General features: G+C 44.4%; 1 protein-coding gene and 1 pseudogene across 3 annotated transcripts; one reads left to right on the forward strand and one right to left on the reverse strand.

Moving 5' to 3' along the window:
• Nucleotides 1-37,230: 37,230 nt before the first annotated feature.
• On the forward strand, nucleotides 37,231-235,372 carry LOC308437970 (uncharacterized protein). 2 transcript variants are annotated; one of them, XR_013975575.1, is made up of 6 exons: nucleotides 37,231-37,367; nucleotides 101,402-101,720; nucleotides 102,353-102,453; nucleotides 227,533-227,712; nucleotides 233,437-233,639; nucleotides 235,018-235,372. XR_013975575.1 is itself a non-coding variant. In XM_080939231.1 (4 exons), the coding sequence occupies exons 1-4, from the start codon at nucleotides 37,298-37,300 to the stop codon at nucleotides 227,544-227,546; spliced, it is 504 nt and encodes a 167-aa protein (XP_080795357.1). In that variant the 5' UTR covers nucleotides 37,231-37,297; the 3' UTR covers nucleotides 227,547-228,329. The 2 variants fall into 2 exon arrangements, 1 of the variants encoding a protein (XP_080795357.1); XM_080939231.1 differs by lacking the exons at nucleotides 233,437-233,639; nucleotides 235,018-235,372 and having other exon boundaries at nucleotides 227,533-228,329.
• Nucleotides 124,177-143,946, reverse strand: LOC308438094 (proteasome subunit beta type-3-like; annotated as a pseudogene). Its single transcript has 2 exons — nucleotides 143,761-143,946; nucleotides 124,177-124,785 (listed from the first exon to the last, which is right to left on the reverse strand). The product of its transcript is annotated as a proteasome subunit beta type-3-like (transcript).
• Nucleotides 235,373-288,358: the final 52,986 nt, after the last annotated feature.

Below are 288,358 nucleotides of genomic sequence, written 5' to 3' on the forward strand. Positions count from 1 at the left end.
CCCTCTGTGTGTGTGTGTGTGCCCTCGAGCATGGGTGCACATCCCACCAGCTGGGGGCTTTCTCTTTTTCAAGTTTCTCTGTACTTCCAGGGTCTCCCAAAAAGCTGAACAAAATCTGCAACCCTTAGTCAACTATTTAAACCATACATGCTTCGGATTGTGTTCTCCACAAACTTCCTCATCTCAACTCCCACTTGATCCTTCCTCTTTTTTTTTTTTTTTTTTTTTTTTTTTGGCTTTTGGCTTTTGGCTTTTGGCTTTTGGCTTTTGGCTTTTGGATGCCTGCTTACTTTTGATGAACAATTGGCTCTCACAGACAAGATTCTCCTATGTGCTAAGCATCTAGGTCCCATACCCTCCATGGCTTGTCAAAGGTTGTACAGCTAATTCAAGTGGAGTAAGACATCAAAGCTGGGACCACCCGATTCTAGCAGTCACTCCCTCCCTTCACGCTGGTACAGTGTTACAAAATGGAACCTCCAGACTTTTGCTGCTTCAACAGTCTTCCAGTCAGTCCTTCCCAAAACATATAAGACTATTGAGTGTGTTCTGTTATTTTGTTTTGAAAAACTCTTTTCCATCTTATTTTTTGACCAAATTTCACTGTAGACTACATGCTGGCTTTGGACTCAGGGTCATTCACCTGTCTCAGACTCCCAAATTCAGGAGTTACTAATTGGCTTGCTTTGGCATTTATTTGAAGAACCTTAGACTCTTCCCCTGAGTTTCCCCAGAAATTACTGGAGTGGACGTGGGTAGAAACTGCTGGTAAAGAGCAAAGTATTAGCGAACCACCAATCATTCAAAAAAATTACATTGGAATCCTTTCCGACCCTTATGGTAACTGCTTTGAGTTTCTAGCTGTGGTAATTTGTTTGAAAATGCAAACTATTCAAAATTGCAAAATGCTCTTTGTTGGCAGATTTCCATAAAGCTTGATTCAGCATGTTCTGTACACCGAGGACACACTGCAAAATATCCTCAGAGCAGAGCCACTAGACAGCTTCACGTACTGGACCCACTCATGGTGCATGTCCTGAACTTTCATGAGCAAACTTGTTCTTCTCTGCCTCTTTGAAGCTGCTGCTCCCTCTGCCAGACACCTCCTCTTAACCCCAACTCTCGGCCTATTAGCTCATTCTCCCAAATATCACTGCATTGAGGAAGCCACTACATCCATCTCTGTCCCACAGGAGCCCATCTGAACACTAATCCAGCCCTGGATGGCTTACATAAAAGCAGGGGAGGAGAAAATGTAAAACCTGGGCCTTGCCCCAAATCTACTAGGTCAGATTCTCTAGGGTGGAGCCTGGGAAAGACTCATCTTAACAAGTTCCCCAGGTGCTTGGGAAGATCCTGGGCTGAGCTTCCCAGAATTGAGTCATCGCTTCATCTTTACAACTTTTATCCTACACTCAAAGCCAAGTGAACAAACACTTCAGGCATCCGCACTCTCTTCTCGGCCCTGTGCACACTTCACACAGTCAGCTTCTGCAGTGGTCACTGTCACTTGGACAATGTGGCAACTCTCCCTATTACTATGCTGTTTAAGGAGAAACTGAGGCATGAAAAGACAAAGAAACTGGCACAATGTCACTCATCAATTATTATCAATATTTCTCTGCTTTGTGATGTTTGTGGGTTTTTCTTTAAGTTGCTTTGCTTTAGCATGTATATAAATTATTTGAATTTAATGCAAAATCTGAGAGCAGAGACTTTGGGCTATTTGTCCTGTGTTGGATAGCCTGGCGCTAAAACAATGTGAAGCTGGGTCACAGCCAATACATATCTGTGAAATGAATAAATGAACACATGAACATTCAACATAGATTTCGAATATTGGATCCATTTATTCCCTAATACTTCCTAAAATTACACTGACATTAATATTTAAGACTTATGTTCCACCTGGTACCTGTATATCCCAGTTATAAAAACCTCTGAGCTGGAATTGGCATCTCATTGTGCTGACCATGATTAATTGGAAATTTTCTAACAACCGTGTTAAGTTCTTGAGAACAGGGACTAGATGAATTTTTCTTGCTATTGGGTAAAAGCCAACTGAGTAGCATTCTTGCCTTTTGGCAGAGAGCAGGTTACAGGATTATTTCAAAGCAAGCTATAGATCGTTTTCTCAAGTGGCTTGAGATCTAAAAGGTGGTGGCTGGATTTAGTGGGTGGTAAAATATAATGAGGATGAGAGACCTGGATTAGAGCTAAAGGAGGAGTTCTTGGATTGGCCGTTAGATTGGGGACTGTCAGCTTTCTTCTGCCTTTTGCACCTGTCTCCTGCACACTGGTAGCCTTATTCAGCTGAAAGCTTCTTGCAGAGAAAGATTATGTTCTCACTGTTCATCATCTTTAGGATTTCCTTGGTACCCAGAAGAAAGAAGCTGTTCAATAAAAGCTGTAGGTTGCTGGAAATTGTACCACATGCTTTTTGTCCCAGCTACTTTGAAGACTGAGGCAGGAGAATGCTGGGAGTTCATGAGTGTGAGACTAGCTTGGGCGATATACCAAAATCACAGTTAGTGTGTGTGTGTGTGTGTGTGTGTGTGTGTGTGTGTGTGTGTGTGTGTGTGTGTAGAAAAAGAGGGGGTAGGGGGAGGAGGAGTAGAAGAAGAAGAATGTAGTAGACGTTTGTTAAGAACACTCCTGAGAATAGGAGTGGGCTAGAGAGCTGGGAAAGAGCAGGGCAGGGCATACATTCAAATCCCGAATGTTTTGGAGCTGTTGTTTTGTAGCCAAAGCTGACCTCAAGTCCATAATCCACTTTCCTTGCCCTCCAGAGTAGCTAGAATTATAGGCATGTGACACCATAACCTATTTCACACACACACACACACACACACACACACACACACACACACACACTCACATTAAAACAAACACAATCTCATAGTCTCATGTAAGTAGTACAGGTTATTCCTTCACTCACTATGCAGTTGTGGCTGGCCTTGAACTCCTGATCTTTCTACCTCCAACTCTTAAAATTTTAGATTGTAGGTATACACCACCATATTTAGCCCTCTACTAAAATTTTAAAGATATGTTCATCTATTCACTATTTGAATGGTTTTACTCACTCATGATGAGGAAGACAATTTATTAAATAGCAATAGACAATTAATGTACTCATCTAAACAATTTATTCTATAAAGGCTCTGTGCAATTGGACACACCTAGTTCCAGAGGTCTCTTGGGTTTGATTCTCCAGCACTGTGTTAGATCATAGATGGTAGACTAATAGATAGTTGTGTAGAAAATAGGTAGGTATGTAGATAAATGATAGATAGATAGATAGATAGATAGATAGATAGATAGATGTGTAGATAAAGTAGATAAATATCTCACTAAGTATAGTCTTGTGGTGTGTAATTCAAATATTTCTAGATCATCACACTCTTGGAAATATGGTACAGTTAACTTGCCTGTACTGCTTAGTTAGGTATGCCCTTTGACCTGCTTCGGTCAATAAAATGTGAATAGACCTTGGATTTAATGTTTGAGGGCAAATGTTTCAGCTCCAGTACATGTACCACTGGAAATCTCAGAGCAAAACAGATACTTTGTTAACCCTAGGAGAAACATGTTACAATGAAGAAATGGAACTTTCTTGTAAGTCATAGAGATTCCAGAGTTGTCTGTTACAGGGCATGGCTTCCCCTGCCTGGACTGCTACCAGCTACACTGTTTCCTTGACTGCTGTGATTGTTAGGTTTGTTCCTCTCACAGCTCAGGGCTTCAAATCTCTGGCCTTGTCCATTCGGGATGAGTGCTTCAGCACTGAGTTCCATCTCTAGCCCTAAGAATTGCAATTAAATTCAAATTGCAATTGATGAACTTTTGGGTAGCAACAGAACACATGATCATTTTGTATTCCTGCAACATGAGTAACTTTTACATGTAATCTAAAATATACCTTCAGTTGAATTTCGCTGCATACTAAGGCTTTCAGTAAAGGCTATTAGCTCATTAAAGTCACCTTTATGACAATTCATGAGAAAAACCTCCGTCTCAATGCCAAATAGTTCTGTCTTTGAGAATAGAGAATACATTATTGTATTATTCTTAATACATTGACTTTATTTTAAGCTCTGGAGACGTTAAGAACAAATCATTGAAAATAGTTTTCTCTTTCCCTGGCAGATAGAAAGCTCCTAGGCAAGTTTCATCTGCTATCTGCAGATCAGGATGTTCGCCTTTTCACTACTGCTCCAGTGCTTGCTCTCCAACACGGTGATCATGGGCTGACCCTCTAACACTGTATGCAAGCCTCCAATTAAATGCATTATTTGACTTATTTTAGTTATGGTGTCTCTTCGCAGCAATAGACCAGAAACTAAGACTCGTCTTCATTCTAAAATGTTTGTTTATAATATAAAAAAGAACCTCATAATCATTTTAATAAGAGAAGAGTAAGAAGGTTGAGATGGCTCTAGTATCAAAGTTCTTTCCAATATATTATGTTAAGGTCGGCAAAATGGGTCACAGGTAAGGGATAAGGGAACTTGCAGCTGAGCCTGAAGACCCGAGTCTCAGCCCCACCTCACTATAAATACACAATTTACATGAAATAAAAATGCCTGTTTATGCCGTGGGTAAGTGATGATCTCAGGCTAATCAGAGACACTTCTGTTTGCCATCAGTGATGATCAATGCAGAGACTCCTAACTGGTCCAAGCACTGTGAATAGTGACAGTTAAGCGTGTTAAATGGAACCCCTGTGTCACCCCTTCAAAGCCCAGAGTACATCTGAATGGGAGCAGGAAAAAAAAAGAGCCAGAGAAAGCAGGGAAGGGTGTCCTAAAATGCTGTCCTCTTCTGGATATGACATGGCCTTTGAGCTTATGAGCTCAAATGCACAGACAAGCCTATCAATGTCCTGTTATGGATCAGGGAGAAACTGAGGCCCTTTGCTTCCCTGAGACATTCAAGGATTGCAGGGGGGCAGGAGGAAGCAGTCATATTTCTTAGTAAATTGCCCTTTCTTAAATAAATCCCCCTCATATCCCTTCTTTAGAGAAGATGTAAACATAAAAAAACAGGAAGAAGGATTCAGGGAAGACAAAGTAATTAGGCCTTAAGCTCTCAGACAGGTATGGTGGGAGAGCGAGCTGTCTGGGAAAAGAAGTCTCTATGCAATGGGCAGAGGTCAAGATGACCAGATACATAATCTCTGGAGCCCAGTCCGAAATGGAAGCATCTGTCCCTTGTTCATATATTAATAATTTTCAGGTGGCAACCTCAGAGCATTAAACTATGTGGCAGGCTTTCTGAGTCGGGGTCCTGTGTGTGTACCTGCCCAAACTGTCCTTCTGGGGACAAGCACTGCGCTGCCATAGACCAAGGGAATAAAGTTGTCCTTCTCAGGCCACATGCTTGGTCATCACAGCTGGCAGGACTTAGATGGTGTTTCCTAGCAGCTGGAGTCAGTTTCCAGGAAGTAAAGAGGTCCATTCTGTGCCCTCTTTCAAGTCCTGTATTGATTACTAAGAAGCTATGCAAGCTGGTGTGGTTCAGCCTGCTTTCTCTGAAATGATGCTGAAAAATCTCCCTTCACCAAGCCCCCACAAAGCACAGCCTACCCTCTGAGGGCAGAGAGGCAACAGATCTTCTAATCAGCTTGTTCAGAGTCTGGTCAAGGCCAGCTCTTCTGTGTGTATGGGCAGTTTGTTACCATCCCATTAATGTTCCCTGGTCCCAGCTCTAGATAAAACTTACAATTTCCAGACTCTCTTAGGGAACAAGTTTAATAAGCTTTGTATCCTGCTGTTGTGATGCTCTGAGACATCAGTTCAACTAAGTTTAATTTTTTAAACATGTTTTTGTTTGTTTTTATGTTTAGTGTGTGTGAATGTGTGGGTGCATACGGACACGTGTAGAGTCAGAAGACAACTGAAGCCAGTTGGTTCTCTTCTTTACCTCATGGGTCTCTGGGATCAAACGTAGATCATCAGGTTGGCATCAGTACCTTCACCCACTGAGCCATCTCATGGACCCAGCTCAGTTACAGTTAAATGATATCTGTTCAATAATTGTTTACTGGGGAAAACTCCTGCTGTGTATAATTTTACCTGTAATAGGAGGGTGTGAGTATGTATGTGTATACCCATGTGCGCACATGTATGCTCATGTGCCAGTGTACACCTTTGTGTGCATTTGTGGGTGCATTTATAGTATGTATGTGTTTGTGAGTATGCATGTGCATGCGTGTAACATAACATGCTAGCACCTTTGTAAGAATTTCCCATGTAGAAGTGTGAAAAAGAAAATCATTTGTAAGCATGTTCATACCTTGGAATCTCAGACCCCTTGGAAATTACCTTCCACCTGGAAGCCAGCCTGTTTTATAGGATCTTCTTAGAAAGGAAAGAACATCTTTGCCTGGGCACTTCTGCATCATGTCAGGCTTTTTCCTGTCCCTGATTCTGTGAACTCCTTGTGAGGGGACAGGGACTGTAAGAGTGATTTGAGTCATCCTGCTGCCATCGCAAGCAGATGGAAAGCTGGGGATATAGTAGCTCCTGGGTATGCGAGGCTGCTTCTGGGGACCGGAGCCTTCATAGTGCCATCTCCTTCTATTAATTTCCAAATATCAGGAGAAACTGCCAGGCTCCTTTACTCCCAGCTTGTAGGGCAGTAGGGCAAGGGGTGGGGCTGGGGATGTCCTTGACCTTTGCCTCTACTTTTTGACATGCTGGAGCTGGTCGTGATGCTTAGTTCAATGACAGCTGTGTTGGAAGGTAGATTCTGCTCCGTACTATCTGTGTGGCCCTTTGCCTTCTGTGTGGCATCACTAAATCATCTCTGCCGAACTGTTTTTCTGTGGATATAACGACAATGATTATATTTGGTATCTCTTGAAAGTTTTAGCCGGGAGTATTGGCACATGCTTGTGATCCCAGCCCTTGGAGCCTGAGGCAGGAGGATCATGAATTTAAAGCCAGACTAATCCACCAATCTCAATACAAAAAGAAAAGAATAAAAGAAGAACAAAAGTGGCCTTTTTACCTTTTGCTTGGTCTGACTAAGAAATGCCCGATTCTTAATAATCACTATGATGACCAGTGTGGCAAGACATCTTAAAAGTACAATAGCGGCCATCATAGCTTCGTGCTAATCAACAGCTCTTTAATTGAACTGAAGGTCCACTAAACAAGAAGGAAATCATGCCTGGTACTGAAAGCCCAGCCAAGTACCCAAGTGTGTATCTTAGATGAGAACCTACTACTGTCTCTTAGTAAATCAGCCTAATTCCTAACTCCATTCCAAAATGTTTCCTAATATCCACTAATACACGTAGTTCACACACCTCAAAGAGGCTTCTCTCTGCAGCAGATGGAGACCACGACAGAAAACATCACCGCTGGTCAAAGTCAACTGATCACAGACTATACAACCTCACTGGACACATCTACATGGTAAGTCCTACACGTGCAGCTCAGGGAACCTTACAGAAGAGAGAACAAACAGATTCTAAGAGCCAGAAGCCCAGGAAATCTTGTAAGATTGGATCTCTTAAAAATTACAGGAAAACTACACCCTGCAAAATACACCAACAACCTGGCTGGGGGGGGGGTGGCAGGGGAGGGAGCTGACACCAATAGACGTGCTAATGTAAGAGGAGGAAATATCTTAGAACCCCACCCTACAGTTACCTTCAGGAAACTAAGGACTACTGAGAACCTGAGAAATGTCTTCCACAGAAATGAAGCTCTAATTGGTTTTCTACCACAAAGTGGTCAGTCCTGAAATCATACACACAAGCAACACTAAAGGAACTCAGCATGTTGTATTTATATTTTTAGGCCCTTTTAAACGAGGAAAATAGTTTGAATTTGAGAGGGAGTAAAGAGAGGAATGTGGGAGGAGTTACAGGAACAGGACATGGGAGGAGTTAGAGGGAAGAAAGTGAAGGAGGAAATGACACAAATTTATTTCAATTTTTTAAAAATAAGCATAAAAAAGAATTACTTGATTACTTAAAATACATAATTGTACATGAGGTACATTACTATAGGCTGAGACCATGGCACATGAACATCTTCCTAAAATGATACCTGATGTTTACCTCCACAAGAAATCCAGGAGACAGAGTGGCAGAAAACCACAATTCCTTCTCTGACTGTATTAGTCAGGGTTCTCTAGTCACAGAACTTATGGGGAGTCTCTACATAGTAAGGGAATATGTTGGTGATTTACAGTCTGTAGTCTAACTCCCCAACAATGGTCAGCAGCAGCTATGAATGGAAGTCCCAGGATCTAGCAGATGCTCAGTCCCACAAGGCAAGCAGGAGAAGGGAGAGAGCCTTCCTTCTTCCAAAGTCCTTCATTCCAATGTCCTGGGTCTCCAACTGAAAGTGTGTCCCAGATAAAAGGTTTGTACCACCATACCTGGATCTGGGACTTGCTTTGTCCCAGATGATCTTGAACTCAGAGATCTCCTTGCCTTAGTGTCCTGGGATTCATAGCCACTATGTCTCAAGAACTACATGCCAAGATCCAGGTCAGAAACTTGTTATCTCCCAGCCCCAAAATCAGGACCACGGGTGAGCCTTTCAATTCTGGATTGTGGTTCATGACAACCAGGAATAGCCACTACACTGACCAAATCCTAGAAGCAATACCATTTCTCCCATAGGTTGGTGCCTTTCTCATCTTGCATAGGAGCAAATGCAGAAATGAGAGGACACATGAAAGCAACCACTTCTGGACTGTTCTGGATGCCATAACTATACAGATTGAATATCTTTTGACAACCATCAAATGTTGTCCAGAGGAAAGAGAAGCTTAAATGTTGCCCTTCCGCTTGCTTCTTGAACTATTTGTCCAGCATGTGCTGTCAGAGCATCATGTACTGCGATGGTTAATGTCAGCTTGTCAGGATCTAGATCACCTAGGAGCTGGGCCTCAGGGCAGGCCTGTGAAGAATCATCTTGATTACATTAATAGAGGTGGGAAAACCCAACCACTATGGTGACATCATTTCCTGTCTGGTTCCTGGACTGTGTGAATGGAGAAGCAGAACCCAGCATCAGCAAGCATTGATTTTTCTCTGCTCCCTAAATGTGGATACAGTAACAGGCTGCTTCAAGTTCCCTGTTGTTGACATTCCTCCACCACAGACTTGAATTAAAACAAACACTTTCTCCTCTAAGTTGCTTCTGTCAGAGTACTTTATCACAGCAAAAGGAAATAAACTCAGACATTTAATGTTGCTGGTCTTCACCTGTTCTCAGAGAGTCACCAGGAGAAGGACAGAAGGCATACCAAACTCACCTTCCCAGGAAGTCCTTCAGGCTGGAACCACTTGTCTGCTTAGCAGTTGCTAGACACTTGCTTGCCAGTGTCACGGAGCACAGGGCAACCATGACATGGAATGAGATTTAAGGACCACTCCATGAGATGAAACCTGACCCTAAAGCTAAAGTGCCAAGAACCTGAGATTAGAAAAGTAATTGTCTGGCCAAGTGTGCTAGCTTAGGACTTTAAGCCCAGCATTTGGGAGGTAGAAGCAGGTGCTACTCTTCGAGTTCAGGGACAGCCTAGTGCACAAAATGAGCTCCAAAGTAGTCAAGGGTACACACCGAAAAAAAATGTTCTCTTGGGAAGTAGGGAGGTGGGGGCAGGGAATGGTCCTCGGGGGGAAAGTTACTACTATTATTCTGCTAAAGGAGCATGCAATAAAAGGACTCCAAATGACCTTTGTTACACCCTTCAGATGGGTGCTTTGTGCACTCATTGCCATAGGACAATCTCAGTGGATGGTAATTAGCACAGGGGCCCACACTGGACCACTCACTGAAAGTAAGGAATTTTAAACAATCACCTCTAAAATGTCTTCCTCACACCCGTCACTTCAAGGGTCAGGGATGCAGGCAGTGGAAAGAGGAAAAGAACCAGAAGTAGTGGATGGTCACCTTTCAGACACAATAGGACTGGTATACATATGAGCCCACAGAGACTGACAGCACACACAGGCCCTGACGCCCACTGAGAAAGGAAAGTAGTTTCTCCATTGTGTGGTACTGGGTCTATCAGACACACTCTAGGACAGGCCTCATGCCCAGGAGGTGTTGGTCAACACAAAATGAACTCCAAGGTTTTTTGTTGGCCTTTTATTCCACTTTATTTTATTGTGGAATTTAAGACAGGTTTTCTGTGTAGTGCTGGCTGCCTTAGAACTCAGATCTTCCTGCATCTGCTTGAGAATACTGGAATTAAAGTTGTGTCCCATCGCTCCATCACTGATTTCTGATAGGATTTTTAAGTTAAAGGGGGGGGGGTGCTTTTGCTTTGCGTGGAAGTGAGCGTGAGCAATGGACTCACCCAATACTGCCTCCAAGGAAGGCAGACAGGAGCACTGAGGGCTAAGGAGACAAAACCACAAGATTCTATCATCCCTGTTTTTGTTGTTGTTTTGTTTTGTTTTGCTTTTTTAAAGTGTCCTGAGCTGAGGGAACTTTCCATCTCAAGATTTCCTTTTCATTTATTTTGAAGATTTTTTTTTTACAAGTAGTTGCCTATTGAACTAGCTATATATTTAAATGCCAGCACAATCTTCTTTCAGTTGCCCCCATCTCAGATAAACACTTCAGATGGCCAAATGACTTTTTGGTGCTGTTGTTTGTTCGTTGATGGGACAGCACCAGAGACATCAGCGCCCAGCCCTGAATGACCAAGCGCCACAGCAGAGTCATCCAGAAGGAGCACAGTTCACACTGGATAGACCACACACACACACACACACACACACACACACACACAAGGTTGCCATGGCATTCAGCTCTGGGATGATTTGTAATGTAATACTAGGTAACAAATATTCATGTCAAGTATGTGTTTATATATTCACATTATAGTTCAGAATGTTAAATTTTAATGGCAAAACCATTTAAACTCTGCTTTTTCTGGTTCGAAAATGTGTGTCCTTAACATCCATACACCACTGCCTACTGAGGAAAGTGTGTGAGCCTGAATAATAAACAAAACAAAACTGGAGGTGGGGAGGGGGTGGGGTGGAGCATGCCTTTACCCCTGGAAATGTCTGGAGCGTGGTCTCAGGGGTTTGGAGCAATTGTCACTCTTACAGAAACCCTAGTTTAATTCTCAGCATACATATGATAGATCACAGCTATGTGTAGCTCCAATGTTAGGGGATGCAGTGTCTTCTAAGCTTTCTGCGTACTAGGCACACATATAGTACACATCCAAACATGCAGACAAAACACTCATAAACTCAAAATAGTAAAATAAATATTTAAAGATTTTTTAAAAAGTTAAAAATGATGACGGGAGAGGATGATGGTATTGTTGAATGTCACCAACATCCTGGAGCCTCAGGTGACTCCGAACCACATATGTCCATTTTCCAGTGTTTAACTTCAAACCCTGGATCACTTGACTATGTTCATTTAAATGGGATGGAGAAGGCACCATGGAAAAACCAGAATAAGATAGAGCTAGTGGTCTGATATGCTTTCCAAACTGCATTTATTGCTAAGAAGGTATGGATGGATGTACACACTACTACTACGTACGTGAGCTACAGGTCAGTGAAGGTAAAGAATATTATGAGAAAAGCCCATACAGACAGAACAATGTCTTCATGTTTTTCAATGTCTTCTGTGTTTTCATGAAAGAATACCCTTTTTTCTTTTCCTTCCTTCCTTTCTTTCTTTGTCTTTTTTAATGATAGGAAATAAGCCAGAATAAAGGCTAGCACTGGTAACCACAGCAGCTGGAGAACAGAGACAAGAAGACTGCTAAAAATGTGAAACCACCCTGTTCCACATAGTGGGTTCCAGGCCAGTCAAGACCATCAATACTATTCTGGACTTAAAAAAAAAATCCGAATGGATATTATATGGGTTGTCTGTCTTTGTGGAACCAGGGGTTTTAGTTGGTAACAAGATTCACTGATCCAATTAGTCTTTCTGACCACAGCATTCATTACCCTGGCTGCTAGAAGTGCTCACTGCCTCCACCTCTGAGCTCCTTCCTCCAGGTAACTGACCTCTTCCAGAGTAGCCCACATCTCAAGTGATCAGCCTCAGGCTGCCACCTCAGCTGATCTTCCTCTGAATGGCCACCTTACTTGCAGAGTCTCCTGTAACTGTTAGCTACCACCTGTCTTCCCTGATTCCAAAGGTTCTTCTGCCTAATAAACTTCCTACAGGGAAATCTGCATCAGACAGCTGTTTCCAAGGAACATGAAGGCAGCAAGAATACTCCCAGGGAAGATTGGTCACTCAATTCATAGCCTGAATTGCACAGGTACCTTTGCTGTTATGAGACAGGCTGGCCTTGAACTCAGGACCCTTCTGCTTTCACCTTCTGAGCACTGGGAGTACTGGGGTGTGCCAATTACCCTTCCTCTCCTTTGTTAACCAAAAGAATGCCTTTGTGAATAATTTGTGACAATTAGCCATTGATTTAAGAACCATCGGAATGGATGTGTATTTATAGATATATACTCTCCATTACATCATCAGTCCTCACTGCCTCCACCAGCATCCTCTGGACCATGCTAAAATGACTGTATCATTACCACAGTTCTTTACTTCTGGCATCCCTTTCATCCAGCAGCAGCAGAGTTATTTTTTTAGAAGGAACCATAGCTCAGCTTCTTTACAATTACTTAATGGCCTGCATCTGAAACAATATTTCCGACATCTTCCATCTCTGACCTTACTCTGGAAGGCTTAAACAATGTAAATTTGTGGTTACAGTTTTGACCCAGCCCCCTCTTTCTCAGTCCCTGGACTCCCATCCTTTTGTCTTAGCTCCTGATGTCTTTGTCTTGCCATGATTGACTGAGGTACCACCCTGGTCTCCACCTTTATGTTCAAACAGCATTCTTTAAAAACTATTTGAGCATTAATTATGTGTGTGGTTATGTTTGTATATGATGAGTGCAGTGTCCTGGGAAGCAGACGAGGGAGTTATAGTTGTGAGAGCCTCCTGACATGGATGCTGGGTGTCGAACCTGGGTCTTTACAAGAGCAATATGCTTGCTCTCACAACACCTGATCTTTCTGTCCAGCACAAGCATCCAGTGGCAGTCTTACTGTTTCTCACTGGCCTTCGCCTACCTATGCCAATTCTGTGAATGACCAGTTTCCCTCTTTTTATGAGGACACCAATCACATTGGAGTAGGGCCTACCTTATACCATATGAGCTCAGCTTAAATAACAATTCTTTCAGTGACTCTATTTCCAAATAAGGTCACATACTGAGGGTGAGGACATCAATATATGAATGGGGTGGGGTGGGCATGATTCAGCCCAGTAAATCTTCATCTGTGCTTCATTTTCTCCACAGCAGTCGCTACCTTCTAATATATGGAACATCTCTTTTGCTTATTAAAATATTTTCTTCTCCATAGAAGCTAAGCTTCCAAATGGCAGATGTTTTATCTGGTGATTTGTTTGTTTGTTTTATTGTGAGAGAATATTATGTAATCCAGGCTGGCCTCTAACTCATTGTGGAGCTCAAGAATGACCTTAAACTTCTCATTGGGAGACCTGTAACCTTCCAAATGCTGGATTGCAGCTTGTATAACACAATGCTGTGTGAAGCTGAGGACTGAACCCAGTACCTCACAGACAGCAGGAAAGTCCTCCAACATCGCCAGGTCTGGTTTTCTCTTTTGCTCATTCTCTGTACCTAAAGTTAACCAATAACAGCCTGGGGATACACATTGGCTGAACAAATACAAACAAAAGAAGAAACGTGCATTTCTTACCTCTTTCCTCAAAGCTCTGGCATACTGCAGAGGCTCATGGGTAAATACATCATGGACTCTGAGACTACTAAAACCTTGTAGACATCGAGGACAACCACAGACAGTTCTGTATCACTGATGGCAACTGAGAGCAGCAGGCCCGTGTTTAATCCATGTGCAAGGGAGGAGTAGCAATGAGTTCATTTTCCTGTCTACCTGTGCTACCCACAACTGCTGACGTTAGAATATGTAATTTACTCTGGGGCCAGAAAAGTCTGCAGTGACAATTTAGAAGCAATCAGGTTCCCTGTGTTTGACCAGTGACAGATGGGCACATGGCTGTTTGCTCTAGATAAACTGAGTTGATCAAGGCATCAAAGACTTCATACTTGACAGGCTAGTCCAACCAGCTTATGATATTCGGGGTGGATGGGCATGCCTTATAAAGGTAATGTAGCAACACCATCAATCTTCGCTATTTATAAGGAAATGATCCTGTTTGGGAGAACCTGTGCTTCTGGTTTGGAACCAAGAATTGCTTAATATAGACATTTCCATGGGGCAAGAACCCAGAAGGCCTTCCACCTGATTTGGATTACTGCCAAGGAAGGGAGAAATGATCCACTGCTTTTCAGTTCAGCTAGACATAGCATGGTGCCCATACCAACCAATCCCTAAAGATACCAGTTAAATACAAACAACAACAAACCTTCCTATCTTTTTTCTTTCTTTCTTTCTTTCTTTCTTTCTTTCTTTCTTTCTTTCTTTCTTTCTTTCTTTCTTTCTTTCTTATCTCAAGTTTATTTGTAAAAACAGCACAGGACACTGGTCATCTGCAGTAGTGAGTAGGTGTGTCACAGACGTCCATCTGTCTGCACATTGGCAGGAGCCTTTTCTACAGAGCCTTCACAGGGGCCTGGGCACCTTTGGGAGCCTGAGCTGGAGCTGTGGCCTCTGCCTTGGTTTTGGGTGGCAGAGGCCAAGACCCTTGGCCATGTAGCTTCGAATCTTCTTCCCAAGCTTGGGATAAGCAATGAAAGCCAGACAGCTGAGTTTGCGGCTGGGGCCCTTTGGCATCTTGATGGCCTCTGGTTTCACAAATGACCTCTGCGCGTGCACTCACTGCCTTTGCATTGTTGGCCTGCATCTTCTTCAGGCCTTTCTTGTGCTTCTTGGCAAAGTGCATGTTCCTCAGGAACTTGAGGTCAACCCCCTTAAGAGATTCATATCTTTGGGACCGGGGTTTCTTGATGCCATTTAAGAGACTGGTTGTGTGTGCTGTGCTTCTTGGACTTGGCCATGTCTGCACGGTAACTCTCAGCTCCTGCAGAGCCAGGGGCCGGAAGAGAAAGAGAGCTATCCTTTTCTTTCTATGTAGAGACTTTAATTATAGACTCTGCAGCTGACTGAGTGACCTTGAGGAAACCACTGAAGCTTTTGGTGTCTCACTCCCCCGTCTATAAAAGTGGTGTTAATAGTAGTGTTTACTTCATCATTTGTTGTGAGATTTCAATGTGGTTACATACAAAAAGCACTTAGAAACGTGTCCAGCCAGGAATAAGCTCTGTTCATGTCACTGTAGTGTCTGTCTTACCCCACCTGCTCGTTGACGCAGCCAACACATACTGAGTTGATATCTCAGCTCTCTGCTGTCTGTAGACGTTACAAAAATGCAAAAATGCAAAAAAAAAAAAAAAAAAAAAATCCTATATCCCTGCATGCAGGTAACAATCTCAAGCTGATATTGGCTATCAGGGACCTATACACCACTGAAATGACAGACATGGGCTAGTGTACGTATTGTCAACCTACACCAATAAGATGTAAAGGGCCCATGGTGATTATTATATCCTTAAGGGGATCTACTAATCAGGGTTCTCTAGTCACAGAACTTATGGGGAGTCTCTACATAGTAAGGGAATTTGTTGGTGATTTACAGTCTGTAGTCTAACTCCCCAACAATGGTCAGCAGCAGCTATGAATGGAAGTCCCAGGATCTAGCAGATGCTCAGTCCCACAAGGCAAGCAGGAGAAGGGAGAGAGCCTTCCTTCTTCCAAAGTCCTTCATTCCAATGTCCTGGGTCTCCAACTGAAAGTGTGTCCCATCTAAAAGGATCTGGGACTTGCTTTGTCCCAGATGACCTTGAACTCAGAGATCTCCTTGCCTTAGTGTCCTGGGGTTCAAAGCCACTGTGTCTTAAGAACTCCATGCCAAGATCCAGGTCACAAACTTGTATCTCCAAGCCTTGTAGTTCATTCCAGATATAGTCAAGTTGACAACCAGAAATAACCACTACATAGGATGAAAGAATAAACACCCTCTGTGTGTGTGTGTGTGTGTGTGTGTGTGTGTGTGTGTGTATGTGATATGACACATATGCACATGTGTAAGTGTCAGAGGAAAGCCTATAGTTGCCTATTCTCTCTTTCCACTGTGTGGAATTTAGGACCAAACTCAAGAACTGAACGTGACTAGGTTTCAGGTTTTGGCAGCAAGCCTCCTTACTTACTAAGCCATCTTACTGACTTTTTCTGGATATTTTTGGAAGACGGATAAATAGATTGACAGATCAATTGATTTGAATTTTGTGATTTTTTTATTAAGTCAGGAACCTACTGTAGGTTAAATGATTTTATGTTCTCTACTTATTAATTAATGTTGGAAATGACTATGATGAAAATTATTCCTTAACTGGCTAAAATCAGTCAAGAAACAAAACCAAAATAAGACAATAACGATGACAACAAACCAAAGAAACAACAACAACAATAAAAACTAGCTGCAAATCACCCTTGTTGCAATAGAAACAGAAGACTCAGTAGACACAGTGCAGTGCAGAGATTGCGGTACTGTCAGTCGACAATGCTCAAGGAGCTGTCAGATCTGCCCACAGGTATCTGCCTATAGTCTTTAACTCCTTAGCATACTGACATTTGCTTTTGTTTTGTTAGAGACAGGGAGGGTCTGACTATGTAGCACTGGCTAACCCGGAACTCACTCTGTCAAGCACCCTGGCCTAGAACTCACTCAGAGTGCTAGGATTAGAGGTGTGAGCCAATACACTCAACCTCCATCCTGAGTATTGATGTGTTCACCGAGGAGCTGGGAACTGCAGGTGCATGAGCCAAAGAAGAAGAAATAGCAAGGAGACATGAGCCCTAAACATGGCTGTGCTGATTTCTGGGGATGCAGAGATCACCTACAGAAGAATTAAATCTCCACTTTTGAGCAAACGTTCTTAAAATCTGACTTTTAAAGCAGAGGGGATGGGCTGGAGAGATGGTTCAGTGGTTAAGAGTACTGACTGCTCTTCCAGAGGTCCTGAGTTCAAATCCCAGCAACCACATGGTGGCTCACAACCATCTCTAATAAAATCTGATGCCCTCTTCTGGTGTGTCTGAAGACAGCTACAGTGTACTTAATATACAATAAATAAATAAGTCTTTAAAAAAAATACTAAAAAAGAAAAAAAAAAAGTTGCCTTGGTCATAGTGTCCCTTCACAGCAAATGAAAACATGAACTAAAACAAAACATCTACTTTTCCACTCATCTGTAAATTGTCCCCAAAATGGCATGTCCATCAAACCAGATCTGGCAATAAGAAGACACAAGCTGAACACAGCCGCAGCTAAAATGTACATCTGCAAGAAAGGAAATAAGCCAGCTGTGATGTCCTCCGATGTGTTTTTTTTTTCTGCAGCCAAAGCCAACTAATATATTTATTCATAACTCCTATTCAGGGACATAAAGTTCCTGTCACTTATCACACACAAAATGGAAAGGTTACAGTGAACTATCTCTTTGAAGACAAGAAGTTTCAGTGATAACATTTAAACTGTTAGAAAAGTCTTCAGATGTAAAGACAAAAGGGAAGAGATACAATGGAGGATACAATTAGGCGAAACTGCCAGCTGAACAACAGATTCATTGGTTTTTTTTTTGCACACAAGTCTCATCCAGGAATGTGGAGCAATGTGAAGGAATGAATGTGAATCTCTGAGATCTGCCCAGGAACCTTTACTCTGCAGCCTTGCTCAAACCTCTGTAAACTGATTAGATAACTTGGAGCCACATCCTGTAGATTGTCGCTCTCCTCAGCCTTCAGCTTGCCTGGATGGCTGTCTGTGGTGAAGGCTGGCCTGGAACATCTCATCTTCCTGCCTCCACCTTTCAAGTGCTAGGATCACAGATGTGTACCACCATGCCAGCCTTGTTGAAATTTTCAATTCTCAGATACAGTAATGAGTCCAATCCCAGCTTAGGCCACAAAAGACCCCTCTCAAGGAATAACAAAATAAAATTTTCCAAAAAGGGAGGGGGGTGGGTCAGAGACGAGTTGGCCCGCATAAATGAAACTGGGTCTTAGAGGCCTCGTGTTTAAGTGTTGACTAGAACAATAGTAATACTTTTAGAAGCCATCGATTTTCTTAGGGAGGCACTTAAGGAGGCTTAGGGTTATCCTGGGATTTTACTCTTGTGCTGTTGGACACAGTGTGTGTGTGTGTGTGTGTGTGTGTGTGTGTGTGTGTGTTCAACTCTTTATATGCTAAGGGTGAGGTCTAGGATAAGGACCAGAGAGGGCTGACTACAGTTGAAACAAGAAGAGGGCCTCTGCTATCTTCTCTGTAGGCTTTGTTCTTATTACCATCCTCTGTTGAGTCTACAAACAAAACCCAGGAAATACTATCACAGATGGACACAAGCCAAATGGTGAAGTACTGTCGGTACCTATAAAATGTTTACTATGTGATTACTGTGTACCAAACACCACACACATCTACTACAGTTCCAGTAACTCTAGAACCCTGGGAAACAAATGTCCTTGTTCCCATTTTTGAAGCACATAGTAGAAGCAAGCTGGAGATATGTGTGCTCAATAAGTTTTTATATAATTAGGTGTGGAGAGACACAGACACATATGGCAGCTAGGTGATTTTTGGCTCCAGATTTGGTGCTGTGGCCACACACATTGATTTTTTTATTTCTATGTCAACAAATCTTCAAAGACATGTACTGTGGTAGATAATCTGCTTAAACCTAAGATCCAGAAGGTAAAGGCATAGATTTTATCTCTTTATGGTTCCTAGAAACTATTGGGAATAGATATGGAGTGGTGTTCAATTTTTTTTAAAGTTTTATTTGTTCTTATGTATATGAGTACACTGTAGCTGTCTTCAGACACATCAGAAGAGGGCATCAGATCTCATTACAGATAGTTGTGCCATCATGTGGTTGCTGGGAATTGAACTCAGGACTTCTGGAAGAGCAGCTGGTGTTCCTAACGGTGAGACATGTCTCCAGCCCTGGAGTGGTGTTCTAACTGGACTTTTTTTGCTGTGATAAAACATGGAGCAAACCCAACTTGGACAAGGACAGGGTTTCTTTAACTTACATGGTCATGCCATATTTCATCGCTGAAGGGGTAAGGGCAGGATGGAAGGTCAGAATTGAATCAGAGGCAAATATTCTCTTTTTTGTTCACCTACCTTCCTTATAAACTTAGGACCATCTGCCAAGGGGCAGCACCACCCACAGTGGGTTAGGCTCTCCTGCATCAAATCTCGGTCAAGAAAATATCTCACAGTCTGACTTAATGGAGGCAGTTCTTCAACTGAGCCTCCCTCTTTCTGGGCATGTCACATTGACAATTAAGATTAGCCACCACAGATGGATAAAGTGTAGAGGAGCCAAGACAGACAGGAAGGTGACACTCCCAATGATCAGAGCTATACAACCAGCCAGGACAGTTTGTTGGGAAAGGGGAGTATGTGCCTAGAAGGACCTGGTTAATATTTAATCATAAATAAGTGACAAGATACATCAAGACCATTTATCCAACCATCTTTTACTGTGTCCAGTTGGAGGAGCACCCCTTCATTTTCCCAAAACACAGAAACAACGCAATGTATTCAAAAAGGTAGAAGTTTACCCATTGCATGGATAAAGAGCATGCATCCATTCAGAAAATGGAGGAATGCCCTTAAAGACATCCACCACTTTACAAAAAGACAGTGTGTGTAAGAAACCTAGTTCCAGTCCTGACTGAGCCTGTAATTATTTATGTGGTATTGGGCTGGACAGTTTTACTCCCAGAGACCATAGGCAAAGAGAGGCCTTGGCTGGGAAGTTTCCGAGGGCTTGTCTAGCTTGGCCAATCTGCTCATTGGTAATAGTTTATTTGTTCCAGCATAGGAGGTAGATGTAACAATTTGCTTCATTGTGGCTGTGACAAAAACACCAAAAACCAATGCATGGGGGAAAAGAATTTATTTGTCTTACATTCCACATCACAACTGAGGGCGGTTCAGACAGAAACATGGAAGCAAGACCGAAGCAGAGATTGTAAAAGAATGTTGCTTACTGGCTCGCTCCTTATTTCAGCTCAGCTAGCTTTCTTATACAACCCAAAGGTGGCACTGCCTTCCTCCATCAATTAGCAATTAAGAATATGTCCCCCATATATGCCAAAGTGCCAATCTGATGGAGGCAGTTCACCAACTGAGATTCCCTTTTCCTAGGTATGTGTACTTTTGTGTCAAGTTGCCAAAAACTATAACATGAATTTTTGTCTTAGGAATCCTTTCTCTTTTGACTGTATTGCAAATATGATGAATGGCCTTCTCTGTCAACTGTCTTCCTTACTTCCATCTGATCGTTCATGTGAGACAGGGTCTCATTTATATAGCACCAGGAAGCTGGGTGATGGTAGCTCTGATCCAAGCCCTTGCACAGGAGAGGCAGGCTCTTGAGTTGGAGGTCAGCCTGATCTACCAAGTGAGTTTAGACAGAAAAATGCTGTCTCGAAAAACCAAATTAATTAACTAATTAATATTTTTAAAGTGCATAACACTAGGAGAGCTTGGATAAAAACACTGCTGGTGGAGAGATGACTTAGTATGTAGCTTACTTCCCATCAGCCCAGTGTAAAACTGTCCAGGGAGAGAAGATAACACTGAAACTTTCCTGAGAGTCAGACCCTACCTTAGAGTTTGTTTTCAACTTATAAACACTTGCTAGTTTAACTGAAAACCTACCATACGCCAAACTCTGAAGAAGCTGAATGAACGACGGGACCCTCAGGTCTGTCAGAATAGAGTACCAAGTACAAGTCAGCAGTTAATTTTCTGAAGATGGAGGCGTCACCCTCCCGGAGTTTATCTTCTCTCGTGCTTTCAAAGCAGGTAGGAATGGCTAATGCTGCTTTCTCTACTCAGAGGGAGAAACTGAGAAGTCCATTTGTGAAAGGTCCTAGGTAAGTGGTTCTTAACCTCTAGGGGCAATCCCTTTGGGATCAAATGTCCCACTTACAGAGGGTGCATATTAGAGATCCTGCATATCACATATTTATATTGCGATTCATAGCAGTAGCAAAATTATAGTTATGAGTTAGCGAGGAGTTATGTTTGGGGGATCACAAGAAAAGTGAACTGTATTAACGAGTCACAGTATTAGGAAGGTTGAGTTCCACTGTCCTAGGCCATCCCAACTCAAAGCTTTCTGGCACCGTCCACACTGGCCTCATCTTATCCTGTACTGAAGTTTCTCTAAGTGAAAACTTCAATCTGTAGAGAACATGTCCATATAGCAGCTGACAGCTGATCTACAGTAGCTAACTCTTCCCTCACAGACAGCTCTGACTTTTGAAGTGTTCTGTATCTCAGTAGTCAGGTGGTCTTTGAAGTGCCTCCCTGGTGTGGGAGACACAACAGCCTTGGTGTAGGTAGAGACGACAGCAACAAGATAAAAGTCTTTCTGTAACTGAGGGCTTGAACCCTTGCTAAGCTCAGAGATGTAGGATTCAACTAAAAACTTGGGAGCACCACACCAAGAGCCAGGTGATAAACCATTTAGTCCTAGTGAAAGGCAGCCATGGCTCCTCCTAATTATTCCAGTGGGACCAGGGATGGGACATGGAGTTCAGCATTGGTGTCCCAACACCGGCAATCGGGCCACCTGCTTCATGGGGTTTCCTACACAACTGTAAGTTCCATGTTTATAGTGCTAGGGAGGAATGTACTCGCAGTCTCCCAGGAGACAATGGTCGCTCTCAGTGTCTTTGCTACAGTGAGTGGGAAATCGCAGCCTCCCTCGTAGCTAGCTAGCTTAGGGAAGTCTGATCTTGACACTGGGTATGCTCCAGGCTGGCTTGGAATCCCTAATCCACTTGCCTCTGTACCCCTAGTTGCTGCATCCTAAGTGTGTAACATCAGGCCAGGTGACTTTTGCCTTTCTGATCAAAACTGAGACCTGGCTGCAGTTTTTTTCTCTCACTTTAATTATGAGAATGATACCAATCACTGCATCAGAAAAGTTCTTACTGTAAGCATATGCTGCTTTAACTACACGGAGCCCCTGAACCCAGTAGCCTCCATACGGGACCAAGGAATGAGAGTTGCAATTCTAAACCATTGCAATTCTAAACCATTGCAATTCTAAACCATCGCAATTCTAAACCATCACAATTCTAAACCATTTCAAATTGTAAACCGTTATTTGCTTAAACCACTTCAAAAAGACTGCATGACACCTATACGCAGAAGCATTCCTAAGGGTAACCACTATCTCCAAGACAAAGCCATCGCTCTTTTACTTTAGACAGGGAGAAATGATCTTTTACTTTAGACAGGGAGAAATGATCCTTCTTTATTCAGGATCTTGTAACATTTTCTTAGAACAAGCCAATTGATTTCCTCCCATAGGTACTGGTCAGGATGAATCAATTTTTCTATTCCTCAACTGGTACCCAGCAAAGGAGGTGGAATTAGATCGTAGGCCAGTCTGATTTCTAGATAGAATGGATGCTGGGGCAATGATGTATTCACGTGATAAGTAACAACTTTGTGAATGCAAAAACAACAGGAAGAAATCTCTAATTTCTGTTAGAATTTCTCTAAGGGCTGTTAGAGGCAAGGGTACTAAAATTAATCATATTAAAAACCTCTCATCATAAGTACAGGGAATATTCAAATAAGACATGGGGGAATAACTTCATACCACACACAGCTTATATGGGCAAATGAAGTATCAATGTTTTATAAATCCCTTTTGAGAATTTACCCTAAGGATGTCACTGAGGACATATGCAAAGATTTAGTCTCAAAGATGTGTGTGACACCTCCGCATTCATGAGTTTCCAGCCATAGGGATTGCTGAAGCGAAATGTGTACCAACTTAAGGAGGAATGCTATAGGCTTGTTAAAGACCAGCGGTGAAACAATGAATCTGTTGTCATGGAAACATGATCACCATGTATTATTAAGTGACAAAGCAGAATATAAATAATGTATATGGCTTGCTTCCACTTTCCTGAAGGAAAAGCAGGTGTGTGCGTATATGTGTCTAGGAGAGTAAGCCAGACACCCCATAGTAAACAGAGTCTATTCCTAGCAGATGGTATATTTGTTTAATTTCCTTAAAATACTTTCTGTTTTGCTTTTGTAATGAAAATAATAAAGAAACTTTAATCTAGGAACAAATAACCAAAAGTCAAAGAAAACTTTAGATAAAAAATGGGGGGGGGGGCTGAGAAAAATATGTTCATTAAAAAGACCTAATCATCCAGAGGTTCTGGTCCAGACATGTCATTCTAGCATTTGGGAAGCTAAAGCAGGTAGAAGTTAAGGCCGGCCTAGGCTTTATATCTAGTCATAGGTCAACCTACATACGAAAACCTGGTAAACACCAAAAGTAAATAAATAGTGTAATGAATGAATGAAAACGCATGAACACTGCTTTTTGTTATAAACCAATATGCAAAGCCAGGTATGGTGGCATAGGTTTATGATCTTAGGATTGAGGAGGCAAAGGCAGGAACTTTACATGGATTTGAGGCCAGTCTGGCAAATTCTAGGTTGAGCTGGGTCTACTCCTGTGTGTGGTAGCCTGTCTCAAAAAAAAACAAAAAGGAAGAGAGAGAGAGAGAGAGAGAGAGAGAGAGAGAGAGAGAGAGAGAGAGAGGAAGAAGAAGAAAACAAAAGGAGGTATCCCCCTCACAGTGAAATGTCTCCAAGTTCATGAAAAGAGGATGCCATCATTGAGAGTCAAGGTAGTACCTTTATGAAGAACATGTTATCAATGGGCAGAAATTTTAAAATGATTATTTTCATTGGTCAAGGGAATGAATTATTAATATGCCTTCAAAATACAGGTAACAATAGAAGATTTAGACACATGGAATCAAGTCAAAGCTTTAGCAAAGTAGAAAATAGGTTCAAAAGAATGAGGAGAGACCCTACGAGTCATAACAAAATAATAAAACACATGTAAGCTATCCCTTCAGTAAGACCTAATTGTCTAAACCAGTGCTTCTCACCTTTCTTAATGCCATGACCCCTTTAATATAGTTCTCATGTTGTGGTGACTTCCAACAATAAAATTATTTTCATTCCTATTTCATAACTGCAATTTTATTTCTGTTATGAATCATAATGTAAATATTTTTGGAGCTAGAGGGTTGTCAAAGTGGTTGTGACTCACAGGTTGAGAAACACAGGAAAACATGTGAGAAATTCTACTTAGTAGCAAGAAGATAGTCTAATTCAAAATGGGCAAAGGACCTAAATACATTTTCCAAAAAAAGATTCTAACAAGTGTATGAAAAAGTACTCAGCATCACTACTCATGAAAGAAATACAAATTAAAATTATGATGTTTCCTTCATGTATGTTAAAATGACTACTCAAAAGATTAAAGATAGCAAGAATTAGACATAGTGGTACATGTTTGTAATCCCAGCCCTTGGAAGGTAGAGCAGGCAGATCTCTGTGAGTTTGAGGCCAGCCTTATCTACAAAGTGACTTCCAAGACAGTCAGGGCTCCACACAGAAAAACCCTGTCTCAAAAAATAAATTTAAAGAAAAAAAAGGAGAAGGAGGAGAAGAAAAGGAAGGAAGGAATGAAGGAGGGAATGGGGGAGGGAGGGAGGGAAGGAGGGAGGGAAGGAAGGAAGGAAGGAAGGAAGGGAAGGAAGGAAGGAAGGGAAGGAAGGATATTAAGAATGTTGAAAGAAGGGCCAGAGAGATGTCTCGGTGCTTAAGAGCACTGTCTGCTCTTCTAGAGGTCCTGAGTGCAATTCCCAGCAACCACATGTTGGTTGACAACCATCTATCATGGGCATCTGATGCTCTCTTCTGATCTGTCTGAAGACAGTGACAGTTTACTCACATACATGAAATAACTAAATAATTTTTTTTAAAAGAATGTTGAAAGAAACTTTCTCATGGTGCTGGAGATCTAAATTAGGATAGCTTTCATGGAAAATAACTTGGGAGGTCTCCACCCCAAACTAAAAATAGAAATTTCTTATGATTAAGGTAAGGACTATCTAAAGGTGTTGAACAGGCATTAGTATACCATGATCATGGGGGAATTTTTTTTCCCACAAGTTGGAGGCAGAAAATAAACTTAAGTGTCCTTTGAGAGGTACATGGATAAAGAAAATGCACCAAGTACTCAATGAAGTACCACTCAGCTTTACAAAGAAGGAAAGCACATAGTTTACAAGAACACAATGGAGCCGGACAGCATTATCCTGAATGAAGTAAGACATGCACAGCAAGGCAGGTGCTGGCTGAGCTTTTTAATACATGGCGTCTGGACTGAGTGAGCTTCTCAAATCAGCAGGAGAAATGGTGACCAGCAGTGGGGGTGAGGTCATGGAAATGGAAGAATGTTATCCTAAAACAAAGTTCAAACTCGGTGACCAATCCACCCTGTCCCAGATGTAGGATCCGAAGGAGAGAGGAGAGGTTTCTAGAAGTCATGTGTTCCCCAGGGTTTTCACTTTAGGCTTAAGCACAGTGAAGCATGATGGGTATCAGCCTGTATGGGATGGGAGGAGTTATCTACTGGTATGGCTGTGTGCACTGAAGTGAAAGAATTTCATTAAAGGTATTTACTATTATCCAGAAATGCTCAAGATATGAAGATGAGTCAAACAAAATCAGCCATAAAGACTGTTGTGTGAAGGCTAGAGAGCTGGGGATAAGTTAAGGCAGGTGCCGGACAGGAGCTTGATCTCTAAGGATGACAAGCTTATGTCAAGCTGACAAGCAAGTAACCAGCAGAATACCCAAAAGAAATGAAAGTAAGGTCTCAAAGAGACATCCATATATTCATGTTCATGGCAACCTTGTGCATAAGAGCCAAGAGGAGCAAGCAATTCCAGGCGGGATACATGGATGAACAAAAAGATAAAAACAGATTGTGGTTTATGCTTAAAACGGAATATTACCCGGCTTGAAGAAGAGGAGAATTTCTGGCACGTTCTATGGCACAGATGAATCACAGGCACATAATGGCAACCTATATAAGAAAACATCCAGTCATGAAAAATCAAGAAGTGTCCAGAAGAATCAAATTCAAAAGTAGAAGGGTAACTTCCAGGACCCTCTTCTTCCCAGTGTCTGTCTGGTGACTGGGTCCCTCATTTCACCCCATTGTCCTTCCTTATACTCACAGTGATGGCTTTGGAAAAGATTTGCCTCTCTTCTTTCTGGATTCTACAACAATCCTCCAAGTTTGATTCTCTTACCACTTGTGGCCTCTAAATAATTGATAGCTGTGGAGAAAGTGTTACAAGGAACACATGGTTTCTTGCCTAATAGAAATGTAGGTTTTCCTCTTCCCATCCTAAGTAGGATGAAGGGAAAAGAGGGCTATTGTGTGGTGAATACAGCTTTTTAAAAAGGTGTGTATGTGGTGTGTGTGTGTTTGTGTCTGTACGTATGTTGTATGTGTTTGTGTATGGGGTATGTGTATTGTATGTTGTATGTATCTGTTTTGTGTGTGTTGTATGTGTATGTATGTATGTACGTTTGTATGTACTATGTACGTATGTATGTATGTATGTATGTATGTATGTATGTATGTATGTTGTGTTTGTGTATTTGTGTGTACCTGAATGTGGAGGTCAGATGTTGAAATTAGGTATCTTTATCATTCTTCCCCATATTTTTAAGATAGAATTTTTCACCGAAGCTGGAGTTCATGAATTTGCCTAGATTGGTTGATTAGTGAGCTCCAGGGATCCTCTTGCCTGTGCCCGCTGCCCCACACTGGGGCTTACAGATATACTTTTTTTACACTTCTGGCTTTTATGTGGGTGCTAAGAATGAAACTCATATACTCAGACTTAAGCCACTGGTACTTTAATGGCTCAGTGCCCCAGTTTGGGTTTTATAAGATGAAAAGTTTTGGAAATTGATCATAATAATTTCATTACAATGTGAAAGAACTTAGTGATGCTGAATTCACATGACAGTTAAAATGCCCAAAATAACAAATTTTATGTCACATGTATTAAACTACAGCTAAATAAATAAATAGGAAAAACGTTAGACTTTGAAAAACTCATCCAAAGTCATATGGTAGCAACAGATTTTTTTTTTTTTTTTTTTTTTTTTTTTTTTGTGGGAGTAGAGACAGGATTTCCCTGTGTAACAGACCTACTGTCCTGGAACGCACTCTGTACATCAGGCTTGGCCTCAAACTCACTGAGATCCTCCTGCCTCTACCTCTGAAGTGCTAGGACTAAAGACATGTGCTTACTTACTGTGTTCAGCTCAGTAACAGGAATTAAAGAGTCTGTCTGACATTCACCTGCTTCTTTCTGGCACCCCAAATTGGAGATTAGAATGATAAGTGCTCTGCACTGACCCCCCTTCATGCAGGCAGCTGTGCTACAGAGCCCAAGGTCTGGTTAGCAAGTCACAATTCTGACAATTTCTTGGGGCTTCAAGCTGGCATATTTGATGTGAAAATTGAGAGGCTCAGCCTGAGGGCTCTTTAGGAACCAAAGAGGAAGTGGAGACTTAATCAGTAAAGAGGGAGTGGTTGCCAGGCAGCACTAGATCAAATGTGGTCATGGGTCATGCAAGGAGAAGATGTACTCTGAAGTCTTGTGCTTATGGAAGAGCAGACTGGGGAAAGAGCCACAGAAAAGAGTCTAGGTAAGCCCCTAAGTTGGGTATCTAGGTGAAAAGAAAAGGCAAATGAGAAGAAAGAGGTTTCACGAGGTTAGGGTGGTGAGGGAAAAACCTGTTTCTATTGGGCCAAGAACCACGTGTTCTGTGTAGACCACAGTGTTTGTAACGCCTTCTCCACAGCTACCAACTGTTTAAGAGTGTCAATGAGAAGAGAATTGAACTTGGAGAATTTTGTAGAATCCAGAAGAAAGAGAGGCAAGTCTTTTGCAGAGCCATGACTGTGAATATGAGGAAGGATAAGGGGTGAAATGAGGGACCCAGTCACCAGACAGACACTGGGAAGAAGGTTGTGTCATAACCCACATAAGGCCTCCTGTGGCCGTAGAGATCAAATAGAAAATAGGAAACTAAACCCCATAGTTTTCTTGAATATTTTCTACTTATTTATTTTGATTGTTTCGAGGTAAGATCTTAATATGTAGCTCTGAGTGTCCTGGAACTCACTACGTAGATCAGGCTGGCTTTAAATTCACAGAAACCTGCCTGCCTCTGTCTCCAAAGTGTTGGGCTGAAAGGTGTGTGTTGCAGTAAGTATTAAAAATAAAAAATTGGTTTATCTCTTTACCGGCCCTGAGGTTTCACTCCTCAGGCCTGGTTTTAGTTCAGACTGAGGGCACCTCTGTCACCCGGTCTGAGCCACCAAGACCCAACTTGGCCACGCAGCTCTCTTCCCTGGTGGTTTTCTACATCCCGTTCTTTGCCTCTGCCCCCCCCCCCGGGGGGAGAGGGGGGTTCTCTACCCTCAAATCCCACATAAATGCAACTCTACAGCCCTATAACTTTTCATTCAGGTTTATGTATTCAACTCTCAATCCACAAACCCTCTACACAAGATTACATCAAATAGACAAAAACACAAACTGCCCTTCTATATGAGATACTAGACCTATAAAGTCCTTAATTGTTCATAGCTATTTAATACCAATTAATATCACCTGGGTATAGCTGGTCCTTGAGAACTTCCATCTTGCCATGACCTTCACCCTCTATCCTCTCCCTGACCTCCCTGATCCTCCCTGCACCGCCCTCGCCCCGCCCAGTCACTGGCTTTCCTTTATTTTACTAATTAAAATGGGAAGGTTCAGAGGAAGTCACTTCTAAGAATAGTAACTAGGCCGCCCTTATAGGGGAAGTGGAATTAACATTAAAATACAAACAACTTCAGGACTATCTACAGGTGGGCACCACTACGTCAGGCTACTGTTTTCTGAATACAAGTAACCGGTGACTATTTTGGTTCACAAAATATTTAATTCTTAGAATTTGCTCATCTCATTTAAAACATTATCACCTGAGTGTGCTCACTACTACTCAACATGTTAACCATTACTGAATGAATCTTGCTCAAAATGGTGCAGCACAACTGTAGTCCCAGCATTCTGGAGGCTGAGACAGGAGCTTGAAGAGTTCAGTGCCAGCTGACCTTGTCTGATGCTGGAAGTTTAGCAGGATAGTGTCTCGTTTGTATTTGGATAAGGGAGTTCTAGGCTAGCCTGTGCTAGTAATGAGATTCTATCAATACCAGAAAGGTCCTATTTCCTACTGAGATACCTTCCATGCAGTAGGAACACCTAGGCTTGCAACCTGCGCATATGCTATTGACTATTAGCTCACAGTTAAAGGCTCCCACTGTCCCCTCAATAGCTTAAAGGCTTTCTTTTGTTTAGCATCCAAATGACCAGACCCACCAACCTCCACTTGCTGAGATGCAGAACCTGGCCACCACCCCTGCTCCTGTCTGCAATCCCTCATTCTTGTTTATTTGGTAGGTTTGTTCTCCTGAGCCATCTCCAGTTCTTCTCTGTATTCCCAAGGTGACCTTCCAATACAGCCATCTGCTGTAACTGATCTCTTAATTAACTCGTTGCTTCTGATCAGTCTGTGCTGAAATCTGTTCTTGGCATGACACAAGGGTGATAATCCTAGTGGACAGGATGCCTCAGGCCTCAGCAGTGCTTGCAGATCTTCAAGACAGAGGTGAGACTCAGCATGGAATATACAAGGCCTCTTGGAAACTAGCTTAACATTCCATAGTGACTCTGTACTGATTCTCTGCAGACTATTGTCTGTGCTCTAATGCCTGTCTGGCAAACTCGACTTCCTTTTCCAAGGCTCCTCCTTTCTTTTCAATGTCTGCCAAGCACAGGCCTCACTGAGTGCTTCCACATCTGGATCCAAGCCGTCTCTTCCTGCTCTCTCCCAGTAGCCATTCACCCCTTCATGGAGCCACCCGTGTTTATGGAGCTGGTGCTGGAGACAGGGTGGTCAACTCAAAACACATGCTTCATAGCCTAACAGAAAACTCTCTGCAAATATTGGCCAGTCTCACGATCTCAAAATCAATGGACCTTGACTGAACTGGCTGAGCACCTTGTTCTCATGCACCACCAGGCCTTTACACTGCTGTTTTTTCTCTCTTCCTTGAAGAATATCTTGCCTTTTGTCTGGCTTCTCATGAGTCAGATTAACAACAGTCAACTCCTCTGGCTCCATCCCACTCTTTCTCTTGAGCTAGATTTGCTGTCTCATAATATAGGAAAAGCCCAGTCTTGTCTGATGATGGAATGGATGTTTTAGATACAGAAGCAGATGTAGAGAAAGAAAGGACTGGTCCAGAGCATGGATATCTTTAGTTGTAGGTCCAATACTTAGGGTCATACAAGTTACAGTATGAGATTGTACTGGCTGATTTTATGTATCAACTTGGCACAAGCTGGAGTTATCACAGAGAAAGGAGCCTCAGTTGAGGAAATGCCTCCATGAGATTCAGCTGTAAGACATTTTCTCAGCTGGTGACCAAGGGGGAAGGGCCCAGCCCATTGTGGGTGGAGCCATCCCTGGCCCAGCCCATTGTGGGTGGTGCCATCCCTGGGCTGGTAGACCTGGGTTCTATTAGAAAGCAGGCTGAGCAAGCCAGGGGAAGCAAGCCAGTAAGCAACATTCCTCCATGGCCTCTGCATCAGCTCTTGCTTAAGTTCCAGTCCTGACTACCTTTGGTGATGAACAGCAACATGGAAGTGTAAGCTGAATAAACCCTTTCCTTCCCAGCCTGCCTCTTGGTCATGATGTTTTGTGCAGGAATAGAAACCCTGACTAAGACCGAGATGAAGGGTGGAAGCTTGAAAATAGCAGTGAATCCACAAGATTCAGCAGAGGAAGGAGGGGACCTGAGAGGATGCGCTGGGGAGGACTGCCTGCTCTCTGTGTCAAAGAGGATAACACACCACCAGAGCTTCAGTCTGCCTTTCTGCATCTTCACGTTTCTGAGCCCCTGGACAATTATCACGTCATAAAGCAATATTTAAAATATAGTCGTTGTTTTGTCTCCATGTTAGTCTATTTCTCTCATTAAAAAAATAAAATAAACAAGTGATAGAACCCTTAGGAAGTCTTGAGTTTAGACCCAGCAATCATGAGGAAGGAAGAAAATTAGTAAAGAAAATAGGAAGGAGGGAAGAAGAAAGGAAGGAAAAGGAAAGAAGGAAATCGGGAAGGAAGAAAGGGAGGAAGAATCTCGGAAGAGGCTCAGCAGGTTAAGGTGCTTGTCACCAAGTCTTATGATGGCGTTCAGCCTTAGAAACCCACAGACTAGGAGAGGTCCAACTCTAATCTCTTTTTCCTTCTTCTTCTCCTCCTCTCCTTCCCCCTCTCTTCTTCCCCTTCCTCTTCTTCATCCCTCCTCCCTCCTCCTTCTCTTCCCCTTCTTCTCTTCTTCCTGTTCTTCCTCCTGTTCTTTAGGCTTTCTCTGTATAGGCCAGGCTGGCTTTCAACTCAGAGATCCACCTGCCTCTGCTTCCCAAGTTCTGAGATCAAAGGCATGAAGCTTTAAAACCTCCATTTTGTAACATAAATAAATGTACTATTAGTGTTCTTTAAGAAAGAACAAACAAAGAAACAAAGCTGGTAAGATGGCTCAGAGTATAAAAAGTGCTAGTTACTAAGCCTGATTTTTTGAGTCAGACTCCATGGGTCCCAAATGGGGAGAAATGAGAGCAGCCCCTCCCTGTTCTCTGATCTCTATGCCAGCATACCTGTACACATACATGTACAAACAAAAAACTAAATTAATGTTTAAAATTAAAGAGAAATAAAGTAAAGACTGGATTTAAAAAGAGTTTGTCTTAGTTAGGGTTTTATTGCTGTGAACAGACACTATGACCAATGCAAGTTTTATAAAGGAAAGGACATTTAGTTGGGGCAGGCTTACAGGTTCAGTCCAGTTCAGAAGTTCAGTCCAGTATCATCAAGGCAGGAGCATGGCAGCATCCAGGCAGGCATGGTGCAGGAGGAGCTGAGAGTTCTACATCTTCATCCAAAAGAAGCCAGGAACAGACTAAGCATCCTCAGGCAGCTAGGAGCAGGTTCTCCAAGTCCACCCCCAGAGTAGCACACTTCTCCAGCAAGGCCACACCTTCTAATAGTGACACTCTCTGGGCCAAGCATATGGAAATCATCACAGAGTTCTAAGTATTGACATTCAATCTTTATCAGCTTCAGGCATGGATCAGTTCATATGTCTAAATCATCTGCCCGAACTAATTAATGGTCTTGACAGCTACCTCTAGCCAATAGTTTGCTTTTTCTGTACTTTTGTATAACATAAATATTATACATGTGTGTGTATAATCACTAGTGTAAGAAGAAAGTTTCTTTTAAATTAATTAACTAAACTACTTTTTAACTCTTGAGGCAAGATCTCAAGTATACAAGGCTTGCCTCTAATCCCTTGTTGTCAAGGACAGCCTTGAACTCCTAATTCTCCTGCTTCCATGGGGACTTCATGTATGTACTATACCACACCTGGGTTTATGTGGTGCTAAAGGTCAAACTCAGGACTTTATGCATGCTATGGCTCAATCTCTATCCGGAAAATGACTTTAAAATAAACCAAACCAAGATCAAAAATTCAGATGACAGCAGATGCTGGCGAGGATGTGGAGAAAGAGGAACACTTCTTTATTTATTTCTTTATTCCACTTCTGGGCATATGCCCTAGAGAAGGTCCAACATACAACAAAGACACATGCATCACAACGTTCATAGAAACCCTATTTATTTATTTATTTATTTATTTATTTATTTTAAAACAACTTTATTTTACAAAACAAAGATAAATGTACAGATTTTAAACATTTTTTGCTTAAAATTATACATTTTTGTCAGTATTTTTTTTCAGATTTTAACATAATTTTTACATAAAACTATATGAATATATTTTTTAGTCAGTACTTGATTTTTTTCAAGGTTTGATAGTATGCCTTGAAAACTTAATAGTTACAATGAGCATAAAGTACATGTAAAACAAAATGTAACATGGAAATAGTTAAAGTTTTCTTGTTTTGTAAATGTTTTTTTTTTGTTTTGTTTTGTTTTCTTTATTTCTTGGACTTCATACAGTCTGTGAGTTGTTTCTGGGGGAGTTCGAGCCTCTGGGGTTAGCATCCCACTATCAGTGACTGCATATTATGTCTGTTCTTTTGTGACTGGGTTATCTCACTCAGGATGATATTCTCTAGATGTAGCCATTTTCTTAAGAATTTGGTTAAGTCATTGTTTCTGGTGGCTGAGTAGTATTCCATTGTGTAAATGTACCACAATTTTTGTATCCATTCATCTTCTGAAGGACATCTGGGTTCTTTCCAACTTCTGGCTATTATGAATAGAGCTGCTATGAACATTGTGGTGCATGCATCTTTGTTATATGTTGGGCCTTCTCTGGGGTATATGCCCAGAAGTGGAATAGCTGGGTCTTCAGGTAGTACTATATCCAATTTTCTGAGGTATCGCCAGACTGATTTCCAGAGTGGTTGTATTAGCTTGCAACCCCACCAACAGTGGAGAAGTGTTCTTCTTTCTCCGCAGCCTCGCCAGCATCTGCTGTCATCTGAGTTTTGGATTTTGGCCAATCTGACTGGTGTAAGGTGGAATCTCAGGGTTGTTTTGATTTGCATTTCCCTGATGGCTAAGGATGTCGAGCACTTCCTCAGATGTTTCTCCGCCATTCCATGTTCCTCAACTGAAAACGTTTTGTTTAGCTCTGTACCCCATTTTTTAATAGGGTTATTTGATTCTCTGGTGTCTAGCTTTTTGAGTTCCTTGTACACCTTGGATATTAGGCCTCTATCTGATGTGGTGTTGGTAAAGATTTTTTCCCATTCTGTTGGTTGCCGTTTTGTTTTCTTGACTGTGTCCTTAGCCTTACAGAAACTTTGCAATCTCATTAAGTCCCATTTGTTAATCTTTGACCTTAGAGCTTGAGCCATTGGTGTTTTGTTCAGGAAATTTTCTCCTGTGCCTATGTGTTCTAAGGTTTTCCCTACTTTCTCATCTAATAGTTTCAGTGTATCTGGTTTAATGTGGAGATCTTTGATCCACTTACACTTGAGCTTTGTAGAAGGAGATAAGAAAGGGTCTATTTTCATTCTTTTGCATGCTGAGTGCCAGTTGGACCAGCACCATTTATTGAATAGGCTGTCCTTTTTCCATTGAATGTTACGGCTCCTTTGTCAAAAATCAGGTGACCATATACATGAGGGCTCATTTCTGGATCTTCTATTCTATTCCATTGATCCACATGCCTATTTCTGTACCAGTACTATGCAGTTTTCAGCACAATTGCCTTGTAATATAGCTTGAGGTCAGGGATAGTGATTCCCGAAGATGTTTTTTTGTTGTTGAGGATGGATTTCGCTATTCAGAAACCCTATTTATAATAGCCAGAAGCTGGAAAGAACCCAGATGTCCTTCAGTAGATGAATGGATACAAAAATTGTGGTCTATTTACACAATGTAGTACTACTTAGCTATCAGAAACAATGACCTTATGAAATTCTTAAGAAAATGGATGCATGTAGAGAATATCATCCTGAGTGAGATAACCCAGTCACAAAAGAAGAGACATAATATGCAGTCATTGACAATTGGATACTAACCCCAGAAAGCTCTGAACGCCCCAGAAACAACTCACAGACTGTGTAAAGTTCAAGAAAAAAAAAAAAAGAAAAAGAAAGAAAAAACCATTATGTTTACTCCTTATGAACCAAGAAAACTTTGACTAATTCCAGGTTACATCCTGTTTTACATGTACTTTATTCTCGTTGTAACTAGTAAGATCTTAATGCACACTATCAAACCTTAAAAAAAAAAAGCCAAGCAATGACAAAAATGTATTCGTATACTTTAGTGCAAAAATGCTTAAAATTTGTACATTTACCTTTGTTTTTCAAAAATAAAGTTCTTCAATAAAAAATAAACCAGAAAGAGAAAAAATAATAAATATATTATTTAAATTTATTTATATAAAATATATTTTATTTATTTATTATTTTATTTATTTACATAAAAAATAATAAATATATTTTTATAATAAATACAAAAATAAAATAAAACAGAGAGAGGAAGGAAGGAAAAAAAGATTGAAGGCAGTGGTAGCTCATGCCTTTAACCTCAGCTCTCTGAGGCTGAGGCAGGGGTATCTCTGTGAGTTTGAAGCCAGCCTGGTCTATAGAGAGAGTTTCAGGATGGCCAGAACCACTCACAGAAACCCTGTCTCAAAAACAATAAAACAAAACAAAACAAAACAAAAGGATAAAATTAGAAGCAGATATATTATGTGTGTTTTAGATAGTAATGCTATTAAATTTTTTTTTCTGTGAAATTTTACTGGAAAAAAATTTAAACATTCCATAAAAGAAAACCTCCACTCTCTAAACAGCTTGGACAGAAAGCCTTGAAAGAGAATGTTTTAAAAAATGTGGTAAAGATGCTGAAGTTTAACACTCAATAACTTATGGCAGGAGGGGTGGGGGTGGGGTGGGGAAGGAAGCAGTCTTTTTTAAAGGGGCAGACTGGTCCCTAGGAGTATGGCCATGCTCAAGTTGAGCAACACAAATGGATTTCGGGAGTACGAGGAGCTCACAGGGTGGGGAGAATGAACATGGGAAGATGGGGGAAATGGGGGTGATTGTAGTGCGTTATGCGAAATTCCCAAATAAAATTTTTATATGAGGTTGGGGCAAAAATAGTAGTCTAAAATTAGCTCCGTAGACGTCAGTCCCAGGAAAGAGAGTATTAGGTCAAGATGAAAGCTGAATGAGCCTGGTCGGAGGTCTTCAGTCGTTGGGGTCTAGTGTACTGGACTAACTAGAAGAAGCAGGTGGCATCTTAAGGGATCTGGTACTGAGGTTGGCTTTAAAACTGGACCTCTGAGAGCCCGTGGTTGCAGCTTCTCAAGGTCGCAGCAGGTGACTTGGGAAATGCCTGAAACAATAAAAGCTTTTACATCACCCTATGTAGATTCAGAACCATCTTCACTCTCTAGCACAAGAAGGAGATAATCTGAACCCAGATATCTGTCACTCACAAGGTAGAAACCAATGAAACAGCGCGGATATCCGGGCACATCGCGCTGGCACACATGACAACGATACATTTTCTTTTCAACAGAGAATTCTTCGTGTGGCTAAGAAGTAATAAGAGAAGAAATCGAAGGCAACACAGAGGGAGGGAGAAGACAGACTTTAAGAGATTGAAATAAAGTGAGGTATAGTGTGCTGAGAGAAGGGTGGGCCCGCGTTACCTTTCGTGATCTTGGTATCACCTAGTTACGCGTCCCGCTTTTCACTGGGTTTCTTCTGGGATCTGAGGCTACCTCATCTTTCCCTGTCTCGGTTGTAGCAGGTTGCTACGCTGGACTGAATGGAAGTGACGACTTGTACCTGTTCAGTGCAGGATTTAATATAGAGAAAAGAATATTGCAGTATATGCGTGCCTTTCACACCAGCCTTTCTTTGCAGAGGCTTTTGGACATCTGAGAGATTAATTTAATACTATGGACCAAGAGGGATGGATGCTGCAAAAACAGACGGTCCTCTCTCAGCTTGAGTTTGCTTAGTGCGTCTCCAGAACCGCAGATTATGGGTAGTACCCAGGAGTGCTCTTTGATTAGAGTCCTGAAATAGAATAGATTCGGGGTCTTCTCTGGAAACTACTAACCTAATTCTGGAACAGTTTGGTCCATTTAATTCTTTGGAGTCTCCTTTCTCTATCTGAAAAGTGGGAAGACTGCTAGTATTCAAGGTGAAGGGGGATGGGGCTGTCTGCCTTAGAAAGGAACGTTGGGAGGGAAGACTGCTGACCTAGCCCAAGGGTTTGTGGGATCATTGCGTGACTTATGTTTGAGTACGGCCGTGGGCTAAGAAAGTGTGCACTCTACTAGAGCCATCTGGGCACTAGGCAGCCTCAGTGGCAAGCCACCTCCACGCGGTTTTACTCTCAGGCTTGGTGCCCCTTCATTGCCTAAGACAGCAGGCAGAGGGGCGAGCTGGATCCCACAGGCCAGGGACCTCCAGACACCAGGAGCCCCAAGACACACGCGGCCCGCCCCGTGGCGCGCGCTTCTCCCCCTCCCCCGCGGCCGGGAGCGAGCCGCCGTGACGTCACGGGCCACCCGCCAGCCCCGCGCTCCACCAGGCAGAGCGCGTGCGGCCGCCGAGCACATGGACCCACTGGTCAAGCGGGCTCTGCAAGGCCAAGATGAGGAGAAGCTGCGATCCTGTATGGAACCCAGAGCTCCCCACGAATGGATATACGCGTGGAAGGGATGTTGGCAGCCCGGGTGACCTCGGAGTCACGGCTGGATCCACCCTCCCGTAAGTTCCAAGTTTATCCCCTGGAAACTCTGGAGCCCAGGGATGCACAGTCTGGATGAGGAAAGAGGCTTTTGCATTCCCCGGAGCGCATGTTAACCTTGCACTTTTCTTCATCACTAGACTCGAGATTGCCAGAGAGTTTGGGTGTGGGTGAGAAGTGTGGGTGCAAGGGAGATTTCACAGAATGGCCTTTACATAGAGGTAATTCTGGGTTTATGCACTTGATCCAAAGCCCGTTTCCTCATGTCTAAAAAAAAAAAAGACGCCCCCTGCAATCTGCACAGATTTGGGGCCGCTGATGTGGTTTGGAGGCCTCATTTACGAAACTGGAAGTCGGAATCTAGTGATGCTCCCTCCATCCTTGGTCAGCCATCCTCCGAGACACCCCCTCGGGGCAGAAAGAAGGTGATCTCCTCAAACTCCCTGTCAGGAAACTTTCTATGCTTTTGTATTGCCTTACTGTGTTTGTTGAAGGCCCCCACACCTTCATCATTGCTAATTCTTTTGGGATAGGTTATTGCTTTAACTAGATTGGCCCCTTGGCTAATATTTTTGGCTGTACCTATAAGTGGTGTGGGAGAGCTGTGCAGACTTCCAGGAAGCGCAGCCATGAAGCTACATGTGCCTGTGTGTAGACACATCATGGGTTTTTCTACTAGTTTACTGGTGTGCAATAATCTGTTCTTTTGAGCCCTTCAGGACATTCTAGAAGCTTCAGAAGGAGAGAAATCACTTAAGAGAGTAGAGGGAGAAGTAAGGTTCTGTGTTTTCCTTCTGCTCTTGTGTTTTAAGGGGTTGTTGTTATTTGGCCTAGAGAAAGCCATGGAGAAGTGTGTGTGTGTGTGTGTGTGTGTATGTGTGTGTGTGTGTGTGTCTGTCTGTCTGTCAGTCTGTGTTTGTGTGTGTTGGGGAGGGCTAAGGATGCAGGTCTCTGTCTAACTGCATGCGGTAGGATGTTGCAGGCCTGTTTTGCATATGGGCAGTGACAAGTTTGGGCTTGTTCACTTGCACAGTCCTGTGGTCATACCTAGTCTTTCTAAAGTGCTAGCCAGTGGGGAAAAGTTTGTGTTTCAATCCTTGGAACTCCAAGTGGGGCTTCTTAAAAGGTTTATAAGGAAGCAAAGCTGTCAGGAAAGCAGAAACACAATGGACTCCATGGCTGGGAAAAACCTCGTGGTGGCCTGCTCTCTGGTGCTTGGAAGCGTGCTAGTTACATCTTGGAGGTAAGGATGTGCCTTATGGTTATTTGAACTCAGCTAGGCTCATGATGAATTTGGTGAAACATTAAGGCTGGTTTAGGGCATTGTTGGCTATGGTGCTGGGACTGGGACCCCCCATCCCACACTGTTACGGAGTGACTGTTGTTTTGCCCGGTTAAGGGTGGCTGCTTCTTGCTGCTTTACCTATCAAGTTTATGCAAAATTTTGCATAAGCCAGCTTCCCTTGAAAAGTAGAAGAAATCAATTTTTTTTCGGATTGATTATTCTCTGACTCATCCTGATCTGCTCTGTGGCAGTGCTTTACAGAACCGGAAAAGTCTCTCTTTTCTGTTGTTTCTGATGATTTTTGTTATTTGCCCTCTGAAAGTCTGTTGAGTTTTTACCATCTCCACTGGTCCAATTCTTGTCTTATTTTAACATGGAAGGTTGGCAGGCAGCCTGGCCGGTTGCTGAGGCCTATGTCTGCCACGTCCGGGACTTTCTCTCTGCCTGCCCGATCTAGCTGCTATCCTTAGGCACCTCAGCAGTTGACTCTTGGACCACTGTTTCCTTCTCTTCCATCCTGTGCAAGTTGCCCTGAATTTGTTCGTATTAAGGGCAGACCAACATTTTCGTGGGGACTCTGAGGACCTTGGATATTTTTGGACTCTACTACACACGTGCACGCACCCTCGTGTGCGCGCGCGCACACACACACACACACACACACACATTTGAAAATTCTGTAATTAGTATGGTCTATGCATCATTTTCACCCCTTCTCTTTCCTGCAACTCCTGATGTGACCCCCAACCCACTCAAATTTCTAACTTCTTTTTAAATCACACATAAGCACAGTATATATAAATAAAGGCTGCTTAGTTCATTTAACATTACGTGTGTGAGAGTGTATGTATGAATGTGTGTGTGTGAGTGTGTGTGTGTGTGTGTGTGTGTGTGTGTGTTTACAGTTGACAACTTGGGATTGGATAACTTATCTGGGACTCACCCATGTAGAACAACTGATTCTTACTCTTGGCAGCCATTAGCTTTTCCTTGAGGGGTCAGGCTTTGTGAAGTTCATCACATTCATGTTGGCATGTAAACTGGTGTTGTAGTGGTCCCTGTTAGTTTTAGAGTGGCAGCTGAAAGCCAGCAAATGGCTATATATTTGATGTATTTTCGATGCCGTGCACCCTTTGCATGGCCCTGGCTCGTGCCTTTAGCTGGTTGCAGATGTTGCATTTTCATGTTCTGCATGCTGCTGACACCCCTCCCTTTTCCCCACTAATATGTTCGTGATGTCACTAAGAGACTGGGATTTATCATCCCCGGTGCATCTCACGCCTGGGTTGGCATATTGATTTAAAAAGAGGGGCAGAGCGTAATCCAGAATAAGAATAGCCAGGCTGTGGAGGTGCTTCAGCCATAATTACAAGTGTTTTCCAGGCAAGTGATGATCTACTAAGACCTACACACACACACACACACACACACACACACACACACACACACACACACACACTAGCCTTTGGAGCTAGATGTGGTGGTTCATGCTTATAGTCCAAGCATATGAGAAGCTAAAGCAGGAGGATTACCATGAGTTCAAAGGCAGCCTTAACTGCAGGCCAGCTTGAACTACAGTGTGAAGCTTGGTTCAGAAACTAAATATAGAAACAAACAAACAAATCAGATTAGCCTCAGTAGAGCTCCGCCGACAATTATGTCAGATTTTTGTTAAAATGTTTCATTTCTGTGTCTCATAATAGGCTGCAAGATGAATCCTTTGTTCTGCCAGCAGGATGCTTTGGAGATCAGAGCAGATGAGGGATTTGGAGTAACATGGCTGATGATCACATGAGTTCTTTGGTAGCAGCCTTGATGACCTGATTTGCTTTTCTGGCACCAGTACTGTAAGAAACAACACTGTAGTCGCAGTGTCTCGTAGGAACAAAGGCAGAAGTATGGTGGCGACTTTCAGCCTCTTTTGCTCGCTAAGCTTATTCTTTATATTTGTGCTGTCCACAACTCTGCAAAAATACTTAAGAGCAAACGTCCAGCCTTCATGGAGTTCTTTTCCTGGGTAAGGCTGTGTGTGTTTGTTGTAGCTTAAGCTGGACTCGAACTGGCCTTCTCTCTGCCTCAGCTTCTCATGTAATGAAATAAAAGCAGTATCTCACCATATTCAGACTGGTTTTAAGTGTTTTAGATATATTATCTCATTTTAGTCTCCCAGCAATCTTATAAAATAGGATTATTATTATCATCAGTTTTTAAGACTAGGAGCACAGCTGAGGCTTAAAGGTACCACCCCAGGTCAGGTAACTAGACAGCAGCAGAGCTGTTTGGCCACCTTCGGAAATCAGAAGATGGTGAAGAACTCAGTAAAAGATGGCCCTTGGCCTTGAGCAAGAAGCCTGAGTATACCCAACCGGCACACCAGCTCAGGGGCAGGTGGAAGCTAGGAGCTTCTGAAGAGATAGAAACCTTTGTTCAGCTGTCTGTCTTTGCTGCCACACACAGCAGGCTGAGACAGGACAAAGGTTCAGTGCTGGAAGAGTTCTGGGCTGTAGTCATAGAAGGGTGTGCTGCGGCTCGAGCAGGAGCCTTGGTAGGGAGAGGTGGAAGGTTCAGGCAGAGCCTATGATCAAGTTGCAAATAGCATTATTCAGATATCTTGCTTGGCCTTGTGATAAAAATCATTGTACTAGTGCTATGCATAGAACTGAATTACTGTTGACATTAGAGCAGACAGAAGAGGGGCTCCTTGATAGCACGAACACATTTCTCTTTTCGTGATGCTTGCTCAGCACCGGCTTATCTACTAGTGATATTTGGGTACTGATGTAGGACCTTCATCAGAACAAAGATGATGATGGCTGTTCTTGCATGCTATCATTAAGAAAAAAAATTCTGGCTAGTTGGTGTGGTCTTGGAGTCCATGCAATCCTTCTATCCTGCCTTCCCTGCTTCCCTCCCTCCCTTCTTTCCTTTCCTGCTACTCTGGGAATACTAGGGTATCAGGCATGCTAGCCAAGTCCTCTCCCCTACCCCAACTACCCTCTTAGCCCACGGCCATATTTAGTGTCTCTGTAGCCCTGGCTGTCTTGAGTCTCTATGTAGACCTGCCTATGTCTCCCAAGTGTTGGATTAAAGGCATAGGCCACTATGCTTAGCTTCTCTTTTGCTTTTTGAGGCAAGGTCTCCTGTATTTCCAGGTTGGCTTTAAATTCCCACTCCGTGTGCCTCTGTCTCCAGGGTGCTGTGATAATCACTGTCACCACATTCAACTCATTGTCCTCTTATCTAGAATTCTGTTACATTGGCTTGTTTTTTCATAAAGAGATTTAAAAAATTTTTTATTTTTATGTATATGAGTGTTTTATCTGTGTGTGTACGTGTGTGTGTGTGTGTGTGTGTGTGTGTTCCATTTGTACCAGGTGTCTGCAGAGTTATAGCTATCAGTTGCCATATGTTTGCTGGGACTCGAACCCAGGTCCTCTGAAGAGCAGCCAGTGCTCATCACCACCACTTGTCTCTTCAGCACTAGTTTTTGTGTTTTTGAAGCCAACACTTAGCTGCTGCCCCAGCAGTAGATTGCCTCCGGGTTTGATTGCTGGTGGGTGAGGCTTGGGTGCTCGCTGTCCTGTTTACCCAACTCTCTTCCTTCATTGACCTTAAACTTCTCCCAAGTAGGACATCTGGTGTGTGTAGGCACAGCCCTGGGCCTTTTAGGAATCAGGTTACACATAAGAACTGCTTCTGCCACCCCCCCCATCCTCCCTCCCAGGAAAGGGGAATCTGCTGTCTCTACTGTTAAGTGAGACAATTTGACAGAGTAGGAAGTGAGGCCTTGCCTCCAAGAGGACACATTAAAAAGGAGGCAGCCAAAATGTTGCAAGATGCATATAGAGGCCTATATAGAGCCCAGGTACTTTTGAGCAAGTATATCACCTCAGTTTCTGTGTCTGTAAAGTGGGGTGACCGAAGCACTGAGCTGCTGTGAGGAGGGAAGGATCACCAGAGACCTTAAAGGGCAGAGGGCCAGGGACCAGCAACAGTACAATTCTGGGACAGAACATAGGTCATGAGATGGCAGTGGCGTTACCACAGCCGTTCAGCAGTATCAGAAAGCAGTCTGGATGAAATCAGGTATGAATAGAAAGCCAGTCAGCTGCAAAGCCATCTCCCGAAGGGCAGAGACTGGAGGGTGCACCCTCAGTCAGACAGCCTTGCACACAGCTCACTGGGCCAGCTTATGTTCAGCACATCTTCAGCTAAGGTGCGCGGAGGACGGTGGTACTGCCCGCTGAGGGATGGTGGTCAGCTCTCAGTGCAGCAGTCAGCCCTCGAGAAAAAGGCCTTAGCCACTGTTGATTCTTCTCTCGGCCCGTTTGCCTGGTGAATCAGCCGGGCCATTCGCTTGCTGCTCTTTTGAGCATGGGTCCACTGAGTCATTCGTTTACTCAGCACATGCAGGGTGCCAGGCACTAGGCTAGCCGCTGGAGAACCAGTGAGAGCAAGAGGATAAAAATATCAACCATCATGGCGTCATTAAGGTCACCGAAGAAAACAGGGAGGAGGGAGGGTGAGCGTGAGTGGGAGGCATGATGTCAGTGCCACGTGGGCCTGGCATCCTCTGCTCGGTAGCTGTGGGGTGCTCACCACGTGTCCGGGCAGGCCTGGCACAAAGTGGGCACCGCGTAAGTAGTTCTTATGTTTATCATTGTTATCCTGCGTCTTTGGTGGCTGCCTTATAAGATGTCCTCCTTCCTTTCTCCCAGTTCCTTTATGGAGTTTTACTTTCCTTTATAATGTTTGCCTGTTTTGGGGGGGTAGACTGCCTATGTGTCTGTCTTTTCCCAGTAAATGGTTAAACCCCGTGAGACTAAGGACTCACACGTGTTCATTCTGCCCTTCGTTCTCATGCACACGGGACAGATTCACTGCAGGCCACGTCTGCTCCAATGTTTCTGAAATAGTACAGCCTATAGCACGGGAGGTGAGACACAGGAGGAATTCAGCACATGGTAACGATGCTCTGGTATCTGGGAGAGTCGGCAATTGCTTGGAGCCTCGCAGAGGAACCTCAGCATCTGGAGGGCTGGCGTGGAGTGGGCTGCAGAAGGAGGCTCTGGGGAAAGCAGTTCCACAGAGGAGCTGATGCCGAGTGGTTTTATGGGCTGAGGACTCTGTGCCCGTGAGGAGCTGTGCATTTTAGGCCCCGGGGAGAGGTCAGACAGGTCCCAAGGTAAGAGTAGTATGAGACTTGGGAGCTGCAGGAAGAGTGGGAAGGGCCCAAGGAGAGTCAGGTGGCAGTAATAGAAACAGAAACCAGAGCCACATGCTACATACAATGCCTTTCAGAAACTGCGAAAGCTCTTATTACTGTGTACGTGGATGGGGCTGAATGGAAGTGTATTTGAACACAGGTGTGTACGTGGTGTATGTGGAAGCCAGAGGATACGTTGTTCCTGAGATGCAATCCACCTTTTGTTTGTTTAAGACACAATTTCTCATTGGCCTGGAGTTCACTGGCTAGGGTGCAAACAGGCCTTCTCTATGTTGGCAGCACCTTACTGGTAACCTTTTCCCTAATCCTCTCTTTTCCTGAGACCAGCTCTCATTATGTGTGTATTTCAGGCTGACATCACTCACTCAGGCTGGCCGTGTGAGTAACTGAGGCACAGGTCAGACACCGAGGTTAGAAGTTAACGAGGGAGACAAAGCACAGAAGACAAGCCTGAGAAAAACAGCACATTGATATTAAAGAGAAATAACACACCTCAGATTGTCAATAGTAAAGAGGCCTGGTAGATAGCCAGTCTTCACAACCTGACTTTAGTCCCTGGCTCTGGGACATACAAAGTAGAAGGCAAGAACTGATTATTTTAATTTGTCTTCTGATCTTTACATGAATGCCATGGTTCAAGCCTTCTTGCCAGTTGGCCTAGTCAAGGTTTCTATTCCTGCACAAAGCATCATGACCAAGAAGCAAGTTGGGGAGGAAAGGGTTTATTCAGCTTACACTTCCATATTGCTGTTCATCACCAGAGGAAGTCAGGACTGGAACTCAAGCAGGTCAGGAAGCAGGAGCTGATGCAGAGGCCATGGAGGGACATTGCTTCAGCTGGATCTCATGGAGGTACTGCCTCAACTGAGGCTTCCTTCTCGGTGATAACTCCAGCTTGTGTCAAGTTGGTATATAAAACCAGCAATTTTATGTACACCAGTGATTCCTAAATGTAAATAAAATATAACTAAGACTTGGAAGATATTTAAAGTGTATGAAATGTATTACAAAGCATGGGTATCTAATATATGTATTATATATATGTATAATATAAACATTTATATAATATTATAAATTATATTTGATATATATATGTGTGTGTATATATATATATATATATTGCATTCCAGGAAGCCGATAACAAAAGACAAACAGCCTCCACAGCAAAGTGAGTAATAGATTTAACAAGCATTCTCAAAAGTAGGGAGCCAAATGGGTGACTAATGTGAAGAGATTCCGAATTGCATTCATAAAATGAGGGTTTTAGGAGGAGAGCTTTTTTTTTCCCCCTTGGTAAATGCAGACAGCTCTGTAGCACTGTCAAGTTCTACATCACAATCAAGACCTAGGATTTGTCCATCATCTTTAACACCCCCCCCCCCCCGTTTGTTGTGAATCTCCTATGTTCCAGCTCTGACAAGCACTGTGACCTTTCTGTGTTACCCTTTTCAGAATGTCATGCTAATGGGACTGCACAGGCTGTGCTCCCTTTACTTGGCCTCATCCACGTGAGCCCTGAGTACTTAGGCAGTTTGCACTGGAGGAGCACCGTGCTTCATGATGTCCCACACTATGTGAGGCCCTCTTCCAGCCGAAGGATGTCTGTGTTTCACATCTTACAGTTTGCCGGGAATTGGAAGTCTGAGTCAGTGTTGGCGTGCTTGTATGACACAGGGTTCTGGGGCCCAGAGAGTGAGTGTGTGAGGTCACTTCACAGACCAGCGTGGCTGTATGTCATAAGATTGAAAACACATGTGCAGCTCCATGCAGAGGTAAATTTGAGGATTCCCAGTTTGGATCTAAAGGCTACTTCAGGGTTCCTGAAGAAGGATGCTAAGGTGGGCTGGGCTGATAGGGTCTAGACTCTGGAACAAGTTCAAGGCGTTGCCTAGGGATGGGTGAGAGGACAGGACTGGTACTGGTGCCAAAGCCTCCAGCTTTCTTTTATTGTGTTCTTTCCCTTGCCTTCTTTCTCCTCCTTTCCATGTTTCCTTGTTTTCTTTTGGGGAAGATTTTTAAATTTTTCTTTTAATATTCTGAGATTATAAAATAACTATATTATTTTTCCCTTTCCTTCCCTTCCTTGACACACGCTTGCACACCACTCCTTGCTTTCTTCCAAAAGAATGGTCTTAAATTGTATATGAATATATATCTGAATGTAGATGTGAGTGTGTTCCTACATATGTAAACAGTTTGCCTTGCCTGTGTATGTTGCTTGTTTGTTTATACTTTCAGGGCTGACCATTGGCATTGGATAAGCAGTGTTCTTCCCTAGAGAAGACCACCTTTCTGTCTCAGCCTTTTTTAGTTGTCTTTTATATAGGGTTGAGCCTTGAGGGCTTTATTCTACCAATATTAACATGTTCTTGTCCTTGCTCAGCTCATGTTTTGTCAGTCACGTTGGAGAATGGGTGTATCTCCCGACATTTCTAAGAGACACAATCTACAGCTTTGTATTTTGGTTTTTTTTTTTTTTTTTTTTTAATGGTCTTTGTTTATTGCCAAAAGAAGTTTTCTTAAAGGAGGCATTGAGGACTACACTTATCTGTAGGTATGAGGGCAAATATTAGGGATTATGCTGGTTTTGCAGAGTAGCAGTTATAGATCCTCTTACAAGATCTATGATTTTACAAACCCTGGGTAGTTGGCTGTGTTTCCAGTCCACCGCATGGTTCTCTTGTTGAGCGGGTCTTACGTCCAGTTAACAACCCATGGTTCCCGCCACTATTGCACCTTTAGATTACTGAGGTGTGCTGCTCGTCACTGTGGTTTCCAGTCACAGCTGGACAGGACTGTTGCTCCTTCCCTCTGAAAGCTTGTGTTTAGGGAGGAGGATTTCAGGTCAATTTCAACTCAGGGGCATCTAGACCGTGAGTATGAAGCATTTGGTATCTTCTCTGGAAGCATAATCTTGCTCTCTGGCTCTGGCTACCCAAAAAGTTACTCTGTAGGCCTTGAACTGTCACAGTTCCCCTGCCGCAGCCTTCTAAGCGCTGAAATTATTGGTGTGTATTATCACATTCCAGATTGTCAACTTGACACAAACTTTGACACCTGAGAAGAGCAATTGAGCAGTTGCCTTCACTGTTAACTTATAAAAATATCCCTGGGGTATTTTCTTAATTATTAATAGGAGAGCTCGGGCCACTATTGGCAGGATCATCCGTAGGTCCTTTGTGTATAAAAAAGATAGCTGAGCAAGACAGGTAATAAATCAGTAATCAGTGGCCCTCCATGGTCTCTGCTTCAGTTCCTGCCTCCCTGTACCTGTCTTGATGGGGCTCTAGTTTCCTCTTTTTTTTTTTTTTAAAGATTTATTTATTTCATTTATTTATGGATACAATGTATGTCTGCACACCAGAACACCAGAAGAAGGCATCAAATCCTATTACAAATGGTTGTGGGCCACCATGTAGTTGCTGGTATTTGAACCCAGGACCTCTGGAAAAGCAGTCAGTACTCTTAACCACTGAGCCATCTCTTCATCCCTCTAGTTTCCTCTTGAGTGGGCCCCAGCTTCCTTCAAGTTCCCTGTAAACCAAATAAATAAACCCTCTTTTTCTAACTAGGTTTCAGCCAGTGTTTCATTACAGTAACAGAAAACCAACCAGAACAACACATGTTTTAAAAATAATTGTATTTTTTTAATTGACATACAAATTGTGTTTATTTATGGAGCAACATGTGGTATTGAGGCGTGGTATAGACGGATTTGAATCTAAGTAGGTGTATCTCCTTTAGATTCTGATCATTTCTCTGGGAAAGCATGCATACCTTTTCTTTTAGCTTGTCTGAAGTATATCTTACATTGTTATTGTCTAAAGTTCCAGCATACCCAGCACATTTCTCCCATCTCTCATGGTCCCAGCCTCCGATGACCACAATTCTACTCCCAAACTCAAGGACACCGACGTCGGTGTGATATGGTAACACCGTGGTACCTTTAACGCTGTTTTAGTGGACAAACATAAACTGGTGTTTGGGTGTCCACTCAGGTGGACTTGGGAGCGTCAGGAATTCAATCTCAGCTTCAACTACATTGAATTCAAAGTCAGCGTAGGCTAGATAAAACTTTTATCTTGTTTTTATATAAATATATATTTATGAGAATATATATTTATAAGACTATAGACAGCTATTCATACCATGTGCACATTTTGAAAAGAGGGAAAAACCTGGAAGCAGATATGACAACTTGCTATGGCTGTTAATTATAATTTCTTAGGCAAAGAGCACAGAACCGCACATTTGAAGGCCCTGAAGCAGGAGAAACCTGGAGGTTATTCAGAATGTTAAAAGAACTGTCCAGTTAGGATGGAATGGATAGGTCTGTGGGGGCAGGGCCAGGTCTCGGTGTGGGCAGTTTCATGTGTGTGAGGACCCTCCAGTGTTCCTCTGTGTCCTCCGTGGGCTCCTTTCTCATTGCTAGTTTCAGAGTGGATTGTCCAGTAACAATAGAAGAGAAGACGATGGATCCAGCCTGCATTTTGGAATTATAAAGAACTTCAGTTTGCATAGAAATGTTTGGTCTAGATGGGCCTGGACTGTAGCCAGAGCCTTTTCAACCACCTGAGGTACTCTAGTCTTGCTCTGAGAGATGTGTCTGGTTTTCAGCTGGGACAAAATTGAGATCAGGATGGAATGTCAGGTATGTCTGCATTTCTAGTTTATGTGATGAGAGAGAGAATGACTTACTCTCTGGTTGAGCGCTGGTCTTTTTCCAGTTTCAAAAGGAAAGAGGAAAAGGAAAAGCCTGTGCATGGAAAGTCTCCTGGAGTTTATGGGATTGCAGTGGGGGAGAGCTTTTGTCTGACCAAGCTTCTTCCACCGCTGGGACCCACTTAAGCCAGGACTCAGGAACTGGGCAGTATTGCTGGGATCCTAGCTGTCAGTCTTGAGGTTCTAAAGAGGCTACTCTTGTCTATATAAACTCTGCTTGCATTGAGTTCAGAGAAGCCCCTGCGGCAGAGGCCAGACTGCCTTAGCTGGCCAGACTGGTTTATAGCTAGAAGACAGCCTGAGGGGCATCAGTTTCCTCCAGCAGCTGTTCTCTCATTCTGGAGCCTGCCTGGCCCTGTCCCTGCGGGACAGCTTTCAGAAGGGTGCACTGGGAGGGGGCCTGGGAAGGGGTTGGGGGCTGGCTGCTCTGTCGTGGTCTTTGCTCTGGAGATGCTTAGCTGGTTGAGTCGGCTCTGGCTTCTGTCCTTCCGATAGGGGCCAAAGGCTGTGTTTCTTCCCTATCATGACTCTGAACATTCCGTACATGCTTTTTCTGTTAGAAAGACATTCCCTGCGTGCTTATTCCTTTTAAAAGGAAAAACAAGGATTTAAAAAAAAAAATTAAAGTCTGTGAGTGCAAAAGGGAGAGAAGTGTTTTAGTAATTGTGCAGTATGGATGTATCCCATCATGTGCGGTTTGTTGTTGTTTGGTTGGTTTTCTGTTTGTTTGTTTGTTTTGTTTTGTTTTCTTGTTTTGAGACAGAGCTTCTTTGTAGCCCGGCTGCCTCCAGAGTGGGATTAAAGGTGTGAACGACCACACTGTGCTAACCAGGGAGTGGAAGAGTGCATCTGGAAGCATGCTGACACCTCTGACTTGTTAGTGAAGCTACAGTCTGGAAGCTCTGGGGAGCAGATGCTAAAGCCCCTCCTCTGCTTATCCTTCAGTTCCTTTAGTTCAGGAAGGGAGCATCTTTCCATCCTTTCCCTATCAGAAACACTTTGTGTAGCAGCAAACTGGACTTAAAATCATGTACTTAAAAAGCTTTTAATGGTTCATCTTTGTTACTGGGCGCCTGCTGTATGGGCTCACAGTGGGTGTTTATTGAATGACCGAATGAATGGTTTATATCCTAGCCCTCCCCAGCTGAACTTTAGAGTATGCTTTAGTCCTGAGGATGCCCCTGGCTTGGGTAAGCAGAAGCAGCCAGCCAGTATAGGTTGGAATCATTTAGACTTTTTGGAATGATTGGATTCTTCCAGAAGCTTTATTTTTGCCGATGATTCTGAATGTCATGTTTCACAACTGCATAACAATTAGCCCGTATGGGACTACGATGAGAATTGATTCTTTCCCACTTCCTCACAGAGGAACTGCTGTTTTGGCTTTATGATCTAGTTTAAAGGTCACCTCCTCCAGGAAGCATGCAATCTTTAACCCCTTCAACCACTAAGTGCTGACCTTAGTATGAACTGCAGAAGCATCATGCCCCGCAGGGCTGCAAGTCCCCTCAGGAATATGAGCAGATATATGCTAATATCCCAGGTGAGTCCCTAACTTACCGTACAACAGGAGACATGATAGTGCAGTCTTCCTACTTTTGCTAACAAAGATGCAAAAGCAAAGCTTTCTGCTTTTCAAAGAGAAGCCTGGGCTGGGGAAGGAGGGGTAGTGCCAGAGAGCAGCAGTTGGTGGGAACACATGAGGACCTTAGCTTACACTTCAGCATTCCCACTACACCAAGGGGAAATAGTATAAGACGAGGGAGCTTTTAAATATAAAAATCTCTTGATATCTGCTGGGTGTGGTAGTCTTGGGGAGGCAGAGAGATTGTAAGTTCAAGGCTAGCTAGGGACTCTACAGTGTGAGACTCTGTATTAGTTGATCTTTTTATTGCCTCAGTCAAACCTGATGGCATTAAGAGAGGAAGGGTGGCTGGGGGTTAAGTTTGAGAGGATGCAGTCCATTGCTGTGGGAACATCACTGCAGCAGGAGCATGGGGCCAGCTGGTCACACTGTATCTGTAGTCAGGAAGTGGAGAGATGGAGGCTGGGGCTCAGCTTCCTTCTCCTTTTTATTCAGTCCAAGACTGAATGGTGGTGTCCGCATTCAGGGTAGATCTTTCCATCTCAGTTAATCCCGTCTAGAAAGTCCTTCATAGGCTTTGCCAGAGGTCTGTCTGTCACCTAGATGCTTCTAGATCCCGTCAAGCTGACCCTGAACATTAACCATCACTCTCCACAGGAAATGAGCGATAACAAACCCTCTCCTGATCTCAAGTATGTTCCATCAGATTTTAAGGGAAGTCATAGGACAAACAAACAACTGTTGTGGGATGCTAGACTGCAGCCCTCAGATGACAGTGGTCCCCTTAGCTTCTTCTGTTGGGCCATGACTCTCTCTGTATTCCCCGCCCCTCCCTTCAGCCCTCATGGTGGGCATGTCCTACTGGGGTGACTGTGGACTTCAATGCTACTTTGGCCTAGCATCTCCTGACACAGGGTCAACAGATCTTTTTTTTTTTTTTTTTTTTTTTTTAAAGAGTTATTTGCCTAGAATTGAGCCACTTCTTCATTTTCCTCCAAACTCCCAGGCAGAGCTGGAAAAGCCACCACTTCCTGCATTCTGAATAGCCCTGTTCACTTTTCTTCCCTCTACCTTCTCAACACATGCTGGTTCTCTGTTCCTGTTGCGTGGGGTGTGGGCTAGCATGAGTTTCCCAAAGGCTCTGTGACCTTTCCCTTTCTGGCTGCTTAGCCACTGAGGATTTCACCTGAGGACCAGAATGACTGTCACATTTCCCTCCATAGACAGGAAGAGATTATATTGTTTGAGGAAGTAAACCAACCTGATATCCTGAGAATAGCCATATGTCATTTTATGCAGATTTTTTTTATCATGTACCATTTTATGGAGCTTTTTACCGTCTTCCTGTGAGTTGAAAGAGGAAATTGGATAGGGGCACCAAGGGAGTGGAGCTTGGTGTGGGCCAGAGGTATTCGAGATCATCCGGGGATAGTGAAGAGGAATCTGCCCTGTTCCTGGAAGGCCCAGCCTTTGTCTTTGAGAAAGGTGGAGTGAGAGAAAGGGCAAAGAGGAGGAAGCTGTGTCATTAACAGTCACAAGCTGGGGGCTGCAGAGGTAACTCAGTGGTTAAGAATGTTTGGTGTTCTTACTGAAGTCCTTTCGGAAACACCCACATCTGGCATCTTAAAATTGCCAGTGCCTTGAGCTCTGGCTTCTGTGCACATGACATACTTTCACACGGATGCTCACGTACACATGAATGAGAAGTAAAGATAAACCTTAAGAGGGATGCTCACAATCTGCCATTACTTTGTATTGCTAACAACTGTAATAGAATAGCATTCGGATGTTAACTCAGCTAGTATTATTTCATTTTCACAAACCACAGGCCACAGTCCCAGTGGTGCAATCCTGAAAGCTAAGCTAGTTGGGAAATGAGGCAGGGAGTTTGCAACCTGTCTTGGCTACGTGGTGAGCTTAGGGTCAGCTTGGGTATCATAGTAAAAGTCTGTTTCCTGTCTCCCTAGCCTCCTCACCCTCTCTTTCCTTTTGTTCATTCTTTTCCGTATCATACAATTCAATGACTTTGAGTATATTCATTGCACAGCCTTTCCTATTAAATATTACTAGAACCTTCTTCGTTATCTCAAACCGAAAGTCTATCTATTAAACACTTTCACTTCCCCGCCAGCTGTGGAAACTGCTGTTGAAGTTTGAGTCCAGGACTCAGGCTCCTCTCTTACACCACCTCTGTGAAATCATTTAGCATCATTTAGCATTTGTAAGTGGCTGGCTTCCTGCACTTAGCACAGGGCGCTCAATGGTCCCACCTGTCCGAAAGCATGTTCCAGAGTTGGTTCTCTGTGGAGACAACACAAGTATTTTGCTGCGTTTATGTAGCAACAGTTTTTCATCTGTTGATATGTTTGGCTTGTGTCCACCTTTCAGTGATTGTGAGTGACACTGCTTTGAGTATGGATGTGTGCACATTGCTATATTACATAGGAATTTTATGCCCCACTCCAGGATCATTTATTCATTTAGGGTTTTGACACAGGGTCTCACCTTGTAGCCCAGGCTGGTCTCTGGCCTTACCATCCCCCTGCCTCAGCACCCTGAGTGCTTATGTTACAGGTTGAAACCATCTCACTCGGGTTTGATTTCTATCTCTGATGACTCCCGATGAGCGTCTTTTCATGATTCCTGAATATTTTCTGAGAAACGTTTGTTGCTTCTGTGGTGATGTTAATTCTTTCCCAGATACATAATTTTTGTTATTTCCTTTTCATTTTCTGGGCTGTCCTTTCAACTTTTTTGAGAGTGTCCCCATCCCATAATGTAAAATCATTTTAGCAAAATCATTGCTTTTTCTCGAGGGTGTCACACATCTTAAGAGAGCCTCAACCTCACTGTGTAATCAAGGACAACTATGATCCTTCCTCTTCCTCCTAAGTGCTGAGGTTATAGGTATGTGCCACCATTTCTGGTTTTAAATGGTACTGGGGATCAAACCCAGGACGTGGGGAATGTTTAATAGGCACCTGAGCTATACATATCCCCAGCGCTTCATTTCTAGTTTTTATCATCTTGGCTACCTTTTTGTTAATTTTTGGTGTGAGAAACCCAGTTAAAGTTATTTCACCTGGTGTCAGGGCCCAGGGCTTGACCTTGGCTGTGTTATCCTCTAAGACTTTAGTTTCCTGGCCTTTGTGCCTGGCATTACACTGTGCCTAGTACTATTGAGCTGCAGTTCAGGCTGGCCATAAACTCAGGACTCTCCTCGCTTCAGCCTCTTATGCTGGCGTGTGCTACTAAACCTAGTTAGGCCTGTACATCTCATTCATCTTCCCAGGGTCTCTTTCCAGGGTGTTGTTGGCCTGTTTTGCATATTTAAAGAGCCCAGCATCTCATTTGTACTTGGCAGAGATCCGATGAGAGCAGCTCACTTAACCCCTAGACACATAAGTACCCTGTGTATGAAATCATCTACTGAAAGCCTTTCCAAGGTTGTTCTGGATTTCTTGCAATCACAGGGAAGTTGGAAGGCTCGGTTGTTTGTCCTCACACATAGTCTACAGGGACACCCTTGATGGGAATGGATAAAAGCACAGCTCTAACGTGAGGGCCAGAGTCTCCTGCATTTACCTCATTCTCTCATTACCTCACTGGGCAATGAAATTAACTGTCTGGACCAGTGTCTATCATTAGATCCTTTTGGCTCTAGATTACATATGTACATGTATGTGTGTCCGTGTCCGTCCATTCTTTGTAGACCATACTGGCCTTGAATTCAGAGATCCACCAGCCTCTGTCTCTTTGGTGCTAGGAATAAACAAAGTGCACCATTACCACACCCAGCCAGTTTTAGATTAAATGAAGTAGGGTCTACAAACTAATCTGCCGGTAGAGTCACTGAACACTCCCTGCTGGTGTCTGAAGATCATTTTCACATTCCATGTAAAGACTTCAGATTCAGAGTAGCAGAAGCAGCTCCCAGGGGCTCGGCCCTGGCAGTTCTACAGTTTACTTTCTCCTTGAGGTGGGATCAAGATGGCGGGTACTCAGTTCACTCAGACTCTGCTCTCTGCTGTTCCGGGCATGGCACTTTTCCCTCCTCTGAGTTTCCAGTTTTATTCAGGGGCTGTAGTGCTGTGAGGTGTGTCCCTCCAGGAGCTTACTTTGTGCAGCTCTGAGCATGCTTAGCTCCCATCTGTAGCAGAATGGAGGAAGCCCAGCCCTTCTGGATGTCTCCTGAGCATGAAATACCAGGCCAGTTCTTAGCCGCCACCTGCTTGACATTCCAGAGAAGGACCCAATTTTTCCTCAGAACCTTACTCATCTGGTTATTGCTTCAGGCCTGGAGCCTGGGCTTTCACACCTGGGGTTCTGGCTGGAAACCTACAGCTTTCCTTCTGATGGTGAGAGACAACCGAAAGCCCTTGATTGTCCCCATGGGTTAGAAGGCAAAAGAACAGAGCATCATGGGTGAGAAACTGGTCTTCAGTTAGCCCAGGGTTGCTCAGGGTTCCTTCTGCCCCTTCAAACTCAGGTCTAGTCACTTGTCTCCTCATCTGTGAAGTAGAAAAGAAAGTTCAACCCTGCAGTGAGTTAAATGAGATTCCATGCACTTGGCATGTGTCCATTGCCACGCAGAAGCTAAGCACTCAGCAAGGACTGACCATCGGCACCCTTCTTGTCTTTGAGGACTGAGCTGTGCTTACTTGAATCTGTGCTGATGGTAAGGAGAATTTACTTTATCTTTGCTGAATAAGGAAGTGCATTCAGAACTGTATGCACTGTAAATCCCACTTAACTTCCGTTTTCTCCTTCCTTGTCCTTAAATCCAGATCCAGGAAGTTGAGTCTTTTATATAGAATGAAACCAACCACTTACTTCCTCTTTGACCTCCATATTCTCACTATCAACTCAGGTCAGGGTGCACAGAAATGGCTGTAGGTTGATGTTGCCTCTCCCATTCCAAAGGTGGGGAAATGGAGGCAGGGGGCTAGATAAGTTCCTGAGGAAAATCAGCTGAGTCAGAGTCAGAGCCAGCATCTGTAGTCAGGTGCCTCATTTTAAAGTTTATGTGTTTTTTTGGGTCTGCTCTCCTGCCTAGAGGCAATCTCTATCTCTGGAGTTCTGGGACTCAGACTATAGTCGCCAACACAGAAGACCTTTGGGCATCAGCCTCTTTATCATGGTGCCTGAGGCAGGTGTGCTGTGCAATCAAGGAGTCCCTTTGAGGTGAGCTCAAGACTGGACTGGAAATTTGCAGATCCTATCAGCTATCCTCTGGCAACTCCCAGTGCACATTCTTCATTTTTGTGGAAAGACTCTAGGTGCTTGTGTAAATGGCAGAGCTTGGGTAGGATTTGGGATTCTGCCTTTTGTAGAGATGTTCCTGTTTTTGTGACTCCATGGGTTCTGCTCTCTTCCAATGCAGATTCTGGGGCATGTGTCTGAGTTTAGAAGAACCCACGGGTGAACCACCCATAGCCAACTTAGTCCTAATCCTTAAGGACAAAGAGATGACATTGTGCTGCCCGGGACTTTAGATGGAGTGAGTGAGTTGGGCTGGTTGTAGGCTCATGCCAGTAAGTCCTGTAGGCTACGGGCAAAGGGAAATTGTACGCACCCTCTATTCCACACTTCAGATAGCAAAGCTATATCCTTCTTTTTCACATATACAGCGTAGATTCTATGGATGGAAGACTGTTTATAAGAGCGAAGCCTGGTACCAGGAAGGTCCATAAAGGAATGCTTATAATCTTGGTCTAGAAATCCCAGACTGCTCTTACACACCACAGCTGTAGCTGACTAAGACTAAACTTTGATCAAGGAGGACTGCCCAGATTTGCATGGACTCTTTGTATGGCAGAGACCCCCACTAGCCTCCCAGAAGTGTACACTGGTGAGTTCTCAGCACTCTGGCCACTCTCCAGTCTCTTGCCCTGTTGCAGGTGTGAGAAACCGATAAGGTATTCTTTCTGTTCTGGTGTAACGGATGAATTAAGTCACTTGCCAGCCCTTCGTTTCTACCTTTGTGGTCATGACTATTCCCCTACAGTTCCCACTGTTGGGGTCATAAATCATGGTTTTTAAGGATAAGCTGTGACAAGTAGAAGCTTCCAGATGCTCTATGGCTGGGGAGCAGAAAAGGATGCATGAATGGATCTCCTTAAAAGCTGATATACAAGACGGGCCATTTAGTTTCAGTGGCTTACCGATCTTTCCCAGGGGAACAAGCCCTTGGATCTCTCTCTAGGTAAGGAAGCAGCATTTCAAAGAGAAGCTTCTTAGAGAACTTGAAGAACCAATGTCTGGGGTATTCTGAAGGAGTTCAACAAATGTTAGCTTTCTTACCTTCAACTTCTGCAGGTTGACCTAAACCTGACTGTGAAGAAAATGGAGACATCGAGTTCACCATGATGTCAGCCCAGAAACATGGACGCCCAGGGAGGTTGGGTCACTAACAGTAGATAAAATTCTCTTCCCCAGCATGGTGTCATACAGCTGTACAGTATCCAAGAGGTCCCCATCTGACATCTGGATTGAACAATGCTATGTATATAAGATGTACACTATATTTTGTAGACTTAGAAAAAAACACAGATACTTCCATTTTTTTATTTTGATTACATGTTGCAATGAGATTTGCATGTTGTGGAAAAATGAAAGATATGGACAAAATGAATTTTACCTGTGTATTTATTACTGTTTTTTAATGTAGCTGTTAAAAATTGAATTACATGTGTGACATGCATGAAAGACTGATACCAATATAGAACATCGGTTTTGCAGTGTACGCCTCACGTGACCTTATACAGCAGACCTGCCAGGCCCACATCAGGTTGCCTGGGTTTGAGATTCTGGTGGAGGTATTGGTTCACAGATGTTTACATCATTTGTTCATATGCAAAGTGAATTGGCTGTAGGTCGGCTCCTTAGTCTTGCAAAGGTTACCTGGTGTAATTCATGGAAAGTTCTTAGAGACGGACCAGCTGATCAACTCAGTGAGTTTTAGTTGTCTTGGTGGTTATTGACTCCAAACCTGAAAATTCATAGGTGGGAAGATCTAATATATGGGAATCAGGCAAGGAAAAAGAGCATGGAAGCAATACAATGGCTCATACCGATAGACCCATCTCTCCGGAGTTAGCGGATAGAAAAATAGGAGTTCAAAGCCATCTTAGCTACATAGTAAGTTCAAGGCTCTGTGTGCAACAAGAGACAGTGTCTTAAACCAAACCAAACCCAAGCAACAGAGCAGCATATAATGCTTCTCCAGAGCATGATAATGCAGAGCCTATTGGGCCAAGAGGGAATTTGGACAGGGTAGTTTGGGTGGGCGGTGCCTGGCCCACTCTCCTATTACAATGCTGGTGTGCCAGGAACCTCTGGTTTACTTAATAATGGCCCTGAAGTAGGACCATAATGTTGCAATTTGGATGTGCTACAGATAGGCGTGAAGTGCTTATTTTTGGTGCAAAGGTGAAAAGAAAATTGCACACTGAGGTTGCTGAGGTCTGGTACAGTTATTACTAATCTCCCACCATGTGTAATGAATGTATATATTAACCTGTATCATGAGGTATGAATGTAAACACAGTACACATTGTTCTGCACTGAGTCTTCATGTGTGCACTAATGTATGGAATGCATCCCTGGGGACTTCTTATTTGGTTATTCCATTAAGGTGTCGTCCTCTCAATCTATTTTCTGAGTTCTCTTTGGGAGGACTTTACCCCCCTTCCCCCTGCCTCTTCTGTTTCTCCCCTCCTACTCCTTTCACTCCTTTCTGCTCCTCCCTGCTCCCTTTGCTCTTCCTGCTCCTCCCTGCTTCCCTCTGCTTTTCCCCAACCTCCATGATCCCCCTGCTCCTCCTTGATTTCCCTATGCTCTGCAGACCAACCACAGTGTAGACAGCCTCTAGCCCCCCTTGATTTTCCTATGCTCTGCAGACCAACCACAGTGTAGACAGCTTCTAGCCCCCCCCGACCCTGTTCTATTCATTCTAGCCTAGAGTGCCTTGCAAGCTCCACCAGCCCCCTCCTGTGTCATTTTAGTTTTGTTTTGCTGGATCATAATTTGAAAATAGAAGACAAAACAAGTAAATTCTTCAGTTGATGTATTTTACATATGCTTGTTTTATCTGGGCCTGGGTCGTTGGGCATGCTTTGTTTTGTTTTTCTAAATAATGCTTCTATTTATGATATCTATCTTGTTTTTGATAGAAACATGGGGAGTGTTAAAAGCCTAAGGAAGAAAAGAATGAGCGTAGACAACTTTGTCGCATTTTGTGACTTTGAGCATATTTCTTGTGAATTTGGGAAACAGAGAGTGAGCAGTTATTATGAATTGATCTTAGTGTAGTGTGCAGAGCTCCTGGCATCTTTTAAACGCAATGCCACGTTGAACAACATTGCTGCTGCCCTGGCTGGGCTCAGTCTCCTGATATCCTCATGCTAGGATGACAAGCATGAGCCACCATGTCCAGCTCTGTTTTCAGACATGTTTAGGGCTCTCCAGGCACATGGCTCTGCCATTTTCTTACTCTGTTGCACCAAGTCTAGAATGGCAGACATTCTTCCCCCACGGAGTTGCCTTCCTGTGAAGCTGAGCCTCAGTACGGGGAGGTTTGGATCTGGCTGAAATGAAGTTGATAACTCTTAAGAGTGTTGGCCAGGGCTTTACTCTCTAAGACTGGGAATTTTGAGAGTCATTCCATGGAACCACAGACGTTTCCATCCTAAGTTTGCAGTGCTAAGTGGACCGAATCCTGGGATGGACCTGACCCATCTCCAAGAGGATTTTGGAAAGCCACTCAGCTTCTGTTAGCCCTGATTGCTCACAGGGAAAAGGAGATGACAACATTTGCTTCAGGGTGGCTGAAGACAGTGAAATGAGCCCACGCACATCTGCCCGTTAAGTTGGGCTCACCCTTAAAGTTCAGTTTCAGATGTCTTAGTAGACAACAGAAGAGCAGGTCATAGATATTAAACCAAAGAAAAGCTTAAGTTCTCTGACAGTTTTCCTAAGTGGGTGACTTGAGTTGGTTGATTTTTTTTCATCATTGTAACAAAGCACCAGAAATAATCAACTGGAAAAGAGAAAATGTTTAAAAACTTGGTACAATGGTGTGCCCTTGTACAGCACTGCTCTAGAGCCGGAGCAGGAGGATTGTGTGTTTAAGGCTATACATGGGCTGGGTAATGAGAGTTTTGAGAGGAAGCAGGGTTGGGAGGACTGGGAGGAGAGGGGAGAGGGAGAAGGCTATCTCAATGTTTGATCCCTTCAACGGCATGCTCCATATGACCCCAAACCTCTGACTAGATCCTGCCCTTATCTAAAGGTTCCACACCTCTTAGTAGTGCTTTCCTGGGTAGCATCAAGCTGAGGGCCCTGTCTTTAATACACAGCTTTTTGTAGGCCAGTCTAGTTGCAAAATGACCAATATTTCCTGGAGCTTCACAGCCTTGCTGAGATGAAGACTCCTGCCAATGGTTTGCAACTCTTCCCCTGCTATGTATGTACTACCAAAAATGATGAGTGCTAGAGAGGCGCCGGGAACCCCTTAGGCCACTCCTTGTAGCTAAATGACCTTGGGCTAATGCTTTTCTGTGAAACACTTGTCACAGCCATTCCTGACTCCTTTGAGGGGTGTGTATATTGATCAAGGTGGTTCCTGAGGCCTGAGGTGGAAGGGAGAACACAGTGCCCAGTACTAGAAACTCTTGGTTGAGGTCAGTCACCTCCTGTGGACTCACTGAGTCAGCTTCTTAGAGCTGCCTTGTATTTGGCTTTGGTCTGATTTGCTCATAGTTAGGAATCTTCCAAAGTCAGAAGGGTCCCATACATACTTGACATTAGATGGATGACAAAGTAAGGATCCAGATGGTGAAGGACTATTCTGGAAGCCCTTAACTGTTCCCACTTATGTGTGAAGGAGGAACACACACACACACACACACATGCACTCGAGCATGCATGCACACATACACATGCACATAAATTTATATGTGAACATTCATACATGTTTGCATGCACACAAATGTGTACATAGTAATCTGGAAGTATGTATAGAGGTGATAGTGATAGTGGTCATTTGTAGTAGGAGCCTTTGGGGACAGCAGGAATGCTTCTACTCTACTCTGTGGCTTTCTCCTGTTGGAAGACATTACCATATGATATATATATTTAGTTTTTCAATGAGAAGAGTCAAACCCTTTTAGAGAGGGGACAGGGTCTCACCTAGCCTATAATGATCTATATAGCCAAGGATCAGTTTGGACTTCTGAATCTTCTTTCTCCACCTCTGTAGTATTGGAATAAAAGGTGTGGACTACCATCCTTGGTGTTTGTGCGTTTCTGGGGGTGGGGTGTCAAATCCAGGGTCTGCTACATGCTGGTCAAACACTGTACTGAACTCTATCTCCAGACACAAGACTCATGTTTTTTACAAATCTACCAGGAAATAAAGACCTTAGGATAACTTCTTATTTCCAATTCAGGCTTTTAGGGAAGCCCTAAGAGAATTTAAAAATATATCAATTTTACTGGTGTGTCTCTGAACCCAGGTCTCCTGGCTTCTCGGCCTTCGTGCTTAGCAATACTTGCACAATCTTTGAGCATTTGCTGATTGCTCATCCTCTCCCTAAAGCTGCCAGCCTAAACTGTGCTCCTTTGGTGGCTCTGGGTAACCCATACTTACCTCTCTCCTACCCTTGAATGGCACTAATGCAGAAGCCACACACTGTGCTCCTGCTCCTGGTGACTTCTCTACCAGCCCACCAGGGCTCAGCTGCTTCCTGAGGCTGCATGTGGCGTTGGAAAGCTGCTTGGAGACCTTCCCCCAGCTTTCTTTCTGACACATAACCTAAACTCCTCTTCTTAGCCTCTCTTATACTGACCCTCAGGGCTCATTTGAGTTCAATTCTTGGTGGCCCCTGCAGAGATAGGAACAGAAACTCTGAACCCCCTACTTTCTTCCTTCCTCCTGAGGGCCTTTGATCTTCATCTTGGTGCAAAGCTCTATCCCTCCCCACATTCCCAGCCCCATTGTTGTATCTGGTAGGCCAGGCTGTTAGGGACTAGTTACTGCACTGTAGAAGCCATCGGGTTCAATAGTGAGCAACATTTCACTGCCCAATGGCCAATTCAGGAAGCATAAATGGATTTATGGGCCCCCCTTTCCATTTCTTCATTTAACATAGAAAGCCCATATTGATCTTTATTAGGGGGATGGGGTCGATGGCAGGTCCTACCTTCTCTCTCCCGAGACCCACTCTGTTGTACAGAAAGCCACTTTGAAGCCTGCGTTCTCTTTTTACAGTCTCTCCTGCCTGGATCTTCTTAATATTAATAAGGAATACTGAGACACAGTGGTGGATATGACATTTCTGAGGAGAGCCTTCACAAAGTTCCGAGTCCCTCAAACAACAGCAATGAGAGCGGGCACTGTGAGGATTAGGGGAGCATTAGAACTGCTGCTATAAAGTGGGGTCTAATGCCACCTGGGCTGGGCAGCCTGGCAGCTTCGCTTTCCTTGTCATGCCACAAGCCCTGGTGGTTGTGTTTCTGCTTGGCCAAAATCATATTTTAGAATTTAAAAGAGAGAGCAAACAAGCCTCGCTTTTATAGACATTTAAACTACGTGGTGGTTTGGGAGACAACTTTTACTTTAGACACAGGGAGATAGAGACAGGCACTCCATCATGCACAGATAATGGCTACATTCATCTGGATGACGCTGGTAAACCAGCTGACCGGACTAGGCGTCTCCTATCTTATGCTTTACCTGGGTTCTTGTGGCCAGTTTGTTATTAATGTGTTTATAAAAAGATTAAGAAAAGATATGTCCCAGGTTTCAGCACCAGTGTTAGGAAAAAGATAAAGAGTGTGGGTATGTTCTTTGGAGGGGTGGTGAGGTGTGGGGGGAAGAGGGTGTCTCTGGTGGACCCATGCTGGGCACCCCTTCCCCCTGAGGGACCAGCCACAGAACTGTATAATATATAATAGAGTTTATTCAAGGCATGGGGACGGGAGTTAAGAGGGTCGTAGGGGCAGAGAGGAGAACAGGGGTAAAGAAGAAGAGGCTGGCCATGAGCATGTGGAGAGAGAAGGGGGAAGGGAATGGGGAGAGAAGGGACAAAGGGGTAAGAGAGCAATTGGGCAAGATAGGCAAAAGAGCAAGAGCAAGAGGGTGAAGAGGGGGCAAGCAGCCCCTTTTATAGTGCCAGCTAACTGTGGGGTGGAGTTTAGACAGAATGCTAACAGTTATTTTTTGAAATGAAAAACAAAACAAAACAGAACAAAACCCTGAGAAGATAGGTTGTTTATTCCTGTTAAAAATGATGGCCCACCAGATGCCGTTCTAGGATCTGCTCCTCAATCAGCTAACGCTTTTGGATAGTCTGCCCAGAATGCCGCTTAGCAAGTGCAGCTTGTTAGCATCGGAGCCAAGTGTAATAATAATGAGTCAGGTCCGGACTACAAAGGGCTCTGTGATGAGCAGAAAGTAATTATTGCACATTGCAGATAATAAAACCTTTAATAGATACTTAGAAATATATATATATATATAGATAGATAGATAGATAGATAGATAGATAGATAGATAGATAGATAGATAGATACACACACACATGTATACATATATTTTAATGGATGGTCCTTAGAACCAAAAAATACACATTGCCACTGAAGAATCTGTCTTCTATTGCCCGGAGGTTGTTCTGGAGGGATTGGTAGCCAGTTGGAGGAACTCCCTGGGTAAACGGTACTTCCCAGATGCCTTTCCTGACAGGAGCTGCCAGAGGCCTTGCAGGCTCACAGGCTCCAGGTGTTGCCTCTCAAGACTCTGTACTCTATCTGTTCTGCTAAAGGAGTGGCTTCTCAACTAGCATGGGCCTGGCGCTTGGGAGCTGACTCAGGTCTGCATCTAGTCTCAGTTCACCGCTCACCAGCCTGTTACAAAGGGCAGCTCCTCTTCTGCTGGGATCAAGGATGCTGCCTTGAATGGGTAGGACTGGACCTCAGCTTCTAAGAGATACTGTGGTTTCTTAGGGCTGCCACCTCCGATGGCCACAAACTGATCAGGAATGGCCAGTGGAGGATGTTATAATTTTCCACAGAAGACCCCACTCTAACTATTTCCAAATCTGACCGTAGTCAAGGTTCTGTTTACATGTGGAGGTTCTGTTTACATGTGGAGGTTCTGTTTATGTAAGACTGTCCTTGAACTCCTAGTCTTCCTGCCTCAGCTTCCTGAGTTCTAGGATAACAGTCAGATATTCTAAACCTGGCCTGGTTTCTTCATGTTTTTATTAGACTACCTAGATTGTGAGCCTAGCAAGCCGAGGACCTTGGATACTCTGTGCTCCCAGGATATCAGTAGGTCATCTTCCTGTGCTCAGTGCAGACATCACTAGTTGAACATGACCTGCTTTTGTTTTGAGTATGGACTCAGCCCCACGATTAATTAATAGCTTTTTAGGCAGCCTATCAGCTGGTTGATATAATTATTCCCACCAACTGGCATTCTGACTGTAGTGCCTAGTTCCTCGAGCATGATTGGGACTCAGCAAGGGATGTCTGTGGAGAATGACCAAGTCGATGATGTACCTTCTCAAAAGACACTGAGTGAGTGCTTTGTCTTGGCAGTCAATCAAGCTGAGGTTGGCTTTGTACTTGAATGAGGTGAATACAGTTCATACATTAGAGTAAGTCTAAGGTGGTTTGACATTTACAAAGTTATTTAATGGACAGTGTTTGGGGGACAAAAATTCTGCCCCGCTGAGCGGAACCTGGATAAAGGGGTGTGGAGAGCAGTGTTGCTTTCTTCATTTCTTTGTCTGCTGTGGGTCCAGCTCTTGGCCTTTCTAGGTCATCCTGGATAATGGCTGTCCCTTAAGCTGGGAGTGACAGGGAGTGGTCAAAGCCTCTAGGGTCTGCAGAAGCAGACCTGACCAGCAGGCTGCTAAATGGCCTTTGTGCATGCAATCCTGCAGTCACACACCATCCCCTGGGCCCTGTGCCCAAGGGCATGGATGACACAGCCCAGGTAAGGGCTGATTTGTTGAGATTGTGCACTTCAGTTTTGCTCACCAAGCAAAGCGTTCCCTCATCTTTCCCACCTTCTTCAGCCCTGCCCTGGGGACTTTCTGGAGCTGCCCTGCTACGGGGACCGGCCAGCTGCTCCTACCTCCTCTGGCCACTTCAGCCCAGGGATGAAGTCATGGCAGCTCTTCCCCCCCCTTCTCTTCTTGCTGGATCTCACATTCAGAGTCTTGTGCATGCCAGATAAACCCTTCCCTTCTTTTCTGGGCAGGCCAGGCCGCAGTGCGGGGAGTCGAGTCGATCCCACACACAGGGACTTCTTTAGACGCCATCTTGTAGCTCTCTCCATTTTGTCTGGCCCTTTGATGGCTTTACTGTCAGTGTCTTGGGGAAGAACCTGGATATCAGTGATGCTGACAGTCAAGTCGTCCAGTGATTCTCAAACTAAGAAGACACCAGTGTGACCCGGAGGGCTGGTTAAAACTTGGAGGCTTGCTTACCCTTTGGGTGGGAGGATCGATCTCCATCAATCGCATGGGTTATGGAACTAAGGGCCTCTTGCTGCATTATGAGTGTGGTGTAGATTATTCTCTCTCCAACAGCCCTCCTCTCTGCCGCCCTTCTACTTGCCTCACTGCAAAGACACAACCTACAACAGGTCTACCGAGGCTACTTCCACTATGGGCCCCCACAACCTACCATACACACACGTTGCCAAGAGCCACCTTCCAGTCTCCTCCAAGTGTCCCTTTCCTAGGTGTCTGGTTCAGTGATAGAGCCCTTGCTAGTATATGCAAGGCTCGGGTTTCCAGCTCAAGTACTTAGAGAACAGGACATGAGTTTTATCCTTAGCGCTAAAAAGAAATTGTGAGACCGTAAATGCTAACTCTCCCCACTTGATGCAACTCTCTCGAACTTGAAGCTTTGAGCTGATTGGCCTTCTAGGTCTCCAGACACATCTTGTTGTCTCTCTTCTCAGGACATTGGACCTTGATTAGCTTACCTGTCCCTTACTGTCCTATTTCTAAAAATACCCCTAGCTCTGCATCCTTCTTTTTTTCTGGTGCTCAGAGGGGGATGTTGAACCCAAGGCTTGCACTAATTTTTCTATCTAGTTTCAGCTCACCTCCTATCGCCCTCGTTTATTAAGCCCATTCACTAACTACCATCATTTTCTGTCTCCCGTTGCTGTTCGTTTTGAACACATAACACTGACAGTATTGTTTGTGGCTCCACGGTGAGGGTGGGGTCAGGGGAGAACACACAGCCAACTTACTCTGCCTCTTGTTCCCAGTGAGATTCCTCCCCACATGGCTGGAAGCTGTGACTGTCTCTCATTCTCTAAGGTGCTGTGTATTTACCCAATGATCTGTAAACGAATGAATGAGTGGGGCCACATCAGTGGACATAGCTTCCATTCGCCAGAAGTAAGGGCTTAGGAGAGTGGGTAGCTTCCTGGAAAAGCCAGGGCCCTTTGGAATCCTGTTTCATTTTACAACCAGCACACAACCTGGCTTCCCTCTAGCCACCGTTATTATCACCTGATGCCTGGGTCTGTGGGTGGAGCCAGCAAATGAGCAAAAGAGGCCTTGGGCTGTCTTTCTACTCAGCTCTGTATTGCACCATTGAAGCTAGATTCCTTCCCTCCCTCTGCCCCTCTTTCTTTCCTTCTTCCTTCCTTTTTTCTTTTTCTTTCTTTTATTTTTCACTTTCTTTAGATTTTTTTTTTTCTTTCTGAGACAGAGTTCAGATTGGCCTCAGCATTACGGGTGTAGGCCATAACGCCAGCCCCTGAATGGATTTTAATCTGTAAAGGGGAGAAGACAGTATTAAAGCTAGACCTCGGCTGCTGCTAACTGACACTCAATCACTTAAGCACACATTCTGGGAAACTGGACTTTGTTTTTCTTCTGTTGTCGAGAACTGTGCCTATATTCTCACGTTTGTTAAGTGGGTGTTCTACTGAGCTCTGGAAAATGCTGTTGCTGATTTTTGATGTTTTTCAAAGGCTGTGGATAACTGTAGTTATAGTGTTCACTATAATGTCCCAGGATCCCTACATCTATTATTATTGTTCTTGTCATATTATTTCTTTAGACAATTATTTTACCTAAGGTGAAAAAGGAAAGTTCAGGTATAGTGGAACATACCTATCTATAATCCAGTACTTGAAAGGCAGAGGAGACAAGAGTATTGCTATGAGCATGAGGCCATCCTGGGTCAAAAGGCCTTGTCTCAAAAGACCAAAAAAAAAAACAAAAAAGAAGATATCTAGGGGATGGTGGGGGGAGGACAGGGCAGGGAGAAGAGAGAAAGGGAATAGAGAGAGGAGGGAAGAAAGAATTGATGTGCTGACATGAATATGAGCTTCACTGAGCCCTTAACACCAGGAGGGAGGTTGTCTTTCTCCTCCTCCTTTGTCTGCTCCTTTGTCATCCCTCCCTCCCTCCCTTCCCTCTTCCCTCCCTTCCTTCCTTCTTCCCTTCCTTCCTCCCTCTCTTCTTTCTCTTTCTTTCTCTTGTGTGACAAAGTCTCTTGTAGTTCGGGTTATTTTCACGCTGCCAAAACTGGCTTTGGTTTTTTGATTCACTTGCCTCCAACCAAAAGCTGGGATTCCAGACCTTTCCTCGGCTTTCTCTCATGTTTGCTAGTCACCTCTGGACTGATCCTGTGATGAGACTCTGTATCTGGCTGGAGGAGGCTGTGATTGTCACGGGTCAATGCCTTCTCAGCTTTGTTGCACACAGGGTGGGGAATATGGGATGTGGTTCTGAAGGGCTTTGACTGTTTATATATATATAACACATGCATGTGAGTTCCTTTCCTATTTTATGCAAAGTATGGTCTCCTTTTCTAAAGCACACATCCAGGGAAGCCTAGAAAACTAACAACAGGGATTCTGCTCAAGAGTAATGGGTGCAAATTCTTTAATGGCTTGTCACTGAGGACTGTTGAGAGGCCCAAGTAGTGCCACATGCAACGTAGCCATGGTTGTTACCCCAGCCACAGTTACAGTGGTAGCTTCTACCTTCTGCTTACCCTGTGTCACATGTTAGGTTCTACTTTCTGTCAGCTAAGTCTTTTTATCCATATAGTTATGCTAGATTCTAAGTATTATTATTCCATTCTTCAGATGAGAAAAACACATCCTACAGAGGTTCAATAACTTGGCCCAAGGTGGCCAAGTTAATAAGTTAGAGCTAGAGCTAGTATTCAAGCCCAGATAATGAGACTGGCAGAGAGCCCAAGGCAGCACCCACAACATCAGTCACAGGACTGTGGCTTAGTCACAGTGCCTAGGGATCAGTTAAGGAGGGTTTAGTGATAGGGGATGATTTAGTGGTAGAGACGGGACAGGAGGCAGTTTAGCTAGAACTGGGGAGGAAGGACTGCTTTGGGGGTGGTGGAAATGAGTATGAACCAGTCACCGTCACATAGAAAGAGTCCCCCCCCCAATATTTCTGCCCTCTGAACTCCTGGTGGTACCCTCCAGCACTGGAGGAACCAGTGTAGCTTCTACCTGCATTCCTCCTGGCCTCCAAGACAATGTATAGCATCGGGAGAGGATGGCCTAATGGTTCTCAACATTAGGAAAATGAACAGCTCTTTAATACTTCACTATGTTATGGTGACCCTCAACCATAAAATTGTTTAAGTTGCTTGCGTTGCTACTTCATGACTGTAATCTTGTGACTGATATGAATCAATGTAAATATCTGATATGTAGGATATCTGTTATACCATCCCTATGAAAGGGTCACTTGACTCCTCCAAAGGAGTTGCAACCCACAGGTGGAGAATCACCAGCCTAGAGTGGGCGGAGGGTTTCTGGGCTGTAGTGGAGTAAACAGGATGGTGGGAAGGGCCAGGAACCAGACAGAAGAGGGCCACTCCACATGTGACCTTGGGTGGAATGTGGAGGGGAACCTACATGAATGCCACCGGGCATCATTCCTCATGAGGATGAGTGGCTCTGGGTGTGGACCCAGACTGTGTTGTCCTCTTCCCTGCTTTGTGATGGGATCTGGGGCCCACCCAAAAGATCTAGTTTTGGAGAAAAGCGCTCTTTTAGGCCAAGTGCCTAGATGAGCCTCTGCCCGGCCTCCATGTGTGCGCCTGCCAGCCTGCAACTTACAGGAAAGAGAAAGGAGCTGCGGGTCTCGAGAGAGGATATTCTGGAAGGCTTGATAATCAGAACCCATTGTAAAACTGTGTTTTCAGCTCTACCATTAACATTTTTGTTCCAGTGGAAAACATTTGTAGTCTGTCCCCTGTGAGCAGTGAATCCTGTGTGGAGTTCTAAGAACCTTAAAATAGTGTGGAATGCTTGCTAGGCGATGAGGCAGGGATGTGGCTCACAACTATGGCTGTATGTAGGCAGGGCCAGCCCAGGACAGTACACTGTGGCTCTCAGCCTTAAGATAGTTCAAGAGAAGGATTCCAAGTGATCCTTAAACTTAAGGTGCTTCTAGCAGCAGGGTGGCTGTGGTGCACATCTTTAATCTCAGCACTCTGGAGTCTTGGGCAGGCAAGTCTATGAGTTCTGGGCTAGACTAGTCTACAGAGCAAATGACAGGACAGCCAGAGCTGCATGGAAAAACCCTGCTTCTGAAAACCAAAATGAAAAAAAAAAGTTCTATCCAGAGAAATGTAAATTGAAATGAATGTTTTCCCTTATGGACGTTACACTATGCACAGATCAGTAATGGACTCTTCACCCCACGGGGTAGCAGGCTCTGTAATTCAGAACAGCAGTAACTGTAGGCAGAGGGGATGCAGGCTGGCTGTAAGAGATGGTGCTTTGTTTTTTGTTTTTTTTTTTTTTTTGTTTTTTTTTTTTTGTTCACACTACAAATACACACAGCCTTTGGCTTTCTAATTTCCCACTGGTACACCACTGGTACACTAAACTATATCTCCAGCAGATGTACCTGTAGATATCTGTACAAAATGAACTGTGCCCAAGGTGATTCATAGTTACATTTTTATAGCAGCAAAAGATTGGGAGCAATTTTGTGAATGGAAGATCGATTCAGTAAATGATGACACACGGCTTAGCTGGCTGGATGTGGGAAGGAAAGAGAAATCACACTGTATGCATGCACAGGCAGATTCAGGGATACATTGTTGAGATCAAAGCGAAGTGCCATCGTTTGCCTAAGTAGAGTGGGGAAGGGACAGACAGATATTTGTCCAAAGTCCTTAGCCACCAAGAAGTCTATGTTAAGTGGTGGTCTTGTAACCAGATGTATAAGTTTTGGCATATCAGTGGCCTTAAGAATGGATAGGATTTGTGGAAGGATAACCACAGAACATTTGCAGTCCGTGCTTGTCACAGCATGCCAAGAGGCTGAATTAATAGGACAGCTTAAATACATTCAGGGAGGAGTACACCTACAAAATGGTTGGCATAGGCCAACAAGATGGCTTCACAGGCAAAGGCGTAGTGTGATCTAAGTTCCATCTCTGAATGGACATAAAGACAGAGCGAGAGAATTAACTCCACATCCTCTGACCTCTACTGACATGATGTGGCACACGGGCACCCACCCACATACAAACACTGATCAAATAAATAAAAATGCTGGCCCAGTGCGCTTCACAACTGGCTTGATGACAGCCCCCCCCCCCCCAACACTGCCGTTAAAGGAATGGGAGCAATTGCCCAGTGGCACAGCTGTGTGGAAAGGGATTTTGGGCACCAAAGGGATGGAATATCAGGCTCCTGGGTGTAAAGTTCTCATCCAAGATGTAGGTGCAAGTGTGGACTATAGGATGAGTCCCAGGAGCTCTGGTGTGTAAAGTGAAGTGACTGGGAAGAGGGTGGCAGAGAAGTCTCATTCCCTGCTGGGAGCAGCTGAGGCTAGAGCTGAGTAGATTTCTTGAGAGGGCATTTGGAAACGAAGGTGTTAGTGACCTTTGGGTCTGCCAATCTTTGGCAGTGCCACACAAAGGCAAAACATACATCCACGATTCTTTTTCCTCCTCAAACCTCTAAAGACCTTTCCTCCATCCAGGATCTCCAGTCTGGGCTGGTGCATTTTTGAGCTATGCAGGAAGAACTGCTCTCTTTACCCTAGTCTTCCAGCCTTACTGTTGACGATGGAGTGGAACCTGCAGCCAGCTGCCTTTAGAACAAGCTGTTCCCAGGAGGCTGAAAGACTGGTTTGTAATCAGATAAAGGCTGAATCCTTCAGAAACTTCTAGGTTCCCCGCAGCTTCCATTATACTCCAGGCTCTGCCACAAAGGTGAAAGGGGCTGGAATAAGGAACAGGGGCTTAGGAAGAAGGAAAAGAAGGATCTAGTCCCTGTGAGTAGGAACCTGAGCAAGGGCTGCAAGAGACTGCAGCTTAGAAACAGGCTCAGACAGAGCCAGCATCCATCTGACTTTGCCACTGCCCGAGCTAGGGCCAGGCTTATAAAAATAGGTAATACTGCTGATATGGAAAAGAAATCCTTGCCGTCTCTATGGCTTTCTAATAAAAAACCTGAGCTCTAGGCTGGTATGTCTTGGTGCTTTTGGGTAGGACGCTACTCACCCTGGTTCATAGAAAAGATGTCCCTGGTCCTAGAAAGGATGGCTAATGATGAAAACAACTGAGCACCTACATGATACCTCATAGCCATCTGTAACTCTAGTTTCGGGGGAATCTGACATCTCCTGGCTCCATAGGCACCAAGCAAAAAATCCATACTAAATAAGTAAATAGATAAACAAACAAATGACAACAAGTTAACCTGATTGATATTCATATAAGTATAGAGCTCTGTGGTTTGATATGAATACACAACATTTGCATGGATCTGGAGATCAGCTTTGCAGAGATTTTCTAGTTCTGCATTTGTTTTGTAGGATTGGATCTCTGTATGTTAACTGTTTGGAGCCCATGGTCTCAAGTGAACCTCTTGCCTCAGCCTTTTCAATAGCAGAGAACACAGGTATGTTCGTGCCTCGATTTATCCTTGCAGATAGTAAGAAGGAGATGCATTCCCAAGCTGTGTTCTGTAGTTTGATTTATGTATATGTGCACAGGCATGCCTAGGGAAGCGAGGTGACAGCATTAGCTCCACTGGAGCCTTGACTGAAGGCAGTTGTGAGCTGCCCTCTGTGGATGCTGGGAACTGAATGCTGGTCTTTGGTTGTTGAGCTATCTCTCCAGCTCCCAAGAATGAAGGACTACTAGATTTCTGTGAAACACATACCTGTTTTCAGAGCACAAAATTAGTGCACGTAAGGTATTACACAAAACAAGATGACTATGTGTGTTTTTTTCCTTCAACTCATTTAAACTTGTATTTACTTGTGATGTATATGTTGTATGTATTTATGTGTGGGATGCATGCTAGAGCACACTTGTAGAAGTCAGAGTACGACTTTGGGGAATTGCTTCTCTCTGTCTGCGGTGTGGGTTCTGGGGTCTTCAGGCTCTGTGGCAGATGCCTTTGTATCCTGAGTTAGGTTGCTAGCCAATGCTGGAGAAACTTTAATGTAACTCCAGATATACAGGTAGCAAAAAGGTATACAAAGCAAAGGTTTATGATAAGCATAAAGAGATTAGTTCTAAAGCAATTCTTTTATATGCTTATGATTTTATTATATATTAACGTTGAAAGCAAACTTTCACAGGGTGTGTTTATTTACGTAAAGCATTGCAGCTGTATTGTTTCTGCCACACACAGTGTCATTAGTGTTTGCTAGACGTGGTTAATATTTAATTTCATAGTCAGTAATGCTGCTTCACATAAATGTATAGTGAAAACCGATAAAGTATTACTATTATTGTCATTTATCTATTATCATTATTGTAATTGTTATTATTATTATTATTATTTTGGTTTTCGAGACGGGTTTTTTTGTGTAGTTATGGCTGTCCTGAAATTCTCTCTGTAGACCAGGCTGGCCTTATATTCTGAGATCTGCCTGCCTCTGCCTTCCAGAGGCTGGGATTAAAGGCGTGTGCCACCACCAGCCATTGTAGAAATTTCTGGAAATTCCATCATTCCTTAAAGTGTCTGTGTGTGTGAGAGAGAGATGATAAAGGGGATAATCTGGGAGGACCTAGGGGAGGGGAAAGAATATGACCCAAATATAAAAAAATGTTAAAAAATAATAAAAACTAAAAATCCAAACAACAGTTTTCAAAATCATACATTTTCACTCATGATGTGGAAAGTTATATGAATTTAATAGAAAAGCATTGCCTGTGTTTCCCATGTTTAGACTATTGTGTTTTTAAAGGGATGGAAACCACTGTGCTGTAAAACACTGCACTTTGTTACACACAGTACGCCCAAGTCTGCATTCCAGTGCTTGTGGCATGTTCGCTGGTGCTGAATGAAGATGCGTGAAGTGCAAAGTTCAGTCGTGTTCATGCTACAGTGACACCATGGGACGCTCCAGGGCTGAACCCGCCAGAAACTCTTCAAACTAAGCATTGGCTCTTGTGCATTCAAAACCCTTTTACTTTTGACCAACATTTGTGTGGCACGGCCCCTGCTCTTCCCACCCCCATTTAGTTCTACAATCCATCACAATTTGACCCAGGGTCTGAAGGCTGGCCAGTGTTTCCCTTCCCTGATTTGGAAGGTGTGGGTCACATAGGTTTGAGTCTTGCTGTGAATGTCACTAGCCTCTCTGGTCCTCTGTTCAGTTGCTCTATAAAATAAGAAGTTACAGTGATGTCTGTCCCATAGGACTAAGGTCTTTCTTTCGTTCTTTCAATTTTTGAGACAGGGTCTCTATGTAGTCCTGGCTGTCCTAAGAACTTGCTGTGTAGGCCAGGCTAGCCTCTAACTCAAAGATCCTCCTGCCTCTGCCTCCGAAATACTGGGACCAAAGTTATGCACCACCAGACTTAAAAGAATGACCCAGATGCTCTTTAATAGTGATCTCTTGAGGGGCTTAGCCCTCCCTTTCTCTAATATGGAGCATGCGTCCAGCTTGCTTGGCCAGTGTTCTTGTGACTTTGCTGATGTAGAGGTTGCTGGGAAAGACAGAAACTTGCATTTCTCAGACTTCTTCTGGAGGCCTGTGTGGAAGAGATACAGCAGGAGCTGCAGAGGTCCCATAAAGAAGGGGTAGAATAGAGGGGCTCTGCCAGAGTGGCAGGCTGGCTCAAGACAGGTCTCCACAGTATATCTAGGGGCCATCTTGACTCAGGTTGGTTGTGACAGAAGCTTTCTTTAGGGGTGTATTTGCTGGGGTAAATGACCAAAGTTGATTTCTAATAAATAAAGAGGAATAAAGGAGGGAAAAGTGGGAGGTTGGGGATGAGGACAGGACAAGATACTCTGAGTCTGTATGTCATTCATATTAATTTACACTGGGGGTTCCATTGTGCCCTTTGGGTCCAGGCTGTGCTTTGCCCTTTTGTTTCCTGGCTCCTCTCCCCCAGTTCCAGAAGCCAGCTTGCTGCAGTCCTAGCAGGGAAGCTTGCTGACTTCCTTGCCATTCCCACCCCTTCCTGGGTCCAGGATCCTGCTTCCTCCCCCCCCCCGCCCCCCAACAATGATCTCATCCTAGCCGGGAAATGGGACTCTTGTTGCCCCTGCCTTTTTGCCCTGGCCCATTGACAGGTCCATCACGTGCCCTTGCTGGGATGCCAGGTGTATGAATCGCAGGCTGTGGGCAAGGTAGCCAGGGGAGGGCATTCCTCTGGACTGAGTTGTGCTGGTAGATTGGCACAGGACCCCCTGCATCTAGAAGTGACTCAAGAGCTTTTTTGCATGTCCTTCAGGGCTGCTGAATCATGCTCTGAGTCACACACAGTACAGCTGTGTACTCAACAGTGAGCCTTTTGTAGAACCCACATGACCTTTCCTGATTCTTAGGGTATTTAAAAGGCAGCCTACACTGGCACTTGACCCTCTCTGCCCTGGTCAAGGACTCTTTTACCCAGATTCCTTTCCAGGCCTATGCATGTGGGCTATGGAGTGTTACGAACTTCCACCTCAGGCTGTCAGTAGGATTCAGAATCCAAAAGTCCAATTCAAGTCAGCAGCTGAGTGTCAGGCCCAGAGCCAGGGCAGTGATTAAGCAAGTTGGGGCAGGAGTGGAGTAGGGCAGATTCCTGGACGCTGGGCAGGTCCCAGGACGATCAGCCAACTTTTTTGTATCTTGTGTATTTTGGGAACATCCTGAAGCTACCTTGAGAATTAAGTCTTATTTTTTTATTTTTTGAGGGAACAGGTGCAAGAATTCTTGTATATTAATCTAACTGACCTTATACCAATTTGGTGTTTGAAGAACTGGGGTCTAGTAGGAGATGAGAGCAGTTTAGAGGCAGAGTGAGAAGCAGAAGTCCTGCCTGCCTCAGTTTACCATCCCATTCCTATGCCCCTGTCTAGTAGTGGGAGTCTTCCTCTTAAGACAGCTGTTCTGTAGTGCAGGAAACCAACTACCAAGGTGAAATAAAAATGTCTTTCGAAGGCCTGGGCTCTCTGTGGGGTAAGCTTGAATGCTGAGCCCCAAGCTTGTCTCTGGTCGAGGAGGGCTTTCAGTTGTTGGGAGCAGAGAACAGCTAGGAGCTTGGCAGCGAGGACTCTAGGTACTGTACCTATGCACTGGAGATAGAGCCCTAGCTCACTTTGAGTGGGGAAGATGATTAGCTGCATGGTTGTGCTAGCACAGGAGATGCTGCTAAGGTTTGGCCTCTAGAAAGTTTCCTGTTTATGTGGCTTTGGTGGAGTCACCTCTGCTGGCTAGTGCCAGCTCTAAAGCCTAACCCATCCTTTGGGAAGGAGTCTATGATGGCTTTCTAGGTAAGGCTGATGACCCATGTGTTAGTGCGGATGCAAGCCACTGGTGGAAGTGGTTCAGTCTTTAGCCACTGATTATCCAATGGGGCCAGATGGGCTAGACCTCAAAGATATGTAGGGGCAAGTTGGAAAACAGTCATCCTTTGAATTCTCCTGGAACCTCATGACTGGAAAGGTGATTAGGAGGCCATTGTTACCTTCTGTGGAAGGTGATGAGTGAGCTGGAGAGAGCTTTGGATATGGCTGAGCTTTGAAGGCAGGCATTGTGAAGAGAAGCACAAAGGCAGATGGTGATGGGGAATTTCTAAAAGGGTGTTGCTGTAGAACGAGGTGGTTGCCAACCTTCTGATCCTCCCTTCCTTGCCTCCTTGATGCAGGTATCGGCAACGCCATCCGATTTCTGGTTTTGATGGAAGCTTTCAGAACTTTCTTGTGTCCACAAATGATTAGTTTTCTAAGGGCATCATCTAGCAGTGTGGCGTTCTGATACCGATGACCATGTGAGTAGTTTTTCACAAACTCTGATGGGCAACAGCGGCTTCTGTGCCCTGGACCTACCTTTTTAATCTTTTCCTTTTCTCTACCAGGGGATTCATTTTTAGTGACACTTTAAAAACATTTTTTTATGATGTTTGTTTTATTTCTCTGTGTGTGAATTTGCGTGCGGGTGAGTACATGCATTCAGGTATTTATGTCACAGGTCAGAGGACAACTTCCAGGAGTTGGCTCTCTACTTCTACTCTGTGGATTCCAGGGACTAACCTCAGGTTATTTGCTGGCCTTATCAATTGGAAAACTGTTCTTTGTGCCACACAAAGGAATATATTAACGATGTGAAAGTAACTCTGCAAGGTAATTTCTTTTTGTAGAATGGACACACGTGAACTCAAACTGGGCCAGTGAACATGCATGGCCCAAATGGTCTTTGGCTTTTGGTCCTAACACAGGTGGTAATTATTTCTCATCTTATTGGAGGAAACTCAGTTTGATGTGATTGGCTAATCAGCCTGACAGGGATGGAAGACGTTCAGGGACTATTGAATCAACTCTGTTGATTGAAGAAAGAAACATTTCTCACAGCAGTAAGCCCCTTTATGCATCAAGCCACCATGCCCCGCCCTTTAATGACATGCTTAAATGAGACAGAAATGATTTCCCTCTTTTTTTTGGTAGTAGATTTCCTCGTGTTAGACTCTTTCAGATTGACCACTCAACTCCCCAATTTCACCATTGTGTCCTTACAAGACACAAAATAACATGTATGGGTTTCTTTCCTCATTAGCAGAAGAAAGACCAGGAACAGTACTGGAGTTTTCAGGGCAAAAGCCTGGACTTTTGTATATGCCTGTGTTTGGCCATTGGCCCCTAATCTACCATTTCAATAAATAAGTAACAGTGCAAAAAACAGAGGGAGGACATAATTCATTAGTGCGGCCACACTGGAAATGGGAACAAATAAAGGGTTCTACTGACCCTCCCCGCACCCCCCCAAGACTGTCTCCTGGGCACTGACATGAGCTTCAGATTTGAATGGAGAAAGTTTTGGAGCAAGATGCCAGAAGGCCATGTCATGATTAAGCAGTCCTGGTCTAAGGGTGGTGTGCTTGATCCTTGTCTCACTATAGTTCTGTAAGGTGGTCCAAGAAAGGACTCAATCATCATGGGAAAGACAGATTACTTCTGTTGTCTTAGAAGGTGGCTCATATCTGGACAGATAATGCCAGGCCAACCCAGTCCTACGAGGTTTATCGGAGGGAAGTCAGGAAGAGGAGGAAAGATGGAGTGAGGAATGGGGGCTTTTCCTTTTATGAGCCACTGCTCATAGGTGAGGCACATGCCTGGAGTGTGTGGTGGTTGCCATGGTAACAGACAACATGGGTCCATGTCACCTAGGGTGACATCATCAATGGATTTGGAGGTTGACAGCTTCTGATGCCAATAACTTCTGCTCTGGATGCAGTCCTGGCATCATGGATAATTGCCCTAATCTGGTTTTCCTGTTCTTGGCATTCAAAATAACAGCAGGTTTTAGACAATGACCTAAGTTTATGTTGCTAACCTTGAAAGAGGATGAGAAAGGTTAGACATACTCCTTGACCTGCAGACATTTCTATGTGTAGCCGTAAGCTGGTAACTCAGTATAGGGGATGGGCATATGAAATGGGAAACAGGGATGCTAGGCTGTTATCCAGTTTGTGGACCCACGTGAGCTGACAATAAATGCTCTTTAGCAAAATCCACTTCTAAGTGTCTGTTTCAGCTCCAGAGAAGTGCAGGAAGGTGAAATAGCTTTTCATGGTCACAAAGTAACAGAGTAACAGAGTAATGTGAACTCTGGCAAGCTTCTGAACTTGCTTGTCTCCTTGATAGTTTCCACCACTTCCCCTGCATAATCAGGACCCTAACAGGCAGCTGTATTTAAGAAGCTGCACCATTCCTGCAGAGATATGCACCCCTGCTCTCCTCTGGGTAGGTCTGTATCCCATGAGGATACCCACTGGTCCATCTGGTGTCTAAGTGCTCCCCCTTTTCACTAAGCAGGGGCAGAGCAATGCTGACTGGAAAAATCAGGACGAAAGTGAGATCTGCACTTAGTGTTTTCTGAGAGGTGAATCTTGGGTTTGCTATTCAGTTATCCTGTTATAACATCAATTTCCTTGTCTGTCAAACAAGAGTGATATCATCTAGGTCAAAGAGAGGAGAGTGAGGTTCTCATGCTTGAAATGCCTGGTACTCAGAGGCCCTTGCAAATCCTTTCTTCTTTGTCCCTACAAGTAGACAAGCTGAGTCACAAGTCCTGGAGGAGAGTGCTTTCTCTCCCTTCTTTACCTGTGCCATCTTGTCCTCCTTGAGCTTATATTATCTGGGTGTGGTGAGCCTCAGGATTAATGCTGTTCTGCCAAGTGATGGGTGACATCAAACCTTGTGAATGCCAACTTTGACCTTTGAGTCTTATTACTGGCTAACAGCTGCCAGTGGTGACGGGAACTGGGGATGCTCCAGGGGATGTAGGGAAGGTAGTGTGTGAATCTGGGCAGGCCCATTTCCTGGAACCATCAGGGAACTGGCTCCTGGGTGAGCCTGTGTAGGGAGAGAAGCAGGTTTGGTTGCAGATATGGGGCTGCCAGAAGCAAGGTTTTTCTTGGCAGAGCTCAGTTGCCAGTTGTGGGCGCTGGGACACTGCATGGGACCAAGACAGGCTGCTCCACTGCCAGCCCAAAGCCAGCTTGGTTGTGCCCAGATGGAATTCCAGCACTTGGGGGGCCAGGAATGAGCATTGTTAGGCCAGCTGGGGCTACCGTCTCCAAAAAGAAATGATGTCAGCTATGACGTCTTCCAAAAATCAAATGATGGGCTAAAAGTTTCTGATTGGTGCATTTAAGGAAAAGGTTTTTGAGAAACTTGAATCTAGTAAGTGCCTCAAGAGACTGGCCAGGTAGCCAGGGCTAGATTTTCTTGTAAAGGAAGAAGTCAACGACCAAGAGTTCTCAGTTTCTGTCCACTTGGCCATCTAGACAGATGACATTTCTCCCTTGCTGTTTGAGCATCTAAGGGCCAGGGAATGTCTTACAGTGTCTATTACACAGAAATGTGCTCCCAGTCAAGGGTGTGTGATAGGATTCCATCGAGGATTTACCACCCACCTTGCTTCTCCTGGATCTTCACCTATCCGGTGTTTGGAGAGGTGATGGCTCTTCCTGATAATTTTCCTTCCACATCTTGTTTCTTCTGTGCTTGTGCCCCTTATACCGGTACATGTATTTCATGTTCTTTTTCTTCCAACCATCCCACTACAGTCACCTTTCCTTCTGGCCACTTTCCACCCACGCAGTCTTGCATATAGCCATGCTTTCACAGAAGAGCTCATCTAACAACCCAGCCCTAGTGACAGAAACACAGGATGCTTTCCCTTACCTGTTGTAAGGATCGCAGTTGACATGCTTATAATAGAAGGTGCATTAGCAGGAGTAAAGCATTTTTTTTTTTTTTTAATTTAGTAGATTGAACTCAGGCGTTCACATCTGCTAGGAAAGTGCTCTCCCACTGAGCTATACTCCCAATCAAAACAAATGTGTTTAATTAAACTTTTATATGATATGGGGAACCTTTAGAAACAATCAGCCAAGGTCACAAAGATTCAGAGAACACTGCTTTAATCCTTTGGTTAGAAAGGGTACGCACAGAATTATAGAAATGTAATTGGACAGAATATCTAATCTAATGACCATAGACCAACATGTGAGACCTAGGAGCCTGTCACCTTATATCCCTTTGACCCTGCATATATCTTAGTTAGGGTTTTATTGCTGTGAAGAGACACCATGACCACAGCAACTCTTATAAATGAAAACATTCAGTTGGCTGGCTTACAGTCCAATATCATCATGGCAGGATGCATGAGAGTACATAGGCAAACACAGTGCTGGAGAGCTAGCTGTGAGTTCTATATCTGGATTGATAGGCAGCAGGAAGAGGAAGCCACTGTGCCTGGCTTAAGGTTCTGAAACTTTAAAAACCACCCGTCAGTGACACAGTTCCTCTAACCAGGCCACCGGTCTTGATCCTCTCAAATACCGCCAGTTGTTCTGAACCTCCTGAGGTCCGATTGCATTTAAGCCACCACAGCATGCATTGCTTCATTCTTTGGTGGGCTGGACACCTCTGAAATGAGGGTCTTAAAAGAGTAAGTCAGAGAATTCGTGGTCGTTCATGAGACAGAAGACAAATCAGGGGTTCTAGGACTCACCAGCTGCCTTGAGGAACAAGAATCCTGTGGGTTTCTATGAGCCAAACTGTGGGAGAATGAAACAACCATGGGACAGGGAAAGGTCTGTAAGATCTTGCTTCTAGACTTTCTAGAGTCCTGTAGTTCAAAGCATTCAGACTGTCAAAGCACTATATTGTGGAATATGTTTCCTAAGCCCCCAAACATTCTTCTACTTAACTTTCTACCTAGCCACTGTTTCACTGAACTACTCTTCCAGAAAGATGCCTATTCATCCAAATATCCATACACAAGGCTGCTTCCAGAAGCCATTGACAGTTATTGTCTGACCCTACACACTTGGCACTGGATAAGAGCCCATAGGTGGGAGATGCAAATTTAGAACTGAATCATCTAATCACCATTGTATTAAAAAGGTATATGAATGTGAGTGTTCAGCTTGCAGGACCTAGAACAATCCCTTAGACAACTGCTTGAATCAAGGCTGACATAGTGAGTTGGTTCTGTGAGACTGTAGGGGGCAGGGCCAGGAGGCATAACTCTGTATGTAATTGATTGGCCAGACTGGAGGCCTCTCAGAAGATCCTTGTGAAACTGTCGTCAGCCTGTCAACTGAGTGGCCCATGTTCTTTCTAATACTTAGCTTATTGCTTGTCCTTTCCCAAAGTAAGTTCTGGTTGGACTTGTGACTCTGACCCCGGATCTCACCACGTGGCAGACACAGCTGCCATGCCAACTATGTGCCCAGTGGTGTGCAGTGCTCTGGTCACACTCTCGAACACTGGTTCGAGTGTTTTCAGGGCTGCTGTCACCTCACAACTGAGAACTTTGCTAGAGGCAGGCAGCCATGCTTCTTTTGGGCAGGCTTGTAGAAACAAAGTGAAGGAAGTTTCCTGAGCTGTGACCCCTTAATTCAGTGCCGTATGTTGTGATGACCCCGAACTGTGAAGTTATTTTTGTTGCCACTTTATAACTGTAATTTTGCTACTGTTAGGGATCTCAGTGTAAACATTTTTGGAAATAGATGTTTGCCAAAGGGGTCACAACACTGGCCCAGAGCAAATCCCAATCTTTGGTTATCCTGATGTCCCATGGCTTTTCCATGGCTTTCACCTGTGACAGTCTGCCATCTTGATCATAGATGGCCTCATATTTCAGGCCAGTGTTCTACAACTGAGCCCCAGATCTGGTCTATATTAAAAAATATTATTGTTAATATTGTTACTTGTATATTTGTCCCTAGGCATGGCTATGAGGGTCAAAGGTATCAGTTCTCACATTTCACCTCCAGGCTTGATCTGGAAAGACCTTTAACTGCTGAACCACGTTGCCAGCCGCTGATACCATATTCTGATGTTTTGTCGTCATGTCACGACAGTCTCCTAATGACAGTCACCGTTTCAGAGACGTGAGCTGTGCATCTACTGTGTTCTCTATGCACCTATACAGGTACTTCAAACCTAGTTTCTTCACACTTGTTCTTAGCCAAATTCTTTCTAGGATTCAGAAGCAAAACAACAGCTGCTCCTGTGAGGAGCTGCTGTAGGGATGAGCAGGTGAGAGCCCCCCCTGGCTCCTTACCTGGGACCAGTGACAGGGTAGGTATAGGTGTCGGATGCATGCTGCTGCTGCTGCTGCTCTGGCAGTTCCAGCTGCTATCATCAGCCATATGAATGCTTCTGTTGCTGGGTAGGCAGACTTCCTTCCACCTTATACTGGATAACACACACACACACACACACACACACACACACACACAGACACACACTCACACCTACCTTTTATTATACACAGCTGTTTTCTCTCTGACAGAAATGCTATTCCCCAAATAGCTACAGTTTAAGAGACCTTCCTGCTGTTTACACCGGAGAGGTTTCTATTGTAGCCATTCCTTGCTATGTGTGTGGTGGTAGGTGGGTAGGGATGACTTTGTAAGCATGAGCATTGTAAGGAAGGAAGAGACCCCAGCAGGAAGAGCTTAATTCCATAGGCAGATTCACTAAACAGCAAACCTACAAAGTGAGCTAGGGACTAAAGGAAGGTGGGCCCTCTTAGATCATTATAAAGGGCCTGCTGTGGCTGCAGCTTTTCCTGTTTATCACCTGTGCATGCTTTGTAAATCCTCATTTCCACCCATGGTGTTAATGCGCACCCCCCACTCCCATCCCAAGGGTTATAGTCCCCTCTTTTGCTGTTGTTAGGAACCAGGGAGTCCTTTTTGTTAGGCTCCTTGTTCCAGGAACCAAAGCCTCCATTTCTATGGGAATGTGTCCTTAGAATTCTGCATCTGGTTGGAGGACCAGAGACTGTGCTTTGCAAGTGAATGTGAGGACCTTCCCTTTCTACCCCCATCTCTCCCCACACTCCCCATCCATCTGCCTAGGACACCCTGGAGCTGTCCATTTTAAATAGTCTTCAGCTAAGCGGCCTTTCCCCCTCAATGTCTTCAGACACAAAATCAACTTTGTGGGAGCCCCACCTCCAAGCTCTACCAAAACTTCTGGGGGTCTGCAGACTTTCTCATAGCACGTCTTGAGCTTTCTCTGGTGAGTGTGTGGGTGTTTGCACCACTGTCCAGCCCCTTCTAGAGGCTTCTTTCAGTCTGCTTCCCATGTAAGGCCAGCTGCTAGCACAGAGCCTGTTTGGGAACTGACACTCAGAATGGGAAGTGACTTGCTTGCAGCCTTGCCGCTCGAAGGCAGCTAGCGAGTCTCATATCTACGCAGGTGTCTCCGGCGCACACTTAAGTCCAGCGCTCCAGCTGTTCGCACCTGGGCTCAGGACTTTTCCCTGGCGCCTCGAGAAGATGGAGTAAAGGTCACCTGGCCAGCAGGGTCTTGTTTCTGCGGTCTATAATCATTGGCCATTCTTGGTTAATGACTGTGTAGAGAGAATGACGGGAAGGTTGGGACCGGCTTCCGGGTGAGAATCTAGTGACAGCTGGCTTCAGCCAGGTCTGTCTCCGGAATACCCTGTGGCTTCTAGGTTTGCCTACTGAGAACTCTGTGTGCACAGCTCTAGGCCATGTCCTGTTTGTATAAAAAGGAGTGTGCAGGAAAGAAAGGCTCGGGGCTGGGTTGGGGGCTGGCAGGCTGATAGGTGACATCAGGGAGAGTCAGAATGCTTGGTTTTACAGAGGAGGGGCCAAGTAGAAGACAGGCTTGGTGCAGGGAAGAGAGCTCTAAAAGTTTGGGCGTACTACCCATCTCTTGGAGAGTCTTGGCTTGTAGACGGAACCTGCTGAGATCCATCCTCAGGTTCATGACAGAGACTTCGTGATGGATGATTCTTTTGAGACCCTGTCAGTATTCTGTATATGTTAATTGCCTTTCCTTCTTCCCTACACAAGAGACCCATGCTGAATGAGTTCCACTCTTCTCCCCTCCTTCCCCCATTCTTCCTTGTTTGTCTCCTTGACTTCCGGTTTCCCTTCCTTATTGGTCTATACACATTGTGTATAGGAGTGAGTTCCCCAAGGACATTTTCAGATTTTTGGTATTAGGGACTGATCCTAGGGTCTCATGCATGTTAGACAAGTACTATACTACCAAACTTACCCCATTTTATTTGGAACAGTGGCTTGCTGAGTTGCTAGACTAGACTGGTCTTTGTAATTGTGAATTTGTGCAGGGATTACAGGCCTTCACTGAGAAGATTTTCATACACGTGTATAATTGTGGCATGATATTGTCAAAATTGGAAAAATTCTCTGAAAATGCAGGTCCTCTTATCGCTCAGAGTACCAGCTGTAGGTGGTAGAGCATCTATGCTGGGAGCGACTCAACGCTTAATGCATGGTTCAGATGGGGCCATGGAGCTGACAGTACATTGAGATCTCTGATGTCTGGCTTCATCTTGGAGTTAGCATCAGGTCACCACACTTCAGACAAAGGAAGGGCCCTGTGACTGAAGAGGTCATTGGAACCATTCAGCATTTGATGGGATTTAGGGGATCCTTGTTTTCCAACTGAAAGTTGAAGATGCCAGTCCAGATTTTGATGCTGAACAATATCCCTGGGTCTGAAATGAATGTGACTAATGGAATTTTGTTTTTTCAAAATGTTTATTTCCAAGTTTGTGGAGCATTACATGACAAAAGGGGATAGTAGTTCAGTACATGGTTGCCTTTACCGGTAACCGTGAATACTGGGCTAGTTTGGATTCTTCAATGGGCCCAGTATAATGACAGGAGTCCTTAGACGTTGGCAAGGGCGAGGCACTGCTCATGGGATTGGGTTTCAAGCATCCAGGTACGGTATCTCACAGCTCTAGGTTGGGGGAATCTGATGCTCTTTTTTGGCTTTGCAGATACCTCTACACATGTGGGCATACCCTCACACAGACAGATAAAGTACATCTTAAAAAACAAGACATGGTTGAGAAATTTAAGGGTGCATCATGGTTGAGAGTGGCTGCCTAGCATTCATAAGCCTCTAGGTTCAGTCACCAGTGTTTGGTTTTAGACCTCAGGACAAGGGACAACCAAAACAACCAAAAGGTTACGAACAGCAAGTCTAGGCCTCTTTTGTTGTATAAAAAGATAGGGAGGAGAGGGGATCCTGTAGGGCCATGATGAACTTTTCCATCTCCTGTATATCTGTATCTATCACCATCTATAGGGCCTTGTAATTTTTATCTTGGAGTATTAGGGCTGAGGCCACTAAATTAGCAGCTCTGGCCAGCCATATGTCAGGGAGAGAACCTAGTAACCCCGTGGAAATGGTCATCCTTTATACTCAGTTGTTGGGAGGTGTTAGCTGGTTGATGACTTCCTCTCCAGAGTAATGGGTCACTTTGGATATAAGCTGTATTAGAATAAAAATCTTCAGTTGTATTTACAACCAGGCCATACATGTATTGAGTAAGCCCTGAGGTACAAGCCCACCAAGCATTCTCTTGGGGGTAGCATGTATCCTGCAACAACAGGGGTTACAGTGTGGTTGCGGAGGTGGGAATAGGATGGGGGTACCTCATTTCCAACACAGAGTCCTTGTCAGGTGACCAACAGTTCTGTGGCCTTCTTGTTAGCCACTGTGAACTTGATGGAAAGGCTGTTGCGTCACCTCGTGGGGCTTCTCAGAGAGTAAGGGGAACAGTGGCTCATGGAGTCAGCCTCCCCTTTCCAGTTTGCAGGCTTGGAAGATGAGGGATGTTGAACAGCCTGTAGGAGTTAGAAAAGGCAAAGAAATAGAAATGACACTGCAGCCTCCAGAAAACAGCAGTCGCTATGTGGCTCCTATTGGATGGCTGGGGACATTTATTTTTGACTTTCCACCTCCCAAACTGTGCTGATAGGCTTGTGTGGATATATAATATTCAAAGCATCTGGTAGTCACATGTGCTTTAGCCTACAGGGAATGGGCAATGAAGCAGTTCTTAGGGTGTGGCAGTGCCAGGTGGTCTTTTATTTGAGTGTGAAGCAGTGAGGCTCATGAGACCAGTTTGAAAGCTTGGCAGGATGGCTGAGTTGAAGACAGGTAAGAGAAAAGACCCTGTGTGCACATGACCTCTGCTGGGATAGCCTGTCCAGTTCCCACCTCGGCATCTGACTTAAATGACTTCACCTAGTGCTGCTGCAAATGTCACTCCCTTCCTGCCATGCTTTGCTGTTTGAATCCTTGCTCTATATGTTTGATATTCCTATGAGCATTTTGGAAATGCTTGACAGGTGTTTTTTAAGCCCTGATGGGCTCATGGTCTGAAACTTCCCTTTTCCCTCCTGAAAGTGTGTCTGAACTGTTGTTTCGTCTTCCTTAGCTTCCTTTGTAGAGACTGTGGCTGCTTCATCTGTACACTTCCTTGACTGACTTAAAGAGTAATATCAGTGCAGTGTTGGGGTGCGGGTGTGGCAGCCCTGACTGAGATCTTTGTGCTTCCTATCTATTAAGTGCCCTGCCTTTAGTGACCTGCTATTTGCACAACAGGTGCTGCGGTGTCCTATCTTTATCTGAGTCCCATCCAACTAGCCTCTCTTTAAGTATCTGGTGGGAGCCTGAGAGCTTAGAGATGAGCGTAAGGTTGAAAGAAGGAAAAAACTCTGTCATAGGGATAGGAGTGGGTTGGGCATATCTGAAAGAGGAACATTTATTTGATGTGCCCAGGGGAGCGGGAGCAGCTTGGGCTTTGGCCATTCTGGGGTGTGCTCTGCTGCACTGCTGAGGTGTGGATACAGAGCATCTTCCTGCCTCTGGCTCATTAAAGGTGCTCACTGGGTTGGCTTCACTTGCCTTTATGAGGCCTTAGGCTTCATTAGAAGAAGACTTTATGGCTATTTCCATAATACCCTGTGTGTGTGTGTGTGTGTGTGTGTGTGTGTGTGTGTGTGTGTAGGATTCCCCTCCAGGGATGATATTAAATACCTCTGTAAAACCAAGTTCTTCTGTCCTCTACACCAGGCCTGAACTCTCGCCTCTCAGCAGCCTCACTTGCCTTTCTCAAGCCTCTCAGCCTTGCTCACAGAATGCTAGGAATGGCCAGATGCTGCCCAGGCTTGTATTTGTCCTCAGCCAAGGTCAGGTTGTCTGGGAGGAAGAAGGGGAGGGGCACCCTTGTTTAGTAAGTTAGGAGGAGGAGGAAGGGCTCCAGACAGAGCAGCCTTGCAAGATCTTTTATGTGCAAGCCTGGCTCATCTGCAACTCTTGGAGCCCATCCCCCATCCCTCATTTCCTCCTACAGCAGGAAGGGGTGCTGAGCAATTGGGAGGGGGCATTGCTTCCGATCTGGTGTGAGGCTCACATTCCTCCGCAGCATCCTGGGGTTGCCTGCCTGCGGACACCTGGCTGGAATAACAATGAGTGGGAAGCTGGGCTTCAGCCTCCGCTCAGCTCTGAGGATGCTCTGCTATGGAAGGCTAGTTCTGCTGAGCTAGCACTTCCTCCCTGTCTTTCCGTCCAGGCCAGGCCCGCTTTGCCTTAGTGAGCATGGCTGCTGGTGAAAAGTATATCCTGAGAACAGTACTTGAGGCCGTATAATCTCATTTCTTATGCACATACGTTGTATGGATGGAAGAGGATTGATACCGGCACATGGTGAGGCTAGGCGAAATGAACTGAAAAGCCCTGACGTGATGATCACTGGAAATGTCACCTTTTATCCAGCATCTATTTATCTATCTATCTATCTATCTATCTATCTATCTATCTATCTATCTATCTATCTATCCATCTATCATCTATGTTGGGATTCTGTAAACCCCACCCCTCAGTTACTTAGCAACAGCCAGGTATACCCCACCTCTCAATTACCCAGCAGTGGCCAGGTATGCTCCGCCCCAGTGGCCTGACACTATAAAAGAGCTGCTTGACCCCTCCTCTCTCTCTTGGCCTCTCCTGCCCTTGTGCTCTTGCAGCCTTGCTCTCCCATTTCCCTTCCCCCCTCTCTCCCACGTGCTCATGGCCGGCCTCTACTCCTCTACTTCTCTCTCTCTGCCTCTACCACCCTCTTAACTCTCCCATGACCTGAATAAACTCTATTCCGTACTATACTGTTGTGTGGCTGGTCCCTCAGGGAAGAGATTCCCAACATGGACCTCTCAGAGGCATCTCCCTTGCCCTCAGGCCTCGCCGCACCTCCATGGGCCATATGCCCCCCACTCTCTTCATCCTTCCCCTAACATTGGTGCCCTGTGACTTTTCCTTTCATTGGTGCCCCGTCATCTTTTCCTTACAATCTACCTATCTACTATCTGTCTATCTGCCTACCTACCTATCTATCATGTCATAGGTTTGAGTCACCTGCCCTTTACCATATCTATAACATACTTAGACGTGGCTGGGTTTGGGCAGGCCACTCTAAATAAACCATTGCAATCATTAAAGGCTCCTTACACTGATGTTTTTCATCCCTTCTGTCATTGACTAGCTTCATTTTTTTCTTTGACCTTTTCAATATTTTCAGATTATAACAATTGAGTCCAGCATAGGATAGAATAGCATTTCTACAAACTAGGCTACTACCCCAGCCTTTTGCAAATATCAACTCATTTCCATGCATCCCTGTATGATGGTGTTAGGATAGACATTATTCAGGGGTCACGCAGCAAGTTCTCAGAAAGGCTAATATGGTAAATTCTGAGGGTCTGGCATTCTTCACTCCTAGAAAAGCAGAAATGATAGGTTAGGATATGTTATTTCCTCCAGCGAAATGAGCCAATTCAAGGGATGTTAAAGTATAAAGGCAACGCTTATTGGGGCAAACCTTCTTGGGTGGATTCACTGGTCCTAAGGAATAAGGCCAGGGAACTTGCCATGTAGGAGACAGAGATGGAGGTAGAGAGAGGGAGGAAGGGAGGGAGGAAAAGAAGGGAGGAAAGGGAGGGTAGGAGAAATGCAAGCAGAGGAGAGAAAGAGCCAAATGTTTGGATTATGTAATGAAGAGCCTGTGTGTGGGGAGTCCATCCCCTGGGCTAGAAAGTTCAGTATAGAAGGTGGTTCATGGAGCCGTGCCTGGTAATAGGTAGGGACTGAGGGATGCTAGAAGAATCTGGAGGCCAGGTCTGGTCCACTTTGGTATGTTAATTTGGCACCTCAACTGCTTGTTTAGGGTCTAAATCCCAGCACTTAGAAATAAGCACCGTATGAAGACACACACGTGGTACGGGAGAATTTTACTGGATCTTTGTACAGGAGCATCAGCCTCTACATTCCAGTAAGTGATATATTCTGAATGAGTCTTCCTTCTTCTCAATGCTATTCCATTTACTGTTTCGCTTGTTTTTCACTTAAAAATGTATTCTTCTCTCTTGTTACATCCTCACCACAGTTTCCTGCCCCTCTCCCCACTCCCACTCCCCCCACGCCCACATCTTCTCTCCCCCAGATCCATTCTTTCTCCTTTTCACTTTAGGAAAGAGCAGGCCTCCTAGGGATATCAAACAAATACAGAATAACAAGTTACCATAAGAGCAGTCACAAATCCTGGTGTCAAGCTGGACAAAGTGACCCAGTAGGAGGAAGGGGTCCCTTTTGCCTTTGGGCAGATCTGTATGCTCTGTCATGTGGCTGATGCACACCTTGATGTGGAAGGGCTGCACCTGCTCGCTGAGGTCAGTAGTAGACAGCTTAGGACTCTGCTGATGGCAGATACCGCGTGTGAACAGAGGGTTGGGCCTAGAGCTAGAATTAGGCTCCAGTGAATTGCAAGTTGCGTATTGTGTATTACAGGTTTGTGTTTCGCATATTACATACTGCAATGAAATGTTTAAGTGGTCATTAGTAAGTCACGGAGCTGCCATTCCTACTCTTTGTTATTAAATAACAATGATGCCTGCACCATCAGGTTTTAATTAATTCTCATTACCTAGTTGTGAGCTTTGCAGACCGTCAGATACCATCAGCTGTTTCTAGCAAAGCTCTTCTTCTCTTCGCTCGCCCCCAGAACTTAAGGACCTGGTTGTTAGCGTTGCCCATAGCCCCACAGCTTCCACCGGGAAAATGCTTGTCATCTGCAAAGTTTATTTATTTACTTTAAAAAAAGGATATGTTTATTTTTCTTCTGTGTTTCCCCTGGGCATGTGAGTGTGTCAGACCTCCTGGAGCTCAAGTTACAGACAAATGTGAGTTGCCATGTGGGTGCTGGGACTTGAACTTGGGTTTTCCGGAAGAGCAGTTCTTTGCTGCTGAGCCATCTCTCCAGCCCCTTGTTTTATTCATTTGTCTTCTTTCATAAACTGATGCGGAGTATTCAAATCCCAGGAGTGGGCAGCTTCTCTCCTACACTTCTCCACCTTTTTCTTCTCTCCTCCTTTTCTTAACTTTATTTCAGGTTTTCAACTAACGCTATCCTCCTGCCTCACCCCGCCTCTTCAGTACTGGCCACAAGTCTTACTTTATGTGAAAACACGTGGATGAGTATTCTGAATTGACAGGAACCCCCCCCCCCCGCCCCAACATTGGTGCCCCATCCTAGCCTCAAATTATGCCATTATTTCGACTGGGAATTTCTGTGACATAATTACTTCGGGTGAGATCTTACTTTCAGCAGAGAGAGAATATAGGAGGTGAGAAGATGGGAACAGTGCTCTGCACAGACACCCCACTAGCCCAGGTGGTTCCCTGTTTTTGTTTGTTTTTTTCTTTTCTTCCTTTTTTTTTTTAAGAGATCTTGATTCAGGCCAAACTTAGGTTTATGGCTTCAATATTGAAAAATATTTCAGGATCAGTTTAGTGAACAAGTATCACTGATGTTATCAAAATATTTTACTATAGGCTTTTAAGTATGAGGACCAAGAGAAAAGGCGCTGGGCATGGTGGTGCGCACGGTTCATTCTAGCATGTGCAGTTGGATCTCTGAGATCGAGGCTAGTCTGGTCTACAGACTGAGTTCTAGGACTGCTAGAGCGACACAGAGAAACCTTGTCTCAAATAAACAATTTTTAAAAACCGAGAGAAAGAGAGAGAGGGAAGGGAGAGGGAGCTAGAAGGAGGGGAAGGGAGATTGAGACGTGCTCAGAAGGTCAGTCAAGTGGGAGTGTATGCTTATCAGAGGAAAAGTGAGAAATACCTCTACCCTTCCTTCTTTCTTTTTATGAGAGAGATGGAGACACCTTGGGTGCAATTGTAGTCTAATAAGGAAAAGCCAGGAGTCACCAAGGTGACACAAGGAACTTTGTGTATATCCTTTCCCTGTGATTGGCATTCCTAGTGAGATTCTTAGAAAACTGTAGGTTGGTGGCTGGAAAGGGAGAAATGCCTCAAGAGGTTGTTCAATTGTGCCGGTGTTCTATTCTGTTAATAAAGGCTTTGGCTGGATTCTAGACTAAGGGACTTCTTTTCAGATTATGACACCCCAAGATTTTCTTTGTCTTTTTAGCCTGACTCAGAATTAGATTATGGTAAACTCTGCAGTCAGAGATTGGTGTTGGGCCAAGATGGAGTGGGGCAGTCTTAGGGAAATGGGGAAAAAGCCAGATGATAAGGGACAGTAAAGATGGGAGAGATGGCGCCACAAGCCGGGGAGTAACAGGACCTGAGGAAGACCACTCCTTAGAGCCTCCAGGAGAGAACGGCCCACTCTTCCTGGAATGTAGACTTTTCAGAATTGAAGGAGTATGTTTCTTCTGAGGTAAGGCGTCCTTTATAGAGTAATTTTTTAGGAAATTCTCGGAATGCGGTTCTCCCTGTATGCAGGAAATGGAGAAAATACCCTTCCCCAGTTCACACACATTCTTTATGCAAATACTTGCTAATGATTATGAAACTCACAGTGAGACAGGTCATTTTGTTTCATATTCTCTGGTGCGATTCTGAGAGCAATTTGAAGTCGCTAGACTAGCTCTCTCTTCTACTTGTGAAAGCATCTTCTACTTACTCACTGAGGGATCTTGAGTAGATGCTGAAATACACAGGGCTCTAGACCAGGGAACTTGGCCTGAGAAGTGCAAAGTGGTGCAGCTCATAGCGTGGGTCAGATGCTATGACGCTTGGATGCTCTGGCACCTGGTTGACAATCCAAGTTGTACTGGGTAGGTGTTTGTTTTTGTCAGCTTGACAGAAGCTGGTGGTATCTGGGAAGAGGTAAGCTTAATTGGAGAATTGCCTTCTTCAGAATGGCCTATAAGCAAGTCTGTGGTGGAAGGCCTTTTCCTGATTAAAGACTGATATGGGAGGGCCCCTCTCACTAAGGACAGTGCTATTCCTGAGCAGGAGCCCTAGAAGATAGAAGAAAACAAGCTGAGCAAGCCACAGGGAGCAAGCCAGTAAGCAACATTCTTCCATGGCCATGACCTCTGCTTAGTTCCTGCTTCAGGCTTCCTCTGTCTTGAGTTTCTGCCCTCAATGCCACATTATGATTTGGTGTTGTAAGATGAGATAAATATTTTCTTCCTCAGGTTGGTTATGGTCAGTGTTTTATCTTAGTAATAGAAAACAGGCGGGACCTTAGTCTTTAGTATTTGAAAAAGTGATTTTATATCTGTGTGTGGTTATGCTTGTCTGTATATGTACCACATCCTTGTAGGTACCCATGGCCATCAGTAGAGTATTAAGCACAGTTTCCATGTTCTGTCTTGCCTTTCTGGGAAGGAAACCTGGCCTCTGAGAGATTATTTTCATTAATAATCTCTTAAATGTGTTTCTTAAATGGAAAAAAAATACATGTTCCCTTCTCTTTTCCCTGTCCTAGCTGCCTCATTCGTTCGGGCTGTATATGCCTGCAAGGGGTGTCTGACTGGGTGTGTATTTGTTCTTTACAAGTTAGTTTTTGTTGTTGTTGTTTATTTTTTCTTTGTGACTGCAACTCATGTGGGTTACCCTGGAGTGTAGTAGAGGATAACCTTGGCCTGATCTGCCTGCTTCTACCTTTCCGGAGTTGGGGGTTACTGCTGTGCAACATTACACCTGGCTTACTCTGTGCCTAGGTGGCCTTTGTATGTTTTATGCCCAGGCCCGACAAGGCTTACTTGGGACTAAACTGTTGGAGTACTGGTATCTAGGACCCCATGCTTATGTCCGATAGAGCCTGTTGGGAGACTGTGATTGCTTCTTACCGTGTGTAAGGGATCCGAAGAAGTAAGATTATTATGAACATTTTGGAGCCTTACATTTTACGAGTATTTATTTATTTACTTATTGTGTGTGTGTGTGTTTGTGTGTGTGTGTGTGTGTGTGTGTGTGTGTGGCGCGCACATCACAGTGCACATTCAGAAGTGAGAGTAGCAGTTATGGGAGTCAGTTGTCTCCTAGCATGTGAGTCCCAGAGATGAAAATCAGGTCATTCAGCTCAGTGGCAAGCACCTTCAAACACTTGAGTCATCTTTGCTGTTGCTCTTTGGTGTGACAGCCAGAAATTGTTCTTACACACTCCAGGTATTTATGGAAGAGCAAAATCACTCCCAGTATCTACAGCTTTGTTTCTGGTTGTGTCACAGGCCTCTTTATAAGAGGCTTCTAACAACATAGTGATGTGGAAGGTACCGTCCTGTCTGTTAGCCCCAACTGGAAGAAGTCAGAGAAATCTTGCATAGGAGCCCTAGCCTGCTATCTACCCATTCTCTCAGGTTGTTGTGGTGACCCTTCTGCCACCAAGGAGATGACAGAGTCACAAGGAAGCATTTGGTGAAGTTGATTCACTTGGGGGCTCAGTGGGGTTCAGTCTGTCTTCATTCCTTCCTGCCCCCCTGCTGCAGGTTGTCTGGGAATTCAGAGGCAGGAGAGCAGAGGGACTGGGGAGTGACCTGCCTTGACTGTGCCTGAGTGCACGCAGAGCTTTCTACTGGCTCCCGTTCTCCCCTCACTCCGACTTGCTTGTCTTGCCTGGGTTAGGTGAGGACACAAAGCGGCAGGCATTCAGTCTGTGGTGCTTGTGGCATCCCAGGACCTAGGCCTGCCTTTAGCTTCGGAGAAATCCTGGTCAGCCTCTGCCCCAGCATGCACCTCTTCCCAGACAGTCAGCAGTTCCCAGGTTATGAGCTCAGTTCACCTTGAGCCTACTTACCTGTTCAGCAGGCCTTGCGGTGGTTCCTTGAAGTCCTTGGGGGAAATGACATTCTCTTATCCTTAACCTACGTAGAGGGTGGGTGTGCAGCCAGGAGGCTCTCCACACATCTTTCCTGAAGGGACAGCGTGGCTGCCGAGAAGCCATCGTGACTAGTGTTAATTTTGCTGACGAACGAACCCCTTGCAGCTGGTGATAGTAAGAGTTAAAGGTTTCTGTGCTGTGTGGATTGTTTCGCTTGCTCCTTCCAGCAGCCCTGTGAAAGTTCATCCTCTCTGCCCCTTATCTGCAGGCAGTAGTGCTGCAAGACCCTCTGGATGCCTAAAAGCACATCTGCTCCTAAGCTCTCTAGATACTGTTTTTCCTCTACAGATATATCTTGGATTTGTATGTAGCTTTATATACAAACTTATAAATACAAACAAATCTGCAAGTGAACTGTAACAAGACATTATTAGCAACAGTAACTTGCTTTTTTATTTTTATAATTTTTAAAGGTTTATTCATGAGTACACTGTAGTTGTCTTTAGACAGACCAGAAGAGGGCATCAGATCCCATTACAGATGGTTGTGAGCCACCATGTGGTTGCTGGGAATTGAACTCAGGACCTCTGGAAGAGCAGTCAGTGCTCTTAATCGCTGAGCCATCTCTCCAGTCCAACAGTAACTTGGCATAGGGTAATCATAACCACAAGAAATATTCTTTTAAGTTGGTTAAGTTTGCTTATTTCTGGAAGTTCTCATTTTATAATTATTATTATTATTTTTTTGATTATAGTTGGCCATGGGAGAGTGAAACTGTGGATGAACAGGGCCGGCTGTGAGGGTAGGTCGTAGTTCCTTAGGAAGGTCAGACTTAGAGACACTGAACAGCCCCACGGGTGTGCCCAGTGAACATTGGTGTGGATGGCACTCCAGAGCCTGGCTCAGTGGCAGACATGTGCCCACAGAGTCTCTTCCCATCTCTGCTGGCCACTTTCCCAGTGGGACCTTCTGCTAGATCATCATTAAAAATAACCTTCATTGTTCTGGTCAAGCACATGGTAGGTCTGCACAAATGTCCAGGTCTTCCACTAGACATCCGTGATATTTCCCCCTCATTGTTAGAACTGGATATAGGGCCTTGTGCATGTGAGGTAAGCCCTCTACTATCTCTTGCCTTAAAAATAATTATGGTACATTTATGTGTATGAAGTGTATGCCATGGGAATACATGGTACCGTATGAAGTCAGTAGAAGCCATCTGACCCCTTGGAACTGGACCTGTGGATGGCTGAGACATCATGTGGATGCTGGGAGCTAAAACCAGCCCCTGAAAATGCAACAAGTTCTCACAACTGCTAAAATGATCTCTCCAGCCTTTAATTTATTTGTGCTTAAAAGTTATATTTATTAGCTGGGCATGGGGTTGCATGCCATTAATCCCAGCACTCGGGAGACAAAGGCAGGCGATCTCTGTGAGTTCAGGACAGGTAGGGCTACTCACAGGAACCCTGTCTCAAAAAATGCACTTTTAATTTATACATATGAGTATTTGCATGTAGGTGCACAGGTCCTAGAACACAGGTGGAAACCAGAGGACAATTTGCAGGATTCAACTCTCATTCCAAGGACTGAACTTAGGGTATCATGCTGGACATAATGTGCCCTGTTGTAGGTTTTATTTTTATTATAGTTTACTTACTAATAAGATACAAATATTACTTCTAATATTTACATTGTGTCAAATTTGCAGCTGTCATTTTATAAACATGGCCTGAGATATTGAACTGAGACGTACATAGAGATTTGTTCACTGATTACAACGTATGATTCCTCTCCAGTGCATTTGCAATCCTGTAATAGACTGCCAGAAACTGACCCAGCCCTCACTAGAGGCTCACGTAGCCCTGGCTAATTGGGAAGCCACTCTAATTCACCGTGGAACTGAGGACAGTTAACTTTTGATCTCCCTGCCTCTGTCTCCAAAATGCCAGTATGCCAAATATATACCACTTTGACCCATTTGATCCAGGGCTGTGGATTGACCTCAAGGTATTTCTGTATGCTATACAAGCTCTCTTATAAGCTTCTTTACGGTGGAGCTACAGTCTTCACCCGAGCCCCTTAACATTAAAAAAAAAAAAATGAATTCAAGAGAGAGTATTATGTCATTGCTCAGGCTAGACTCTGAACTCATTCTATAGGTTGGGCTTAACTAGAACTTGGGATCCCTCAGTTCTTGAGCATCTGAGCATGCATGGCTTACAAGTTTGTGCCAGCTTGTCTGGTTCCAGAACACAGCAGCTGCCATGCAGATACTAATGATCCGAGGCTGTGCTGTGGAGTCCTAATTGCTCAGTTTCTTGATTAAGAGAGGTCTGGAGATGTTCAAAGTAGGGTGCTGCTGAGGGTGAGGAGAAAATACATCTGTGTCTTCTTGGTTTTAGAAGACCCTACATGGGATGGAGAGGTGGCTCGGTGGTTAAGAGCACTGGCTGTTCTTCCAGAGGTCCTGAGTTCAATTCCCAGCAACCACATGGCGGCTCACAACCATCTGTAATGGGATCTGATGCCTTCTTCTGGTGTGTCTGAAGACAGTGTATTCATACATAAATAAATAAATCTTAAAAAAAAAGACCCTACTTGTACATATTGAGTTTCATACTAAGCCAGTGAACCAGAGATGAGGTCAGGTTTGGGGTTTAAAATTGATGATGTCATGTTACAGGGGCACTGGGAAGGCAGTGATTGATTAGTCTTGGGGTCAGTCACAAGGGATGATGAAATGATTGGGAGTGGCTTTGTGGAGATGCAAAGGGCTGTGTTGAAGGAGTCGTCACGGGGTAGGGGGTGAACTGGTCCAGAAGAAGGTACTGTGTGAGATGTGCTGTACAGTGGCAGCTGGAATGGAATGTGAAAGGGCTTGGATGTGGAGCCTTCATTCCAGGTCACCTTCTCACTCCTGTGACTCATTCTGCTTTTATGACCTGTGGTGTAGATACGCGGCTGGTTCCTGCCTGGTAAAGGTGTTAGGGAGGTTTCATTGTGCTGTGGCTGTTGGTGCGCAGGGCTTCTAGTCTTCACGATGCTCTAAGGACATGAGCTTACGGAGGCAGCATGACTGTGGCTTGAATGTTAGCAGAGAGTCACATGAAACAATTCATTCTCCTTGCTGTATACTAACCCCCCACCCCCACATTCCTGTGGTCTCCTTCCAGCCTGCAGGGAGCTGACTACTTTCTCCCTCAACTTCCTGTGGCCCAGAGGCCTCTGAGCTGTTCTCAGGCTTAAGATTCTTAGTGGCTAGGTGAACACTGACACTAAGGTTTGTCCTTCCTCCTCCTCCTCCTCCTCCTCCTCCTCCTCCTCCTCCTCTTCCTCCTTCTTTCTTCTTCTTCTTCTTTTTCTTCTTCTTCTTCTTCTTCCTCCTCCTCCTCCTCCTCCTCTTCTTCTTTAAAAGATTTATTTATTTTTATCAGAAGAGGGCATTACAGATGGTTGTGAGCCATCATGTAGTTGCTGGGATTTGAACTCAGGACCTCTAGAAGAACAGCCAGTGCTCTTAACTGTTGAACCATCTCTCCAGCCCTGTCCTAACTTCTTTCCAGCTTCTCCAGTGGTGGTAGGATTTGTTCTCCTGGGCTAAGAATCTGCAGGAACTACTTTCCCACTCTGAGCAGTCTCATAAATAAGAAAACCAAACCCTTTGTGGGAGTCAATTTTATTATCTCTATGAACAAATACCTGAGGAAAAAATAGCTTAAAGAAAGAAGGCTTTTATTATTCAAGGTTCTCTAGAGGAACAGAACTTATAGACTGAATATGTGTGTGTGTGTGTGTGTGTGTGTGTGTGTGTATGTATTCATATATATCTGCATATATAGAACAGATGAAATGGGATACATTTATATACATGAAGCAAAATATATATGATTCATTAGAAATACATACATATATACATATGATTTATCATAAAGGCTTACAGGTTGTGGTCCAACTTGTCCCAACAATGGCTATGTATCAATGGATGGCCCAGGAATCCAGTAGCTGTTCCGTCCACGAGACTGGATGTCTCAACTTGTCTTCAGTATGCGCCGGAAGTTGGAGCAGGTAGACTCCAATGCCAGTGAAGGAATAGACTTGCTAGCAAGATCAGACAAGCAAAGTTAGAGGAAGCTTCTTCCTTCCATGTTCTTTATGGATGGTATGTCTTCTCTGGCAGCAGAAGGTATGGTCCAAGTGAACGTGGCTCTTTCTAATGCAAAAGAACTGGATTAAATGTGTATCTTCTCACCTCAAAGTTCTGGATGAGAGGTGGGTCTTCCCATTTCAAATGGTCTAAGGAAGAAAACCCATCAGGTGTGTATAGTGGTGCACACACACCTTTGATCCTGACCCTTAGGAGGCAATGGCAGGTGGGTCTCTCTGAGATCGAGGATAGCCTGGTCTACAAAGTGAGTCCAGGGTAGCCAGGGACCTGTTACACTGAGAAACCCTGTCTCAAAAAACAAAGCAAAACAAAAATAACAATAATAAAAAGAATTCCTCACAAGTTTGCCCAGTCATTTGGGTTTTAGCTATTTCCAGATGTAGACAAGTTGACAACCAAGAGCAGCCATCACTGTTACATCACTGTTACATCACTGTTACATCACTGTTACATCACTGTTTCACTGTTACAGAGGAATGCCCAGTCCATTGTGGAAGGACAGTGGTGCCTGCAGCAGCCAGGAGAAGGCAGATGCCTGCTAGCCTTTCCCATTTCTTCTACAGACTCAGTCTATGGGATGGAAATGCCCGTGCTCAAAACAGATCCTACCCCTTTAGTTAGTCCTTTCTGTGAACACCCTCAGCCGCACTTGAAATGTGCTCTGTTGGTTTTCCTGGTGCTTCTCAGTGGTTCAAGTTGAACAGCGCACCTTTGTTACCCTTTAGCAAACTTCAGTGAGTTCACTTAAGCATCTCAAAAGCTGTGCGGGAGTCCCAGTTGTCCAGGGTGATGGTGACTCTGCTTCCGTTGTGAGCACGCTCTGTGTTTCACACTCTGTTCATTCTGTAGAACCAAGAGGACATCCATTGCTTTTAATTGAACAAAGATGTGTGTTTGTGTGTGTGTGTGTGTGTGTGTGTTTAAACTTCATTTATGTATATGAGTGTTCAATTTGCATGTGTTCCTGCAAGCATTCGATCCTATTATAGGATCTGATTGTGAACCACTGTGCGGTTGCTGGGAATTGAACTCAAGACCTCTGAAAGAGTAACCACTGCTTTTAACCACTGAGCTATCTCCCAGACCAAACAAATTCTTTTCCATCTGTCTTTATGTCTGCCTGTCTGTCTAAATTTTATTCTACCGGTATGAATGTTTTGCCACATGTGTGTATGTGGACCTTGTGTGTGCCTGGTGTGAGTGGAGGTCAGAGGAGGGTGCCACATCCCCTACAACTAGAATTCCAGATGCTGTGAGGCCCAGTGGCTGCATTATTTGGGTATTCTCATGGCTCCTACTTCCCGTAGTTGATACTGATATTAAGAACATGTTTGACAGTTCTAGAAGATAGAGAAGGGGAGCGAGACACTCGTGTATGTACATGAATGTAGCGTCAAAGAAGAGTGGGGAGAAAAACTCAGCCATACACACTGGGACACAAGATGGGCGCTGGGGAATACTTCTGAGCTTCCCCTTCTTACTGCACCTTGTACCGACCCTACAGCTTGCATAGCGTCCGTCCCCTGTACCGGTGTTCAAGGGAGCTGATACACAAAGGCCTTTGCTCTATTGCTGGTGGGTAAACACTGGAGCAGTCTGGATTTCTCACCCGGGTCTGCTTGCAAGCGTCAGCTGGTACGAATATCTCAGAGGGTGGGTCGAAAAGGAAGTGACACATTTGGGCCTGACAGTCTGGGAGACAGAGAGGAAAGAGACACAGCCAAGAGAGAGGACCCGAGGCTGTATTTTCTTGTGGGGCAATTTCTGTGTCACAAAGCCAGACCATGCTTCCTGATGAAGCCTGTGGTCCCCCTGGATGTCTTCCAGGCATGGCCAGCTGACAGCCGCAGCCTGTGAGAAGATGATGTGGAGAGGCAGGGAGCCCCGGAAGATGCCCAGTCTCAAGCCAGAGGGCCCATTTCCGTGTCTTTGATGGTTCCACAGCATACTTTCCCAGGAAAGTCTTAAAGAGTGTAAGCTCTCTTTCACAGAGGTAAAGCAGCCAAACTGTGGATACAATGCGCCGTTTGGTGCTGGGCTAGCTAGCACTCGGATGTTACCCTTTCAGAAGGCCTGCTTCCAACCAGTTACTCAGCATAACTTTGTTTTGACATCTTTTATTATTTTAATTAGCTACTGCTATTCATTTGTGTGTGCGTGTATGCCATGGAGACCTTTGCCGATTAGGCTCTTTCCTTCCACCATTTATGTGGGTTCTAGGGAGTGAATTCACATCACCATTGTTCCCTTTGTCTTAGCTTCTAAGAGCACAGAGAGGTTTAGCTTTTTTGTGCCATCATAAATACACTTTTCTGTTGTTTTCCTTGGTCCCCCACTCTTCCCAGCCTCATTTATCTTTTTTTTTTTTAAAGATTTGTTTATTTATTATATATGAGTGCACTGTTGCTGTCTTCATTCACACCAGAAGAGGGCATCAGATCTCACTACAGGTGGTTGTGAGCCACCATGTGGTTGCTGGGAATTGAACCCAGGATCTCTGGAAGAGCAGTCAGTGCTCTTACCCGCTGAGCCATCCCTCCAGCCCTCATTTATCTTTCTGATATGTGCTATAAGTACTGCTGAAACTCAGTCTGTGCTCGTTGCTCCGTGGGTTCTTTGTGTGCTTTTAAAGACTATCGTAAGGGCAGTTGTGTACTTCAGGAGAGACGTTTGTGTTTGAAGACACTTGAAGCCCTGCTGTGGCAAGCCCCCCTAGATATTCTCTGACAGATGAAGAGTATGGAGAAAAGTACCTTTCTCCCGAGCATCTGCACTGCCACTGATTTTGGTCAGGATCTACCCCCAGCCAGGGTAGCACTCCCTCAGCCATGTGAGAATTCTTCCCCAGTCATAGAACTTTAGTGGACTTGACCATAGTAAAGTAAACTTGACTTCAGGGCTTCAGATTTGCCTGTGGGCCTCAGTGAATGTTTAACCATGTCTTTGCTCCCTTCTCCCTGTGCTAACTGAGGGTGTGCTGAAAGCCTCGGGTGCCCCTTTCCTCTCGATGACTTCCGCTCTTAGAGACTAAATGGACTTCAGGCCTGAGAGTCAGCAGCTGGGCTCCTCCAGGTTGCTGCCCTGGGCCTCAAATGTCTTATCTCTGCAACCAGATAATAACAATTTATAACTCATAGCTCAGTGTGTGTGTGTGTGTGTGTGTGTGTGTGTGTGTGTGTGTGTGTGTGTGTGTATGTGCAGATGAAATGACATTGCATATGTGGAAAACGTCTGAATTTTTAGTCATAACTGTCTTGGGTAGGTGTTCTTCATAAGGTAACTCAGGATCCTGGATCGGGTTTCAGACTGGGAAGACTGCCTGCCTAGCTTCTGCTGTTGTCTTCCTGGTGTGTGCCTCCCAAATATTCTTGGAACTTCCATAGGGGACTCCAGGTGGTTATGGGATATAGGAGGTCAGAGCTTCTAGCAGGATAAATGACAGATGCTCCGTGAAGGGCTGTTAGTGCTCTTAGTTGGCTAAGGAAGTTCAGGCCCCAACCTCTGTGGTTTCTAGGATAATGGATTGAAGAAACCAAGACATAGTAGCTGGACCAGTCTGGAAGGGCCCAGGGATTGGTGAATGAATAAGAAAACAAGCCTCCAGCCCCTGTCCTGGAGAAGCAGCTCACTGTGTAAGGCGGGACCTGGAGCCGGGCCAGCCTTTTGTGGTTGCCTTTAAAAAGAAACAAAACAAAGACTGACTTCCGACCAGCTGACCCCTAAGCCTCTAAGCCTAGTAGCTCCCTGCTGGGATCTTTCAGACCTGCAGGCTAGCTTGGCTGGGTGCCAGACCTGGCCTTCTGTCAGCCATAGCCAGCCAGTGACTGAATCTCTCCTCATCCAAACCGGTTGTCTCATTCAAGCCTACTCTTCTCCCAGCTGGTTCTGAGGATCTCCTGCTTGGAGGGTAGCAAACAGCATAGTGTCCCCCAATAAAGGCTTTCTTTCCACCATACCCTTTGCCACTAGGCTGTCTACTCACCTGTTTTTGGGTGACAGTGTCACAGGGGGTATTTTTTTTCAAAGCACATTTCTCTGTGAATGGGTCAGGGTCAGATATAAGGAAGGAATGCTGATTGCTATTGTAGTCTGATTGTTCCAACATGGTTTTCTTCTCTCCTTGTCTCAGGCCTGATTTTCTTACTTGGCCATGGTAAAATGCCTTCCAGAAGGCTGTGCTTGCAGACTACGTGGAGCCTCTCAAGATTTCCTGAACCCTGTGGATTTACAGTAAGATGCAGTTACCTGGGAAGTAAATGTGGTGGATGCAAATTCTGGATTAATACACCTGGCTTGCCTAGAGATGTTACAAATGGCTTAATGGATTCTTCTAGCCTGGATGGCCACTGGGAACAAGGACCACAGCTGAGAGGACTGTGCCTCTACCTTCGACCCAATGGGAATTTTTGCTCTGATTTCTTGGGCTACCTGGAGCTCCCTCTAAAAACGTAAGTCCCCAAGAGCCATCTCCTTCCAATGAAGTGTTTGTGACATGGTTTTATGCCAAGCTGTTGTGGCTGCTGGTTGAGAGCTGTCTGTTGATGTGGCCACTATGAGAAGTTCTGCTGTCTTCCGTGTCTGTCAGTCTGTCTGGTGTGATGCTGGGAGCCTGTGGGAGGAAGACAAGAAGTAGAAGTTGTTGGAACTTAAAATAATAATAAAAAAAGACCCCCCCCCCAGCTTTGCCCAAATTGATGGGAACTTGCTGATTGAAGGTTCTTATTTCTGTCTAGACTCTAAATGCTTTGAAGGCCAAGTCCTGAGGAGGACGGTTTCTGAGATTTAGTGGGTAACTGGCATTGGTCTTTCACCCTGCATGAATGATAAATGAAGATGTGATGGCTAACTCATTAAGACACTGACAATTCCAAAGGGAAGACAGACACAACGAGAGCTTTTCTTGGCTCTATGCCAAGAACTGAGAACACCACAGGACCAGATGGTTGGTACCATGTGTGTCAGCAGGTGGCTGTTCTGAGTTTAAATCTCTACTGCCCTATGTGACCCAGGGCCAGTGACAACCTGGTATCCTTCTTTCTCTCTTCAGTATGACTGAAGTTAGTATTCTTTTCTGTCACAGGGTTGCTGTTGAGGCTCACAACAGGCACTGTGTGCCGAACATGTATCCAATGCTTTACACAGGGCCAGGACCGTGCCAGTGCGGGGCGAATTCTGGGGAAGGTGAGAGTTGCTTGGCCCTGAGAAGTTTCTAAGGAGCCGGGTAAGCCATGGCTTGGCCTGGACAGGACTTTAAGCTCACAGGTCTTTGCAGTGTCTAGAAGGCTAAGCATCAAGCCTGCAATGGCTAGCCAGAGGAAGGGAGTAGTGGATTTAACAACCAGGGTCTTCGTGGCTCTGCAGCTGACTGGCAGGATTTCGACTCCTTAGGGGTTACGAGGTTGGTAGAACACAGGGGTGTTACTGTCGTACCCAAAGGAGAGCGGTAGCCCCAGTAGGAGGTTGCACAATGCTCACTGAGGTAACCATTCGGCTGCAAAAGTGGAATTGACATGGTGTACTTGGGATGGGCTTCTAGGGCTAGTATCTAATGATAAACTTTTGGGCAGGTCTAAAAGGTCTTCTGTTTATGGTATCGTTTTATTCACAGACCCTAGAGATGCACTGACTTTAGGCTGGAGGAGCCTGAGAACCTCGCTCTCCTGCTTAAAGGCTGGACACATAGTACATGCTGCACCAGAGTTGGTCTAATGAGACCGTGAACCACCGTGGTTTCCTTTTTTCAAAAATTTATCTATCTATCTATCTATCTATCTATCTATCTATCTATCTATCTATCTAATGTATGTCAATACACTGTAGCTATCTTCAGACACACCAGAAGAAGGCATCAGATCCCATTACAGATGGTTGTGAGCCACCATGTGGTTGCTGGGAATTGAACTCAGGACCTCTGGAAGAGCAACCAGTGCTCTGAACCACTGAGCCACCTGTCCAGCCCCACTGTGATATGTGTGAACATAGATATGAACATGGTTCTTTGGAACAGCCGCATAATTTAACCAGCACTTCTTTAGGAGGGTAGTGTGTCTCCATTCTATAGCTGAGAGCCATGAGACTTGTGACTAAAATAGGTATATGCTTAGGAGAAGGCCAAGCTGAAAGCTGTCTGTCTGGTGTTCCGTGCAGAGCCAGTAGCGTCAGCTGAAGGGGGAAGATTTTTTGCTGGGTCTGGAGTTGTTTGCGATAGGACTTTTTCCTGTCGTTGCTCTTATGCCCCTAAAACCTATGTACTTCCTTCACCTGAGGAAAATAGACTTTAGGGATTCCCACAGGACTGGAACACCAGGGCTGAGACTCGGGCTGGAGTTGGGTCAGGCTAGGAAAACAGGACTACTCAGCTGCTCGTGGTCTAACACATCAATTCTCAACCGATTGAAGGACCCCCCCCCGGGGGGGGGGGGCTGATTGTCAACTATCCCGCATATCAGATATTTACATTATAATTTGTAAGAGTAGCAAAATTGCAGTAGCAATGAAAGAATTGTGTGGCTGGTTGGGGATCAGCACAACAGGAGGAGCTGTATTAAAGGGTCCCAGCATTGAGAGGTTGAGTACCAGCGGTCTGGGGGAGAATCTTTGACTTTGGTAAGTGTGGACTTGTTGGATAGTGTATTTGAAGCCATGCCCATGGACCTGCCTGAGCTGGGGTGGTGACTGGAGTCGTTTCAGGGAGGGGCTGTTGAGGTTTTTAGCCTCATTATGTCTTCCTATTCCCCTCCTCCCATTCTTCTCCTCCCTGACAGCTGTACCTAACTTATCACATGGCTCCCAGCTCCCTTTCTTTGCTTTTATTGGCTACTGCCTAGAATGACCCTTTTGTGGTGCTTCTCTTTATCTCCTGCCTCTCACAAGAGGGTGATGGTGGGCTTAGGCTCCAACAACAAAGAACCGTAACTGTGAGGACTTAGGCAGTTGGATGGACATGTCCGAACAGACATGACTGTTTACTTGGCCAGTGCAGGCGGCATGGCAAACACGGAAACACTCATGTGCCAGGACAGAGCCATGGGGCACGCACGGTTAAGATATAGGTGATGAAGCAAAGTATAGGTTTCCCAGGGTACACAGTGCTCCCGACCTCCACAGCCATGGACCACACTTCTTGGAATCGAGATCGAGAAATGTGACTCCTGCCTCCTTTTTGTCCCCTCTAGTGACTAAAATCTGGGGCAGATCACCTTTCTTCTTTTGCTCTGTTTCCTCATTAGTAGGGAACTCAGTGACTTTTCATCTAGGCTGAGGCGCTTGGGAATGAAAGGGTCCTTTTGGCACACCCTCTTGTGGCTGCAAGAGTAGGCAGCATTTCTGTTTATGGTTCACCTCCTCAATCATTCCTCAGCTGCCTGGTGGGACGTGTGTCTCCTTGATTGCTGTTTTCCATACTGGCTTCCCTTAATGGGCTTCTGTGTTTGCATTTGCATTAGTGGAGGGCTGTCCCTCAAGATCCTCCAGCCCCCATTCCCGGAGATGGCTGAGCATCCTGGATCTGTCCCAGCAGAGGTGCTGGGAGCCCTATCGGGTCTGCACAGTGTACAGGACAAGAGTCTAGGCCTTTTTCTTTTCTAGTATTCCTGGTGCTTTATATGGGGCTGTCTATGAACTGGGCTAAGTCCCCTGGGCCACCTGATATGCTGGGATGAGTGTGGCCCTTTGCTTCACATTTGAAGACTCTGAGGTTCAAAGAGGTCCACATAGTCATCAAGGGCATCTTGGTTCTTTGTGTAGGTCCCAGAAGCTATGGCACCTGGCAAGTCTGTTTTAGAGAAAAATGATTGTTTTGTATGTACTGGATTTAACACATCTGTAAAGAAATTGCTACTGGCTCAAGCGGCCTCAGATGTCTCACATATCATTGCTAAGAGTACAAAAATCTAGCTTAATGATCTCCATTTCCAGAATACATGGACGTTCTTAGCCTTGAAGGGGTCTTCACTTGGAGCATAGGTCCTTGTTTACAGCTGTGGTACTGTGACTGTGGGAGCTCATGATATCACAAGAGTAAATTTCAGAGCTTGTGACATGGGCAGCTGTGGAGCCCTGCTTTACATCTGTCGAGTCTGTGACTACCATGCTTCTCTCTGAATCTGTAAGATTCCTTATGAGATGGCAGCTTAGCTTGATGTGCAGCAACACACACACACACACACACACACCCTATTGAAGGCATCTTATTTACATGTGCTTTCTTTGCTTATTATGCATAAACCACATTTGTTTTATGTGTACGGGTGTTTTACCTGCATGTATGTCTACACAGCATTCACATGCATGTTTGTGAGCATGTATATGCAGTGCTTACTGTCCACATACTCTGAAATTACAGTTACATGCAGTTGTTATCTTCAATGTGAGTGTTGGAATTGAACCAGGGTCCTCTGGAAGAGCATCTGGTACCCTTAACCACTATGGCATCCTTCCAGCCCCTGAGAGCAACTTATTGAAGCATTGGCTGCAGACACTGTGTGGGTCCTGCCCACTCTCTTGTGCATATTGAATACCCAGTGTGCTCCAGTCAGCCCCTCCATCACTCTGTTGACTCACAGCATAGTAAATATTTTCACTGTGCAGTCATCTGCTAACTTCATATCTTTCATTCATTTCTTTTCAACATTAGAGGCTGTTATCCCCCCGCCCCCAACTTTATTTTGAGAATGAAATAAAACACACATTTGAGCACTTGAGTTAGTGGGTTTTTGGGGGGAACATATGATATCCACTCAGGGAGTATTAGTTATTTTTAAGTAAATCGTTGCAGTGGAATTGGAAGATCAAAACACAGAGACACAGAGAAATAAGAAGATGCTCAAGATGTGTCATGACTCACAGAAATTTAATGTTCAATCTAGCTCTGGGTTTCCTAGTTACCACAGTATGTGGAGTGGGTTATATTTGTGTCCAAATCAAGGTTTGGCAAACTTTTCCTACTCAGGGCTAGAAAGTAAATATTTTCAGCTTTCTGGAGCCCCGCAGTTCCCAACTACTGAAGCTGCCATTGGCAGTACGTAAATGAGTGGGTGTAGCTGTGTTCCAATAAAACTTTATTTACAAGAACTGGCCAAGGGCCTGTAAGCTGTCCTTTGTCCTTGTCTTAAATGAGGAAACCTGTTTGTCTCTGTAAGAAACTTCTCCTGGATCATAGGCACTTGATGGAGTTTGTCATGAGATGTGTTTGTATGCAGCTGTGGCAACAGCAGAGGAGCAGCACTTTCACTGGTTTCCCAGGAAACAAAAGAAGGCCATCACATGGTCAGTTCATGTCTACTGTGTCTTCAGCTGTGATAGTGACAGAGAGGACATGCATTTTGGATGAGATATGTGACGGGCAAGGGAGAGACTCTAGTGATAATTCAGCAAGGTCATGTTAGAGTGATTGTTCTTAAGTATACTGTTGAGTCCCTGAATTACATTCTAGACTCAATGTTCCTTTGGAGGAACAGGTTTGGAAGATGTCTGTGTTGATCTTCCTCCACTTTACTAAGTTCTCTAAGCTCTCCTTTGCCCATCTGCAAATGCTAGCTAGTATCTCTGAGTTGCACCAGGGCTGGTCAACTAGTGTTGGCTTTTTAGTTCCTTCCCATACAAGATCCAGGAGGTGGATGCACTTTTCTAGGCAGTGTCTTGTAGATGTGAGGGTCACACAGTTGTGATTAGGTTTGCTGCTATTGTATTATAATACTAAATTCTGTATCCCTAGGTTTAGTTGCCTCAAGGCACAGATGCCAGCTTTGGTTGTGTAAACCTTGCTCCTTAATTTAAAACCTGGTTAATAAAGATGCCTCTGCCGCTTGTAGCTGGGAAGAAGATAGGTGGGGGGCGGGGCTTCAGTTCCAGGGTTTGGGGACTGAGGCAGAGATGAGAGAGAGAGAGAGAGAGAGAGAGAGAGAGAGAGAGAGAGAGAGAGAGAGAGAGAGAGAGAGAGAGAGAAGGAAGGAGGAAGATGCTATGGGGTAGGTGGATCATGAGTGCATGACCATTGGTGGGAACAGCTCAGGAAGAACAGGGCAAGTGGTATCTTGGGGTTACTGACAGGACAGTAGATCAAGTAGCACAAGGGCTGATATCTGCCCAGATCCAATGTTTTAAGGCTTATTACAAACATAAATGTTTTGTGCTTTTTATTAGAAATCAAATGATCTAAGGTGGGGGTAGATATCCCCAACTAATATTTACCACAACACAGCCTGTGGAATTCCGGACCTAATGAAGGGGACAGATTCTAGTCAGTCATCTGCATAACCTCTCACCTTTTCCCCAAGCCCTGAGTGAGTTTGAAGGTAGGCAAGGCTTAGAGTCACTGCACCAAAGACCTTGCCTGCCGTGGAGTGGGACTAGGCAGTGGCCACTGGAAACCTGGGTCAGAATGAGCCTCTTCTCCCCTGCACTTGAGTCTGGGCTATTTCACAACACTTGACTTAACCAAATAAATAGTGAGCCACAAACTCCCAGATTTCTTTTCACCCCTGGTCACCAGAAACTCTTTATTACAAGTTTAGGACATGTGAAGAGACTTATAATAGTGAAAGTAATTCTCTGAATGGAATATTAGAATACCTGGGGCCAGGTGACAATGGGGGCAGGGGCACTCCTCTAATCCCAGCCCTTGGGAGGCAGAGATGGACGGTTCTCTGAATTCAAGGCTAGACTGGTTGGTATGCAGAATGAGTTCCAGGATAGCCAAAGCAGTCACACCGAGAAAACTCATCTCAGCAAACACACATAAAGAAAACTCAGTGCCAACTAAGCAAAACAACTTTCTGGCTTCATGGCCTTCAATAGTTCAGTTGACCTCTCTGGGCCTTCCTTTCCCCTCCTCCTGAGCTCGCTATTGTAAAATTAGATGCACTGAAGTGGGAAACCCAGCCAGGCAGAAATCAGGCCTGTGTAGAGCAAACCCCTAATCCAATTCCACATCACCAGGCAGATCGACTTTGTGACTATTGGGTTCTGAGTTCAAGTCATTTCTTAGGACTTTTGTGGGAGGCTCTGAATCGAGGTGGCCGGCCAGGTGTGATACCTTGGAAGATGCCAAGAGGACAAGTGAGTCCTATTTGTGAAAGAGACCCAGAGAGTGTGACCGCAGAACAGGGTGCTTAGGAGGAAGGAGCCTTGAGTGGTGGAGAAGGAGGCTTGGCAAATTCCTTCCACACCATGCAGCCCTTGATGACTGCCACAGAGCTGGATCGTGATTTCCAGGACCCTGGAGCCTCTTGTCATCGGTGACACTGGGAATTCTCCACACTATCTGGTCCCCTTCATCTTCCAGTGACTTCCAGAAAGTCTATCCTCATTCAGGAATCTGCTGTGGAATTTGGAAGCTATTTCTCTGGGTAATGTGAGTTATCTAGACAGTGGAAGTCACAAAGGGGCCATGGAACAAAGGCCCAGTTCCCACCCACAGGATTAACACTCACTGAGGATGTTGACTGTTTGCTTTGGACCAATGCCTTTGAAGAAATAAATGAAAAAAAAAAAAAAAAAAAAAAAAAAAAACAAAGGCAGGGAGAAGCTGCGCTGTTCAAGTTCATAGAGGCTCTGTCCCTGGACTTGGGTCTGGGAGGACATTCCCTGACCTTCTATCTGAGATCTGCGGAGGCACCAGGTCTGCTATTTCAGCAGTTCTTAGGCAGGAGCACAGTGCAGTTCGTTCCTGCAAAACCTGTCACTCAGCATCGGGCTTTGCTGCAATGCTACTGTGTGTTCATTCCAGGTCTTATTCTGTGTGGAGTTGGGGGGATGGCTTATTTCTAGGATCCTGGTTTTTATAAGCAGGTCTGCAATGAGTGTCTGTGTACACAATAGAACGTGTCCCTGGAAGTCTGCCAGGCAGGGGACGTACTTGCCAGTCTTACTATGTGTTGCCACCTGGCTTTCCAAGTAGGCTCATCACCTCCCGAGTTTCTTCTCAGAGATCATGGCACTTCTTGGGTGGTACACGTCTGTGTACCTGTGTCCATCAGCGGGGTCTGCTACCTGATACTGCTCAGGATATGACTACATGGGCTGCACTCTGGAAGAAAACTAGGCAAATACCCAGAGACACTCCAGAGCCAGGGCATGGAAGGGACGTCCTGTCAGGGTGCAGAAGGAGCAGAGCACTGGAACCTGCAAGAACAGGGGAGAGCAAAAGCAGTGTGAGGGGGGACAGTGCAGCCATGTCTGAAAGGGGTCAGCTTCTCTGATGTCACCAATTCAGGTCATGCGGGTCCCAGGCACCGCCGCAGATCTGGTGAGCAGGGGGTGCTGGGCTTGTTGAGAAAAGGGAGCCTCCTTGGGCAGAGGGTGAATTCCCAGCACTATAGCAGGAGCCTTCTCAAAGGGAAATGAGGAAATTCCAAAGCTTGGCTCAGGAGCCTTGGAGAAAAGATGACTGAGGTCCCCCCAGCAGGATATCTCAGGAGTGGAAATTGCTGGCAGGAAGTTCAAGTCCTGAAAGTCTAAGAGGGACAAGAGGAAATAGAGTCAGATGTGGAAAGCTGGAGAGGTTCTCTCTCTCTCTCTCTCTCTCTCTCTCTCTCTCTCTCTCTGTGTGTGTGTGTGTGTGTGTGTGTGTGTGTGTGATTAGAACTAGGACACAGACTGCTAGTGGAAAATGTTTTGAGATGTCTTCACTCTGTCTCCCCCACAGTTGCACTAGACCCGTCTTGTCTGGCTTGATGATCTCATGCTGCACTGAGGCACAGGACTGGCTCGGTGTGTAGACTTATCCCCCTGTTCTGTTTGGCTCACTGATAGATGGCACCAGCAGGGCCCTCATGCCTACTCTTTCCATTTGCTGAGCTGCACAGGCTCTGCTGGGTGCTGATCACTTGTGGGATGTCCAAGCACCGTACCACAGAGCGTCCCGACTACTAGAGGGAAGAATTTTGTCACCGTTGTTTTATTGTGCTTTAGTGAGAGGTGGCACAGCTGGCCTTGAAGTTGTGTTGATAATCCTGCCTCAGCCTTCAAGGGCTGGAATGACAGTGCCTGTGTCGGACCCAGATTGGCAGTTCTTATTTGTGCCATTGGTTGGCGACCAGTCAACCCAACTGTTTAGCGGCTCAGTCTTGGCTCCTTTTTGTGACGGGCAGTTTTGTCCCAGATTGGTTTTACTGGGGCATATCCTGATCTTGATGGACCGAGCCTGCTGGATGCTATCCTCAGGTTGCCCTCTGAAGGAACGAGGAGGAAAGGCTATCGGAGCCAGGCACTATGCACACCCAGGGAGGCTGAAACCATGCAGGGAAGCAGATGTTCTAGACTGGACCATCCTAGACTGCTGATGCTGTGGAAACATTCTAGAGACAAGTTAGCCTTCTCACTCAAGCCTCCCAAGAAAGTTATAAGTTGGCCCAGCCAGCGGTCAGTTGTCTAGTTTCACTGAATTATTACGGGTTCCGCTCAGTGCAGGACATTGTGCTGAGAAGTCACTGTCACCCTCGGCGAGTTTTTCTTTTCTAAGTGATTTGCTGTATCAGTCCTGTGAAGTGGTTTCTGCCCTCATTTCCTAAGTGAGGATAGTGTCCAACCACTTTCCCATCCTGGGCTTCCCCACTGTCGTAGTCTTGAACATCATCTGTCCATTAATCTAGAGCAGTGACATGAGGAGCTAGAGTCTGGATGGCCTTGGTTGAATATCAACATTGTGTATTTAGACGTGCTCTCAGGCAAGTTATTCATCTTCCTGTCCTCTGTTTCTCCACCTGTAAAATGGGTTATAACAGGTTCTCTCTGGAGGAAGTGTTTGGAGGTTAAATAAGATACAATTAGGGCAGGCCTAACACAAACCAAGGGCTTGACAGAGCCTCATCATCATCCAATTACCAATTTACAAGTGACCTCACACAGAGAGGGCTCAGGAGCTTGCAAGATGGTCACAGTCTGTGAAAGCTCTTGGGATGAGATGGGCCAGTCTTTTTCCAAATGAGGGCTCCTTCTGTGCCCTGTCCTACCCACCCAGTATTAACTGTCTAGATTGTGTTTTTGTAGCTTCCCTGTTTTTCTTGATTAACAGCAAGATGGGGGTGGGCTGGTGGAAGAAATACCCAGATGATGCTTATGGAGTTAATTAAGATTTTCCTGGGTTTCATTTGCTCTCTTGTTAGCACTAAGATAAATCCTCCAAATGGCTGGGAGGGTTTCATTGACAGTGCATTGTGAATTCACATAGCATTTGCATCTTCCTGGGGATGATAAATGTTTAGATAACGACCAACAACAGGGGGACAAAGGGAAAATGGGGAATTCAGGCAGGGCTGATCAGATTGGCCCCCTTGGTGTGATGAAGCAGGGATAAGTGGCTTAAATGACATATCTGATGCCCTCTGCTTCCCATGTTAGACGGAGAGGGGGGCTGGCAGAGTGGCTCTTTTGATGTTTGATGAAGCTTTCATGATGCTTCTGTGGGCTGATGTAAACCTGGTTCTAATGCTTGTATCAAATGTCAGGGTCCTGGTGTGGGCACCTATGATCTGCATTTTACATGCTCTTGTACTTTATTGAACATCCCCAAAGTGCCAGCGTTTGATTTAATTTTCTTAGCAGTTTCAAAAGTAAAACTAGAATCACCATCTTACAAATGTTAAAACAGAAGATGGGAGGGGTTCAGTCCTCAGCTAGCAAGGACTCTAAGCTGGCATTTCTTCCCTGGGGGCTTCTGGGCACACCCTTCTCCATCATCTGTCTGCTATACAGCAGCCATCCACATTCAGTGCTTAGATGACAGGCTATTGCTTTCTCAAGATTCAGACACCAAGCGCCCCAGAAGACACCCTGACCAGCAAGAGGCTGGATATCTGAAGCCTGTAGAAGTGACAGGGACTTTTCTGTTTACAGTCACTGCTCTCCTGCAGTCTCCGGAAGTCATAAACCTAAGGCAGCCAGCGCTGGGGAGGAAGGCTGGAAGCTGGGTCTCAGCTCTTTTAGTCTGCTGGGGGGCAGTGAACTCAGGTGTGACAGGAAGGCTGGTGGAAGAGGAAGCTTGCTCCTTGCTCTCCAGTTCAGACTGTTTTTCCTGGATTCCTAGCTGATTACATGGTGCCTCCAATGATTACACTGAGGTCAGGAAGCCAGAAAGTTCTGCGTTTTCCTACTAAGTCTTCAGCAGTTAAATCATCTTCCTTTCTCTTCCGTCCCCCTCCTATTTCTCCTCCTCCTTCATCCCCAACCTATCCCACTTCAACAGGGTTTCAGGTACCACAGGCTAGCCTCAAACTTAGTAGATAGCAGAGAATGACTTAGAGAATGACTCTAAGCTTCAGCCTCTACTTCCTGGTTTCACTAGGCGCTATGCATCAAATCTAGTTCTTCCAGCGTTCGAGGCAAGCATCTCAGCATTGCACATCCCCAGTTCCGAAGTACTTCTTCTGACTGATCACCCCGGTGATCTGCACGTGGGGTAGCCCAAGCCACAGTCTTACTGAGGGTGTAAACAGAAGGGAGGGGTGGGGGAGAGTGATAACTGAAGAAAGGGAAAAGTACACATTCCACACCCGGCGTTTTCCTGACTCTGGTTCCCTGGAACTGCAAACAAGGAGCTGATTCACGTGGCTGGCTCCAGGGCCCCCTCGCTGGAGTCGAGGTCCTGAGCCTTCCAATGACGGGGAGGAAATTCCATTTCAGTTACTCCGTGCTGTGAGTTGTTCGGGGCATTCTCTATCTTGATTTTAGGGCTGCGTCATCGTTTTGGAATTCGCACTCCCCCTCCCACTTTTCTTTCTTTGGGTGATAAATCGAAGTGAATGCTTAGTACAAATCTAGAGACCACAGCCGTTCTCGGCATCTGGGGCTCATGCTTTTCCGACGTTAGGAACATGTTTCGGTCTGCTGTTAGGCACATGGATTCGGTTGCCTTCTCCGTTTTCTATGTCCACTTCTTAACCCTTCGTGCGACTTCCGATGGCACACTCTATTTTGGAGGGCTGCAGTTTGTTACAGCTCTTGGAAAGACTGTAGAAGAAGAGGCCCCCCAGCCTGTGAAGCAGTAAGGATCACTGTCTCAGAGGTACAGCAGTCTCATCACAAAGCTGCCACCCATCAGACTGTTGGGGAAGTTGCCTGACTCCCTTCTCCCAGTCTCCACCTGGCCTTGGTTTCAGACTCGCCTTCAGGGTCCAGAAAGGCCCCTGGCTTTCCTGGAAGACTCAGCTGCTCTGGCCTCTCAGCTCACGGCCACTGCGCCCTTTGCCTTGAGATGGTCTATCTTTCCCATGAGATTGTGACCATTTCCTGGGAGTAGTAGGTATGACCCACTGCATAGTCCATGCCCTTTATCTGGGGCGGTTTATGTTTGCCAGTGGACCCTCAAGAGCCCTGTTTGACACTTATACATGTGTGTCAGTGTGCACTGGACCACATGGGCTATTTTCTCCTCTTCCTCTCTGGCTTGTTCTGATCCAGAGCAGCACTGAGGGAATAGGTGGCTGCACCGTATTCACAGGATCCTTTCCAAAAAGGCCCATCTCCTGCTCCTCAAACTTGAAGAAAAAGCAGCTGTGTAGTATAAAGGCATTTGCAGAGATGCATGGGCGCGAGGCATGGGGTGAAGGCAGAGTGAACCCGACATGACTGTTTGTTGCTTGTGACCGGTTAGCATAGGAATCTAGATTCTTTTTCTTCTCCAAGCTCTTCCCCCCTCCCATTTGCAATGTAAGGCTGGTGACAATACCTCATTTAGGAGATTGGTTCAAGGACCAGGAAGGTGACGCAGGCAAAAGTCAATTTGTGCAGGTATCTCTTTGGGGTTAGGGACAACTGCTCATGGAAGCACTCAGTGGAAGCATGGGGCCTTCCAGAACCATTGTAGTGCTAAGCATGGAACACATGTTTATAACAGCTCTTGGGATTGAAGATCAGTCTAACCTGTGCTCCACAGGAAATTCAAGGCCAGGATACCTTGACATCTGGGCTTAGAAAAAGAAAACCAACAGGAAGCAAGAAAGGAAGGACAGCCGCGTAGACGCTAATTAGCTAGCTTAGGTGAACCTTCCTAATTCCCCTTGAGGATGACAAGAGGGATGGTATATACTGAAAATATCTGACTGAAGGTTGTATAGAGACACAGGTGCCTTGTGTGTGTGCAGGACCTGGGTAGATAGGATCTTTAAAGACTAATTTTGGAACACAGAGGCACAGCTTTGCTAAGGAGGCCCTGGAGGTCAGATTTGGGGTCAGAACGGAGAGAGCAGTGTGAAATCCTAACCTGAAACATTCTGCCGCAAGCTGAAAAAAGGGCAAATTTCTTTCTTGCCTTCCTTTTATTAGTCCCTTCTTTGTCACAGGGCCTGTGAGTGAATGCTAGTCTGGTGCTGTCCCACTGACCCACACTTCTGCTCTGTTCCTGATGCTCTTTTCTTTATTCAAAACAAAACAAAACTCTTTTTGTCCCTCTAGTATTTATTTCAGCAAGCAGAGCAGAGAACTTCTGGTTAATAATTAAGAAAAAACAATCCTAAATTATCAGTCATGTCTCTTTGAACAGAAATCCAGTGGGTCAGAAACTGTAGATCTGAGAGGTGGCCCTGCTGTATCTTAGTGTGACCTGTACCCAGAAATCCCTTATTGCTTCCTGCCTGCTTCTTCACATCCTGCCTTCCTTGTTGACCTCCTTTCGCTGTAGAATATTCTACCCATTGCTACAGGCAGCCCTCACCAGTGAGATCAGTTCTCTGAAATGATTTCCTGATTGTGTTAATTAGCTTAGTAAGAAATAATCATAGCTGACATTTATCTAGTGCTTATTAACTCTGAGGCAATTGAAATTAAAACTCTTCTGTTATATATAATTTAACTCATAATAATCACAAGAGATACAGTGTTAAAATTAATCAGCCCCATTTTTACAATGAGAAAAGTATAAGATCAGAGAGGCTAAGAGTAGTGCTTGAGTCACACAGCTGGAAATGGCTGAGGTGGTATTCTAACTCCAGTGCTAGGCTTTAAACCTTGGGTTTTTAACTGTGATAGCAGAGGAGGTGTGGAGATGTCAACATTGGTTGGGTTGTTGGTTGGGTGGTTGGTTAAGTGGTTGGTTGGTTGGTTGGTTGGTTGGGTAGTTGTTTGACTGACATTGGTGTGTGGTGAAAACCAAGAAGAATCACTGCACGAGCTCCCTAGAATCTTCACCTAGGCTTGCTTGCAGGAGCTTGGAGAACAGATGGGGGAAAGGATTTTGATTCCCCCAAAGCTTGTCAGTCCCACATCCTGGAACATGAAATTGCTGGACCTTGAACTTCTAGCTCCTCTTTGTCTAGCTCTGACCATCCAGATGGGAGCGGAGTAGGACTGGGAACTGGGTAGCAGCTTGCTGCTTTTTTCCATTCCTCTGTGAAACTTCAGGTTTGTGACCACATTCTTAATTCCTGGACTGTCTTAGATGCCTGAATCCTGAGGCATTCTGGGAATTGTGCTGGGGAATACTGCACACAGAAGTCCATTAAAGATTTAGCCCTGGAGTTTGATATGGATGACAGCAGCTGGGGGATGGCACCTACTTTCTCCACTGTCTCATTTCTGTGCTTCTCAGGGTACCAATGAGGAAAGTTGAGACCCTCTGCCCTTGCTAGGGGATGGTGCCATAGTGACGCCTAGCTCTTGGCCTTGAGTTTCCCTTATCTTAGGTGGAAGAAGGACAGAAAGAACAGCTTTATGCCCAATCAACTGTTTCAACCGACCCGAACCGCAGGTTATGGGTGGGACATGGTTAGAGGTGGATAAAGACTGGGCGAGGTTCATGTGGTGAGATTGGCGGGTGAGGCGGGGCCCCGGGGAACGGTCTTCCAAGACAGCCCTGGCTTCGAATTCTCAAACTACGTGAGCTTTAGGGCCTGTCTACTTCTTCGAGGGGACATTATGCTGCAGTTGGTTTGTATCCCACAGTTCAATGCACCCAACACAGCCCTTCGAGAGGAAGCGTTTGTTTTGTTTCAAGTCATGTAACAACAGCTAGGTAAATTTCCAAGTACTTCCCAGGTACCTGCCAAGTGCTTTATGTGTGTGAACTCATGCCTGACGGGATGGGTGCTGTTGCTGCCTTCGCTCCTTGGTGACACGGGTACATGAACCGAGGGGCTGAGTAACACACATAGTTCACAGCAGCTAGGGCAGGACGACAGAGCACAGACTAGCAAGCTTTCTACCAAGGGACATAGCAGCATTTGGGGAGCTCTGTCATCTGTGGCATGCCCAGAACACTGGGGAGAAGTTCCCTTCAGTTGTTAATAGTTATTGTACAAGGTGGCATGGGATTGAGCTCTAAATATGTAATCACTTGTATAGTCTCTTTTCTGTTCTGGTTGCACGGAGATGAGAACCAGCTCATGTTCCCTCATTGGTCAGCTTTTTGGTCCAGGTGTCTCTGCATCTTAGTCTGCTCTGGTTTGAGTGGTTTCCTGATGCTGGTTATCAAAGAACTCCTCAAGGGCGGTGACTATTAACCAGCACCTTCTTCCGTACCTGTCTAACCTACCGCACTCGGCCAAGGTATATGTCCTCGAGCAGTGAGGCACGTGGGGCACCTTGTGTGACTATTCCAAGTCTCAAGGTAGGGGAGAGGTTGTGGAGACTCTGCTGGGTCCAGGCTGCCCATTGTGGGATGGAATATATTCTTTGTGCAAGGGGCTGGAAGCTCCTTCCAGGAAAAGGTCTCCTCCATAGTTTCTTTCCGGGCAGCTGGTTCTTAGCTAAATACATTTCCCCCTCTCTCTGTCTATGGAGGAAATAGGAAACAGCTGGCCACTTAGCACTTGAAGTCACATGGCTAGGCACCCTTTGTGCCATGCTCTAGGTTCTCCAAAGGCTTTTTCTCTTCTGACTTGCTCCTTACTCTGCTCTGCATGTCCCCTTGTGCCTCAGTTTCTCCCAGATGTACACAGGCAAGCATGAGCGCACTCACTTGGGTGTGATTAAATACATTGTATCCCAGCAAGTGCTCAGTATGCTGGGAGAGCAGAATGCTGACTGCCGGTGTGGTCCTTGTTAGCTCTTCCTTTTCCAAACCAAGTTTAGATTGCATGCTCTGCAGAGAGCAGATCTAAATCCCTGAATCCAAAAACTGCTAAGAAATCTCTCAACCTCTTGGTGAGGTGTGTGATCCAGTCAAAAGAACTGACATTCCTTGCATTCTTGGTGGGAAGTTGTGAGCCATTGCTTATAAAAAGAGAAGTCTTCCTTCCTTTCATCCCTTCCTCTGGATTTCTGCATGTTTTTAAAGGCACAAAGCAGATGGGTGGGGCCTCTGTGTACAAGCTGCAGAGCTTGGGCATCTTTTACATTCTGACTATGGAATGGGTTTATCCTATCAGACTGAAGTAGCACAAAGATATTACTATGGCTTCTTTACTCTGTAACTACTGGCTAAGCAGTCTTGTTTTGGAGTCCTGAACTGTAGGAAGGGTGAGACCAAAAGTCCTATGATTCTAGAGTGAGCATGCTGGACAACCTTTAATTTCAATACTGTCTGGTTTTTTATCTTTTCACTCTTTTTTTGCTTGTATGTACATCCAACTATCCATTCACTTCTCCATCCATACATCAACCTCCCCACTTATCCATCCTTCTGTTGACCCATCCATCTGAACATTTACTTCATCCGTTTATCCTCTGTGTATCCCACTGTTTTGTGCACACTTTGATCAATTCATGTACTGACCCATCTTATTCATGAGTCTATTCATGTACCTACTGAAAAAACTCGTCTATTCATCAACCTATTATTTACCCATCTACCCATCTACACACCTACCCAATAAGTTATCTATTATTTCATTCACCTGTCCTTTCACTCACTCATCTACCCATTCATCTATCCATCCATTTATCCATATGCACACATCTGTCTATATATCCATGGTCACCTATACAGTGACCTATGATACATTCACCTATTCATTTACCCACGTGCACTTACTACCTATCCCTCTAGCCTGAGCCAGAGGCAGAGTCCTGAAAAGACAGACAGGACAATGGACCCAGGTATCAAAAGGTTATAGTTATAGTAGGTGATAGAAACTTGAATAAAAGGAAGCTCGAATGTAGTAAGTACCGTGAGTTTAAAGGGTACAGGCTATTCTAATGATGATGGGGAGGCTGCCGACTTCTTGAGGTCCCTTTTCCAAGGATGAGGCCTCCTCTGCCAGGACCCTAGGGTGGGTTTGTCTTTCTGCAGAGGAGCCATATCTTCAACCTTAAGAAAGAGGTCCATTTGAGCCACAGGAATCTGTGCTGTAGTGTTCCCAGTTGCTGGCTTTGCTGCAGGAAAAGTGGGAAGGAAAGAAAGGAAGAATCAGAAAGGCGGGTCTGCCTTGCTGTACATTTAGTTTGTGGTTCCAGACCTCTGTTTCCTGGATCTGATTTGTGTGGGAGGCACGTAATGGCAGCCCTGCAGCCAGTGCGAGCTCCAGTGTTTGCTGTCATGCTGACTCTATGTGGTGATGATGTCTGTTCTGAACAGACCTCCCTTTCTATCCTACTGGTCAGCATTTGGTGGCCAAGGGCAGAGTGGAGCCTGTGTTTCCGACAGCCGGCCATCTCACACAGTGAAGCAGTTCAGTGATTCTGAAGGGATGCTGGATTAGACTCCTCACCTCTCTCCCCACAGCAGAGATCACAGACAAAACAGGATTTCTAATGAGCAGCTCTGCTTGGCCCATGGAAGCTGGAATCTGGAGACTGTCCCAGAGCGGGCAGTCAGAGATCTGGCTGATAGAAATGTTGACGTTTGTGTTCAGCCCACATGTGCACTGCTGCCTTTTGCTGCTCTCAAAGCCATTAAGGCGTCCCCCATCAGCGTGGGTCAGCCTGGGACAACAAGAGCCATTGGACTCAACTAGAGCCAATGGGAGATAGGAAAGAGCAGATGGCATGGAGGCTGTTTGTGGAGTGAGATCGCAAAACCAAGTCATGGCCTTCCTGGTGTTAGGATTTAGGTTAGTGTGGGAGCAAGTGTGTTCCTTCATCCAGAAGAGCCCCAGAGAGTAGGCCTTCTGGAGTCACTAGCCGAGTAAACAGATACTGTCATCCTCTCTGACCTGCTCCTTTTCCCATCAGTGGGAAGAGCAGACTCATAATGCCATTAATACTTATGGTCTTCACAATTTGCTTTATGTTCTGCCTGAAGGTCCCTGGGTCTCCAAGAATTATCTGTCACCATTAATAATGTGTCGTGGCACAGCTACGGTGCTACAGGATAGGGCATGGGGACACGAATTCGTTACCTGAGTTCCCCATACGACACTTGTGCACGGGCAGCCTTTCATACAGGGTTGGTGGATGACCTAAGGGAGGGCTCTGGAGTTCTGTCATCTGTACTGTCCCTGAAGCTTTTATGAGAACGGATGGATGTGAAGAGCAAAGCGAGTTCATCTCCAAAGTGCGCGTGTAACACAAACAGTGCGTGAACTCTAAACACCTGATGTGCTCCTCTGATCCCTGCAGCTTTTGCCTCTAACTGTCCTCATGATTTAAAGGACCCTACGTAAGGCCCACCAATGTTGGCCTGCCTGCTACCCTCTTAATGGTTCTTCATAGGGAGGCGAGTGGCAAAATCTGTTTAGCCCTTTCTGTCTTTGAAACAGGCATCACTGAAGCTGAAGATGTGCTGCTCAGGCTCCCAGAACCAAGCAGATCTGATCTGATCCATCTGCCTTTTGGCATCTCTTGTCTCTGTACTTCAGGTAGTACCCACATGCTGGGAACTGAACATGTCTCCTTGCTGCAGGCTGAAGAACTGTGAGGCTCCTGTGTTTCCATCTCTTCTTGTGTTCCCTTTTGGTACTGATTGTTTCAAGAGACAGTCATCATCCTTTCTCATGCCTCCTCTTCCCCTTCCCTGCTGTATTTGGTACTCAGGATTGAACCCAGTACCTTGTACATATGCTAGGCAGATGCTCTATGCTGGAAGTATAGACTGGCATTTCTAGCTCCTAGATGCTAGGATCATAGACATGCGCTGTCATGCCACACTTGGCTTACATGGTACTAGTGATCAAACCCAGGTCTTGAGCATGCTAAGCAAGGACTCTGCTAAGTAAACCACATGTAGTTCAACCTACTTTGGTTCTCTGTGCTATCTTTATTTGTGAGATAAATCCTGGCTTTGTAGTCCTGTCTAATCTTCAGCGTGGGCCCCTCCTCTGCCCTGAGATCTGGGGTAAGAGGCACAGCACTGAACCAACCTGCTTGTTCTTAACTTAACCTTCTTGTCTACAAGTTGGCTTATGGACAGTTTTATCCTGGCTTCAGGACGGAGTTTGGTGGTAGAGGGGTCTTCTTTCTTTGGATCTCTTGTTTGCTAGTCTGCCTCAATTTGACAGCGTGCATATATTTAGACAGATCCCCTTTGCAAAGCAAAATGAATGCAGGCCCTGGACTCTAATGGTCTCTGTGGCTGAGACAGCAGAAAGAACACTAGGCTAGGATCCCAAGGCTGGGTATCTGACGTCCTCATTGCACAGCTTCTCCCCCATGGCCTCTTCTGACCCATCATTCAAAACCTTGGGCCTCTTGGGGATTTGGTATGTTCAGTAGCAGGAGAGAACTTGTCCCAAATCCTCACCCTTTGGCCTGCCATTATCATCCCAGCTTTCCCATCTTTATCTCTCTCATCAGCCTGTGGGAATTTCGAAGTCCTGTGCCACTTGCTAAGTGTCCACATCTAGGCAGGGAGCATGTTTCCCCCAGTGACTAAACACGGGGACATATTTACAGATGAAGGATTAACTCCACTCATCCCTCGCAAAATCCTTTTCTTTAACCATATCCACAGCTTATGCTCTGGTAACTGAGACACTACGTCAGTCCTTTACATTTGGGATCTTGCAAACATACACGGCACAGAGTGAGTACTGCCCAGGGACACCCAAGTCGTTGCCACGTGAAAACAAGTACTCACAAACTCATTGCTAGTATCCAGCCTAGCCACATGGATGCTCATGGCCAGACCCTGTAAACAGCTGTGAGTAAAAGAATGAATAGCTGACCTCCATTTGGCTCACTGTCTGCACTCAGTGATACAGCAAATCCCCATCATAAAGTGAACTGAGGCCACCATCCCTCCAAGAATCTGGACTGAATAGCTGCTACACAGAAGCCCATTTTCTCACATTAAAAGATCTGTTCTGTTACTTTAAGAAATCGTTAGCAAGTACTAGTCATTCATAGTACTAAGTTTTATTAGGACTTCTTTTGTACATCTATACTATCAATTTTGATCACTTCGTTTCTTGTCCCTCCACTGAATCCTTCTTTGTCTAGGTGAACCTTGATTATTCTACTGTCATTACTGAGGTGTGTGTGTGTATATGTGTGAGTGTGTGTGTGTGTGTGTGTCTGTGGTGTGTGTGTGTGTGTGTGTGTGTGTGTGTGTGTGTGTGTGAGAGAGAGAGAGAGAGAGAGAGAGAGAGAGAGAGAGAGAGAGAGAGACAGACCGAGAGTGCGAGCGCTCATTCCCATAAATTTGCATAAGGGGTTTCTAGCTTTTACCTAGGCTTCTCTGTGCCGGTGTGTTTCATTTACAATCCCTGACATGATTCCTGCTTTCTAGAGAGGTGACTGAGTTAATACACAGGAAGGCTTAGAAAGTGCTTCCTGGCGGATGTGTGCTAAACACTCGTTAAATGTTAACTATTGATACTGGTGGGTCTGGAACGGTAGCAGCCACCAGCTGATTTGTGTGCTTGCCAAAAGTTAGTCGAGTTGGTAATTACATATTACATACATGGAGAAGCTGAAGTTTCTTCTGAGGTGGTCCCTGGAGAGCATAGTCCTTTGGAAGTAAGTAGATAATGTTAATTGGTGGAGACATTGTTCTCAAATTACTCAGAAGCAAAGGATCGGTGAGAAATGAAGGCATGGTAAAGCTACAGGGCTTCTGCATTCCATCCGTGACAGATGACTAAGCTTGGCTTTACTGTGAGGAAACGGAAATCTGCTATTGCAGGTATCCACATGTGAGTCTGTTTTTTCCTGAGAAAGATAATTCCTACCTATAGTCAGTGGGCCTCAGATACTCTTAAGCGCTGGTGTTTTTCAGTATGGTTTACATTTTTCTTGTGAGGTGCAGGAATATTGAGACAAGGTTTCTTCCTGTAGCCCTGGCTGTCCTGAAATTAGCTCCATAGACCAGGCTGGCCTGGAACTTGCAGAGATCTATCTGCCACTGAGAGTAAAGGCGTGTGACATCACCACCCAGCTACAGAGTGTTTGTAAATGGCGTAGCAGTGGTGAACTTGGGTAAGGGCTTGTTTTCTCCAAGGTTGATCAACTGCATTCAGAAGTTGCAGGGCGCAGGGCTGGCAGGACACTGACATGAGATGGGGTACTAGTGCTCTTACAAGGGGTGTAAAGAAGGCAGTAGTACAGTGTGGGGGGACCTTGCTTCTGGATGTGGGGAGGGAGAGCACTGCTGATGACACGAACCACTAAAATGTGCAGTGGGCTATGGGATGGTTTAGTTAATAGGCATTTGCTTTACAAGCACAAGGATTTGATTCAATCCCCAGAATTCATCTTTGAAAATTAAAGCTGGGCATGGTGTTGCTTGCTCACAATTTCAGTGATGGAAAAACGAGATAGAAGATCATTGGGGCTGGCCGGGCAGCCTACAGACTGCACGTGGAACTCCAGAGCACTGATATTTCTCAGAGGTGTGGGTGGCGTGTTGCCACTGACCGAATGATATCCATGGTCCTCTGGCCTCCACATGCAGTTACACAAATGAACACATGCGTGCACAAACACTTGTACATGCATACATGCAGTAATGTGCTTACTGTCTCTACTGGATGGTTTTGTGTATCAATTTGATACAAGTTAGAGTCATCAGAGAACAGAAAGTGCCTCTGTGAGGTCCAACTGTAAGGCATTTTCTCAATGCCTTAGTCACCAGTGGGGGAGGGTCCAGCTTATTGTAAGTGGTACCATCCCTGGGCTGGTAGTTCTGGGTTCTATGAGTAGGTAGGCTGAGCAAGCCAGGGGAAGCAAGCCAGTAGTGCCAGTCCTTGGCCTCTGCTTCAGCTCCTGTCTCCAGGTCCCAGGCCTGCTTCAGTTCCTGTCTTGACTTCCTCCAGTGAGGGACTATGATCTAGAAATATAAGCCAAATAAACTCTTTCTTCAACGGCTTGCTTTCTGGTGGTTTTCTGCAGCAATAGAAACCCTGAATAACACACTCTCCACGGAGAGAGAAGTGGTTTGGGACTCTGAAAACCAGTGTCAGAGAGGCCTAAAGGGTCCTTGGAGAGTCCCAGCAGAGCAGAAAAAGATGACAGCTCCTAACAGATTTAGAGAGTGACTTTACAAGAGCAGGCCTGGGAGAATTCAGGAAGCCTAAAAGGTTGTCTGAAGACATGAGACTTCTCATGAGGGAGGAGGGGAGGGATGGAAGTTTGAGTGCTATATACCATATACAGAGAAAAGGACAATGGCAGAGATTACTTCATGACGTGTACATATTTAGAGTATGTCATAGAATGCATCTCCTGACCCCCACACAAACAAGGGCAAAAAACATGGGTCACTTCAGGCCCCAGCTAGAAACAGCTTTTGGTTAGTTAGTTTTTTAGAGATGAGGTATCTATGCCTTCCCATACTTGGTAATGGGTGTTTTATCACCACAATGGAAAACTAAGACAGGTCATTCAGATGTGTTACAATGAGGGAAACTGAGGCTAGAGAGTTTCATGTCCCAGCTGAAAAGAGCAAAGGTCGGGTGTAGGGAATGACAACAGAGGCCCTGGCTACATACAACCTGGTTACCCAGGTTTGATCTCTGAAACCCATGTAGAGTCCACAAAGCTGTTCTCTGACATTTACCTGTAGACAGTGCTTTGGTTTGTTTGTTTTTGGCATGAAAGAAAGGTGATTTTCCTAAAAAGATTAACAACAAAAGGGAGACGGGACCAGAGCACAGATTAGTCCATCTGGGCCTTCGGCTTCCTGATGGTGATCTTGTCTTTTTCAATGATGTGAACAATGACTCCCATGTCTGATATGGCTTCCTGGTCCACAGCATTCAGCATGGCCTGAGAAATGGTTTCAAATAAGTGTTCTGGATCTATGTTGGGCTCCCAGAGTCACATCCCATACATTTATTCGGAGCAGGTACCACTGACTATGAAGTCATCAGTCACCATGGGACAACCAATGAGGTCCAGAGAGCAAATGAAAGGCTTAAAGGTCTTTGGGTCCAAGCCAGCAATGACAGGCTTTGTGTAGTAGGGACTGAACCGTTTCTCATTCAGGAGGTTGGCCGCCATGCTCATGAGGGTGTAAGGCTTGATCTGCCGACCTTCCTTCAGCTCATACAGGTTCAGCTGGAACTTGAGACACTGGGCAACTGTCTGGATGTCAGTGGCCAGGCCTATGTAGAGTCTGTCACCCATGGGAAAGATCTTCTGGAAGTCTGAAGTCACCATCTAAGCCTGGATCCCGAAATGCCTGTCTGCAGTGATGGCTACACAGTTTTTTCCCTTCATGGCCATGACAGCCCTTCCATTATAGGACGTGATAGACTGTGTTGCCTACAAACCAGCTCTGACTTTCCTAGTCAGTGCTTTGTGATACACATCACACACACACACACACACACACACACACACACACACACCATGTATAGACACACAATAATAAGTTTTTCAAATGGTGGGTATGAGGCTGACCAATTGCTTCCCAAAGAATTCAGTGCCTTTCCTGAGCCTGGGCACCTCAGATGCTCAGGTAAGTGTGTGTTGGTGGGCTCTGTATGTGTGTGTGTGCCTGACCTGTGTATCTCTGTATGTTTGTGTGTGCCTGATCTGTGTATTTCTGTATGTTTGTGTATACCTGATCCGTGTATCTCTGTATGTGTGTGTATATGTGTGTGCGTGTTCCTGATCTGTGTATCTCTGTATGTTTGTGTGTGCCTGATCTGTGTATCTCTGTATGTGTGTGTATATGTGTGTGCATGTTTCTGATCTGTGTATCTCTGTATGTTTGTGTGTGCCTGATCTGTGTATCTCTGTATGTTTGTGTGTGCCTGATCTGTGTATTTCTGTATGTGTGTGTGTATGTGTGTGTGTGTGTGTGTGTGTGCCTGATCTGTGTATCTCTGTATGTGTGTGTATACCTGATCTGTATATCTCTGTATGTGTGTGTGTATGTGTGTGTGTGTGTGTGTGTGCCTGATCTGTGTATCTCTGTATGTGTGTGTGTATGTGTGTGTGTGTGTGTGTGTGTGTGTGTGTGCCTGATCTGTGTATCTCTGTATGTGTGTGTGTGTGCCTGATCTGTGTATCTCTCTCACCACCTTAATCATGCTCACATGTGAGGTACTCATGTTCCACCCTTCCCAGTCTCAGAAATTGTTCCTGGCACATGCAGATCCAGCAGCTTTTGGTGACAAGGGCTGTCTTCTCTTTGCTCATGGAATCTGGGGAGAGGAGAGGAAGTTCAGGCATTCCCCAGAGCCCTGGGGCATAGTGCAAGGCAGGAAGCAACTTCTGCAGAGGCCTGGAGAGGAGACAGGCCATCCTGGTAACTGTCAGGCACCCTGGTGCACCAGGCTCCTCCTGTTGTATAATCAGCTGTCACCTCAGCGATTCTCAGCATCAGGCTTCCCAAGACCAGATTGAACATTAAACAAACAGTGACTGCTTTATAAATATTTAACTCCCACTGTTTAGGAATTGCTTGAGGCAGGAGACAAAATAAGAGTTCCTCACTGTCTGCCTCGTGACCCTCTGTTGTGGTGTGGGACAGTGGTGCTGTGGGGGAGTCAGAGCTGGAATGGGGGTGGTGCAGAAGCAGAAACAGCTTTCCGTGTTGGGGTATGCTTGGGGACGTGTGTGTATGTGCTCATTAAATTGTTTAACTCTATCTAGAATTTCCATTGTATTCAGCTGGGGCCTGCCATTGCTGCTACTGTTACTGTGGTCTGGTAACAGTCTTTATACTCTCTTCCTGTCTCTTCCTGTACCTCATTTTCCCTCCTCTTTACCCCCAGCCTTCTCATACCATGAACATTGAACCTAAGGCCTGGAAGCAAGACAGCCACTCTACTATATAGGCACAAAGCCTTTCTTCATGTTTAAATATAGCAGTGTTAGTGAAATTTAATTCAAACACACCCCAATTCACCCATAAAATAGAATTTGTTTAATCTAGTCATGAAACTTGCAGTTGTTAGCATAGTCAATTCTAGAACATTTGCATCAATCAGAAAAGAAGCCTCATACTCACAACCCCCAGTTTCCCAGGTTCTAGGAAATCACAAACCTGCTTCCTGTCACAGTGGATGTGTCTGTTCTAAAGATGTCATATCAGTGTGATCATGTGACAGACAGTTTGCTGTCACTGCCTTATTTCATTCTTGTGACTCTTTCAAGATTTTTCTGTAGCATCTGTTCATCAATTCTTTACCCTTTTCATGGCTAAATAATATTCCATGTGTGGATATTACCTGTTTTCATAGACCATGCTTCTGTAGATGGATATTTGGGGACAGCAACAGTCTAGCTGAAAGACTAAGACGTGGCTGACCCAGCATTGTGGGATTGATGCAAAAGACCCTACTTTGTGTTGGAAAGGTCATACGCAGGCATGTGGTAGACACAACTTCTTTTCAATGGGTAAATTCTGATCTTTACTTGATGCTAACTGTATGCTGAGAGAGGCACAATTCATTCACACTGTTTACAGTTCCCCTGAAAAGTTGCTCTCAGGGGCTGCCCTTCCTGAGACTAGGATGGGAGACTAGGAGATGTCAGTATCCTCAGCTGATGACTCAGTTCAGGAGAGAGGTGAGGGGAGGCTCAGCGTCTTCCTCATCTGCAGGCCACTGGCTGGTCCACTTCTTTTTCCCATGTGTGCTGGCAACCGTCTGAACACTGGGCCCCTGGAGCTCACAGAGAGGCAGGCTGAGTCTTCAGGGAAGGTCAGTGGTTTATGCTAGTGTAGCTCCTGATCCCGTCACGTGGCTGTGATTCAGAGCAAGATGAAGGGAGGGCCTGCACTGTCCTGAGCAGCATACTATGCAGAGATGCCAAAAGTCCCAGTAGCCATCTTGTCTGGAGATAATCCTTGTTTGGGAAGTTACATAGCATAGTCCTAGTCTGACTACAGCTGACTCAGGAGCAAGAATGCTGGCCTTCTTACTTCCATCCCAGAGCCTGTCTGTGTTCTCTAGCTTCCAACCCTCTGTAGACAGATATCCCTTCTTGGGCCCCTGAAGACTCTGGAGGTCCCTGACTGCCTGTTCTTTTCACTACTAGGCCAGAGAGCTTCCTGGGTTGCTTCACTGACTGGTTTTGATTTCCGTCTTTTCAGGCTAATCAGACACCAGGAAAAGTCTGCACTGAGTCACAGTTGTGGCTATTCCCCTGCTTCCTCTGTTTCTCCCTGCCTTCCTTCTGAGCATCCCTCCCTGGGCCAGCAATGACCTCAACAGCAGGCGTCTCAGCTGTGGGCACAAACATTGTCCTGTTATTAAGGCCAGGAACTGAATGTGATAACTTCTGCCTTGGACTTTCCATTCAGTGGTCCACTGAGGCCTCCTTCTTAGCACTGTTGGGAAGAGCTACAGTGAGGTAGTCAGTGACACCATGCAGTGGCTACTGGCCTTGTGTAGAGGCTGGGAAGATGTCCCAAAGGACTGTTGAACTCCATCACTGCTTTTGTCAGCTGGTAACTGTCACTCTTTTCTGACCTCACCGTTCCGTTTACCCTGTACTTTCTCCCTGGCTCATTCGTCCTTTTCTCTCCAACCGGTCAAAAGCCACCTTGAAGGCAATGTGAAAATGCCACTTCCTCTTTGAAGCCCTTCTGGAGAAGACTGAACCTTCCCAGCAGAGCCCTGAAATGGAGGAGCTATGGATTGTCTTTACTATACTGCTGGGCATATGGGTTGGGGTGGGGTAGATACTGTGGAGCGGAAGAGCATGCTCTAGGGTCAAATGGGGACTGGCTTTTTAAAAATTATTATTTAAAGATTTATTTATTTAATATATGTAAGTACACTGTAGCTGTCTTCAGATACACCAGAAGAGGACATCAGATCTCATTACAGATTGTTGTGAGCCACCATGTGGTTGCTGGGAATTGAACTCAGGACCTCTAGAAGAGCAGTCAGTGAGTGCTCTTAACTGCTGAGCCATCTGTCCAGTCTCAGAGGGGACTGACTGTCTTAATTAGGGTTTCCATTGCTGTGAAGAAACACAATGACCAAGACAACTCTTATAAAGGACAACATTTAATTATATCTAGCTTACAGTTTCAGAGGTTCAGTCCATTATCATGATGGTATGTCTAGGCAGGCATGGCACTGAGAGTTCTAGATCTTGTTCTGAAGGCAAACAGAAGAAGATTGTCTTCCAGACAGCTAGGAGTAGTGCCTCAAAACCCACCCCCCAAAGTACTACACTTTCTTCAGCAAGGCTACACCTAATAGTGCCACTTCCTGGGCCAAGTGTATTCAAACCACCACAGGGAACTTCCCTCGATTGCTAGGTGACTTCAAGTAAGTGACAGTTTCCCTAGATGATATGAACAAACCCTCTGGCTTCTCCCATACACCCCAGAGCCTTTGCATATGCTAAAGCAGTAACAGTTTTCTTACTGCATGACATAGGCCAATCTGCCAGCAGAGCTTAATTAAGAAGAGAGATGGGTGTTAGGTTATGGCTGGTGGGTAAGGTACTATCATTTGATAGTCTATTGAGTCAGTTTAGTGAGGCTCTTTCCCCCATCCATATCTGAATTGACTGGTTCTCCATCCTTGCTATAACACTGGTGTTTTCTGCTTCCCTAACCTGTCTTCAAGAGGAATCTCATTTGAAGACTTAGCTCAGAATACCCATCACGACTGATGTTTATTCCTAGGAATTGTCTACATCCTGCCTGCCCCTTGATCTCAGCTGGCCTGAGAGTGTTTCCTAACTGCCTGCCCTTTGGCTGTCAGGCCCTTATCTGTGCCATATTCTGAGTTGAGACCAGCTTCTCCTCAGCAGAGTTCATCGCCACTGTCAACTTGACTGGATTGAAAAGCACTGTAGAGTTAACAAGGCACAGGCTTGAAAGTGACTGTGAGGGTGTTTTCAGAGAAGGATAACTGAGTGGGTAAGACCCACACTGAGGATAGGTTGTACTATCCTTTAGGCTGTGGGCCTCTACTCCATAGAAGGGGAAAGATGGAAGCTGGCCAGCCTGTTCTCTCTCCTCATCTCTCTGTCCCTTTCTTTTTCTTCCTGGATGTGAGCTGTGCTTCATTATGCTTTTGCTACAGCTGACTGACTACAAGCCCAAATAGCACTTTCCCCTAAAGTTGTTCCTGGTACTATTTCACAGCAAGAAGAATTAATACGGATCCCTGTAAATCTCCAATTGTGACAGTCTTAAGGAAGTCCTGACCTGCTTTCACAAGCAGCACTCCGTCCCTCTCTGGTGTATCTCTATATCCTGCCAGAACCTGGGTCCAGAGAGCCAAGCTCAGATTTACCCTGCTCAGTATTGAGATTCAACCATGGAATCATTACCACCATCTCACCTCTTGCCCCTCCCTGTGCACGTGGATGAGAGGGAGGTAACCAATCATCTCATACCTCCATCCCCCTCCTGCCTCGTGCCTCTGTGTCTGGCAACACATTCTGCATCCTTTGAAAGGGACACAGTGCTGCTCACAGCCTGCCTGGGCTGTGGTGGCTGCGGAGCAAGACTGAGAATAAGCCTGTGTCCAAGGCAGCCCTCCAAACACAGCAAGGCTAGGCTGACCTGTAAATAGATGGGCTTGGAGCCACTCTGTTCCTGGAAGTTTGGAGAAAGTCAGCCTTTAAAGTGATGCGACTTGCAACCTCAGGAAAGATCTGTGTGTTTGCAAAGGCCATAATTTACGGCTGCTTTTGCCATTCCTGATAGGCGGCTGTGCAGCCACTGGGAGCCAGCATGCCAGTGTTAGGAGGGGAAAATCCTCAAGTATTTTAATATACCCCTGCTTGAAGCTAGATAAACATATGCATTGTACTTTGCGACAGAGGCGTGGTGCAGAGAAGGCAGAGGCCTGGCAAGGCATGAAAGGTCCTTTTAAGCCGAACTGTGAGGGTTTTCTTTCCTCCTTTTTTATTTGTAAGCAAAGCTGGCATGAGTGGATGATGCTGGATCTACTTGGCTGGATAAGAACCAGTGGCTCTCAAGACAGGCAGACTGCCCCATCCCTCCCTAAGCCATAAACCACCAACCTCCATCTTGCCTCGGCCCACTAAAAATGATGAAGCAGAGGTTGTCATCACTCTTGACATAGATGGAGGACTTTCTCCCAGGAAACTTCGTCTCATATCTCACTTTGCAGTCATGCAAAGGGAAAAGGGCTAATAAAGGTACGTCGTCTGAACTTGTCATGGGGAAATGCCTGGCAGCTCACACGGGGAGCCATGCTGTGGTATAGCAGGGTCATGAGAGCTAAGGCAGGATGCTGGCAGAGGACCAGGAAGGAGTCCACAGAGATGTGGGGCCTGACGAGCTTGAGCACGTCTTGACAGATGTCAGTTCCATTGAGGTGGTAAGTGCACATGAACCACACTGGACTGATGAAGATCAGGGTCTCTGCTAAGACGGCACAGGGACCAAATGATTTGTCCTGGACCTCCAGCTTTCTAAGTTTCTGAATTTGTTCCCTTTAGTCAAACCTCAAACGTACCTAGCTTTCGATTCTTTAATTCTCATTTTTTGTTTGTTTCTTTTCCCTTTTTCTTCTTGTTTCTCTAGATGTCCCGGAACTCGCTCTGTAGACCAGGCTGGCCTCAAACTCAGAGATCCACCCACCTCTGCCTTCCAAATGCTGGGATTAAAGGTGTGCACCAGCACCGCCCTGATTCAATCCTGATTCTTAAAAGCTCATGGACAATTGGCTTTAGCCAGAGACCTTAAGCTTCAGTGTTTGAAGAGAAGGGGCACATGTTTGCATGTGTGTGTGCGGCAGAGCTGGGAGGCACGTACAGCCTCTACAGAGAATCCCTTTGCAGCTCAGTCTCTCTTCCCTCTTGTCCTGAATCGATTCTGTTGAATTTGTACTGTCTGTTCAGTCTGGTGCGCGCAGCAAGACTGTTGTGTTTCTGACTTCCTCTCTCTCTCTTGCTGGCTGCTTGTGGGAGGCACCCTCGTCTGTACTCATTTTGACAGTGTCTCGTGGACTCCAGTACTTTGTTGTTGTTGTTGTTGTTTTCCCCCCTTTACACTGCCAGGGACCCCTGGCCAGACTCCACTGCAGCCTCTGGACCCTGTGTTTTTTTGCTTTAATTCTCTGTCTTGAATAGGGTGGCACCATGCTTTTCATTGGGACCCAGGTTGGCATGTATTGAAGGCACACTTTGTGCAGTTGGAGACTGGCGGTCTGTCCTCAGAGCTGCAGCCTCACCAGTGTGTGGCAGGGCATGAAGACATGTGAGTCAGTTTCCTCCTTAGCATTGAGCCAGCGAGAATCCCCACCCAGACCTCTGCCTACCACCCTAATACAGCTCCTGTGTGCACAGGCCAGAGGTGCACCTTTTCATGCTTTTGCCAATCCCCAAATACGGCCATGGCAAGAAAGTGAGAGGGTGCCCCTTATGTAAGGCTGTGTGTGCTGGTCCCCAGACAATGCCATTTCCTCGCCTGGCATGTGTGACTGCATAACACCCCTTGACTCATTTCCTCTGGAAAACTCTGCAGGGGCGCTTTGCCCTGCTTCCTGCTTCTGTTGCACAGATTCCTGGGAATACCATCTTGCTGTGCTTCTTTGCGGGTGTGAGATCTGAGTGGCAGGGAGGTGGTCTGGGGATGCTTCTGGACCCTGGAGATGAGTCTGCTAGTGACAGAGACAGAAGAGATGGACAGCTTCGATTCAGTTACCTTGAGGATCTCTGAGGAAGAAAGAACAAACCCCAACATTTCTCTCAAGCTTTGAGCCGGAAGTTCTGGGCTACTATCTTTATGAATTCTGTAAGGTTTAAAAGTCATTAAATGCTTTCTAAAATTGTGGGAACTCCCTTCTTGGGAAGGAGAATCTAGTCTTGAAGGATGTGGGGAAGAGTAAAGAGCTTTTCAACTCATTTTGTGTTTTGGAGGCACTGTCTCCTGTCACCCAGGCTGTGTAGTGGAGTGATAACCTTGAACTGATCCTTCCCGCTTCATATCCTGAGTGAAGGGATTTGCAGGCAGGCAACATATAGACTGCTGGCTTCAAGATGGCGAATGTCAGCTGCTCAGTGGAGAAATAGTGCTGGGGTAGGACTGATGGTCACGTCTGAGGCAGGCAGGGCTGGGAGTAAAGCAACACTGGAGGGTTGTTTTGATCTGTCTGAGTTCTGCACCTGCATATGCTGGGATCCAAATAGTCCCTATTCAGACTTTCCTTTCTTCACTTCCCCAAATTTAGAAGGGATGCCTACCAGCTGATTGTATGAACAGCAGTGTATACCTTACTGCTAGAAGTTAACTGAATGCCTATTCAGAGAGGCCAGCTAGGTGTACCTCTGTCTGTCTGTCTGTCTGTGTATGCATGTGTACATATGTCTGTCTTTTCTATTCTAGATCTTCTATTTTCTATTCTTCATATTTTATATTTTTATTTTTCTATTCTAGATATTTCTAGATAGTATCTGTTGTGTGCTGGACCCCAAGGTTAACATTTTCATTCATTTCTCAATTAGAATTCAGCCTGCATGTGACAGATCATGTATTTCTTGTTGTAATGAAGTAAATGAAGTTTCAAGGAGACAAAATGCCTTGTCTCCAGTCATGTGATTTGTAGGTATTAGGATCACACATAAGTCCATCATCTGGCCTACATAGAACATACAAGGCGAAGCAATGTGACACAGAGCCTCTGGCCATGTGACCCGGGAGGTACTGTAACTTGCTAAGTCTCTATTGCTCACCTGGAAAGTGTGATGATCATAGTCATTACTCTACAGGATACTGGGAACATAATTCAAAGCCAGGTTCTTCACATGGAGGAGAAAGTGTCCAGCATGAGTGCTTAGAATGTTGTAGTTTGAATAAGCTTGACCAAGAACTTAACACACCAAGAATGTGATGCTTCTGAATGGTGTTGCTGGGTGTGCTCATGACACGAGTGCATATTGTGAGATGTGGGCAAGTGGCTGTTCAGGGTGATGGGGGCTGAGTAAGGAGTGGTCCTGAGACAAGAACTGGGCAGCTTGCTTTTCCCAGGCACAAGCACTTAGGCTAGGACTCTTTAGGACTCTGATCAGTTGGACACACTCCAAACCCCTTGCTCATGACAGATAAAGCATGACTGGCCCTGGCTTCTTTGACTGTTCTGATGTTGGATGGTTGTTCTCTGGATATGCTGGGCTTGGAGACATTGCTCAGAGAGCGTCCATCCTCAAAGGCCAGCAGGGACAGTGGGTAGGCTATGTTGCTGCATCCTTTAGGGCAGTTGAGTTTTGTCTTACATCCAGTGTACAAGCAACAGGCCACACTGAAAAGGGAGCCTTACATGGAATGGAAGACTTTGCTTCAGATTCTTGCACAGGATCATGCCCACTGTAGCACATGGCTTGGCTGTCCCCTTGCCGAGCTAGCTATCCATCCAGTAATCTCTTCTCGGGCATCTCTGTATGCACATGCACTTGGACCTTTGGAGAGTTTGACATAGAAAGTGGCTTTAGGTAGAGGAAAGCTGTCCAGCTCCCAATGTAACTACAGACCCAGTCACCTGTCTCAGTTCTGTCTCCTGCATCCTCCTCATGTGATTACCTTACTTTACTTGCCTCCGTTCCTTTTCCTTCAGATGCCCATTCTGCTTCCATGGAAACATTGCACCTGCTTACCCACCAATAGCAACTTCACCTGGAATGCATAAGCCTGCCTGCCACATCATCTAATTAATCTTTATGTATTCAAGGCAGGTCATTATCATCTGTAAGTTACAGAGGTCAAGCTCAAGGCACAGAAAGGAAAGATACTTTGATTCTCAGTAAGACAGAGGTAGCATCTGAACTCCAGATTCTTTATTACCCCAAATCATGACCCTTTTTGTGCTATGTCTGGTTTGCAGCTGCTGAGACATCTGTACCTAAGTCTGTTAGTTTCTTCTCACTCTATTCTTCCTCTGGTTCTTCTAAGGCAGCTCCATCCCCTCAAGACCGAAGCCACCTGGAGGTCATTGGCTTTGTGTTCTCTACTTGTGATTTCTCTAATGAATTGTTCAAGGAGTGAAGCCATATGGAGAATCAGGGTGTCTTTATACAGGGGAGGGGTAGGGTGAATCCGATGTTCTGTCTTGGCCCCTCATATCATTCTGGAAACAGTGTACCTCAGCGTTATCAGTTCAGACTGCCAATGATGGCAGTTGTTGTCACCTGTGAGCAAACTGAAAACAGTGGTGTTCAGAGAATGTGGCCCAGTAAGCTGCAGGTCCCTGAGGATGTCCCATTCTGGGATGGAGAGAGCCAAATTGTATTGTATGCTTTCTCACTACGTATGAAGTTCCATGATTTCAAAAGGCTGTATCCTACCTACAGCCCTTGAGCAGAGCTCTTTCATTTGACAACAGAAGATGCTCCTGAGTGCGGACAGCTTGAGGGTATGAACGAAAGCTTACCTTGCAGTTATGCCCGTGGTTTCACAAATGCATATATTTGAAAGCTCTTAGCAAGACAGATGGCATGAGCTCAAACTGAAGATCCCTTTGGGGTTCTGACATTTGTTTTCTTCAAGGATTTAGAGGAAAATGACCCCTTTAAAAAGTGATGCCATTTGTTCTGCAAACTGCCAGATGACACTGCACTGAACAGAAAGATTTTCACTGTGCTGGACATGCACTAAATTCCAACACTGTTTTTATCGCTTTGTCTAACTAAGGTCCTCCTGTGACAGGTGCATTGTTTTGTTAGGGGTGATGTCAAGAAGGGAGCCATGGGACTGTGGGATGCTGAAATGCTATTCACATTTTTAATCTGTGCTGTTGGATGAGGGGCTGGAGGTTATGGCTTTCCTCTCTGTGGACCAGTGGTTACTAAGGAGGAAAGAGCACGTCTTCAGTGAACTTTCATCCATCCTGCCCTCCTCCTCATTCAACAATCATTAATGAAGGATTATCATGTGTAGGGACTAAGTTAGGCATCTGTGCCCTGATTTGGAGCAGAGATGCTATGTGGAGAAGGAGCTGTTTCGATATCAGAAGGAACAGTGAGTGGTAGATTGGATATGATCTAAAGTGACTAGACAAAGGACATACTAAAAGACATCTCATGTGAAATAAACGACATCTCAGTGAATACTTGCTGTCCTTGCTTTCATGATGGAAATGATGTACCTTATTCCGCTGGTTTGTTGGGGTCCCAAGTCCCTGCTAAAGGATGTATTTGTAACACCAATGCCTATTAGTTTGTTTCTGTACATGTTTAGTTGAACACTCTGACCATGACCACAAAGCCTCTGACTAATTGTGTCTCCTTATGTGGGTGAATCCACATCTTTTCCCCATCACTTTCAGTGTTGGGCCTTATGTTCCAGCAGCTAGATGGGCTAGCTGAACCAGTCTTTCATTGTCAAGATTTGTTTAACTTATGTGTCTTGTTGCTTTTATAAAAACACCTTCCAAGAAGCAAGTGTAAAGGAAGACTCATTTTAGCTCACAGTTCTAGAGTATAGTCTACTATTACAGGGAAGTCTGGTGACAGGAATTTGACAGCTGGTTTACATTTCATCCTTGCTCACACAGAGATGGTGCTCTCTTTTCTTGCTCCTCTTGGGCTGTCTAGGACCCCAGTCCATGCAACAGTATGGCCAATATTTAGGGTGGGCTTTCTCCCCCCACTTAACCTAATGTAGATAGTCTGACGAAAGCATGTCCAGAGTCTTGCTGTTCTAGAACAATACAGTAAAGTACAGAGCACCTGTACTCTCAGTATTAAGCACTGTAAACCTCCAGCCTGGCCCTGAACATGGGTACAATGAGATTTTTCCTCTTCGGGAAGTGGGTAGGTCTTCTTTTTCCTAGGATCATCACACCTTGAGGTCTTCTGTGCAGCCTTTTGCATATGGGCCCTCATTTGGGAACAGAGTCGTGACTTTCTATTTCCAGTCATTCCAAGTCTCAGATTTTTTTCCCAGTTCATAGGCATCTGGCTTACCGTTGAGTGTAGCCCCACATTCCCAGTTCATTCCTAAACGTGTCTATGCAGCTTTTACTTGTCTCCCCACTAGCCACTTGTGAGAAAGTTGTTTTTACGTTGAGTTTGGAAGACCGGGGTGAAGTCTCCAGTACCATAGAGCGGACTCACCCTGCCAGCTGCTGTGTTTCTTGGTTCAGCTATCTGAAGCACCAGCTTCATCTTTCAGTGAAGACAAAACCCACCGTTCTCAATTCGTTCTGCTCTGAATCGAGGTGTCAGCTTTAATCTATTGAAATATTGGCTGTTCTAAAACTGTCAAGTCTACGGGCGAGATTTTCTAAGTTGTCATTTTAGCTCTGATAATTATTCTATCATGGCCCTTTCTCCCAAGGTTCTGAAAGAATAGAGTGTGGGCCTGAGGCTGGGGCATATCCCATGCACCATCTGGAGATGGACGGAGATGATGTAGGTCACAAGAGTTCCTGCATTTCAGAAAGTAATGCTTGCTGTTGGAACCATTCCTCATCCTAGCATGGGCCTGACCCACAGTAGGTCTTAAGGAATATTGCATGAAAGGACAGATTTCTCAAGCATCCTAAATCATTTCATGGGAAGAGTTTAGCACTTCTCTATGGTTGAGCTTTTGTGAGACTATGCCTGTGCTAGCTATAAAAATGGGTTCTATTGAGTGCAATACCAATCAGAGAGTAGTATTTTAGTGAGTGCTAGAGAGGTTTTCCTTGTATGGCCTGAGGATGATGAAGTTATAAAGTCATATGGGGTCTGAACTAGGGCGTCTTAGTCTCCTATGGTTGACATTGTGGCTGCCCTGTGCATTTTAACAGTTTCCTTTCCCTTCTTCCTACTTAAGACCAGTGGCTCCACAAACTCCCTACCCTAGTTATAACCACTCAAAATGATTCTAGATATCACCAAATGTTTCCTAAATGGGAGCTGGGAGTTCAGCTTCCTATTCATCAGAGACAGCAGGGTTGCTGATCTTGTGTCTCTCATAACCTAGTGGAGCTGATATGGGCCCATCGAGAGTTTTTGTCTAAAGAAAAGTTGCCATGTAACTTAAAGCACTACTTTCCTACTTCCTGTAATGAAGGAACCGTTTACTCTGGCTCTCTGTTTGAGGGTACCCTTGGCTCACTGTTTGAGGGTACCCCTGGCTCACTGTTTGAGGGTACCCCTGGCTCACTGTTTGAGGGTACCCCTGGCTCACTGTTTGAGGGTACCCTGGCTCACTGAGGGTACACTGGCTCACTGTTTGAGGGTACCCTGGCTCACTGTTTGAGGGTACCCCTGGCTCTCTGTTTGAGGGTACCCCTGGCTCACTGTTTGAGGGTACCCCTGGCTCACTGTTTGAGGGTACCCCTGGCTCACTGTTTGAGGGTACCCCTGGCTCACTGTTTGAGGGTACCCCTGGCTCTCTGTTTGAGGGTACCCCTGGCTCTCTGTTTGAGAGTACCGTTTGCAACAGCACTGAGAACTGTTACAGCTCTGCTATCAAGAGGTTGAGTAGATAGATGGTCGTATGGCATCTGGATTTGTCATTTGTTGTTGGGTTTTTGTTGTTGTTGTTGTTGTTGTTTTCCTTTTTAAAATTTCAGCACTAGCTGAATGTGTTCATGGGGGCTGGCTGGTTTCATGCCTTAGGTAAGTCCTCTCTGCAGACTACCTCACAGAATACCCAGAAGTCGCCTAGGAAGGTGACACAAAGTCCAGTCAACTTAACAATAAAAAAATAGTCATCACACTTGGCTGGGGAACGTGTTCAGTGTTGGAAGTGAAGCTCAGGTTTGATGTGTAGGATGAACCCTTCTCTTTCCTGACTGTGTGACCTTGGGCATTTACTCAGCCATCTCATGTCCCCGGACTCAGGATTACATGTAATGACAAAGAAGGAAAAAATACTTCGTCTTCCACCGAGCTCTAGAAAATGCCGGCACTCCGTTTTTGAGTTACAGAGCATCTTCAGGAAAATGACTCCTGACTCTCACATGAGGGTTAGTTGACATTTTCTGTTTAGCTGTAGAGAAGAGATTCAGGTCCTGAGACCTTTACCTGTCAGAAAACCACCTTGGCTCAGAGTCTGAGCTCAGACTGTAGTTTCTTTATCACTTGCTAGCCAAGCTGAGACCTTCCCTGGATTAGTGTCGATGTGCTTGTCTATAAAATGGGGCTAATGAATACGCAAACATCACAGGGATGTGTTAAAGAGTCAGAGGGAGCTGTTGGACTCTGGGTTTGTCCAGTGGCTCTCCTTAATTCTCATCCTTTGGCCAAAGCGTTTTCATTTTCACAGGACTGCAGTTTCGTCTGGAGATTCAGCATTTAGGGGAAACAGCTTGTTGCTCTGTCACCAGGGCTGTGGAAGAGACTCTGGCAGTAGAAGTGGTGGTCACAGGGACAGCTGGGTGCCTCATTGGTAATGGTCAGCCGGGTCCCTTTGAAGTGGTTTTAAGACCAATTTGGTAACTTGATTTGGAAAGTGGTATTGATGACTGTTAGGGCCTGGACTGCCCATTAGCTGCTGTCTGGGTTGGCAAATTGGTTTAAAAGGGATGAACGAGGTCCCTTGCTCCCCAGGGCTCTTGGCTAAGGGCCAGGTTCTTTGTTAGGGAAAAAGACAAGTGAAAAGGTTTCCTGGAGCCTGCTCTTTTCTTTCCTACTTACTGTTTTTTTTTTTTTTTTTTTTTTCTTCCTTTTTAAATATGTGAATTCTGTTTCCCTCTGGGGGTGGGGGTGGGGACAAGGCCTTGAGCTGATATCACTAGACAAAGAGTTGGTCTGAGTGGCTGGGGAAGGGCAAGGTAGTTCAGAGGGAATGGATAGTTTACCAATATCAAGCATTTTCCCAGAATGGCTTTTCTGTCCTCCTATTTAGAGACACTGTGCTTACTGTCCAGATTGCTTTTTTTTTTTTTTTTTTTTTTTTTTTTTTTTTTTTCCCTTCTGCTTCTATCCAGTGGTGGCGGGATGAACTTCCTGCTGTTCCTTATAGGTGACAAGTGTCTAAGCTTCTTGGGGGGTTTGCTTAGAGTGGACAGACTCAATGCTGCCTCTGAGTCTGCTGAACACCCTCCATTACCCACATAGAATTGTCGAGCTGTTTCCAGAATGGTCATTCCAGTGTGCACTCAGTACTCAGCAGGTGCCACACATTGTCACAGGTCTCTGTTGGGCCACCATCTTGCCAGTTTGATGAGTAAGGTGCATAGCACATCTGGTTGGTTTTCTTATTGCCGATGGCTGGATGTTCTATCTGTGGGCACTTATTGTCTTTGAGAAAAGAGCCCAGAGACAGCACGTCCACTCACTGCCTTTCTGTCCCATCTGCTCATGGGTAAACTTGCCACATACTTATTATGTAGCAGTTATCTCACTGATTATATTGGGTACCTGATGTATCTGACGTATCCCTGGTGCCAGGGATATAGAGAACAGTATACAAACATGGCTCTGACCTATGGGAGTCTAGAGTCAACGGGGAAAGGTAAGTATTTATAAGAGGAAGAAGCCAATGCCTAAACATCTTCCATTCTCTTGAATGCTTTGTAAGTGGCCTTGTCACTCAAGGTAGAAAGAACCCCATAGTCCCCCCCTTGCTTTGTTCACCACCTCTCTAGGAGAAAGTACTGACTCAGGAGAAGAGAGAAAAGAGATGGGGGTGGTGGTGGTGAATGCAATATTTTTTTAGAAATGAAGAGGAGCTCTTGTTTGGTAAGCACTCATCATCTGCTAGGCCCTGAGGGAAGAGCTTAGCTTAGAAACAGTCTCAGGACCTCACAAAGCTGGCCTCAGTCCCCATGTTTCTTTAGTGGTCATTGTGGTGGATGCTCTGTTTAGGTATGTAAGAGCTGGGCAGAAACACACCCTCCTGAGCCTCTGAGAAGCTTTCACTGGACAGCACCTGGTATAGTTTATCTCCACCAGTGTTGCAGGTTTGGATGGAATACCAAACACAGGGAATGGGTGTGGTTGAGTGACACATTCTCCATGTTTCCACATCCCTTATAGAGAGTTTAGTTCTGTCACCACAGACACTGGCAGTGGCACCTGCGGGCCCTTGGCAAGCAATCTGTCCTGAAGTGGTAACCAGCACAGGTGAGGTGGAGTGTCTCAAGGAATGGGAGACCCATTCATGGTCACGTGTGCCTGCTGATTTCTCTGAGGAGAAATATAGACCTGTTTGTCATTTGAAAGGTGATTCTGGTGGACCAAAGTCAAGGTTTTCTTTAGAAGCACTGGTGTGCCTATCTTGAGAGAAAGGGAGACAGGCTTGGGAGCTTCAGGGGAAGGCAGTGACTGGCCTGTCTATCTATCTATCTATCCATAGTCATGCCCTTTACAATGTTTATTAATGTCCTTGCCTTTGATCTCAAAATGTGACTGCAGTCCCAAATAGAGTGTGTGAAAAGATTATTTGTTCAGTAGGCCACAGGTATAGGCCCTCAGCCTGTGTGATTGGTGTGAGAAGCAGACATTGGGATAGAAATGCCACCAAAGAAGACAGCTGAAGAATGTAGGAAAGATGGCCGCACCAAGGGTGGGAGAGGGGTCTCAGGTGACATGGACCTAGGTCATGCCTGATTTCATGTGCACTTGTAGCTTAAGAACAATGAGGAAATGACTTTCTGTCATCAGAATCACCCAGCCTATGATCATTTGTCACTGCTGTCCTATTGAATAAACACAGTGACCAGGAGTGAGTCCCATGGCCTCTAGAGCCATCTTCTGAGTCTCAGCTGTGAGAGAAGACTGGTTATCCTCAGATCCAGCTGTGGGAGAGGACTGGTTATCCTTGGATCCAGTTGTGAGAGAGGACTGGTTATCCTCAGATCCAGCTGTGGGAGAGGACTGGTTATGCTTGGATCCAGCTGTGGGAGAGGACTGGTTATCCTTGGATCCAGCTGTGAGAGAGGACTGATTATTCTTGGATCCAGCTGTGAGAGAGGACTGGTTATGCTTGGATCCAGCTGTGGGAGAGCACTGGTTATTCTTGGATCCAGCTGTGAGAGAGGACTGGTTATCCTTGGATCCAGCTGTGAGAGAGGACTGGTTATGCTTGGATCCAGTTGTGGGAGAGGACTGGTTATCCTTGGATCCAGCTGTGAGAGAGGACTGATTATCCTGGATCCAGCTGTGAGAGAGGACTGGTTATCCTTGGATCCAGCTGTGGGAGAGGGCTGGTTATCCTTGGATCCAGCTGTGAGAGAGGACTGGTTATCCTCAGATCCAGCTGTGGGAGAGGACTGGTTATCCTTGGATCCAGCTGTGAGAGAGAACTGGTAATCCTAAGGATTCGGCTGTGGGAGAGGACTGGTTACCCTCAGATACAGAGTAACTGGTCAGGGTCTTACCACAGGCCAGGCCCTGTTCAAAGCCATTTTAGAAGCTGAACATAGAGGCATGTTTCTGTGGCCTCCTCTGGGAGGAGATGCTTGTAGTCTCCTCTATTGCTGAGTGTGTTGACCCCAGAACTGTTGACACACCTGCCTGATAGTGCTAATCCAAGAAGGGGGTTCAGCAGTACAATGACCAGGACTGTTATATTTTTTGAAGTTCCCATACCTAACCCCTAAGCTCTGTCAGCTCCAACTGCCCAGTACCTAGACAATAGGACATACATGGAGGACAGATTCTCGGAGACCAGATCTTGTCTTTTCTGCGGTGTGTGTGTTTTATTCCTGCTATACTGTCACTGCCCCATCAGGCCCTTTACTTCTCTTCTCTGCAGACCTCATCTTCATTGACATTGGCTTCCTTCCCAGAACTCAGCCTGCCGTGTAGACCTGCCCTGTAATACTCACACCTCACATAGCTACATCAACAGGCGATGGCTTTTGGGAAATGACTTGTACTTATGAATCTGTCCTTTCCTCTCCAGCTCTGTCTAATCTTTCTTTCCATATGCAGTTTCCAGGGCCCTGGCATTCTCTGCCTGTTTTAAGAAGCATCTCTCATTATTGACCAATGTTGGGCTCCAGGGAACGGAGAACAGGGCTAGCCCTGGACCTACACAGCAGTACTTACGGGAAAATGCATCACCCAGAGTGTGGGCCAGCCAAGGCACTAACCCAAGCCATTCCTGCCCGGGTGGTTAGATGAACTGACCGCCTTAGTCACTGGCCAAAGACACTATACTTTCTCTAGCCTTAGCTGATCACACCTCTCTGATGGCTGAATTCCTGGAAAAGCTTTACGCCATGAGACATGGATTTTCCCTCTTGCTATCTAACTGGAGCTCTCATTTACTGAGTGCTTGTTCAGTGTCAGGGAGTATATTGAGCCTTTCTGACATAGCTAGTGAGTGTCTATGTGTGTGTGTGTGTGTGTGTGTGGGGAGAGAGAGAGAGAGAGAGAGAGAGAGAGAGAGAGAGAGAGAGAGAGAGAGTGTGTACACGTACATATGGGTGCCCATTTGTGTGGAGATGTTAGAGGTTATACATTGAGAATTTTTTTATAACCTTTTTTCCCTTGTTAAAGATTTAGTTTTAAGACCAGGCATGGATCTCCGGTGGATCTCTGTTTTCAAGGCCAGCTGGTCTGTATAGTGAGTTATATCCATGAAAGCTGGAGCTATCTAAAGAGAAAGACTGTTTTTAGTGTTTGTAACTGTATGTGTTGTTATGTGTGCTGGCCTGTGAGCATGCATACAGGTGCCCATGGAAGCCAAGGGACACTTGATCTGGAGCCAGAGTCACAGGCAGTTGTAAGTGGCTCGAACCTGGTTCCTGGCGACTTAAGTGGACTCCTTCAAAAGAGCGCTGAGCTCTTGAACCATTAGAGTGAGTTCTGTGTGCACGCCCGGCCCTGCATCCACCCACCCACCCACCCACCCACTTACTTGAGCCTGGATTCTCTTGTCTCCATCCCGCAGCGCAGAGATTAAAGAAATGCACTACCATTCCTGGCTTGTCACGTGTGTGCTGCGCATCTGAACTCTCTGGTCATCATGGTTATGTGGAAAATGCTTCAGCAACTGAGCTGCCCTTCGCAGCCTTTTATCTGCTGCTTCTACTAAGCTGATCTGGTCTCCTACTGACTAATTGGAAGCGTGAGGCCTAACAGGAGAAAGTAGCTCATCTATATCAGGTGTCAAATGTGTCCTGGGGTAACCGAGTCAATCTGGAATGGCATGCTGTTCTTGTTGGCCCTTTGTATACAAGCAAAACCTAAGACCTGACTCATGGGTGCCATTAGCAGCTGGCTCTATAGCCACAAAGCCACAGTGCCTTGTGGAGAAGGTAAGCATGGCTTCCCCAGTGGGGCCTAACTTGGAGCCTTAGGCTCCAGCCTGTGAGCTCTTTTAACTGTTCCACATTGTCACTGATAAAGCGTGGGGTGGCACTTTTCTTAAAGGAGTTCCAGGGGATAGACAGGGGTCACCATGCATACAGAGAATTTGCTTAAGGAGCTCTCCAGAGAAGTGTTAACTGCAGGAGAAAGAGGGGACAGGTAGAAGTCACTCAGGAAGAGAGGACTGAAGATGGAGCAGGAGCCATCAATCAACCTCAGGATCCTGGCCTGGAGGACCTTTCGTCCAGTTATCTTCTCACGGTTCTTAGTGTGCAAGCCCACCATCCGGACTTGTCCTGGGCTTCTAACCCCTCCCCAGTATGCATTGTTATCTTTAGGGGCTGTAGAGCCACTGTGGCTCCTGCCACTGTTCAAGTGCAGAGGTATGACGTCACTCCATTGAGCAATGGGCTGGGAATCTAAGCCCTAGTAGGCTGAATGGGGAACTAGTACTTCCTGAGAGAGAGAGGGGAAGTGTCACCCAAGGATGCTTCTACTCCATTATGCTTCTTCTACTCTTTCATGCACTCTGAAATCTCATAATAGGCTTCCTGTGCAGACATTTTCACAATGCTGTCCTTGTCATACTGAAACCTGGCAGTCACTTCAGGGGTAGATCCGTGAATCCTGGGTAGGAAGGCCAGGGTAGGTTAAAGTTCATGCAGGCCTTAGGATGGTGAAAAACAAAGGGACAGCCCATGGAGGACTGGCACATAGTGGATAGTAAGAGATCCCAGCATGGCCTTGGGGTGAGGGCTGAGTCGGTATTCTCTGTAGAGTAAGCCAGAAGGCATTTCAAAACGAATTAGCAGGGCTTGGGCTATAATTCTATGGTATAATGTTTACCTAGCATGCATGGGGCCCTTTGTTCAATATCCAGCACTGAAACAAACACACAAATCAAGGCATTTAATGGAGGAACTGGGGGATAATAGCATCCGCCTTTAACAGTTACTTCCCTTAACCTGGCATGCGTCCAGAAGGCTGGCTTGCCTGTCTGGTCTGGGAAGCCCTTTGGGTTGACAGGTAGGTCCTGGGTGGATCTTAAAGGCTCTGCTCACCCTCCTCCATTCCTAAGAAAAACAAAGAGACAGGATTCAGTTAGTGTTGCTGCATCAAATTTATTTAAAAACAAAACACAGCAACAACAAAAACAACAACAACATAAAAACTAAAACCAAACCAAAACAAAACAAAAACCCAACAAATAAGCTTCAAAGAAAAAGCATTTCCACCTGTGATGCCCGGCTTTCGAAGGATCAAAGATAAAGAAACAGATTGTAGTGTATGCTGTGTAAGCAGCTCAGACAAGCTGCCGGGCCTCAGGAGGTCTGGAGAGACCACAAGCCTGCAGTTTCCCTGTCTCAGCAGAGAAGCAGGAACCTGTGAACCTGTCTTAGAAGCTAATAAAAAGATCGCAATGAGATCATGTCTGTTAAAGCCCTTTGAGTTCTTGGAGCTCCTGTGCTGTAGTAACAGCATCCTTACAGCTTACTCAGCAAAACTATCACCCAGCTAAGAACTGTGTCCTCCCCTCCTTCCGGTCCCGGCTTTTCGTAAGCACTGCAGTTGGTGTGTCTTTGCATTTTGATAAGCTGCCTTTGAAAAACATTAAGTGGATAATTATTTTAAACATTCTGCCTTAGAGCCTTATTTTGTGCTGAACTCTTTGTCTCTATTAAAGATTGTGCACTTCTGATGGCAGATCAGTCACTGAAGCTTAGGCTGAGGAATCCTGTGAGGTCACGTGGTGGGAGCAGCCGGTTGTATTTGCCTCCGGGTCATGCCTTTCCGTAATCACGCTGCGTTTTCTAGATTATTTTTTGCAGTGAGCGGGGCATGTCTGTGTTTTCTCAATAAGCAAAGGGAAGGTCTGCCTGTGAGGCACCATGTTCTGGAAACTATTCTAGTGCTGGACAACTGGTGTGGTGTCAACAGCTCAGTGCACACCTCTCCCAAACTCTCTCCTCCTTCCTAAGAAGAAGCTTGAACACATAGGTGCAGACCTAGGACTGAAACCCACAGTTTCGTCCCTTTGTCTGGTTGAAAAAATAATTCTGGGCATACAACTTTCATCCCAGCACGTAGGAAGCAGAAACAGGTGGATCTCTGTGTCTGAGGTCATCTTGGTCTACATTAGAGTCTAGACCAGAGTCTAGAGTGAGACCCTTTCTCAAAACTAAATATATAAATTACTTGGTTAATGGATAAGCTTCTGTTGTAAATCTATTTCTGCATGCACTTCTTGATGTTCTCCTTCTTTTGTGTGTTGAGGGTGATTTATACTCTAGTGCTACGGGTCAAAGCTGCTGGCCACATCTCCTCTTCCCAGTACAATTCTGGTGGCCAAAGATGCACATAGGAAAGGGCAAAGCATGTGAAGCAGGTTGCCCGCAGGACTGTGGACAAAATGCAAAGCCTGAAATAATAATGGTCTTGAAAGCTCCTTGGGGCTGGAAGCAAGACCACCAACGCATGCTGAACAAAGGTGAATCTGAAAACAGGGCATGTACCAGTTCTCGGCACGGACGGGAAGACTTACCACACTAACCAGCTGGTGCCCTTAGCCTTCCACATCTTAGTCTCATTCCTAGATGTGAGAGGAGCCTGGGAAGGTCTGGATTTGGGTTACTCCAAGGTTTTGCTGAAACAGTGCATAGATACTTATGGTGCTTGCCCAGACTTCACTCATAACTAACCTGCTGCTGCTGCTCCTCTTTCCTTTTGCTTTAATTTAAATTTTTTTTTTTTTTTTTTTTTTGTAGTAGTAACAGGATCTTTCTATGTAGTTCTAACTGTTCTGGAGTTTGGTATATAAACCAGGCTGGCCTCAAATGTAGAGATCCTCCTATCTCTGCCTCCTGAGTTCTGGGGTCAAAGGTATATACTACCATGCCCAACAGCATCTACCTGCTTCCAGGCTGTGTTGGATTCTTCATACTGTCCAAGTAGTCTCGCACAGGTTACCACATAGGCCTAGGGCACTGATGCTGGTCTTGCCTCTCTGTCTCTCTTCCTCATTTTTTGTTGAGCCCAAGTCTTGCCACTTAGACAGGTTGGCATGCAACCTTCTGCTTCTGGTGTAATAGTGCCAGGATTATAATTACACAGTAAGGAGTAAGGATTGAGACCCCTGCTGAGGACACCGATTTCTTCTTGTAACAGTGACTTAGCTTCTGTTTTTGGCTGGCATGTGGCATCTCCTTGGGGAGTCTCATCTCATATGGCACTTGAATTCTGACTGTGACTTAATATGTGTTAGCTCATCTCTTTCCTGATGTCACCCATGGGCACATTCTCCTGCTTTACGCTCAGAATGGCTGGAACAAGTTGTGTGGGGATTTACGATGCTTCTAGAGCTTAGTGAGCTGAGGCGACATAGTGCTCTGTGTCCCGGCTGAACCTGGAGTTAGAATTTGTAAAGAGGTCCTAAGAGTGAAGTCAAGTCATTGGGGTGGGCCCACCCAGTCTGGCCAGCATCTCTCTTCGTTGAAAACACAGAGACACTAGGGATGTTTGAACAAGAGAAGGCACCATAGGGGCGGTGTAAAGTGTCATGTACAGGCAGGCCATGGAGAAAAACCTACTTCCACCTTGGGCTTAGCATTGCGAGATCTTCTATTTCTACTGCTGCAGCCCAGCCTCTAGGGCTTTGTCATGGTCCCCCAGGCCAACAAAGATGGTCAGGCAGCACCAGTGGTTACAGTGAAGATTTCTATAGGAAATCTTTTCATTTCCATTGCAAGTGACATAAACAGATACAGCAGTAGGCTGTTAGGTTAGGGTTCCAAGTTACTAAGCACATTGGCCTTGGGAGCTTCTGAGACTCTGGCATGATATCTCACAGTCTTTATCGGCACTGTTTCCATTTGGCAGGTGTAATGCCGAGTTCGAGGGCACCAAGTACCTCCTACTAGGGATCTAGGTATTTCATGCAAGAGTTAAATTTGAAGCTGATATCCGGCTCCCAGGCTGGGAGTTTACTCACTGTCTATCTTCTTTTGTTACAGCTAGTCTGGGCGACTGATCTCATTCATAACCACAGCATGCCACTGAGAAATGGAAAAAGGCGTCCATCCATGCCCAAACTGGAAGCCCAGTCTTTAGCCAGCAGCTTCAGGCTGAGTCTTCCAACTACTACCCTCCCAACCTCTGAAGGAGGATTCTGAGCTCCTAAGGCTGTAGCTATGACTGTAGCCGTGGGGATCTGCTCCCTACCCTTTCTCAATGCCACCAAAGCCCATGTCTACATCAGGCCAGTGACAGCACTGGGTGCCCTAGGCTTACCCTGCATATTCTATTCTGTCTTCCACTCAGTGAGGTTGGCACAGTGAGGACTCCACTACCACCTTGTGTTTTCTAGAGTGCAAGGAAGACTGCTCCTGCAGGTCATTTGCAAAATGATGGGAAACAGGTCTACTGAACAATGGAGCCAACTGTGATAAAAGTTTGGCTCTACTGTTGAAGGTTATTATTTATTTATTTTTTTTAAAGAATGACTTTCTCATAGGCTCCAGGTGTTACAGTAAACACTATTATCATTCTCCTCTTCCATCTCCTTCTTCCCATCATCATCATCATCATCATCACCACCACCACCACCACCACAATCACATCATCATTTTTCCCTGTAGACATAAGATAGCATCACTGGCCAAGTCCTATGGTGTTTGAATATTTTTAAAGAAACTTTTAGACTACTGCCTGAGTTTCCGTTAGAAGTCAGGATAGTCTTTTAGGTTCAGAGATGTCAAATAACTGTTATTTGCAGAGCTTGGCAGAACCTACATTCTGTTCCTAAGCTTGCGAAGAGCAAACACTTGGGATATGAACTTCTCACACGTGGGTTGCAGGGCTTCCCTGTGTCCATTCTACAGGTGAGGAGATTGAGGGTTGGGGCAGTGATGTGTCTAGAGGCTCATTATTCTTCCTGGTGTGCAAGGTCTCAATGACTTTTCTGAGGTGCTGTGACTAGAAGTTTGCATACACAGGTGCACTCACACAGGCAGCCTTCCAGGGACTTTCAGGAAAGTGGAGTATGGGGCATAATTCCCAGGTGCTCTGCTATTTCTTGTTCCTCAGGCTAAAACCTCAGAGCAGGGGACAGCTTGTGCAACCTAAGGACAGATGCATTCTTAGATCTTGGCCCTGGTGTCCAATTTCCTGGCGCCAAAATTTCAGCTGACTGATCAAAGCAGAGTGTCCCAAGCCAGGAGTGGGGCACATCTAAACCAGAGAGGCTGGGGCTGTATGGGTGTATATATGGGTGTGATGAGGCTCATGGGAAATGTAATTCACGTTGATGTAGTCATTTAGCACCTCTTGCGCCAATGTTAGAAAGCTTCCTTTCTGTTTTCTTTGATTCAGGTTTTAGGCAAGGCAGCTTTGTAAAATCTGCGTCGTACATTGGCAAGCCTGAGGCTTAGCCTGGGAAAAGACAGACTTAGGACCCCCGAGTACAAAGTATACTTGGATGTTTGGGATGATGAGCATGTGTCTTCATAGTCAAGTGTTTGCAGTTTCCCTGGTGGGAACCGTAATCAGCTAGTCGGCATGGGTACCAAGGTGAGATGAAAGCACCGTGTACCATCTTCGGAACTCTCCGGGAGTTGGGTACTATAAAAACAGGAGCGTTGTGGGCATCAGTGGATAATCTGAGGCTGTATAACTTGCCTTCATGGCAAAGATCAGGATCTAGTGTGTGGCCAGCATTCTCATGCCCTTGGCACACATGTTTTCAAGACTGAAGGTTGGCAGGAGTGTGGTGCAGTGAGTGTGCCTAGGTGTGGTGTCTCTCTGAAGGAGGAGGGGAATGGAGGCACACTTGTCACCACAGTGACTGGTGATACTGCTGATCGTTTCCTGAATGCTTCCCTCTACGAAGTTTCATTCTGTCGATGCATGAAGTGGGTATTTATGACGACGCGCCTGAACCCCAGCTCTAGACTCTGGACATGTGGCTGTCAAGAGGTGTGGAATTTGCTCTTCGTGAAGCCCTATGGAGTCCTCAGGGAAGGAATCAGGAAGTTCTACGTCGGACTCTTCTACACATACTTGAACCTAAACTGTAGGAAGGTGAGAACCCATTGTCAGCACTTGGGCTGTTGTGTCAAGCCCTGGTAGCCCCTGCTCAGCTCCCACAGGAGACCCCTACTGAGCTTTTTAGGTAAGCAATGGATTTCCCTGCACTGGGCATGCTCATACTCATCTCCTCTTGAGCAATTTTGATGGCTCCCATCCTCCCCAACCAGAAGGGTCTCCTGTATCTAGCAGTTTTACCTTTTGCAGAATAACGCGCTTCCTGGAAACCTTCCCCATTCTCCCTCGCTTCAAGGAACCATTCTAAGCAGACATTCTGGTGGCTTCCCTTGTTTTTATTGCAGTCCTAATTACTCAGTTTACGAGTTGCAGGAGCCACATTCTCTAAAAGGTGGCCTTATTTGTCCCAAGGGTGAGCTGAAGAGTGCTAGGGAGCCAAGACTCCAGCCTTGGAGGCCAGGCTTCTACGGCCTTTCTGGTCTTCTGCCTCCTGGAGGGCTGTAGATAGGAGACACCCTTCCTGGAAAGACAACAGTTAGGGACACTACAGATAAGGCCAGTCGGGTGTGCCTGGCCGGGCCAGAATAAAGGACTTACCAGGAGAAGTTTCTTAGGAATCCACCTTCCTGAGGTGGGTCCTGCCGATAAAGATGCCTTTGAAGTTCCGTTAGTGGTGGATAGCATCTTTGTGGCAGAGCCTGTCACCAGGGAGCCTTCTGGATGGATGTCCCCAGATAGCCAGATCAGCAGGCCAGAGATAGAGAGAAAGAACACTTATCTAGGAGGGCCTCTGCAGGACTGGCTTTGAGGTACTTCCTTCCTGTCAGTCCACTTCTGGAGTCTTTCTTCACCCAGCAGATGCAGAAACTGAGGCAGAGGTCACCGCTAAAAAAACAAAAAGGTCCCAATGAGAATTGTCCTTGTGTTGTTTGCATTTCTGGAGACTTCAGAATGTAGTGGTCCACACCGTGGACACTGAATACATACTAAAGCCAAGCACCGTGGTGCGTTCCTGGACCACAGAAACCAGTATTACATTCTTTCCCAGAGAAAATTCTCCATCTCCCACCCGGAGAGAGCTCAGCTGGGCAATCGGGCCTTCCGGCTAAGGTGCACAACGTGATGTGGGGAACAGGTCAGCATACAGAGGAGCTTGTGCTCGGACTGGAGGTGCTGAGAGAGAGGTAAAAGGAGGGCAGGAAAAAGTGAGCAGAAACCAGACCCAGAGGGGACCACTTACGTTCTGGCTGAGAATAGAGAGGGCCAAGGACTTTAAGTAGAGGTGAAAGAGGACGGGTGTCTCAGCGTTATGGAGACACCATTGAGGAGGATGAAGCTGGCACTGGAGGTGACCTTGAAGGCTCAGCTTAGTGGTAGAACACATAGCCCTGAAGAAACACTCATGTACAGGGGGTTGGTTGGTGGGGAAGGGGGCGGTAGAGAAAGGACCAAGCCTGGAACAGACGTTGGTGAATTGGGAACCTTTGATACAAGAGATTCCTTCCACAGAGTACCTTTATCCCAGAGGCTGAGGCACTCTGGGAATTCAAGTGTGCCCTTTGTCCCTGATGCAGAAGACGTCCCCGTTAAGCTCTAGAAGAGCTTCCTTGGTGTTGAGAGGCCTGGAAATCTTTAGGATATGCTGTGCTTGTTCTTGGAGACTTGGTGGGTCACGCATGCTGGACTGGTTGAGGAAGGACTGTCCTGCTGCTGACAGATGCAGAGACACATGCAGAGACAGTGAACAGCTTTCCCCAGCCGTGGGCCCTTCCACAGAAGGAAGGGCCATCCATGATCCAGACTGAGGACTGGAAACAAAAGTTTAGACGCCAATGGTTTTGTAAAGGGGGCTGGGGGTGACCCGAATCTTGAAATTAGTCCTAGAAACATTAGACTGCAGACCACTGAGTTCCCCAGATCCTGACCTCAGTCCCAATACAGGGCACAAAGGTGTTAGATCAACCCAGAGGGGGGTGTGTGCTTCATTGTGCACGTTTCTGCAGAACCACAAAGTTGGCTCCTCTTGAAGCAGCCACCATGAGAATAAGAAACCTTCATGGGCACTCTGGAAAGAGCTCATGCCATTGTCCCAAGCTTAGGTGGAGGGACATCCTGGATAAGGGACAACATAGTGGCGGTATCTCTCCTCTGAAGGTGGAAATAGAGGATTTCAGTTCTCTATGATTCCTTTCTTTCTGTGCCAGCTTCATCTATGAGGACAGGAGAGGAGTTCCTGGTAGTTCCCAAATGCCCCAGGCCACCTTACTGAAAAGTAGACTGGAAAAAGTCTGCCTCTCTAGCCAACCATAAAAATGGAATGTGATCTATACCTTGATATTCAAATATTCTAGTAGGGCCAAAAGGAAAAGTAAAGAGTAGGCCGTTAGATGCTTTTCGATATGACCCATCTTATTACCTTTTCGCCACCACAGTACAGAGGTCAGCACACTAGCCAGCCTCCCGATTTATAAATGAAGTTTTATCGGAGTCCAACCATACCCATTCCCCTCTATTTTGTCTGTGTCGATTTATTGCTTCAGGGGCAGAGTCCAGTCATGGCAGATGGCTTGGGCCCAGAGAGTCCGAAAACTGGCCAGCGCCTGCTGTAAACTGCTCTTCCGGCACTGCAGAAGGTGGAGAATTCTGCGTGCCACTTTTCAGTTAGCATTTCCTTGATTTTCAGAGCACGCCAATGACACCGAGGCCAGCAGCAGGTGAGTGAGCAGCTGGCATTCACACCAGGTCTCCCTGACCCCAGAGGCTAAGCTTACCCTGCATTCCTCTGCCAGTAGGCAGCAGTCCAGGCCCATGCTGCTGGGAGAGGCTTTTCCAGAGGACGCCCATCACTTGGGGATTGCTGGGGGAGAGTTAGGGTTAGTGAGCTTGGAGAGTGTGGGGCAGGTCTTTTCATGTCTTCCCATGGCTCTCTTCCTTGCTTGGCCTGGTATCTAACTTACTTTTGTTTTAAATTACTGTGTCAATATACCCAAAAAAAGCAAAGAGAGGGTTTATTTCTTATTTTGGGGTACAGTTTGGTTCTCCATGGTGGGGAAAGCATTGAAGCAGGAGCAGGAGGTGGTTGGTCTCACTGTATTTGCAATTCAGAGAGCGGTGAATACTGGGCTTCTACTTTATCAGTTTCAGTTTGTTCAGGATCCTAACCAAGGGCTCATCTTCAGAGTGGGTCTTCCTTCTTAACCTTAAACTATCTGAGTTACTTAGATTCAGCCCAGTCTAGAAACTCTCACAGACATTCCGGAAGTTTGTTCCTGGGAGACGCTAGCTTTATGACCTGAAAAGAGACTCTAGAAAGGAGATAGCCAGGGCCCTTTAGGGTTGAATGTTAGACTCCAGCTTCTAGACCCCATGGCAGCCTGCTGTGTAACCTTGAGCAAGGAAGCCGACTTTCTTGGCTTTGATTTCCTCATCTGGAAAGTGTGGTATACCTAGCCCTGATAGTACCATGCGAGATGCAGGCATGAGAACGGGTCATGTGCAAAAAACATTCTTGACACCTTACCAGGATGATGAGAAAACAGGCTGTTACAGGCTCAGGGGCATTTGCTGGGGACTCCTGAGAGACAAAGAGTAAAAGGAGAAGCAGTTCTTTGATAGTCTTGCCAAAGGAAATTCCCAGCAGGTGAGTGTTAAAAGACAGACTAGCAAGCCTCTGCTCACCTGGTTCGCTCTTGAGAGCCAGCCTCAGAGTACTTGTCCTGTTCTGTGGAACAGCGAGACAGACAGGGTGTCTCCCGTGGATTCTTACAGCACAGCAGTGGCCCCAGCAGGATGTGGAAGCTGCGCAAGGGCACACAGGCGCCAAATTCCATCCTTGTCACCCTCAGCACTGCTGAGGTGCTCCCTTCGTCCCCTGTGGGTAAGTCACTCCTGCTGGCCTGCTTTACCACTTCCGAAAAAGTCCCTGGACTGAATGGGAAGCTCTTGCCATTTGCCAGTCACCCATAGAGCTCTGGCTCTGTCCCAAAGCAGCGATTGAACCGTGGCCTAAACAAATGAAGAAACACTCCTGCCTCCTGCACTCTGGGCCCTGGAGCTTTAGAGAGAAATCACTTTTGTTTTGTATGTGTAGCCTGGCCACACAGTTTCATCAGCTCTAAAATACACGTATACCAGGACACAGACCTGATAACCAGATATCATTATATGGGGAAGAGTTAGACATTGGGTGCTTCTGCAAGCCACAAGGTGACTCTGACGTCTGAGGGTGGACGTGACTGTGTGTCTGCCCTTGCTGCATATGTCTCTGCTATGCATTATATGTACATGGTCTGTAAAATCTGTGGAGGGGGGGGTGGAAATCAGCCCGCTCAGGAAACCTAGGACAGGAGAACATTGAGGAAAGCTACCCAAGAGGTAGAAGGCCCCAGAAGGTCCATCATTTATGGATGTGAAAACTGGAGGTCTATGAGATAAACTGAATGTTCCCAGAGGCACAGAATTGGTTAGCTAGGCATTAGTACTATGTTTAGGTTAAGTGCTCACCCCTGGTTTGACTGTCTCTGCCTGTATTTTGTGCAGACAGCAGCTTGTTGACATCCTAGCTCGTTGGGCTGGAATCTTACTTGCACCCCAATTTATAGGAAACTAAACTTATCTCTGCGCTTAAGCCCCCAAGGCTGTTTTTAGTTTATCTTTCGGGGGGGGGGGGGAAGGCTTGGTTTGGGTTGTTGAGTATTGAAATCACTGTTAGACCTCCCTGTGAGGTTTTGTATGGATGTTTGTGGCAATTAGTTAACATCTGATCATATACAGATCTGGGCTTTTCTACACTTATCTGAACACTGTAGGAAGGAGAGGCCTGCACCTCTCAAGCCAAGGCTATCAGAAGTTGTTAGCGCCACCTGTACGCTGCAGGGCTCAGTAAGCTGACGTGACCCATATGTGACTGCACTGTAACTACATTTTGCCTTCTGTCACTAGAAACCACGTTCCTCTGTGTAGAGGTTAGAAGACAGCCTAAGAGAGTGTCCTCAGAAATGCCATCACTTTCTTTGAAACAGCTTCTCTCATTGGCCTGGAGCTCACTAATTACGTTAGGTTGGCTGGGCAGTGAACCCCTAAGCCTCCACCTCCCTGGGGTGGGGATTATGACTGTGAACCACCATGTCGTGCAAGATTACTTTATTTGGCTTGCCCTTTGATGCTTCCTGAGTTTGTCCATTTTCCACATCCTGAGTCATTTTTGAAGACTCTGAGGCTGAGTCTCACATCTTGCTTTTTTTATATCTTAAAAATATTTTATTATTTTATGTGTATGTGTATTCTGCCTACATATACGTGTGTGCATTACAGGTGTGCATGGCGCTTGTCTAGGTTAGAATGGACCATCAGATTCCCTGGGAACGGGAGTCATAACCACGTCAGCGCTGAAAACCGAGCCCTGGTCTGCTGGAAGAGCAGCTCAGAGCCATGACCATGGTGCCAGTTTTCCAGCCCATCCCTTTCCCATCATCACCAGCATTTCCAGCGGTCTGCAGCCAGTAGCACTGCAATGGGGTAACACTCTGAAGAAAGGAAACCATGAGAGAGGATGTCAATAGCTACCCACTCTGGACGGACGGGATATTATTTCAATACTCACTCTCTTCCAGCCACACTTATTCATCTTATAGAGGCATGGAGAGAGAGAATCTTTTGTTTCTTTCACCCAATCATGTTTATATCTTGAGCTTTCATGGTTTATATTAAAGCTGTACAGTGCTCATTTCTGTCAGAGCGCCATGGTTGGCGAAGGGACTCCAGTTGGCAATGAAGGGACTCCAGTTTGCTCTTACACTTGGGGTAGGGGAGGCTGCGCACCTCTTTGCATGTAACTTTTCTTGGAGATCAGCTGGATACATTCTCAGAAGAAGGCTGATTGAGTCACAGGTCATAGTTTATAACTCTTGACCCACATTTCCAAATTACTTCAGACAGGGATGTTTATACTGCCTCTGTTGACAGGACATGACAGTTTCGGCATCACCAATGCAACTATTATTACCTCTTTAAAACATGTCATTTCATAGGTACAAAAAACTTTTAAATTCATACATATTTTAATCTAGGAAGAAGCTATCTTCCCACCCCCATCTGTTTGTTTACAAACCCTCTGAGAATGCTGACCAACAGTGGCTGCTTCTAGAAGCTAGTTCGTTCTTTTCCTTCAAGAGGAGCCAGGGGTAGTGTTGGCCTAACTTCACATGTGTGAACTTCAGCATTGAGCTTGACTTGCTTCAGAGTTTGAAGGCCAGGGAGGAAACATTCCTAACATTGAGAGTTCTGCACGGTGTCTCCCAGCTGGCCCCTGGTTTCTGTGACTTTGAACTTTGCACGTGTTTATCCTCTTCTCTCCTGCCCCTGCTTTACTTGATGAGCAAGACAGGGTTTTTCTGAAGAAAAATCTTTGAGATACACCTCCTCAACTCTTTTTGGGTTTCTTACGTTGTTGGGGGGGGGCAGTGAGGGAAAGAGTCGTGTGTGTGTGTGTGTGTGTGTGTGTGTGTGTGTGTGTGTGTGTGTGTGTGTGTGTGAGTGTGTGTGTGTGTGTGTGTGTGTGTGTGTTCCTGTTAAGCCTTCTTTTAAATATGGGCAGTTGTTTACCTTTCTAGACAGCTTTCTTTGATTTTTCTCTCACTGCCTAAGCCACAACATCCTGTGGCCTTGAGGCTTCTTCAGCACCTTGTCTGTTTCTGTCCCCAAAGCATCCTGGAGCTACTTCAGCTCTCTAACTGGAGCCCCCTTTGCACAAGGAAGGCCCACAGTAGTTGGAAGAACCCAGGATAGAACTACGAGACCTTTGCTGTCCCAACGGAAGAGAGGAGCATGCCCGGATGGGTAGCAGTGCTGACATTCACCCGAATGTACATGAGAGGAACCGGAACCTCAGCTGAGATTTGCAGTTTGTCTCTGGGCTGTTTCTCTCAGCCCTCTGGTGTTAGAGTCCCCGCTCTGACTTCCTTATAGTGCTCTTGCTTAAATCCCTCCTGGGCTTCAGAGCGATGCATTTGTTTTGTATTGTCTGAGGCAGGTCTCATGGAGTCCAAACTGACATTAGCTGAACCCAAGGCTCCCGATCCTCCTGGCTCTACCTCTCTACCACTGTGTTTGCTTTTCCATGCGAGCTACATATTATATTCTATGTGGATTCCTTCAGGATGAGCCAGTGGCAGGGATAGGTGAACAAACTTGGATATTGAGCTTGTGTGTGAAATGCTGGTTTTGGTTGTTTGGGGGTTTTGTTGTTGTGAGTTTTTTGTTTTTGCTGATTGTGATTGAAAAGACACATACATAGCAGCAGGGACTGAGGGACGACAATACTTGTTGTGCACATTTAAACCTATTTTATGTAAACATCTTGAACCTCAGTTTGCTCTACCATTGGAGGAAATAAAATAGCTTTTTGTAGAAAAAAAAACAAAACAAAACAGTGATCATGTGGTGAACCCCAAGCTGGAGGCTGGGTGACTGCATTGAGTGATTTCTCTGGGACTGATATCGTCTTTGATGAGATGCATGGCTGGCTTCCTTCCTCTCCTGGGCTGATTCATAAGTGGATAGATGACCCAGGGTCAGGAGATCATTCTCATTTTTAAGACCTCATTAGTATGTTTTTCTCTTTCCTCTGTCAGTGTCTCCCCACCCCCATGTGTGGATATGGGTATTGGGGTGTCACGAAACTACTTAGAGGAGGCGATTTGTAGGGCACAAGTTAAAATTCACAAGGAGCTCTGGAAAAAACAAAACAAAACAACCTGCCAGTAAGTTCTTGTCTGTGTTGCTCAACACCTTCTCCACCTCAGCACATGTTAACCCCACAGGAACCCTGGGCTGGATTCCTCCTTCAGGACAGCACAGTCCTGGTGTGAGTCTGGGAGATTCTGTTCTTAGGAAAGTGTCATGTGGTGTTCACTTTCTTTCTGCTCTGGGTTAGACCTCCCACTTGACTTCCTATTTGTTTTGTTCAGCTGGCTTAGGGAGGAAGAGTTAAGAACTCCTTCTGGCTTGTGAAATCTTGGTTGCCTGGAGTGTGAGTCTTTTCTCTGGGGCTTATGTCTTGCTTTGTGTCGATGACCTGTGGCTCCAGCCTGCTCCCCCTTTCCCTGTTGAGTGTTGGTGACATCCTGGTTTTATTTATTTGTTTGTTTATTTATTTAATTTTTAGTCCTTAGTAAAGTAGAGGATAACCGTTTCAGGCTTTCATAAAGTCCTAAGTCCTCTGACATAAAGTTAGACCTTATCCATGCGACTAACTGGCTAAATGAAAGACGTGTTGCTTATAGAGAGCTACTCCTCTGCACCTGCTTCATCAGTCTGGAATCTCCAGAAAAGGCCTTAAGAGGGTGTGTGGAACCCTAAGGATTTGTACAGCAGGAAAGGCCTGTGGCCTGGGATCTTAAGGACCTTAGCATCCACTTACTGCATTGTGTTGAAGGTGATCCATGTAGACTGCTTTATATGTAGTCCTTACAAGTCACTTATGGTGCTTGAGTCCTTGCCCCATGTCCCTGAAAGGCCACAGGCTCAGAAAGGTGAACTTCAATCTGGGTACCTGATGTCACACAGGAAGGAAGTAGTGAGAACTCTGCCTAAATTCTGAACTGCACTGCCTCCCTGCGATATGTGTCACCTGCTACCTACTACCGACATCTAGGTCTGCCCTGGACTTTGGTTCTTTGAACTGTCATCCCTGCCTGCCACCTCTAATGGCCCTGACATTTGGCTATTCAGGTGATCCCAGCTCAGGGACATGCCATAATAACAAGCCAAAGGCAGTAATGGATTCTGGAATACCCTGTTCTCGTTTAGCTCTGTGACATCACCTGTTTCATAATTACCGCAAGCAAACATCACCCTTCTCTCATTGTCCTCACCTAGCCTTGTCTGCATAAGCCCCAAGCTCCTCTCAATTCTCTTTTGCAACAGCCCATATTGCTTCAAGTATCATCCTCAGAAAGGAGGTTACTCTGGGATCTTAACTAAACGGGGGCTCCCCAGTGTCCTTGCCTTTTCAGTGGGGAAACTGAGGCTAGGGTCTGGATTTCCCCAAGGCTGCTTCTGCTCTTCCTACTGCTATCTTCACAGAATGAAGAAGCTCCTGGTTGCTTGCAAGCCTCTTTGTACTTCAGGACTATGGAAGCCGAGGCACCCAAAGCAACTGTGACTGCTCAAGGAGTAGCTAATTTGGGAAATCCTACATCAGTTCTGAAGCTTGAGTTGCCAGTCGACATCTCCTTCCTTTCAGGAGCTTGAGAGTTTCTTATCACTGTAGAAACAAGTCTCTAAACCATAGGGATCAGTTGATCACCTTCTGTGAACTGTCCACCTGGACCACGGGAACATCATGGTTTACATCCTAGTGATAGAGACTACGGCTCTGGGATGCTTCCACACTTAGCATTTTTGGACTGTCATATGAAGCAAGTGTTCGGTTCACTGGCCAGCGAAGTAAAGGCCTGGCTTATTAACACAAATGCCTTGTACATCTTCCTCTATTCTTCGGAGGTTGCCATGAGTCGCTTAGTTGTTGTCTTCACCATTTTACAACCAACGGCTCATCAGGCATTGTACACTGAGCATCAAATCATGATGGCCAGGCATCTTTGCTATAGCAGGTTCAGCTGACTTCTCTATTCAACAAGTATATGATTACATAGAATTCTTCTGTTCGTCCCATCAACCTCTAATCACATGTGGGGCCGCTTTGCTCATGCTATTACTTCTTGAATAGGGTACTGGAGAAACAAAGAGGCCATGTGGGCTTCTAATGGCCCAGGACTTAGGCACACACTGAAACAAATGAGGATTGGATCATTTCTCAGAGCCTCTGCTCATCGATCACCATTTTGAGCCTTGAATCACACACCCTTGTTGATGTGTTTCTTACTTATCTAGGAAAGTTGCCTGCCTTACTAGAGCTTTTATGTGGTAGCATAAAAGAACCTTGAGAACCCATTTTTTAAAATAAAAACAAAATACAAATAAACAAAGTAAAAAAAAACATTACCCTGCTTGGCCTGTAACTTGCTGTGTGACGCAGCTTGAATTACTAACCCTTGTGTCACATCTGCTTGAATGCTGGTGACCCAGGCCTGGGCCACCACACATGGATCATGGGAACCTTCATCCCACATGCTGGATTTCCTCAGAGGAAGATATCAGTGTGGAGATTAATAAGCAGGATGCTTGATCCAGGCTACATTGGGATGAACAACTCTGAAATTCGTGGAAGGAATCTGTATTGGACAGAATCTCCAATCTGTAAAGGTGTCTAAGCATAATGCAGCTCCAGAGCTCTGCATACACCAGACTAGATGCCCCTTGAGAACTGTCTTGAATTGTGGTTGGTCAGTGACAATGTAGCCTTGCCTGGAAGGATACTTAAGTTTGACTGTGTTCAGCTATGGTTGTCTCCAAAGAAGACGACAGCTGAGTGTCAGCTAATTGTACTAAGCAACTGTTTTTAATGATGGATGGATTGTGACCACATAATAAGCAATCAGTATTTGAGGAAATATTTTCACCTAAGCATTACAGAAACTGTGTAGTTTATTCAGCAAGTGCTTACTATTTGGGCAATGATCTACTGAGCTCCTTATATACATCATGTACCATGCTACAACTAGGAAGTTTATAATCTGGGGTAGGAATGTGGGTTGGTGGTTCAACACTGGCTTCTGGATGAGTCAACTTTTATTCTGGAGATAGGACTTCTTGGATCAGGGGTTCAGGGGCAACAATGGACTTGGTGTTTTCTTGGGTTTCTAGAAGATCATTTCCTGAGATGAGCTGTGAGGTATCTCAGGGGTGGGAATCTCCACCTTGGCCCACCTGACGGTGCACCTGTGCACCGTGGGAAACTCCCTGCTAAACTTACATTAACTTTTGTTTGAATTCCCAGTAGCTTGGAACTTCCCCAGGGGTCCCATTGGCTCTGTGACTTTCCATCGCTCAAGTAATTGGAGGATGGAGCAGAATGGAAATAATCTATACAGTTTCTTCTGTGAGTCACCAAAAACTACAGGCTAGGGTGTGTGTAACTGCTTGACTTACTCTTCCTGTATGCAAATGAGCTGTCATTATCATTACTGTTCAGTAAGGGGAGACTCTACCGAGTGAACGTGTGATCATTGTAGTATACATTTGAAAAACACAGATAGTCAGGTACAACTGCCTTCTTTGGCAAGAGCCCTTGGTAGGAAGCGCTTGGAGAGGTGCAGGACCTTCCGCTCTTTGGGGAAGTGTTTGTTGGTACACTCTGCCCCATTTTCCAACTGTAGCCTTTGCAGAGACATGGCAGGAAGTAGATGGTCTCTAGTGTGGGGTAGGTTGTTTTTAGCTCCACAAGTCACCCTGGTGATCAGAGAAGTTTTACGGAAAGCAATGGCTTTGATGTTCTGGGTGACAAGCCCCAAGTGCACTGGCAGGAAAGGTGGGTTTTGAGGTTGGAGAAATGAAACTACTTTGGGTGGTGACTTCATCCCTTATGGTAGGAAGGTTCTTATTTTTTTTAAAAAAAGGTGAATGCAAGTGTATGAAAAGGAAAGTTTGAGGCTGACAGCAGTGTGATGACAGGCTTCTTCTCATGGTTCAGGGAAAGCTTCTGACACCACTGACCTTCCAGGACCCTCCTTCCTCCCACATCACTGCATCCTCCGTTTCACCAGTGAGCATGTTTACACCTGTGATCTCCTCCAGCTTTCACACATGATGCTGTGCTGACCCATGACTCCCACTCAGGGAGTTTGGCTTAGAAACCAGAGATCTTGGACCAAATAGCCTTTCTTTATAGGATCATAGGAGTCCTCTCTGACCTGAGAGTACCCCATCTTTCAGATCGCTGTTTGTAGAAGCTATACCTTCCCCTGCCCCTTCCAGTGTCTCCTTTGTGGAACCCCAATGTTCTTTTCATGTCCCCACTGAGCCTTGGCTTCTTGAGCCCAAACTGGGAACAGTCCCTACCATTCTCTTTAGGTTGTTGTGCAGAGGAAAGGCCTCATATAGTGCCTGAGTTGAGTTTCTTGAGGGTGATTTTTCTCAATGGCTTTTCTAGCTGTGCAGGAGAATCAGAGGTCTATGACCTCATCTCTTAGTGTTCAAATCTTTAACACCCTTAGGTGTTATTCAGGATACTAGCTGAATCATTTGGAACCAGGCGTGAGTCTCAAGATAACTGTTAATGCAGTTCAGTTCTTTCGTAGATGACAGGATCATACTTTGATGGCAAAAGGTTGGACATCTCTACAAGATATAGACCATCTATCTTCTGAAAACACGAATATGTTCAATGAATGAGTGACAACTGTGTGCCAGGAAAGAAATGAGGCTTCGTGGGATTGATTATTGCTTCCTGCTCAACTTGGCTCACGAGCCAATGTGCTGACTTCTTTGTTTGTCTTATGTTTTGTTTCCTCTTTTGTATTTAAAACAAAGCAAACATCTTGGTCCATTTCTTTTCAAGCCCCTTTTCAGGAGGTGTCTAAGTCTCAAAGTACTTGAGGCTAGTGATTTCTAAAGGAAAGGTGTTTTTAGGTTTGTGTTTCTGGACTTTGGGAAGTTCATGATTGGGCACCTGCCATTTACAATATGGTAGAAGTTGGAAGGCCAAGCGGGTGCACTCAGAAGAGATAGGAGAGTGGGGACAGCCTTGCTTCTAAGTACCAAGTAACACTCACCATTGTGAGAATTAGCCACATCTTCTAAGAACTCTCCTTACTAAGCAGGAGGAATCAATGAGTGGCAGCAATTAGACACTGGGAATAGCAAAAATGATTATCAAGCCTCTACTGTGAGCCAGGTATTGTTTTGACTTCCTCAGCATCTAAGTCGATAACTGTTCTTTCTATGTCTTTGAGTAAAGTCAGGACCAGAGAGCCTAAGAGATACTTGCTACCTACTGGGGCTCTAATTTTGATCCCCGCAGCCAGTCTTCTGAGCTTGTTCCTGATGCTTTCATGTTTATCCTTGATGGATTTCATAGAATTCATCAAGGACAGAGGCTAGGGTTGGCCAACCCTCCTGGTACCATCCAGCTGTATCTGTATTTGATCTTTTCCAGGGCCTTTTTTGGGGGGGAGAACAAATACAGGCTCTCTGAACATCACGCCTGTGCTCGGGAACTTCTTAGGTGAACAGCCAGTTACTTACCTTCCTCAGCTGCTGCAGGTGCCTAGTCTACCAGCCTGATGTATCTGCAGTGGTCGGATAGTGTTTGGATGGATCCCTGAGAAATCCATCCATGGTCACTTATTTTTTTACTGCCTCATTATTTCCTGCCAAGTGTGTGAGATCTGCTACCCACGGCTGACTGATCCTGGAAACATCTGTGCAGCCATTTGGCCTCACAATCTGAGTAAACAACCAGCTGCCCCCGATGATGAAGCTAAGTTACTGAGAGCAGAACGGGTGTGTCTCTGTTGTGATGGATTGTGTCTGTGTCTCTAGCCTTTAACCATGGAACCCCTTATCCAGGCGCTGCTTATCATTGTTAAAGATGCTTAGCTACTGTATCTTTTCCCCTTTGCTGCAAAGATTACATGGTCCTACCTTTGGCCTTATGTTGTGGAGAAGAGGATGACTAACCTGCACATACTTAGGATTCTGCTGCAGATCCCAGTGCCAAAGGGCTAAAGAGTGGCCATCCAATCATCCCTGTTGTCCCTTAATTTTTAAGGATCTTGGGTGGCCTGGATCTGCCTGTCACAGATACTTAGTTTTTGGGTCCCATCAGTTGACCTTTTGCAATGCCTAAAGGACTTTAGCAGACCCATGGTTTGCTTGCCCATGTCAGAGGTCAGGGAGCAGGCTAATGTCCTATTCTTGGGGACCAGGCAGTGCTATGACAGGGGAGGCTGAGAAGCAGCATCTGGAGTATGCCAACCCTCTCCATACCCTCCTTCTGCTGGCTTTCCTCAGGGAGTTTTGAACAGGTCCCCCCAAAGTGGACAGATGATTCCTGCCACCCTGTGTTCAGGTGTCCCTTATCCCTAGCTCATCTCTGTGGGAGGGTAAGAATTTGTGACTGTCTACATGGTAAGATTGAGAGTTTTCTACTCTATACCCTGAGGTACTGAGCCAGTGTTTCTTTTATTCTTGCAGGAGCTAGTGTGTGGTCATTACTGTATTCTTGCCCCTCCCCTATTACCAAGGAAACAGAGAGCCAACTTAGAAACCACCAACTCAGCCGTACTGATTTATTGTTCAGTGTTAGATGTTATTGCTCCTTCAGATGCTGTTTCCCTTGGTCCTGCTATTGGGTATTGCTGCCTCCTACTCCATTCCACAGATGGGCAAATGAGACCTGTGTATTTCCATGAGACATACAATGATTCTCCTTCACGGGTAATTGTGATTCTATAATGTTGACCTTTGGTGGCCTTCTCCTGTTAGAAGTCAATGAACAAGTCTGAAGCACGTGCTTAGGAAGCATCGGTAGTAGGTGACATGTCTTAAGTCCTTTGAACTCTGCTAAGACTCTCCACTTTATACCAAGAACACTGCTGGGAAATAAGATAGAGACTCAGACAGCTGAAGTTTTTGGTGAGATGTGGAGAAGGTCTTGCAAATCAGTAGTGGTAGGCTGTCCCCCAAGTGGTCTGATAAGAGCCCACCAACATCCAGGAAGCTATGTGGCAGACCTTTTAGGATCACAAAGTGATTGTAGCGTGACAGTCAGACTAAGCGCTTTCCTGGTAAATGCCGGTGATGTGTGGGTGGTCGATTGCTGAGGACAGAAGTGCTGGGAACCGGAGGGTATTTTTCTGTGTCCACCACTAGTCAGCAGGACTTTCTGGGGAGGGAACTCTGCTCGGAACTGAACTCTGAGAACTGGTTGGGTGAAACCAGCACTGTGGAGGTGGGTACTCACTCAGCCTTCCAGGGCTTTGATACAAGCACATTCAGGGGCAGAATCTGACAACCAGCGGGCCCCAGATGAGCAAATTACAGCTAAGATGAATCTCAACTACTGGGGGAATTCATCAGGAGGACTTTATGCTACAAACCATGTACCCTCTGCTCTGAGCTCTGTGGCAAGGGCAGCTGTTGGTAGAGTAAGGACAAATTCCCCATGGAACTTTCAAGTGGCTCTTATGCTGAGTCATTGAGAAATAAGCTCGATCTCATTGGTATCCTGACTGCCAGTGTCCTGGGTGGTTTGCATGGGAGGGAGCAGGAAAGAGGTCTATAGGGAAGGGAACATGGAAATGTATAATGTGGCTGTTTCTAGGTACCACACTTTAGTGTCAGTACCTCTGGAAAGGCAGGAGAAGGCTTGTACGAGCCCACCAAGCCAGACACCAGGGCCTGCTTGGCACTTTGCACTTAGTTGTCCCTTGGTCATGGGACCTTGCACTTGCACACCTCATTCTGTGCACTAATGTCTCTGTTGGCCACCGCCTGAAGCTATTTCAATGATCACTGAGGGCAAAAGGCACAGTTCGTGTAGGCACAATGCCTGCAGTGAGTGTTTAGGGTAAGTTTGTCCCTTGCAGCTTCTGTGGCTTACACCATTCCACTGTGTACATAATGGGCTGGGCATGGAGCACAAGGCTGTTATCGGAATGGAGATAGGCTTCTTATTCTTCAGCACTTGGAGTTGTTGAGATGAATGGAAATACTGGTGGGAGGAAAACAAGATTGATGGGTGGGGGCGTGGCACTCAGTAAGATCAACTATCAGCTGCGGCCTTGTTGCCTGTGTGACTAGGACCACAAAGAGATCAAAACAGGAATATGGTGCCTAACACAAAGCTTAGCACAATAAATAATTAATTTTTAAAAACAGGGTGTTCTACAAAATTGCTTAGTGGGTAAAGGTAGCTACTGCTAAGCCTGGTGACCCAAGTTTGACTCCCAGAGTTTACAAGGTGGAAGGAGAGACTCCTGCAAAGTCTTTTGACTTTCACACAAGGGTGTTCCCACACTCATATATGCTCAAATAAAAGTGAAAAATAGGGGCCTAGAGAGATGGCTCAGAGGTTAAGAGCACTGACTGCTCTTCTAGAGGTCCTGAGTTCAATTCCCAGCAACCACATGGTGGCTCACAACCATCTGTAATGGGATCTGATGCCCTCTTCTGGTGTGTCTGAAGAAAGCAACAGTGTGCTCATAAGCATTAAATAAATAAATAAGCAAAATGAAAACTAGAAAAAAAAATCAATAAATGCCTATTTTCCCTATGTTTCTCATTGTGTTATTTTTTTTTTCAGACTGAGTCTTGCTATGAGTCACAGGCTAGACATAATATATGGCCCAGGCTAGCCTCAAAGTTCTTCTAACTTTTCTTCGAAGGATAGGATTATAAGCTCTTGCCAACCATATTTGGCCTAGCTTTTCCTTTCCTTCCTTCCTTCCTTTCTAAACTATGTTTGTTTGATCAATCACCCGTCTATTTTGTGTGTGTATGTATCTGTGTTTTTATGTTTGTGGTCATGCACATGATGGTCGGAGAATAACTCCTTAGAGTTAGCTCTTTTCTTCTACCATGTACTTTGTGTGACTGAACTCAAGTTCTCTGGCTTGGCAACAAGTGTCTTTACCACTGAGATACTTTGCCAGCTATTTGTTTTTATGTTTTAAATGAATAAAACATCTCCTTCCCAAAGCTATTCCGTATTGATACTAATAAATGTCTCTCCTTTTCTAGCATATCTTTTAAGCATTCCAGAAGGATTTTGAGAACCATCCTAAATCAAAGTAGGAATATTTGGGGACTTGGAAAATTGAGTTAAGAAATGGCTGTTCTCCTTTGGAGCCTTTTGGAAACAAAATATAGTTTTAGTCTTTGTTTAATTTTTGTTTGTTTGTTTGTTTGTTTGTTTGTCTTTTAAGGCTTTCCTGTGTTTGGAAAGCTGACTAACTATCTATATCCTGGCCCCCTTTCTCAGCATTTCTCCCACTTGCTTGACTGTGTGTAATGCCTGACGTGCTCTCCCTGGAGAAGCCAGTCAGCCATTACATACATAGAAGAAACAGGTGTGTTGCTTTGCTGTGATATGTCTGGCCTGGGAGAGGGAAAGAAGGTCAGAAAGGGTCCTGTAATGTAACAATTAGGTGAGAACACATTTGGGGCACATGGACTGTGAGGTGGTTTTTTTTTTTTTTTTATGCCTAATATAATCCGTGTCTTCTCCTCTCCCTCCATTGAATGTCAGAGGTACACTAAGTCCATGGCTGTCCTGGTGAGGGGAAGAAGTGAAGGCCAAGGGCTTTCTGCAAACCTAGGTTTCCTGTTCTGTTTGTCTTTGCTCCCGTGAGTTTTGCTGAGCCTAGAGTGGGACGTGGTAGAATTATGTATCATGTGCTTTGCCTCCTGCTCAGGTGCTGTGGGTATTGAACGAGAAAGTGGAGATAGCAAGATGAGTGGTCCATATGATTTGCCCTTGAACAGGGTTTTTCTTGGTTACTGCCTCACAGTTGATCGATGAGAGAATGCAGGGTACCTTTTATATGCCAGGCCATTCCAAAGATTTGGTCTGTTGTTGGCTATGCCTTTTCCTTAGCAGAAATAGTTTGTGAATGTCCAGTTTTGAGCAGAACTGAGTGTTCTCTGAACTGTGCCACAGCAGGAATGCACTGTCACGCTGTGGCTTCGTAGTTGGCTGTAACTTGTCTCTCCAGCCACTCATCACCCCCTTTATCAGAGATTTATCAGAAATAGGTGGTCCTGCTTTCTCCATTGCTTACAGAGTACCTGCCTGGTCCAGGGCCAGGCCTCTCAGTGGACGTGGAAATCTGAACTGATGAATGACTGTGATGGCAGTGGGGGTGGGGTTGGGTAGACAGACATTCATGATTATATAGCATTGTGCTAGTCTGTTCTGTCCATATTCCCTGCTGACCTGTTCCCAGATGGGAGAGAAGGACAGAAGGAGCCCAACCATCAGGGCAGAGACTCTGAGAGCTGAGGAGGTGCCCCTTGCTGCCATGACCATGGAAACAAACCTCATTGTTTACTTCTATGGACAGGAGAGAGAGAGGCCCAGGCAATTCTCTTATTTAGGTGCTGCACACAATATTCAGCAGGTGCTGAGATTCTGAGGCTCACAGTCCTGGGGCAGAGCTCCAGTGCCCACATCAGCATTTATGCATATGGTTATATTTGTGTAAAACATACTGCTGTCATACCAGGAGCCTTTCTGCCCATACCATCCTTTTCTACCCACGAGCTTGGTCTCTGTGCCCTGTTCTTACAATGGAATAGAAGCACCAGGACCCTGGAACCAAACACACTCAATCTTTCCTTTCTCACCTGCAAAATAGACAGGTGCCCACTTGGGTATAGACAGCCCCAAGGATTTCAAACCCAGCAGGGTGAAAAAGCTGGAAATGGGGAAGCTTATTCTTTGAGACTCTTTCTTATCTCTAGCCTGTCTGGCTCCTGGCCTTCTTAATTTTGTTCTTGCATACCTCCTTACTACTTTGGACATTCAACAGGAAGGTCTCATCTCTTTCTGGTTGGTGCTTTGGATGAGCACATCCCTGAAGAGTTCAGGAGTTGGAATATCAAGTGTGTGATATACAGTATTAGAGACAGGACACTGTGACATGAGAAGCCTTCAGGAATAGTGGCCCTGCCCCTTTGAAATGCAGGGGGTTAACTTTTATGCCACTTGATTCAGCACTTCTTTTTCTCGCGGATGTACTTGCTTCTTCCCTTCCTGCACTAAGACACTCTAGACGCTCACTAGATAAAGTTATCCAGCTTATACTTCTGTCATCTAGAATCATGAGCTAAAGTGAATCCTCTTTATCAATAAGCAATCAGAACTAAGGGTGTTATATAGAAAATAGACAAAAGATACAGATGACCTTTCCATGTTGACTCCCCCTCTTGCCCTTTTGTGTTCCTTCATAGCGTCTCTTTCCCTGTCCGCTATTCGTACTTCGTTGCCCTGCCGTGCCCTTACTGGCCTCAGTTAGCTTCGGTGATAGGGCATATGTGGGCTCTGTCTTCCTGCCTATAGACACAAGCCCACACTACTCATTAGCCACAAGGTACATGTTGAAAGGTTGTTTCCTGTAGTCAGTTTGCGCAGTAGTAAAAAGAACCCCTGGCTCATTGCACTGTACCCGTGACAGCAACGTCCTTTCAAGCCACCTTCAATATTGGCCCATTTGTCTATTACGGTTTCTTGTGGTTTCATACTGAGGTTTTGGTGCATTGCTTTTTACCTAGCATGTATTTTTAGTACCAAAGGCGGAGTTCAGTGAATGTCAAATCATGAAAGCAAATGAAGAGGAGGGATTTGTACATCTAGGGGAAAAAAAATGGGCCTAATTGTATTTCTTCTGATGACGTCTGTCTCTGATTATGCCCAGTCACATGCTTTCTTTGGCGGTGCCCATGACGATGGGTTCCGGAGAGGCAGCAACAGCAGCTGGTCTTGGCCCTAAAGACAAGAGCATTTGTGAGTGTCACTCTGGCAGCTGGACACAGAGAAACATGCATCCCAGCTATAACTGAATCAGGAATTATTATCAGAGTTAAAGGCCTGGCTATAGATTCGTAGGGGTTATTACTGTATCTGCAGGCTTTGCTATGCCTTGCAGAAGCGGCACTCTTTTTCTTGGCCATCAGCCTTTCTTCCATGATAATACATATTTAGTAGAAGGCTCTAGATCTTCTCTCACTAATTAGACTCCTTGGCATCAACACAGACTTAAAGGACATCCTTAGGGACTCTTGTGTCAATAGAATGGCAACATCCTGACTTTGGTCTTCGAAGTGAAGATGATACCGAAATCCACCCTTCGAAACCAGGGCTCCCCTGCCTGCTTCCAGAAGCAAAGCACGCCTTGCCATCTGCTTAGGACTTCACAGTTCATAAAGTACTTTCCATCCTGTCTGCTTTTTTTTTTTTTTTTAATTGCACAAGTGTTTACTTTTTATTGCTCAGTATTTACTGAGATGCCACAGCATGCCACTGTACAGGATCCCTTCAGTCCTGGAGGAAGAGCAGTTGTTCCCATGCCTTGGGAATTGAGAAGGCCATGGCTGGAGTCTGGGGGCAATTGTATGGCCTGAGATGTCAGGATGCTAATTGTGGTGGCTTTCACATGAGAACACGGAAATTCTGTGTCTGGACCTGCCTGATGATGCCTTACCTGATTCCTGCCTTCTTCTCCAGCCGTGTTCCCCCTCCTTTCCTATCCCTCCACGTCTCCTGACCTCCTTCCTGCTTCCACTTACCCCCTCCTACCAGCTCAATTTCTTCTGAAGATGAGCAGCATTCTCTCAATAGTGCTTTTGTGGGAAGTGAATCTGACTACAAAGCTGGGCTTGGGATTTGTGCGACTTCCCTTGAGAACATAGCTTCAGCTCGTATTCTGTCCATTAGTACCTTTTGTAATGATGGCAGGATGCTCCAGTTCCCTTCTTGTTCTTGTCAACTCTTCTGTGAGAAGTCAGGTGCCATTACAGGTTGAGGTGCTAACTATGGATAAACCACTGTCTCTGTCATTAAAATATTCCAGGTTGTTGGTGGCACGTGCCTTTAATCCCAGCATTTAGGAGGCAGAGGTAGGAGGATCTCTGAGTTTGAGACCACCTTGGTCTACAGAGTGAGTTTCAGGACATCCAGGGCTTTACAGAGAAACCTTATCTTGGGGGAAAACCTAGGTATATTAGTCAGGATTCTCTGGGACAATAGAACCAATGTGAAGTGGAAAATTGACATGTATCTCTATTTCTAGGTTTATATGGAGAAGGATTTATTTTTTCATAAAGCGTTGACTCATATCAAGGAGGTTGTAAAGTTCTGATGGTCTGCTGTGTGTATTTGGAGACTGGAGAACCTGGTGATGTGCATAGACAGAATTATGGAAGATTGTCTCAGCTCAAGCATGCAGGCAGAGATGGAATTAACTCACTTTACCTGCTTCCTTATTCAGCTTTCTAGGTACCATTGAGTTTTGATCCTCAGTGGGCTGGATGGTGCCCACCCATACTGATGCAAGCTGCTTACCATACTTACTCTTCTTACCTTCTTGTCTGGAAACACTGCTAATCCTCCTTAGAATGCCCTTAACCAGTTCCTTTAGTAGCTGGTGGCCCAGCCAAAATGACACACTGGGTAGACACAATGTATCTAACCATCAATTGACACACAGGGTAGACACAATGTATTCAATTGTCTGAATCAGCTGGCTGACATCCACTTCAGCCTCAAACTGAGTGCACATAGACTACTGAGGACACAAAAGCTCCCCTTTCCAATCCGAGTTTTGCAACAAGGAGACCAAATTGACTCATCATAAGTTATTGTCCTTATCTGGCTATGTCCCTGCTTTGATGTTTACCCAACACAGAACTCCAACTGACTGATGGTATTTGCCTCATCATCACTCAGATGTCTGCTTGGTCTGTAACGAGCACTGCTGTTCTCTCAGCGTCAGGCTGCTAGGACTATAGAGAGTCCTTTGGCTTGTGACCCATGGAGAGCCTCACTTTCAGGATGTGATGGGAATTCACCTAGGACTCTGGTCATTCCTTTAAATGTGTGTGTGCTGTGTCAGTCCCTCAGTCCTTTCTCCTGAGCCGTGCATTCTGGGAGACCTCACAGCACAGCATCACATCTGCTAAGGTTGCCTTCCATGCTGCAGTAGTGGTGCTGATGCGGGAGTATCTGGTTCCAGTAACATTGATGGCGAGGAAGATAATATTAGGGACACTGCTTGTTGGTTTAGGGAACTAGCTCAGGTGTATTATTTTTCATGTCCCAAGCATTATGCACATTTCATTTCAGCTCACTGAGTCTTCAATACTTCGGTTGCATACTCAAAAATATTTTGGCTCTTGTACCTGTGGATGTTCATTACAAAGGAGACAGTGGCTCAAACGAAGCCAAAGACCATGGCTCTGAAGGACTGTAGGTCAGATAGCCAGACATGGGTATTTATGAGAAGATCGGAAGCTTCTGTTTGCCTCCTCCCTGACAAGCACTGTCTCAGGAACAGCTGCTTCTTGTCTACAGGGCCTCTGTGTTCCACGCTAGTACCAAGCTTCATCTCCCTCCGGTCAGGCATGATGCTCAGGAGGGCTCTGGGCTCCTCAGTTTTGCCACTACTGCTTTGCTTCCCATTCTGAGGACATGTATTTGCTTTAGTTACTGCTCCTCCCATCCCACCATTTCCTTCCTTACCCTCTCCCATATTCAATTCTTGTCTTGTCCTTTCTCATCATTCTAAGACAGCCCTGTGAATCTTCCCTTTATGAGCGCTAATGAGACTCTAGCTCCAATCTCTCGTTTCCTTTAGTCTCATGGGCTGGAATCCAGATTCCAGTTGGCCATTTGGAGACTCAGTATTGTCACTCTCCCCACCAACCCGTAACTCCCTGCATCCCCCACCTTCCCTGTCGCACCTACTCCCTCTGCAGCTTGTGTCAGGAAGTCCAGTTTCCTAGCTGCGGCCTATTATGTTCCAGCCCATAGGTGGAGGGTTACTGGGACTCACAGACAGTCCCCATAGCCTGCTGTGCATGATGGTAAGGTTTGGGGGGTTTGGGGTTTCCATTACATTGATCAGTCCCCAGGGTAAGCAGGGCTCTTGTGTCTGCAGGAGGCTGAGGGGACACAGGCTGGAAATAGCCTTGTCAAAACAGACCAAGGGCAGTGCTGCTGGGGAAATGAGGCTGGCCTGGGGAGAAGCATGGGGCAGGTGCTTCATGAGGGGCTTTCCTATGTGAGGGGCCCTGTAGCTGAAAGCTGACTGAAATACTTCCTGTGACCCTTTAGACCTACCCGAGGCCCCCATCAGACACAGGAACTTCCTGTTCCCTCTTCACTTTCCAATATTTACAGAGCAAGAGAGTTTGCTCTGTTCTTCTTTCTCTTTTCCCCTTTGTTCCTGTCTTAGTGCCTTCAGCCTGCTATAAGGAAGTGTGGCTATGGTAGTCTCTGGCTGTGGAACAAAAAAAGTTGATTTCTCCTGATTGTGGAGGCGGGGTATACTAGAGTATGTGCCAACAGTATCAGTGTGTGCCAAGGGCCCACTTTTTTGGTTCATGGCCAGCTGTCTTCCAGTTCTCACCTGGGGGATGGGGTGAGGTTGCTCTGTGGCGGTCTTTTCTAAGGATGCCTATTATAGTCACAGTTCTATTCTCATGACATTCCTTTCACAATGGCCCGGCCTCTGTGTGCCATCATCTTGGGGGTTAGGGGATCAACATATGAATTTTATGAGGACATAAACACTCAGCCCCAAAGTAGCCTCCTCTGAAATATCTCCTGAGTACATCCTTCCTCAAGAGGTATATTAGCAAAATTTCACATCACCCTGAAGCTGAAATAATTGCACTTAGTACAGTTTACATTTCGACTTGGGCCTCTTCTTCAATATGCCCAAACTGATGACTAGTTTCATGCAAAACTCACTTTTTTGCCCATGTGTTAAAGTTTTTCTACATGACTTCACAGCCCGAGTCTTTGTGTGTTCTGTGAAGTGTGAAGGTTCACTGAGGGTGTGTCTTAGTTAGGGGTTCTGTTGCTGTGGTAAAACACCATGACCAAATGGATCTTGGAGAGGAAGGGTTTATTTCAGCTTACAGCTTGTACCCTTTGTTCAGGGAGTCATGGTAGGAATTTGGAGGCAGGAACTAATGCCACAGCCAGCCTTCTTAACAGCAGTTAGGACCAACAGCCCGGTGGCACCACCCACAGTGAGCTGGGCCTCCCACATCAATCATCAATTAAGAAAAAAAAGCACAAAATCCTTTCCCACAGTTCAATCTGCTGAAAGCATTTTCTCAGTTGACATTCCCTCTTCCGAAATGACTCTAACTTGTGTCCAGTTGACATAAAACTAGCCAGCACAGGGTGTAGGTTAGTGTTGGGGGACTACTTAACAATCTGAAACAAGCTAGATTGCTCAAATCCCCTGAGATGCATTCCGATAGCCATGGACACAGCAAGTGTGATATGGTAATAACCTTAGCATCCATGGGAAGAGCCTGCCCCCTTTCTGTGTGCTGTTGATGAAGCTATAGGCATTCCTCAGCTTGCAGTACATTTCTCTGGCTCTGCTCCCATGACTTACTCACCTATGCCTATATGTTTTTTCTTATGTGGATCAACTACCCTGTATCTCAAATACCACATTTTACTCTGAATCTGCAGAACCCATTTCCAAGTCATATCTTATTTGCAAGTACTGCAGATACAATAAGGTATGAAAATAAAATGTTAACCCAGGGTGGTACACACTGGTCATCACAGCTCCTGGGAAGTAAGAGCAGGGAGAGCAGAGGTTCAGGGCTTCCTTCAATTACATTGTGAGTTTAAGGCTAACCTGGTATGCCCGAGACTTTGCCTCAACAACTCTACCTTTACAAGAAGAGAAATCAAGCTCTATGTGCTTTTTTTTTTTTTAATGTAAAATATCTTTGGTTTTATATTTGTAATCTACTGCTATGAAGAGACACTATGAACAAGGTATTCTTAAGTTTCAGAGGTTAGTCCATTTTTATGGCAACATGAAAACAGACACTGTTTTGGAAAAGGAGCTGAGAGTCATACATTCTGACCTGCCTAAACCAGGCAAAGAGAGACATGGAGTTTGTCTTGGTCTTTTAAAACCTCAAAGCCCACCTCCAATGACATACTTCTCCAATAAAGCCACATCTCATAATCATTCTAAATCTCCCCAAATAGCACTATTCCCTGATGGCTAAGCATTTGAGTAAGAGCCTATGGGGACCGTTGTCATTGAAACAAGCGCATATATGTATCATTAAAAGTAATTACCTACATTGATTTGGCACCTGTGAGTGAAGAGGAAAATTCAAAGCAGAAAAGGCAATCTGGGCCCTGCTTTGGTTTGTGGAGACACACTGCCTTGGCTTCTGCTTATTGCAATGACAAATTCATATCCTTGATTCAGGGTAAAATTTTCTTAGTTTCGGATACTACAAAGTTCAAGGACTAGGTATTAGCAGTTCATTTTCTGGTGATGTGTCTTATGAGGTCATGGATTTCAGTCTTTTTTTGTCCTCATAGTTGAGTCAAGGGTCCAGTGTGAGAATCTCTAATGTTTCTCATTCTCCTTTTAAAAAGAAATATTTATGTTACATGTGTGCATGTGTGTAAATGTGTATGGGATCATATATGGTGGTCAGAACACAACTTGTAGGACTCAGTTCTTTCCTACCACCATGTAGGTTCCTGGGAACTCAAGTCTTCAGGCTAGGCCACAAATGCCATCATCCAGAAAGCCATCTTTCCAGCCCCATTCAATGTCTTCTTACTGGAAACTTATGAGCTCAGACCTCTGCCACTGCTCCCTCATGCCTATTCCTATTCCAGTCATACCTTCTTTCCAGGGTAGACTCATGGGAATGGGGAGTGTTGTATCAGTCAGTGTAGTGTAGAGGGACACACACACACACACAAGAACCCAATAGTTGTTCAGTAGACCAGCTTGATCTCTCAGATGGTCTTCAGAGCCTTGAAGAAGTGGACTCTAATATCTGTGAGGGAATGTTAGCTGCAGGATGGATGAACTTACCAGAGAGCATGAGTGCTGTGTGAGAGTATCCAAGTAACCCAATTATTGGACTTCCTGTCACAAGACAGGATCACATCCCATAAGCCACTCTAACAAATGTGTGTGTGTGAGTGTGTGTGAGTGTGTGTGTAAATGTGTGTGTTTGTGTATGTGAGTGTGTGAGTGAGTGTGTGTGTGTGTGTGTGAGTGAGTGTGTGTGTGAATGTGTGTGTTTGTGTATGTGAGTGAGTGTGTGTGAAATCTACCTCATTTAGGGTAGAGATTTCTGACTTCAAATGATCTAATAAAAAAAATAAGTAAAACCCTTTATAAGTGCTTGGATTTTAGTTAATTCTGGATGTAGTCAAGTTGACAACCATGATTAGCCACTGCAAATACCAATAGAAAAATTGGGAGAGGGGACACAATTCAGTGTCCAGCTTTTGCAGATTGTAGTGAAGAACTGAAGCCTCACCTCAGACAGCCCTGCATTCATCCTGAATTTCTCCACCACTCATGTAGACACAGTAGGTTTCTGTGATGTGGCTCTGCATTCATAGTTGGCCTTTGTGTATAGCAGTTCAGAACCATATATGTATTTTATTTCTCATCGTACTTTCCCTGAACGAATTTTAGTGCCCACTAAAATATTTTGCAAGTCAGTTACTTCTTTGCTCATTGCCAATGAGTTTCTCCTTTCATGGTGACTTGCACATTTACTAGTTAGAAGTCTACTGTAAGGCAGAACTTCATTTTTCCAGTTAAAAACGCCACTTATTTATTTGATTGTGGACTTGTAGATTCTTGCTAAATTGGTCACAATTCATGAATGAAGCCACATTGCTATTCATATTTTTCTTGTTCATTAGTATACTCTTGAAGGTAGCTTCCGTAGCCTCTGGTTTGCTCTTTCACCAGTGTTCCGAGCTCCGCCTTATATTTTGGTCCAGGACCACAGTATGCTCTGCCTGTCCTAGAATTTTTCTAACTTGCCTAGACTTCTATTGCAATCAAAAGGAGGGGGAGCACATTAGGTATGAAGAACAAGGTTGCCAAGTGATCTCTATATGCACACAGACTTGTACACACACATGAATGTACTCCTCCCACACACAGATGAGTAACCAAGGACTCAGGCTGATGACAGTGCTTGAAATGCCAGGACTTGGAAGGTCAAGGCAGAGGGGTTGCCATGAGTTTATAACCTAGGCTACATAGACTGTCATCAAACTAAACAATAAAAAACAAAAAAACAGATCAAGGGTCTTATCAGGTAAATACGGTTTGTGACTTGGGTCAGAGCCTGTACTTGAAAAAGTCATTATTAGAGACTTTAAATGAAGACTCCTAATTAGCAAGTAAAGCTAATTTGCACATAAATTTTAATAATGGTACTCTGATAATAATAAAAGTAAGATACCAAAATTTAAAAGGCCCCAGGCTACATAAGAGTTCTCTGCACGTTTTAACTTATTTGCTAAGTGTGACATTGTTTCAGACTGAAAAATAAATAAAAATTTCAAGCACAGTAAGCTCTGTGTACATTTTATAGAAATAAGACAGGTCTATATAATATCATAGTATCCATGTTTATCTACACCTGGAGAAATGCTAAGAAAAGCACGTGTTTCCTTTTAACTCACATTCCTGGGACGAGTGATCGAAGGTGAGAGACAGTGGAAGCTTTTACTTTTTGATACTTTCTAAATCAAGCAGGTGCTCCTATTCGGGGAATTATCTGCATCTGGGTTATGTGTGTGTGTGTGTGTGTGTGTGTGTATACACATATGTACACATATATGTATATATTCTTCTCTTTCCAAGTGTGCTTTCCCGTATACATTCACTGTGCAAGCATGCTTATTGAAGGGATGCTTACATCTTTTAGTTCCAGTAACTATTTCTTCGAATCTGACCTTTCCCCGGGTATTTTTATGCAGAGGGAATGGGCAATCCACATTGGTTCAGGGATGCCAGCTCCTTTTCTGTTTCTCAGAAGCCTCGTAATTGTTAGACTTTACAAACTTTGTTCCTAACTCAGTACCATTCAGTCTCCCCAGAGACGTGAATAAGCTATAATTTGCTGTGCTAAGGAACTATGACTCATTCAGGGCTTTGGATCTGAAGCCCAAAAATTAGTGAATGGCTGTGGTTCCTTTGAGAATTTTATAAGCTTATTATGTTTTTAGGTACTTTGTGTGTGTGGGTTTGTGTGTGTATGTGTGTGTGTGTGAGAGAGAGAGAGTGCACACATACATGCACACAAACAGGTACCTGCCTGTAGCACAGTTCAAGTGGATATCAGAGGACAATTTGTTTGAGGACATTTGTTTTTCTCCTTACATCCCGTTTTTAATGTCAGGTCTCTCCTGCTAATTCTGCCACTGAACTGTTAAGCGAGCTTCCATTTTTCTGTCTCTTCCTCCACCTCGCCTTGGCTGTGCTTGGGCTGGGGGTACAGACCAGGGTCACTGCATCCAGCCTTGTAAGTGTGGGGAATCAACTTGGGTTGTGCATCAAAGCCCTTTCCCCTCTGAGCCATCTCACCAGCTCAAGCTTCTCAGTCTCAGGATGTTTCATGACCATGACACTAGGAGACTACAGTTTCTGCAAAACTTGCTTTCCTTTGTGTGTGAGGTTCTTACTGGGAGACTTGGCTGGCCTAGAACCTGATGTGTATCTCAAGGTAGCCTTGACCTTGAAGCTGGGAGTCCTGCTGTCCCTGTACCACTTCCTTTAGGTGAAATCATTTCATAGACAAGCTAGTTTTAAGAAGAGAAGGGCATGAACGGAAGCAGTGTCTCTTGGATGAGGGTTTCCTCCAAGCCTTGAACTATTGCAGATGGGCCATTGTCCCTCCTGCTACCGTGGGACATCCTTTCCTTTATAGATGTGCTTGTCAAAAGCAAGCTCTGGATGGTCATCGAGTTGACTACAAATAGAGCTCTCACCTGTTCTTGCCAGGTCCTCGCCCCTTTTAGAGCTCGTGATCTCTAGAATATTCTCTGCCACTCCTCACAGCAATCCAGATGTCCTTCACCCTTGAAGTTTCTAGTTGAGAATTCTGTTTCTGCTTCTTGCATTTTTGCCTTGCGTGGTCTCTTCAACCATGGGCTGTGAGCAGTGACTCTAGGTGTTTATAATGACAGCTCAGGGATCTATGACTCAAGTACAGACTGTGCTTCTTCCAAAGAGTCTTTGGTAGGCAGGGCTCACCATGGGCTGGAACCTAAAGTTCACAGTAGACCTCACTAGAAACCAGAAGGTAAGACGGGTGTCACTCTTTTATTCCAAGTATTCACTCGGGTGTTTAAGCCCTCCCAGCAGTTTTTGCAAAGTGGAAAACTATTATTCCCCAGAATGAATGGCCATATAGCCCCAGACATTACCAATAAATGTTTAAACTGGCCATATATCCCCAGGAATTACCAAAGGATGTTTGAACAGCATGAATTCCCACTGCCACTACCTCACTTGTGACATTATCGAACTGTTCGTGAAGTATATGCATGCTGCTCTCCAGATTAAAATCGTGAACTAATAGATATCCTAGTAGCAGAGAATTGGAGGAGTCAACTTTTCAACAAAAACTACCATTTGTCCTTTCAGTTTGGTAAATGACCAGATAATCAGAGATTTTGAGATTAGGGGTTATTTACTGTCACATTGCAAAGTATTTCTATCCTTTAAATATTATCAGCTCCATAAAGAGTCTGCTCTATACGTCCTGCATAAGACACATGGCAGAGAAGGGGGCAGGCTTATAGCTCCCTTTCAGTCCCCCACAGTCCATCAGTTAAGTTGCCTCCGTAGGAGAAATCCTGAGTGAACAGTGAAGCGCATTTTATTTTCAAGTCATTAAAAACACAGTTATTATTAAATATTATTAAAAGAATCACACCTCTCCCTGGAGCTCTGTGATTCTTCAAAATTTTATTTTTGAGAAAATAACAGCACAGCAGGAAACCCTGGGGCGCACACTATGGAACCGCCAAACGTTAGAGAAATCCAGTGGCAGTACCCGTCTACATGTATGCCTATGTGACTGTGAAGGTTTAAAGGCCATTGGGCAAATTACCATCCAGTATAGTTTCTGATGTCAGACCTTGAAGTGACCAAAGGTAGAGGAGTGATCCCTATCGTGTTGAAGAATGAATGCTACTTCTCTTTGAATTAAAAATATGTGTTATCCTGGTGAGCATGCTGCTTCTTAGTCTTTCTAACTTGCAAGGTTTTGACATTCAAAGTAGACTCTAGCAAGAGCCCAGTATAATAAGACCTGATTCTCAGTCATCAGTATTTCCAAGGCTGGGCTCCAAGGATCTTCTTTGCCTGCCGGATAGACTGACAGGAAGGAAAGAGAGGCTGGAGTTCCGTAGAAGCACACACTGAAGCAGAGGAGATACAAGGAAATCACTGGGCTCACTGTTTACCCCAGGTCCCAGTCTGTGACTCCCGAATGACTTCTATGTCTTGTCTCAAGTTGGTGTTTTCATGGCAGGAACTTAATCCCCACCCCCGCACCCCCCCACCCCCAGACCAGGTAGTGTTGGCCTTGAACTCTCAATCCTTTTCCCCAAGTGTTTGGATTACAAACATTTGTCTATATACCCAAACAAATCTTAAGGATGCAAGAGTTATCCCTGTGGCCATTGGAATCCAGTGTTAGGATACCATTGCTCCAATGTATTGCCCTGAGTTAAATCAATTTGATATGAACCAGGAGGGCTCTTCACATTTTGTCTCCTTTAAGTTCATGCCAGGTCTGTATGTACTGGGTCTCTTCCAAGACTTGTAGGACGGCAATGTAGCAGCCAGCTTGTTCATTCAGTTTCTGTTTTACAAACTTGAGTTGACAGCATCCCCAGCACTTCGGTGGTGAGTCATCTGATAAAGGTCGTCCTGGTCACTGGTTACCTTTTATTACTCAAGAAGAGAGTCACAGGTGGCTTTGATGGCTAGTTTCCAGAACCATTGTTGTCAGCTCTTCTTAATTAGTCTGCAAGTGGGCCTCGTCTGACATTTAGGAAGTCAGTGGCTATCTTTTAGAAAGCACTACTATGTTTCCTCTGGGGCAGGGGCCTTGCTTTCCACCTGTGGTTTTACAAGGTATTACCATTGACTGTTCTGGGCCATGCACTTGGCCAGAGAGGTGTGAGGGAAGCCTAGCTACAACCACCCTGCCTTTCATCTAGCTCACTGGGTCTCATGCCCATACTAGAAGCCAGGTCCATGTCTGCGAGGATTTTGTCTGCCATGTTGACTCTAGAAACATGCTCGAGGGACAGACGGTAGGGCAAATGTTTGTCCTCCCTTCTGCCCTGCTTTGTTACGAAATACAGATACTCATGGCCCTTTAATTACAAGCTTGTTCTAAGATTTACCCTGCATTTCACATTGCTGGCACAGACTGAGGATTCCATAATTACCCGTGCACCTAAACTTAAAGTGCAGTCATTGCCTGGGAGTTAGGAGTTTTTCCCTTTCAATTCTGTTTTACTGGTATGACTCATTCACTCATTCAACTCAATTCAGTGTAAATGAACACATACTGAGACTCTGCTAAACACTGGAGTCCTACCAATGAGCCCTGTTTACCCTTTCAGACTTCTGGGAAATGTAGAGATATGGCAGAGGGCGGGCTGATAGAGCTTCACAGAGAATGGAGTCGATGATCAGTGGGGTGCCAGCTGGTCCTGGCCCCTTCAGAAATGTGCTCTACACGATGGACCTAAGGTGGAAAGTGGTGTCTTTTCACCCATGCCTCCCATCCAAACCAACAGGCTGCACAGACATGCACAGAATGTGACTAGATTTTCTCGAGGAGGTTGTCTTCTTTAAGCAATATTTTAAAGCTCTTGAACAAAACCCAGAACCGTGGCACACACCTTTAATTGCACCACTTGGGAGACAGAGGTGGTTGAAGCTCTGAGCTAGAGGCCAGCCTGGTCTATAGAGAAAGTTCCAGGACAGCCAGGACTACATAGTGAGACACTGCTTAGAGGAAAAAGAAGGAAAAGGTGTTCTTTATCAGGTTCACATGTTAGAATCTTCTGACTGGTGCTGAATACTGCCTCCTTCCACCTGATTTGAAATTGCCCAAGAAAGTCATTATTTTGTGATATCCTCAGACTCTCATTAGTGCGAGAAGATGACTAATTTGAAGTGAGGAAGTGAAGGGTTTTCTGAAGTGTCCCTCTCTGCACATCTGCCCTTACTGTCAAATCAAGTAGTTATTTCTGATAAGTTCTTTAGCTTCTCTGAAGCAGCCCAGCGACGGCTGGTTGTGGGTGGTGCTGATAATGACTGAACAGAAAACACAAATGAGGATGGGGTGGCCTTTTAAGCCATTTCCCAGTAACGAGGGGGTTGGGTGGTGGCTCAGTTAGTAAAATGCTTGCTTTACTGTGTAAGCCTGAAGAACTAAGGCTTGAGAGATGAAACTCTTATGGCTTGTTGGCCAGCCAATCTAATTAAACTAATGAACTCCAGATTCAATGAGAGATTCTATCTGAATAAAAAAGACAGAAATTGAGGAACCCACCTGATTGTAACCCGTGGCCTCCACATACACAGAAACACATGTCATACACACATATGAACACATATACCGCAAACAGTAAAAAGATCTATTTAATACTTGACGCAGTAAGAAAGCTTTGAGAATGTTTAGGGATGTCTGTGACCACTGAAAGTGTGGTTCTAGAAGGACTGAGCTGATCAAGAGACGGGAACGTGGATGGTGCCATCGGAATGCTTTGTTCTTCTACTGTCTTTCTGGACTCTGAGCACTTGAGGCCTTGGCATACCAGCAGTTGGGCCTCCTGGAAAGATCACAGACTGGAAACCGCCTGAGAACCTGATGGCTATTAACACACTTCCAGCAACATTTCCTTGTTACAATTAACTGACCCTGTGAGCTTCGGTCTCCTTGTGCAATGAAGGAAAGGAAAGGTTTGGTTAGAATGACTGTAGAGGCTTTAGCAGCTAAACCTTGGTATTTAACTTACAATAGCCTCTTCTTACATAAGAACCTAGACAGGGTGTAGCCAGTGAGTAGCCGGCTGTTCTTCCTACAGCAGTTTGGAAGCCAGTCCTCTTCCTGTGCCCGTCCTGCCGCAGGAGGGCTACCCAGTTACTTTGATTAAACTGAATACACATAAACATAGTATAGTGTGTCAGTCAGTGAAACACTTCTATCTCTAAAATCACGTATTATTTCTTTTTAAGTTTTCCAATTCTTTATCTTGTGTGTTACATGCATGTGTGCGTATCTAAGTCTCAGTGGTCTCATTAGTAATATTTATGGAATAAACACTCAAAAAATCTTTTCTAGCATTTGGAGATTTACAGCATAGTGTTACTATTATTGTTGTTTGGTTGTTGTTATTCTGTACTCTTCACACTACATGGCAATGAGAAATGTTTACTCCTAAGGAGTCCAGTATTCACTACCCAGCCTCCTTCTCCTCCCCTCTCTATCCTCCGGTGTGACACTGTACTCTCAACATCAACTTTCCAATTCTGCCTGTGAGTGATGCTCCCACAGCCCTTGCCTCTGTGCGCCTGGTTTTGTCGCCTGCCACAATGACCCCAATCCTCTACTTTCATCTACATTGTCACAAAAGGCAGGCGTTCAGTGTTGTGGGGTTTTCTGTTCTAGTTGAATAGTACCCCATTGAGCATGCCTGCCACCGTCTCTTCGTTGTGTGATGGACACGTAGGCTTTTCAATCTGTGGTATTGTAAATATAGCACTGCAGTGAACAGAGGAAGGCAGACGTATGTTCCACATGCTCCTTGCATTTCCTTTGGACACGTCCCCAGGAGTGAGACGATTGGGACAGTCTTTCTAGGTTTAGCATTTTGAGAGGCCTCCAATCTGCTTTCCATAACACCTATGCTCGTTTACATTTCTACCAACACTGCAGGGACAGACTCTTTTCCTGAACATTTTTGCCAGCATTTATCGTTTGCTTTTCTGACAACAATTATTAGAATAAAGTCAAATAGTTTCACTGTGCCTTTGATTTAAATGTTCTACCCTTTAGTGATAGTGGAAATTTTTGTTGTACTGTTGGCCATTTGAGTGTTTCCTTGGGTAAAATGTTGATTTCTCACAGTGCTTGTACATTGGATTATTTATCATTTCCCACTGTGTCTTTGGTATTCTTTATATATTCTAGTCCTCACCCCATTATCAGATAGTGTGCAAACATTTTTCCTCATTTTATGGATTGTCTCTTAATTCTGATGGTAGTCTCTTTTGCGTCTTTGGTTTGACATAATCTTGTTTGTCTATATTTGATTCTTCTTTTTGTGAATTATTTGTGGTTATATTAAAAACAATCCTTGTTCAGTATAATAACCTGAGGATTTCTCTTAAATCTTATAGTTTTATGTCTTACATTTAAGCTTTTAATACATTTTGAAATTACTTTTGTGACTGATAAGAGGCAAAAGAAAGAAGTCTAGTTTTATTCCTTGCCTGTCTAATAACTTTCCTTTCGTTAAGAACCAACCAACCAACAACCAACCAACCAACAAAAGAAACAGTCTGAAGATGTGTAGATTTACTTGTAGATCACTTTTCTTTTTTCTTGATCCACATCTCTGTTTTTGTACCCATCTTGTGATATTTTGATTGTTACAGCTTTATAATTGACTGAATTCAAATATACTACCCCCTGATTTGTGCTTTATGTTCAGGTTGGTTTTGACTTTTTTGAGATTTTTTTTTTTCTGTTTCCATACAAATTTTAGGATTGTTTTCAAGTTCCGTAAAGAATACTACCAAGATGTGATGGAGAATGAATTCAGTCTGAAGACTGGATTAACTTTTCAGCAATGTTGATTCTTCCCACTCAACAACATGGGATATCTCCCTCTTTCTCTGTGGGTGTATCCATTTTTGTGTGCCCATATTTATTTGTGTGTATGTGCATGTTTCCTTGTTTCTTTTATTTTAGTTTAGTTTTATTTATCATTATTATATTTTGCCACTATAAAATGGATTGCTTTGTATATACTTATTTCATGTAGTTTGCTACAGATATGTAAAAAGCTTTGTATATTATATTATATCCTGCAGCTTTCTTAATTTGTTTCATTTTTACTGCAGTTGGAAGGGGGTCTACGTATACACTCATAGTCATTTTTTAAATATCACCTTAAAAGTGGCATATAGTTACTCATTCCCCTTCTAAACAATAAACTCTAGAAGAGCTCCAGAATTTGAGATCGTGGAGGTAGAGGTGGATAGTAGCCATTCTTTGTCATACACATCTTCTACCTTAATGTTACACAAGAGTAAATGAAATTGGCTTGTGGCATAGTCTATGTCTTAGTTAGGGTTTTTACTGCTGTGAACAGACACCATGACCAAGGCAACTTTTATAAGGGTAACATTTAATTGGGGCTGGCTCATAGGTTCAGAGGTTTCATCCATTATCATCAAGGGAGCATGGCAGCATCCCGGCAGGCATGATGTAATCCATGGTGTAGGAGAAGCTGAGAGTTCTACATCTTGTTCTGAAGGTAAGCAGAAGACTGGCTTCCAGGCAGCTAGGAAGACAGTATTAAAACCCACGCCCACAGAGACACACCTACTCCATCAAGGCCACGCCTCCTAATACTGACACTCCCTGGGTCAATCATATACAAATCATCACAGTCTACAAACTACAGAATCCATTTAACAGTGGATTTTTCCCTCTACATTTTCCTAATGTTCATTTATATTATTAGGTTATTAATTTTGTGCCTATTTTTAATAAACTAATTTACAAACTCTTAAATTGATGCTATTTTTAATACTTTGGATGGGATTAGGGAGAGGTAAATCTTCTTTCTGAGCTTATCAATGCTTTCCCAAAACTTGTTAAGTGGTAGGTTTATGATGGCTCCTTCCGGGCCATGAGGCCACTTGTTCTCCATTTACAAATGTTGCTACTGAGAACTGAGCAGTGTCTAAGCAGCATCTGCAGGAGAGTTCGAGCTGGATCTTAGGGAGGAAGTCTTGGCAATTGTTGTATTCAAGTACAGTGACAATTTCCTGTAGCATAAAGGGGGTCATTCCTTTGGGGGTTTTCCTGAATAATTAAAATATTTACAATGTTCAGTGGGGCCAAGGGCCAAGTGATTTCATATGTTAATTTATTTTTGTCCCATCAGCACCTTTAATGAACCACAGTATGTATCATGCCCCAAGGCCACAAAGGACAAGAGGCTCAGAGACCATGTTAAGATGTGTGGAGATGCTGGTATTTGCTTTGTCTGGGTTGTGTTTTTTTCTGTCCTCATCAAAAGGTTTATGAAGGGTTTTGTTGGTTGGTTTTTTTGTTTGGGTTTTTTGTTTGTTTGTTTGTTTTCCTTAAATAGGTAATTAAGAAAGAAATATGAACAAGTCACAGTGATTGCAAGGAACTCACTGTTTGGCAGAGGCTGAGGTGGTGTTATTTGTAGGATGAATAATGAAATAACATATAGTTAATTCTTTGTTATAGTTATGCCTTATAAAGGGTCGCACACAGTTAGCCAGTATGAAAGCATTGCTCCAGACAAAACGTTATCCTGTTACTGGGAGTCTCTGACCAATGTGCTTGTCAGACCTTCCGTGCATAACCTTGTTTGGTGTGTATCTGTTAAAGGTGCTATAGTTATGTGTCTCATTCACTAGCATTGAACCCATACCAAATGGCAGTAGACCTCCTCCTGTCTGAAGAAGCATCTTTAACAAACACTTTCTTTGTAAAGCACATTGTAGCCTTCACAAGAACATCAGACATCACAGAAATACGGGGGAGAAATGTTCAATAGACAGTGACACTGATTCTTCTTTAAAAGCTAAGGAACAGAACCGGAGCAGAGTCAGCAGGTAGGTTCTAGGTGGCTTGAAATGTTCACTGTTCAGTCAGTGAACGCAAAGGTCTGGATAATTACAAATACATGAGACTCTGAGAGCATAGCTTATTTGGTAGAGTGCTTGCCTAGCATTGAACAAAACCACATAAAGTGAACACAAGGACACATGCCTGCAATCCTAGCACAAAGGTTCAAGGTAATCCTTTTGTGCTTACTGAGTTTGAGGTGGCACATGATTACATGAGACTTGTCTCTAGGAAATACACTCTCTGTTGCAATTAAATACAACCAGAGTCATTGCCCTGCCCCCTGAAATGCAAATTTGTCAGAGGATATGCAGATGAGGCTTGTCTAGAGCCAGGCAGACTTTCTCTGGAGGGGTCAAAGCTTGTTGGATATTTCAGTCCCCGTGGGCTCTGCCAGTCAACTATACTGATTGTGCACAAAGTAGCCACAGGCAATCTATTGGAAATGCACGTGCTTCTGGACCAAAAAAAGTACTGGGGTTTTGCACTACATTTTGAATCTCACATAATTTCCATGTCACAGAATGCTATTCGTCCTCTGGGTTTTCTTGAAACTGTTTTAAAATGTAGAAACCATTCTTAGCTCACAGGCTAAAGCATGTGGTAACCAGATTTCTCTTAAAGTTCCATTTTGTCAACTCTGGTTTAATACTACTAGGCAGGGATGCTTAGTAATTTTAAAAAGACTAATTTTTTAAAACGGCATAAGGAAATTTAAAATGTCTCAAAGTCCCAAGACCAGCAGTTTTCAAAGCCAGCACATAAATATGCATACATAGGCACATACATCCCATAGTGATGGAATGTACTTATTCTACTGAGAACACGTGGTCTCTATGAGTATCATGGGTGGATCTGTAACCAAAATGTAATGGCAAACTATGATGCTCGGCCACTTGTCTTCACTAGCATCATTTGGTGGCTTTTTGGTTTTATTGCTGTTACAAGGCACATTGCATAGATTCTCTCCTATATACACAATTCAGAAATGATGCTGACTCAATTCAGAGATAATCCTGGGGCAGGGTAGAGAAGGTCAAAAAGTCAAGCCAAACCATGACTTAAAACATTTAGAGTGGAACAAGTTATGCAAATGGTTTGCATGTTGAAGTATAAAGGACAGACAGATGAGTCCACTCAGGACCAGGGAAACATCAGAGAGGGGCTCTCTGAGACCAGAGGTCATTATCCTGCTTGTGGGCAGAAAAGCAAGGAGGCCAGGGTGGATGGCAGAGGAGGGATGATGGAGTATTTATATAAATCTACCAGGATTTGCATCTAGGTATCTCTGTTCCAAATTGTTTATCATATCAGGATCACAGCATACTATTTCTCTAGACTTTGCGTTTATTCAAAGGACCCTATTGAGGGCAAAAAGAGATGGATAGAACACGACTATGGCAAAAAATAGATGAATTCTACTGTTGGATTCATGAGACATTCAGAATTGTGGCTTTGTAACTAATACAGTCAACTGCCTGCACCTTAATTATTGAACATAAATTTGTAACACCTGAATACTGGGTGTCTCCCCAAGTCTGTCAGACAAGATCGTGATCTTTAGAGACCTCATTTTTCTACATCAGCCATGATGTTGAGGTGTGTGACTGAATGGTAGATTACAGTCATTCCTGTGTGCCCTGGGATCAGGCAGGGTACCAGTCACGATCACCTTTCTGTGCTCAGGGCATTAGTAATGATCTATAGCCAGGGAGATGAGTTGCTGAGAGTCCTTCCTGAATTGTGTTATAACTATATATACAAAGGGGTGTGTGCCTTTGCGTGCATGTGTGTGTGTGTATCATAGGAATATGCATATATATGAGAATTCAGAAGTAGGTCAACTGTGCTGGCACACACCTTTCTGATAATTTAAACATAAAAATGACAGTTTTAAATGGCTGTCTGATGGGAAAAAGACATTATGTAAAAATTTGAAGTGGTACAATGATATGAAAAGCAAAGAAACATATAAAATCATACCTAGGTCAGCAACAATGACAGACACTAGCCACAACAATGTCTCCCAGGGTCGTGGACAGCTGTGTTATATCAGGAGACTAGAAACCACTCTCTGCAAGCTGAACCCAAACCCCTACTACACACACGGACCCCTTTCTCACTACATGCTATGCCATCCTCATTAACACACATGATGGAATCTGCGCTGCTGTATATAGTGACATTCTGGGTGCTTACTATCCTCAGCAGCCAGAGAAGGGAATCCTAGGGGCATGGTCCAGGTAGAAAAGTCACTTCTTCAGCTGCTTACAACAGTGAAAGCTGGAGTCTAGTCAGGAGAATCTTCTAGGGGGAGTCTATGCCTAGTGTATAGCCAGCTTTCTGGAAGGGGTGAAGAGGGGGGCTGCATCTTGGGATGAATTGTGTAGACTGGAAGGGATAGGTCAGGAAAAAAATTACAAATAAGAAACAATTGCATCCTCAAAACCAGAGGTTAATGTGATTGTCTGGAGTCCACACTATTTCTCTCCCACTTAAATTCCATGGATCTGACACTGGGAAGGAAAAGCAGCTTCTGGAGAAGACATTGCTCCTTGATTCTTAGCAATCAAGTATGATTCATGATGACGGTAGCAGATGGGGCCTGAACTTGGCCGTCGGAGGGCCCTTCTCTGCAGCGGCAAGTCTAGCCTGTGAGCTGGCCTGGGCTGGTCAGTTCTGAGCAGTGCAGTGAGCACTGAGCACTTCCCTTGTCTTTAGTGCTTCCAGCCTGAATATGAGATTTGGGGCCACTGTGTTGGCACTGTTGGCAGGAAGAGATCCAGGAGAACAAGAGGCTAGAATGGATAGGAGCCCCGGTTCGCTTGTTTGTTTGTTTTGTTTTGTTTTTGACACAGAAGACAAAAGAAAACATTGAAAATTCCTATAACCACAATACAAAGATTAACCAACGCTAGCCTGAAACCTTTCTGGCTACATCTTGAGATCATTCCTCTTGCTGGTTGGCACTTTGTGTAAATCCGATAGTGTCTGTCGCTCCTGGTATTCTTCTCAGGAAGACGGGGGATGCAGCCTGAATTGGAGGTTTTTGTCCACTTTTACAGTGAATTATTACCACGAAAAGTTATTGGTTCTCACAAGCTGACACAGACCAATGTGTTTTTCCCTTTCTCTTTTGTGGAGGATCACACCTCCTTCATTGTTTGGGTCTGCCCATGTCTGACGCATCACCATGTGTGTCCACTTTTGCTACTGTGATGGGCTGTCATGAGAGTTCAGCCTGCTGCTGTTCCAGGGTCACCCTTGCAAGGCTAAGACAGACCCTTTGAAGAGGAAGAACAACGGCGTCTTGATGCCAAGGAGCTAACTCCCACTGTGTTGTCTGCATCTAGATTTTGCTCTGTGTTTGCTCGAGCATCTAAACATGCTCTTCTAATAACGTGTGACCCAGGAGAGGGTCGGCTGTTGACATTTTTGTTTTCATTTACTTCCAGATTCCATGAGAGAATCTCGCTTTTGTTGTTCAGACTTTCCCTCATACCTTTCTTTCTCCGATTGTCCCCGGGTTTCACTCGCTGCTCTGTCCCTTTAGGACAGTCCTGTCCTGTTACACATGGAACTCTCTGGACGCAGCTCTGTCAATCTTTGCAACAGTGCTCTGCAGTTGGATGTGTAGTATCTGCATTTTATGAAGAAATGACTTGGGCACAGCCCTGCTAAGGTGTGTTATGGTTTCAATCTTTAATGGTTCCCCAGAACCCCAAAAAGTAAAGTCTTAGACCAAATCCAGCAATATTTAGAAATGGGATCTTTGGTGGTAATGGGATCATTAAGTCTCTGACCTTATTGGCAGATTAACCTATTGATTTGCTCACAACGTAATAGGTATTGGGAGGGGGTAGAAAATGTAGGAGATGAAGTCTAGTTGAAAGAGCTGTGCCTATGAAGGTTTTATTTTGTCCCTGGTGTCTTACTTCCCCCTTTCCCTCTTCCTTGATCCCTCTCCTTGTCTCCTGGCCTTGTGGTGAGCACTTCCCCTGCCTGTGTTCCCCCACAGAGATCTCCTGCTCTACCATAAGCTCAAAAGTCACCAAGCCGAATAACCACAAAGCAAGTCCTGTGAAACTGGTTTTCGTAGATTCTTCTTGTCACAGAGATGGGAAACTGACACAATGCGGCTTACTGAAGGCTGCACACGTTAGTAATAGAGCCCAAGTTCCAACCCAGGCTCCTTGGCCCTCCTACCTCAGCACCAGAAGACAGAAGCAGAGTCTACCTTGAGATCCTCCCAGCAGCCTGCACTGAAGATTAGGATGTTTCCTTTGTAATTTAAAATGTTGTGGGTTTTTCATTTGTGAGTTTTCATCTTCCTTTGCAACGGCATGGTCCATTTTCTTTCTATTTTATCATGCCGAGGAGACGTAAAGTCGGGAGGAGAAAATATCTTTTCATATTACATCCTAAGGAGTCTTGCCAGAGTCTGTCCCGAGGCTGCTGGATGTTGGCCCAATCCTGTTCTCAGAAACCACGTCCACAGTGAGCATCTACAGATCGGGAGCCAGTGTGTGGCCCCAGCCGTCCTGCACACAGTGTGATAGACCAGCCTTCCCTGCTCTGGATAGTACTTTGAAAGGACGTCATGTCCTTGGCCCTGACACCCCCTCTGCTGGGAAGCATCGTATTTCCCATTCTGTAGTTCTCCACCCCCCTCAGCATGAACTTTAATAATTACACAGGAAGTTCCCTTTCCTTAAGAAAAGATGGTCATAGCAGTTTTGAGCTGGGTGTTGACTTCTTTTTTTCTTCTTCGAATCCCCAAGAGTTATGAGACAAAGGGAATGAATCACATCTGTGAGGTAGTGAGTGTGCTGGATAACCACAGTTCTCAAGTTCAAGTACAAGCCCGGGCTTCACAACAGCCTCTGACCAAGCCCCTTAATCTCCCAACTGAGGCGTGTGGGGAATTTGAGAAAGGGGCATTGAAGAGCAGGGCCACTGCCTTAATGGCAGCTCCTGTGGAGAGTGACTTGGTGGAAAGGGTAAGGAATCCTGAGTGAGAAAGGAGGAGAAAGTGAAAAGGAAGTAGGCTACGTTCATTGGAGTCCACAGCTTTGCCCATGACATTGGTCAAAAATCGAGTTTACTGATTTTTAAGAATCCAACTGGAAGCAACAGTCTCACAAAAGCAGCATTAATCTAAAGTAGAATTTTACAATAGCTTATCAAATAGTTTGTGGTAATTAAAATAGCAACTGTGAGCATCTGGAAAACAGGATTTGGAATCTTATAACAAATATGTTGAGTGATAAACGTGTTCATTGCTCTTATTTGGTTATTATGCACTATATACATTCACTTAAAAACCACACCGAGTTCTACAGGTATGCATACTTATTGTGAGAATTAAAAATAAAATTGCAAAAGAACCAAAAAAATACAGCAGAATAAACTCTAGTTTTCCTCAGCAGATAATAATGTTCCATGCAAATTTAATGCTTCCCCCAAAATACCTGGGGACCAGGGCTTAGAGTCTCTGCATTTGGACCCCACAACATCTTAGATTCAGACCCTCATATACTGAGACTTTTTTGTGCTCTTTGTATTTTTACTTTACTCACCTGAGAAATACTGCACAAATATCTTCCCTGTCTCAAAATCATTGTGCAGTTCAGACTCGACATGGGTACCCAGTGTGTGGCATAGGGTCTGGTGTGCATTAAATACAGGTTGATAGTTGCTATTGTTACTGACCTTTTTGCTTCTTCTGTCGTGCTCACGAGTGCTTGTTTTTCCCCATGGGAACACGAACACCAGATAGCTTGTAGGCCGGCTTCATCTTTGTGGGGCAATAGTGGTTTGACTCCGGCATTCCCTTTTTTCCGTTGGGTTCCCCGTGTGACCTGAGAAGCACCTGTATTGGAGTCGCCTGGGGAGTTAATTGACTTGTCAGTTACTGAGCACTGGCCCATAACCTCTGAGTCAGATGCTGGCTGTCAGCTCTGCCGGGCCCCTTCTCCCTGCTCTGCTTGGCAGCACTGCTGATGGTGTGAAGTGTTTTCTACGTGTGGTGCTGTCTACATCCCTGGGAAAACCAGGACATTTGGGGGCGGGAAGTGGGTGGAAATGGATCAATTAGCGTAGAGTCATTACTTGAACTTCACCCTGGCTTTATGGAGCTTGGAGACACAGAGAAGGTTGCATTCCTCCCTGTGGAGCTGCTTAATCCATCCCCACTCTCTCATTCTGATAGTTAGCTCAGTGAGGTTTGTTTCCAGACCGGATGGACGACCAGGGCTGTCAATGGAAAGGGGTACTAGCTTCCGCCCTGAGCCAGGTGAGCACCTCCATGGTTGCTGAACACTCGGGCCATCCAAGCCTACAGTTTCCTGTAGAGTCCCAGCTTGATGGCATGTCCATGCTGATGACTTTCCTCTCCTTTGTGACCATATTGCAATGGTAACAGGCACAAGATGTACTCCCTACAGATGACTGGAGGTTTCCTTCAGTGCAGAGTGGTATGTTCAGGACACACAGAGTCTCAGTTTAATCTGTAGCACCCAAACTAACAGCAGTGACAAAAAACACCCAAAATAACAAAAGCAGCAACAACAACAGCAACACAGACAGAAAAAAACAAAACAAAACAAAAAACAAAAACAACCAACCAAACAAAAATCATATAAAGGACACAAAAATAAATCTAAGTTCGAATCCCAACTTGGAAATTTGGTTCTGTTACTTTTTTAAAAGTAGCTTTATGGCTCCTCCTTTGTCTATCTGCAAAGCAGCCTGTTTTGCTGGATGTAGGAATGGCCCCGGAGATTACCTATCCCTCTTATCTTCTGCAGGCCCTAATCACACACCCGAACTTTGCTCACTGAACTGTTTGCAGACATTTTGCCGGGTGAGCTTTGAAGAAGAACTTCCAACTCTCCTGTCTCCCTCACCCAAAATGGGCTGTATCTGGGATGACACTTCAGTTCTAAAAGTGTGACCACGAAGTAGAATACAACCAGGGCACTCTATCTCAGTGACAGCAGCCTGGACAGACTTCTGAGGGAGCCTAGTAAAAGCCCATAAAAGCTGTCCGCTTGACTGTCTTGATGTGTGGACAATAACCTAGTGTTTATGTTATAGAGGTTTGGTTGTTAGAATGGTTTCAGTGATCTATATAATGGGGATATCAGTGATACCACTTGAACTTTACAAGGACAGGGCTAAATAGTACCACACAATTTACCAGGTCCATTAAAGTCCTATAAGGGAAAGGTGATGGATCTCCTCCATATCTGTCTGGTACATCACCCAGCCACTATGTCCAAGGTATCTCTAATCTTCAATACAACAATCCCCCACCTACATTCAAGCTCATACTGGTAGAGATGTCATTTGCTGGACAGAGATCATGAAAAATAGCAAGGAGGTGATGAGAAGCTAGGTTCACACTTGCTGTATGAAGGGTTTCTGAGTCTTATGTGATCCACTGATCAACTGGGTCCCCATATGAAGGCATGCTCATTATATTCCTCCGGGCTACATAGTCGGCAGCAGGCTTCTGTTTGTGAATGAAGCATGGAGCTACAGAATTACATGGGGTACCTGCTCTCCACTCACATAACTTATTCTTTCTCGTTTGACTTAGCAGGGAGGAATCACTCTTGTGAGTCTTGAGGAAGAACATTAGCTCAGAGATGTTAAATGGGTGACCAGAAGTGACAGCTAAAAAAGTAGCAACATGAGCATTTAGATACAGTGCTATCTGGCAGCAAAGCATAAATAGATTTTATGCAGGAAGAAATTCCCCCTGTTGGATAGATGTCACTGCTGAATGTGACCAGGTTACCTAAAACACCTCATGTGATGGCTGAGACCTCGTGGGCTACTGGATACAATTGGGCACCACTGAAATGCTTGGATAATCAACCTCAAATGCATTATGAGTTTGCAGACATTTGTTTAAGCAGTAGAAAAGCATGCTGTCCTGCACCTAAACCACTGTGTGCTCTCATCTAAGGGAAGCCAAACAAAACTGAAAAGTGTCTATATGCCAGGATACAGTCCGAAAGCTGCTTCAAGGATGGCATGCTCAGCCACCCTCAAAAGAGCAGAAGAGAAAAGCCCGCACCCTAGCCACCTGCTACTGACTTCTTCCTCCTGCCTGCCAGCTCAGAGTAGGATGGGGAGAGCGCCAAAGACATTCTCAGGCTTCCGTTCTTCCTGGCACAGTAGCCAGGAAGAAACCCTGCTTGGCTTGCTGCCTTGGGCATCTGCCAGCATCATGTGTTTGTTTGACGGGTCATGGGGAGAAAGCAGAATGCTTCTGTTAGGCCTGGGACATTTCAGACCCGAGGGACCAGCTACTGAGACAGACATACCCAGGGACTATCTCTGTCCTTCCATGTGCCTCCCTCTCCCAGCTATGTGATAAACAGATGATAGTTCTACCACTTGCTCATGTGACCCAAGGATAAAGGCAGGAAACATGAGTGATGTGCACAGAACAGACACCATGTTTTAGTTTTTCGATCCTAATTATGGAGCCCCACCCCCAACCAGGGCACACTCAATGATCTTTTTCATATGTAGGATCTCCCACCATTCCCATATTCTTTCAGTCAGGTCAGATCAGAAGGACTTCTTGGAAAACTGGGCCTGGTGGCACACGCCTGTCATTGGATAGCCAGGAAAGCGGAGGTAAGGAGATCAAGATTCAAAACTAGCCCAGGGGACATAGTGAGACCCTGGGGATTGAATCCAGGATTTCAGACATTCGAGGCAAGCACTCTGCCAATGACACTGTAACTCTGGCCCCATGAATGTTTGAACACACCTAGAGTCTCAACGTAGCTTCCTTCCTGTCTCAGCCAGGCAAAGAACTACTTACAAGGTGTATCTCAGACAGGAGGGTTTTATCCTTAATAGAGCAACACGGCAGTGATTAACATGCCGAGCCCCAATGGCTGGCAAGTTTTCACTTTTACATGGGCCTATGGCGTGAACAGCACATAGTCAAAAATCTCTTTTACAGTCAGGGCAACCAAAGCTCAGGTGCTGGAGCCAGTTACCCTGTGCCTTCCAAAGAGCCCCAGGGAAGGAAAGAAATGTCATTCTCCACACCTAAAGTCTAGCGTCATTTCTGATTCTTTTGTTGAAAACAGGGTAGGAAACCCAAAGTGCCCCTACCCATGTGGCCTATACACAAAGAGGCTCTGCCAGCCCACGTCTTCTGGAATCTCTTAAATCACCCTTTGGAGCAGGAAGGACTTTATTTATACGTCTTACAGAGGTGGTGAGGCCACCTTCAGTCCTACATCAAGCCAGGAGTAGAGGATGAGTTTCAACCTTTTTGTCTCTATCTCTGTGGGTTTTCCTGTCCTGCCATCTGCCTCATTCTGAGGCCTGATCTGCCAGGACAGGCTGTGGAGGGGGAGGACACCCACGTACCTGGGTTGGGTGGGCACCAGGGCTGGCAGCCCCTGCAGTTCAGTTCTAAGTTCTTGGAAGCTCTATGGGCGACTTTCCTACAGCCTCCCCCACCTGTGGCTAGAGTCTGGGCTGCTGGATGGAGAGAAAGTCCTGGCGGCTCTTTTGCACAGGTCCCTCATTTGTATAACATGAAGTCCTGGCGGCTCTTTTGCACAGGTCCCTCATTTGTATAACATGAAGTCCTGGCGGATCTTTTGCACAGGTCCCTCATTTGTATAACACGAAGTTGCTCTAGGTCTACACAGGGTACTGTCTCTGTACCAAGGAGGGGCTGAGATTGATGCAGATGGATGCAGATCCTTCCTTCTCTGTGCTCTGCCTTCCTGTTTCCGGCCCCCTTCTCTGTTCTTCATTCATTCTTCCGGTTTTAGCTCTTTAATAGCTACACGTTCTGACCTTTCATACAAGCTATGGAGTAGTTCCCTTAAAGCCACCAGTGTGGTTCCCATCTCCAAGGAGAAACTAAAAACTCCAGAGCCAGAGGCCAGGTTCTCACTTTGTGCTTGTTTTTGACGGCTTATCTTTAACCGTATGAAGTGTTTTGCCTATATGTTTGTATGTGTAACTGTGTGCACGCCTAGCGCCCAGGGAGGTCAGAAGAGAATGTAGAGCTCCTGGAACTGGACTTACACTTGGTACTGAGCCACCATGGGGGCCGCCAGAACCTGAACCCTAGTCTAAGGTGAAAAAGAAGCAGCTCTCAGTGACTCGAACCTGGTTCTAATAATCTGATGCTCTCTGTTTCATGTGGCTCTGCCACAGTGGCGGTGACACTCTCAGGACCAATGCTTCACTCTTCATAGCTGCTTCCCATGGACGAGTCAACCCCCCCCCCCCCGCCAGCCTAGAAAGGAAGTCCTTGGGTGAGTGACAGAGACTGCTGCTAGAGGAACACTGGGCCTCAGACAGCCATCCTCACTTGTAAGAACCTGACAACACACACATGATATCCTTAGGGTCCTTACTGTACTTACTGCTCCTCTGAGCAAGTCACTTGCAGGGTCACATCCTATGGTGGCATCAGGAGGGGAGAGGTTTTGTCTGACTCCTGTGTCATTGAACACTAACTTGTATTTATCCATAACAGACCTTCCTCTGACCTACCTGATCCTGACGGGATGTCTGAGGGGAGCCCACCCAGAAGGGCTCTGTTGTTCAGCCTTCTAGATGGGCCTTGGCTTCTCCTATGACTTGTGTAGAAGTCATGAAGGATGGAAAAAGACCCATGTGAGGGAATTACTGGATTCCATAGACACCTAAAGAAGTTCCTTCAGTGCCTTGCAAGCAGGTTTGCTCTTAGACCAAGCAAGTAGCCTCAATTGGTGATGTGATTCATTCATGCAGCCTTGGATTTAATCCCAAAACTAAATAAACCCAGGGGAATATCACAGGACCATAAGCCCAGAACTCCAGAGGTAAGAAGAGAAAGATCAGAGGTTCAAGATCAGTCTCTGCAACATAGTGAGCTCAAGTCAACCTTGGGTTACCAAAGGCACTGTTTAAAACCAAACAAATAAGCTGGAGAGATGGCTCTATGACTAAGATCACTGGCTGCTCTTCCAGAGGTCCTGAGTTCAAATCTCAGCAACTACAAGGTGACTCACAACCATCTGTAATGGGATCTGACACCCTCTTCTGGTGTCTCTGAAGACAGTGACAGTGCTTTAAAAAAAAAAAAAAAAAAAAGTAACACCAAATAAATATTACCCCCTTTTTCCCAAGGGGAGGGGAGAAAAAAAAGAAAAGAGAACAAGAAAGGTTTGTTCTCTGCTGACTTCCATCTACCAGGCCTTCTTACAGCTTTCTCAACAGCCATGGCTTTCTGTTTGCATTCTGTGTCCGTCCCGTGGGCAGAGAATGCCCAATGGCGATAGCACCTTGGACCCCCCCCCCCCCCGTCCCTCCATGGGTTTCTGCCAGCTTAGCCCACAGTGGCCTCCCTTTGTTTAGGCATCTCAGCTTCAGGCGGACTTATCCAGCTCAGTCTCCCAGGCTGCTTCATCCACCCTTTAGAAGTCTTGACATGCAGCCAACCAAGCTGGCCGTTTGTGCAAGGCTAGATACCTGTACCAGGGCCCTGGTGGCTGCTTCCAGTCTTCGTGGCTTTCCACACCTGGATACCCTGAGGCCCAGTTACACTGGGACAGAAATGCCCAGATATTCACCTCAGCTGGCATGAATATACCATCTGGAGCTGCTGGCCAGGGCAGTTCCCATAGCATTGATCTTTTCTGGGCCTTTAATTCTTCCATGAGTAAACCTTCTGCTCTTTCCCAGGCCATTCAGCCCATAGCCTGATTCCACTAAGGATCTCTGGCAGCAGGAAAGTAATGACCTGGCTGGGTTCAGGCTGTGGCTTCAGCACCTTGCTCTGCCAGGCTATGACTGGGACCTACCTCATGTCTCAGTTGTCTCTTCTGCACGTGGGTATCTATCCAGCACACTGACACTAGTGAAGGACAAGGAAATGCCAGGGGCTAGCCTGGCATAAGTGTTCTACAGAGAACAGCTGCCGACAGTGCTAGTCCATCCGAGTCAGCATCCTAGGTGTTCAGCGGAAATGATCAAGCAGGTAGGAGGCAGTACAGAAGCTGGGCTGCGTTCTCCAGTCAGAGATCCATCTGAGAAGAGGCCGAACCTCCATTCTTACCATTTAACCAAAAACTCAGCAAATACTCATACTATAATTTAGGAGATTTGTACAAGCAAGAAAAAAACTTAAAAAAATCCACATTTTGCTAATATATGTTGTCACGGGCACACAGGTGCACCCATGCACTTCTCAGAGTGGAAGAATGTGTGTGTGTGTGTGTGTGTGTGAGAGAGAGAGAGAGAGAGAGAGAGAGAGAGAGAGAGAGAGAGATCATTTGTATATTATTCACACATGTATAACATCATTTAATAGTCTTATTCCATGTGATGTGGATCTCATATATGAAGTGTTTCATTCATGTTTGTAAAAAGCAAGAAATGAGCTCCTATGTTTGTTACATCCAGTTTTGCCAGATGATTTTTTTCTTGTCTATAAATATTTCTGTGGGGAAACTGTGACAGCCAATAGACCTTCTTTATCCATCTAACTGATAAAGTGGTGCTGCACTATATATCATTAAGATTCTCAGGGTGGTTAGAGGTATAGTTGACATCCAGATTTTCTCTGTGAGGTCTCTGAGGTTCCCAGAGGCAGATTCAGCAAGCATCTGAGTTCTGTGAGGACACAGGGCCCCCGTTTCCTCAGTTGACACTTAATGCAAGTGGGTGTCTGTTCAGTTAAGAACTATGAGCTTGGTATACTGTATAGTTACTGTTCTATTATTGTGATAAAATACCATGACCAAAGCAACTCACAGAGAAAAAACAGTATTTGGGCTTATGGTTCTAAGGGGTTAGAGTTCATCCGTGGTGGCAGAGCAAAGTCAGAGGCAGGATCTGAAGGCTCACATTTCCATCTGCAAACACAAAGGGGCAGGGGAGTGGACTAGAAATGGCTCAAGTCCTTTTACTCTCAGAGCTTACTAGTGGCACGCTTTCTCCAAAAGGCCAAACCTCACAATTCTCCCCAAACTGCACCAGGAGACCAAGCATTCAAAAGCTCCAGGTCATGGGGAATATTTCTTATGTAAACCATCACAGAAGTTATGAGCCCTTTCCCGTCCTGTTTGTCCTGTTTCTTGCAGAGTTCCTCATCCAACACAGCCCCTCACTAGGGTATGCTTCAGTGATGGTTATCTTAGAATCCCTCCGCCCTAGCCTGCCCTGGACTAAGTGTGGTACTTGTAGGCTGCACTCTCCCTTGGGCCCTCTTGAACTCATTTGTCCCAGTCAGAGGTTAAGTTTCCTTGACCCATCACATTGCCAGTGATCTGTTGGCCACTGTTGGTTTAGGAGCTGCTTGGATGTCAGCCCCTGCCTGGCACACCTGGAGGAGGCACACTTCAGCTGTTCCAAGGCTGCGCCTGTGGTTGGGATAGCACCTGGAACAACTCTGAAGCTTAATACATCCTCCTCGTGACTTCCTGGATTCAGTGGCAGGAGGCAGGTGGTTGGTGGCTGGTAGCTGGCAGCTGGTGCCTAGTGGCTGGCAGAGGATACAGGGTTGGCATACCTGCCAAGCTGGGTCTTTGATCATGATGGGGCTGTCCACCCAGCCCAGCACACTATAGAACACAAAAGCTTCAAAAAGCCGCACAGATAACCAGGGAACTGCAGGAGCGTGCCTGCTATTTCCTGGCTGCCAGTCTGGAGTGTGGGTGGATCCTTGGCTTGAATGACTGGGTAGCATGGCAGTGTGGACACAGCATTGGCCTAGAAAGTCGGCAGGCTTTGGCCTTTTGGAAGCCTCTGCTGTACGCACTATACACTAACTTAAGGGTAAGTTACTAAGAGTAATCTGGCATAGCTCAAATATCTACGCAGTGTGTTTCTTAGGGAACCGCAATAAGTAGACGCAGCAGGAAATATTTACTGGGCATTTGTTCCAATCTGGAGCCCTAGAGACCCAATACCTGGGCTTAACTTGGACTTCCTCAAACCCCAGGTTTACCTGTATTCTGTAAAGACATGACAGCGGCCATTTCCCTGTCACGGTGGTTGGGTGTCTCTGGCAGGAGAGGATCCTGTGGCCTAACGCACTGACACCCAACACACCCAGTGGTAGGCTGCTCTTCCGCTGCATCCCGTTCCTTCCTTGTGGGAATCTGCCAGTGTCAGGTTCTGACATGGATTTCTAGGGTGACCAAGTTCTGGTCTTTACCAGGTTAAAAAAAAATCTATGTTAGGGGACATCTGTGGCTTTTGAAGAAAAGAAGGGTCTCTTTTATTTGACAAATTGAAAAGTGACCTGCAGATGCCCATGAGGAAGTCTTTGGATGAAGACTTTGTCACTGGAGTAAACATGCTGTTGTCTGACTGTGTGTGTGGACTTGGCTCGAAATGCCCATTGCAGCTCCTGTGAGTACCAGGCTTCAGTGGGAGTCACAGGCCCATGTCCTTCCTCGAGCATGAGCATTACTGATGCTTAGCTTGTCTCAATCCGTTTGCCACCTGCCTGGACATTCTCTGGTTACAAGGATGTTGCACTGAGCAGCAATATGACCGTTGCCCCAGTGGAACCAATACCGACTGAGGGGAGGCTAAGGAAGGCGACGCACAGTCTCTGTTGGGATTATGGGTTAGGAAGAAAGACAACATCTTAAATACAAGTGTGGAGGTCTCCGGAGTAAAGTCACCTGGTCAGTAACCAAATCACTCTTCTGTTAGCATGGATACCTCACTTGTACCTGTTCTGTATAGGGAAGGTAATAGATTTCTTTTTCTCAATGTCTCCAGCTAAGGGTTTAGAATAGAGCATGCGGATCCTGATGCTTTGTGATTGGGCCCTTCGGAGGAGGAGGTGGGTGTAGAGAGTCCTGTTTGCTAAGGGCTTTTGTTAAGGTACTTCAAGCCCCGCCTCATGGCCATGGCCATCTTCCCTTTGGCTTCTGTCAAAGGCATTTCTTCTCTCTGCCTTTGCTGTGTGCAGTCTTTCTGAACATAGTAGTTCTAGGTTACCTGCTCAGGTTCCTTTGACCTTTCCTGCCCTGACCCGAGCATCTTTCTTTCTGATCTTTTCTTAGCTAGCCTCACAGCCCCCTTTCGATCCAGTTCAGAGAATACTCTGCATAACCACCTGCCTTAGGCATTTGCCAAATTCAAACACATCACCGTTTCCCTCACCTTACCTAATTCTCTGCAGAACTCTAGCCCCTCCATTGTCCTCTCATTAGTGTCTGCCACCCACCTTTGGACCAGGAATCTAAGATATCTTATGAGCACTCCATATCTTCCAGATAGGTAAGTTTCCGGAAGTGGTCTGTCTGGGTGAGTTAAGATAGGCAGTTGGGGATGGGACACATGGTCTGAAAGAACAAAAAGGAAGCAGCTCGGGGAGGAGAGGAGGCAGGATAAGAAGTCTGGTTCTGCTCTTATTGAGAAGAGGCCCTTTGATCACGTTAAACAGGCCATGCTGTCTGTTTAACAGGTAGACTGTTAGGAGAAGGCACTGGGAGACGCCTGCGTTTAAGAATGAATCCCCAGTGTGCAGTCGGCTAGTGGTTGGGATACCAGGTGTCAGAGAAAAAGGATTAGTCTAGAGACCCAAGAATCAGAAAGGACAGTGTGGTTGTTTATTTTGTTTGAGTTTCAAGTAAGGTGTGGGATTCTTATGTCTGGAAGTCTAGTGAGAGGGCCCAATGGAAACGGACATTTGTGCAGAGGAAGAAACACCATGTTTGCATCTGGTACAGGAAGGTGGGTTTTCTATCACTTTAGCTGGAGTAGGGTACACAGACGTTGATCAAATATCAGTGTAAGTGTCATGGAGAAAGTACGTTTTTTGCTTGTGGGCTGTTTCTTCTTGTTGTCTTTCTTTTTTGTTTTCAGACTCTCCCACATGAGTACAGTGCATTTTGATTTCACCCCTCACACTTTCCACTCTCAAATTCATATCTTCTTTTATTATTTCTAATGTTATTACTATGATTAGTGTTGCACATCCACTCTGGTGTAGGGCCCACCACCAGGGTATGAGCAACCTATCAGAAGGCCTTATCCCTGAAGGATCACCAACCCCTACCCAGTAGTAGTTGACTACTCTTAGCTCTTCAACATGGTCTGGGCTTTGTGAGCTCTTCCCCAATGCATGCTGGGATTTTGTCCAGTGTGGATATGAGCAGTTCTTACAGCCATGTCAAGAAGACACTATTTTGTAGCAGTCTTTCTGGTCCTCTGATTTTTACAAGGTTTTTGCTCCTTCTTCTGTGGTATTCCCTGAAATGTGAGTGTAGGTAATGATTTCTAGAGAAGCCCCACGGTCACTTATTTTGTATATGTTGACCTGTTGGGGAATCTCTGTAATAACTTCTACCCCCTACAAAAAGAAGCTATTTTGACAAGGGCTGAGAGCTGCACTCTATAAATCTAGGGATAAGGATGTAGGAGCCAGTTGGATACTGTGTCAGTAGAGAATTGTGGCAATGGGTTCTCCTCTGGGGTCTATGACTCCAGCCATGGGTTCTTAGTGTAATTCTTAGTACCAGGCAAGAATTTACTTAGTAGTTCTTAAGTCCAGCGAGACAGTTGTTTACGGCCATCTCTAAGGTGAAAATGCCACCGTTTCATTGGTACAGCTTGCTGGGCCTATCGATAATTATTGTAATCCACAGGATTTACAGCCGAGTCGGCCTCTGATAACTTTTCTCTTCTAGCACCTTTTATAGTACCTTTCAACACTCTTAGAGCTACTCATCAAGGAGGGGGCTCCAGGTCAGTGCCAGCTTGATTTCTTCAAGTCCATGACTGAAGTGTGTGGTGTCTTCAGCAATAGACTCTTCAAGTTATTAAGCAACCAAGAGCAATGAAATAGCAGCCTATTAGTTTGGGATGTCTATTGGACCCCCTTCATGGTTGCTGTTGTTTCAAGGAAAGCTCTTGATCTGTAATATAGGATGACTTCAAACTCAAAATCCCCTTGCTTCTAGAGTGTGTTGATTCCAACATGCATCACTTCTCTGAGCTAAGGTGTTTTTTCAAAGAGGTTCACATTTAAATTAATACAGACAGAGTAAAGTTTGTGACTTTTCATGGTGTGGCTGGGCCTGCTCCACTCAGTTGTAGGCTTTAAGAAAACAGAATAAAGTTTTCTGTGGCAATAGAAAGTGGGAATCCTGACTCCGTGTCACCTGCAGACTTCAACTGCTTGCCTGTCTGCCTTGCAGGTTCTGGGCTTGGGAGCCTCGTTATTATGTGAGCCAACACCCCGTACCCCACCCCCACCCCACCTCTGCCTCCTTTCTGTTCTCCTCTGTCCTCAGAGTCTCACACAAACACACCCTCTGGAAAATATTAAATCCATGGAACAAAGGGATTAACTTGAATGCCTGAAATGCGTGCCAAAAGGAATATGACTTGATTGCATGTAGAAGCCTCCAACTTAAAGCCTTCGGGCTAGGCGTGCTCACCCTGCAGGCAAGAAAGCTTAGAGAAAGGCTGCTCTGCTCTTTCTCTGTGCTGGCACGCCTCCTTCTCTCTGTGTGTATGTACTCACATGCACACGTGTGCATACACGTGAGGGATTTGCTGATCACTTACTACGCCCCAGGCACACCTCTACCGTTACCCAGTGTTGCCTTTTCCCGAAATCAGGGCCATTTATCTTACTTCATTGTTTTCTGGCAGTTTGGGATGTGATCTCAGCAGGCTTTCCTATTTGTTGGATGCCTTGTGGTCCCCACATCAAAGTCCCTCAGGGTCCTGGCAGCAGAAAAACATCCCAGAGCTCTTCCCCTGTGTCAGACATTGCTTGTTCCAGCGTCTTCCTTCCAGGCCATTTAGAGGTCCTTTACCCTGAAGCCTCTTGAAGCCACTTAGTGTCTCTTCATACTGAGTAATCCCATTTATTCAACGTGTGCGGCTTCCTTACTGGCAAGCGTTGGTAAAAATAGTTCTGCAGCCCCAAGGGACAGGGTCATTTGAACTTAGTGACTCTAAAAACACTTGGCGTGAATAATGATACGCACAGGCGCAGTGATGGATTCCTCGCACCCTCCTTGTTCCTTGTTTGCTTGGTGAAGCAGAATTTCCAAGAACTGTGTAGGTGGATTGCTGGGGACAATTGATTTTTTTTTTAAAGAAGTATTGTTCCTCTGCCTGTGGAAATGGTGAAACAAAGATTAATATTGAGCAAGAGTCATCCTGATGACCAGGCCCTGGCTAATAGCAGAGACAGTGTTGCAATGTGTTTGGGCCATGAGTGTACAGGTTGAGCTGTCCTATCTGAAATGCTTGGGACCACAAGTCTTAAGGATTTCAGGTTTGCCTTTTCAATGCTATGGATGCACAGAAATAGCTTAAAACTAGCCCCAGACTTTGGTGTTTCATATATTCCTGATATATATGACCTGATGGTGATTCTATGCAACATTTTTAGTGATTTGTGTATGGGGTGAAATTTATGGTAAGGGCTTTCCATTCGTGCTATCATGTTAGCCCTCAACATATCGTATTTTGGAACATTTTAGGTTTGGGTTAGAGGGATTGGAAATACTGGGGCTTTCTTGAATGCATCACTTCTCCCAGAATTCGACTTTGCTCTGGACCTAGGAAAACCTTATGGCCTTGCTATAGTTGGAGGTTCCATGGACCACTTCTTAGACTGTGGTTGCTTAGAAGGACAGCAGCTTAGCGGATGGTAAAGTTTCCAGTTTCCTTAAGGATTATTGAATCGATTCTGGTTCAGGTTATGGAATGACCCAGTCAAGTCTAACCTGTCTGAACTGGAGTTTGATCAAGAAGTTCTAGGACACAGGATTCTGAAAAGACATCTGTCTTTTGTCCTCTTGAAAGGGGTATTGTGTGGGGCATGGCAGTTGGGATTGAAAACACACCCTCTTCCTCTTCATTTTATTGTGAAATGAACAACGTTTTACTTTTTGTCCCATGGGTAAATAGGATAGGTGGTCAATGCTCAGTACCTTGGTTGTGACTCGGTGGTTCTAGGTTGTCCATCCCAGATCACCACCAACTAGAGCCAGGAATAAGGGAAGCTTCTTTGACTTATTCGGTTTTTTAAAGCAGAACAAGTATTTTCAAGGAAGCAAGTAAAAGCATCGTCAGCTTGGAAGCCTCATCACAAGATGCCTTGAGATCTAGAAGGAGGGCATAGCTTGCCTTCCTTTTAGATGGAGATCTAGGCCCAGAAAGCTCGTCTCCTACCTGCTGGTCACCAAGCCCACCTCTGTGTTGCCAGTGGCTCCTGAGGCTCTAGCATTTATAGCTGGAAGAAACAGATCATTCATCCTCCTTGTTTTTCACACACATACACACACACACACACACACACACACACCTCATTTTTCATTTGCTGCATAGTGGTTTTTCTAGATGCTTTGCACACCTCTTCTGTTTGATCCATTTCCCCCTTTTATTTCTACTTCTGCCTTTAGTCAGGTCACAGAATTTCTTTTTCCGTGATCCTAAACTCTTGAACTACTCTTCTAGTTTCTCTTCCTCCTTCCCTTGCATCTGTCCATCCATCCATGGAGGCTGCTGCCCATACAGATGCTGGCATAAGCAGCCAAATCCAGGTGCTATGTCCAAGTAGACAAGGGAAGACCCCAGAAGGGGTCACCTGTCACTGGCTTCTGCTGTTAGCTGTGGGGTGTACAGGAAAGCCGTTTAGGCAGGTAGTGAGCCATTGGACCACTGGGTCCTCTTCTGCCTCCTGGGGACTTCTAGGACCATCAGTAGCTAATCACCCCTCCCTCCTGTCCCATCCCATCATTAGTTTGAATGAAAGCAGGAAGGTGTGTTCTGGTATAAAGTTGGCCAGATGGGTGAGGGGATCCTTAAGGAAGGCTTTAGATTTGCAACATTGTTGAAATTCTGCAGTCTTTAAAGAGGACCTCAGACTTCAGGCCATTCTCCTCAGAGTAAACTGAGCCCAAATGAACTGTAGAGAATAACACTTCCAGACCCTTTACTTTCCAGACAGGGTGACCCATTTTGGGAGTCGTGCTTGTCCACCATTTTCTTCTAAGTGACAGTGCCTGTAGTATCCCTGAGACCTACAGACTATCACACGAAGCTTGGGACCTTCCTGAGCACACATTGGCACATGAGTTTGTACTTCACCATCTGACAGCCTGCTGTACTTCGAATTTCTCTCACCATGCTGGTGTGACTTGGAAAGCTCTGGTTCCTTTTAGGACCAGGGTGTATTTCAGTCTTCCTTTGATGGACACTGGTAGAAGAAAAATGAGCTACGCCATGAAACGCTCATGCACATGCCCGCTCATATGCACCCGAAGGAACACACACACACAACAAATGCAACAGCATTCTTAAAATTTTTGTCATTTCTATTACTTGAATCTTAGGAACATAGCAGATGACTTGTAAACACCTGTTGGATAAAGAAAGGGATCTCAAATCTGTTTTAAAGATGACCCCCAGGCTCAGTCTCAGGAGCAGAGAGGCAAAGTAGCTGATCCAGCTCCTTGGAGGCAGGTCTGGGCATAGCCTGCATACTCATCTAGATCATTAATAGTTCACTGTTGAAAGGAAAGCAAGCAAACTGAGTACCTTGCCTCAGCCCAAGACCCAGCAAATATAGCACAGCAACGATTGATGTCCCCAGACATGTTCGTGTGGTCTGTGTTATCAACATGGGACGCACATTCTGACAGTGAAAGGACAACAAGGCTTTGAAATGGCCAATAGAGAAAACCAGGTACAGTGTATTTGCAACCATGCTTGTCATTCTGACTGTATTGTGAGACACCAAGTTAGGCTAACAGGTCTTTAGTCGTCATTCTTAGCGTTGGGTCTGAGAGTCTCATTCATCCCTACATCCACACCTTCTAACACAATTCTTGGTATGTGCTTGATACACACTGTAAGGTGCATGAATGGATACCAATAATGATATGACAGACAGGCTGGGATGTGGCGAGGCCACCCAGGCTAGTTATCTGGGCTTGGGTTTCCGGGGGTCTTATCCCTTCTTGTCAGATTCAGGTCCAGGACAACGGTTCTATTGTTCACAGATAGCGTAGCCTATCTGAATGTCTCCACGGGCAGCCCTCTGTCACACCCTAAGCTCCTGCACTATCTCCCGCCCCACCTGGATCCCTTGCTGCCACCCCTGTGGTGGGCCTGAGGAAAGCTTTCATGTGGCCGCAGGATGGCTCCTTGATCTTTCTCCTCACCTGAGTCTCCTTTCCCTTTCTGCAGTTGCAGGAAACCTAGACAATGGCTTACAGCACTCCTCAGCCTTCAAACTTCCAGCTTCTTCTCAGATATGGACCTTGTGCCTATTGCCACTGGATAAGCTGAGGTCCCCAAAATTGTGTGACACCTAGGTCACATGACAGGAGTAAAAGAGCCTGAAATTAAAACCAGCCATCCACTCTGACCTACCTTACTATTTTTTCCCGTAAGTGACCCACCCACGACACCAAATTTGTTTCTCCTTTCTTACTTTTCTCACTTCCAAATGGACCAAAGAAAGATTCTACAAATGTGATAATTCCGGGAGGTTTTGAGTCTGTTAATAACATCTCCTATCCATCATGTATCTGAACGATGTCTTGGGTACAGCCACCCTAGGGAACTGAAGTAGCTCCTGGAGATTACCTAACACAGAACTGGGTAGCTTCCCTCTTTAGTTTTACTAACTGTAGTTATTAAATTGAGACATCTTTATAAAATGAAATGCTATATAGCTATTTAAAAGAACCAGCTGGAAAGAAAAGTATATGATTTATGCATATATTAATTAGTTCAATTCAGATTTAGACAATGTGTATGTATATACCATATACCAATTATATATACCATAAAGATGTGTGATTTTTTTTTTTGTCAGTTACCAATGATTTATGGGGCGATGCAGAAATGTAATTGAAATAATTCCACTAAAGAACAGCATCAAATTTAGCCATGATGAGTTTTCTTTTTTAAAGTAGGGTCTAAAATAGCAGAGTGTGAGGTTTACTTACAGCTCCTCCTTAACACACAGCGACGGTCCCCAATATCAGCCGTGCAATCTACTGCCCTTGTCATGTTCCGTTATCTCTGCCTCTTCACTGTCAGTCACTCCTCGATCACCAATTATTGTCATAAAGTCTAATCTAGCACTGCTTACAGATACAGTAATATGACCAGGGCCAAGCCAGTAATAGTCCAGGGATATCAGTGAATGAAGAATGAATGAATTAACAGAGAAGGGAGGATTTCCTCACAATTTTCTTATACCTTCCACTCCTTGGGTGCATGAAGCCAGTAACTAAGTCCCACTCTTTTTCTCCCTCTTCTGGTGCCATCTACGACCCCCTCCCCAACCCAACCCCGCTTCCTCTCCTTGAGTATCTGGACTCAATAAGGCTTCCTCATTTTCCCCAGGTTTCGGAGAAATCAGGAGCAGCAAATGATTGAAATTGAACGTTGAGATTGCAGTATGGAACTGACATTGCCAGTTAAGTCTGGGCAGATCTGACATAATTGATTAGTGTTGATGAAACAGAGACAATGCAGAAGCTGGGATCAGTTTCACCATCTGACAGTGTGCTGGTGAGTCAGACCTGTTGGGGTTTGAGCCTGTGTTCTGGGTACGGCTGCCTGGGTGACCTTGGCCATGTTACTTACCCTGGTTGAATCTCAGTTTCCTAATGTGTGAAAGACTTAAATGCATCTGTGGAGGTTCTGGTGAGGAAAAACTGTGGCAATGCTGATACAAGTGCCTTTCAGAGCCAGCACGAGGTGAAAGTGCTTGCTGTGTGGAGTTGAGGTGGTTCCTGGTGTTCTCAAGGAGGAGTCCCAGGGCCAGGTCAGAAGGGGATATAACTTGATTCTTCTTCTGTTTGATGCACTTCTCCAACTGCTCAGAGTTTGCAGCTTAAGCACATAAATTATCCTGCTGCAGTAGGCCCACTGTTCTGTAGTGAGCCATGTGTTGGAGGAGATAGAGATCCTTATCTGGCAGAGTAATATTACCCAGCAAGGGATGACATTTCTTATCAGAGCTATGAGGACTCATAGATAGGAGCTTTTCTTTTCAATGGCTGCCAGACCTCTCCATCCTGGGCTGGCGTGGTGGGTGGGAAGGGCTTGCTGCCCAGCAGTGGACAGCTATTATGTCACAGGCATCAGCTGGCCTTCGTCTCTTATGACAACAGGCCCGATAGGCTGCCTGGTAGAAGTGGGTCCTTTATAAAGATGTTTGCATCTTGAATGCTCTGGTCAAGAACGTGGTAATGGTGCAGGCCAACGTTGGGTGGAAGTGGAGCCCCAGCCTCGGGACTTTGCCTTCTAGGAACACATAGGCAATCCCCTGCTGCATGGACAAGCCTGGGTTTCTGGGCTTTGGAGGGTAGGGTATCTCAGTCCCTTCTAAAGCCAACCTATCGGAGTGCTTCTATGCTCTCGAGACGTTGGCTTCCTAGACACAGAGTTGTGTGGATGCATCCACGGGGTGGCTGAACTGTGGATTTTTATGCCTTCTATCGGGAGATACTGACAGGAGAGGACAGAATTACAGTTTTCTTCCTCTGACACACGGCTGGTCCTTTCCTAATTCAAGCAATAGCTACACAGAGGGTCCTGGTTTTTAAACCTGCTGTCCCTTGTGTTATTTGCCAAGTGGGCCTCTTAAAGTCTCAGTTTCTTTATTTATAACATGACAAAGTGATGACAATCTTTTCATCTCTTCCATAGCTAGCTTTGGTGGTCTCAGTTTTAAGGCCATGGCTGTCTGAAGGAAAAGACTATACAAGGCCTCCAGACCTGTTCCAGCTCTGCTCCCAAGTAATAATCTTGCTTTATCAAAAGGAAAGAGAAGTGGTTTTCTGTCTTCCGGGACCTCTTCCCATCAGCAGTTCCTGCCTCTGCCTCTTTCCTGGTAGCCCCACATCTCTGTTTCCATCTGTCTCTTCTCAGATCTTGGACCTTATCTTGGGGCTTTGAGTTTTCTTGTCATACTCAATTTTGACATCTCTCATATCCCTTCTCAATGACCAAGCCCAGATACTGAAAGCCTAGGACTGACTGTATCCTTCATTAACTTAAATGCAACCAGCAGCTCTCTGTCAGTGTCAGGATTATAATCACAACTCCTGGCATAGTATTTATGGGCCCCATCAACATCTCCACTTCCATGAAGCCAGCCTGATCAGCTTTGACCCTCTCATCCCTGCATCCCGCATCAGGGGTCAGTTCTCAGAACCAGGTTTCATGGCTCTTGTTTTTGACCCCCACTTTCTCTCCTTGGCTTGTGTGATTTGATCCTGTTTTTATACTTCGAAACCTGTGACTATGCTATGAGCCCATCTTCGCCTTGGGTTGGCTATGTGGCCGAGCATGTATTTCTTCCTTCTCTGCCAGCTGTTGGTCATTATTCAAATCATCTTCTAGCTTCTCTGCATCTTTAATGATACTCTTTTTTCTCCTTCTTATGAAATTTTCTATGAAAATTACTTTGTGTTCTTGAGGTAAGTTCTTGCTCTTTAGCCCAGGCTGGTCTCTTCTTCCACTTCAGGCATGCTGGGATTACAGGTTTGAGATACCATGTCTGGCCAAGGCACTTTTATAGTGTAACTGGATCCTGTTTTGACCATTCAGTTATTCTTTATTTAATTGGATAATTTAATCTATTTACATGTAATGTAATCACTGGTAGGTCAAGACTCACTGTAGCACTTTTGTTGTTTTCTGGCTACTTTGTGGTTTCATTACTGTGATTTTATAATATGTATTTACTTATATTGTTTAGCACTTATTCTTCCTCTCTGATCTAACCACTATGGAATTTTTCTTGATATTTCCCATGAGCTTTAATAAAGCATCTTTATCATAAAGTCTGCTTTAAGTTGATGACAATTTCTACTACACAAAGAAAAGCTGCATCTCTTGCGTACCACATATTACATTATTGGCATTACAATCCTTAGTACTGAATATTAGCAAACAGTTAATGCTATAGTTATGTATTTTTATCTCTTATATTGTATCCTTGAGTTCAAAGTCACATGCCACTGTTCCAATATTTTTCGGAACCAGACTGTTTCCTTACTTTTAGGGTGAGTTTCACATGCATGTGTCTTTATGCTATTAGTCAGTGTTCTTTTATTTATACGTGAAGGGCTTCTTTTAACATTTCTTTTAAGACAGGTCTTGTGATGTTTATTCCTGTTGTCTTTTATTTGTCTAGGAGAGCTTTTCTGTGTCCTCCATTTCTCATAGATAGAATATAGATACACGCTTTTTTTCCAGTCTCTCCTCTGTTTTACTTCATGTATATTAGAAAGTCTCTGTATTCTGTTCATTTATTGTTTTGATTTAGACTAATTTAAGATGTCCCGTTTTTGAACTCATTCATTAGTTTTTCTAATTGGTCAAGCATGCTATGGAAGTTACCCATAGAATTTTTAGTTTGGAAATGGTGTACTGGTACCAAGATTTCTATTGGATTCTTCCTCTAATGTTTTTTATCTTTGTATGCTTTTGTTGGTGTGTTCTTTTCTGATGCCATATAGTAGCATATCTTTGTTTTGAGGTTCACAGAACTTAAAGACTCTGAATTCTTTGTCAGGCAGTTCGCGGATATCCACTTCCTTGAGAACTGTTTCTTTGTTTCTCTTACTATGTTGATGGGAGTTTATTTAAAGAAGGAAATACTCTTATAATCTTTATAGATTAACTTTAGCAAAGAAAGTCATCTAGAATTGGGTGGGCTGGCTGGTAAAGTCTGTGGGACTCTAAATATGATAGGATACTGTGGTACCGAGATAATTGGGTAAGTGGGCCTGCATCTTGGGTTTGTGGGAGCCATCCTGGAGCCTGGCCTCATTGAGATAAGTTCAGAGCTTAGGATTGTGTGGCTAAGCCTAATCCTGGGTCAATGAGTTCACCATGGTATTTTCATTAACAATAACCTAAAACCATGATTTGTGGAAGTTAGTTAGCCTGGTAATGGAGTTGATTTAGGTAGGCCTGATGTGGGGTTCTTTCTCCTGTCTCCAGTGAAGATAACCCTCTCCAGGCCTGTGAGAACAACTGCTGATATGAAACAGTGTAAAGCTATCGCACATGAGGTGTAAGCAACATTGCAAATAGGGCTTCTTTTTCTTTCTTCCACCAAGATACTGTAACCTTTCTTATGGATTCTGTAGCTCTTGTGGTTGAATGATGTTCAAATTGATCTTTCTAGGCTGAACAGATGCTGAAATTACTGTTCTTCATCTTTTTTCCCCTCATATTTTTATTTTTTTGAACAACTTTATTTTAAAAAACAAAGATAAATGAACAAATTTTAAGCATTTTTGCATAAAAGTATATGAATATATTTTTCTCAGTACTTGGCTTTTTTTTTCTTTTCCAAAGGTTTGATAGTGTGCATTAAGGTCTTACTAGTTACAATGAGCATAAAGTACATGTAAAACAGGATGTAACCCAGAATTAGTCAAAGTTTTCTTGTTGTGTAAGGATTGAGCATGATATTTTTTTCTTTTCTTTTTCTTTTGTCTTGAACTTCACACAGTCTGTGACTTGTTTCTGGGTGTTCAGAGCTTTCTGGGGTTAGTATCCCACTATCAGTGACTGCATATTATGTCTGTTCTTTTGTGACTGGGTTATCTCAACTCAGGATGATATTCTCTAGATGTATCCATTTTCTTAAGAATTTGGTTAAGTCATTGTTTCTGATAGCTGAGTAGTACTCCATTGTGTAAATGCACCACAATATTTGTATCCATTCATCTACTGAAGGACATCTGGGTTCTTTCCAGCTTCTGGCTATTATAAATAGAGCTGCTATGAACATTGTGGTACATGCGTCTTTGTTGTGTATTGGAGTGTCTCTGGGGTATATGCCCAGAAGTGGAATAGCTGGATCTTCAGGTAGTTCTATGTCCAATTTTCTGAGGAATCGCCAGACTGATTTCCAGAGTGGTTGTATCAGTTTACAACCCGACCAACAGTGGAGGAGTGTTCTTTCTCCACAACCTAGCCAGCATCTGCTGTCATCTGAGTTTTGGATCTTGGCCAATCTGACTGGTGTGTGGTGGAATCTCAGGGTTGTTTTGATTTGCATTTCCCTGATGGCTAAGGATGTTGAGCACTTTCCTTAGATGTTTCTCAGCCATTCGATATTCCTCAATTGAGAACGTTTTGTTTAGCTCTGTACCCCATTTTTTAATAGGGTTGTTTGATTCTCTGGTGTCTAGCTTTTTGAGTTCTTTGTATACCTTGGATATTAGGCCTTTATCTGATGTGGAGTTGGTACAGATCTTTTCCCACTCTGTTGGTTGCCGTTTTGTTTTCTTGACTGTGTCCTTAGCCTTACAGAAACTTTGCAATCTCATTAAGTCCCATTTGTCAATCTTTGACCTTAGAGCACGAGCCATTGGTCTTTTGTTCAGGAAATTTTCTCCTGTGCCTGTGCATTCTAAGGCACTGGTCTTCATCTTGATGCTGCAGCTTTTGTTTCACTCCTGTCTTCCTCCATCACATTTAAATCTTTTAAAGGATAAAGTCAGTCTTGACTATTGCAGTCATAGCTACAAAACAAAACATGATAGCACTGTTTTCATTCTGTGTGCTGGGGACTATTGCAAATTCTTCTTTCTCGCCGAATTATTTTATCCTCATCTGACTGCTGCAGTGGAGTTGGTTTTGCAGCATTCCTTTCACAGATGAAGCATCTTAGGGAGAGAGGTTCGCTGCTGTGTTCTGTCCTCTAGTCTAGATGAGAAGTGGTAAAGGCAAGATTCAGAACATCACGTTGGCCCCAGGATGCTTGCTCTTTAACCATGTACAATGTACTAGTTATTGTCACCACGAGTCAAAGCATCACTGGCAGATGTGAGTTGAGCTGCAGGTTCTTTAGCTCGTGATTGTGAGCAAGCTAACCTCACTGAGCCTTGACCAATGTGGCAAGAATGCTATTTATTCTGTATAAGATGTTTATGACTGTCAACCACATTTTGGTAACATTTAAGTAAAATGATACTATATTCTTTTCACTTAGAAGTAGACATAAGGGAGAAAGCTACCAGGGATAGAATGACCTTTATTCAGATTGACAGGGAGAAGGAATAGGGTCCAGTTGTTATTGGACTCGGAGGGGAGTCCCTGTGCTTTGGTTCAGCCTTAAGGTGTCATTACCTTAAGTCACAATAGTCACTGACTTTCTTTATAGGACCAAGTTATATAGAGATTTTGGTGACTCCGACCCAAGCTGCAGTATTAAAGACTCTGGGTATTTTGGGGTTTTGTGGTCATTCTGAGCCCCCAGACACTGGGTGCTTTCTCACATGGAGACTGTGCTGCCTCCTACTCTTCACTTTCCCGCCCTGTGAGCTTTCTAAAGAGGCCCCAGAGATGGTTTCTGATCCTTTCCAGGAAATCCAAGTAGGTGCTCTGAACTAGGGTTTCTTGGTAAGACTTGCTTCTGAGGATTATTACTTCATTTTAGCACTTCGTTCTCCTTCTATCTGTCTTCCAGGGCTCAGGCACAACTCTGCCTCTGTCCACAACTTTCAGTGTCTTCCTCAACTTTTTCACACCTTATTACCTCATTCTGGCCTGCAGTTGTCAAAGGAACTGAGAAGTTGGCCTCTTATAAATAAACCAGCCTGCCTTAACAGCGAATTCAGCCCTTGGAGATGGGGAAAATGCACATTTGGCCCTGTTGTAGCCACAGAGAGCTGACTCAGCCTGGATGCTGGACTTGCTGTACAATCATCCCTGGAAAGTCACAGAACCTTCTTGGCCTCAGGCCTGGAAGGGAGACAGTGGCCTCACTGAAAGCAGCAGCTCAAGCTGGCTGCCTTTCCGTTGGCTTGCTCCCTCTTAGAGTATTGTTCCTTTGCTTCTGAGAATCTTTGCAGCCCAGAGCAAGTCACCCTGTGCAGACACAAGAACACTTAGTGTCATGTAGATCTCCCTCTACTCAGCAGAAGTAAATGCTTAGCCATCATTCTAAATCTTCCTGCTTGCCTTCTGTCTTAGTTTCTTTTCTATTGCTTTGGTTTTTAAAAAATGCTCTGACAAAAGTAATTTTCTAAAAAGAGTATTTATTTCAAATCACAGGTCAAGGTCAAAGTCCATCAAATAGGGAAATCACAGTAATGAGAACTTGAGGCAGCAGCTGGTCACATTATACCCATAGTCAAGAAATAGAGAGTGGTGAAGCCTTTGGCCAGTTTGTAGTTTCTCTTTTCATTCAGTCCATGCTTCTAACCCAAGAGTGCTACCCACAATGGATGGATCAACAAACCTCAACTAATGCAGTCAAGATAATTCCACATAGATATACCCAGAAGCCTCTTTCCTTTATGATTCTAGGTCTCATGAAGTTGGCAATTAGGACTGATCACCATAACTTCTAATGCTGGCTCTCTTCTACACCAGTAGTATGGATTCTGGTTTAGCTTCCTCATCTGTAACATGGGATATTGAACATACTGATTGTCCGTGGTAGCTTGCGCTGGTGGTTACAATACTGCAGCAGCCCCTTCCCCCATAAAACTGCATTCATGCCTTTTCCATGGTGGCATAGTATGTTTGGACGCATTGTACTTTCATTCTTTGAATTTGAACTTAGCCATGTGACTTCTTGTCCCCTATGGGAAGTATGGCCTTATCACCCAGTTGGAGAATGGAATGTGTGGAAGCTTTCTCTTGGAAATGTCATGGTCACAGTGACAAAGGACCTTTGGTGACAGTATAATATAGATTCAGAAGAACCTTTCCACAAGCCCTGCTTACATCAGCCAGAACCTAGCTGACCCGCTGACAGGAGGCTGAAGAATAAACACCTTTTATCATGTGCCCTTGGATTCCTTGTTCCCTGTTTCTACCTCCCTAGTGCTGGGATTGCAGATGTGGACCATGATGCTCAGTTGTTTAGTTCTGGAGTTTAAGCTCAGGACTCTACTGAAAGAATGAAGTATGTCCCTAGCTGTTCCCTCTTCCTTTCTTTAAAGCCCCCTCTCATCATAACTGGGACCATCAGAATTATCTAGAATCATCTTCTTATTTTAAACAAGTCAACATTTTTAGTTCGGTTTGCAGCCTTAATGCACATTTGCCATGTAATCGATATTCTCAGGGATTAGATTATGGGTATTGTTAAATGGCCTTTATTTTAGCTTCTACAACCCACACTAGACACACACAATACTATATTTCTATCCATTCATTCTGGTATTATAAACCCTACCATTTTATCTGCAACATGAAAACAAGGTGGGAGGACCCTCTGAGGATCTTCCACCCCTCCGTTTAGAAGGCTTTGATTTACTGGAAAGATCTCTGCTGGGAAAGGGTGCTGTCTTCTGCCTATCAGGGACTGCAAGCAGTGGGTTTATGAGACAGAACAAAGTAGTAGAACAGTCTTAGGTGCCTTTGATGCAGAGCAGAGACTCTTTAGATTGGTAATAATTTTCATGAGTAACTGTGGTGGGTGTCCTGTTGCTCTGGGTGTCCCTTGATAGATAGAACTGTACCGGGTTAGGGACTAACTGAGCTTCCTCTGAGGGGCCACAAGGCCAGGCCAGGACAGCTAACTTCTATCTCTCTGTGCTGATCTGGCTCTGTCCTTGCAGCCAGAAGACCCTCTGATCTTCCCACACACAATGGATTTCAGGGAAAAAGAAACTTCCTGGCCTGACTGATATGAATTTGAAGGAAATAGCTCACTTTCATGGGACAAGAAAACAAAATCCAGCAAGAGTGATACCCTTTTGCTGGTCCACATTCTGCTCAGTAGCTAGCATTCAGATTTTGGGCAAGGGTGTGAATTCTGGGATGCTAGGTTAACCACTCATGGGGGAACTCAGGGTGGTTGGTATAAGTGAGGAAAAGAAAAAAATCAGGATATAGGGGTTCCCAGGCTGGCAGGGTTCCATCATGGGCTTATGGTATTGCCACTAGAAAGTAGACAGGTACTTTTGAGTTCTGGTAGCTGCCTGTCTTTCTACCCAGCCTCTGCTATTGATCGATCAGTAAGTGCCCTTAGGCCAAGCTCTCATTTCTTCTATGCCTGGGGGCTTCTTACCTGAGATATGGGGTTATATTACCATTACAATAGAGCTTGTATAAGAAATAACTGAAAAAGGTTTAGGGGAGATGTACATGCTTATATGTATGTGAATATAAATATGCATTTGTATATACCCGTTTGTGTGTGTGTGTGTGTGTGTGTGTTTAGTGTATATAGGGAGTTATATGTATCCTATGTGTATATTCATTTTATTTACTGTATAATTCATAGGTTATTTCTCTGTTTGTGATACACTCACAGTCTGACGAGAAGTCACCACCTGCCTTACTGTGAGATCATCTTGACGTTCTTTGAGAAAATTTTCAACTTGGAGCTGAGAGATAGTGCTTAGTGGAGTCTTGAATGATGACTTCCTGAGACTACCTACCACCAAGCAACCACACAAGAGACTCCCAGATCTGCCTCTGGCAGACCTTCGAACTAGATCACACCTTGATATCATACAAATTCCTCCTGTGTCCCTTTACCCCAAAATTAGACTTAGAAGCTAATATTCCACAGTTCAAGGGGATTTTGCTGGAAATTCACACCATGCCTTTTTTCTCCTGGCAGCCTATGGTCTCTGCTTCTTCACCTATCCTTTCTTCTCCCCAGGAAAATCTAATGTGCTTCATCTATGTGCAAGCATGAGCTTCCTGGGTGCAGACTGCCAACATGTCCTGTTTGGCCAGTCACACCTGCTTTCCTTTATCCCTGTAAGAGACAAACTCCCGCATCATACCTTCCTAGCTAAGAGTAATCAGACCACGAATGCTCCTCTGTTTAAGACCCCTGGCTGTCTTTTGAACAGATTGTCTACTGCTGTCTCTGCAGCTGCAGAGGGTTCTTATTGATCCCAAAGCCAGGAGACAACCAAAAACTTTGCAAAGAACACAGAGCTGGACTCATTCTCTGCCCCCACCAAGTACCTTACCTCCCCACTGCTCCAGAGGCCGAAGTATAAAGCCAAAGAGGCCCTAAAGACTTCTCTTTAATGTTTGTGAACAAGTCCTACAGACAAATTGTATCCAATTCAAAATCTACAGTTCAAGCTTGGGGTTATAAACAAGAGTCAGAAAGTCGTAGGCTGGCCTGGGTGCAGTCTGCATTCAGAGTCACATGAAAGAGCATGTGTTCTCCCTTCAAGGCATGGTGGCCCGACAGTCTGCAGCTCACTCTCTTTCTCTGTACCGTGTTCCATTTTGTAAGCCTGTTTTCTACCCTGCATATCACCATCCATCATGATTAAAATTCCTTCTTGTCAGTCTTTCAGAAAAGGGTTTGGATTTAGAAACTAAGTCTTCCCATCTAGGGTATGGGGAAGAATACAGTTGGCGGGATGTTTTCTGAACTCAAGTATATCTTCTCAGCTCTTGCACAGGTTATCCATCCCCCTCCCTTGCATATACATATAGATAGATGATAAATATATATATATAGATATAGATATAGATATAGATATATAAATATACCCAGCTGCAAATAAAATTTCCTGTCTCCACAAGGATGCCAGACATTCTTCTGTAACCCCATTCAAGTCATAGGGCAAGACTGTACAGCGCCCTGTGATCGTGTGGTCCCTATACAAGTACCTTATTAAGGGAGCATTTGTGCTCTTAGATGGATAATCACTTCCCAGATAGCCTTCCTTCTAAAATAGGAATGTCTTTATCCCATCTCTCAGGATTCTTCAGTATGTAACATGGTTTCAAACTTTGAAATGGATCTTTCAAAAAGATGCACCAGATGAATTAATAAATAGCAATCACCACTTATCAGTCAAAGCATTTGTGCAGTTATCTTATTGTATCTTGGCACAACTTTTAGCTACCTTGGAAGAGGGAGCCAGATTTAATTGGCCTGTGGCAATCTCAAAACAAGAGAGACTGTCTTGATCAGTGATTGGTGTGGGAGGGCAGCATCATCCCTGGGTAAGGTAGCCTAAGTGTATAGGAAAGCCAGGTGAGCATGAGCCAGAGAGTGAACCAGCAAGAAGCATCCCTCCATGGTTTCTGCTTTAGATTCCTGCCTTAGCTTCCTTCGATAATGAACTGTACCCTTAGAATACAAATTTTCTTCTATAAGTTAGTTTGGGTCTTGGTTTATTATGGCAACAGACAGCAAACCAGAGCGCATCCTTTACCCTGAATGCCTGTGTAACAGTGTTACCTCTTTGTGTAAAACAACGAGTACCTCTCAGGAAAAGCTGAACATATGCATCACTTAGAGGTAACTAATTAAGTGACTGCATGAATGTGTGACTGTCATCTGTCTCATCTATGTATAAGCTGATAGTTTATAAATGGACCTTTTACTAAGTACTTGATAAATACTTTCAACTTTGCCATGTATGTTTCTGTTACATCACCACATGTTCCAGTGAAAAACTTGAAGTGGCCAAACCTTTCAGATTTCTCTGGGTGTCTCTTCAGGCTTTTAGGATGATTGAACCCTCACTACTGTGATGAAGAATAACCATTTTCTTAGATGCCCCACAAGATGAAGTTTGTGAGAGATGAGGGGTTTGTCACGTAATTCAACATTCAGTGAACACTCAGTAGTTAGAGGAAATAGCATTTCCTGTGAGCCAGGCACTGTAAGTCCTGAACCGCCATTCAACTGATTTGTCCAACCCATCAAGAAGGAAGTTTATTTATTTATCATTTAGTATTTATTTGTTTATTTTTTGAGACAAGGTTTCATGCATTTCAAGCGGGCCTCAGATCATCTGAGGAGCCTATGGTGACCTGGATGCTCTGTTCTTCATGCTGGGGTTTCAGGTATGATCCATCTCTCAAGGCTCACATATTTAAATCACTGAGCAAAAGGGTAGTATTTTGTGATGCGTAGAAATTACATGAAATTGAGACAGGAAGCTCAGTATCTATAAATAATGAACTATTGGAATGTACCTTGACCTTTTAAAAATTTGTTGGCTGCCATAAATAAATCTGTCCATATAAACGTATCCACTTGGTAGCATGTGGGTGTTAACATTCTTTTGTACACCGATCAGTGAGTCCTGGAGAAGATAAGACATTGATTAAAGTCACACATCACAGGAAGGGTAGCCCTGGGTATATTCCCAGGACTGGGTTTCAGATCTTTGAACCATAGGTCAGGACACTGGTCTTTTGACGTACAGCAGGAACACTTCATGGAGTACTTCATTAGTGACTGGGAGAATCCCAATTTAGACCTCTTGCCCTCTTGGGGTCATGGATATAGCATAGGTGATAGCACGTTAGCCTCGAAAACTGAAGCTCAGGGTTTCAGCTCCAAATAAACCAGACATAAACCAATATCCCCAGCATCAGGAGGTAGATTCAGGAGGATTAGACATGCAAGGTCATCCATTGCTATGAGACTCTGTCTCAAAACAGCAAAATAATACCACTACCAACAACACAAAACTGTTAGTCCCACAGAGTTCTTGGTCTTCCTCTCTGATGGCCTCTTCCCACCTCCCCATTCTACTAGGATAGTCTTCGAAACACAGGGTCACACCCACAAGGCCATCAGTTTGTCCTCACAATAGAAGCCAACTGCGAACAGGGGACAGTAGGACAGGACTAGCTGACTCTAGAGAAAGGGACGCACCCCCTGGGAAAGGCATCAAACCCCAGAGCCTTCTCATGGGAAAGAGGCCTTACTGGATGCCAGTTATGTTCCCTGGAGACATGGAGTTCTTAGGTCACAGTCCCAAGCAATTGTCCCATTAACTTCCTCTGCAGTAATACTACTATGGCTGCTCAACCTATTAGCACTGTCTCCACATGGGTGGATTCGAAACATGTTCTTTTAAAACAGCTTTATTTGGACAGAAGAAATACCATGGAATTTACCAATCCTAAAACATTTATTTCCTCAAAAAGAATGTCTGGGTCCTTTAGCTACCAAGTTCCTGTGCCTCTGGCTTCCCTATTCACCAGCCCCCATCGGCATCAGGGTGCTTCCTGTTTCTGTGTACTGGGCCACTGGAGTCATTTCCTATGAATTCTACTCTTAGGGTCTGGTCTCTCCCTTAGCATAGCTTTGCGATGCTCATTCAAGTATCTTGACTTCAGTTATTTTATCTAATGGGAGAAGGTTCCATTTTGTGACTATATCTTGATTTACAATATAGTGCTTTGGAAGTTCTTATGCATGTTTGCCCATGGACATCTGTCTTCATTTATCACAGTATACACATACCTAGGAGTGCAATTGGCTCCTGGGCGTGTCTCTGCATGTCTTTTTGCAGATCTGTCAGGCTTTTGCAGAGTGCCTTTTTAGTTTGCCATCTCTCTTGAACTGCCTACTTTCATTCCTTATTCTTGCTCATCTTCAACATACAGCATGCTTCTATTTTGTATGAAGCTTTAACTCATGTCAAATTTCTAAATGGAACTAGAAATAGGTATATTAGTTGCCTCTTTGGAAGGGAAGATAAACTAAGAAAAAAACAAGCCAACTCCCAAGTTGAGAATATTCTGTATTGTTTGATGCATTTTGGTAAATACATGTCAAATTCAGTTGCATATTTCACTGAACATAAACTTAATACTGAAGGAAAAAAGTTATTGGGGGGGTGCATGCATTTATTCAATTGAGACACAACTGGTTGCTTATCTACCCACTTTTCCATGGACACAGGGCTTGTGCCTGGCAGTGAAGGCCAAGTGTAAACAGGCTCTTAATTGGCATGATTAACCATGTCTCCATAGGAGCCTTAATAATACCAGCGGGGAGCAAAAGAGGCTGTTTTCCACTCTGTGAATAAGGGGCTGCCTGGTAGAAGTCATGGGGAACTGGAGAGCTGCCCCCTGTAGTAGGGAAGGGGCCTTCTTGAAGCCCAGCTGCATTTATTTGGAACACAGTTTAAAAATATTTTTCATCATTTTCTAGTACTAAATATACAACACATTGTTTGTCTTCATCCAGGAGGATAAGGCCAATTCTGTTTGCCCATGTGTTTTCTAAGGCAAAACTGTATACTGAAAAGAGCTTCTACAGACTACAATAGCCCCAAATATATGTTTGGCAGAGAAATAAACAGCAGATAACAAACAAAATAGAAATAAGAAGTCTCTGAGAATATGTAAACAAATTATGAATTGACATAAATTCATATTAAGACTGAGCAATCACTTCTAATTATCCAAGTTATACAGTATAAAAAAATCAGTATAATACAACTTTGGATAGAATTGCATTAATTCTGTCATTTATAGGCTAGAAAAAAGTGCATTTGACTAGAAAAAACCATCAGTGTATTAAGTACCATAGTATGGTTTGCTTATAGGAAGCATTGCACTTTTGTTTATTTGCTTGCTTTTGTATCTTTATTCTACATCTACAGCTGACTTCCTCCCCACCCCCGACATTACTTACATACTGCTAGGGAATTCAGTTATTTAGAAATTATTTGGTTTGTCTGTCTGACTAGTAGCCCGGTTTTATTGGCTCTTTTCTCTCTATGCTCCGCTTCCCCTCTCTACACCCCGTACTCAAAGCTGGTATGTTTTATGACCTCTCCACATGGATCCTTAGAGATCAACCCTGGGGTTTGATTTTCTAGGATCTTGGCAACTGGTACATCTTCTCTTTGTCTTGGTTTCCTTCATTGGATGAATGGGAGAGAAGACCCTTCCTCCCACCAGTGTACTCACATGTGACACAAACGTTGGAACACTCCTGGTACCATTTTGGACACATCTGTCAGTTCACTCCCTTTCCCTAACTAACCTCCTTGGGTCTGCTACCCACCTTCCTTGGAAAACAGGGCTGAGCAAGAAGTACAGGTTATATGATTCTAGTCACTGGCTCCTCTAACCTCTACAGAGACTTAGGCTCATGACACGATCTCTCTCCCTCTCCTTTTCCCTCTCTCCCTCGATCTCTCCCTCCCCTCCCCCACTTTGTGTGTGTGTTTTGTCTGTCTGTGTTAAATGTATGTGCTCATGTGAACAAACATCTTGAACTAGGTACAGAAAGAAAATTAAAACATCTTTTTACACACAAATTATTAGGAAAGAGTTGGTCTCACAGAAGTAAAAAATAGAATGTTTACTAGAATGTGGACTGCTTGGAAGAGTGAGAAGTCTGTGTAATATTGATTTTAAAAAAAGACACAATTTAATAGGAGGAATAAATTGTGAAGACTTATGGTATATGGTAATTATGGTTTTTAGTAATTTGAAGTCTGGAAAAATGCTTAGAGAATGAATATTGTATTCTTTCCACAAACATGAGAGTCATGTGAGGTAATATGTATGTTAATTAGCTAGATTTCATTTCATAAATAATATACTCCATAACATTGTTTTGTTCTTGATCTGTAAGATTTATAAGATTAGATAAAACCTATGTCCTCTGGAGGAATTATGATTGCACTTGGGACAAGGGATATGATTCAATTGACAGGACGGCCATCTAACTAACACACATATGTACACATATGATTCCTAGCAATGCGTAAAACTGAGCATGGTAGCACTGGAGTAGGAGGATCATAGTCCTTCTACAGAGCAAGCTTCAGGCCAGTTAGGGATAGCTGAGACCCAGTCTTATTGGAAAGAAAACTAGCTGATGGAGACAGTGTCTGTCAATCACTGATCAAAGGTGGGATTAGCACAGCAAACTTCTAAGGGCCCTTTGTTATTTCCTCCCTCGGTGCAGGTTCCTGGCAGTGGAGCTCAGCCTTTAAGCATTGCCCAGTGCAGTGTTGGAAACTCTTCTTGCCAGTCAGGATCTTGAACTTGACCTCAGGTGGAAGTCAACATTGTTTTCTGAGGATGGAGGTGGAGCTCAACAGACTATGTATGAGTCATGCTTTTGCAACTGTGTTTGCCCTTCTAGAATGGGAGCAGAGGCATACTTGCATAGATGCTACATCACAGCTGGACTTTGGTCTTCAATTTGAGCTCTTACTTCCACAATAAATCAGTCATCCTAAATTGCCTACCCTAGTCCTCTCCGTCCTTGTCCCTTCTACCTTTGTCTCCCGTGTGTGGCTCTCAGATGCACAGCTTTATGTATTGTTTACCTCTGTTTTCCATGTCAGAATCTTCTGCCTGGCGTTCAGAGTTTTTACCATCTAGATACATATACCACTTATCCCAGGACTCGGTTATTTTCTGTTTTAGGTTCAAGATGCTTGCTTTGAACCCATAGAACCAAGCCTGTCTCTACTTAGGCATTCGTCATTTGTGGCTTCTGCCACATACTCTCCAACCTATGGCTCTTTGAAATATGGCTTTCAGAGGACTCTCCCCCAAACCCCCTATGATCCATGAGCAGACCATGTAGGGCTCATACTAGGTTAAATTTTGGCAGTCTTGTGTTGTTATACTTCATTCTTCCATAGTTACCTAACTTTTAATCTTGTTGAAGTCTTGACTCTCTAACTAGATTATACACTTTGGAAATGACTTGGCAGTCTCTTAGTAGGTTATCTTAGCAGGCACTTGAGAAACTTGATTTTAGTGTTGGTTAGCTTCGGGGTGTGCTGGTTAGGGCGTAGAAAGAGAAACCAGAAGCAATCATTTAAGAATCATAGGTCCTTCTTTTCTGTAGTCTAGCCCTTTCTGCCTTCTACCTTCCAGGCCAGGCCTCTTTACTCCATGGCTGGCTCAGTTCAAATGTGATTTGGTTCTGCCATGCACAGCAACTAAATCAGGGCAATTGGCCTTTCCAACTGACCATCACTGGTGGAAACCAATGTAGAAGTCAATGTGGACTACAGAGAACTATAATCCTGTTTCCTCATTGTCAAGTTGACCAGATTCAGAATCACTTGTGAAATACAGCTCTGGGTGTATCTTGTAAGAGGACTTTTTGTTGTTGTATTGATAATTGTATTCATGTATATAATACATTCTCATTGTCCGTGACTCCATCTTCTTTTATCTTCTTCTCATCCCTATGAACTCTCCTCCTCCCTTCTGACAGGTTCTTTCCCTCATGCTTTTGCTGTTATTGTTTTCTTTTGTGGCACCCTGAGTTTAGTCTTTAACATCTAAGTAACCACAGATATGGAACTGTAATGTGCTGTTGGTTGACCAATAGGCTCTCCTTTGAAAATAAGTATTCCTCTCCCTGAGAATTCATCAGTAGCCAGGATTTCAGCAAGGAGAGGTGGACCTCATGAGACCCTCCCGCATCCATCAGTAGCTGCTGATAGATCCCACCTTGTGCAGGCTGAGAGCAGGAATCCTCAGCTGCTGTGAGATAATTAGGATGACATTCATGGTCCTTCTCCTTCCAACCTTACCCGACGGAGGACCAAAGTTCTAACCATTGAACTATTCCAATCCATAGTAATTTGTTTTTAGTGCTTTTGGTACCCTGGATTCACATGAGACCTACCTTTATCTGCCATTGACTTGGGCTGACATTCTTCTCCTGTCTTCTATTCCCTTGATGGATGCTGGGCGACCGAGTCTAATTTAGTGACAAGTACCCTATCCCTGTGCTGGGTACTGTGAGAGCATCCTTCTGGTATGGAGCCTACAGTGAGGTGAATGAGTCATAACTTGTAGCCCCTTTGGTTTCATGAGTGTTGTCATTTTCTTTTCCAGAATGACTGTACTAACTTACACTTCCATCAGCCATGTTCAGTGGTTTCTGTTTCCCCATGGCCTCACCAACACCTGCTGTGACAAGATATGCATTTACTGTGATGATCATGCTGGGGCCCTGGGTTGGTTCCTGTACATTTTACTTGCCAAAGAAAGCAGCTTTAGTGGAAAGAAATATCAGGTGGGCAGACTATCTTTTATTAGAGAAGACCAACCTTTCCAGAAATTCCCTATAGACTTCATCTCTACTGTCTTATTGTATAGCTTGCAACAGGTGTCCTACTAACCAGTCCCCGTCAGAGATGACAGTGTTGCTGTAGCTGACTGACTGGTGCCAGGGTTTACTCTCTGATTACCAAATAGGCAGGCCTTATGAGCACATAACTCTCTGTGCCCAGCCTATAGAGAGAGAATTAGTACTATTTTAATAAACAAGAGGGCAGAGGCTACTCAGCAAACAACAGTCTATGTCAGTTCTTCACTGTGGCCAATTTCTGGGATGCGTACTGCCTGCTCTGTAAGCAGTCCTCCCAGGTCTGTATGATTAACCATTTCCAGGGTTCAGAAGTAATGTGTTAACCGGTACCTGCCCATGAACATGTAGGATTAGATCTGTTTGGCTCGTTTGAGAAACCTAATGTTCTTCAGAAATTCTTCATGCCAGTCAGACATCAGACCTGTTCTGCCCTCACTGTTTGAGCTGAGGTTTATGCATGTTCCCAATGAAAGAAGGCAACAGAAAGTTTCAAGGACAGAACATCACAACTCTGGCCCTGTGCCACAAAAGGTGGAGGAGAACAACCGTCAGGGGCTAGGATCTCTGCAGGTCGCTACTTCCACTGCCTACCTACCACATGCTCTGGTAATCCTTGCATTTTCTGTCTGACCAAAGGGGAAACCCACTAATTTTCAAGTGATGCCCAATTGTTAAAATTTGTTGAGTACTTGCTCTCTGCCAGGTGGCTTGGTGACTGTTTTGTTCCCGTGTTCTCATAGAAGTCTCTAGACAATCTTCCATGAGCCTGTCGATGTCATGGCAAAACCTAGGTTCCAGTAAGAAATCTGCTTTAGTGGCAGAGCACTTGGCTTGGCATCCACAAGGTTCAGCTAAGAAGAATTTCACTTCTGGCATTTACTAGCAGGGTCGCTTTAAGCAAGTAACCTCACAGAGATATCTCTTGGCTTTATTTGTACACCCCAGATAATAGTGCTGTGTTTCAAATACTCAGTCGGTTAATAATATTAATAACTTAGAATACATCCAAATATTAGACACCTTTTACCATCTTTTTAAAAAAATGGAGAAACTGAAAGGCTCGGAGAAATCAACTTACCAAATACCCGACAGCTCTGATTAGCAGAACCCCAATTAAAGCTCAGATGACCTGGTTCCAGAGCTGAGCTTTTAAGCATCCTACCGACTCTGTTTATTAAGAGGTAAAGTATTCTAGGGTCTAGTATCCTGACTCTCTTTAACAGGAAAATTCATTCATTCTCAGCCACAGTTTTACACACACACACACACACACACACACACAATCTCTGCCATTGACCAAGACTAATGCTTCTAAGACCTGCTCAATTTCTGGTTATCACCTGATACAGAATTCACATACCTGGGGGAGAACTCATATCAGACACAGAAGTAGCCATTAAACACCTCCTGTGTCAAGCTGAATTCTGTGAATGAAAGACTCCAAGGATGCTGCTGGTTCACAGACATATTGTGGGTGTCAAGGAAGACCTTGGTCTCTCTACTCAACACTCCTAATATAGTGTCCAACACTGCTAGAGCACTAAGTGACTCTGTACGCAGCTCAGCTTCCCTGGTATCCTGGGATGAGTGATGATAACAGTGTTTCTGTTTTAATTTTTCAGATGAGAAGCATTGACTTAAGAGATGTCAAGTAACCAGTAGATGTCACACAGGTGATAACAGCAAGAATGGACATCTTCATGCTGGAGGCAATTCTCTAAGACAGCTGATTTCTCCAGAGCTGACAGCTAAGTTTGTACCTCCCAAAATGCAATGTGCCCAGAGAGAATAATAAACAAAAGGTTGGATTGCCAATGTCTTTTCCCCTGACCTTCTAAGCTTGGTTTCTTTTTGTTATTTGGATATTTTCTGTATTTGAATTTTTTTAAGGTTCTCCCCCACCTCCCATAGGCGACAGACTTGCTCAGGTGATAGATCTCAAAAACCATGATATTGACCCTAAGAGAGTGAGATACTCTTTGCAGAAGACATAGAAAATTCCTGAACCTGGGAAAAGTACCTAGAAACTTGGAGAAGAGTGAAGAAGGCATTTTCCCTCTCCTGCCTGGGCATCCCCACCATAGTCAGTACTTTCACAGGGCCTGGTCATTTCGGAGGTGTTCGCTTTCAGTTTAGTTGGTTGGAATATTCACCTGGAAATTTTTCTTTCAATTAAACTCTCTTGTTGAACTGCCTCCATCTTCAAAGGATCCCATTAGCGTAATTATAGCTATTTCTACAAGGCACTATTTGCACTCAATTTCAGCTTTAGGCGATTCAGTTAAAATGATTTATGTCTTTACTATTTGGGAGTGCATATACCCATCATTTTCTTACACTACAGACTTCCCATGAGCTGTTTTCAGAAACCCAAATCACAGCAGCAGTTTTGATGGTGGCCATCTTTGATCTAGCCTAGTGTCTCTGGCCTTTTGTGCTAATAAAAGCAGCCAGAGACAATGCTGTGTGGGGCAAGAAAGCAACTTGTGGGCCAGGACCAGATTGTCTTCCATCACATGCCTACCTCAGAATAGGCGCCTGCATGATGAATAGGAAGATGAAAGCAGGCTTCTATTTTCTCCTTTTTAAAAAGTTAGCATTTCATTATATCAGTATTGAATGATTGCATTCATCTTAGAATAGTACACTCAGAATTTTTCCAAGAAAGAGATGCTTTTAATGCATCTTTGCTGATCACTGCCTCATCCTCATTTCTGCATAGGGAATAGTTTGTCATCATTTTGGAGCACATCTTTGTAGGCCTTTCATTAGTGCTTATGTATACATCCACAAAGACAGCCACTAACTTGTGAGAAGATTGTTTTGCTGTATAGGTTTCCTACACAGCAGTCTGTCAAACCTGGTGCCATATAGGAGCCCCCTTTCCCCTTTTTTAGCTGTTACAGACTATTATCATGCTAACTAGATTTGCCACTTTTGATCTGAACCAAATGATACTGTGTGTTTGCAGATATGCACGTTTATGTGTTCAGTGCATAAAAACACCAGATACTAATCATGGATGCTATTTCTCAAGCACTGTTGATCTTGTGTTTCTGTGACAGGTTTCTCATTGGCTTGGAATTTGTCAGGTTTGCTGGCTGGCTAGAAAACCACAGAGATTCTTTTGTCTTGGTCTCCTGGCATTGGGCTTAAAGTAGGTACTACCATATACATATTTTCCATGGGTCCTGATGATCAAACTTAGTTCATTACATTTGTAAGGCAAGTGTTTATCAACAGAGGTATTTCCCAGTCCCTCAAACAAACTTTTCAAATGTATTTTTAATCACTTTTTTTCCAACTGCCTCCGTTTTTATAACTGGACCAGCTTGGGGCAGTGTATTTTATAGTAACCAAAGCTCATTTTATCCAAATCAGCCAACTGCTCTGTGGGTTATGCCAATGAGGCACACAGAATTGGGTGAAATCATGAGGCTTGCCAGAGAGACCAAATACCACTTGTCCTAAATCTAAGACATTGGGCCCCAAGTATTTCATACTAGTGAACAGCAAATGAGTAAACTTTGACAGCTTCTTCTCCGCAGACCACATATTTTCATCTGCACAGTGGTCTCAAGTATTGGCAGAATAATTAGGTAGTGTCATTGGGATTCCCATACAGAACTTACCAGTAACTGTCGCTCCACTACATACTGGAATGAGGAAGGTACCCCAGGCCACTGCTGAGGTGACATGAGTGCCACAGTCTTCTGGAAGCCCCAGCAGAGTGCCTCTGTATTTTACTCCTTTCCAAATACATTGCTATCAATTCTAAGGAAGTTTTGTCTGCTTTGTTTAGTTTCGTCAAAGCTATATTTCTTTCTGGTTTCTCCCACTTCCATCCTCCCTTTCATGTCTCCCGTTCTTGTCACCCTCCTGTACCTTCTATGTCACATTTATGTCCTTTTGCTTTGCTTGTGGCCCACTCTGTTTAAGCAGATCTTTCTTTCTGTCTGTGTAGCCACTGGAGCCTGGTCGACCCACTTGAGGGTTCATGACTGAAGATAACGTCTGCTCTTCTCCTGGAGTCTACCAGGGTCCAGTATTTCAGCAGGGTAGGATATGGTCTTTGGAGTCTCTCCTCCATCCATGATTGACTGATGATAGGCCCAGTTCTGTAAGGACCAGAGGAGGCAAGCACAACAGCTATACAGTCATGATGGCAATGTTTGTGTCATACCTAAACAATAATATTCACAATTCTTCCTCTATCTTTGGCTTCGCATTCGTTTCATGCTGTCTTCTGCAACATTTTTGAGCCTTGGAGGACAGTGTTGTAATTCTACTGAGCACTCAGCCAGTATGTGTCCTCAGCAACCTCTGAAACCAAGAATCTCTGTCTTTACCACAGTTCATTACAAAAACCTTCTTTGATTAAGGCCAGACATAGCATTTGTTTATTTGTGTGTGTGTGTGTGTGTGTGTGTGTGTGTTCATGCGTGCTCAGATGCGCATTCGAGCACTGAGTTAAAAAGCAGCCTGCCTCTGTATCACTTTAAATAATTGTAGTAAAGTTCCCTGTGTAGCCTAAGACCTGAGTGCTATGAGCCTTCTGTGAAGCAGATTTCAAGTCTGGTCAGGGAATAGTTGGTTACCACCGTATCAGCCAAGCCACAATGGTACCACATGGGCGCATCTTAACTGGCAGATTCGGTAAAAGAGTGTCTTTTCTTTCTCAGCAGCTTGCATAGCACCCATTCACAGCACTATGAGAGATGTCCAACAGAAAGCAAGTTTCCACTTCACTTCCAGCTTGATTTCTCCTTCTCTCATAACTGAGGTGTTTGATGTCTTCAGCAGTGGTATTAAGTTCTGGTGAGCAGCCAGTGGCAATGACAAAGACCTTCTTTAACAAGCAAGCACATAGTGATGGATCTTACATCTGTCATTGTGTTTTTAACAGCCCATTGCTTCTAAAGCAGCATTATCCAGTCATAGGTGACATGTCCCTTTTCGTTTTTTAGCTGTTTTTTTGAGTGCCTGACAAAGTGGTAGGTTTTCATATGGTTTTTGCATATACTTGTTCCTGCTAATTGTCACTTCTCTTGCCTCTTCATTCTCCACATCCCACCCCATCTCTGCTTAAACCTTTTTCTTCTTGCTATTCCTCTGTTTTACTTTCATATTGCCTATGCTCTGCATGTCTCCCGCCCTTAAGTTATTCTTCTCCCCCTTCTGCCTTTCATAGTCACTCCATGTCAAACACACAATTGTAAAGATTCAAAGACAGGACCCATGTGTGCCTGGTGTGGTGAAGGGTAGAATATCTGGCAACATAAATCAAAAGTGTAAAACCCCACCACTGGAAACATTGTGTGTTGTGTTTCAAGTCTCCCTTCACTTGCTGATAGATCATGTCATGAGTCTATGACATGACTTGAGACACTACCAGAGCCCAGGACGTCTTGTTTCACAAGAGAATCTTCAGGTGTTCTAGGCCTTTATGACACATCTTAAGCCATTCAGAGAGCCACAAGAATGGCCCAGAGGAAATTCTAAACCACTATGACTCATGGGTAGGGTTTTCTATCCTGAAACCTAAGCTATTGGGTATTCCCCCTCTCTGTAGCTCAGGGCCACAAGGGTCATTAGTGATTCTTCCTATGCCTAAAGTAGGTTGCCTTGTCAGGAAAGTTTTGCCTTGCCATGTGGCAGGAAAACTCTGGCCCTTAGTCTGTGGATAAGGTGCTTGCAAGTGAGAGGTCATACTGAGAAAGTAGGAGAGGTACATAGAAGTTTAACTGATATCTGAGGGTTCTGTGTGCCTCCACTCCCTTTGCTTGTGTGTTCCATGGGTTGAGAAGATTTCTCTAGGAATGAGCTTGTACATTTCTCTGTGTACAGATGCTATGAACACACAGCTAAACCTTTTCTAGTCTCCGCTTCCTACCAATTGGGTACACTGGGAAGCATGTTATGCAATTGGTGCTGTCCCCATTTCTTTCTGTTTTTATTTGAGAAAAGCAAAGCAAACCGTGATTTTTCTGTGTGTGATTGGACACACCTGTTCTTTAATCACGTGGGAGCAGAGGCAGAAATATGAAAAATTCCAGACAAACCTGGGTTACAGTGCAAAGCCCAGTCACAAAGCATAAGTTTAGAGGTTTTGTATTACAGACGACTGGAAGAGGTATACACATAACAGAAACAATGGGGATGGAGATAATCTCATTGGCAAAGTGCACATGGCCAGTTGATGCTATGAATTAGAGAATGATGGGGTTCTTGCTGTTGTTAATAGCTGATTTTCATGACAACATGTGTTCAAATATCTTGTTCATCAATTCAGATCAATCCAACTTGTCTCCTTCCACTCCATATTTCATATCCTCAGCCCTTATACCATGTATATTCACAACTGGTAAACTTTTAAAAAGCAAACCAACCTACCCTATGATTCATAGGTCCTTTATGGGAAACGCTTGTTCTAGAGAAAACTCAGACAGAAATCCCTTGACCTCTTAAATTTATCTTCTAAAAACTCCTTTCTTCCAGGGGCTTCCCTGAGAAATAGCACTTAGGGTGAGCATGTGCACGTGAGCACACACATACACACACACACACACACACACACACACACACACACACACACACACACACTCATGCATGCACCTCAGAGCACTGTTTTGACACCGGCTGGTCTATTCTCGTTCTGTGAATAGCATAGATAGATTATACTTAACGTTAGAGGTTTTTGTTTTTTCTCCCACTTATTTGCCCATTGCAGGTCCCCCAAAAGGAATTAGGAAGTGTAGAGGTTTGCAGGGTGACTGGGCCAGTAATCGTATTACTAACCCTTCATGCTCAGAGGATGTCCACTTCCCATTGATGTGTGCGTGCTGGAAGCACATCTGGTGACTTCGCTTTGTCCCCAACAAACACCTGAACTTCAGTTGGTTCACTTTGGTTTCACATAAACAGTCCCCTGTCATCTGCCTTCCAGCTGTGAGTAAGTTCCCCTAATTTGTAAAATTTATAGAATGAAATGCAAAGCTTACTTGCTCCCCATCTCTTTAAAATGGGGGTGATTGTTGCTATTAAACTTTCCAGCTTCACTGCCCCTTTTGCTCTGCCTGTATCCTGGACCTCCAATCTATATGCACATATCTGAGCAAGTATATGGAAAAAAGGAAACCAAAAAGCATTAACATTATTTATAATCCTATGATCCTTTCTATATGAATATTGTTCTCTGTAACTGAAGTCTTCCATTCCACAGCCCCTTCACACCCATACCCACGTAGATGTCATTCAATTTTCCCCATCCCTAGTTTTCTGCCATAAGTTATGTGTTATTCCATAACTTGTTGATTACATGTTGAAATTTTCTTTTTTTCCAAATTCTTGTTAGCAAAAAACTTCAACTTCCTAACTTTTTTCTTCCTCTCTATATAATTTTTTTTTCTAGAATGTTCTGTATTAAAAACAATGACAGAAGGAGAGCCATTGACTCAAAGCATGTGAATGTTGTTGCCGTGCATGCGTATTTGTGTTTTAATTAATGAACTTGTTTTCCTGGATAGGTATAAATTTATCATGAAAAGCAGGTGCCTTTAATGCCAACACTCTGATCTCTGAGTTCAAGATAAGTCTCGTCTACAGAATTCCAGGACATCCAGGGTTACACAGACACTCTCTGTCTTCAAAAGTCAGAAAAAAAACAAAAACAAAAACAAAAAAAAAAAACAAACCCAGAAACAGAAACCAACAAGATACCAATAAAACAGTGAGTTCTTGGTTTTCTTTCCCCTCACTCTATTTTATTTATTTTATTACTAAATATTACTAATATCTTGCACTACAGTGATACATTTGTTAAAATTTGTATGGTAGTATTATTAATACCTTATGCAGTGGGGGTCATTACTGCGGGCCTATGAAGCCTGGTCAATACATAGTGTAAATCCACCATCACTGAATTGTAAGAAAAACCTTCATTGCCTTAGAAATCCCCTGATCTTCAGGTATTTATTCCTCTTTCCTGTTTTACTGTTGGTAACCACTCTTCCTTTTACTATTTCCATAGTTTAGTAGTTTTGAGACTACACATGGCTGGAGTCATATAGCAGGTCACCTTTTCAAGCCTGCGTTTTGCATGTGACTCCTTTAATATGTCCTTTGATGAGTTGAGAAGGATGGATTGATGTTGTAGATTAAATGAGCTAGAGTTGACCCATCCTTGTTTACCTTGAAGGAATGAAGCTAATAAACATCCACGTCAATTAAAAATTTAGCTCATTTTATGAATACTTGCAAAGCTAGTTTCTGAATCCTATGTAAGTGTATGTTTAGTTTGACGGTTCTACCAGGCTTTAAGTAAATTATCATTCCCACTGGCAATGAATTGAGTTTCTATGGTCCATACTAGACAGGTAACTCTGATATAGCGCTCACCCAGCATTCTTGAAACCCTAGGTTTAACCCTAGAAACAAATCAACAGAACAAAAGATTTCTCAGTCTGATGATACAGACTTGTAATCCCATCTGCTAGAAAGGCTGAGATAGCTGGACCACACTTTCAAGTCAATCTTGGGCATAGGAGATTCCTGTAGCTCGAGGTCACTGCTAATGTTTGGTGGTGCTAATGATCTAGATTTGGGCTAGATGAGATGCGTAGTGGCAGCTCAATATTGTTTTCAGTTTTGTTTCCTTGGCAACAGATTTTCATGTTTTATTTGCCTTCCATATATCATCAGTGAAGTATCTGTCCAGATCTCTCTTTTGCCTATTTTTTTTTATTTAAGTGTTCATTGTTTTGTTTCCTAAATTCCAAGATGGCCTTTCTTGTACATTAATAAATATTTTTTTACATTTACTAATTATGTGTTTTGTGCTTGTGTTCACATGTACATTGGAATGTGCATGCCATGGCTTGTATGTAGAGTTGCAAGAGTGGATCTTTTCCTTCTACTCTGTCCGTTTCAGGGCACAAACTTAGTCGTTAGGCTTAGAAGCAATCAACTTTACCTACGAAGCCATCTTGCTGGCCTTTTACATTTTAATATCCATTTTTAGTTTTAATATGATATAGTCATACTAAGAAATGAGTATAAAAATTGTGTGAACTGATTTTTTATTATTTTGATTTTTGATCCATATATAGGGTACCTGGAAGTGCAGGCAGCATATGTTGAACCTATGAAGTGGTGATACAACTAGAAACCAGAGTAGAAGAACAGAAGAAGCTGCATCCTTGACCGAATTGATGGGATAATCCATCATCTCAGGGCTGAGACCACCTCCAGATTTCTTGTTTGGTGAAACAGTTGCTGCTTGTTTACATTCCTTTATGTCGAACTGTCTCTTACTTATAGCTGAAAAAGCATTTCTAATAGATATTCAGATTATCTTCACAGTGAGGGGCAGCCAGAGCTGAGGAGGGGGCTCTGACCTAGAATACTCTATGGGACCATAGATAAGTATCTCAGCTTCTCCATGAATTCCTTTGCTCATCTGTGTAATGCTCAATAAATGTAAATTGAACCCTGAATGGAGGACAATGACACTATTGAATCATGATTGTCCATCTTATTAACTGACTAAATACTTACAAAAAGGTTGGAACATTGCCTGACGCACAGTAAGCAGCTGTAGAAGGGGTTGGCAAATGGAATGAGAAGAAAAGAATCAGTCATGTTTATAAGCTTTCTTTTGCTTCTAGATCCATCCTTAAGTCTCTGGTCTTTAAGCAGAACTTTGACACCTTCACTACTCGGGCTCATGAAGCATGAAACGCCCCCCAAGCTCTGTCTCAAAACACCCACTCTAGTAGTTTCTTTTTGACACAAAAGATTTCTCAGAGAATGCTGTCTTGTGTAAAAGTGGGATCTGTGACCACCAAATCATGTCAGTAGATGGCCAAAATACCCAAAGCAGTTCATGAAAATAGATTCAAGTCTCTCTGGGCAAGCCTTCTGGAAGGTTCTAGAATTTTTGAAGCTCATTTTTGAAAGGGTCTTTCCATCTGGTGGCTGTTTCTTTTGCATCTCCTATCATCTTTCTTATCAGAGGTAGAGAGATGGGAGGAAGATTAGTGCTTGGGCTCTCTGCTTTTTCTGTGTAGTGAGGAAACTAGGCTGCTAGGCACATGTGAAGGAGTGGGTGTGGTTTGGAATGTTACTTTATGCTACTCCAATGGCCAGCCATTAGAAAGGTCACTTGAAGTTGACTAACAAGTAAGAATTATTTTAAAATAGTTTTTTATCATGGGAGTAAAGAACCAACTAGTATGTGTGCCCATTAAAAAGAAAAAAAAAAAAAAAAAACTCTGCCAAACAAACAAACAAACCCAACTTTTGGAAAGTTCCTGCTGAATGTGTGCCTTCTGACTCACTTATCCTTTCTGTCAGAAACACACCCGGAAAGGGCACCTTTTCTTTGAACCACACTCCTATACAACCTTCTCGCTTCTGTCTGACCTACCTTCCTTTTTCAGCAGCCAGGATCCTTTAAAGGTGAGCACCGAAAGATGGGGATTCTCCAGCCACAAGTGTCCTGAAATTCTATCTTACTTAGAATAAACTCTCTAGATTTATACAGTGTCCCTGCATGGGTGGTGGCTTATTATTTTCTGTCACTTTCCTATTTGTTCAAACCACTCTGCCCCTGGTCTTCTCATGTCACAGATTCCCTGAGAACACTCTGGCGTCAGTCTTTTCTAAAACACCTTTTTTCCAGCATAACCATCTGCTTCTGTCCTCACTATGTTCTGATCTGTATTTCAACGTCAATTTCCAGACAGGCCCATCCTCTACAATATGCTCCTCTTCTACTTTGCTGCCATCTCCATACCCTAAGGCACTGACCTTATTGTAGACTAAATCTGTTAGCATTTTTCACCAGGACACAAGCCGAGCGATGAAGGAGCTATTGTTCTATTGTTGGAACAGCAACAAAATCTAGACCATTCTGTGTTGGGTGCTTTACTAAGTTATGAAGCTGAATAAAACATTTTGACCAAGATTTAAGTGTGATATTTCTTGAGAACCTTTGAAATCATCACTGAGACCACTTCTTGAATAGTTCTGGATATGTCTGGAAGTCAATACATTGGTGATGCTGTGTAGTTAATGGAATGAACCTTACACTGATTGGATAATCTCCCTTCCTCTGTTCCTAGTTATCTTTGAGCAGTCTTATTCTGAGCAGCATTTTCCTCTTTGGTAGTTTATGAATAGAATCAGCTTGCCATTTGTGGGTTTCCTATTGGAACATGGGAGTTCTGTCTTTTCCTTAAAGTGTGTACATGCAACTCCTGCCTTGTGTTCTTAGTGTAAGCACTAGGGGAACATGCTGAGGAGGCATTTTTGACCTAGCTATGGCCTCCGATTATAACTCCCAGTCAGCGATGGTCATCTTGGCTAGTTAGGCCTTTGGCATTTTTGAATGACCACAAGCTAAGTGACATGTGAGGACAAGGGCATGGGAAACCCCCAGTGAGAACCACCCCACCAAGTCCTTCTCAAATTCCTGACCAAAAACATTACAAGCAGTACTAAATGACTGGTGTCTTTCAACACCGAGTTCTGCAATACTATGTACTCAGCAAGGAAACGCAGACCGTACTGCAATTCTCCTGCCCACTGGGCAACTGGGCTCTCAGTATTAAGAACATCAGTTTCTCACCTCTGTGTTAGTTGTACTCATGGAAATGTTGCTGCTGATCAGTCTGAAAGTAAATTTTGTTTAGATGCAACAGGCTTTGAAGCAGCTACTGTATTTTTTCCAACCTAGATGCCATCATCCAAGGTGTAACTCTCCATTAATGTATGCTTACCAAGAGAGAAACAAATTTTTCCAGCAAAGCTACTGCTGGCCTGATTGTAGGATACTTATACTCTCAAAAGATACTTGTCTGAAAACTTCTGATCAGAAGCCTGATGAGCACAAAGACAAGTCTGAACCCAGATGTAAAATAAAAGCTTGAAGACTTTGTGCTAAATGGAAAAAAAATCAAAGGAAATATAGCTTTGTGTCCAAGTCTCCATTTTACACAGTTTAACACTGAGATATAATACTGCTTGTGAACTCCTTAGACCACTGGCAACTGGAAAAAGTCAAATGGTATTGCTTCATAGCTGTTGAGCAGAACTGTGTTCTCTGAGGATGGAGTCAGATGCCTAAATCAAGCTGTACTGAGCTGTTGTTAGCAAGATGTCTGTGGCAAGAATGACAAGTAAAGTCTCATTTCCTTTGGGTTCTCATGACATTCCTTTTCTAAGACATGAACTGGCATTTTCCTCTGAGATGCCAACCAGAGTGCCGAGGAGACTCTGGTCACATCTTGTGGAACAGAAATCTATGCACCTGAATCCTAGATGCTCAGTGCAGCAGAGTAATTTGCTTAGTCTCAAGGGTCTTTATTATGTTGACTCTCCTGCAAAAGTTATCCCCCTGGGACCAGAGATATTAAGTCTTTCCCAAATCAGCTGCTGAATTATGAGAATTTACTTTATTGGAGATCAGAGCTTTCCCCCACAGCACTGTACTACTGGGTGTGCTCCCAAGACCAGGAAGAAAAGTCTTTCAGCATTACAACTGTGTGGACAGATCAACCTAAACAGTCTTCTATATTGCATCTCTTCATGCCCAACAATATAGGCTTTTCACCAATGCTGGCAAAACAGAAATTTGTAAAGGCTTAGCACAGATGGGATATTCTAGATTTTTGTTCCTGCACAGAAATGGCATTGGCTCCCTGAAGCAGTGTGGAGGGTGGCTTGTCTGGGACATTCTCAAACTCTTGACAGCATCTACAGCTCTGGTATCAGACTACATGTCAGTTTACAGCGTGAATGCCTGGGCATATTTCTCAGAATTTCTCCATTACAACATTAAATAACTCAAGTATCTACCCCATCCCCAGACTGCCATAAGAAAGTGTGTTTGTTTAGATTGCATGTTAGGCACTCAATCATATTATTTGAAAAGCACTTGCCAAGTGCCTTCACCAACCATCTCCTGTAGCTTGTGATCTTCATCTCGAGCCTCTTTATGACTCACTGACAGTTTTACAGGTGAATAAGTATGCAGAGGTTCTTGCCCATAGCTCTGTGGCTGGGGTATAACATAATCTGGCTGTTATCTGACCCCTTTAAAACCGACTTTTTTGTGTGTTTATAAGCGGGATACTAAGGAAGCTTTGAGTCTAGTTCTGGGGTGAGATTTTTCTTCTATAACCCCATGTAATAGCTGCATTTATTTATAAGATACAGGGTGATGATTTGGGATCTATGTTCATTGCCCGTCAATCAACTCTGGGTATTATCTATCACTCAGACATGCCATTTCTCAATTATATGAACACTGCAAATCCTGTCTCCCAGCTATGTTGAACTACAATGGAATGCCGTGACCGGTGTTTACCCTTTGGTATCATACTGTGCTAAAACTTGTAACATTTCTCCTGATAGGCAACAGGTACATGAACACCATGGAACACTTCACCCACATAAAAGATAAACTCTGTGGCAACATGGATAAAACTGCAGGTCAAAATGTTAAGTGAAATTGGCCAGACACAGGAAGACAAGCATTTTGTGTTTTCACTCACATGTGGACTCAGACATTGGAAAAGAGAAGCTACAAGAGGCTGGGGAGAGTAGAGAATAGAGAAGGAAGGAACAAGATTGGCTAATGAGTTCAAGAGTATTCTAAGTAATATACTTCCAATTTGTTCATGTCTGTATCAAATCTTCATTCATGGGGAAATGATCCTGCTACCATTGTGTTGGTAAACTGTTGTTAATACATTTCACATGTCTGTTCATTCCATGTACCTTATTTTTTGGGTTCTTCTAGATAACAAGTTCTTGTCACTACAAATCTTCCATTTAATAATGAAGGAAACTCAATGGTTTAGGCAAACTCTTAGGTCCAATTCTTATTCCTTTCATTTCCCAAACCAAGGAGTGTTATGTGGTTGCCTTTATCTTGAGCATCTTGGCTTGTAGAATTTCTCACTAATTGTGTTGCTGCTTTCATGGATGCTCTCTAGCAGAGAAGGCACAGGAAATCAAACATTTCTGGCTATCACTTTGGACACCAGGACCACACATACCACAAGACTCAGCAACAGGTCAAGCTCATCCTATACTGGGTAGTGTAGTGAAAGATTGGTGCTCCTCACCATGGAACTGTAGTGAAACTCTACTATGACAGGTTACTGAAATCTTACCCAGGTATGACTCAAAAAAGCCTAGGAAGTTAATTCATTGCCTCAAGTTGATAGTAGATGACATATTCAAGACTTTAGCCCTGTTCTTTGCTTTAAACACTATTGTCATGACATGCAAAGACATGTTAGGGTAAGGATGAGAAGGTCTACTTTGTGCTAAACACTGGGTGGGATTCCTCTCTTACAAAAATAAGAATTGTATGAGTTATTTTTCATCAGTCTGATAAATTCCTAAAAGGAACAATGTTCAAAGTGAAAAGACTGATCGAGTCCACAGTTAGCTAGCTCTTCTGACATAGTCTAGTGTTCCAGCAGAACATCACAGCAGCAAAAGCATGTGATAAAGTAAAATTGCCCACTCCTTGATGGCCAAGAAATAGAGAGAATGTGTGTAATTACTGACTTCTTCCCCTTTTGTTTCATCAGGGCACTCTGTCCATGGGATGGAACCTTTCCAGTTCAGAAATGGGCTTCCCTTATGAACAGTGTCTAGAAATAACCTCACAAACAAATGCAGTGTGCCTTACTAATCTTTCTGTTATGATGAAATGAATCCTCTGGGGATGATCTCTATGTGTATATGTACGTATGTGTACACATGTGTGGGTGTGTACGGTATTGTTAACTTACGTATTTCCACAGCCCTTAGAAACCACTGTGCTTGAATTAGGCTCCATCAGTGTTACTACAGACTTACAGAATGGCTCAGCCTGTGGTACACCACACTGAATGTTACATGTGCAGTTGAAAGAATGTTTCCTCTGCAGTATGGAGTGGAGTCTTCCATAAGTATCCATCATGAGAGTCTGGGTATTTGGCCTGAGGACGATTTCCTGGTGAATGAAAGCCTTCTTTTATTGCTGTGCTGTGATGCTCACGTAAACTACACTAGAATGCAGGGTTGTCATCCTCTCTCTCTCTCTCTCTCTCTCTCTCTCTCCCTCCCTCCCTCCCTCCCTCCCTCCCTCCCTCCCTCCCTCCTTCCCTCCCTCCCTCCCTTTTGGGTTTTGGGAGTGGGAACACCATCAGTTTCTTAGAATGTCATCTTTCATATTTTGCCCTCAGGAGGAGAGAAGGACAACGTCCAAGTGGGTGAAAAGTCATGGCCAGGAGGCTGACTTTGTGCCAACATGTCCTTCATGTGACCTAGATAAGAAGAAAATGCCAGGAACTCTAAATAGATAGCTGGAGCCAAGAGAAAAAAACCTAGATATGTGCTAGAGGAAGATTCATTCACATGAATGAGAGATGCTGTATTATGACTGTCTCTTCCCCTATTGCATTCACATGATACTTATTCCAAGGCCTTCTGTAACTGTCTTGAGTTCTATGGATGCTGTTCCAGAGAGCCATGAATTGGTCACTCACCTATAAGAGGATTTTATTTCTCATAGTTATGCCTTTGATCCAGGCAGGCTCAATGTCTTCTGAAGACATTTTCTCTTATACCAACAACCTAATTTCTATGTTCTCTCAGTCCTTAGCAGAAGGGCTAAGGAGTGTCTTTTGTAAAGATATGTATCCTATTCACAAGAGCCTCAAACTCATGTTCTAAATACCCAGGTTAACTTGAATTGAGAAATGCTCCTGATGCCTGCCCCACCCTCATAGGCTCAACTAATTCTCTGTTGGCCCTGCTTTGAGACATTGTGAACCTTTAGGAAACGCAGCCCTGATAGATGGAAGTATATCACAAGGCATTGGGGTTTTGAAAGTTCATAACTTATGGTTTGCTTTCAAGGCTTATTGAGTGTGGATAAAGATGTGATCTTTCTGTTTCCTTCTCCCTGCCATTTTAGAATCCCTCTCTGGATCCGTAATTCGAGATGACAGTCCCTTTTGTGAGTTGCTTCAAATCTGACACAGGTAGCCACCCTTCCAACAATAGGCTCATGTTTAAGTCCTGGACCCAATCCTCATCAGACAGATCATTTAGATCATTGAAGCCTTTAGGAGGTGCTACCTATTTGGAAACAGTTGGCCAGTAGGGATGAGCCATTGAACGGAAGCCCCTGTTTCCCTCTCTGCTTCCTGAGCTAACAAAGGCTCACACCACGAATACCATCCTATGCTTTCGTCTTTTTTAAGGGTGGAGATCCCTTAAGATCTTGAGCCAACAATAAGCAAATTCCCTCCCCAGGCTACTCTGCAAGTTCTTTGTCATAGTAATGCAGCAGTGATTAGCACACCACCTAGAACCCCCCCCACCAACACACATACAGACATGCACACACACACACACATACACACACACCCATCTTCTCTAATCATAGGACAAGAGAGGTCAGGATTGCAACACATGGATGTAGTCCCTAATTTATTTTTGTTGTAGTTCAAGGATACAAAAATTGTCCTGCCCTTCCAATGTTTGCACAAAGGAGTGCAGATATTTTAATACACAATTATGCAAATTAAGGTGAAAACAGAAGGGCTAAAAATGCTGGAATAGGAGAGGAAACCAGGTACTGAACATGAATTCCTACAAGACCAAGGGGACCACTGTTAGGCTTGAACTTTAAAGGAGTTTTCACCAAATTGAAAGCACTGTCCAGGGCTTAGGGTGGTCCCACAGTGTGGGAGGTGTGAGAGGCTGTGAGCCTGAGATCACAAGTTACACAGGAAACAAGACGACTACAGGATGCTTGTTGGTTGTGAAGAACTGCATCTGAATTCACAATGCCAGCCTACAACCGGATGTCCCATTTTACCAATGAGACAATGATTCCAAGTGACATGCTTATACACATCTGTGTGTGTATACATTCACTGTACCAAGTCCAGTACCGCAACCACATGTGGAGCCGGCAGAGCAGCCTAGATTCTCACTATTGTTCCAACTATTAAATAGCTTAAGCAACCCATGAATTCTAACTTCTCAACTGTAACATAGATATTTTTATTCACTTCCCATATATAATGATAATTGTATATATTAACCAGTATGGTGAGGCATCTCAATACATGCATACGTACGACAATTTGGGTCAGGCTAATGGTCTATCAATCCTCTCAAAAACATCTTTGTGTATGGAAATGATCAAAACCTGACTCTCTTATGATATGTTGTGGCTCCTGTTTACCCTCTGCCACTGCTAAATGCTGGAAGTTGTTTTTTCCTGTCCACCCATGCCAAGAGCTTTCTGATGGCTAAAGTGAGGTATACAAACCCCTGAGCACACGTGCCCGACACATTAACCCACCACGCATGTTAGATACTGAGATTATTATTAGCCCAACAGGACAGGGAGGAGTATGGGGGGGGTCCCTGGGGTGTGATCACTCCTGTTTACTCTTTGGATGGTGCCTGTCTGGCCAGGGATCATGAGTTTGTTTTTCTGGTACGGAGGTTGCCCTGGTGTTCTGAAGTGACCCCACAGGGCTGACTGGGCTCATTATACAAAGCTGTGTGCTGAGTTCTGTCCAGCTCCATCCAGCCCCTCCTCCTTGCCTGCTAATCCTGTGTGCCCAGGAGCCACAGGACTGTCACTAGCTAGCGTTGCTTTCACTCTGGAAAAGCGTGACCATTATTCAGTACCATCCCTAAGTCTTCTGGCAAAGCCATCTCTCCCCTCTTACAGTTTCTTTTTCCTGGGAGATTAAGAGGAAGGGGGCTTAGGTCCTCAGTGCCTCCAAGACAATTCTTTTATCATCTCTCTCCTACAAACTCTGCTCTCCGGTGTGGTTTTCCAACATGAGTCAAGTGTTAAAGGACATGAACGTGTCGTGGGGAAAAGATTAGTGGTGCTACCCAGCCTGACTTTATCCTTGCTGTCCTCTTCACGTGGAGAACAAGAACTCTGGAAATGGCTCATGCTTAAGGTTTCTAACCACGGTCACACCTTCAATAAGCTGATTAATAGCATAGGTTACAGAACACGTGACTGTACTATTTGCATTTCTGTTACCTTGATAATCTCTGGTACCAGGGAAAAAGGAATCACAGCTGGGTTGCCTACATTGGATTGTCCAGGAGGCATGTCTGTAAGGCCTCTCCATGATTGATAATTGATGGAGGATGGCTTAGCCCACTATGGGTGGTGTCACCCGTGTGGTCCTGGTTTGTATCAGAAGGGAAGCTAAGCATTAGCCTGGAAGCCAGTCAGTAAGCAGGTTTCCTCTAAGCTCCCTGCTCCTTCTTGAGTTCCTACCCTGAGTTTCCTCACTGAAGGACTGATGCAAACATGTAAGCCAAACAAACCCTTCTTCCCTCTCTGTTACTGTTGGTCATGGTGTTTATCACAGCAATAGAAAAAACACCAGGAAAATGACATATAAGTGCACAAGATGCCATTATGAGGATTTAATCTCCTCAGTTTAGCATGGTTCCTGGAACATTGTTATTTGTGGAGATCCCTAGTGGCTTCCGGGCTTCAGTTCATACTGTCTGTATTATATAAGCATGGTTTCTAGAGCTCTTGCTCAATAATGACTCAACTGAGTAGTTACAACCATGCTGACTAACCCCAAGACATGTCCTGCCTGACCGTAGCCTGGAGTTGGGCACAGAAGCAGGAGCTGCCTACTGCGTGTAACACACACAGTATGTGTCAAGCCCCCAGAAGCATCCAGGCAGCCTTCTCTACAGTCTTCCTATCACAATTCCCTTTCATAAGTCCAAGCCACTTTAAGATGTATAAAACCTAGCCTTCAAGCAGGCTGCTTGCTGGTTCCATATCTAAAGCTAAGTGGACTTGCAGAGACTGTCCTGTCCTCTGGATGTCTGTGTCATTCATACTGTTGGCATTAGGATACCCCAGCAATGGCTCCTCCCACAGGTGACAGGAACCTGGCACATCCATCACCATGGAAACAGCCAAAGTATTCCCAGAAGACATTGGTTCAAAATCCCACCGCCACCTGGGAGCAAGTGACGTCACCACCCCTACAAAAGACTGAAACCCCTCCTCTCTCTCTCTCTCCCCCCTCCCTCCCTCCCTCCCTCCCACCCTTCTCTCTTTCTCTTGACCCTGACCCCTGACCCGTCCCCATTCTAATAAACCTCTCCACATGGAACCGTGTTCATTTGATGTGGTTTGTCTGGGCATGGGCCGAGAAATCTAACTAACAACACATGCAAGGGACAAGTTTTCTCTGGAGAAGAGCTTCTTCTGTGCTTCTCCTGGGTTGGAAGTTTCCTCTACTTTCTTAGTGGCCAAAGCATAGGCACAGGCAGCTTAAGAACAATCTGTAATAGAGGACTACATACCTTGGATGGAAGTGGAAACATAGTCTCCACATTGCAACTGAGTCATGGCTCTGCTCTGAGAAGTGGCATATATTTCTAAGACCTCATGCTCATGGTTTTCTCTGGAGACCTAGCTCTGCTCTCGTGAGCCCTGGTATGTTCTCTAACAGTATCCTTGCTCTCTATCTGAAGAGCGTGGATGATGCTTCTCTTGGTGAGGTGTATGAGTAGAATTCCTGCTTGTGTTCAACATGCTGAATCCCAGAGCCTAGAATAGAGTCTGGACTCTGACGATTGACTGGCAAACACTTGTTTTGGAAGAGACATTAAAGTCTTTGGAGTTCCTGGCACAATCTTCTTAGATAGTTCCCGATGCCTGTTCTAAACCAGGATTTGACTAATTACAGCTTCTCCACCTGTGCTAGCATTAAAGTTTTATTGGAACATGGCAATGTCCATAGTTTTATATGATGGCATTGGGCTCCTTTGCTCCCATTTTGGTAAAGTTTAATAGTCATGAGAGGGATATTGCCATGAAGCCTAAAAAAACACCTATCTGACACTTGGTTACAAACCTCAGGCTCCTGTTTCAAATATCAAGGCTACCTTGTCTGAGAATAATCATAGATTTTGTTATTCCCATGTACAGGTGCTAAGGACAATTATAAGTCAGAAACCAGCAGTCAGCTAGTCACCTCGAGGTACATATTTCACATGCTTTCTCTACGATTGAGTTTTGCTGGCAATTTGTTTCATCCTTTTAGCTGTGCCCTGGCCAGACCAATTACTGTGCCCCCCTATTCTCCCATGTAAGGTGTTACTTTCATTTCTGTCTAAAAAGAAACTGAACCCACCTGTTAAGTGTTGGCTGGCCTTTCCTTTAGGGACTGACCATATACCCTATAAGAGGTTTCGGGCCAGGGAACTAAAACAGACATAACACAGTAGAGTCTACTTTAAAGATTCAAAGGCTGGGATGCTGGGAAGTACAGGACAAAGTCTGTGAGAGAAGAGAGAATGCTTAGCTTGCTCTTCTTTCCCAGCATCCCAAATAACATCATCTCAAATACCTTGATCTTCTTGGAGTCAATTCTCCAATCGTTCAAATGGTCACGGCAATGTCTACCAATCTGGTTGTCATTGAGGCTGGGGCATGAGATATCTATTGCCCAGAGAACAACAGAGTTTTCAAATAACATCTGTAATCTTTACTATAGTTTGGATGTAAGATGTTTAATGATCTTCACTATGTGCTCTATTCTTTCTACTGAGAGGTAGTTAGATGGGACCTTGTTTTCTGGTCTTGTGTGCGACATCTTCCTAGGCTAAGCAGCACCTGCGAAGTACCTTGCGATCTAGTCCTGAAGACTGCTTGTCCTGGTGCTAGCCCAGCAGTCCAATGGGTCACAGTCATGGCACAGCATGGCTACCAGAAAAAAAAAAAAAAGGTTTTCCCATCCTCAGCAGAACAGCAAACATTCGAGTTCCTCTACCCCTAGCACAAGATTACACAGGGCTATCTACAGCCTATGGAACTCACTGAGAACTCCATATCTGAGACTCAGGGCAGAAGACCAGCTGATGGCTTGGCTTGGTTAGCCAGTCAAGATTTTCAGATGATCAATGAGCTTTCTCATTCTGTCTTATTTGTGGTACATTGAAAATTATCTGTAAATGTTTTTAGGGGATAGAGGGTGGCTTCCTCTGAGAAAACTTGTGCAGGTAGGCTGATGGCTTCCAATGGGAAGTCCTTGAGGACAGGTCCCTGTACTTCTGCCCTGGCCATGGGAGTCCAGAGTCCTGAAGCTGTGAGCAAGAACACTGTTTGGGGGGATAGGGTTGTTGTTTGTTTTTATTTGTTTGTTTTTTATTCCTAGCAGTCATGAGATTCTAGTTCCACAGGACTTTTACTGCTGGTGTTTGTGAATGCTTGCAGTCTAGAAATCAATATCTTTATGCTCGGCCTCTTAGAGGCACACAGGGAGAGAGAAGCAGAACTCCATCCAAGTTACATGCAGCTAGAGTTCCGAGGTGAAGTGACTCACTTAGGGCCACCCGGAAAAGAACAGCTTAGTTGTCCTCCCAGGCCCTCTTCCTCTCATCATCCAAATATGGAAGCACATGGTGACACAGAGCCACATGTTCCTCACGAGCCTTCTGAGGCAGAAGGCCTCCAGGAACAGTTTGGAATGAAGGAAACAGAGTCTAAGAAGCCTCTGTGAGGGATCGCCAGGCGAATCTTCCCAAGAATCCTGTTGGAATGTTGTCATTCTCTCTTGGAAAGGGGTGGGTCTTGGAATACTGTCCAGGTCACAGTGAGCAAACAGCAGAAGAAATGTCCTACCAGTCTGCAGGGACTACCTTTTTGCAGGCCTTTCTCCTCTGGAAGCCTTCCTAACTCATTGCTCCTTTGATAGTTACCTCGAATGACCTTGAAGCCCTCTTCAGTTGTCTCTGTACACAGAAACAATTCAGTCATTTTTTTCCTACCTTCAAGAGTGATATATAGCACCAATGGGAGGGGAACCCCTTGGTCCTGCGAAGGCTCAGTGCCCCAACGTAGGGCATTGCTAGAATGGTAAGGGGGGAATTGGGTGGGTGGGTGAGGGAGGGAGCACCCTCATAAAAGCAGAGGGATGAGGGAGGAGATAGGGGTTTGTGGAGAAGAAACCAGGAAGGAGGATAACATTTGAAATGTAAATAAATAAAATAACGAGCAAAAATAATTTTAAAAGGACATATAGTCACTAAAGAATGTTTAAATAAGCAAAACGTTACACCTTTTTTCCCTACACTTTTCTTCTTGCTTCCCTTCTTCCTTCTTTCCTCACTCTTCCTCACTTTCTTACCCTATCCTCTCTCCTTTCACACTATTTTCTTCGTTTTCTTCCTTCTCTCCCTTCTCCTTTCCTTCCCTCTCTTTCTTCTTCCTTTCCTTTCCTCTTTCTTTAAAAAGCCTTGTTGAATATTTTACATATTTATGCAAATATGGATTATTTAAATAGCACCTGGACACCTGCTTTTGGTTTACCACCAGCTTGGTTCTGGTGATCTACAAGAAGGTGCAAGAGGGATGGGCTGGACTCTGCTGAGCATGTGGCCGGTTAGCAGGCACAGATCTGAGTCAGATTTCAGATGAAACACAGGGAGATAACTACGTGTGTTTAAGTAGAATGAAGATAAGCAATGAAGGAAGTAGAATTAAAGAGGAACAGAGACATTTGGCATGGGATTCACCGAGTATCTTTCTGGGGGCAGGATAGTCAGGCCAAGGCGTGACGGAGCTCGAGGTGCTGCAGTAAAATGGAGAAGGTCCCACAGGTGTGAGCCTCACCAGGCTTTTATTTTAAAATCACCATGGTTTCCTACTGGAGAGTGGTCTGAAGAGGAAACTGGAGCAGCGTGATGTGGCAGAGAAAATGAGATAATTCACAGAGAAGACCATTGGGTTCTAGAAAAATTTCCAAGGCATGGTCTCCTAACCAGCAGTATCCAGAACTTAAACGTTAGTGAAACTGCCAGGTCCCCAGAGACCTCTGCCACGTGTGCTCGACAGCCCTTGGCTTGCCAGAGGTGGCTGGAACAGGCCTGGAAGATGATCATGGACACCTGAGGGCCGGGGAGTGGACAATAAGACCTCACACAGTGGCATTGGACGCTGTGGAACAGCTTTTTACTGTGCCTAGTCGTTCACTGGCTTAGGCATGGAGACTCCAGCATACAAAGTCTTGACACCAACACCTCCCAGGTCTGTGTTCTGTCCCTGTGACCATCTGCCAGTGCTTGGAATGACTAGTGACAAGAACTTGTTGCCAACTTCCTGTTACCTTTCTAACAGCTGTGCAATAAACCCTATAGGTTAATTAAAAAAAAAAAAAGTTAGTGAAGCTGATTCCAGAATTTAGAGATTGAGGATGGTGAGCCGTTAGAGGCCCGTGGGAGTCTGGGATCAGAACAGGAGACAAGCACCTAACATCGTAGCTGAAGCAGGATGGAAAGAAACAGACTTCTCACGTCCAGATTGTCCCCATCCATGGCTTTGATCCTTGTGTGCCCTCTCTTGTATGTCTGCAAACAAGTCCTGGAAACATTTTGTTGTCCAAGGTCAGGCCTGGCTTCTGTCAAATGTCCCCTGGTTGCTTCTTTTCATGTTTCTGCTCAGTGTCTTATGGCTTCAGACACTGAAGGTCATCCCCGTTCCCTCTCTTGCAGTCTCCTGGTCCTGCCTTTCTATCCTTTTCAATTCCTATTAGAGCTTGGAATAAGCCCTTCTTGCACTGCCCACTTACGTGTCCATCTGTGAGCAGAATGTATCCAAATGACTGTTTTTCCTTTCTCCCCTGTTCCTACCACAGCCCAGCCATATCACCCTTGCCTAGATTATTAACGCAACCATTGGATTCTCCGGTAGTTAGTTATTCTTAAGGCAAGGCTAAGGAATGCTCCAAAATGAAAGACATTCTACAAGACTCCAACAGCTTCTCAAGGCCCTAAGGTCCTCACACTTCAGAGTAAAGACAATGGGCCTTCAATATTCTATAACACCCACGGACTCTGGCTCACCAGCTCCCTGATTCCATCCTGCCCTCACCCCTCTAACTGGAACTTGGGAGAGAATTCTGCCCCAAGCTCTTTGTAAATGATGACTCCAGAACGCACTAGTTTTATTGCTCAGTTCCTTCTCTGGCCTAAATAACAATATCTCTGTGATAACAGTCAGACTCCTCAGCAGCCAAGGATGCCATTGAGTCCTCTGGCTAGCTTTGCTGTCCTCTAGTGAGTCTTATGCTGTCAGTGCGCCTCACATGTTTGAGATACTCTGCCCATTTCTTCTCTCCAATGTACAATAATCTCTAGGAAACAGAGATCTGGCTTCTTTCCTGTCAGGGAGGAGTACACCTAAGAAATGCCCTCCACAGCTATTTGGGAATGAATAGCAGGTAGCCTTAGGTCTGAAGAAACCTTCCAGAAGAGAAACATTTATATTTGGCGAACCCTTTGTTCCTGTACCCCAGTGTACCCAATTTCCATGGAAGAGGGCAGAACAATGCTTCCCATTCTCTCCTCATGTCTGCCAGAATGTCAAAGGGACACTTTATCCTTACACTCCATTTTACTTCCAGAAACAATTTCGTCACATCTGAAAACCATAGACTAGCAGGTCAGCCACAAGGAGGATGCTGTTTTAAAGTGTGGGAGATCCTGAGGCTCCCTGTCAGGACAGCCTCTTCTCTGAGGTGAACATCAATATAAGCAAAGACCAATGATCTCCTATATCGGAGGAAGAAGAGCTGGTCAGTTCCATAGCCATTCTCTCCTCCATCTCCTGACACATGATGTGCCTGCTGCCCACCGGACTCCCTTCCTGCCCAGCTTGGGGCATGCTGGCTTCTTCCTGCCTGGCCCAGGCTTTGCCACTGCCTACATCCCTCTGTTGCTCTGTGTAGAATGTGCAGAACTGATTTTCTTGTCTTAAAAAGCTTTTGTAACTAAAATTTGTCAGAACCAACTTAAAGGAGAAAGAATTATTTCAGTGTATGGTTACTGAAGGGCAGGTCCAGGAAAACAGCTTAAATCAAGCACATGGGATGTGGAGAATGGTAAGACACTCTGCTGGTTCAGTCTTCTCTTTCTTTTCTATTCACCCCAGACAGTTGCATAGGACACTCACATTTGGAGCCTTCCCCTTTGACCCTTAGACACTCCCAGAATGTGGTCAGCATCTTAGGGATTGTAGATGCAGCCAAGATAATAATAATTAACCGTCACACTCCTGAAGGTAAGGTCAAACCCTAACCTTCAGAACCTGTGAAAGTGACCTTTGTAGATGCTTCATTCAGCTGGGGTTGTACTGAAGACTACAGATGGTGAGAATGCCATGGGAAGAGGGAGGCAGGAATGAAGCTGATGCTTCCACACGCCATGGACCACCGGATCCAGCAGGTATGAGAAAGAGGTGTTCCTTGTGGATGCAGAGGGAACAGTGCTCTGCTCACACATTGGCTTCAGAGTCCGTCTCTGTTGTCAGCACTTCGTGATAGCAGCCACAAGATACCACTTGCTCCCAATCTGGTGTCCCCTAGACATCCTGTTATCCTCGGAACGGTTCATTCTTAAAGAGTCCTTACCAGTCCAGAGGGATCACCTTCGATTTCTGTGTCTATGGCATCTCCTGGGTTGCGGCTGGAAAGATGCCCAGGATGGTTCCCTGGCCGAGCACAAGCCTAGCAGGGGTGGGACACCAGCACACATTTGCTGAGTAAAGTCATCCAAGAAGAACCTTCTGGACTCTGTGTATCACAAGATCAGCAGCAGTTAGAAGACTGCCCTGGTGTTTCCCCTGGAAATCCTCAAAGTGCTTTTATTCAAATCAAATCACTCAATCTGTGAGCCCAGGCAAGAGGCATACACCCCAGTGGACTTTCCAAGCAAGTTGGTTCTTACTGGATATGGGTTCCTGCTAAGAACAGGGACCAGAGATGGGTTTCACGAATTAGAGAGAAAGCCTTTAAATAGAAAAAAAGAAAAAAAAATAATAAAACCTCCACAAATGGAAATTCTCTCATATTTAAGCCTCCTCCTCAACTTCCCCTCTTGGCCTCCCATCTCGGACCTCCCTGACTGGTTTTGTGGGTCATAGTGAGAAGTGAGCCATCTCAGACTTCCCCACATTTGGCTGTTTTTCTTGCTTGGGCTTTAGGTAGAGATGTGTAAATCCTCCTGCAAACACCACTTTGCCTAAGCTCTATCTGCCTATTTACCTGCTGATGCATTAAATGCCTTTGGTAAATACCAACTATGTGCCAACTTACCCACGAGGTATGTTCCTGCTCTGAAACTTTTATTTTAAAGTCCAGAAACTTTGCTAATCTCACTAATGCCTCTTTTACCAATGAAGAAATGGTATCTTAGGGAAATTAAATAATTTACTTATGGCCACATAGCGAGTTAGTAATGGAGACATTTTCAAATATAATTTTGTCAGATTCTAGTAGTATTTTTGTTGTTGATGTTGCTTTTTTAAATTTAAAATTTGTAACTCAGATGTTTTAAAAGGGCATCAATGTTAGGTTTTAGCTCCAGCAAGAGTAATAGCTGTTCCATTGCTTGCCAGGATGTGCTGGGAAGGTTGATTTATAAACATGGAAATTTTGGCATCTGTTAAACAAGACTTGACCATTTCTCTGTTCTCAGGGTTGTGCTTGAGGGGCACTGGGCTAGCCACTTCCTCCCTACTGCTTTGGTTTTCTTACTTTCAATTGAGAATTTAGTTCCACAACCACACTGACATCCGGTCTGGATAATCTGTGATCTTAGTATCACAGGGTCACAGTTACTACCCCATTCACATCTCTTCATTTTGTGTGAAGCCATGAGCTATTCACAGACTTGCAAAGTATCTATCTCTGCAGGGCCCTTGTGTCACAAATCCCTTGCTGCTCAACCCTTAGCATCTCACAGCCCAGATATATTCTCTGGGAATCACTTCCACTGCTGGACAGCTGGAGGATGAGAGAAGGGGGTTGGGCAAGTTCCTCTGAGTTCCTACATCCACTGTCTAAAATGATCTCAGAGAATAGAAGGCCCAACCTCTGGTCTATTTTGAGAATGAAATAAAGGAAACCATTGCTCATGCCTTCTGGACTTCACATTGACCAAACCACTTGGAGTCCCAGCTTTGTGGTGGCCCTATAGATAAGCTGAGTAGTGGGCCAAGGGTATGAACTGAGGTGGTATGCATAGACATTTAGAAAATGTCTTCATGCCTCTGTCTGTCCTCTCATCATGTGCAAATATGCTGGTAAGCTTGTTCTCCTTCCAGACTTGTGTGACATTAAAGGCACTCCTCTTGGATAGCATGTGAGGCAGTGAAGTGTGTATGGACCATGACAAGAGTGGCTGCCAAGCAGCCAGCCTAATCCGCACAATGTGGTCTGAAGGGCATGCCGTATAAACAGCTTGGCCAAAGGCAGAGAGCCAAAACCTTGAACCCAGGTTGGCAAGACGGCCAATGGTAAGGCTCATAACATTTAGCTAAAATGACACTAGAAATGAAATGACATTATGCTTGGGGTTGAATGATCTGAGGTGGCCATCTTATTGAGAAATTACTGAGTTTCTTTGTTATCCGTGCGTCACTGTTGAAGCTCTACTTTTCACATTTTTCTGCCTCCCCTAAAGAGGTTTCCATGTGCCCATGCCCTCTGGGCCCCAGGCAGAACGTGCCTTCTGCCCTTGAGCCAGGGGGATCAGATAGGTTCCTGAGTAACTATCTAGGGTCAGCTATGTACATCTATGAGGTCCTGGTTCTATCCTTAAATGTCCCCTAGGCTGTGAGAGAGCATGACATTTAACTGCGAAGCCCAACCCACCTTAACAAGTCAAGAGCATTGAGGAGGAAGGAGCTGTTTTCTCTTCTTTGAACAAGCATGTTAATCTGACACCTGGGAACCTGACAGGCTGCACTGAGAATGAAACAGTGGGTCCTTTCCCCTTCAGAGAAATATAAACGCTGTTCCATGTACAGTAATTCAGAGCTGCTTGCTCTGACCACGGGACCTCCTACACATCAGCTTCCACTCTGACTGATATCCATACATCTCAGCCCAGCCCTGACTTCTGACTCACATGCAAAGAGAAAGAAAAGAAGGGTGGTCCTTCCTGTTTCTTCTGAAGCCTACTGAAGCACCCTTGAGCTCTAGAATGTCGGCCCTTTGCAAGCCCAAGTCTGCTTGCTCCTGTGTGAGAAAAAAAAATCTTGTTTTTTCCTCCTCCTCCTCCTCCTCCTCCTCCTCCTCCTCCTCTTCTTCCTCCTCCTCCTCCTCCTCTTTCTCCTTATCTTTCCCCTCCTCTTCCCCCTCCCTCCCTCCCTTCTCCCCTCCCTCCCTTCCTTCCTTTCTTTCCTTCTTTCTAACCCTCAGCTGTGGGCAGTCACTTCATGTAAATGTAGTGCTGTTAGTTTTCCATGAGTGTGATGAAACACTATGTCCAAGAAACTTATTGAAGAGAGAGTTTATTTGAGATGATGGTCCCAGAGAGGTGAGAGTCCATCATGAATGGGAGGTATGCAACAGGCTGCTGAGAAGGGTGAGCAAAGACATCATCACTCAACTACAAGTATGAAGAAGAGCTCGTGAACTGGGAGTAGAGCGGTTATATAATCTCCAAACCCTGTCTTCTTCTGGGAGCAATGGGACATAGTATAGCAAGAAGACAGAGCATTCTAGAAAGATAAATTTGTAGATGTCCTATACTAATAGGTCTGAGAAAGAAGAAAGGTGTCTTGGAAGGGGATAGGGGTGAGCATTGACCCCAGTTAAAAATGAATGAATTAATATTTTCCTTATTAACTTCAGTTCCCTCTCACTGCTTCTCTCATACAATGTACTCTGACCACCCAACCACAGTTTCCCCTCCTCCCACCTCTCCTGGCCTCCGGCACCCCTGCCATCTCCCCTCTTCCCTACATCCACTTCTCCATTTTCATTCAGAAATGAGTAGGCCTCCAAGAGACAACAACCAAACGCCCCAAAGCAGGATACAATAAGACAAAGCAAAAGTCCATATATTGAGGTTGGACAAAGCAACCGAATATGAGGGAAAGACTCCCAAGAGCAGGCAAAAGAGTCAGAGACTTACCCTCTCCCATTAGGAGTCCTATAAAACACCAGGGTAACAGCAATGACATCCATGCAGAGGACTTAATGTAGACCCATGCAGGTCCAGCGCTTGCCACTTCAGACTCTGTGAGCCCGTATGGACCCTTAGTTGATCTAGTGGGCCATGTTCTGTGCTTTTGGTGCCGTGAATTGCATCTGGCTCCTGTAATCTCTCCTGCCCCTGTTCTCCAGTGTTCCTTGGGCTCCAAGGGGAGGGACCAGATGGAGGCCTGTACTTCAGACTTAGGTTCTTGAACACAGTTCTTCCTTGGAGAGCGCACTGCCTACAGGGCCAGTCTGGTCCTCACGAGCATGGTTGCATCACACAACTTCTAAGCTCCCACCTCAGCAACTTGGCTTTGTGCTGATGCATCAAAACCTTTTAGGGCTTAATAAGCCTGTTTTCATTCTTCTTAAAGCACGCTCTCCATCTTTTCCTACTAGAAATGTATCTGTGCCCAATGAATAGACTTTTTATTTTCTTTTTTCCCATCTAAATCAGAAGGAATTAAATGTAGGGAAGTCAGCTTTGCCCAGGATTCCTTTGGGTGACTTGCTATTTCTCAGAGAAAACTACCAAATTAATCAGGGACATAGCTTGTTTTAGCAGGAAAATTTCTCCAAAATATCACCAAACAATTAAAAAATTTTTTTTTTATTAGATACTCTATATTTACATTTGAAATGTTATTCCCTTCCCCCATCCCACTCCCATCTCTATCCCCCTCCACTTGTCTTAGTGAAGGTGCACTTACTCCTAATCAACCCTTTAAACCTCAGTGCCTTAGCATTCTGGTACATTGGGAAAACATGCCCTTACTGGACCAAAGGCCTCTTCTCACATTGATGTCAGACACTGCTATCTTCTGCTACATATGCAGCTGGAGCCATAGGTCTTTCCATGTGTGCTCAATGGTTGGTGTTTTAGTCCATGGGAGTTGTGGAGGGTTTGGTTGATCGATAATGTTCTTCCCATGAGGTTGCAGACCCTTTCAGCTCCTTCAGTCCTTTCTTTAGCACCTTTATTGGGGTCCCTGTGTTCAGTCCAAGGGTTAGCTGCAAGCATTCTCAACTGTATCTGTGTGACTCTGGCAAAACCCCTGAGGACGCATCGCTATCTCATTCCTGCCAATAAGTATTTTTTGGCATCAGCACTAGTGCTTGGGTTTGGTAGCTGCATATGGGGTAGACAGTCAGGTGAGGCCTTCTCTGAATGATCTCTTCTTCAATCCCTGCTCCTCTATTTGTCCCTTTATTTCCTCCTGTGAGTGTTTTGTTCCCACTTCTAAGAAGGACAGAGGCATCTATATTTTGGCCTTCCTTCGTTTTGAGCTTCATAAGGTTTGTGAATTGTTTCTTGGGGCTAGTATCCACTTATCAGTGTGTGTATACCATGTGTGTTCTTTTGTGACTGAGTTATATCACTTGGGATGATAGTCTCTAGTTCCATCCATTTGTCTAGGAATTTCATAAAGTCATTATTTTTAATAGCTGAGTAGTACTTCATTGTGTTAATGTATTGTAATTTCTGCATCCATTCCTGTGTTTAAGGACATCTGGGTTCTTTCCAGCCTCTGGCTATTGTAAGTAAGGCTGCTATGAACATGGTGAGGCATGTGTCCTTGTTATATGTTGGAGCATCTTTTGGGTTTATGCCTAGGAGTGGAAAAACTGGGTCTTCAGGTAGTACTATGTCCAATTTGCTGAGGAACGGCTACACTGATTTCCAAAGTGGTTGCACCAGTTTACAACCCCACTAACAGTGGAGGAGTGTTCCTCTTTTTCCACATCCTCGCCAGCATCTGCTGTCACCTGAGATTTTGATCTTAGCCATTCTGACTGGGGAATCTCAGAGCTGTTTTGATTTACATTTCCCTGATGAGTTGGGATGTTGAGCATTTTTTTTAGGTGCTTCTCAGACATTTGGTATTTCTCAGTTGAGAATTCTTTGTTTAGCTCTGCATCCCATTTTTTAATATGATTGTTTGATTTTCTGGAGTCTAATTTCTTGAGTTCTTTGTATATATTGGATATTAGCCCTCTATCAGATGTAGGATTGATAAAGATCTTTTCCCAATCTGTTGGCTGCCATTTTTTTTTTCTTCATGACAGCATCCTTAGCCTTAAAGAACTTTTGCAATTTCATGAATTTTTCAAATTCAAAAATTGTTGATCAACAACCAATTTTTAGGTCCTAATTTCTGTCCTGGTATCATGGTACTCACTGTGAGTCTAGCACTTCCAAGAAGCAGGAGGATCCAAAGTTTATAACTTATTGAGCCTTACGACTATACACCCATATCCTGTCATTCCAAGCAAGACTATAGGATGTGTCCATCAATTCACACAATTCCCTTAGGGTATTTGTACTTTCCCTCCCCACTTTCACAGAGAGACTATCCTGGTTTGATTTTCGTCACTGGGAACTCACGTAGTCTGTGATAATAATTTTTAGAACTGGGATTATTTTTTTGTTTTATGTCTGGCTTAGTGTTTCTGAGATTCTTTTACCAGGTGTACATTATGAGCCCCTCTTCACACCTATTGACTATTCCCCTGCCTCCTCCCCTCTACTGTCTACCCTTATGACAGGACATGCATTTGTTTTTAATGTGTGGTGATGGTGAGTAAGACTGACATAAACTTCTAAGCACAAGTCATTTTCTGGACATATGTATTGGGAAAATATGTAGAAATGGAAATGTTAGGTCATATGCACAATGTATTTTTAGCTCCACAAGCAAGAACCAGTTACTCCAGGTGATTGTATTATTTTCCACTCCCCTATGCCTGAAAGCATCAGTTACCCAATCTCTCTGTCTACACTTGGCATTGACAATCTTAATTTAATCCCTCTCATGAGTATGACATGGCCTTTCACTGGAGTGGGAATCTCCAACTCTCTCATGGCTAATGACTGCATGCTGGGCCCTATGTCGAGTGCATGGATCCTCTGTGTGGATGTCCCAAGTGTCTCCTGCGTTGGAAAGAGGCTTCTTCTTCAATATGGATAAGACATTTTTATGTTTTGTATTCTAACATCTAACACTAGTTGTTTGTGCAAATATTTTCTTCCAGTCAGTGCCTGGAGGTCCTAAAAATCCTAGTATTAGACTTGATTGTCTCCCATTTTGTTTTTGTTTACTCACAAGTTGGTCCTGACTTTTGACCTTGCACTGTGACATTATCTATAAAGTCCATGGGCAAAAACCATGCTTAATGGAGTTATTGAACCTACTCTACTTCTATCCCCCAGCAAGACCCACAATTCCCTAGCACCCTGAAGCTTCTCTAGGCTTTATGACTTAAGCTCCTCTTACCTCTGTGCAGAGAATACTCTAGGTCATGCACAGATGTGGTCAGCTCCCATTTGGCTGGGAATGTTATATTCTCAGGAGTTTGTTTCATGACTGCACCGTGTGGAGACGGGTCTGAATGAAGTTGTTTCTATTCCCACAATGAGGCTGGTAGAAACACACCAAGTCAGGAGTGATGATGATGGGCCTAGGTAAGCTTTCAGACAGTCTTAAACATGTCTGAAGATGGAGAGAGAGGAGCAGAGCCAAGCAGTGGGAAGACAGGGTTGTGCTAGTTTCTCTATAGCAACTTCAAAGAAGGGCCTTTTTGAATCCTTTTAAGAGGTGGAGTAGTCTGGATGATAACTCCATCAAGCATGGTTCTTGCCCATGAAGTTTGTAGATAATGTCACATTGCAAGGTCAGAGTCATACTTGTGGGCTCTTTCTGTGAGCCCTTTCTTCTCCAACCTTTGTCCTTTCTGAGCAGGGGAAGAGTCCCCAAGGTGAATAGAACTTTGAGAAGTTGTGGTGCCTAAGGTCAGCCACAGAAATGCAGGTTATAACAATGGATCTTTCTGAGCCCTTGCTGTAGAGCATACTTTGCAGATCCATTGAGTCCCAGGCCCTGAGAAGGTGCATTGTACTCAGACAGAGCTGAGCTCTTGTAAATCCCCATGAGATCTGATTAGGTTCAGAGAGGTTGAGTCATTTGCCTAACGTTACACTTTTGTGATTCAAGTCTGAATTGGGTTTAGCTAATTCTAAAGCCTCATGGCTTTACGGTTACACACTACTGACTCTCTATTCAAAAATCCCATGTCAGACCCTTCCATTGTGTCATGCATGGGAGGAGTTGCTCTGCCAGGAGTAGATGGACCTGGATATGACCCATTTCTGGCTTTGGACCCTTTGTTGTGTCAAAATTGTGACACTTCACAGTGAATGTCTATCAGTACCATGGGTAATAAGACTTTTGCAGTTATATTTAGGGCTCTTGCGATGGGATCATTTTGGATGGTATCATCGTAGCATACTCCAGGGGTACACATCTCACCAAAGATAGAATAGGGAAAAGACAAGAGTAGAAGGTTAGAGGCTGGAGTGATATGGCCATAAGCCAACGAAAACCAGCACTGAGAAAGTCAAAGACTTCTCCCTCAGAACATTCCATTCGGGCTGGAGAGATGGCTCAGTGGTTAAGAGCACTGACTGCTCTTCCAGAGGTCCTGAGTTCAAATCTCAGCAACCACATGGTGGCTCACAACCATCTGTAGTGGGATCCAATGCCCTCTTCTGGTGTGTCTGAAGAGAGTGTACTCACATACATAAAATAAGTAAATAAATAAATCTTTAAAAAAAATGAACATTCCATTCATTGTGAGTAAGTTCAAGATTGCCCCCACCCTCAAGTGGAGGAGACTGGACAATGGCAGTAAGCCCTGAGTTATCACACTGCCTACAACCTGTGGCTCCCAGAGCCTGACTAAGCACTCATTAGGAGCTGACCTTGAGTGACATCTGACTGTTAGTTACCAGCTAGAATCTTCACTACAACGCGCTCCATGGTACTGTTCAATTGCCCACAAGATTGTAGTCTTATCATTACTACATAGAAGAGGAAACAGAGGCTCATCATAAACTACTGGATATCATATTTTGTCTTCATCAGCCATTTGAAGGCACAGCTGACTTTATGTATGATATGGTTTCTGATTCTATAGTTTTGGGTGGGGCTTGAGAACTGGTGTGTCAGATGAGCTCTTAGGTGGGGCTGATGTTGCCTGACTGCAGACCATGCTTTTAGCAGCACTGGAGAGCCACTTCTGCAGTTTCAACCCCTGCAGTTGCAACAACTGTCAGACACCAGAGTTTCAGTGGGTTAGCATAGCAACTGTCTCCTGCTCACCACACTGTGGTCCTTTGAGTGCTGTGTAGCCCCCATCATGCAGCTTTACCACTTGACATGCATGGCCTCCTAATGTCTCCATGGGAGAGAAAAGACAGACCACGAGGTCATGAGATACTTTACACAGCTAAGGTTGGAAGTGGCTCTTCACACTTTGCTCATATTCCATTGGCCTAAACCTAATTGCAGGATCCCAAAACCCCTCACAGGGAAGCTGGGAGCTGTAGTCTTCCCAGAAGGACATCACGTGATAGGCATACTGATGGCCAGCACCAGGCTGGCTTGAGTCCAGGTGCTTTCCCCATTCATCCTTCACTTCGTCCATGGTCCAGGGGCTTTCCCAGGCCTTCTCATATAGGCCAGTGTTCAGGTCTTTGAGTGTGAAAGCGAGAAAAACAAAGTGGAGAGAGACACCTCTTGGGTCCTGCCATCCCGTCTCATGAAGCAGCCTTTTCCTCTGAGGGGTGTATGCACTCCTCTTACCAGCTGGCAGGAACTTTGGAACATCCCACTACGTATGAAGCGTTTGTCCCTTGTCTTCAGCAATGCAGGGCCACTGTTTCCAGCCCTCAGGGAGATCTTGGGCTCTGGACTCCAGGATACAGATACAGAAAACTACTTCTTAATCCTTTTCCTCACACTGGGCTGCCTTGTCCAGCCATAATGTGATGGTATGTGGCTGGTTTTATTGCAGCTCGTTATGTTGTTTGGTTGCTGTCCTTGGAAGGCCTACTCTGACGGAAGGTGCTTGGTGGGATAGATTTGGGGGGAGAGTGGAGGTTGGAAAGACACTGGACAGAGGGGGTGGAGGGGAAACTGCAGTCAGCATGCAATATGTGAAAAAAGAATTAAAGAAAAGCAAGCAAGCAAGCAACCAAAGCAACTTTCTGTTGCTGCTCTAGATATTCCAGAGAAGCTGCTTCAAGAGTCTGGACTTTCTGCTGCTATGCTTCTCTATATAAGGAACTTTGCTCACCTGCCCCTTGAGGACCCTGCAAACATTAACCTACTTTTACTTTGCCGTCACTCAGGACTAAAGGCCTGTCATGGTCTTTCTGCCTGGGGTCCGAACTATGCCACAGTCAGTGCAGATGCTGAACCCTGTCTCTCTTTATCAACTGTGTCATATTCAAAAGCCTCACCTTTATGGCCCCTCTCACCAACCACTTCCTTACCTGCAAGACAAAATCCAGGGCTTTCTGGTTATACACTACAGCTGAGAGGGACAGGTTCTGGCAGTCACTTGGAGACTGGGTGACTTTGGAAGGATTCTCATCTTTATTGTGCCTCAGTTTTCTTAGCTATAAATTGAGCCAATAAGGCTGTACATATTTAACAAAGGACTGCATGCACATCCAGCCCTTCCACTGTACCAAGTGAACAGGAAACATCTGAGAACTGCCTCTCATTGAGCTGCTGGTACTACTGTTCTTGCCACTAGCCAGATGCTTCAGCACAAGGAAGCCTAAGCATGTTGCACACTTACTTGTGACTATGTTGGTCTTACATACCTCTTTGTTCCTTTATTTGCTGCCCGTTCTGGTTCCAAGGCCCCTGTCTTGTGCAGAGTGATTTGTTTAATCATTTAGCAGCCTTGCCTTTTATGCCTACTCGTCCTATAAATCCATTGTAGTCTTTCCTGTCTATCTTCACCAGACTTACTTTTCCTGTGTAGAAAGTCTATTGGCATTTCTGTGACTAAGTTGAAAAACAATGTTTCCTTTATTCTCTGAGCACCCCCCATAAGCCCACTTCCTAACATAAGGCCCATATACTTGAGTATAAATAAGCATTAAATGAATGGTGCTCATTTCTGTCTCTGGTTCTATCCCTACTTGTTAACACCAGGAATCTCTTGTTTTTTTTTTTTTTTTTTTTTTTTTTTTTTTTTTTTTTTGTTTGTTTCTTTTGCTTGAAACCAAATCAGTGTGAGTTGATATCATCTCAGACCTAACCATACAGAGATGTTATTAGCTGCTATGCCTGGACTATTCCTGGTCCACTTTCCTCCATTCCAGATGAACAGGTCCAAGGTGACCCATGGAAATGTCCCTTGACCAGTCAGAAAGTATGTAATTTTCATCTGCGTTTCTTGAAATATCCATAGGATCAAAGACTTCTCACCAGCTGCTAAAGTTGCTGACCCACAAGGCTGTTTTTGTCCCACCATCTCCTGGATATGCTCATATTAATGCCTAGTAGCCTAGTTCTCAACCTGTGGCTTTCATAGGGGTCGCCTGGCTCCATAGATATTCTCTCTACAATTCACAGCAATAGCAAAATTACAGTTACAAAATAGCAACAAAGACAATTTTATGGTTGGGGGTCACCAGATCATGACAAACTTTGTTAAAGGGTCTCAGAATTATGAAGATTATGAACCATGGGTCTAATAGCAAAAGATGCAAGGAGGCAGGGACATTTCTGACATTAACCGATATCTCTAGGGTGAAGCCATAGAGGGAAAAAAATGCTTGTTCCACTAGTGTAAACATGTGGATGCTAACATTTCTTCCAACAACACTCTTCACTAATTCTTTCATTACTTTGACAACTGAGATCTGTCTGTAATTTCTAAGTGCCCTATATCAATTAACCTGCCCTTTTGCCATAGTTAGGGTTTTACTGCTGTGTGCAGACATTATAGCCAAGGCAAATCTTATTTTTTTAATGGTATAGAATAGAGTTTATTCAGGGCATGAGGAGGAGAGTTTAGTGGGTAGTGGAGGCAGAGAGAGAAAGAAGAAGAAAAGTAGAGGAGTAGAGGCTGACCATGAGTACGTGGAGGGGGGGGGGGATGGGGAAAGAAGGGACAAAGGGCAAGAGGGGAAGAGAGCAAAAAGGTAAGAGAAGAGCAAGAGTAAGGCAAGTCTTAGAAAAAAAAAACATTTAATTGTGGCTGGCTTACAAATTCAGAGGTTCAGTTCACTATCATGAAGGTAGAAACATGGCAGCATCAAGGCAGCCATGGTGCAGGCAGAGCTGAGAGTTCTACATCTTCATCGCAAGGCTGCTAGCTGAACACTGACTTCTAGGCAGCCAGGATGAGGGTTCTTAAAGTCACACCCACAGTGCCACATCCACTCCAACAAGGCCACACCTTCTAATAGTGCCACTCCCTGGCACAAATATATATAAACCATCACACCTTTCTATTTCTTCTTTCCTCTCTTGGCTCATTCTTTGGTACAGCAGGCATTTTAATCTCCATGGCCTTAGCCATGGATGAACCACTGGTGTTAACTCTGGGCTTATGCAGAAGGAAACATAGACAGCACTCAAGTGTCTCACATGGATTCCTTATGATCTTGGCTCTTTGTGTCTTAGAGGATCTGCATATGACTGACAGTTCGCTCGTGTTCCTGACAATACAGAAGATTGTTGCAATAATTCCCCACTTTTCACTCCTTCTTGGCAGTTGACATGCTAAGGCTGCGCTGCTTTCTGAGCAGGTCCTTCTCCCTTGCACCGTAAAAGGAAGATCAACGGGAGACTTAGGTTCTGTCAGGCATTTTCTTACCCACTATGCCATTCATTCTTCACAACCATCGATGAGGAAGATGTAGCTCCCTGCTGCTGGTGGGGAATTTGTGGGGCAAATATTTTAATTTTACCCAATCAGGAAGTGTCTTCTTATTAGAGAGAGTCTGTCTGCCAGCCTTTGCTCTTGCATGTACACCCACCGCGTTTTCTCCTGCATTTGGCATGAGGTTTTCATCCACATCGTGTGCATGCTGTGTCCTGTGCGGCTCTGCTCGCAGCTCATGAGCTCTTGCAGTAAGTGCTTCATAATCTGGACAAGTGCTAATTTGTCTGTAGTTATTTCCTGAAGGGGAAAAAAATAAGTCCATTTATGTTTTCGTTTCTTTTATCTTTCCAGACCCTTAGGGGCCCATTGTCTACGGTGCTTTTGGAGCAGATGTAACCACGAAATCAATATAGCTGTCAGAGTCATTCACAGCAACCGTAATGCCATCGAATCCCCGGCTCCGTAATGTAGGCACGGATGGCAGAGCCAGGAGTGGGTGAAATACTCAGACAAGGGGATAGGGACCTCAGGAGGGAGGGGCTAGAATTAAAACCCCATGGAGACTCACTCAGAAAACGAAAGACTGTCAGCAGTGCCCTGTGGCACAATCAGGTCTTCTTACAGAGTATGTAATGGCTCGATGTCAGGCATGGCAGGAGGATCTGCAACACACTGGTATCATGAGGTCCTTCTTGAGGATTAAATTAGCAGCTGCAGGGCCAGCATCCTGCCCCTCAGACTTACCTTCCACTTTAAACACCAGGGACTCAGCAGCTCTAGGAGTGGAGCGGGGTTGGGCAGACCAAGCAGCTACCTGTCTTCAGTACATTTGGGCTTTTGTTGCTGTGGCTGTTACTAATAAAGCTGCTGTTATTATATCCTGCCACAAAGAGACAAGGCATCATTTGTAAGACCAGTGTCTGGTGCATGGAAAACCCTGACAGGGCATTGTGTTAGCCCTGTCTCCAGAGTACATTCAGCCAGTCAGAAGTGATTTCTGTACCCTGTACTTTCTATATGTTAGGTGAGTTGTGGGGGGCTGGGGGAGAGGTCTCCACCAATATTTTAGGCTACATATCCATAATCTGAAAATGTGAAATCCAATGTGCTCTACAATTGGCAAGCTTTGGAATTCTGACATAATCCAAGAGTGGAAGATTCTATGCCAAGAACCTGCGAATATTAAGATGTCTTATGAGGTCAATTTCAGGCTGTATATATAAGGTACATATGAGGTGTATATAATACCTCAGTGATTTATGGGGTAGGACTCAGCTCCTATCAGATGGAGACCAATGGTTCTGGGTTCTATAAGAAAGCAGGCTGAGAAAGTCTTGGCAAACAAGCCATTAAGCAGTATACGTTCAGGTCTCTAAATCAGCCTCTGCCTCCGGGTTCTGGCCTTGTTGGAGTTCCTGTCCTGACTTTCTCCAAGGAGAAACTATAGTGTAAAAGTATAAGCCAAATAAATTCTTTCTTCTCCATCTTGCTTTTTGTTCATAGCGTTTCACCCCAGGGATAGAAAACCTAACTAAGAAAATTGGTACCAGGACTGTGGGTACTGTTGTAACAGACAAGACCATATTGTTTTGGGGAGGATTCTGGAAGGACTCTGGAACTTCAGACAAGAAAAAATTTGGAATGTTTAGTGCTTGGTGAGCTGTCCTGTAGGAGCCTGGAAGAGAAGAATGTAGAAGATGGAGGCCTCCGTTGTGAAGTTCCAGAAGGAAGGTAAACAATCCTATTGGTGATGCTTGCTATTTCAAATGAAGATTCTTGTATTCTGGTTAGCTGGAGCTGGGGAAGCAGCTGTGATTACCAAGATATATCAGTATGGCTAAAATAAGCCTATGCTCTACTGGGATACTTGGTACTGGTCCGCTAGAACTGAAAATTTAGGAGAGATTAAGAAGAGGCCAGCATCACTGTGGTAAAACCTTCTTTGGAGTGTTTTCTGAGAGTCGGCACAAAGAACCTGTGTTCCAGAGATGGATAAATTTGTTGTTCACACTGACAGGTGAACTTGGTAATGTAAGAGTCACCAAGGTGGTACTAGTTTTGAAGGCATGAAGGAGCGATAGAGAATGGCCGAGGTTTGTTACTCTGAAGAGCCAGGAGAGGCCATTAATCAAAGTGTAGCCTTGAAGGCAATTGATGGCCCAGGACTAAAGGGGCCGTGCAGAGAAGTTGAGGCTTGGCACCAAAAAGAGAGCCTATGAGAGGCTATTGGTGAATGTGCAGCCCAATGGTAGTAGAAGACCGCAGCATTTTGGAGATGCCAGTGCCATGGGATGAACACAAGGCGCAGCAGCTGTGGTGGAGTGGAATCATCCAGGCCCAGAAGACAAGATGTGTGTGCTGCTGAGAGCAGAGGTGTGGAAGTGACCCTTGGAGGAACCCAGATGACTGTGAGTAAATCCTAGACATTGGATGTTGAGTTGTTTAAGATTTTTCAGTTTGGTATTGCTTTTATTTGATTATGACTGTGCCCTGATTTTTCCCTCTTGAACAGGGATTGTATTGGACCATTTTAGGTACAATTATTATCGTTGTTTCCTAGATAGCAAAACAAATGCTCCAAATGATTGACAACATCTGAGTCCTGGCTGCCTATTTTATTCCAGATTCTGGTCCTAAAGAAGTACCTCCTCCTTTCTCCCTTCTTCTTCTTCTTCTTCTTCTTCTTCTTCTTCTTCTTCTTCTTCTTCTTCTTCTTCTTCTTCTTCTTCTTCTTCTTCTTCTTCTTCTTCTTCTTCTTCTTCTTCTCCTCCTCCTCCTCCTCCTCCTCCTCCTCCTCCTCCTCCTCCTCCTCCTCCTCCTCCTCCTCCTCCTCCTCCTTCTCCTCCTCCTTCTCCTTCCCCTCCTCCTCCTTCTCCTCTTCCTCCTCCTTCCCCTCTTCCTTCTTTCTTCCCTCATTCATTGTGGATATCATAATATGTTTTCAGAGTCCTGGTGTCCACCCCATTGTCAGTTTTTCTGCCATCATTCTAAATCCTCTAGATTGAACTGAATATGCTCCCTTCTTGCCTCACTCCCTGAAATGTCTCTCCTTCACACATAAAAACACACAGAGTCCTTAGTGGGGCAGAACTGTCTTCCTGACAGTACCCAGGGCACTCTACTACTCTTATCTCTTGTGCTCCCTACCCATCTCCACCTTTGGACTGGTGCAGGCCTCAGGTAAAGTGAAGAATTATTCCTTTCCTGATATGCTTTTGCTCTGCAGAGAGAGGCAGGGTTAACAAATCAAGCTTCCCTGTGTACTTCGAGAGTTCAAGAATGGGTTGTTGGACCATCTCTTGGGAACACTGCTGAAAAAAAAAAATCCTTGTATTGGGTGGGAGCTTCATTCCAATCATATATTGGTACAGCTTCTTAAAACATGTAATTGTATAACGTAAGAGAAACCCAGTTTTTCAACTGTGTTCAGGTCTCAAATTCTATTTGTTCTGTGAAAGACTATATTGACTTTGGAAAGTAAGTTGGCAATATTACACTGCAGCAACTTTACTCCCAATTATGCTCCCTGGAGAACACTCATGTGCAAAGGAAAGAATGCAGTATGTGTAATTCTAAAAAAAGACAGACTGAATTAAATCTCCATCCATGGGAGAAAACAAAACATACAGATTTGTGCTAAGTTTTCTAATTGAGGTAACACTAATACAGAGGCGTCTCAAAAACAAGACAATAAAAATATCATAAAGAGTGCTATGCATTTTGCCTGCTAAGAAGATCCCAGTAGGAAGCAGAAGATATATGAGAAAGGAGTTCTAGAAAAAAGGAACTGAGATTTTGCTCCCAGAGATGGCTAGGCTACTAGGCTATGGGTGGTTTACAGATTCCTGTAATCCTATTTCTACTTCAAAATTATTTCCATCTAAAGAATTTAATTTTTGACTTCCTTTTAGTCTAACATATTCTTCTGGCTTACAATGGGATGATGTGGGAAATTTCTGCTCTCGCTCTCTAGGGTGTTTTTGATGTCATGTGATGAAGCTTGCACCAGCTCACAGGAGAACCCTTAAAAAGCAATATCTGCCAAAGGCCAGCATCAGATGACCCTAGTTTATTTCAAATGTTAGGATGAGCCCAATTAGTACCATTTAAGGCAGAAACTGAAGGCGTTCCCAGCTCAAATAACCAACTCATATGATAGGAACAAAAGAAATTGGTTATTGCTTTTTGCCTTTAAGCTTTGGGGTGATTCACTGTAGGAACACAATTAACACAAAAGAGCTAAAAACAAGGAAGAGAACCCATGATCTCTTGAAGATAGTACCATGGGTGTTACAGAAGGATCAGGGAAAGAACAGAGTCTTAGCAACTTAACGGGAGAGGCCATGGCATGAGAGATAGTCTTTAGACAGGCCCTAGAACTCTGAACTATGGCAGGCACCGAATGGGGAAGACTGATTGCTCAATCAGAACCAGAAAGCAAAGGAGTCTAGGAAGGGTCACTCACTGCAGTTAGACTCTACGGCAGAGAGAAGGGTCTTAGAAGAGATGGGTGGTGGACAATAAAAAACTGGAACTTCTATTGTGTCTGATCAATTTGCTATGTGATCACAGCAAGGGGTAAAAAATCTCAAATGGGGTTGAACGTCAATTCTGGAAAAAAAAAAAGGCCATGGACACTCAGGTATTTTCTGGCTTTGCATAATACTGTTTTTGTATGCTTGAACTCAGTCATATGTGGGGAGAAGTGATCAATACCAAGTCACACTGTGTGACTGAAAGCATCGGGTTACTCTTCCAACCCTACTCTTTGTAAAATGAAGTGATGACATTTCCTTCATGGGGCCATGTGAGAATGGGACATGGTTTTAGAAATCTGGGCACAGTGGTGACTACCTGATTTTTCCAGGGGGGGGGGAGAGAGAGAGAGAGAGAGAGAGAGACAGAGACAGAGAGAGACAGGGAGAGACAGAGAGAAAGAGAGAGAGAGAGAGACAGAGAGACAGTGAGAGAGAGACAGAGAGAGACAGAGAGAGTGAGAGAGAGAGAGACAGAGAGAGAGACAGTGAGAGAGAGACAGAGAGACAGAGAGAGACAGAGAGAGACAGAGAGAGTGAGTGAGAGAGAGAGAGAGAGAGAGAGAGAGAGAGAGAGAGAGAGAGAGAGCTAGTGGATAAGAGGGTGAGTGAGTGAAGAGAGCAAATGAGCAAGCTCTGAGGAGTGTGGGTATAGAGTGTAAAAAGGCTTGATATCTTTCCACCCCTTTTGTGTCCAGCCCTTCTCTCTATCCTATAGACATACATAGCATATATATACACATACATATACATACAGTGGCCAGTGTCTTAAGGTTTTATTACTCTGAAGAGGCACCATGACCGAGGTAACTCTTATAAAGGCAAATATTTAATTGGGGCTGACTTTCAGCATCAGAGGTTCAGTCCATTATCCTCATGGTGAGATGTGTGGAAGATGCAGGAAGATACTGTGCAGGACAATGAGCTGAGAGTTCTACATCTTGATCTGGAGACATCCAGGAGAACACTGTCTGTAGATTGTCCTGAAGCTGTTTGTATTTTAATGTTAATTCCACTTCCTCAAGAAGGGCTGCTCAGTCTGGTACTCAAGAGGTGACTTTATCTGAACCTTCCCATTTTAATTAGTAAAATAAAGGAAAGCCAGTGACTGGGCAGGGCGAGGGAGGTGAGATGTCTGAGAGGTCAGAGAAGAGGGTGGAGGTCGTAGCAACTCGGAGGTTCCCAAGGACCATTTAGACCCAGGTGGGATTGATTGGTATTAAAAAGCTATGAACGTTAAGGATTTTATAGGTGTAATATCTCATATAGAAGGGCAGTTTGTATCTTTGTCTATTTGATGCAATCTTGTTGTGTAGAGGGTTTGTGGATTGAGAGTTGAATATATAAACCTGAATGAAAAGCTATCAGGCTGTAGATTTGTATTTATGTGAGATTTTGGGGTACAGAAACACAGAGGCAGAGAACAGGTGGTAGAAAACCACCAGGGAAGGGAGTTGCACTGACAGGGTTGGACCATACGGGCGGCTTGGACCCAGTGGCTCGGGTCAGGCGACAGAGGTGCGCACGGCTCTGAACTAAAACCAGGCCTGAGGAGTGAGACCTCAGGGCGGACAAAGAAATAAACCATTATCCATATTTTTAGATATTTGCTGCAACAACTGTTTTCCACACTGAGTGTAGCTTGAGCTTATATGTGAGACCTCAAAGCCTACTTTCACAGTGACACACTTCCTTCAAAAGGCCAAACCTCCAACAAGGCCATACCTCCCTTAAGGCCAGACCTCCTAATGGCACTACTCCCTATGGGCCAAACATTTAAACACATGAATCTTTGGGGGCCAAACCCATCCAAACCATCACAACCAGGCACATACACTTGTGCACATACACAGAAATCACCAATAAGGCCTCTGAGGGAACTGAGGATCCAGCAAGAAATCAACACCCCCTCACCCCTGCTCTCTGCTATTGTTTTCAGGTGTCATATTAATGACACCTTTCTTGGCAGCTCTTGCACCCCAGTTTCTGCATCAGAACAAGGGAATAGTTCCAGTCCCTTCTCGGGCATGTTGTTAGGGTTTATGCTACTACAGGCAGCTCTCTTGGCACTAGGTCTGGCACATAAAAGGTGCTCAATAAATGCTGACTGTTGGTATGTTTTCTCTATGTTCACAGAATAATGGCAGAAATAATGAAGAAGGGACTCCCTAGTCTAAGTTAGAATTTGGATCAACCACTTAAAAGGGGTCAATGACCATCCTGTAAAATACACTAACAGCTTTATGTGAATAATTTGTTGCTACAAATTGGACTTCCTGGTGACAGCCACCATGAAATGAGGCTCTCTGCCAACAGCCAGGGAGAGTGGCTGCCCTGGACTTAGATCATAGAGTCTCAGCTTCTGGACACCCAGAGCTTCATAGCTAGAGACACCCACAAAGCCTCAGCCACATTCTGACCATAACTGGGAGATAGTTGATGTGTCCTGTTTTAAGCACTTAAATTTTGGTATTTCCTGTGAAGCCTAAACCTATAGACCCTGTAGGTACTGAATTTCCTATACATTCATACGTGTACATGAGAAAGAATTCCTTGTCTATTTTAAAGAACTCAGAGAATGTATTTTACTGTATTTCTTCATCATATCATCGTCAGAAGCCTTACAGCTTTTGCGATTTGGATGGATGTAGGCTCTGCAACCGTAGTTGTTGTGACGATAAACTGCTGAGTCCTAAATGGGTAGGTAGTGTATCGAGCAAGACTACGCTGCAACAATGGCTAATTCACATCAGAAATTTCTCCGCACCACTAAGAACAGCACTCAATGTAAAGGCAGAAGAATTCAATACTTTTGGAATTTTCCTTGATCTTTTAAAACAAGAGCTGACTGCAGGAAATTGAAACCCCCCAAAAAGAAACTGAGAGGTCAAGGAGGCCTGTGTACTACCAGAGGTAGAGAGGGAAGGAAAAGGCTTGCCAGGAACATAATCCTTTGCTCTGTGTGTGTGTGAGTGTGTGTTAGTATGTGAGTTAGTGTGTGTGAATTTAAGTGTGTGTGTGTGAGTGTGTGTGTGTATGAGTGTGTGTGAGTGTGTGTGTGTGAGTGTGTGAGTTTGTGTGTGTGTTTGAGTGTGTGTTTGAGTGTGTGTGAATAAGAGTATGTGAGTGTGTGTGTGAGTGAGTGTGAGTGTGAGTCTGAGTGTGTGAGTGTGAATGTGAGTATGTGTGTGAGTGTGTAAGTGTGTCTGTGACTGTGTGAACATGAGTGTGTGAATGTGTGTGTGAGTGTTCGAGTGTGTGTGAATAAGAGTGTGTGAGTGTGTGTGTGAGTGAGTGTGTGTGTGAGTATGTGTGTTAGTGTGTGTGTGTGTGTGAGACTGTGTGAATGTGAGTGTGTGAATGTGTGTGTATGTGAGTATGTGTGTGAGTGTGTAAGTGTGTGTGTGAGACTGTGTGTGTGTGTATGTGTGTGTGTGTGTGTGTGTAATTTACATTCTTGAAACTACTCATTCCCAGACAAGAAGGTCAGTGGTGGAGATGCTTTCCTAGGCTGTCTGCTTGGCACAAAAGTGGCAGAGTTTCAGACTCCAGTCGCCACTCTTGAGCCCTTTGTCTGAATGAAATCCTGGTCTCCAGCAGGTAAGCAAGCTTTGGCTAAACTTTTCTGCCTTAGGCCACTGTTTGCCTCTTCTCTCTCTCACTCCTTTGTTTTTGTTTTTGCATCTAGGTGTGGGGGAGGGGTGTAACAAAAATGGTTCTGATGTACTATGTGTCTATGAGTGATGTATAAGGTAAAATAGTGTGTCTGGCTTTTTTTTTTTTTTTAATAGCTGTCATAGCACCTGGCCTAGGTAGGAGGCTCAGAATCTATGGAGGCTGATAGAAGTGTTTTTCAAATTTAGCTGTCAAAGCCAGCAAAATCATCCTGCCTCCTGCCTGGAAAGTGATTTACAATTTTCCTCTTTGGTGGCATCCTAAAGCAAACAGACACTTCTGTTTCCATGGAGAACCCACTCTTCTGTCCAAGGTAAAAGACCTGATCTCTCTCCTTTCTCTCTTCCTCTCTTCCTTTTCTCCCCCATTACCCATGTCTCTTCCTCCTACTTTTCTTTCTTCTTGACAGTCTTTCTCCCTCTCCCTCTCCCTTATTGCTATTCCTCCCCATACACTCTTCCTCTTTCCTCAATTTCCCCTCACATCGCGAGGCACCTGCTCCCTGTGAGGAGTTTCTCTACTTGCTAAAGATTCAGAAATCATTTCGGCTCATGAGAAACTTCCAGTCTGTTTAAGAGAGATAAGCTAAGCAAATACCGGTGGGTGAATGGGTAAGAGAGGGAGCCATTCCCTGGGAGGCCTGAGTTCCTCAGGGTGGATTTTGTAAGGAAAGCCATTGTTTTTCAGAGGATGGTACTTTGGGAAGGAGGCCGAACTCTCTGCCCCTTCCAGGGGACCCTCGAGAAGTCTTAGAGCTCTGTGTGAAATGACACGGCTGTGTCTTATTTTCTCTTGTTTGTTCTAGGAAGATTCAGCTGATTAAATGACAAATAATATAGAGACTGAGATCAGAGATGGGATCCACCCCCTCCTCAGGTGAGGGAAGACAGATATAGCTGATCTCTTCTGTTTCTCAGAGGCCAGAGGACCCTTTCCCATCACTCCCTGTTTGTGAGCTGTTCAGAAGCACAGGGCTCAGAGTCGAGCAGACTGGAGATGTGAGTTAAACAGTTCATTCAAGCAAAGAGTGGAGGTTTTTGTTTTGTTTTGTTTCTGAGAAAAGAGTTCACTGTGGAGGCCAGGCTAGCTACAAAGTTGGACTTTGCCCCTGGCTCAGCCTCTTAAATCTTGGGATTATGGGGTTACACCGCCATACCAGAATGAAAGCAAGATTTTAAACCCCAGTTTATGTGATTTGGTTTTCAAATCTGATGATTCCTCAATAAATAGGAGTGCACCAAAAATCCTCTCAGGAAGGGCAGCATTGTGACCAGTGGGCTTCTTGTCTGGGATAATAAACTTGGAATTCCATATACAGTCATAATTATTACAGCAAAAAGAAAACTCCTGATGTTCACCCATCTGAAAACATGGCATGTTTGGCTAAGGTGGCTATTAATGTACAGTGTCATTGTCATCAGCATTGCAGGCTCAGTCTCTGGGAGAGCCAAGATGTGGTTCATTTGCATACTACTTTGCATTCATTTGCATTTTTCTCCTATGCAAAATCAAATGCAGCTAATTAGTGCAACCTTGTTACAATGAGAAGCAGGTTCAGCCTTCTGTGCCAGGACAGATGGAGTCCAGAGCAGCAACTGAAACCACCTAAAGCCAGGGGATGGGCATGCAAGGGGACCTGACAGGCGAACCTAGACCTGAATTAGAAGTAGGAGTGGGAGTTACACCATCTTCAAATATTGTCTGTTCCTTTGAAGTAGGTATTAAGTTCAGTCTTGTTACTTACAAGTTGTGGGATACTGTACTTGGCAGATTATAGGGATGAAATGAGAAAAAAAAATGATGGCAATGCATTTGGTCATGTAAATGGATGTTCTAGGCTGGAGGTCAGGGTGGATATCAGCTGACGATGGAAGTTCTCAGTGTCTTTGCAAGGTCCTGACACTATATCCTATGTGATAGGATTGCGCACGTCTCTGTCTCCTTGCTCTTGTGCACACATACACACTTACACACACATACACACACACCCATGGATGCACTCATATGCACACAGAGACTGACTTCTAGGTTTAATAAACATCTAAAACATAAGAATCATGAGCTGGATACATTATAATCACTGTGTTATTGAATGATTCCAATGGCTACTCTAAGGACCATTTATTATTTGGTGCCACTAAGGAAGAACCTGCTCACCAAGGATGCTAGGAAGCTCTTGTCAAATAATTAGAATTCCCTTTCTCCTGATAAGCAACAGGAACATTCATTCATCCCCCTCTCTTGTAGCTTTGATGTAGTCAGTGATCCACCTGTTAACTTACTCTTTATGGTCCTGATCATTTTGATTTGGTTGTGATGTTAGTTCTTCGTCAGCTGAGGACTCCTGGTTGATTTGGTTGCTTTCTCAGACTTTAGCTCCATGTAGTGTAGGTCAGGATGCCCCATTCTCCAAAAGACCTGCCTGAATACCTAGGGGATTGTGCTACCATTTCAGAGTGAACAGAAGTGAGAGAATAGAAGCCAGTGCTGGACAAAGGAACACACGGGAATCACTGTATTTGACATTCTTTGTTGATGGGACAGCATCACTGTCAACAGAATTTGCTCCCCACCCAGTCCTGGGGTGGACAAAGGGGATGGCAGTCATGGGCTTTTAGCAATACCAAGTCAGAAAGAAGTGAATTGTGCTGCAAACCTTCAAGATTGGCTGTATGACCACTGCACCTGCTCTGCAGGAAACACCCATCTCTACATCATAGTGTGAGCTTGGCTCTTGCAGAATGGATTTTCAGCCCAAACCTCCATATGGAAACACTGTGCTTGACATGCTGAATGTCTAGATATTTAGTCCAATACTACTGCCTTGACTTGAAATATTTTATCCTCCATTTTTTGGAGACTAGTAAAATTAACTTGCCATAAAAGTTAATGATTTTATTTGTAACGTATTTGTATATAATATGTCATCATTTGTTCTCCCCCGCCCCCCCCCGTCTCACCTGTCTCTCTTTCCCTCTCTTTTATCCCCTTTACACTCCCTCAATTAAGTGTCCTTTTTGTACCACATGTATTTTATTACCTTCTCTTAGTCCACCTCCAACTTCCTCTCCCTCCCCTTACGATGTGTCCACAGTCTCCTTTCCACTTTTGTGCCTTACAGATTGCCTGTGTGTATGTGTGTAAGTGTTGCCTTAAAACCATAATGTCACTGCTGATAGCATCAAATGTTCTGTCAAATTATCTTATTTAGCTTTTGACAAAAGCCTCATGAGGCAGGTAGTTTAATTTCCACTTCCCAGACTAATAAAAGAGCGAAGTTCAGGACTGTTCTGTAATGCGTTCACAACCACACATGCGAGGAGAGGGTCAAGACTGAAGCCAGCATTTCTTTCACGCACAGACCCTAATCTCATTACTTTTTACTCGTGCATTTCCTCTCCAAACCGGATACTAACCAGCTGAGCCACACACCTTATTCAACAGGGATGGCTGCAAATATTTTTTGCCTGCTTATTTAGAACAAGATACTTAGGAACCTGAAAATAACATTAGACATGATACAGAGGCAGAGTATGTGTGTGACGGTGTCTTGAAAGCTTAGGTGAGATGTTTTCGTTTCTGTATGCTAGGATCTACAAAAAATGCAACCCGTTGCTTGAGAACACATGTTCCAAGGACAGTGGTCATTCAATTGCATCAAAGGACATGAAAAACGTCCTGTGGAAAGACGTTTTTCTAGGCACAGGATCTACAGTATTTATGAGGCACTTGAAGGCTCCATTACCCTCCAGAGATGAGACATTCTAATTCTCCCATCTGTGGAGTTTGACTTACCACTTTCCCCAGAGGAGGCTTGGAAACAAGGAGAAATCATGCTGACTAAATGGTGGTTGAAATTTGTAGGGCAACTGTCTGGTTTATCAGAGAATAACTAGAAGGCAAACTGTATCATTTCATTTGAAAAATCATTAAAAATGTTCTTGCTTTACATTCCTGTGGCTCCTTAAACTCACTCTCCAGAGGACCTTCCTCCCTCTCCCTGCCAGCCAAAGCTGTGTCATTATGAGCTGTGGCTATTGGTCATTTCCTGTCCCATCCATCCAGATGCTTGTTTATTATGACTGTCATGAGAATGGGTTCTGAGCTCGGAGCCGGGATTCACAACGACTGGCGGATGTGCTTCCTCCAATGTGGGAACAGAGGGAGAGAATGCAGGATTAGCCTTCAGGAACCTGCCCGCAGTCACCAGCCCTCTGCTCCCACTTGCATTCCTGTGTCTGCTCAAGCATGTCTGCTTCAAACAGTATTCTTTCAGTACTTAGGATAGCTTACCTTTTCTCTAGATGCTGGGAAATGGAAGTACAGATAATATAACAAAAACAGATCCTCCTGCTTTTAGGATTCTGCTCTGTAGGGAGACATAAAATACACAAAGAAATTAGTACATATGTGGATAAAATGTATGCTTTTCAGATGCTAGTTTAGAGAAGGAAGCATGGTGTTTTGCATTGTACAGCCTTTATATTATACAATTAATGACATGAAATAAGTTTTAAAATAACTCTTTCTCCATGTCCTTCTTTCCTTTTGCCCTCTCTCCCTTCCTCTGATCATTGACATTTTATCATAAAGTCTGTCAATGTATCTGGCAATGTTGGTCCTTATTTGAAATTTAGATTTATTTACTTTAGTTAATGTGTCTGAGCGTTTGCATGTGTGCGCATTCCTTGTTCAAACCCATGGATTCTTTGAGCCGTCACATGAGTGCTGGGAACTGATCCTGGATCCTCTTCAAGAACAGCAAATGCACTTAAATCCTTAGCTATGTTTCCAGCCCCCTTGATGTTTACTTTGTTAGGTAGTAATTGAGACATTCTTGATTTTTCTTATGCTTAATAGTATGATAACTTTTTTATTCATTCATCTTTTATCAGTTTGTATCTTAGTATTCATAATGTCTCTTATATGCAGAATACAGTCATTGCTTAGGTGCTTTTCCGTTGGAATCTTTGGTGGATGGGCAGAGAGTGTAATTGTTGGTTGGTTAGATTCGGTTGGCCATATTGCTCCGTGCTATGCTGTTTTTCTCAGTCACTCACTTTCTGTGTTCTCATTTGTCAGAAACTTTTCAGTATTTACTTTAATCTTCCTTTGCTTTAAGCTTAGATTTCTTTGGTGGTTTTCTAGTGACTGTTTTCTAGGAATGATAGTTTGCATCTTTGAATTAATGTTAAACTAGGAGACATGTTTTTATTCCACTTTCAGTTTTAAAAGAGAAGAATTGGGTACATAATTAAAAAAGGGGAAACTTCCTTTTTGTTCTTGTCCTCCTCCTTTCTTTTTTTAATTTTTAAAAACTTTTTTGTGTCCTTTTTGTTTGTGCCCTCTCTTTGCTCATATGTTGAGTCTAAGACCCAATGCATGCTAGCCATGAAGCCTCTTACCATTTATATCACCAGCTTAATAGTTCTGTATTACAGGTTTTCTTCTTCCTCTTCCTTTTCTTCTTTGCCTTTACCTTTGCGTTCTCCTCTTCTTATAGTTTTGGTTGTGAGCTTAGCCTTTAATGGCTGAGCATCTCTCCAGCCCTCTCATTTTCTTTAGTGGTACTTCCAAGTACTGTTCCAATATTTTCTGATTCTCATACTTTTAAATGGGACGACAGCCATCAGTATTATCTGTGGTCTCCTGTGTAGCATGTGCACTTTGATAAATCTTGGAGCATTTTCCTTCATCAGACAAGTTGCAACAAGTAGATTTGTCAGATGGGGAGACTCGACATTTCATTTGGGCTCTGGAAATCAGTCTGAATTTCTGAAACTTTTTGTTTGTAAATTTTATGCCCAGTCTTTCAACTATGTGACCTAATACATTCCCTTTTAACCAAAGTCAGTTTGAACTGTTTTATTTTTTCTATTGCAACCAAAAAGACCCTGGTAAAAAACTAATAATTTGTTCGGCTTAGCTCCCATGTAAGCATCACTATCACTGACCCCTGCCACGCCCCCAACTAGCAAAAAATATTCTAATCCCAAGTACAAGTTAGCCAAAGGGAGCTGAAGAAACTTCGTTTTTACTCTCAACCAGCTCCCCTGGTTCATGTCTAGAATTCATATCTTGGTTCATCTCTATCCACAGTTGGCATTGTGACCCATACCAGATCAACACTGTGAAGGAGGAGAAACGTTTTCTCTGCTTCTCACTATTCTTTTATTCTCTGCTCTCTCTCAGTGCTCTGCCAGGCTCTGGGTACTCTGCAGTCACCTTCCTGTGCTCTTAGGGGACCATTTTCTTTCTGGAAAGGAGCTACAATTTTCTGAATTGAGTTGTAGTCTTTTGGTTGAGTCTTCTTTTCTATGATAGTAGGTTTTTTTTTTTCCTGTTTCTACATGTCCTCTCATCCCTCTTCTTTCTCTCTGTCTCAGTTGAGAAGGCATAAGACATCTTTTAAAAAGTATTTTAGAAGCATAACAAGACAGGTAGCAGGGGAAGTATCATGAATCTGGAATAGGTATTTCTGATAGAAGCTTGTGGGGAAACAAGTTCTCATTTATATCAACATTCTGCAAATTCTGTCATCAAAACATATTAATCTTTATGGCATTTTCACTAAGATATTCTCTCGGTGTGGGAAACAAAAACACAAACACTGTAAGCATTCCACAGAGGAACAACAAGCTGACTCTTCCCCTTTATACACACATAACTTATAATATCATCTATCTTTCTCACCTCACCGTGTTTTTCTTAGTCATCTTTCATGTGTCCTGGATGTCATTATGCATCCCTGTGTCTATCTCTCTTCACTTTTCACCCATCTACCTGGCTGCCTTTCTGTAACGTGACTTCGAACACTTTCTTCGCTACGGGCCTCCACTCCGGATCTCCTTCCTGTGTACACAGATCTTCTTACGGCTGGCTTTGTGAGTACCCCACCATGTACCGGACACTCTCCACTTCAATGGCTCCTGATGGGATGCTATTCCTCTTTGTGCTTTGATGGGTATGTAATTGCTTTCTCTCATTTGTGCCTCTGCTTAGATAAAATGTTCTTCAAATGTTCTTGGTTACCCAATAAGGAACCTAAAGGCATAACAAAGCCCTTTATTTCCTCCTAAGCACCTTCATCTAACCTTTGACCATGTATTACATATTCATTGTTTTTTGCTTTTCTCTACAAATAAATGAAGAGCTTATCAAAGGAAGAGTTCTTATGCAGAGGACTGGTATAGCTGTGTCCTCAGCTATGTCCAGTTTTCTTAGCAACCGCCAGACTGATTTCCAGACCAGCTTACAACCCCACCAACAGAAGAGGAGTCTTCCTCTTTCTCTGCATCCTTGCCAGCATCGACTGTCACCTGAGCTTTTGATCTTTAAACTTGGCTTTTTGATGGGTTCTGGGCACCTTACCTATTGAGCCATCCCCTCAGTAACAGTTTTGCTGAAACAGAAGGGCCAAATATGTTAGCTTGGCCACAAGGCTGGATCCACCATATTTCAGAGCTATGGAGGAAGGGTGTTACTGGAAGAGCTGGCTAGCTTCCTGACTCTGTCTACTCAGCACTGACTATTCAAGTGGGTTCACAGCAAAGAACAAGCCACTTTCCATCTTTCTGGTGATACTTTCTTTTCCTGGAAGGTTCATTCTGATTCACCTGAACACCCAGAAGGGCTTTATTCTAGGTGCTTTCTAAGTACCTTCTGAAGTCTTTCTTGATGTGTCTCCTCTTGAATATTCCATAGCCTCTAATTTATTCATATTTTTGTATGTGTATTCCTTCCTAGGTTAAGAATAAAGGCTTATTTTCATTTGATTAATTTTATATTCTTACTCGTACATAAAATTTCCTTTCACCTAGAACGTACAATTAATATTTTCTGGCTGAGTTTAATTGAACCAAGTTGAGCATGCCATTCTACCTGAGATCTATGATTCTAATCAGTCAACTAGATTTTTGTCATTGCCGATGCATGTTGTTGACTGACTCCTCACATGATACACAGCACCTGTGTCACTATTGCCTATCATGGGACTTTCACAGTGCAAGGCTATGAAATGACATTTTATGAGTCGATAAATATTGGTAGCATGCTTGCTCCTATTGTGTGCTGCAGTTATGAAAGAGCAGGACCGGCTCAGCTTTGCCTGCAGTTGAGATGCTAGTCTAATGTCAGAGTCAGATCAGGAAACCTGCAGGGATAGGATTGTGCACTGGAAGCTGACATTCAAGAGGGAAGCTTCCAGGGAATGTAATGGAGTAAGAAATGATTTCCCAATACATGTCTGTGAGATGCTACTGAGAGATTGCCGGTTTTCTTCTTGATGAAATCAAGTATCTCTTGTCCAACTTTCTGAATGGGCCACAGAGAGCTAAGATCCCTCATGTATTTATCTAAGTTTCTACAAAACCATTCTCCGATCATTTCATCCCACATTATAATGACGTGTTCTATTTGTAGTCTGCATTGGCACAGAAAACAGGTGGTATCTTCTTGATGTGTGTGTCCTGTGTCTGGCACTCTGACTGCTTGAGGAATGTTTGTTAAATAAAAGGATAAAGCAAAAAAAAAAAATGCCTCTGTTTGGAGGGGCGAAAGGCTTATTTGAGAAGGGCACAGTGGTGGCTGACTTAGGGCCCAGGTAATGTTCCCAGAGAGTTGTGGCTCGTGGGTCCTTGTTACAGGAATGGAAGTACTTGAGTCAGTGATGCAGGCTGCTGTGGTAGTGTTATGTTAAGTAAGACAATCTCTTAGCTCCAAACAGAGAAGCATGTGACCTTCAGCGATTGACTGGAAGAGGCTAGACCTTGACTGACAAATAGGGCGAGGCATGCAGTTATGATTCACCAGAGATTCCATTGTCTAGTTCCCAGCAGCGGGGGGCCGTGGCCTTGTCTGGAGCCTATCTGATTTTGAAGAAGTGGTTCTTGTGCCAGTTGGTTTGATTTTCCTGTTCACTACAAGAAATAGTCTGAGTCTATGAGTGAACTACTGTCTGAGTGGGGTGAGATGTCATCAGTAATCATTGAAAGTGTACATGGAGTTCCTTGGACACTGCTGGAGTATTTCACACAGCTATAGGGAAAACAAAGACTAGTGAGGTAATCTGTGAACATCACCAATATTGTAGCTAGAGATATTATATTAATGACTGCGGACATTTATTATGTTATAGGCACATGCCTGACACTATGCCATGTATGAAATGGTCATTGCCAGATGTTTCACAACACCACACAAGGCAACAGAGATCACGGTTGTTCCCATTTTGCAGGTAGATAATGGAGACATGGGATTACTCTGAGCATTATCCTGTGATAAGCCACGGAGTTATGTCACCCCACATCCCAGAGCATCACAAAGCAGGCGCTAAGTGATTTTCATTGGTATAAGGTTAGCTGATGTGATATTTCTGTTATGTAGGCTGCCTATGGAATACCAGAGGAATCCTTTGTCCTGGTGGCCAGTGATGGGAGTTGGGCCTAGACTCATGTCTGTTAGACTCACGCCTTGGAAACTGACTGAATTACTGTGCATCAGTGGCACAAATCTAGTCTTCTACTAGATGTGTCTGGAGACGCATATGGTGTCTGGAGAGATGTGGGGAGACTATCTGAAGCTTATAGCCCAGTCTTTATTGATGGATGTAGCCTTGTTTTTTCCTTTCATGCTGTGTGCAGGGACTTTTCCTGCATTGTGTTAAGGTTTGGCCACTGCTCTAAGATATAGGGACCATTACCCTCACTCTGCAGAGAAGGACAATGAGTTTTAGGAAGGCTGGCCTCCTGCAAACTAAGCCTCTTAGTCATGAGGTGAATTTGAGTCTGTGTCTTCCTAGACCCTCAGTGTGGGTTCTTCTATAAAACATCCTTTTGGGATTTTAGGGTTATATACATGAATCCCATTTTGTATGCCAGTTAGGGGAAAAAAACAACAGAAGATGACATTACAGCCAAAAAGCTGATGCTGCAGCGATGATAAAAACATTAGTCACATTAAGCATTTGGCTTATTTATTTGTTTATTTATTTATTTGGTCCGGACCACCACTGTCAGTTAACAGTTAGCAGGGCTAACTTCATGCAGAGGATATGTACACGCTGATTTTCATGTTTTCTTCTTCCCCACTTGACGTTCTTTTAGAAATTTGCCTTTGACATTTATGGTGCCCCCAACTGTCCTCACAAAGACATCTTGTTCTCCTGTGAGAAGAGTCAAGAGAGGACCAGAGAGCACAGCAGCTGAACGTAGGTGAGCAGGGCTGTGATTATTACCTTGCCCCTTGCTCAGCTTGCTGGCCTGGTCTGGATACCTGTGCTTTAGAACGTGGAGATGCTGTGAGAAGACAGGGGTGGTAGTCTGCGTCAAGCATCTTTTCATAGGTTACTTTAGCCAATAATAAGAAGGAGAGAATAGGCAGAGACTGGGACTCCCCCTATTACCTCTCCAAGTTCTCCTTCCAGATTTCAGATGAACTTCCCATGGGAGCAATTGGAAGACATAGTGGATGAAGAACCAGAGAAAATGCACCGTCGATGAGATACCTAATTGGTGTATGTTGCTATTGTATTCATCAGCTGAGAGAGCTCTTCCTTCCAGAATTTTCCCTCATCTTCTCATGGGAAACCCAGACATCTAGATATCAAGAGTATTTTCAACAGTTGTATTGGCAACACCTGTGTGAACATCATACTCCATTCACTGTTTCGGATCCTTACATTTTCTCCTTTTTCCTGTCCCAGGACCTTTGTACTTGATCTTTGCTAACAACCCTTACCTCCAACTACTGACCGCACACTGCAGACTCCTGCTGATTCATCAGCCCCTTGCCTCAGAGTTTTATGCCCAAAGAAACCTTGCTAGACTTTCTGCTTGGAGATTACTCTATGGCTTTCCCTTCTGTAGAGTCCACATAGTTCCTATTCTGATTCCTAATTCTATCTAATTTTCTTATTCACTGTCTTATTTCTCTCTCTCGGGCTGTATATTCAATTCTACAAGAACAATGGGTTTCCACAACCAATCATAGTTTGGCCCTGTGTTGGGTTCTCAGAAAGTGAATATCAACATTAGAGGGAGAATTCTGTACTGAACAAAGACACCTGTAAGCATGGGGAAAGAAAGAGCAGGAATGAAGAAATGATTATTATCCTTTTGGAACTTTGGAAATGAGGATATATAAGGCAGGGTTTGGGAGACAAAGGCAGCAAGGCCTCCAGGCACATCTCTGAAGCTCTGTGTACTTTCTAGCTTGGCCATTCCTGCAGTCCCAGGTTCCCATGCTGCTGCTGGGGCTGGAATGAGTCTCTGGGGACCTTAATCTTGCTTGCAGGGTGCAGTTGCCATGGAGGCTGAAGCCCAGCTGGAGCTTTTTGGAGCTGGCAGGTGGATCAGCCTGGCCTGCAGCTTTTTTTTTTTTTTTTTGGGCCTGGACCCTGGCAGCTCTCAAAGTTTCAAAGCTGGAACACGCTGACCAGAACACCATGACCTTTGGCACAATTTCCTCCTGTCCTCTCTTCTGCTCACAAAGCAGGGAGGAGGAGCCCAGCTTCTTTGCTCTGGCTCCAGTTCCCTGCAGGACAGGTTTGTTTTAGATGCAGGGACTAGAGGAAAAGAAGAAAGAAGGGCACCCAGGTGGCTGTGCTCTTAGCAGCAGGGGAGCCAGATGGCTTTCTACCCTACTTGGAACTTGAATATTTGGTAAAGTGTGTCAGCCTATTAGGCTTTTCTCACTTCACTTTCTGACTGTAGCCTGCCACAGGAGTAGAAGCTGCCTAGACTCTGAAAAACTCAGAACAGGGCTTCATTCCGCCTTGCACCTTTGTCGTCCAGCCTTCACGGTGCCACCTCAGTATGGATGAGGAAGGTTGTGATTTAGTGGCAATTACTGAGGTCTTGCTAAGCCCTAGTTATTTCATGTTCAAATGGGGATAGCAAAAGGTTTCTAGAACCGCTAAGAAGACTAGAGCGAGTGTGCACAAGGTGTCTGGCATCGGCAGCAGGAATCAATAAACGACAGTTGACATTATTATTAACCTCACCTCATTTATCTTTATATATCACTATAACTACCTTTAAAATAATTTTAAAATTATATCTGTGTGTGTGTGTGTGCACGCGCATGTGCGTGTATGTATACATGTACAATATGCCATGACATAATTGGGAGGACTAGAATACAACTTGTAGAAGTTGCTTCTTTCCCTCTACCCTGTGGTTCCCAAGGATCAAACTCAGTTTGGCACGTCTAGGGTCTCATGACTGTGTCTTCTTGGGCATATTCTGTGGATTTAATATTATTTATTCTTAGCTGGGGAATCTGAGTTGAAGAGGCCTTCAAGTACCCTATGATCTCCATTTCCAAAGCTCAGAATAAAAAGAACAAGCATTTTTACACTACTAAATTCTTTTTTGACTTCGCTTTGTTTAATATTAAATTCCTCCTACCTAGTGTTTATTGCTCATCCTGTATATATGCCTGACATAGGACGAGGCTATGGTGATCTTGCTATGAAGCCATCATTGAACTCACCCTTGTAGAGTGCATAGAGGTAGAGAAATAGTAACCATTAAACAAAGGAACTAAGGTAAAACTAAACATCAGAATGGGCACTATGAAGAAATGGAACAGTGGTAGGAATCCTGTCTGTTCCACCCCAGCTTGGACTCTTTATTTTTTCACTCTCCCACTTTTGCTTTGGCCTACTTTCCTAAGGAATGGAAGTTTATATAGTTTATGCAGTTGGCTTCTGCAGTAAGTTTTGGATTCTCCTAATGTCTATTAAATAACATGGAGTAGGAAGCTTTTGCCAGCATCTGCAGAGGGTCTTATGAGGTGTTCTTAGGTTAATCATCTGTTTTCAAATGCAAAGTCCTCCCTTTGTAGCTGAGAAAGTTTGGCTCCATAGGAAGGGTTTGTTCCCTGTGAGTTAAGGCCTTATTAGAATATGTCTTATTTGAGTTGTGGGCTTATTTCTGGGTAATGTGCTTATGAGACTGGTCTTGGTCTCCACTCTGACATTTATGAGCTCATTTTGTGTGTCTTCCTTTGTCTATAAAATGAGGATAATTACAACAGTATGATATAATGTGTAAAATCTGCTCATCACAGTGCCTAGCATATGGGAGAATTTGATCAATAATACATGTTAGGATTGGGGTAAAAATACACATTTCCTGATGCTCGCTTTTCTTCTTTTCAGTATGGAACTTGAATAAAATTTGACTTACAGATACCACTAGAAAATACCAACAAAATCCTGTCTCTCTTGGCAACTGGGCAGGGATAAAATGTCTTAGGATAAACAGAAATAACAGGGCCCAAGGGGTGGTTTTGGTTCAGGACCAAGGACAGTATCCGGCTTGCTTCTTTGTCCTACTATGCTTGTCAATGGAGTCTGAGTAGGTCAGCCTCTATGTCAAGGCTTCTTTGTTCTTCACCTGCAAGAAGCTCCTTTGCTCTCGGCACCTGTGCACATCCTTCCTCCCACATGCTTCCTTTCCTCTCGTATGTTAAAGAACTCTATCACAGTAAGACATATGGAAGATACAGAGATCCCTTTTGTGATTATCACTTAGCTCTAGCAGGCACTGACTTTCTACAACTATTTCTGCACTTTGATTTTCTTAAATGAACCTCTGGAGAGCCCATGAGTTTATCCCTTCCCAGAGGTAACCATAAGTCTTGCTTCTCTCATCATCTCCAATTCCCCTTCGTAGACTCAAGTCTTCCATACTTTAAAGACACAGACAAAACCCACCTCTTGCAGTTCATAATGACCCTTCCTATAGAGAATGGGGCACTGAGCTTTGGAGGGTATTCTGTTACTTATTATTCATAACTTTAATCTTGTATCAATCACTACTTAGTTTGAGGAGATACTTCTACTTGCTGGTTGTACAAAATCAACTTGGTTCTGGCTCCTAAGAGCTCTCAGAACAAACACACAATACAACACAAAGGGGATGTTGTCACATGAAGAGTGGAAATGTTTTATAGGACATGATCCCTCATTCCTCAGCTTTGCCTAAGTGCTAGCCCTCATGTTAACATTTGGGATCAGAAAACTGGAATGTTGTAAGAAGAGAAAACATCACTTCTGGTCTCCATCTGTGCCCAGAGCTAGGGCTGTTCCATCAATGAACAGATCATGGAAACAGAAACTGAACAGAGACGCAGTGAAACTAACAGAAGTTATGAACTGAATCTATTTATCAGACATCTATAGAACATTTCATCCCAAAACAAAAGAATACGCCTTCTTTTTAGCACCTCACGGCACCTTCTCCAAAATTGATCATATAGTCAGTCACAAAACAGGCCTCAACAGACACAATAAGATTGAAATAATCCCATGTATCATATCTGATCATTATGAACTAAGGCTGGTCTTTAATAACAAAAACAACAAAAAAACCCACATATACAATGTTCTACTTGATGATAACTTGGTAAAGGAAGAAATAATGAAAGAAATTAATGATTTTTTAGAATTTAGTGAAAATGAAGGCACAACATATCCAAACTTATGGAATGCAATGAAAGCAGTGCTAAGAGGAAAACTCATAGCTCTGAGTGCTTCCAAAAAGAATCTGGAGAGAGCATACACTAACAGCTTGACAGCACACCTGAAAGTTGTAGAACATAAGCAGATACACCCAAGAGTAGTAGATGGCAGGAAATAATCAAACTCAGAGCTGAAATCAACAAAGTAGAAACAAAAAGAACTTTACAAAGCATCTACAACCAGGAGCTGATTCTTTGAGAAAATCAACAACATAGATAAACCCATAGCCAGACTAGTTAGAGGGCACAGAGACAGTATTCAAATTAACAAGATCAGAAATGAAAAGGGAGACATACTACAGAAACTGTAAGAAAATTTAGAAAATTAATAGATTGAAGAAGCTGAAAGGGTTTGCAACCTCATGAGAAGAACAACAATTTCAACCAACCAGCCTCTCTAGAACTCCCAGGGACTAAAACACCAACCAATGAGTACACATGAAAAGACCCGTGACTCCAGTTGCATATGTAGCAGAGGATGGCATTGTGTGGCATAAAGGAGGAGAGGACTTTGGTCCAGTGAAGGCTCGTTTTCCCAATGTAGGGGAATGCCAAGGTGCTGAGATGGGAGAGGTTGGGAGAGGGAGCACCTTCATATAAGCAAGGGGAGGGGATAACATTTGAAATATAAATACAGAGAATATTCAATTTTTTAAAAAAAGAGAAAGCATAGTAGTTGGGCCCAGGCACTTGTGATATATTTTCAATAGGTCAACTCAGTTATTTCTCTACTAATTTCTTCCAAATATACAGACTTAGGGTTGGAATGGCAAGTTTGTCAAAAGTGCAGTTTATACTTAAATTTTCCATATGAATGCTTATATTTATTTGACTTCTTCTTCGTGTACATCTATGTGTATATTGCATGTATGTGTTCAACCATGTGCATGTGTACATACCATTGTGTGCACATGTATGTGCATTATTGTGAAAGTTCTGTTTAACATTGAGTTAGCTCCATTGTTTCTCACTTTATTGTTCAGGTTCACGTTTTTTGGTGAACCTGGACTTCATGATTAGCTAGGACAGCTGGCCAATGAGCTCAAGAAATCCCCATTTTCATCTTCTTAGTGCTAGGATTATAGATATGTGCCATGGAGACTAAACTTCATTAATTTATATTTCCCCACTGCTTTTTTGCAGAGAATTCATTTATGATTATGCATATTGTATGATATCTCAGGGCTACAATGAACTAAGAATGTTTTTGTCCTGTCCTCAGTAGTCCATGATCTAAATGGGAGTATAGCTTAAGTGGTTGACGCAGTGATGCAAGGTATCAGGGCCTACTGATAACCTGGGGTTTCTACTCTAACAGGAGATGGAATTTCATTCACTTTGACTTTTGTCCTTTTATTACAACATGCTCCTGCCATGCTGCACCTTAAAATGACTTTTTTTCCTCCAAATATGACTCTCTTGTTCTACCTGTCTTTGTCTGTGGTTGTCATCCTTCAACTGGTGGCCCAAATCTGACATTTGGACTTTCTTTTCTGTCATTGCAATTTGGGAAAATTCAACTTCAGGGCTCTGTCCAAGGAAGCACCATCATACTACTTTCCTAATCATGTTCTTTCACTGCCTCCAAACACAGCAGGTTGTGTCTTCAGATGCACACTGTGCAGAATTCTGGTATCGAAAATCTGTCTCCTGTGCATACTCTGGGATGAATGTTAACTCTAACATGCTAACTTGGTCTTCCCCCACAATGCATGTGTGTGCATGCATCTGCAAAAACAGTTTTATAACTGTATCCTTTGAAGTATCAAGTTTTATTTTATGCATTTAAAATAACTCTGAGAAGGGAGTAAGAGACCTTACTAGTCTTCCATGAAAGCTATGTCATATGGAAAGTCAAAATCCCATAAACCAGGCTTTTGTTGAGAGACCCGGGTTTGACTTGAATGGTTCATAACAGAAACAAATCAGGCAGAGAATAGGGTAAGTAAGGAGAA

This window comes from Micromys minutus (assembly GCF_963924665.1).
Source record: "Micromys minutus genome assembly, chromosome: 27".
In the NCBI taxonomy this organism is placed as follows: domain Eukaryota; kingdom Metazoa; phylum Chordata; class Mammalia; order Rodentia; family Muridae; genus Micromys; species Micromys minutus.

What these genes read in the sequence shown, in the direction of transcription:
- LOC308437970 (XM_080939231.1), top strand. Translation starts at nt 37,298, where the DNA reads ATGGATATACGCGTGGAAGGGATGTTGGCAGCCCGGGTGACCTCGGAG. An exon ending in ACGGCTGGATCCACCCTCCC is followed by an intron (nt 37,368 to 101,401) that starts GTAAGTTCCAAG and finishes TCCTTGTCTCAG; the next exon opens with GCCTGATTTTCTTACTTGGC. An exon ending in CTGGAGCTCCCTCTAAAAAC is followed by an intron (nt 101,721 to 102,352) that starts GTAAGTCCCCAA and finishes TTTCTGTCACAG; the next exon opens with GGTTGCTGTTGAGGCTCACA.